We start from the raw sequence: 288358 nt of genomic DNA, 5'->3' as shown, positions 1-288358 counted from the left end.
GCCAAAGCACGAGTGGTTCCTTTGAAAAAAATAAGTATACCACGACTTGAATTGCTTGCTTGTCTTATTGGGGTGTGATTAGCATCATTTGTCAAGAAGAACCTTAAGGTCGAAATTTCAAAGGAATATTACTGGACCGATTCGTCAACAGCACTGTTCTGGATAAAGAACATAGAAGTTTGGATCACTTTTGTGAATAACAGAGTTTCAGAAATTAGAATCCTATCGGATCGTGAAAATTGGCATCATGTACCAGGTGCGGAAAACCCAGCCGATGTGCCATCAAGAGGATGCTCTGTGAAGAAACTCATTGAATCAAGATGGTGGGTGGGCCCACCTTGGTTGGCACTGCCGGAAGAAGAATGGCCTCGTTCTATCCCAATCGATAATAAAGAAGAGGTTAATACTGAAAAACGTAAAGCAGTTATAGTTTAGTTAAGCAATGTTAGCGATATGTCTTCACAATTCTTTGGCTATTTTTCAAAGTATAAAAAAAAACTTAGAATGATTGGGTGGATACACAGATTCATAGGAAATACCCGAAAGAGGAAAGAAGAAAGAGAATCAGGAGAGTTAAAAGTTTATGAATTGATAAGGCTGAGAAATCTATCGTGAAGATTATTCAACATGATTCTTTTTCATCTGATGATATTAAGAAGCTGAAGTCAATAAGTGTGTTCAAAGATGACGAAGGCATTTTACGTGTCAGGTCTAGGTTGACTGAAAGGAAAGACCATGAAAATTTTATTTATCCGATGTTACTTCCGAAGAATCATAAGATTGTGGAGAAATTGATAATTGATAAACATCTCTCTATGTCTCATGCAGGAATTCACGTACTGATGTCAACACTTAGAGAGACGTTTTGGATCCTGAAAAGTAGAGCTACGATTCGAAAAGCTTTATATGCATGTGTCAGGTGCAGGAGACATGGAGGTAAACGACTACAGACTGTGCCTGCTACTCTACCAGAAAACAGAATTAGAGAGGCTCGTGTTTTCGAGATTGTCGGCGTTGATTTAGCTGGCCCATTAATTTTGAAGGATAAAAGAAAAGCTTGGATTTTACTTTTCACATGTGCTGTTTTCAGGGCGGTCCATTTGGAACTGATTTTGTCCCTTTCAACTCAAAGATTTTTACTTGGTCTTAGAAGATTTATTGCTCGTAGAGGGAGGCCATCGATAATTTATAGCGATAAGGGAAGCAATTTTGTCGGATCCAATAATCTCTTGAGATCGATTAATTGGAATACCATTGAGATAGAAGCCGCCACAAACAAGATCGACTGGAAGTTCAGTCCACCCGCAGCACCATGGTGGGGTGGCTTTTGGGAACGACTTGTTCAAATGATTAAGAAGCTTTTGCGTCGAGTCCTAGGCCGGTCATGTCTGAATTATGAAGAATTGATGAGTGTGCTGTGCGACTGCGAAGCAACTGTGAATGCCAGACCACTCACTTATGTGACAGAGGACTCTGATGATCTCATCCCTTTGACACTGTCCTTGTTTTTAGGTGAAATTCCAGTCTTTGGAGTTCCTGACTTGGATCATCTTGATAAAGTTGATTTCAACAAGAGACTGAGACATTTACAGAATTTACGAGAGCTCTTGAGAAAGAGATTTAGAAATGAATATCTCGGCCTGCTAGTGCAACGTCCATCTACAGTGCCGATTTCTCAACAGATAAAAATCTGTGATATAGTTCTTATCGAATGTGATGACAAACGCAAGGTGTTGTGGCCTCTAGCAAAAGTAATTGAACTATATCCCGGAAAAGACGGCAACATTCGAGTAGTTCGTGTCAAAACCATGTCTGGAGAATTAGTTCGACCAATCCAGAGAATATTCCCTCTCGAAATACCTTCATCTTTCGAGTCAGATGAGGCAAATGAAACTGAGACGCAGGGTGAAGACAGTTTAGTCTCAAAATTACCAAAGAATAATTCAGCTGCAGATTTATCAAAGGACATTAAGACTGTCGTGACTAGAAGTGGACGACAAATTAAATTTCCGTCTAGATTTCTAACTTGAACACTACTTGAGTTATTTTAGAGTAGAAATCTAAGAACTTAATTTTGTCTTTTGTTTATTATTTAGCCTTAATATTTGTGTGGACAGTATTTTTTATTATATTTTGTTTTGATTGATTAAGTATATGTCATCAATCAAAAGGTGGGAGTATTGTTAGAACCTACCCTCAGTTGTTATTTTTCTTTTCATAGTTTATCACTGTAAGAGTGGCAACCGTCTGATCTTTGTTGTAGTTTGTTGCAGTTCTATGGATTTTGAAAATAAATACGATGCTGTAGAATTTTATATGTAAAGTTATTTTATTTTAAGTTTGTTAGGAGAAAGGAGAACGGTTAGTTCTTGCAAATCTCGAACAATGGTAAATTACCCAATGTTTTGGTCACCAAAGAAGGTATCGCCAGTGCTTCAAAGCAGGGTATGGGGAAACCGGTTTAGGGCCACTCCATCTAACGTCCTACCTCCATGGTTTTCAGGGAAGGGATAGCCAAAAAATTTCAGATTGACGATTTTACCACGGAAAGTAAGGCACAGCTAAACCAAAACCGTGAGAGAAAACAAATAAAGAAAAAAAACTGACGTAAACATATGGGGGGCACCAAAGTCGTTTAAGTGTTTAGGGCCTCTGAAGGTCTTAATCTGTCCCTGAATATCAAATTTTATAGACGCATGGTATGTACCTATCTGATTGTCGCCAGCCAACACCTCCTTATAGAAGGAAGCCGGGACACTGAAGCGAGGGGAAGCTCTGACGTCACAGGTAGTCGTCTCTGACTCACCTCGCTCCTTCAAACAAAATCAAAGCCCCGTAGTTGAGCCAAGAGCGACGAACGTGGAGCGGTTATTTGCGTTAGCGACAGAGTTTTTATATTGTCTCGTGCTTTTTTTATATATTGTCTCGTGCTTTTATAATTTCATACGATGCCTCATAAATGTGCTGTAGCCACATGTCGTGGTAATTATAAAAACGGACCAAAAGTGGCTGTATTCAAGTTTCCAAATGAGACTGAACTCCGGATGAAATGGATAAGGAGTCTACGAAGAAAAGATGGCTTTCAACCTACTAAACATACCAGAGTAAGTTCAATTTTACTGCATTTTTTATGTTTTGTATCTTTACATTTTTTTATTACTTTTATTGATAGGTATGTGATGTTTATGCTTACGATATTAGATTTTGATCTGTGGGTAAGAAGTTTTATGTTTGAAAGATTTTAATCTTGCCTGTTTTAATCATTTCAAAAAAATATTTTCCTTCAAAGTTTTATGGATGAAATAAAGTTCCATATAACAGGAATAATTCTAAATTTAGTAGTTACATAAATGCCAATAATTTGTAAATGCTTTCTAGTATACTGTGCAGGCAGATTCTGTAGTTATTCCAAATTTATCATAATTTATATGACAAGGAACTACTAAGTAATCATAATAGGTTTCATTTTAAAATTTTTGTAATGATATATGAAAGTTTGGTATGATGTATTTAATGTAATTATTTGTATTTGGTAACCAGTGTTTGTTGTAAACAATTATCTCAAATATATAATTTTCTTTAAATGTAAATAAAGCTGTAATCATTATGATGAGCATTCCAGATTTTACAAATTACTTAAATTATACACGTAATTGAAATGATATTACTGGTTTTTTAATTCGTATTTATGTATCAAATTATTTATTTAAATCATAGGGCTTATTGACTTCTGTTACTAAATATTAACATGCATCTAACTTTTGTACTCACAACAAGTTGATTTTTGAATATTTTCTTTTATAGGTATGTGAATTACATTTTCGATCAGATGAAATAATACGAGAAATCGAAATGTATGATGAGAAATCAGCGAAGTTAATTAAAGCCCCAATTTCTAGGCCACGTTTGAAAAAAGGATGCATACCTTCTCAGTTCCCTGATGGCCCATCCTACATGTCATCAAATTCTGTATCGAGAATGTCACCAGAAAAGAAGAAAGCTCGTTTAGAAGAGAAATACCTGGAGAAAGCGATAGAAGAAAGTTTGAAAATGAAAGAACGGTATGATAATGAACGATCATTTGAAAGTTTAATTGAATTCAATAATTGCCTAGAACATCAGATTTTAGAAACATTTTGGACAACTGTACATACTGAAAATTCAACTATGTTACTTGATATTTTAAGTGACCCAGCTCCAGAAATTCAGAAATCGGTAGTAATAAATGAGGATTTAACAGTATGTGTTTATATTAAAAACATCGCTATAAAATCTATTGATAAATTTGTTTTCCCTCTAAAAATTAGTAATGTAAATATGTTTCTAGAAGTACTAAAGGAAGTTGAAAGTCTGTCTCATAACTTACAAAATGAAGAATATATTAAGAATTCTATACAAATTGTGGATGATATGCTTTCAGAATTGAAAAGAGTGTTACCTGAAAAAGAAACTGAACTGAACTTCCTTTCAGAGCAAGTAAATAAACTAAATGTAAAGAAAGAGAAGTATCGATATACTCCAGATTTACTTATTTTTTGCAGTTTGTTAAACTCGATCTCACCGCATGCATACAAGTTTTTACGACATTCAGGTTACATTTCTATTCCCCATCCACGTACTATTCGTAGAATTTGTTCAACGTTTTCTCTTAATCCTATTACTGAGCAATTTAATGATGACTTTTTAGGATATGTTAAACAAAGATGCAAGGATTTAGAAGAAAATGATAAAACTGTAATTATTATGATGGATGAAGTGCATTTAAATTCATGTTTCGATTTTAAAGGAGGAAATTTGTGTGGCATGGCCTACAACTGTGAAAAAGCTGCTACAAGTGCTTATGTTTTTATGATACGTAGCTTATTATCACCTTTCAAGGATGTGGCACATATATTACCAGTTAAATCATTAAATGCTGAGGATCTGTATCAATATCTTAAGAAAATTATAATTGGTTTAGAAAATATAGGTTATAGAATTGTGGCAGTTGTCTCTGACAATAATTCAATAAATAAAAAAGCCATGTCATTATTTTGTATGCCTCCAAAAATTAGTATTGTGTATAAAAACCCTGCAGACTTATCTCGGCCACTATTTTTTGTTATTGACTCAGTGCACATCTTGAAGTGTGTCAGGAACAACTGGATAAATCAAAAAACTTCTGGGCAATGTTTATTTTATCCAAATTTTGAAAATTTTTCCAAGGTCGAAACAGCGGCATTTGCATGCATAAAAAGTCTCCATTCATTAGAGGCAGGCAGAATTGTAAAATATAGTTATGGTTTGACTCTGAAAGCTCTGTATCCAACCAAACACAAAACACAAAAAATTAATTGCAAAGCCTAGTGATGTTAGTTCAGATTTATTTCTGTTGAAAAAATATTTTCGCATCTAACAGTTACTGTTACACATTATTGTGAATTCCTTATTATTTTTTTTCTACTCATGTATGCTGTCTGTTTAACCTTGAGATCACTTGAAAAGTAATAGTAACGAAAAATTCATTTCTATGCATCTATGTAAATAAGTGTCTGGGTTGTATTTTAAGTGGTCCTTATTATTAATGTGGATATCAAATTAGTGTTAACATATGGTAAGATTCTTTATCATTATAATTGACTTGAAATATTGAAAAATTCATTTCCTTGCCCTTAATTTGTTGTGTAAAAAAGTGTCTGCGTTATGTTTTTATGTGGCCACTACTTTTATCATTTGGGTATAATTTTGGTGTTAACATGATAAAATACTTTATCAAAGTAACAGTTATATGTTTCAAAATGCTTACAAAATGTTATGTATATAATAACTGCCACTGTTATACTGGTAATGGGTCATTATACTTTTGTTGATATGGACAGATATTGACTGTTTTACATTCAGATGACTTGAAATATTGAAGAAGGCATGTCCTTTTTTTAATTTCTCATCGCGTAAAAAAGTGTCTCGGTTTGTGTTTTAGTGCGGCCACTACTTTTATCATTTGGATATAAGTTTGGTGTTAACATATGGTAAAATGCTTTCTCCTGATAAAAGTGATATGTTTCAGCATGGGTACAAAATGATATGTATATAATAACTGCCACTGTTATACTGGTAATGGGTCATTATACTTTTGTTGATATGGACAGATACTGACTGTATAACATTCAGATGACTTGAAATATTGAAGAAGGCATTTCCTTGCCTTTAAATTGTCATTGCGTAAAAAGGTGTCTCGGTTTGTGTTTTAGCGCAGCCACTACTTTTATCATTTGGGTATAAGTTTGGTGTTGACATATGGTAAAATGCTTTCTCCTGATAAAAGTAATGTTTCAGCATGCTTACCGAATGATATGTATATAATAACTGCCACTGTTATACTGGTAATGGGTCATTATAATTTTGTTGATATGAACATATACTGACTGTTTTATATTTAGATGACTTGAAATATTGAAGAAGGCATGTCCTTTTTACTTCCTTGTACGAAGTAAAAAGGAAGTATTGTAATCGCGAAAAGTTTCAGGCAGCATATTTCACCGAAAATATCCATTTTGACCGCTATCGAATGCAATTTAACGATGTTTTTGCACCATATCTGTACGTAAGGACAGAATAAAATACTCTTTTCCTTCAAAAAAATTATAAAACTGCTTAAAAAAACTTAAACTAAAATTAATTCTGAAGAGAATTTTTCGTGGCTTCTGTACGAACGTATGTACGTACGTTCGTGCGTACGTACATATCTCACATAACTCAAAAATGAGTAGCCTCAGAACGTTGAAATTTTGTATATAGGACTGCTATAACATGTATATGTGCACCTCGTATTTTGGTTGCAATCGGCCACACCAAACGTATATAAATATATTTATATATATATCCACTCTATGACTTGAAATATTGAAGAAGGAATTTCCTTGCCTTTAATTTGTCATCGCATAAAAATGTGTCTGGGTTATGTTTTAAGTGGCCACTACTCTTATCATTTTGATATAATTTTTGTGTTAACATATGGTAAAATGTTTTATCGAGGTAACAGTTATATGTTTCCAGCATGATTAGAAAATTGTATGTTTATAATAGCTGCTGCTATTATACTGGGAATGGGTCATTATAATTTTGTTCATATGGACATGCACTGACTGTTTTATATTCAGAGCACTTGAAAGATGATAATATTGAAAAATTCATTTTCGTGCTGTTGAGTGTTTGCTGCATAAAATGGTATCTGGGTTGTATTTAAATGGCTACCACTTAATGTTTAGTAAGTGGTTATCATTTGGTGTTAACATACTGTAAAATGCTTTCTCATGATAAAAGTTGTATTTCAGCATGCTTACAAGATGACAAGTTTTTGGTAACTGCTGCTTTTATACTGAGAATGGGTCATTATAATTTATATTTTTTATATGGGCATGTACTGACTGTTTTACACTTAAAAATATTGAAAAATTCATTGCCTTGTCTTTAATTTGTTGTTGTGTAAAAAAGGGTCTATGTTGTGTCTTTAAGTGGCCATTACTTATATCATTTGAGTATAATTTTCATGTTACCATATGATAAATTACTTTATCAAGATAACAGTTATGTGTTTCAGCATGGCGACAAAATAACAGGTTTGTAATAACTCCTACTATTATTCTGGGAATTGGCTGAATAAAGGGTGTCTCTGATTAGGAGCACTCATTTCACAAACCTGTGATTTTCATGTGCATTTTGAAATTACCGGTGTCCCATAATTAAGACTGGTGGCTTTCTGGACAAATCATTTTGATATATTCTTTGCTTAAATTAAACAAGCCTGATAGCGAGTAACTTAGAAGATCACGATTTTAGCTTGGAAAAATTACAACAAAATTGTGTTGCATGTAGTGACCAGATACTTTCAAATTGGATACTGGTGCATAGGTAAAACATTTTTATTATTTTCTATATTTGAAACATTAACTGATAATCACTTCCTTTACGCAACATCAATAAATGTTTTTACATATACTGGTGATGCTGACATCCATTTGCTGTTGAATGTATCTTTATATGCTTCATAAATAATAATAGCCATCGTATAAAATTTAATATCATTTGTGCACCTGAAGTGTTTTAAATGGTAATGGACGGTCTTCTCAAGTGTTTGCCCGATATTTATCCATATTATGGCAGTATCGTAATACATTTTGAAACTATTGATTGGCTGTTGTAAAAAGTTAATAACGGTGTTTGTAATTGCCAGACAAAATGGGTTGAAATTTAACGAATAGAAACTTGAACTTGCAGTATCAAAATTTAAATATTAAGGTCACATAGTCTCATCTTATTGTTTCTGATGAGACCCAATTAATATAGAAGCAGTTTTGAAATTTTCACACCTGTTAATAAATAAGAATTGATGAGATTTCTTAGTATGGCAATATGCTTAATGAGATTTCTGCTTCAATTTTTACAAGAAAGTTTGAATAATTTATTGATAAAAAGAGATCAGCTGGTTTTAACTTATTTGTATGTTATAACTTAGGTGTTGTGTTGTTATGCTGACTGCTTGCATAAAATTGTAAATAAAATTTTTTTATTTTTCACTTGTGAATCTTTATTTTCAAGTTCAGCTATATAACTAACACAATACAGTTAAGTACATATACAACTAATATTATTGGTTCTACAGATTTAAGCAATAATTTTAAATTGCACATTGAATTATTTGCTAAGCAAACCTCTGATATACTAATTTATTTGAAACTTGCAAGACACATAGCATATTATAGACAAAATTTAGTGCATTTTTATACCATTTTCTTTTAAAGACAAATTACTGATTGGAAGAAAAATGAAATGATAAGTAATAGTTTGTATGCAGATAATTTGGGTTTTTTTCATAAATATTAGAAAAATATAAAGCAATATTAAATTATGAGGGAAAAGTCAGAAATTCCTTTTTTGAGTTAGTATGGCTGATTTTTAACTTTTTAAATGCTGCTGTGAAACCTACAAGGAAGTATAATTCATTAAAGTCAAGAAATAAGAAACAAAAAATTCTTAAATTTATGTCAAATTTTATTGTGTTAAATTTTGAAGTAATTAAATTATTCATTATATATAATTGAATCTCTGAATAAAATCCCACCCAAGTATCTATATCAAATAGTGAAATCAACGTTAAGTACGGCACTAGCGCGCAGCCTGTTTTGTTTCGTTGCTCTCTCGGGGTTTCGACATAGACGACTACGCGTGACGTCACAATCCAGTGTCCCGGCTTCCTTCTATAAGGAGGTGTTGCGCCAGCAAGCGACTGTTGTGCCTAGTGAAGAAAGCTCTTCGTTAATCGCGCGTTGACCATTTTCTTAAAAAAAAAAAAAAAAAAAAAAAAAAAAAAAAATTGCTATTATATAAAATTGTATCTTCTTTATATGCCCAAATCAGAAAAATGACATCACTTATGTCATTGAAGACGAATCATACTACTTGAAAGGGAAAATTTTTTTAAAAAGTATGCATGCCCTATTTTCTGTTCTTAAAAGTAGGTGCACGTAATGCTTTGCCATTGCACTGATTTCGGTTTTCACATTTAAAACAAAAAAATTTGTAACTATTCTGCTGCTGCCATCTATGTATTATATAATTAACTAAGCTACGACACTGAACTGTTAAAACATTCATTAAGTTGCTGCTGCCATCTATGAATGTAAATATAAACTAGTATAATACAATTTTTGGGTATACTACACTCATTAGCTCACTGGATTACTTGATTTTCAAAATTTTTCGTAATAAAAATAACTACAGTGGCTTTTAATTTATATATAACTCAATAAGCTGAATGTTTAGTTACCAATAAAATGTAAATAAATATGATAACCAAAAACATAAAGCCAAATTCATACATATTTCTGTAGTTTGAGGAATATTATTATCATTCCTTATTTTGTTCCTCATATTGTTAACTCCTTGAAGATACAGAAAATTATCTTAAATTTTATTCATTTCCTTTATATATAGAGAGAGTCCCGTTCATACCTCCTGCAGCCATACGGTATTATACTTTTAATTGGCATTTACTTTGAAAATTTATGTCGTACTACGAATTGTTAACCTTATTTGGATTATTGTTATAATCCTGTTTAATGTTAATTATATAGTATTATTATTGTTGATTTATGTGTTCAGTGTCGTACCACCCCTAAAAGGGGACGGTCCGTCCCGAGCGGCACATTTTCGGGGACAGCATTTTTGTGCGAAACATTATTTTATCGGGGTTAGTGAAGTAGATCATCGAGACACGTAAAGTATAAAGAGATTCTGAATTGCATACCGAATTCAACTGAGAGAAAAAAAAAAATTATTCGAGGTAAAGTGTTCAAAGAACGCTATTTCAACAGCCACATGTCCTTCTTATACCTTTTTTATTCCTTCGAAACTTTCGAACAAAAATTAGGATTATCAATTAAGTTACGAAAGTTGCGTCACTGTACAAGTTCCAGTCATGATGTATACTCCAACAGAAACGCAGTTTTTTAGAAGAGCAAACCTCGTTATTATAGTTAGAAAAGATAAAATAAGATAAAATACAATAAATTTAAATGAAAATTAATTGCTTTTAAAAAAAGGCAAGGAAATTTCTAATAGCAGCAATAAACAAAACTTTAACTACGGACAAATGCAGATTCATTACTTTTTCGGTTTTGCATGGTACTGTTTGGAATTAAAATGCTGTTACCAATCTAGAGAGGCTAAATACTAATGAGAAATGCAAGTGGTATATTAATCTCTAAAAATTAATGACTGGCTTTGAAAACTTATGTTAATCTGCTAATTACTAATTTAATTACTAATATAATTATTAATATAACTTTATATTAATGTAATTCTATCTTTTTTTAGGGACTTTGTCCCTGAAAGAATATTCTTCTCGTTTTGCGATTTACCGTTGAATCACTATAAACGGTGAATCACTTTCAAACTGTTGTCACCAAATGTTAGAGTCCTGCATTATATTCGAAGAAATTAAATAATGAAAAATCTGTATAAATGCATGTATATTTCTCACAGTGATAAAACAACGGTACATAGAGCCATCGAATTTTGAATGACTTAATCCCCCTCCGAATATGGGCATGTGGAAGACCAAATTCGGAATTTGCTTTGCTATCGATTTCATATTTTGTAAAACTTTAACGAATTTTTTAATAACAAACTCAACGATTTAAAAGCGAGGAATGGCAACACTCTACGGGAGGGGGGAACCTTTTTATCTCCAGCGCGCGGAATTGTGTATCGGAAATTCTAAAGATATGCTCATTTTAAAATTATTTTGCGACATTGCTGTTGAACTGAATTTTATGGTTTAAGTGCAAAAAACATGATATTTAATAAAGGTAACCCACGAAACGTTAAAAAAAAATGCCCCTTTGGACGTAATTTAAAATGTGAAACCTTTCGTATTTTTATTTTATTTTATTTTATATATATAAATATATATATATATATATATAATTTATTTACTAAATAATATTGATTATATTATCTCCCAAGATTAATTTTAGTAGAATTATCTTAAAAGAGTGAATCCATACTTAGTAAGTTCAATTTCGAAAAATGTTTTAAAGTAACTTGAATTTAAATTGTTAAAATTGTTTAACGGGGACTTGAATTAAATCATGAATAACAAAATTTCAATTGTAAAAAGAAATAAATTAAAAGAAAGTAATTAAATTAAATACAAGTAATCATTGCCATTGATCGAAAATCAGTTGACTTTTCAAGGGGAACAAACCAACTCCCGTTCAATGAACAATAATTAAGAAATAAATACGAAGGTGTTTCGTCCTTTACTCGAGTAATAAGGCGATGCCAAACCGGCAATTCAAGCTAGGCCAAATATTTCCGTGAATAGAAGGGATTATGAACCAATGCAGAGAACCAAAGAACTCATTTCGATTAAGCATTTTAACTAATTCCATTTTGAGTGAAAAGCAATTTCTGCAGTAAAATTGATTTTGCTCGAGTAATTGTCCCCCGACACCCTCGTGTTTATACATTTTAGTTAAAAAATATTCGTAAAAATTAAACATTGGAAATTGGCATTATGAAATAGAATTCATTGTAATTGAAATAAACTTTAGAAAATTACAAAATATAAGAAAAATAATGCAATCTTTGCAAAAAACAAATCAAAAAATAAAAAATAAAATTAAAAATATATATATATATATATAATAAGAGATTGCTTTTGTTAGCAAACTTTGTATTTTGTTAAGGATATAAAGTCACTCACAGTTATTTCAAAATCAGGCAAAGTTTTGAAAATAATAAACCTCATCACCAGCTGACCGTTACTTTAGCCAACAGACTAACTAGCTTTTGATGAAGCAAATGAATGAGTTTTACAGTTGTTATCATTTCCTTTAATAGCGAACCCAGAACATTTATTGTATTGTATAAAATTTTACAGCGCCAAGTGTGCTTAGTAACAGATTTATCTTTAGTTTCTAAATTTGAAACTGCATCCTTAAAAAGTAAAAACTGCATTCTGATTCTAGTTTCAATAGTTGTGTATGTTTTATATTGCACCAATTTTATGTAATTCCAACATGTACCGATAGATAGATATAAATATATATATATTCGCAATATGGGCGGCAACTTTCCCATAGAAAAAGAATTAATTTTTATTTTAGATTGGTATTTACTAAAAAAAAATCTTCTGCTTAATGTCGAAATTGACATATATTAAAAAACTTTAGGGCGCAGCATCATGTTTCTGCATTTTTTAATCTTACCCAAATATTCTGGAACGGGATAATGTCCGTCTGTCGAGAAAGTTCCTTTTTTAAAATACAGCAGGTTTTTAACATTTCGAATTTAAAGTAATAACAATGCAAGCAAGTCGCATCTTTTATTTTTCAACTGGTGGAAAAAATTAAAGAAGATATAAAAAGGTGAGTGTAATTCGTTTTATTTTGAAGATAAAAATATGAAAATTTTACAAAATTCATATGTTAACTTGTCTAACATATATTCAAGGCATAACTTCCGACATGAAGAATTTTTTTAAAGGTTTCCACCAAAATTTTAGTCACGAATTAGAAAACTCGTTTTGAAGCCAAAAGACTGATTAAGTATCAGCTCAAGTTGTTCTATGCACCTTAAATGCCATAAAAAGAACGAAAATATGAAAGGGTTATATGGCTATCACATAACAGCTGAAGTTGATCACTAGTTGAACTTCATACTAAATGCATTATATGTACGTACGTGTTTTTGTATGTGCAAGAAAAAAAAGCTAATTTTAATTTCAAACTCTTTAATTTTCATTTCGAAATTCTTCCTTTTTAGATTGTACTTATTTTTATCATATATCAAGCTTCGTTTTATCTATCTATACATATATATATATAAAAGGAAGAGTATGTCTCTCTGTGTGTGTGTCCTTCGTTTGCTAATAGCTAATAGACCCAGGGCTACGAAATTTGGTACATAGGTGCATCTAGACAAGAGTCAGAGCACCTCAAAGCGATTTTTTTTTTTCAAAATTCGAATTAGAAATTTTTTACTTTATGTTTTTTTTTTTTTTTTTTTTTTTTTTTTTTTTTTTTTGATGAAATCGCATCAAATCGATAATTCTCGCTCATTATATCAGCAACAATGGCACTGTTGCCATTGTTGCTGATATCAGCAGTGTTGCCACTCGGAAAAATGAGGGCGATACTTCTGTGCAGCTTTTAAATTCAATATTTCTCTTGGATACTGGACGTTTGTCGAAAGAAGGCAACAGGAAGTTGGTTAATTTATTTATTAGGATAATTAATATTTGTATTAAGTGATATTGCTTATTTCCTTGTAAAATTTTTTATATGTAATACATTTTTATTAAAATTCGTGTTTTTTTTTTAATATAAAGTTGTTCTGCAGAGTAAAATTCTGTGCAATTTTTAAATTTAATGTTTGTTGTTCCCTTCGGGCATTTTTCTGGTATATTTAAAAGCCAGGCGAAGGCTGGCCGCGTAGCGGCTAGTTTCAAATAAAATTAAATGTGTAAACATTAATTGACAGCCTCTTTAAGAAAATGCTTATAATTATATAACATTTTCTACTTTCGGCATATATTCGCTAATCCTTCTCTCAAGTAAAGTCTACTATATAAAATGTAAATTTGGTATATATACATTTTCGTTCCCATCGAAGCATTAATGAGATGGAAAGCTAACCACAATCCAATACTAATCATCAGATTCATTTAAAATGTATTGCGGTTTCTATCGACATGTTAAGGGGGCTAGTTTTTTGCTTTTATTAATACAAAATGTTTATTTATTATTTAAAAAAATAACTGTTTTTGGTTCTGTTTCTCATACTGTACAGAGGATAAAATTTTCCCCAAAACGCATTCCAAAATGGATAATTATTATGACAGTACCATTACATTATATTAGGCCAGTACTCAGCAATTCTTCAGGTAAAATTGATTACAGAATTGCGTTTCATAACAGAAATTCTTTCAATCAAAAATTAAGAGGAATTTATTTTGCTTTCTGGTATCCTAAATAATTTAAGCAAGAAACCATCCTAAGAGAATGTAAATAACACGCAATATTTTTCAGCATATTTTTAACATTATTTTCCATTCAGATGGCGTGCTGAATCTATAATTCATAATTTCACAATACAGTATACTTAAAAAACCTTTAGAAAGTTTTTAATTAATGGTACAAGGGGAAAAGATGCTCTTTTTATGTTATTTTGAAATACTATTACAAACGCTCTTCTGTATGCTTTTCTCTTCTCTCTGAAATGCTTTTCCAAAACTACACTGCGGTTTCAAGAGTTCTAACTTGTGTTGTGGGCCTAGCCGTACATCTATTACGTTTTGTTTTCATAAAATGATAATTAAATCTGCTTAAGTGTTAAAACTTGCGAATTCTCTCACAGGCGGGAAGATGAATACAACCAGTGAAAGGGTGTAAAAAACCCTTTTATTTATCACAAATTGTTTAACAGATGGCACGAAATTACGTGCGTACAAAAACAGCAACGACCACTTCAGGTGAGAACTTAAAAGTTAAGTTAAAAATAAATTAAAAATTTAAAGATGTAGTGCTATACTGCAAAATTCAATTTAATCTAACAGGTTGACTCAGAAAACCTACACTGGCAGGATACTAACTCGATGGCAAGAATGCATAGCCACTACTAAAATTAACAACTGAGAAAAACTAGCAAATGTGTCGGCTTTCCCTAGCAAAATCAAGTCTATCAAAATATAATCTTTCCGTTCCAACAGTTTAAATACTTTCGTTCACCTACTTTCATTTGCATCCTGGCCAGGGCCGTTCCTAGCGGAAGTGCAGCCCGTAAAAGTACGCGAGCGCCGAAAATCAGGGGCAGCCGGAATCTTGCGATACCACGCCTAAATATTTTAAATTCATTAAATTAATAAGTATGAAACAAAAATTTTATTAATCATTGAGCGTTTTTAATTTGGGAGTGGCAATCTTAAGAAAGTACGCGGGCAGCCAATGGCCTAGGAACGGCCCTGATCTTGGCGAGGAAATGCGAGGGGAAATAAGAGAATTCTCGAAAGGCTCACAAATTAAAATAGCTATTAGTAAAACTAAATAGGATCCTACAGTGTGAATGCTACAAAAGTGTAATCAATTTCCAGTTATTTGCTCACTTAAAAATATGTAGTTACTCTAATTCATTCGAGGAAAATCATCCCATTAATTACTCATTACTTTTTATACCATTCAGAGCGTAGTTTAGAGTATGTATACAGGTAGTATCCCGCACAAACCCTTCTCAGCAGAAGAGGTTTGGCGAGCCATATATATAAATTTTTGCATTCTGAAAGCAGGCTGTTTAAAATAATATTCTGGTACATCTGGAGCTCTCTTGAAAAGTTATGTGCCTCTCTGTCATCGCTATAACTATCTCTTAATTCTCTATAACTATTCAGAGCTAGTAAATCATAATAAACTTTCAGGCAATGCTTTTATCCATGAAACTAATTATTACTATAATTAAATATATTAAATTAAATATTACTACATGAAAGTAAATTTTAAATATTTTATAACTTTAAAAATAAACTGATTAAAGAAAAGGTCAGTAAACTTGTAAACAGACATTCCTCCCATCCTTCTATGTAGTCTTGTCGTGTAATTGTCAGCAGGTCCTGTTAGTAACTGAAAGAATTGGGTGTAATTCCTAGCAAATGGGCAGAAAATTTTTCAGGATTTCCTTCTCCAAAAAGCCTAATGACTCAACAACTCGATAATCGATTAGATGTGTCGTTTCATGTGTGGCACATCAATTGGAGTCTGAATATATTCTGGAAGATCCAGCAAAGTCACAATCATTCTCAGAAGCGAATTTAACTTTAGCTACTTTGGCGTCTGATACGAATAACGCTGTTTGGCATGTATGTATGTAATGGTAACCATGAAGCAATCGAGTAGTTAAACTTAATGACAGGATAATTGTCATATTATTAAATATTTATATTTAAAAAATTTTTAAGAAATTAATTTTTTAATAATATTGTAGAAACATTAGGTATTTTTTGGAAGCTGGCAAGATGAAAAATCGCTGGGAATGGAACCGCGGACCTCTCAATTACGCGCTGAGCGTGCAAACCACTACCCCATGAAGGATCGCTAAGAAGGCGGGGGTATTTTGGCTGAAATTTTCTCTAACGAATAGCCACTCTCCCCAGACTGAAAGATCTGAACCCTTTCTTTTGTTTTCGAAATTTTTTTTTGCTTATAATTGTCAACGGATGCTAATAAAAGTAAACCATATAAGAAATTGTCCTCTTCCTCCTTTCGTACTCTCATAGTGTAAGTTGTAACATGGACGGCGCGCAATCGGACTATTCGTTGTTCATCCACAATGGGCATAGTCGATTTTTCGTGTTTTCTGCTCTGAAGAATCTAATAAATCTTTTGTTTCATTTATATTGTGTTTTGTTTTCAAGAGAATTGTTTTGTAATATATATATATATATATAAGGAATTATCCCTTTTTTCCTCGCGTGCTCTCATGGTGTACGTTGTTAACACTTTGATCTTGCAATAAGAATGTATTTTCGTATCTCGAGTGAGCCTAGTTAATTTCTTACGTATCTCGGCCCAGAAAATCAAGTCTCTACAGCAGCATTCGACTAAAACTTGATGAACAATAGTTGGCCGATTGAGTTTCTTTCCCCTCTCCTCAGACACTCTTTGAGAGGGAGATAATGTAAGGAAGTATCTTCTTCCCCGAGCATGCTATTAAGATGTAAGTGATAACGTCTGGCTATTAGATGAAAGATCCGTGGTTCGGATCCAGGGCACTTGATTTTTCGTACATTTTTGTACCCCAAAGTACATAAGAGCTGCTTAACTGGGAAACGGAAGAAGAAGTAGTGATCTTGACAATAATGTAAAATGCTTTCCCTTCAAGTGAGAAACAAAGAGGTAATTTAAAAAACAGAACTTGTAATTTTTCTCTCTCCTTAACAGATATCTCTGAAAAGATTTTAAAAAAGTGACATGAGACAGCTTGCGTTGTGAAATATAAAAAATTACCGTTTAAAAAAATATTCAGTCAATTTATGAGGGTTTTTGCATGAAGAACGTTACTTTAACTTTCCCCACACGACTTATACGTCTTAGAACGAAGTACAGAAATCGAATCTCGCCTTAAATTATTGCATTAATTCATTTGATGCGCACCGGACCAGCAGTAATGCTTTCTAATGCTAGGTGAGAAATCAGAATTGAAGCAATAAGGCGGCCCAAAATAAAATCAGGAAAAATTATCACGCTGTATTTGAAATTACAAAAAATGACACAAAGATACTCATTTTAAAATTCAGACTTTTAGAATAATTTCAAATATTTTTTCTATTAAATATGTTTGTTGTATTAGCATTAGGAATAGCATCTTAAATTAAATAAATGCTGTATGAAAAGTGCCATAGAAACCAGTATTTAATATAAAAAAATTATGGAAATTCCCGATCTCATTGCAAAGGATTTGAAGACCGTTCAAACTACCGTGGGCTCTTCAGGACCGTTCAAACATTTGTAAATGTTACAATTGCTACAAAGTGGAGGAAGCCATCTCAATATTTACAATATTTTTCCAGAAATCTAAAAGAAAATATTAAACGATGAAGTAGAAAAAATCAGGCGCATAAATTACAGAAAGATTTTTACAGTTGAACAGCATGATAATGACTTATAGGTTAATTAAAAGAAAAAAAAAAAAAAAACGAGATAAGCAAATTAAAAGACTGAAGTAAAATTTATTTAAAACTGCAAGCATATACATCTAAGTGATATTAAAAAATTCTAATAATAATGATAAAACGCAAAGCGTCTGCGAAGTTTAAGAACTGAATTTTTACAGGCAATCTCAGTGCCTCTCCGACTGATTATTAGTGGTAATTGTTAACAGACCTCAGCTTGCTGCCATTATAAGGTATTTCTCCCGCCTTCTTCGTATGCCTTCGTAGTGCGGTGGTCTGCACGCTGGGCGCGTAATCCAGAGGTCCGCGGTTCGATTCCCGGCGAAGGCGTTGCTAATTTTTCATCTTGAATGCTTCCAAAAAATACCTAATGTCTCTACAGTGGCGCCCGAACTAAACGGGTCTTGCATGATGATTCTCCTCACCCAAGATTTGGCGATTATTGGATCCCCTAAAAACCGCAGTCGCCCATTAAAAGGGGGAGTATATAAAGTATTTCTCCCGCCTTCTTCGTATGCCTTCGTAGTGCGGTGGTCTGCACGCTGGGCGCGTAATCCAGAGGTCCGCGGTTCGATTCCCGGCGAAGGCGTTGCTAATTTTTCATCTTGAATGCTTCCAAAAAATACCTAATGTCTCTACAGTGGCGCCCGAACTAAACGGGTCTTGAATGATGATTCTCCTCACCCAAGATTTGGCGATTATTGGATCCCCTAAAAACCGCAGTCGCCCATTAAACGGGGGAGTATATAAAGTATTTCTCCCGCTTTCTTCGTATGCCTTCGTAGTGTGGTGGTCTGCACGCTGGGCGCGTAATCCAGAGGTCCGCGGTTCGATTCCCGGCGAAGGCGTTGCTAATTTTTCATCTTGAATGCTTCCAAAAAATACCTAATGTCTCAATGTCTCTACACCATAAAAATGTAACCCACTTGCAGAAAAGATTTTGAATTTAATTTTTTGTTTAATTTTACATAGCGGACACGTTATGGATTGAATTTGACTTAATCAAAAGAATCAAGGAGATGTTCTTCACGCAATGCAACTGTTGTCAAGCAATTTTTGCAAACAAAAGTGTAACTGTTCTTAATATCCCTTTACTCTGATGTGATATCGTCTGATGTGAGCTCTTGCCGATAACATTCTTTCCGAAGTCTTCCCTAGAGTATCCCTTTCTTTAGGCAGATCGGTCCTCGTGCACTTCTCTGTGTTCACTGAAACAAATAAATAATTTTAAATTCTCTAAAGTAAAAACGTATTTTAAAGAACATTCTTTTGTTAACAATTCAGAAATTCCAAAAATCAAAACTACAGGATGAAAGATTACTCCAGAGTTGACATCTAAAAAGCAAGGCACAAGTTCTGTGCACGTGCCAAAAATTGTGCAACATCAGAAAGAATGCGTGTAGAAAATTAAAAGGTGATGCGGTTATTTTCTTCAAATTTTGATTGCCTAAATTTTTTTTTCACGCACTGTGTATATTTTCACGATGTTTTAAAATATTTATATGAAAACAATTCACCGATACGTTTCAAAGCGCGTTCATATAATACGAAATTTTTTAACGTTATGTGTATCTGCATCTCCTGAGAACTTTTCAGAGTAAAAATTAGTAAAAAATATATTCCAAGATCTTTCGAGCGCGCCAACTAGCGGCCACCAGAGGGAACATAGCGTTCTGTAAATAATAGGCAAACAGTAAATAAAAAGTAGCCACGGTAAGACGGAATTCAGAAAATGGAAAATGGCAACACTAAGAAAAAGTTTAGAAAAAAGACTTTTAGGAAAAGAGTAACTGATATTAAAAAAAAAAAAAAAAAAAAAAAAAAAAAACAGCGTTTTAACGATGTTTGAAGTGGACAGTTTGTTTCTTATTATTTTGAACGCTCAGTACCTTTTAATTCAGTAATTTGTACTAATTGAATGCATTCTACATCACTTTAAATGTCTCGACTATGCAAATTTTCACTTTAATACATTTTCCTACACTAAGTACGGGTATTTCTGCCTTCATGAATGACTTCCATGTGAAACTGACGAAATTTGACGTTACATGTATAAAAGAAATTTCTAAGATGAACATTTCCAGTATTGAATAAGAGGTGAATGACTAATCGTTTTTACCCATTGGGTTACAATTTCATCTCTTGAATGTTTGCTTTATTCATATGCATTCATTTCTAACGCATAATGTTAACACATTTTTTAACTTAGTGCAGTTCCAACTTAATTCACTAAACAATTTCATATATAGACTATTTTTTTAATTTCTTAGACTAAAATGTTCTTTTCGCAAATGTCAGTTTGCATTAATTTATTTTCTTATGAACGAAATCTTGTGAAGTATTTTACACAACATATATCATTACCAATATACCTATATTTACAGAAGGAGCCAAAGAGAGAAAGAGTAAGAGACATTTTACCCAAATCTCCACTATAATTTCGAATATTTGAACCTTCTTCATCACAAATACAGAACTTTCTTCGTACAATACTCATCATAGCAGTTAAATATTCCTTACTAATACACATTTAATGAGAAATAACTCATTTTCAATACAAAATTACACCCAAATAAGTGTTATGTTTTCTTATAATAGTACATATATGTTTGCATTATGGGAACTTTCTATCCATTTTCGAGAATTGTAAATTGCTAAATATTACCTCTTTCTAAGAGAAAAACTCCAAAGACCATGTAAAGCATTTAACTTTTCCTGCAGTATTTCCAACGTATAGAATAACTATCTTAGAACTAATTTCTTAGTAATAACAACTAAATATGAAAAAGGCATTTTTCACTGTAGAATATTTAAGGTTTTACCCAAATGAGGATATAACCTTTACCAAATTCAAGTTATTTACCCAGAATTCCCATTCACTTTTCCAAAGATTTAGATTTAGACTTTACTTTCATCGGAAAAAGGAAAATAATTTTACTTAAAAAACAGGATATCTTCTACTCAAAGAACTTGAAACAATCACGATCTCATCTATATGTAGCACTCAGTGATTTAGTTTCAAACCAAATTTTGATATTGTTTAAACATGCAAGCAACAATTTTCCTCTTCGAGTTAAATTCGAGTTAAAATGTTCAATGAGAATTAAGATTTTTAAACTAGTTTTCTATTCTTGATACTGTTTCATTGCACTAAGTCCTCTAGCTCTTATGAGATATTGTTATTCACAAATGTTCATGAAAGATGAAAAATGCTTGATTTTTTCCATGAAATGTTTAGTGTCATTCAGTAAGCACCTGCAATTAAATTCGTATGGCACTCTCTAATTAATTTGAAACGATATATATTCTTTGAAAAAGATTGGGCTATGCTCTTAGAATCTACGAAATAATGAAATGTTTGGTATGAAAAGATAACAATCCTGCATGAAGTTCGGTATATGTTCACTCTCATTATTCAAGATCTCTTCCTAAATTCTGAAATAGTGATGTTTTTTTACTCTTATTATTTTCAAAATTTAGTACTTCATGAATTAAATAACTGTATAGATGTACTAAAGCTTATCGAAAATTCAAATATTTTATGAATTGATTGGTTTTACTTAAATGATTTAGAAGTAAATGAGTGGTATGTTAGGCAGTTTCTTTCAGAAATATATCCGTATTTGAAAACTCTGTATATAATTTGCCTTACTGAAATTGTTTTAAATTTTAAAAAATATATGGGTGATATGTTATCATCTAGAATGTCTTTTCTCTTTGCAAATAGTATATAGAGTTATAATAGGAATTGAATCGTCTTTCTATAGCAGAATTACTTAGTATCTCTAGAAGAGGAATTAGAAAAAAAAATTTTCATGTTTTTGTAAAAAAATAATGTAGTATCTGGTTGTCGTTATGGTAGAAAGTGTTATTCAGAAGTTTCAGTGATAAAATATGATTCTGGAATGTCATTTTCTAAAAATAATCAATGTATTTCTCAATATTAGAAATTAAAATAGTCAAAATTAGAAGTCTTTTACACAATGTGAGCATGAAGCCATTGAAAAATCTGTTGCAGTCGTATAAAATTTAACTCGAAGAGGAAAATTGTTGCTTGCATGATTAAACAATATCAAAATTTGGTTTGAAACTAAATCACTGATTGCTACATATAGATGTGATCGTGATTGTTTCAAGTTCTTTGAGTAGAAGATATCTTGTTTTTTAAGTAAAATTATTTTCCTTTTTCCGATGAAAGTAAAGTCTAAAGCTAAATCTTTGGAAAAGTGAAATCTTCGGATTTTCGTCTGTTAGGAGAAATGCGCATGCTTACTTAAAAATAAAATAGGAGTGTCACTGAATTTTCTCGTCACTACAAAAGGGTAGATTTAGAAAATAAAGGAAAATTTCTAAAAACATTGGTTCAATACCTTACTCTTACTTTTTAAAAGTTGATAAGCTATAAGAAAACTCTTTTTAACCGTATACTGCTTATAGTAAATGATTTGTTACTCAGGTTTTATATTAATGCATTACAAGATTTTACATTTCATTTAAGTATTGGTAAAGTTTTACTGGTCCTAATGAATATGATTTTCTTAATGTGTATGTGGATATTTAATTGCATTTTCCTCAACAACGCTTGGGAGTAATTTAATAATATGTCGCATAAATATGTTTTTTTTAAAAACCCTAATTGAAAGTTAATTAAAATTAGTTAATGAGTATGTAAGGTGCTAATTGTACTACAGAATGATTCATGACGTTTCTGTGTATACTGACAAGGGTAGATAAAGTGAACTTCAGGTTTCCCATTGATAGTAAATCTGGAGCTGATAAGAATCTGTTAAGACTCATTTTTAGGTAAATAAATTGCTTTCTATCGCATATTTTCTAAAAATTTGTTGGGAATTCTGGGTAAATAACTTGAATTTGGTAAAGGTTATATCCTCATTTGGGTAAAACCTTAAATATTCTACAGTGAAAAATGCCTTTTTCATATTTAGTTGTTATTACTAAGAAATTAGTTCTAAGATAGTTATTCTATACGTTGGAAATACTGCAGGAAAAGTTAAATGCTTTACATGGTCTTTGGAGTTTTTCTCTTAGAAAGAGGTAATATTTAGCAATTTACAATTCTCGAAAATGGATAGAAAGTTCCCATAATGCAAACATATATGTACTATTATAAGAAAACATAACACTTATTTGGGTGTAATTTTGTATTGAAAATGAGTTATTTCTCATTAAATGTGTATTAGTAAGGAATATTTAACTGCTATGATGAGTATTGTACGAAGAAAGTTCTGTATTTGTGATGAAGAAGGTTCAAATATTCGAAATTATAGTGGAGATTTGGGTAAAATGTCTCTTACTCTTTCTCTCTTTGGCTCCTTCTGTAAATATAGGTATATTGGTAATGATATATGTTATGTAAAATACTTCACAAGATTTCGTTCATAAGAAGATAAATTAATGCAAACTGACATTTGCGAAAAGAACATTTTAGTCTAAGAAATTAAAAAAATAGTCTATATATGAAATTGTTTAGTGAATTAAGTTGGAACTGCACTAAGTTAAAAAATGTGTTAACATTATGCGTTAGAAATGAATGCATATGAATAAAGCAAACATTCAAGAGATGAAATTGTAACCCAATGGGTAAAAACGATTAGTCATTCACCTCTTATTCAATACTGGAAATGTTCATCTTAGAAATTTCTTTTATACATGTAACGTCAAATTTCGTCAGTTTCACATGGAAGTCATTCATGAAGGCAGAAATATCCGTACTTAGTGTAGGAAAAGGTATTAAAGTGAAAATTTGCATAGTCGAGACATTTAAAGTGATGTAGAATGCATTCAATTAGTACAAATTACTGAATTAAAAGGTACTGAGCGTTCAAAATAATAAGAAAGAATTTTGTATGAGTACATGAAAGAATGAATATGGGTCTAAAATTATGGATGAAAGTTGAGATTTCATTCTAAAAATTCGGAATCTATCAAACTAGCTTAATGAGAATCAAGATTCAAAACTGAACATTGGTAACACTGAAGAGCTTAAAAACATATATTCAGATATAAAGAGTATTAAGAATTAAAATAAAATGCCAGAATATGCAGGAAATGTTAAAGTTTGAAAATGCGAATGAAGTTAATAATGAAGTAAAGTAGTAGGATAAGTCATGGTAAGAGTACTACAGAATGATAAGTTGTAGAATTGGAAAATTAAAATAGTACTATAAAATATGAACTAAGTAAGGGCTATTCGACGAATTGGATATGAATAACAGTTAAAGGTTGTAAAATAAAATGCTTAATCGAAATCTATCTCTATTTTGAAGAAATTTAAGCGTGTTAATTTAGCTGAAATAGTAAAATCACAAGCGCAATTACAATCAAAAATTATAAAACAATTAAACTTTAGAGTATGTTGGAAACTAGAAAGAAAACCAGTGCCAGAAAAGTATAAAAAATTACATCTAAAATTAACTAAAGTTCATGTGTATGGCAGGAAAATGTAATAAACAAGTTCAAAATTAAAGTACTCTAAAAATTACGAAGTTTAAAATGTATGAAACAAGTTAAAAACTACATCTAAAATTAAACAAAATTCATATATACATGGTCAGAAAATATAGGAATTAAACTAAAATTTAAAGTATATTTGAAATTACGAAGGTTAAAACATATGAAAGTAGCTATAAATTAAATGAAAGTCATGTGAAAATATAGCAAATTAGTTAAAATTCAGAGTATGTTGGAAACTAAAAACGTTAAAAAATAGAAAAGAAGTTAAAATTTACACCTAAAATTAAATAAAAGTCAGGTATATGATGTGAAAATATAGGAATTATGTTAAAATTAGGACTATATTGGAAATTATGGAGGTTAATATGTATGAGAGAAATCAAGTAAAAGTCATGTATATAGTGTGAAAATATAAATTGGTTAAATATAATGAATAAAATTAAATAGTGTGAAGGTTAAAATGTACAAAATAAGTTAGAAATGTTACATCTAACATTGAATAATTTAACACCTAAAAAGCGTGTGTTTTAGTAATTACACTCGTAAAATATAACAAATAAGTTAAAAGTATAGCTAACAAGTATGAAAAAACTCTGGGTAAAATGAATTTAATAATAAAAATGAGTAATGTAATTCAGATTACGGAAAGTATATCTTATATTATGAAAAGAAGATTTAAGAAATAAGGTAAAATTCTGAGTATATAGGGAAGTCTTAAAAAAATTTACATCTAAAATTAATGCCTTCTGAATTAATCATTAAATTCGAAAATAATTGTCGTTAAAGGTACCTAGAAAATAACTATCATATACTTAGTAAAATAGCTGGAATACAAAGGAAAATATAAAGTCTAAACATGGATTAACAAAGAACCTCCGGAAAATCAATGAAAGATAATCTCTTATCAAAGTGTGACGTCATCTTATCAGTTAAATGAAGAATCTTGACACACTCCTTATCTAGTGCGCTTCCGCTTGCACCGCCTCTGAATTTGCACCGCCTCATCCGCAATCCGCCTCTGAATTTGCACCTCGCACCTCCTCCTGCACCTGAACTCTCCATTTCACACTACTCTTGATAGACTAGATTCTAGAAGTTTTCTTTCGTGAATTTATTTAAATGTGCAATATTCTATTTTCAGTCATAAACTTTAATGGCCGAGTTCAAAGTAGAAAGCGGAGAACTAGGCAAAAAGAAAATATTTGTAAATCCGTAGAACAATGAGATATAATGGAAGATATATATTTACTTCAAGCTGAAAAGCTGGACTGCCGAAAACAAGCATTTCTCACTGCCTCATTTAGAAAATGTCGTTAAATGAACAATACAGACATCTAATGATATATGCATTAGGGTCTCACGGACTCGTTGCCTTTCCTTTTCTTCCGTCCAGATAGAAGACGGACTGAATCAGCAATCGTGAAAGTGGTTGCTAAGAATCCTATGCACTTCCTCACATAAGATGGCGATAGAGAAACCCGGAAGCACTTTGGAACAACACTGAACGATGTGTCCCATGAACTGGCCTACAATAATATATCCCTTTTGGGATATATCAGGACTTATTTTTAAAATTAGAAGTGCCATAGCCCTATGGAAGACTGTTAGGAAAGAAGGTGTGTGTGTATGGTGTGTATTTAATTATGGCAAAGCACACTAGGGCTATCTGCCTAAGGGGAGGGATGCCTTCGTGGAAGACTTTCTAAGGGAAACTGGCTCGTATACACGTTACACATGGAGAAAACCACGAAAACGCCCATGCAGCCAGCCCGTTCGCGGGATTCGGACCTCGGAACGAACTACCAGTGTTCAGCGACTTTACCGCTCGGCCGCTGGTGGGCTGTTAGGAAAGAAGAAAACAATAATTAAAGTGACTAAAAATTAAAATAATTCGGTTATTAAATTAAAACTAAAAGAAATATAAAGAGATAAACAGAAATTTAATGAATTATTAAATTAATTATAAATAGTTAAATAAAAAATAAACTATCGGACCTGTCGATATAATTCTTCAAGTTCCCCAAATACGATCCCATAACAACGTGAGAATAAACGTAAGCCTCCCTTATACAAGTGACAGTAGCGGTCCCAGCGTTTGGTTATATAATTCAAAAAGTGTACAGGAGCTTTGCAGTAGGAAGTCACTAGAGTGGCACGGGCATTACCAAGGTGATGTCTCATAGTCTTTTTAGGGACCAAAAAATTAACCCGCTCTCATATATTCATTGCATTTCCTAGAAAAAAAGCCTTTGGCATGTGGATGACGGTTTTTCTTTCCCTAACAGTCTCAGCATCTGTTCTAGAAAAGGTTTGTGTCCCAGGGAAAGACAGGCCTGCATTCAGAAGTTAGAATCGATTTTTAAAGCATATTTATTACTAAAATAAAATTTGTTTGCTAAAATTGTGATTAACTTACATAAAAGAAGAGGGCTCCGGTGCGCTCCGGTTAAAATTATGATTTATCTCACAAACTGAGAAATACCGGAGCCGGGCTCCACTGAGCTCTGGCGCAATTTAAGCTCTGGGATGAATTGATGATCATTGGTGATAAGATTCCCACAAACTATTCAAAACATGTTTACCAGATACGCTGTGAAATTTATGATTGGATTCATATCGGTGAAAGTTCTGTTTTAAATTTAAGCCTAAATAAATATACGAGCATCAACTTACGTACAGGAGAATTTGTGGATTATTTTCATTTTTCCATTTTTTTTTTAACTGCAGCCTAAAATGGACAATACTGAATTATTACTTCAAAGTACTGCACGTCGTCAGCTATAAATTCCATAAATTTTGTTAAATTCAAATTTTGAGGATCGTAGATTAATTAAATACGTATTGATAATTCTCTTCCTCTCTTTCTCCCACCACCCGAATATTCGCCACAAGCCTATGCAGATTTTTAGAGTTTATTTTGTTGTTGTATATTTAATTTGCATTTCTATTTTATTTCAATCAGTGCATGATAATTGTAATATTTAACAGTCTCATATAGCCTAATTTTATAGTTTGCATTACAAATAAACACTTTATTTAGATTAAAATAACACGGCAAACAAATATTAATTTAACAACAAAATCAGCGTTACACTTTCAAATTTTTACAGAACTAGTTTCGATGGCTTTACCGAACAATCAGCCTCACCTGCCAAAGTGCAATGATTAGATTTTTTGCACTTTGGCAGCGGAGGTTGATGGTTCGGTAAAACCATCGGAACTAGTCCTGTAAAAATTTGCAAATATAGCGCTGATTTTTGTTGCTTGACTTCTAAATTAAACATATTATTTATTCATATAAATGGGTTATTTTCTTATTATTACTTTAATGAGAGTATCTGAACACATTATGGAAAATAATATGGTTTTTACGTCCTAAAATGACGTCAAGCATATAACTCTAATGAGATTAAAATCATTATAAATCCTACATGCAAAACGGTCAAATTCTAATGCAGAAAATTGACTAGAGATAATCACTAAAATTAAGAATTTCAACAAGTATTTGACCTGATTTAAAAATGCAAAAAATTTTAATTAAAAACTTCTTTGCATTACTAATGTGAATTAATTAACTTTTTACTGTGTAACGTATTTAACTCAACACACTAAAAATACTAGGGGGGATGAAAAACTGAGTCGTGCTAAAGAAAAGTGTAGGGAGACTAAATTTCTTTTTCTTCAGAAAGAAACCAGATAATTATTCACTAGTTTCAAATACAATATGTTTATCTTCTAATGGAAATCTTTTTGTATTAACATTATCCTTTGCTTCACTAAAAAATGTTATTGAAATAATGCCTTTTATAAAATATTAAGTTTTTTAAACTTCACGTACTGCTTTGATAAAATTCCCGATATTCGTATGTCAAGAAAATTATTAACCCAGTCACAAATATGCTTTTCTGTTTTTACTTTCGCTGTGCAGTACAAAGGAATAAAAGACAGAATTATGAATTTTCCAAACTTAGTCCTCTCATCGCCTGTGCTGTTAATGCACTTTTGCGACAATACAGATTTTTAATTCAAATTAAAAACATCATTGTGTTATCAGTGTTATGCTGTTTTATGAGTTCCGCTGTTTCGACTTTAGATTTTCTTAAGGATGCATCTTCTTCTGTTCCTTTTTTTTAAGAGGGGGTGACTTTTGCAATGTGGGATCTCTTTACAATAAAATTGAAAGTGCTTTCTTTACTCAGTACTGTTGACGGAACTCCAGTAAATTACATAACGTTATTCAGGGTAAATCCGTTAATATTTAAAATCTGCATAATGATGATTAACATTCACTCAACAGGCGGTTTCTAGTAGAAAATTAGTTCTTCAGCCTCTCAACGTACAAGTCCTCGTATTATTTCTTCCGCTATGGTGACTAAAGCTAGTTTAAAAAGAATGAATTCAATTGGCTTTCATTTCCAGTAGGAAATAATCACATTTATGTTTCTTCAAAGACATTCAAGAACTAAAATGCATCCAGGATTAGCTGAAGTAATGGGCTCGAAAGCTCTTCGCAGAGTCATCTAAACAAGCTTAGCTCTGCCATTTCGAAATTTGAGACTGAGAAGTTGGTAAACATCGAGGGGTCGATTACAAATCTAGACCTAAAGCTGAAATCAGGTTCAAAGGAAAAGAAAAGGTTACATAGCCTTTTCACCCATGAACCTTATAAAAAGTCCATGGGTCTCAGACGTCTAAGAAGTCTTATAATGTCCCTATTTTTACCCAAATGACGTTTCGGGCCATTTTTCCTCACCCTTGTCACCTGCGAAGTGATGTCCTTTCCTCACTTATCCCCACAGTCTTCCTAATCTCAGGCCCACGTATGCAGATGGACGGGGGGACGGCAGTTTTCCTCTTAACTTTGCCTAGCCTTTCATTCCTCACTATATATATATATATATATCAAAGATTGAATTAATTAATTGAAATCGAAATAAATTTCCTAATACTTGCGCAATTGCTGCAAAGTAAGATAATAATAATTTATTTACTAAAGTAATATTGGTTATATTATCTCCTAATATGAAGTTAGTTGAATGTTTCTCAATGAAGTAACCTAGAAGCATTGAAATTTAATCCCGAAAATATTTTTAAAGGAACTTGAATTTAAATCATAAAAATAGAAATGGAAACTTTTAAAATTAAAATAAAAATGGAAACTTTTAAAATTAAAATAAAAACGGAAACTTTTAAAATTAAAATTAATAAACTAAGTAATTATCGTCATTGATCGGAAATTGGTTGACTTTTCAAGGGGAAAAAACCAACCCTCGTTCAATTAACAATAACTAATTAATAAATGCGATGGTGTTTCGTCTTTTACTCAAGTAAGAAGTATGATGCCAGACTGGCAATTTGAATTAAAGGCAAACTTGTAAATCGAGTGTTAACCCAATTAGTGAGATCAAAGTGAAGTACTATAAAAAATTCATTTTGAATGCCGAAGTTCCTTTAAGTTAAGGAATTTTTTTAGAAATATCGCGATATTATTGCCAAATTGAGTAGGAGTAAATAAATTTCTCTTCTAGGTAAAGTAGTAGTGACAATTTTTATCATTTACTTGAGTGAAGTGTCCCCCGACATCCTTACTTTCATGCATGTTAATGCAAAGCTCTTTTTATAAACATAATTAAATCTTTTCTATATTTATGAAGTAGAATTCAAAGTAATAGTTATAAATATAATATCATAAATAATGCAATCTTTGCAAAATTAATGAAATAGAAGTTGAAAAATTGAAAGGTATTTATAAAATAAGGTAAAAGAAAATGTACAGATTTAAATGTACATAATATACATAAAAGGCCAGAATGTGAATTAATTAACTTACTCTTTCCAGCGGGTGGACGGTGGGTGGCTTTGCAAATGCGGTCAAGAGCAGGAGACTGACGTTAATTACGGAAGGGGAAAGTAAACGGCTGTGTCAGGGATCATAAGGGGAGATATATTTTAAAAGAAAGTGTTTTTAGGTCTCATTCAGCATCAGTATATCAGGAATATATCTCGCGCGCTGGAGATAAAAATGTTTTTTTTTTTTCGTACAGTGTTGCCATTGCTCGCTTTGAAATCGCTGAGTTTGTTAATCAAAAATTTGTTGAAGTGTTATAAAATATGAAATCGATAATAAAACAAATTTTAAATTCAAATTAGGGCTTCCACACGCTGATATTCTATGGAAGATTACGTTATTCAAATTTTGATGGCTCTAGGTACCGTCATTTTATCAAAACATACGTACATTCATGCAGACTCTTCATTATTTAATTTCTTTAAACATAATATAGGGCGATAATATTCGGTGGCAACAATTTGAAAAGTGATTCGCCGTTTATAGTTTTCAACGCAAAATGCCAAAATGAAATTAATAATCCTTCTGGGCAAATTGCCCCTTTGAACTAATAATGTATTCTAAGAGCGATGGGCTGATGCCTAGCAGTAAGAGTTTGGAATCAAGAATATATTTCGCAGAACCATTATATTACTTGCAAGTATTTCATTAACTGATATCGTTAAATTTTGAAATTTCATATAAACTAGAAAAGCGATATAAAAATTAGGAAATATTTTATTTTTAAATAAACATTCAATTTATGTGTAGATAGCTGCAAATATTTTACTCAGTTGTTGTAGCAGAGTTGTAATTTTATTGGGGCCGAAACTAGGAAATTCCACTGGTTAAGTAATGGAAAATCGAGAAATTTTTGCGATCGAGGAGCAAAACGCTTTTTCTGGGAGGGGAGGTAAAGAAAAGAAGCAATAACACAGATAACTAGCATGTAACTAAATAAAATACTATACATTTTTTTTAAATTACAAATTTACATTTATTTATTCAAGAAATGCATACAAAAGCATTAAAGTCAAGATTACTGTTTAATTTGACGGTATTTTTAGACATTATGCTGTACATAAAACGGCTTTTCTTCGTTAAGATGTTTGTTTTTAAAAAGGTACCCTTTTCATGGAAATCGTCGGCACTGATACGAAATGAAGGGCGATTTATACTATACCTCAATTTTCTGGCCTGTAAAAGACGCGCAGTGATTTATCAGGTTAAAACTTGGGGAAAATACTTAGAAAAGAATTAAGTAGCTATTTTAATGATAAACGCTTTATACAACGAAAACGGAACTGTTGCATTAAAAAATTAGCAAATACATCAGCGTTTCTTAGAATCCCAGAAATTCGTCATCCCTGTTGCTAAAATCATAGTTATTTTCACTTAGGTTGTCACTGTAACTAGATTTGCCACTTTTCTAAAACACAACGTCATCCTTATTTCCACCTAGTGCACTGCTAATTCCACACTTTTTAAAAGATTTGTTGTAGAATAAAATTGGATAATAGGATAAATGTATTTTTCAGTATTAACTTCATTCTGAAGAATTTTTTGCAGTCTAGTTTGCGTTATTTTATTCATAAGTCTCAAATTAAAAACAATTTAATGTTTATATGTCATCAGAAAATTAACCAAAAAGCAGCGACCACAATGTAATTGAAAAACAGTCCTTTTAGACGTGAAAAGGTTGAAAGCCATTTGGGTTAAGACTATTTTCTCTGATACTCAGCTATTTCGCATACATGTAACATAGCGTTCAAAATGAAAAATTCAATATTTACTACAAATTCATTGATGTAACAAATATCTGTCTTTCTACTCCTACTTTAAAAAAAGATGTTATTTGCCTTACAGTTTATAGTTCACTAATACATTTTCATTGTACAAAATCGGATTCCTTCGAAGAATTCAATTTGTATTTTCCTCTGTATAAAAACTGAATGTAGAGAAGTTAGATGTTTAAACGACCCTCACATTTTCTCAAGACCATGAGCAAGACTATCCCCTCCTTTTCAGCCCCCCCCTCGTGAAAAAAGGGGTTCTAAATTTACGACCTGACCGCATATAGGGTGATTTCGGACGGTGAAGTGCTCGCGTCTGTTTTCTTACTCAGAAGGAGAGGGGTACGCTATTGCAAAGTTATTTTTGGAATATGGGAGGGAAGTGGTTGCGGAGGTCTTTTGCGAGTGTAAAAGCGTCTGTTAAAATTTTGATATTATACTGACTAGTGAAAGGAAATTAATTAATTTCTGGCTAATTGTCATTGCGGAACGAAGAAGAAAAGTAGAAGTAATTTTCACTGCTAAACGAGTTATATTGCTAAACTGCTACTTAGAGTACTAAAATAGGCTCTTTTTTTTTTTTTTTTTTTTTTTTTTAGTAACAGGAAAGCGAATAAGAAAAACCAGAAAACAACGATCTTTTACATTATATAGAATTATTTCCGTAATTACATTATGTACAAATCCTCCAACTGTCATCCAACTTATACCGCCTTTTAAGGTTTAGGAACAAATTTTCATATCCCTATCAGTTAATGATTTAGAGAGAGTATTTAACGCCTGCTCTTTTAAGACAATAATTAATAAAGCGATTGGGTACTAGATTATTTCTGAGAATTTTAATAAGCAGCAGAATTTCGATGTATCTGTGCAAATATTTTTAATCCCTTGTATTTGATTTAAGATAGTATTATTAATAACTTTCTTGGAGATTAATAAATTGGACTTCCAACATATTCCGGAATCATGAACTTTACTCATTAACATATTTGTTTAAAATGGAATTGAATCTCACCATAAGGCTATACAACACATCAGGATTATATTCCAGAAGCTGAGTGAAAGCAATTGAAACTCAACTCGAGCCGTTTGGTTTTCGCTTCAAGTGATAGGGGTTGAGAGAGCTGGTTTTTGCATAGATCCTAACAGATCAGATTTTTTTTTTTTTTTTTTTTTTTTTTTTTTTTTTCTTTTTGACAGCAGATTTTTCTAGCAGTACTGTAAGACACGGCGAACTGTTGTGAACGTCTTCACAAACTTTTTAATGAGACTTCGCAGCACTTTTTCTCGGGCTTCTGCAAACAGTTCTGGAGTCCTGATGGCTTTTCGTCAGTTTCTGCATTTTCTTCCATCAAAAACACTGCCAGTAATTTCGAACTTCTGCACTAATCTTACTACTGCATTTTTACATGGTAGATCCCACACATTAAACAGACACTGCAGTGGTTACTTAAGTGACTGCGGTAGTCTGAACAACAGAATTTCCGTTGCTGTAGTGATGTTTCACAATGAAGACCCTCTGCTCTGCCCTGTATCCTTCAATTTGCCTTTTTTTATGGAATAATGGTTTCACACGGCTCACATTCACACTGCTCACCTGCAATCCAAAGGAAAACATTAGGTGCTTCATCCCCCTCCCAATCAGTTTGAAACAACAGGAAAACATTAGAAATATTTTTGTTTCTCTCGCTGCTGGAAACAAAAACCCTAACCAAATGGATTGTGGTTCTGATTATTTTTCTCAACCCTCTTCTTCCTAAAACTACCAAGACAAAACATTAATACTGCATATTTTAAATTTTACGAACAAAACAATCTATTCCATGAATTAAATAATTCGCCCGGTACATTGGCGTATTTATCTTCCGTGTAGCTGGGTACAGTTTACCAAAACCTCTTAGTCTAAAAGAATAAATTATTAATATTAGATAAGTTGTCACCAAACAATAACCTTTAAAAGATTAATTTAAATCTCACTTAATGAATATGTTAACATTGCTCTTAGTGAACCATGTTCCATTAGAAGATTAAGAGGTAGATTACAGGGGTAGATATTCGGAACATTAAACTAAATGAGGTGCCAAATGTATCCAAAAGTTAATTTAAATAAGCTGTTTTCTTGGTCTTAATGGTATTGAAATATGCCAGAGATAATTTCTTCGTTTAATTTATTGTTTATCTTTTTTTCAATACAACAGGGAGAGATGCACAAGTACTCATGCAAAATAGTAGCTACTCAGTAATTCATTTAAGATCTTCTATAGCCTAATAGCGCATATCTTCTATATCAGGGGTTCTCAACCCAGGGAAGGGGGACTACCCACAGAGAAATAATTTCAAAGTTTCAGGAGAGGAATAAGGTCAGCATTTTATTTAGTTGTTAAATATTTAGAATTAGTTTCTGTCTGTTACGGTTATTATTATATAAATTAACTAGTTTATTTTTTAAACAATTTCACCCTTTACTCTAACTTCTCCTTTCCGTTTCCTCACCAGAATGAAGATCAGTTAACTAGTAGTTAAACTTAGGTTTTTTGGAGTTTAGAACAAAGCATGTTTCTGGCCTGCGCGTGCCCACTACGTTAGTTCCTGCCAGCTGTAATAAGCTGTAATTATTCGGCTTTACGTTACCGCTGCCAATATTTGAATTTGTAACGTCCGCTAGAGTTTCTGAGCCAGCTTAAATTAAGGTTTAATTTGTGTAATCTTTGAATGCTAGTCTATGTTTTCAGTTGAATTTGACTGGTATTTAGTTGCATCATCCCGGTTGGTTGATTTTGTTAGTACAAGAACGTGCATTTAGGCTCTAAACGATATTAAATTTAAAAAAAGGTTTATTTAAACCTGCATCTGACTTTAATGTTACTTTCAGACATAGCGATAATTCACCTCACGTCTGTTAGAGGTTTTCGGCTAGTTAACTTCTACCAGATCAAGGAAAAACATTCAGCTATAAATAAGTACTTCTATTCGAGTTTTAGCATTTACCACATTTTCTACAATTTTGTTCTTTAATTTATAAGCATGCTAAAAAACAATCTAAATAAATGTATATGTGTATTTTTCGAATGTTGGAAAGAAGTGGGAGAAAAGATCTTTTAGAAACGATGAAAGGGGTGCATCATGCAAACAGGTTGAGAGCCACTGTTCTATATACTCGTTTATACTTATTTTATGTTCTTCAGCATTTCGCATGCTCCTGGATTGAGAACGTAATTAAAAAATGCGAAATGAAAGGATACAGATGCTTAAAATGTTAATTATTAATCTTACACGGTTTTATTTTAATGTTGTCTGCTGAAAATGCAAAGGCGACTGATAGTTTGCGTCAATGCTGAAATTAAATTATACGTCCACTTCTTCCATTTAAATGAGGAAAAGAGACATAATAGTATTCTCAAAAAAAAAAAAAAAAAAAAAAAAAAAAAATCGGTTTCAAACGAATTTATTTTGAGAATATTCAAAAATAGATGAAAATATTCAAAAATAGATGGAATTAAGACTAACTTTCCCCATATACTGCCATTTTCCAGGTCATCAATTTAGGTTAGAGAATGCTTTTCCAGGCCAAATGTTTTCAGCGAGTATACTTCAGACCTGTTTCAATAGTTCCATTTAGTGAAAAGACTGTTAGGTCCTTGTTCTTCCACCAGCTATTATGATAAGAAGGGAATTCTTTTACATAAGGAAAATAACACTTTACCGCATACTACAGAAGCATTCTCAAAAGCGAAAGTTTTTGTAAATATGCGGAACAGTGAGATTTCATGGATATACGGAAGAGTACAGATTTCAGATTAAAAAAAATAAAGAAATTCAAACGTGGCCGCATTACATTTTATGAAACTTTAAAATTTCATAAAAGGAAATAAAGTCGAAAAAGTAGCAAAGGTTAGGACCCATTTAAAATAAGAACAATTTCAGGAAACCATGGAATTTTTATTGCCTTCCCTGAAGTATAGAAAGTAGTAAAATCATGGAGCTTCTTGGAAGTCTCTAAAACTGTATTACGCTGACGTCGAAAGTAAGAAAATCGATGCCGGATGCTGGACTTCAGCTTAGCTCCTCATCTAAGATTTCATCCCAAATAAACAGTAAGAAATGCGTAAGAATTTCTCTCATTGTAACATGGGAAGAAAAACCACTGGGCAAACTTATTTCAGAGGATAAGTACAATAGTTACCCGGATTCCAGATATCAAGAATACCAATTATCCGGAACTTCTCTCTTACCCTTCTTTCTATTTGCTTTTATTAATTTAATATATTTATTATTATTATTTTTACTATTATAATTTATTAATTATTTATTTATTATTATTTTTATTAATTATAATTTATTAATTTTATTAACAAAATTAAGTTTGTTTGGAAATATTTACGCATTCTTAACTTTTACTTTGACTGAAGTAATATAAAATGAGAGTGCAGTGCAGCATATACACTTTTAAGCAGCTGTTAAGTTAACTATGATAAATGCATATAGCATAAACCATAAGATCGGCACTACACAGGATCGACATTGCTCAAGATCTTCAGGGTACAGAACTGACATATCATAGGATCGATATCACCATAAAATAGACACCTACGTAAAATTGACAGTAGTTATCAGTATATGATCGACACCATAGGATTGATGCATATTTGTCGCCGACACAGATTCTTCGCAGACATACTATATGGTATTTTCTCCCTCCTTTCTGCATGCCATTGTGATTCTTCACCACCAATGAAGATTGGGTCCACTAATTCTCCAGGCGATTACCGATTGGGTCCTCTAATTCTCCAGTGGCCCTTTTAAAGAGCGAGTGTATAAGATATGTTCTCCCTTCTTTCTGCATGCCTTCGTGGTGTAACGCAAGCACACTCGGAGCGTATTCGAAAGGTCCAGGTTCGAGTCCCGGCGAGGGCATTTTTCATTTTTCATGTCTCCTGCTTCAAAATAACCTAATGACTCTACAACGCATGTGGTGAAAGCTGCAGAAGGTTGACTGGTTAACAACGTTATATAATCAAGGTGTTAAAGTTTTGATTAAATTATCTTTTTTAGAGCACCTGCACACACATTGACACAAGCTTAGGACCGAAACTGGTTTTTAAGCTGCTACGTCGAATCTGTATTGGTAGAGAAGCTGCCAATTGTACGCATCGCATTGTCGATACTGTGGTGCATTCTCAATATGTACGATATGTACTAGATTGGTGTATAGTGTTTGGCAAATATTTAACTTGTATACATGAATTAAAAATCAATCACGTACTATTATGCAGACCAATTGTTCTTTATGACTCTTGTTTACTTAAAACAAATTTTCCCTTTCTAAAAATAGATTTGAACAAACTTGTTGATAAAATTTAAATTCTCTCTCACGCAAAATATTTTTGTCTCAAAATATGCAGTCAATTACTTTCTATGAACCTTTTACAGTACGTCGCGATTTTTTTACTTTCTTACAGTGTGTTTGATTTTCTATTCAGGAGGAATCAGTGTTGAAATTTTGTGTTTGATTTTCTATTTATGAGGATAAAATGCCTTTCCTCCTCCCTCCTTGTGATAAGTATACTGTAAATCCCTCACTTTCACTACAATTAATAGGTCTTTCGGTTATAATAAATGTTTATCTAGATGAGTTGTGTTCCCATTTAGTCCAAAAATTTGGATTTCTACTGTATTTAATATTTTTCCTAGATGTCAAGTCGTCGGTGAGATGAGCATAAGAAACAATGCTGCCTCCTTTCCGATATTGTTGGTCCTGACACATGACAATAAAATTAACATATTGATTTTCAAATAAAACAATAAAAATATACATATTGATTTTCAAATACCTTTTCTTATCGAATTATTAATTAAACCAAGCAAATCTGTTACAAGGCATTATTTTCTTTAGCCTAAAAGTGTGTCTTACCCCGTATATGCACATTTTTTCTGCAATAAAGAAACAGCCAAATTATCTAAATGTTGCGAATATCCGGAGAAGCTGTTGTCCTAGTCAGCTATTTGAAGTTCTGCTTTGTACTTTCTTTTGAAAAATTGTTCAAGAATAATTTAAGGTCCTAAAGTTCAAACAATCATTTCTACAATTAAAATTACTCTCACTGTGATTCAAGAAAGTCTTGTTTCCATGGTTTTTGCACAATTCTTGGGAAACATTAACAAACAAAATATCTTCTGAATCGTATTAACGTAAGAAATTTTTTAGTACTTTCATTAGCACGCAGATAAGCATATGCAGGCTTTTCAAAAAGTTTGAGTCATCTCGGAGGGAAGCAAACATGTTCAATATTCGCTACGTAAAAAGAAATACTTTAATGATATTTCGCACGCTATAAGCAGTTAAGATTACGCTGATAAACAAGTTTCGGCTTTTAAATGTTCGTTCTTAAATAAAAACTGATGAATTCAGAAGTCAAACAACAAAAATCAGCGTTAATTTGCAAAATTTTCACAGGACTAGTTTCGATGGTTTTACCGAACCATCATCTTCAGCTGCAAAACCGCAAATGAACAAGATAGGAAATAATGTTTAGATAAGATAAGAAAGCCTGGACAAGAATAAGCAAGTGGCGCCATCTGTTGGCGAAACCAGAACTAAAACATAATTTCTCTAAAAGCCGAAGGCAAATTTGGATTGGAATTAGGATCGTTAACTAGAACAGAAAGATTTTTATGAATGTGAAATGCCTCTAGAAAATCCAGTTCTCCAATGGAAGATGTTTTTTGAATAATTTTCGCAGCAGAAAAATTGAAAGTGTGATTTTCGGACCAACAATGTTGAGCAACAGAAGACTTCTGTGTTTCCTTTTTCCTAACATATGCCTCATGTTCTTTGACGCGAAATTTTAAGGCTCTCTTAGTTTGGCCAATGTAAATTAAACCGCACTGGCAAGGAATCCTATAAATACCCCAGGAATTCATATCCGGAATGGGGTCCTTGAGTATAGAAGTTGGAATTTTATTGATGGGAGAGTAAACAACCCGAAAGTTAAATTTCTGCAAAATATGTGCAACTTTATAGCTAATTGATGGAAAGAAGGGAATGACAACAGAATTTTTATAATCTCCTAAAATAAGAGTGTGGCTTTTAGTGTGTTGAGATGAGAATTTTAATAATATAATCCGATTCCTAAAGATCCTTCACCTTCGGACTTATCCAAAATAAAAACTGCGATCAAATCTTCGCAAATCATTTCAAGCAACTTAAAACATTCGCTTATCCCATCTGTTGCGAATTGTGCCAGATTATATGCTCTTCCCAAAATTCATAAAAGTGGTATTCCTTTCCGCCCTATTGTATCAAATTTAGGTACTGCCTCGTATCCATTAGCTAAATATTTAGTTTATAGATTTTCCACTCTATTAGACAATAACATTTACACCATAAAAAATTCAATAGAGTTTGTAAAAAAGGTTAAAAACATTTCTCCTCGTAATTTACTCATGGTTTCTTTTGATGTAAAATCATTATTCACCAATGTCCCAGTGGAGGGTGCATTAAGATGTCTAGAAACCAGACTTCGCGAATTTCATTTCTCTTGCATCGAAATTGATGAGCTAATTTCTCCCACTCAACTCTGTTTGAAACAAACACATTTTGTTTTCCAAAATAAATATTACAAGCAAACTGAGGGATTAGCCATGGGAAGCCCCCTCAGTCCCATCCTGGCTGATATCTACATGCATTATTATGAATCAAAATTGTTTGAAACTTTAAACTTCCCGGCATGGTTCCGCTACGTAGACGATACTTTTACCCTGTTTGAAGGTAATAAAGATGATTTAAATAGAGTTCTTTCAACAATGAATTCTATTGATCCTGCTATTCAGTTCACTTTTGAACTTGAGACTTGCAATTCTCTTCCGTTTCTCGACATTCTGGTCACACGTAACACATCCAACTTCAGTACTACAGTTTACCGTAAACCTTCATCGGTTTGCCTTCCACCACACTTTAAATCATGTCATCCGACTAAACAAAAGTTAGCTTCATTTTATTCCTATGTTTTCCGTGCTCTTCAAGTTTGCTCCTCCAAACTAGCCCTTGATGAAGAACTAAATTATTTAAAAGCAATAGCTATTGACAGGGGCTTTTCACCCAACATTATTAATCAAGCAGTTAAAAAATTCTCATCTCAACACACTAAAAGCCATACTCTTATTTTAGGAGATTATAAAAATTCTGTTGTCATTCCCTTCTTTCCATCAATTAGCTATAAAGTTGCACATATTTTGCAGAAATTTAACTTTCGGGTTGTTTACTCTCCCATCAATAAAATTCCAACTTCTATACTCAAGGACCCCATTCCGGATATGAATTCCTGGGGTATTTATAGGATTCCTTGCCAGTGCGGTTTAATTTACATTGGCCAAACTAAGAGAGCCTTAAAATTTCGCGTCAAAGAACATGAGGCATATGTTAGAAAAAAGGAAACACAGAAGTCTTCTGTTGCTCAACATTGTTGGTCCGAAAATCACACTTTCAATTTTTCTGCTGCGAAAATTATTCAAAAAACATCTTCCATTGGAGAACTGGATTTTCTAGAGGCATTTCACATTCATAAAAATCTTTCTGTTCTAGTTAACGATCCTAATTCCAATCCAAATTTGCCTTCGGCTTTTAGAGAAATTATGTTTTAGTTCTGGTTTCGCCAACAGATGGCGCCACTTGCTTATTCTTGTCCAGGCTTTCTTATCTTATCTAAACATTATTTCCTATCTTGTTCATTTGCGGTTTTGCAGCTGAAGATGATGGTTCGGTAAAACCATCGAAACTAGTCCTGTGAAAATTTTGCAAATTAACGCTGATTTTTGTTGTTTGACTTCTGAATTAGTATTTATTCGGCGTGTTATTGTGTCTTAATTATAGAAGCCCCAAACAGGCTTACATTTTGCTTTCTTTTTTGCACGTGGTGTGGCCGCCATTTTGTAATTGTAGGAGTTTCGGTGAGTACATTTTTGCAATTTTCAAGTTATGTTTATGTTTTGTACATTTGGATATTGTGCTTTGCTTGTCTGATTTCATGCATTTTGCTTACAAACATTTTGTTTTCTATTCATTTCAGTGAGGGATTTTTCTGCTATTTTGTGTGTACTTTATTATTGCTCAGTTAATTTAGTTTGATTTTCTGCTTTATTATTGCTCAGTTAATTTAGTTTGATTTTCTGCTTTATTATTGCTCAGTTAATTTAGTTTGATTTTCTGCATTGTTTATCATGCCTTCATCCGTTAGTCGTTTCACTAAATTACGCCTGAAACGGCAAAAATTCCTGAATCATCTTGACTTTTTAGTTAAATGTAAATGTAAAAAATTTATCCCCAATTTTATTCAAATCAAATCTAATCAAAAACCTTCGAGTCGCGTTTCAAGAATTCTGTTAAATTGCAAACTTGCCTTACTTCGGTCCGTGATAAGGGATACACGTCAACAATTGTCCAAAATTGAACATGAACTCTATAAGCTTCATCTGGAACTCGCTAAAACATATCCAAAATTCACTGCCCTTGAACAAAAGTCTTGGTCTAGAACGGAGAATGCAGTTAACCGTCATAAAAACACCCTTGCAGTTAAATTCAAAAAACTTCTTTTACAGTCTTCCAGTTCAAGTAGTTCAAAAAATCTTCCCATTGTAAACATCAAGCCAATAGTTAATATTTCTAATGTTAGTCTTTCAGAAGAACAAGAGAGAATTCTAAAATATAATTTTAACTTCTCACAAACCTCTAAACCCTCGATTCCAAAGATTTTGGCTCCTATCGAAAAAGCTTTCAAGTTCAGTAAAGTTTCAGATTCACAGAAAGAAATGATTAGGCATCTTATCGCTCATAATGTGAAATTCAATAATAAACATTTGAAACCAAATCTAACTGCGAGAGAAAGAGCTACAATGCGCGAGATTCATTCTAACCCGGATATTGTCATTTCAAAGACCGACAAAGGTGGCCAGATAGTCGTCATGGATAAGAACACTTACATCGATGGTGTCACTAAACTCTTAAACGAAGGACCATATAATCCGATTCCTAAAGATCCTTCACCTTCGGACTTATCCAAAATAAAAACTGCGATCAAATCTTCGCAAATCATTTCAAGCAACTTAAAACATTCGCTTATCCCATCTGTTGCGAATTGTGCCAGATTATATGCTCTTCCCAAAATTCATAAAAGTGGTATTCCTTTCCGCCCTATTGTATCAAATTTAGGTACTGCCTCGTATCCATTAGCTAAATATTTAGTTTCTAGATTTTCAACTCTATTAGACAATAACATTTACACCATAAAAAATTCAATAGAGTTTGTAAAAAAGGTTAAAAACATTTCTCCTCGTAATTTACTCATGGTTTCTTTTGATGTAAAATCATTATTGACCAATGTTCCAGTGGAGGGTGCATTAAGATGTCTAGAAACCAGACTTCGCGAATTTCATTTCTCTTGCATCGAAATTGATGAGCTAATTTCTCCCACTCAACTCTGTTTGAAACAAACACATTTTGTTTTCCAAAATAAATATTACAAGCAAACTGAGGGATTAGCCATGGGAAGCCCCCTCAGTCCCATCCTGGCTGATATCTACATGCATTATTATGAATCAAAATTGTTTGAAACTTTAAACTTCCCGGCATGGTTCCGCTACGTAGACGATACTTTTACCCTGTTTGAAGGTAATAAAGATGATTTAAATAGAGTTCTTTCAACAATGAATTCTATTGATCCTGCTATTCAGTTCACTTTTGAACTTGAGACTTGCAATTCTCTTCCGTTTCTCGACATTCTGGTCACACGTAACACATCCAACTTCAGTACTACAGTTTACCGTAAACCTTCATCGGTTTGCCTTCCACCACACTTTAAATCATGTCATCCGACTAAACAAAAGTTAGCTTCATTTTATTCCTATGTTTTCCGTGCTCTTCAAGTTTGCTCCTCCAAACTAGCCCTTGATGAAGAACTAAATTATTTAAAAGCAATAGCTATTGACAGGGGCTTTTCACCCAACATTATTAATCAAGCAGTTAAAAAATTCTCATCTCAACACACTAAAAGCCATACTCTTATTTTAGGAGATTATAAAAATTCTGTTGTCATTCCCTTCTTTCCATCAATTAGCTATAAAGTTGCACATATTTTGCAGAAATTTAACTTTCGGGTTGTTTACTCTCCCATCAATAAAATTCCAACTTCTATACTCAAGGACCCCATTCCGGATATGAATTCCTGGGGTATTTATAGGATTCCTTGCCAGTGCGGTTTAATTTACATTGGCCAAACTAAGAGAGCCTTAAAATTTCGCGTCAAAGAACATGAGGCATATGTTAGAAAAAAGGAAACACAGAAGTCTTCTGTTGCTCAACATTGTTGGTCCGAAAATCACACTTTCAATTTTTCTGCTGCGAAAATTATTCAAAAAACATCTTCCATTGGAGAACTGGATTTTCTAGAGGCATTTCACATTCATAAAAATCTTTCTGTTCTAGTTAACGATCCTAATTCCAATCCAAATTTGCCTTCGGCTTTTAGAGAAATTATGTTTTAGTTCTGGTTTCGCCAACAGATGGCGCCACTTGCTTATTCTTGTCCAGGCTTTCTTATCTTATCTAAACATTATTTCCTATCTTGTTCATTTGCGGTTTTGCAGCTGAAGATGATGGTTCGGTAAAACCATCGAAACTAGTCCTGTGAAAATTTTGCAAATTAACGCTGATTTTTGTTGTTTGACTTCTGAATTAGTATTTATTCGGCGTGTTATTGTGTCTTAATTATAGAAGCCCCAAACAGGCTTACATTTTGCTTTCTTTTTTGCACGTGGTGTGGCCGCCATTTTGTAATTGTAGGAGTTTCGGTGAGTACATTTTTGCAATTTTCAAGTTATGTTTATGTTTTGTACATTTGGATATTGTGCTTTGCTTGTCTGATTTCATGCATTTTGCTTACAAACATTTTGTTTTCTATTCATTTCAGTGAGGGATTTTTCTGCTATTTTGTGTGTACTTTATTATTGCTCAGTTAATTTAGTTTGATTTTCTGCTTTATTATTGCTCAGTTAATTTAGTTTGATTTTCTGCTTTATTATTGCTCAGTTAATTTAGTTTGATTTTCTGCTTTATTATTGCTCAGTTAATTTAGTTTGATTTTCTGCTTTATTATTGCTCAGTTAATTTAGTTTGATTTTCTGCATTGTTTATCATGCCTTCATCCGTTAGTCGTTTCACTAAATTACGCCTGAAACGGCAAAAATTCCTGAATCATCTTGACTTTTTACTTAAATGTAAATGTAAAAAATTTATCCCCAATTTTATTCAAATCAAATCTAATCAAAAACCTTCGAGTCGCGTTTCAAGAATTCTGTTAAATTGCAAACTTGCCTTACTTCGGTCCGTGATAAGGGATACACGTCAACAATTGTCCAAAATTGAACATGAACTCTATAAGCTTCATCTGGAACTCGCTAAAACATATCCAAAATTCACTGCCCTTGAACAAAAGTCTTGGTCTAGAACGGAGAATGCAGTTAACCGTCATAAAAACACCCTTGCAGTTAAATTCAAAAAACTTCTTTTACAGTCTTCCAGTTCAAGTAGTTCAAAAAATCTTCCCATTGTAAACATCAAGCCAATAGTTAATATTTCTAATGTTAGTCTTTCAGAAGAACAAGAGAGAATTCTAAAATATAATTTTAACTTCTCACAAACCTCTAAACCCTCGATTCCAAAGATTTTGGCTCCTATCGAAAAAGCTTTCAAGTTCAGTAAAGTTTCAGATTCACAGAAAGAAATGATTAGGCATCTTATCGCTCATAATGTGAAATTCAATAATAAACATTTGAAACCAAATCTAACTGCGAGAGAAAGAGCTACAATGCGCGAGATTCATTCTAACCCGGATATTGTCATTTCAAAGACCGACAAAGGTGGCCAGATAGTCGTCATGGATAAGAACACTTACATCGATGGTGTCACTAAACTCTTAAACGAAGGACCATATAATCCGATTCCTAAAGATCCTTCACCTTCGGACTTATCCAAAATAAAAACTGCGATCAAATCTTCGCAAATCATTTCAAGCAACTTAAAACATTCGCTTATCCCATCTGTTGCGAATTGTGCCAGATTATATGCTCTTCCCAAAATTCATAAAAGTGGTATTCCTTTCCGCCCTATTGTATCAAATTTAGGTACTGCCTCGTATCCATTAGCTAAATATTTAGTTTCTAGATTTTCAACTCTATTAGACAATAACATTTACACCATAAAAAATTCAATAGAGTTTGTAAAAAAGGTTAAAAACATTTCTCCTCGTAATTTACTCATGGTTTCTTTTGATGTAAAATCATTATTCACCAATGTTCCAGTGGAGGGTGCATTAAGATGTCTAGAAACCAGACTTCGCGAATTTCATTTCTCTTGCATCGAAATTGATGAGCTAATTTCTCTCACTCAACTCTGTTTGAAACAAACACATTTTGTTTTCCAAAATAAATATTACAAGCAAACTGAGGGATTAGCCATGGGAAGCCCCCTCAGTCCCATCCTGGCTGATATCTACATGCATTATTATGAATCAAAATTGTTTGAAACTTTAAACTTCCCGGCATGGTTCCGCTACGTAGACGATACTTTTACCCTGTTTGAAGGTAATAAAGATGATTTAAATAGAGTTCTTTCAACAATGAATTCTATTGATCCTGCTATTCAGTTCACTTTTGAACTTGAGACTTGCAATTCTCTTCCGTTTCTCGACATTCTGGTCACACGTAACACATCCAACTTCAGTACTACAGTTTACCGTAAACCTTCATCGGTTTGCCTTCCACCACACTTTAAATCATGTCATCCGACTAAACAAAAGTTAGCTTCATTTTATTCCTATGTTTTCCGTGCTCTTCAAGTTTGCTCCTCCAAACTAGCCCTTGATGAAGAACTAAATTATTTAAAAGCAATAGCTATTGACAGGGGCTTTTCACCCAACATTATTAATCAAGCAGTTAAAAAATTCTCATCTCAACACACTAAAAGCCATACTCTTATTTTAGGAGATTATAAAAATTCTGTTGTCATTCCCTTCTTTCCATCAATTAGCTATAAAGTTGCACATATTTTGCAGAAATTTAACTTTCGGGTTGTTTACTCTCCCATCAATAAAATTCCAACTTCTATACTCAAGGACCCCATTCCGGATATGAATTCCTGGGGTATTTATAGGATTCCTTGCCAGTGCGGTTTAATTTACATTGGCCAAACTAAGAGAGCCTTAAAATTTCGCGTCAAAGAACATGAGGCATATGTTAGAAAAAAGGAAACACAGAAGTCTTCTGTTGCTCAACATTGTTGGTCCGAAAATCACACTTTCAATTTTTCTGCTGCGAAAATTATTCAAAAAACATCTTCCATTGGAGAACTGGATTTTCTAGAGGCATTTCACATTCATAAAAATCTTTCTGTTCTAGTTAACGATCCTAATTCCAATCCAAATTTGCCTTCGGCTTTTAGAGAAATTATGTTTTAGTTCTGGTTTCGCCAACAGATGGCGCCACTTGCTTATTCTTGTCCAGGCTTTCTTATCTTATCTAAACATTATTTCCTATCTTGTTCATTTGCGGTTTTGCAGCTGAAGATGATGGTTCGGTAAAACCATCGAAACTAGTCCTGTGAAAATTTTGCAAATTAACGCTGATTTTTGTTGTTTGACTTCTGAATTAGTATTTATTCGGCGTGTTATTGTGTCTTAAAAACTGATGAAATCAAAACAGGTGTTCTTTCTCTTAATAAAACAGAGGGATAAAATTCTGATTGCTTTTCCTAATTTTTAAAAGGGTTCATTAGTTTCTTCTCGTTCCTTATTATCTTCATTTTATTCTTTTTCTTTTGGTGACTCTTTTCTAAAATAAACAAGAGTAAGCGTATGTTGTTCCCTTTAATTTAATAGTAATTAGCTTCTTAAGTTGAATAATGTAAAATCTTCTTCAAACAATGTACATACCATACTGTTTTTCTTTGGCGGTATTAAGTAGATGTGCTATTATGGAATTAATTCTCTTCATTGCATATCAGACGGAAATGTAAGAGTGAGAAAGAATATTAAATACGTATTTTTACATTTCTCGAATGCACTTTTTTATAATTTGCGTCAATATAAAATTAGGAAGAACAGGATTTCCATTTGCTAGTTGGATGTGCTAACCGCTTACATGACTTCAACACGTTCGAAAAAATTAGATAAAAGGACGACTGGGTTAGGTACGAGATCCAGTCTACGAAATTCAGATGGTATAGAGTACACATTCCCCACAATTTAGATGTGGTATTAATGAAGAGATTCTTAGGTTTCTTGGAACGTGAGAAACCCTTGTGCCCTAATTGGGATTCGAGTCATAAATGACTCAGTTTGAAGCTGGATGTACGAACACTTATACTAGAACAGAGCGCCCGGAAGATTACGACAGTTCTTATCATATAAATTCAGAAAAATTAGATTGGCCATGATCGAGCAATTTAAAAGCAGCTGTTTAAGAAAGATTTAAAATAAGCCTTTAGAAATAGTAAAGGTACGATAACTAGGTTATGTATACTTTTTAAGAGTGTTATTAGTTAACACTTTCCCAAGATTTGCATAAATTATGTAACTTGTATGGATTTTTGTAGAGTTTTGTACAATCGATGTGTTTGTATCTTTTGAAATTATGTTGCCTTTGTGATTCAGTTATCAAAATTACATGCTAAACTGCATGTAATTTTAAAGTGATATGCTTGGGACCTATGACGAAATTATTATACTTGAAGGACATTATTTCTGCCATGTTTCGCTGAATTATGTTACACTATTCCTCAGTGTGAAACGAGTATTTTCCACTTTTATATGATTATTAGCTCTGAAAGCGCAAACAAGGAACGTTTGCCTTTTGTCAAGCCTAATCACAAGCGGCTTTATGGACAAACTGTAATTTTAATTGAAGAAGAAGAGTCACGTGCAGATACTTACTTGAAAGCTTACGTTCTGTGCTCCGGATGTAAAACTTCCTTTAAGTGACTTACTTAATTACCCCTTTATGGCGGCCGGCGCAGGCATCCACATTTACAGTTAGTAATGATAGTCATTATTATGCTGACAACTGTCACATATACGAAGTAGGAGGAAGGATTTCAGCTCTAATGAGCCACATGAGCGGAAGTTGTAATCCTTATTTCCATAGCTGTATCAAGAACTAGCAAAAACAACAATTTAGAACATCTGATTTCAGAGCCGTAATTCGAAGAACTTTTTATGTATGCGTTCAAAGGGTTATATCAAGAGTTTTCGAATGGGATGAAATTCCTATTGCTGTATTTATTTAGTGTAAACTTTTCTGTGTTAAAACCGAAAAGCATTAATATGTCAAAATTTAATTATATTTATACATGCAATGTAAGTATTTTAATCGCCTTCTTTTTAAAATTTCAATATTTTAAGACCATTCGAAATACTGGAGTGTAAAAGAAAGTAGTATAAAAGAATTTACAGGTTTTTCAAAGTTCCTTCCTTTAAATTTTTGCTTTCAAAGAGTTCTTAATAACATGACTATTGTTTTGAAATATTTAAAATATAAATCTTTAAAATCTCTAAAATAACGGCAAAATGGAAAGAAGAAATACGTTAGGAGTTTTCTCGTTAATCATGGTTATTTTCCTTTCCTTTTTTCGTTCTGAGCTTTTTATGAATAGTTAAAACAGGATAACAATGATGGAACATTCCATCTTTCGTGGACAGTAAATACTCGATTTTTGTTATCTTCTGTAAGGAATATAAAGAATGCAGAAAATTTTTAATAAGAAGCGGGTTTTCTTTATATATCTCTAGACTTTCCATATTAATTGTCTGAATGCCCCCCCCCGAGATAATCATTATAATTTTATTAGGAATTTTCAAGTAAGATTATCATATTTTGTCACAATTAAAAATTTTAGAGGCTTTATTATTATTCAAGACACGTTATCAGCAATACATAGAAACTTTGTTTGAATTGCGTTACAGTTTGAAGTCAATCATGTGTAGGAACTAAAAAGAGGAAGTTTGAATTTACAGGAGGAAAAGTAACGGTTACAAACCTTTCCCCCCCCCACACACACACACCATACTGACCAAAGGTTTCAAGAAAAAAACTATTTTAATCCAACAAGGAAAAGCTAAATCTGGGGAAAATTTACAACCATCAAAGAATCTAATTTAGAAGTCAAACAACAAAAATCAGCGTTATATTTGCAACTTTTCACAAGATTACTTTCGATGGTTTTACCGAACCATCGAAACTAGTCCTGTAAAAATTTGCAAATATAACGTTTATTTTTTATTTATTTATTTATTTATTTATTTATTTATTTTTTGACTTCGAAATTAGTATTTGTACGACGCGTTATATTACCTTATTTATCAAAGAACCTATTTAACAAAGGATGAAATTAACAAAGAAAAAATTCTGATAACAATCCTTATGAAATGAAAAATGCGGTTATTTTGGTTAAACAACTTCAGCGGGGAATGTTCAGGAAACATAAGTCTACATTGCGAAATTAAGAGCCGTAAAACTCCTCTCTGATTTTGAAAGAGTCCTATTTGACTCCTGAGTAGTGACATTCGTCTTTCCTCTAATGCCTTATCCGAAAAAAGAACTGACCCCTTTTCGTTCGTGCTTATAGAGAGTGAAAGATATCGCCCGATATTCTCATGAAACTCCACACACTAAACGGCATTACAGTAGCTTTGTTTAATCCTTGAAGGGATGATTTTATACTTGGTTTCCGTAGGGGGGATAGGGGAATTTTATACTTATTTCTACATTTTTTATTTTACATTTATTACTGTATTGCAAATTGTGAAAGTTGGCATTTTCTATGCTTGTTTTGCTGGCTGAAATATAGTTTTAGATTTCTGGTTGACGTTATCTCGAAGAAATGTTTTACACTGTAAGACCTACCTCTACACTTCCACATACACTAACTTAAATCCTACAATGAACCTGGCGAATTCTCGCACAGGCGTGAATTAAATACCAGCACAGAAGAAGGGTGCAAAATAACCCTTTATTAAATCAAACTAATTTAATAGAAAAGCACGGACTTCGTGCGTTACAAAACACCGTTCACTTGCGGCGGTAACTGAACGTAGACTATCAAATCTGAAAAATAAACGAGTGCAAGAACGCACTTCAAAATTACGCCTGAGGGGTGGACTCACAGAAATCTAACCGACGTGATATTTATTAAACTGAGGCCATTAGGCTTACTAGCGTGACCGCAAAATGAAATGTGCGCTTGGCTAGCGAAACACGCTCTGAATAAACTGAGATAATCACACGTTTAAATAGCACTTCACTTAACTTTAAATTTACATCCTCTCGAGAGAATGTGAGGGGAAGTTGAGAACAGGAAAACTTAAATTTGTTATGCAAAACAAAGAAAACCCTACAACACTACTTATATTATCTGGCACACAGTTTAGATTTTCTACCTATGTACTTACGAAAACATATATCGGTGATGATTGTTTTGAATCTAGGAAGACCATCACTGAAGTAAAGGGCATTGTTTTAGGATAATCGTACCTTCATTATTTGGATATATAATTTTTTCCCAAATCTAATAAAATATATTTAAAAAGTTACATCCACATTAAAATAGATGAAACTTATTGTCATGTTTGAATTTTCGAACATTTTGAAATACTTACATTATCGAATTGTTTCTTGTAGGAAATTACTCTGAATATGCAGTAAACAATTTATTTTACAGAAATAACATTTTAAGCCTTTATCTATGCCTAGTAAGTACTGAAAATAAGAAAATCAATTCGATTTATGTATAAAAACTGATAAATGACAGCAAGATCTACGTAATAAAAACACTCGGTTTTCGGATTAAAAGATATGCTAACTTGACTTTCAGTTACTCAGACTTAAACTACTATATAAATATATACATATTCATAAATTCGTTAACGGCATTCAGTGGAGCTACCAAATTTGCAACCGCAATATTCATTGTGTAATAACTTATCTTTTAAGATTATACTTAATGAATGATCAATATTAAAAATTTCATTAAATTTCCTTTCACAAAATTTGATTTATGAAATCAAAAATGCTTTCTTTCATAAAAAGCAACTTAAAAAATTGTTTTAGATGAATCTTGTATATGGATTCCCCTTTACACATGACCTAGTATTTGATTATATTTACCTTTATTTTCCTAGATCTCGAAATTGATTATATATATATATAGTGATCACATGTTAAATATTATATACATACTATCATTAAAAAAAATAAACTCTCCTTCTGCATGACTTATATCCACAAGATTAGAACATGTAATCATGTAAATTGTAAGCAAAAAAAAACTCCATTAAATAATCGCAATTTTCTCAGAAGAAATTTATTAAGAATATTCCTCCAAAAACTTTATAATCATAAAAATCTGAATGCGTGTTAAAACGAGTGATTATATATATATATGTCTCAGTAAATCTGCGTCATAATCTGCTTGATTTAGCGTGTAAGGCATTTCTCCCGCCTTCTTAACATGCCTTCGTAACATGAGAGCATTGCTCATTTTTCATCTCTCCTGGTTCGAAATAACCTAATGTCTCTACAATGGCGCCTGAATTGAAAAAAAAAAAACTGGTGGGTGATTATTCTCAACCACCAGAATTTGGCGATTGAGTCCCCTAATCCCCAGTCGCCCTTTAAATGGGGGAGTATATAAGGTAGATCGCGACCTGTACTGTGAGAACTTATAAAAGGTATTTTTCCCGCCTTCTTAGCATGTCTTCGTGGTGTAATGGCCAGCACAATCGGCGCGCATTCAAGTGGTCTGTGGTTCGAGTCCGTCTTCAGGCGCCACTGTAGAGGCATTAGGTTTATTTCGAAGCAAGAGAGATGAAAAATGAGCAATGTCCTCTCCGGGACTCGAACCACGAACCTCTCGAGTACGCGCAAATTGTGCTGGCCATTACCCCACGAAGGCGTGCTAAGAAGGCGATAGAAATACCTTATAAACATCCTAAAAATGCTCTTTACAGACGAAATTTTTTAATATAGTTTGTAAATTTCTGTTAAATAACCCAACATACGCTTAATTGCTGTTTCCAACTAAAAATAATAAGTAAAATAATTATGCTTCTTAAGATATTTTCACTCAGAATTTCAGAGATATTCAGTTTTATTCAAAATCAATTTTAAAATCCTTAAAATATACATAATTATCTTAAACTCTTGTCACTTCAGATACGAAGGTATTATGTAATCTCCAAAACTATATATTCAAATATGATAGTGTTCCATTATTTTTATAACGTGCTAATTCACATTTTTGTCCTCCTTCAGATTAGAATCAATGCGACTGAATGCCAGTGAAAATGATATTTTTATCCTCAGAAGCCGGGTTACAAAATACTGCTTTAATGGTTAAAAATGCTTATATTTTACTAGTAAAACTTGAAAAACGTTTTATTTTCATGTTTAGTCTAATATTTTTTTTTCCGAAGCTCAAGAGCAGGGGTCGTCAAAATACAGCCCGTCAGTGTCATCAGTAAGGCCGGCAACAGCTAATAGCTTGTTGTTGTTATTGTTGGATAAAAAACACAGAATAATTATAACTCGGTTTTATTTACTTACTAGGTAAAGCTTAATGGCAAGTGTCCCCTTGAAAAAAATACTAATGAGAATTATGTAATTTTGATTTTCCACTGACAATAATTTGTAGTTGTAGACCAGTTTTACTTGTAGTAGTTGTAGACCAGTTATTCAAAGAGATTTAAGATGCTCATCAATTAACTTAGATCTGTAAACATTTTTTGTGTACTTTATTTTGGAGAATGTTTTCTCAAACAAATAAGTAGTACCAAAAACAGAAAACAGCCCCCGAGTAAATATATGCAAATTTATCAAATTGTACCAGTGGAAGACAAAAAATTCCAACAAAGATGAGTTTTGATATTTGTTCTTAATTATATCTAATTATATCATTGCACTGTAAATCAATAAATGGAAATTATTTCCGGGGCTAAGGTTTCAATGTCAGTATCAAAAGGATTTTTGAAATACCTTAATTTGATTTATATGAACATCAAAGTCTGAGAAACGAGTATCAAAATTTATCTTCTAAGCGCTGAAATCTACGATTGCAAAATTCGACGAGAAATTCAGTCTCAGTAGTGTGGCTGATATTACACATATTTTAAAATGCGTGAAACATTTTTTACATAATTGTGGTTGAAATAGTATTACTTTCCGCTGGAACGATTTGATATATATATATAACGGATGGCCATAATTAAACTGACAATGCTCACAGTGTTCTGTAGCGCGATCTATTTGCGAGAATGACGCCACATTTTGTAGGAAGATTAAACAAGACGGGGGACGAAGGATTCCGCGAAAAAAAATTAGTTCCAAAAGTCACCGCTAGGGGAATATTTGGCGCTGTGTAATAGAAAATAGAGTGTTAACAAATGCAAATCAATACGGAAATTACCTTTTATTTTGCCTTCAAATGAGGTTCAATGTGACTGCCGTTGTTGTGGACCACATATTGCATTCTGTGCACAGTATGCACAACAGCAGAAAGTAATATTATCAGGTTCAGTGTTTCTCCTTACTTGCTTGGGGAACATTGAAGAACCTGACTCGGAACAGGGAGCTTACTAAAGCTATGTTCAATAAATGTGGGAAGTAGACAAGATACACAGGAAGGGTATACGAAACCATTTATTTTTCACTCTTTACAATAATTTCCGTACTTCGGAATACAGAGACCAACTACTTGTGGTCTGAACGTAAGCATATAAAAATCTTAACTAAACTGTAACTTAAATTTGGAATAATAGACAAGGGCCTACGTGGAAGATTGGCCGTATATTAACAGGAAGCCGTATGTAGTACAGAGAACTGTTAACACTACAATACGTTTAAAATTATCACGAGGATTAAACCTCTGGCCTGGAAGGCAACCAGCAACCGAGTAAAACTGCTAAGGTAAGCGGCCTGCTTCGACTAACTCCTTCCTCTCTCTCACTTGGCAAAAAGCCACAACTTAAGTACTTGGCGTTCGCCAGACAAATTTTGCATAAATAAGTTAAAGCTTTTAATTCTGGCCGGAAGTAGAAAATAAGAAGTGATAGTAAAGATTTAAAATAAAAAATAAACGTTAGTAAAACTTAAGATCCTTACAACACGTCTGCAGGAATCTCCCGTACAGTCCGTGATATGTTATCCTTCAACGTAGCCAGGTCCTGTACCACTGCTTGATAGACCTTGGACTTGAGGTAACCCCATAGCCAGAATTCGCATGGGGTAAGATCAGGCGACCGAGGTGGCCATGCAGTTGGAAAGTAGCGGCTAATGACTCTTTCTGTTGTGAATGTCTGTCGTAGAATCTGTTGCACCCGTACAACAACGTGTGGAGGTGCTCCATCTTGCATGAAAATGATTTCCCCCAGGCATTGTCTTTGCTGAAGTGCCGGAATGACAAAGCCGTTCAACATATGGCGATATTTGTGTAACAGAACAGGTTTCCGGTCCTGTCGGGGTAAAGTTCTCATAGAAGAATTTACCTGCGATAAATTCCGCTGTGAACCCACACCAAACAGTTACCTTTGGTGAGCGTAAGGAAATTGCTGTGACTGCATGTGGTGATTTGTCATCCCAAATTCGGCAGATCTGAGTATTCACAGTTCCATTCAGGTAAAAGTGTTCCTCGTCTCCCCATAAGATCATCCATCACGGCCAAGCATCATCCACCTCCATTCTGGCAAGAAAGGTGAGAGCAAAAGTCAGTCGCTTATCATGGTCGCGGTACAGTAACTCCTGTACACGGCTGATCTTGTACGGATAGAAGTTGATAATCTTTCGTAAGATTTTCCATACCGTAGCGTAAGGCATATCCATATTCCATAAGGCATATCCATAATAAAAGGTAATTTTACTCCGTATTAATTTGCATTTGTTAACACTCTATTTTCTGTTGCGCAACGCCAAATATTCCCCTAGCGGTGACTTTTGGAACTAATTTTTTTTATCGCGGAATCCTTCGTCCCCCGTCTTGTTTAATCTTCCCACAAAATGTGGCGTCATTCTCGCGAATAGATCGCGCTACAGAACACTGTGAGCACTGTCAGTTTAATTATGGCCACCCGGTATTTTGCTTATTACGTGCTGCGCCCTTAGACACTACACGGAAAGGGAGGGATACCCCGGGGAGGTCTTTTTAGTGAAACTGACTCGTATCCACGTTACACATGGGTAAAACCATGAAAACGCCCATGCAGCTAGGCCGTTCGCCAGGACTCGAACCCTGGACCCAACTACCAGTATTCAGCGGCTTTTACCGCTCGGTCGTTGGTGGACCAACGATTTGATATTAGTGTATAAATCAAGGAGAAGCTGGTTTTCTCTTTGGAAGCTCAAATTCAGTTCATTCATATGTTTTGTCAAATCGGCATAGAATGCTAACTTAATCAGCCATTCGCTATTTTGTAATTCGGTAAGAGGATGCAACCAAGCCTGTAGGGTTTTCCTTATTTTGCATTACAAATTATTTTTTAAGTTTAGTACCTTTCCTCAACCTCTCATTTTTCCCTCTCATTTCCTCGCCAGGAGACAAAGTTAAAGTTAAGTACAGTGAGTATTTAAACGAGTAAATCTTGTAGTTTAGTCAGAGCGTGTTTTGCTAGCCAGCATGTACTTTCTCGTCACGAGTCAGTTCCACACGAGTCCACACGAGTTGCCACACGAGTCAGTTCTTGCTGTTACGCGTAGTTGCTGACACGTCTTTTTGGCTATTTAAATAAGTATAAACCCAGGTAGGTTGTTGAGGCAACCTAGTTAGCCTTAACTTAAATTCTTAGTCCAGCACTACTCTTTATCTTTTGAATTTATTGTGTAACGATTCTTAAGTTCCACCGCAAGTTGTCGGTTTTAATGTAAACACGAAGTGCGTGACTTTTCTGTTCAGAGTTTGACGAATAATAAAGGGTTATTCTTACTCTTCTGTGTTGGTACTCTTTACGTCTGTTTGAGAAGTTGCCAAGTTCCTTAGTAGGATCTGGTTAAGGTTATGTTACCAAAGAGAATACGATCCTACAAGCCAGCGTACGGCAGTGTGGTATGGTAAATCATTTTCTCCAGTTCTCTTCAATAAACTCGCAGAATTATCGGTAATTCAGCCCAGTGAATCAGTTTAAATTAACAATTGATGTGACTGGTTTTAGAACTTTAGGTTTAGGTTTAAGAGTTCAGCTTCAACAGAAAATTTACCTAAAGTTCATATACCTGGAATAGTGTCTTATATTTAAAATAATAAAAGGAAATGCTTTAAAAATACTATTTTAATGTAAAAACATAAAAAATTTTATCAGTTCTGTTACTTGCACAGATTTGTATACTCATAATAAGCATATTTAATTTTCTCAATAACTAGTGTGTCTAATATTAAATTCAGTTAAAAATCTCCCTATTATTACTGTCTTCAATTCCAACCATTAGTTAATTATGAAGAATAAACTAATTATAAATTATTAATTATAAAGAAAAGTTAGGAAGATTCCTAACTTTTTCTTTGTCATCCGGGGATTAGTGTACAGAAACTGAAAAGTTAATTATGATGTTCGTATTGACGTTAGAAATGCCTGCAGCATAAGTTTTGCTCATTTCTGGGCCATTATGCTACACCACACCACTAAAGCATTTATCACCCACGCGATCTGGCAAAGTTGCCATTCCGAGATACAAAAGGTTTTTAATCATCTCCCATGTGAATTGGCAAATAAGCAGTTTTCAGTGTGTTACTATTTAGCGTGGCATAAAATCTTCGATTTTTCTTTCAAATTAACAGTTTTAACAGTAAATTAGAGTAATGAGTAAATTCAAATTGCCATTTTTCAAATCTGCATTAAAATATCGAATTTCATTACCAAGTTTATAAGGAATTTTCTCCTTGCATTCCGCTTACCTTTTCTGTGTAGTTAAAATTATCAATCGACAGAGCATTACTGTTTTTCCATGTTTCTTGCTCTGAAATAAACTAAATGGCTGTATAAGTCTTTTTTAATGAGTTATAGATAGAATTAAAGCATTTTAAATTAATTATGCAGTTATTTTAATGCACATTTTCCGCTAGATATATGCATATTTATACTTTTATTAAAATTTAGTAAAGGTTATAATGCCTTTTATTTTAATGTGTAATTTTCTGAAAGCAGTTTTGTAGAAATACAGAAAGGTAGTATAATGTTTTAAAAATTCAGGTAAATTGGTACAGAGCGCATTAACATTTCAAAACTTAGTTAAAATACTTAAATGTACATGCAAATATTTAAATTTAAAATATTTAAGGATAAAATATGCCATTTAGATTCATAGTTTTATGTTTCTAAGTGAAATAATTTTTCTTAAGCTCCTGTAATTTTCATTTTAATTTAGCAGAAATAATATGAATCATGAATATTTATGAATATTTAAAAAACCTCTCATGAATCCATTATTTCATATGTATGATTTTGTTTTGAAATATATTTAGCCATGAAAGTTAAGGTGCTCTGTGCATGCTGCTTTTATTTTCTGATTCACACTTACTTCAAAAGTATGCATATAAAACGAGGAGACACATGCGATTTTGAAACAGTAACTGTAACAGAGCTAAACTGAGGTTTTGGATTATTACTGCTTTAAGTGATTACATTTATATATTATCTAACTGCGTCATGAAGAATCTAATTTAGTCTTTAGTGTACAGAACTGCTGACAGTTTTGTTGATCCAGATTTAGTTTAATTTCTTTGTAGTATGGATTTGACGAGAGTAGTTACTGATTATTCCTTCTGGTTAGGATCCTTCCGAAAGAATTTATATAGAGATTCTAATTGTTGTCATGTCTCAGTGTAAATTTTATGTGTGTAACCTTAGAAATTTAAATTGTGATTATTTTGATTTTCATGTAACTACCAAGTTATTAAAAACTAAAAAATATTTTAATTATTGGTCGTTTATTTTCAGGATTATGGAGCGACTTAAATGCGATGATTCTCATGTCACAAATTAATGGCTAACCAGGAAAAGAAGCTAATCAATTAAAAGTTCAAGGATACACACGAATTTAAAGTAAATTGATGTAGATTTTCAAAGTAAGTAATAACAGTACCGTGCAAATAATTTTTTTCTTCCGTTTGAAAAGTTTAGAATTAAAATAAATGGCTTATATTTATTTATTTAAACTGATACGTTAGTTTCGAAAAAGACGGGAAATGAACTAGTCTGTTTTTAACATGCATGCCGGCTGCTATTTTCAAATATCCATCACTGCTTAATAACTATGCAGCCACCCTCTTCGAAATTTCCGTTCTTTGTTGACAACCGCATCTTCAGATAAACGTTCAGTGTACTTTGAGGAAGCTTTGTTCTCATTTAATGGTCTTCCAAATTCATGCCTATGGATTTTATCGCTAAATAGTTTATATTCCAGACGTAGCCGTTTACTTACGATACTATCTGAAAATTCAGCTCTCCTCCTTCTTTCATCTTTACGTGTTTCCGTAATGACAAACGGCCATAAACGACCTCATAAAACTACTATAATTACAGCATTACTGAAGAGAAAGTCATCAGACCAGAACATCTAGCTTCTTTTGCAATCACTTTGAAGGTTTTACAATACTATCTAATCAAAGGGAAGACAAGCGAGATAAACTATTACCATCATAGGCTAATGTCATTCACACTAAGAACTTATATGACTATAGAGAGGAAAGCAATTACCTTTCGCAACACGTTTGAAGCAAATTGTTAGATCTTATTAGCATGCTGTAAGTAGTTAAATCTTTATTAAGAAAAGAAATCAAAGGAATTACCATTAATAAAAATGTTCGATACTTTATTAATTAATATTAATGCTTTTCGTATGTTGGAGTTACGAAAGTTCATATTATTCCTTAATACTCCTTTCACCATGAAATATTTCGTACCTTTGAGAAACGCGATTCTTTGGCATATCATCATAATGATTTTCAATTAATGTCCTGCTGACTTTAATACTCTACTAATTTATACTTTTAATGTGGTAGGAATAATGTATCTTTGATGCTTATTTTACAGATTTTTTTTAAACCTAAGGCCAAATTGCTGTTGAAATTGTTCTATATAAGAGTGGTGCTCAGCCGCTTAGACTAAAACTAAAAAGTGGTTAGTGACTCTGACTGCCGCACCGAAGAACGCGGTTTCGAATCCCGGAGAAGGCATATATGTAAATTGTCTGTCCCTTGAACAAGAGGCAATGATGGCTGACCTATTAGGTGCCTCCATAATACAGTGACCACTGCTTCCGGCCTTAGCAGTGTCCAACATCTACGACGACTTGTACCAGCCATGCGAGAAAAAAAAAATGTGGTACTCAAGCCTTGGTTCGGAAGGATTTTTTAAGGAATGCCTAAAATTTTCTGTTAATAACGTTTATTTTTCGCTTGAATGCATCCTACATATTATTTTTTGTTTGATAAAGTTTTTTGTATTTGCCAAATATAATTGTTTTTTCTAATCCTTATATCCGAGTAATAGCCACATACAAATGGCTCGTTAATACTTATAGAAGGGGTCAAGAGGTGGACTTGTTATTGGCCAAAGGCCATGAGTGCTGTAGGTAACTAATGCTGGCAAATGTATAAAAATGCGTTTTTAATTAATGCTCATAATTTAACAGTAAAATACTCGTACTTTAACCTTTGTTTTTTATCTACAGTATCATGGGTGCTAATAACTGAATAGCCAAATTTCCACGAACTGAAACTTCAATTTTCAAAACAAGACAGAAATTAATTGGTCTGGATAAGAAGGATAACGTAAAGCTGTACCTATCTAATACTCTTGGCCTTAACAGACAAGGCATCATGGTCGTAAATGTTACGAACAATAGTGTAAAGCACAATCCAAAGTAATACTGTAGGCTCTAACAGACAGGACCATTTTGGTCGCGAGTGTTACGAAAATTGATTAACCATCTGAAGACATGCATTGGCAATGGCTTCACTCATGTTGTCTAAATTATTGTTGGAAAATCAAATTGACTTTCAGAAATCTGCAGGTATGAGTCCAAAGTTATGCAAAATGAAGTTCACAGTTATTTTTTTTTGTTTGCTTTCGTTTTTGTTTAATGATAGCGTCTATTATTCATTGTGCAAAAGTTAATTCTTAAATATTTCTGAAATTCTGAAACATTGTAATGTATGGAGAATTCGCAAGGGTCTACTATATCTTTACACAAAATGTTAAGTGGGAAGAAAAACTAAGTCCTGCAACATGGTGACGACTAATGTGTATTGCATGGTACAAGGACTTGATTTGTAAGGTCATATTGTAACTTCTGCAGTGTGAAATGACTTACAGTGGCCTTCCAATCTACTGGTTACCCATAGAGTTGACTAACTGGAGAGTCAACTCCCTTGTAGCTGTGAAACTTGTAATGTAGACATGAGTTTAAATTTAAAGCAAAACAGCTATTTATAAAGCCACTTCTGTTGATTTTACAAACTAAAACGGGCGATACAAACTAAAACGATTTCTTTTCATTATACTGTAAGAATCTTAAGTTTTACTAACGTTTATTTTATTTTAAATCTTTACTATCACTTCTTATTTTCTACTTCCGGCCAGAATTATAAGCGTTAAAGTATTTATGCAAAGTTTGTCTGGCGAACGCCAAGTATTTAAGTTGTGGCTTTTTGCCAAGCGAGAGAGAGGAAGCAGTTAGTCGAAGCAGGCCGCTTACCTTAGAAGTTTACTCAGTTGCTGGTTGCCTTCCAGGCCAGAGGTTTTAATCCTCTTGATAATTTTTAAACTTATTGTAGTGTTCACAGTTCTCTGTACTACATACGGCTTCCTGTTAATATAAGGCCAATCTTCCACGTTTATTATTTTAAAGTTAAATTAGAGTTTAGTTTTATTTTTATATTTTTACGTTAGACCCCAAGTAGCGGGTCTGTGTATTCCGAAGTACGGAAGTTATTGTAAATAGAGAAAAATAAAGGGTTTTGTATACCCTTCTTGTGTATCCTGTCTACTTCCCACAGTTTTGAACATAGCTTTAGTAAGCTCTCTGTTCGAGTCAGGTCCTTGCATGTTCCCGAAGAAGGTAAGACGGAACATTGAACCTGATAATACAAAACTCAAGACGAGTCGGCTTAACCTAAGTGATAAATTTGAATTCATTGGCAATAATATCTGAATCTCAGAACTGCAATATCCAGTCGGATAAAGTAACTATACCTGAAATCGTGACCTCATTTACAACACAGCAGGAAGGTTTACTTGCTCAATAAGGCAGCAATGAACCGGAAGTTTCAATAGCTTATGGTTAAGATTAACCTCCTACTTCCAAACTTCACTGCTTGCCATTAAATTTGCATAACCTTTCTGTACGGAACAAGTATTGTGACAAAAGCCAAGAAGAACGGGGTAGAGTTTAACTCAAAAATACCTGCTAATAAGACTTAAAATATTTGTTAACAGGAGGAAAGCAATGATACCCAAAAAGCTTCAGTTTTCGAAAACAGAAAGCATGGGAGTTGTGTGCTTGGCAGATACGAATTAACAAGACAAAAAAGCTAACGTGGAACTAGCAACCACAGTGAAAACCGGAAGTCCCGAAAGGACAAACAGCACTGAGTGCCATATCTCTCAAAGAGCTACATACAGCACCCACAGGTTTTTCTTTAATTACATTTCAGCGCCTTTCATCTTTAAGTTGAAATGGTAATATCGTTATCTGTTAAACGGAAGGACAGCAAAAACAAAATGTCAGATAGCATCACATCCTTAATTAAGTCATTTTTTCTTTCCTACCCACTTCCCTTACATAGTATCTCTTACAAGTATTAAATGCCTATTATTGTTATGCAACTGAGTATAAGACAAGTATAAATAATTGTGTTTAAAAAATACGAGATTAGCTTAATTATATTTTGCATAGTTAACGAACATATTGTTTCTTTCTTTAATATGATATTTACAGGGCTTTCATAAGTTATTACACAAAATATAAGAATTAAAGAATTGCATTACTTATATTAACTTTTAATTTTGAAATCTTATTGTGTGGAATCTTTTCTAATATGTAACATTTTATCAGTTTTCATAAATTTTATTCAACAAAAGAAATTTTATTAAATTGAAATTGTATTTTTGTCCCTGAAAAAATATATATTATCTGACAGTAATAAAATTAAGATATATACAAATAAAATTTAATAAAAGTGAGCGTAGTACTTGACAGCGCATATGTCAATGCATGTTTACAGAAAATTGAATGTCTTAAAATCTCAAGTCTTAGAGAAAGGAAAGTTGGAAAGTTTTTTTAAACTGTTATCTTACTGCCTTCCTTTCCAATACAAAATGAAAAATAAATAAATAAAGGAAACTATAACGCATTTCATTTCTATAAATATAAGTTATGTTTAATAAATTTCAGTTTATAAGCATATTGATAGAAATACCTTCTTTAAAAAAGTGAAAAGTTAGGGAGTTTAGGGCTGGGTTTTCACTACTGTCAACTGTACGTGTTCTATATCTGTCGAATTATGCGAGTTTTCCTAACGCAGCTGCTTCCGCTGGGGGTACTGCTCCCATAACTGTCTAAGCGTACCGGGGATGCTTATTTATTGCACACCCAGATGTTATTTTATTGATGGTGATTCTCAGTCTACAGCAAAGTCTAGCGAATATTTTTTGAATTTTTTAGCGGAATGACTTCCTTACAAATTTAGGTTATACAGTAATGCTTCAAATGTCCGAATAAACTGGGGCCACAGCCCATTCGGTTAACTGGGTTATCTTCTTAGACATCACAATCATCGTTTTCTTTTTCCGCTCCTCGCATCATTTTTCTTAACGAATTGCAACTTTACTCTCATAAACAGAAACGTATTTTGAAAACAGATTATGAATATTTATATATATCTGAATGACTTCATTCCCCCTACTCATCCACAACTGTAATTCTGGTTTCATCTTTCTGCAGTTTGTCAATGATATTAATTTTGTTCTTTGTTGTCAAAACAATGCGCCACTCTTCAATATGATAGTTACCGGGCTTTCATAAATTATTACACAAGATATAAGAATTAAAGAATTGCATTACTTATATAAACTTTTATTTTTTAAATCTTCTCTAAAATTGCTTGGAATCTTTTCTAAGATGTAATATTTTATCAGTTTTCATAAATTTTATTCAACAAACGAAACTTTATTAATTTAAAAGTTGTATTTTAGTTCCTCAAAAAGTATATATTATCTGAGAATAAAATTCAGGTATATACAAATAAAATTTAATAAAAGTGAGCGTAGTACTTAACAGCGCATATGCCAATGCATGACTACAGAAAAACTGAATAACTTAAAATCTCAAGTCTTAGAGAAAGGAAAGTTGGAAAATTTTTGCAACTTTGCTCTCTTAAACAGAAGCATATTTTGCATCTTTTCTATAGTACAAATTGCAACTTTACTCTCGTAAGCAGAAACATATTTTGAAAACAGATTATGAATTTGTATGTGTATTCTATGACTTCCTTCTCCCTACTCATCGCAGCTGTAATTCTGGTTTCATCTTTATGTAGTCTTTTAATGATATTAATTTTGTTCTTCTTTGTCAAAATAACGCGCCTTTCCTTTTGGTGATATGCTAATAAGATTACCATTTTTCTAAAGCAAATAACGGATAAAATTACCAAAAAATATCACCATCAAATGAATATTTATTTACTTTAATTTTTAGCTATATTTGTACCATTTAAATTTTTCAGAAGAATGATTTGTTTTCCCTTGAAAACATCTCTCTCTAGACTAGAAGAGAAACACGCTAATGTGACAATCAAAATCGTAAAAACAACCTTGTATTTAGCGTAGGTATAATGAAACATTCAATCGATTTCGAGGGCAGCTAAAGGTCCCTCCTCATCAGGAGAAAGAAATACCTAGAAAGAAGAAAATAAGGAGAAGGAGTCACAGAAACACGTGGTCCTTATCAGAACTGCACGTGGTTATAACTAGATTTTTAATCAGAGTTGCACTGGCCGCCTACTTTTACTGAGCCAGGCTATCTGATCGAGCATGAAAAATTAGCGAAGTTAAAATAGGGAGCGAGGGGCAAATGCACCTTACGCTCAAAATCTGAACTTCAAATAATGGAAAGCAACCACTGAACGGATTTTTATACTCTCTGGTAGTACCAAACGCGAGGAGGTAACGCCATCTATCGGCATAAATAATTGAATTAAGATAGTAGAATTTTAAAGGCATTAGGAAGGACTGGATTGGACTTCAAATCATTAACTAAACCTGCTAAATCTTTGTGAATGTGAAAAGCCTCAAGAAAATCCAATTCACCTATGGAAGAAGCCTTTTGGATAATTTTTGCAGATCCAAAATCAAAATTATGGTTAAAAGTCCAACTATGATATGCTATTGAAGACTTGTTAATTTTGCCTTTTCTGACATAAGATTCATGTTCCTTGATACGAAACTTCAACGCTCTTTTCGTTTGGCCGATATATCTTAAACCACACTGACACGATATACTATAAATTCCCCAAGAATTCAAGACAGAAAAGCAATCTTTTAGAATCGAAGGGTGAATTTTATTAATAGGGGAGAAACCGACTTAAAAATTGAATTTCTGGAGAATCCGTGCAATTTTATAGCTAACAGAAGGATAAAATGGAAGCACGACAAGGTCATTAATATTATTTCTAACAGTGGAATGTCTTCTTTGATGGGAATCTGAAAATTTTTTAACGGCTTTATCAATAATCACGGGAGAAAATTCACGGTCAATCGCAACTGCTCTCAAATAATTAAGTTCATTGGTAAGCAAAGATTCAGAGGAAAAAACTTTAAGCGCGCGGAATACATAATAGTAAAAAGAAGCCATTTTTTGCTTAACAGGGTGTCATGACTTGGCATAGGGTGGTAAACAAACTGCAAAGGGTTTACGGTACACAGTGGTGCTAAAATCAGTTTCATTGCGGATTATAAGAATATCGAGGAAGGGGAGGGAATTGTTGGATTCAATTTCAAGAGTGAATTGGTTTCCTGGATCAATTGAATTCATAATAGATAGAATCTCGGATAAATCCTCTTTATAACCGTCAAAAAGTGCGAAAGTGTCGTCAACATACCGAATCCAAAGAGAAAAGATAGTTTATTAAATAGTTTCATCTCAAAATAGTGCATATAAATGTCAGCAAGTACCGGACTGAGAGGATTACCCATAGCCAATCCTTCAACTTGACGAAAATATGCATTTTGGAAAACAAAGTGGGTTTGACTTAGAGAAACTCTAGTAAGCGAAACCAACTCATTAATTTCAGTATGTGTGAAGTGAAATTCCCGAAGCCTAGTTTCAAGACAATTTAGTGCTCCTTCGACCAGAACATTAGTAAACAGTGATTTGACATCAAATGAAACCATAATGGAACGAAGTGGAGAAATATTTTTAAGTTTATCAATGACTTCAACAGAATTTTTTTACAGTGTGAATATTGTTAACAAGTAGAGGAGAAAATCTGGAAACTAAATATTTGGCCAAAGGATATGAAGCAGTACCTATGTTGGAAACAATTGGTCGAAAAGGAATACCGGTTTTGTGGACTTTTGGAAGAGCATAAAGTCTAGCGCAATTAGTAATAGGTGGAATAAGTGATTTCTTCAACTGAGTTGGCAGAATGTGAGAAGATTTAATGGCACTTTTTACTTTCGTGAGGTCCGAAGTTGAAGGATCTTTAGGGATCGAGCAGTATGGGCCTTCATTTATCAGTTTAGAGGCTCCAGTAATATATGTGTGTTTGTCCATAACAACGAGCTGTCCGCCCTTATCAGCTTTAGAGATAATGATATTAGTATCAGAATGAATTTCACGTAAGATTTCTTTTTTTTTTTCTTTTTCATTTTTTCATTTTTTTTTTTTTTCAAATTTATTCTGATTATTAAAATCCTGCATTTTATATTCTCAATGCTTATACGTTACTTATTGAAAGACAAGAATTTTTTGCGTGGAAGAGGAGTTAAAATAAAATTCTCCCCCCCCCCCCGCTTGTTTAGTAGGTTTTCAGGAAAGAAGCCTTTGGCCAAATAATATCTCATTGATATATCGAAAAACAGTACCATTCTGTACGATACGTAATTTCTATATCATTAAATCGTTTTAAGCTATATAAATGTATAGCAAATCCTGTCAGATTAATCTAGATCTTGTATATCCTTATCTAAATTATAATAGTTTCCTGTAAAAAGTATGTACTGTACAGCATTATCTTTTTTTCATTATTTAAATCAACGAAAAATATTAAAAACCCGTAAATATTTATGTCGTTTCAGAAATTATATCACAACAATATACTTGGTAGAGACTATAAGACATTTCGGAGTAGGAAATATGCAAAATTAATTATCGGACAAAATTATGCAAAATTAATTATTGTAAAATTAACTACTGAACGGTATTCTAACCATTAATCATTCAGTTACTGTCTGGATGTGCTCAAGAGCATGCATGGAAGGATGCAGTAAATTTTTACATTCTTTCCCATATAAAGGGTTGCTCGGGAAAGGCAAAGAACCACTTGACTAAGTGGTGATAAGCAACCGTCCACTGCAGTTTAATATTAGATTTTTTTTTGGATTTGGAAATCTGAAATATTAATTATGCCCCACAGGGATTTAAAAATTCCAAATTTATAAATGCTAGCTGGGTACTTAATAACAAAGGTACGCATAGAGGGATGTGATAATACAGTTAAGGCAGATAGCCTTAGTCTGCTCTGCAATAACAAACTAAACCAAACCAAGGACAATTCATTACAAATTTACATAAACGCTTAATGCGAATCAACAGTACGGTATTTTCTCCCTTCTTTCCTTCGTGGTGTAATTGAAGCGTGTTCGAGAGAACCAGAGTTCGAGTCCCAGCGAGGGCACTGCACATTTTTCCTGTCTCTTGCCTCAAAATAATCTATTGACTCTATAAAACACTACCGAATCTTAAATATTCCATTAACAAATTCAGGTGGATAATCTAGAATCTTTAATTTGAGAAATGAAATGCCAGTGGTATGTTTTGTTCGCAAAATATTTCACAACGTATGTTCAATGAACTGAAATTGTATCATTCAAAATGATTTCAAAAATATATCCTGTGATTTATTTATTCTTCAACGGCAGGTAAGTGAATGTTGGAAAGATAATTTCCAAGAATGAAAACAAAATAAATTTCGTCGTTTCGCAGTAACACTAACAAACCGTAAGAGTGTGTCAACTGCTGCACTCAGATTAATCATTAACTTTTACAATTTATGATCATAATCAGAAGAAGATCATTAAAATATCTTCTTTCTACTACTTTCATTGAATTAAAAACCAGTAAAATAAGTAAATTGTTGTATAATAAATTCAAATCATAATTCGCGAGTTTCATAATGAACAATGCTGTACAATAACAATAATGAACAATAAATTGCCTTAAAACCGAAACTATTTAGCTGCTTCTGGAATTAATTCAAAACTCAATTGGAAAGCTATTCATGTATGTATCATGTAGTTGTATTATGAAAAATCCACTATAAACAGAAGTTCAAAGCAGCTTGCATCTAATAATACCTCTTAAACTGCAGGATCTGTTTGAATTTTTGCCGTATAACAGGTTTCATAACAACATAACATAGGTTTGACGTATTAAAGTATTCATCATTATAATATTATGCGTAAATTGTTAATAAATGAGTTAAATAAGCATAGTATAGTCTTAATTTACTTCCTAAAATCACAAAAAATGCTTTTAATAAAGAGATGTTTATCAGATAACTTCAAATTTTGCAGTATTTCACATGTTTTTTAAGTTTAGTAATAATCATATACATACGTGATAATACAATATAAAATGCTGTTATTTACGCTATATTTGTGTAGAATATTTTATGCAGAATTTCAAGCACATCTTGATCCACAATAAAGCGCAGAACAATCTTCAAAACGAGGGAGAACAGAGTATTATCCATGGAGGTAGGAAAGGGAGGAGGGGCCATTCCGCGCTAGAAGTGAAGCACTGCTTTGAAGCTTGGGTCACCAGAAGGGGTGTTTTTTGTTTACATTCAGAAACTCGCTTGACAAAATTCTGATAGTATTTCGACACACGACAGTTCCATAGAAATCGAAAAAGGGACACTCTCGCATGAAAGAAACATTCATAGTGTGATGGATAATAGCAATTTGTATAGTTTAGTGACATTTACGCAAAAATCACATCTTGGTTATTTTTCGATAACTAACAACAGCGATTTGGATTATGAATTTGTTTTATAAAATTCTAAGCTGTTGCACTACAAAAATATAGATTTTAAGAAAATTGCTAAAAGAGATCTGCCAAAATTTATTTTCTAGAAGATTTGAAAAGTTTGAAACTTGATGGCTAAATGTAAATATAAAATTATGTATGTTAAAATATTTGTAATTAGGCACACAGGTCAGATTAAGTTTTTATTAAATAGAGTAACGCATGCAAGGGCTATCTGCCTAAAGAGAGAGATGCCATCCTGGAGGAATTTTGAAGAAAAACTGACCTTTGAGTGGGTATTAAAAATAATACTTATAATTTTCATTCAAATTATATTCATTTATATTTTTTATGTAAAACTTTCGGGTGTATGCTAAATTAGTGTAAATTACTTTACACGAAAAATATAGTGAATGCACAGAAATTAAAGATTTGCACATGACGGAAATGATAAATAGGAAATATGTATGGGTATTTATGCATGTGCTTGCAAAAGGCATGTATCTGCTTTTGACAAAATACTTAAATATTCATTAAATTATTTATAAATGTATTTGAAATGAAGAATTTATTCACTTATAAACAACTGTGATAGTACTGTGAAGAAATCTAATGATTAAATGTATCTAATTTATAATGATTATAAATATTATCTAAATATATAATAACCTTAATATTGAATTGTAAACATAAATTGAAATCCTGTTGACAAATACGTTATAAAACTATTTAAGCAAGAATTGTTCGTATTGGAAAGCAATCTGTTAAAAGGTATTGTAAAGCAAATGCTACGAGATGCGCACTTAAGAACGTAATAAAGAGTTTTGGAATATGTATTGTTGAAATGAAGGGTAAAAAAAAAAAAAAAAAAAAAATCTGATAAGTATAATTAAAAGAATTATTCCCTTTACATTTTATAATAACTCAGTTACAAGTTTTAAATAATACTTAAAAAAAAAAAAAACTTATTTTATTCCCTTTCAGAAATGTTCAGAGAAAGTCAAATACTATTTTCCTAATAATTCTCTAATTTAAAATGAACCGAATAGAGCATTATTTATAAATTGACTTACATTTTTCGATTTAAAAGAAGCCAAAAAATCATGTCATATTTAAGAAAGTATTTTAGGAAGAAGCTCTATAAATAGAAAAGAAATAATGCATAATTTTAATATTAATAATACAATAAACTTTGATCTTAATTTTTGTACCTTAACCGAATAAAATCGAATTACCTTAATTTTTTTTCTAATGTAATTAACGAAAACTTGTGAAAATATTTCATTCAAATTAAACCATTCTGAGAAAACTGTCCTGTGAAAAGTATAGCATTTAATTCCGTTCAGAATGAAATGTTGTTTAAAAATATGTTGTTTTCACATACTTAGGACTCTGAAGTGTTGTAGAAAAAGAAAATATATACATTTATATGTATATTTGCGACGTAATTACAAAATATTTACACCCGAACGCGTCAAATCCCATAGAACTCAATGGTTAATGACCCAATGTTTTGGTCACCACGTAGGGATCGCCGATGCTTCAGAGCAGGGTACGGAGAAACTTGTTTAGGGCGACTCCTTCTTACTTCTTACCTCCATGGTATTATCGGAGGGATGACGGCTCCATTGGGAGGGGGGAGGAGGGTTGCGAGTGATTTATGCGATAGGTTTTTCACAGGGGAAGACAGAGCCATCAAGAGAGTTATAGGATTCTAGTTAAATTGAGTATCCCTGGCAACTAGAACTTGAGACGAGTGTAGCGACTATTCGCTGGCCTTCTGACAACTAGAAGAATAAGATCCAAAGAAGGGTTAAATTACCCTTTTTTATTTTAACTGGAAAACATTTACAAATGGCCCCTCTCGAGGTTACAGGAAAGCCTCCACTTGGACTTTTAACTTAAGATAGAAAATAAGAGACTAAATTAATTCCAGCTAATTAAAACTTAGCCGAAGCTGTACAGAAATAACTAACCGAGTTGGCCCTTATTTAAACCTCACCGACGAATACTAACAGAGCACGTAAGGATACGGCCGAACGTAGTGACACTGGCTTAAAGCAATGACGTGGCCTGAAGGCAGGACACGCTCTACTGAGAACTTCGGAGCTCTTCTGCGGAAGAAGCCGTTGAAATTTCCCATTAAATACTGACGCTACCTCATTTACATAAAGCGCGATACTAAAAACTCATTCTGGCAGTGAATTTTAGGTGGGAAACAAGAAAATATAGAAAAGTTGTTTTAAAATTAAAAATAACTATTAGGAAATTAAAATAAACCCGTAGAGAGTATTCAAATCCGACGATGAGGCAATGCAATTGGAGCGAAACGTCATTCCGGCGAGAAAACATGGACACAGGTTATGTTAGAAAGATGATATTTAGTAGCGGTTTTTATTTATATTTTCAAGAGTACTGATCATTTCCCAAAGTAGTCGTTTTAGGAAGTTGATGACTTAATGAAGGTCACTGCATTTTCCTAATTTTTACTTAAAACTGCTAATTGTGATTTAATAGGGCGAAAATTTTCGAAAATGTTATTTGAAGAGTCTGAAATTAGCAAATTAAGTAAATAGAATTTGTCATAAGACTTTTATTGACAGCGCTATTGTAATGTTTTGTTCAGGGTATTTACTTTTTAAATCCTATGGAACGTTATTCATTATTTATAAGCTATCAAATGCATTTTAAGTTCGTCTGCATATTAGTATTCAATCTATCTTGACTTTCTAAGGGGAACTGGCTCGTATACATGTTATATAGGAGAGTGATAGTGGAAAGTGAGGATACGAGCGGTTCATTCGAGCGGTAGGCACCATACGAAGAGCATGGAAAGCTATATGAACGGAGAGCTTGTGAACATGTGGCTCCAACATGATGGAGAGCCTGCTCATTTTGGACTGGTTGTTCGTAGCCATTTGAACAGATCTTTCCCGCATCGATGGATTGGGCGTGGTAGACTGGTTTCCTCGCCCTCACGCTCAGCAGATTTATTGAGCCTTGATTTCCTTTTGTGGGACGCCATTAAAAGTGTTGTGTATCACGATACTGTTGTATCTGAAATGAATCTCTTGGCAAGACTCGCCTGCGCAGCTGCTACAATAAAAGTATCTCCCGTTGTGTTTGAACATGTGCGGCAATCAAACGGTGTCAGGCAAGTTTGTCGTCTTATGGTGCTAACTTCCACCATCTGTTGTATCATTCAAGCTGTCCTACACCATTTGTATTCATGTCCAATAAATGTTTCAAATTAATCCCTCTCTTGTTTCCTTTCCCATCTCCTAACTCTGCTAACACTTACTTCTGGCATTTCCGGGCATGTATTTCTATGTAATTCTTAACCCTTATGATGTGCCCTACCTTCCCCAGAAGTTTGTCGCAACGTTTACGGAACACCCTGTATATTATATATATCTATTGATGGGCATCATCCGTATCGGGCATTTATTATTAAAAGATAATTACATACACTGCTGTTTAACAGACAGTTTCTGAATCCCCAGATTTTTTAAACAAGACATCAGCCTATTTCAGCCTCCGACAGAGGACAGGAAAAAAAGTCTGACCGAAAATCTTTCTTAGATATCGGCATTTTTAGGCAAAAGAATTGAAAGAATGAATGAATAAAGAAAACATGTCTCCTTCGATAATGCTCTTGTACCAAAAATAAGCATGGAATTCCGGAAAATAAACGTAGGAATTCTAAAATTCTTTAGGTTTTTGTAAGGGGTTACAAATCAGAGTGGTACAAAAGGGAGAATTTCCGAAAATATTCCAAAGGGGAACTTCCTAACCATTCTCCTAGGTTTTGGGAAAAGTAGGGAAAAAAAGCTGTCTCTGAAGTCACTCTTTTGTATTCTACCACTAATTCTGCATAATTCGTAGTTTTGCAGTTGCAATTGTATAGCCTATTCTTAGATTAGATCAAGTACCACGGAACGCATATTTATTTGCTTTTGTTGGATTTACTAACGTTGATGTTTATAACCATGTGATTTGACGCATCAGTTAATTTACGTCCTGGTATTTAAAATGCAAGCGGCTAAAGCTGAAATAACCATTTACAGAATATAGAAATAGAAATTTTTTTTTTTTTTTTTTTTTTTTTTTTTTAAAGAAAAGAAAATCTGAAAGATTTTAAATTACGTTCAAAGGGCCGTTTTTTTTACATTTTGTGTGTTACATTTATTTATTAAATATCACGTTCTTTTCACTCAAACCGTAAAATTCAGTTCAGTAGCAATGTCGCAAAATAATTTTAAAATGAGCATATCTTTAGAATTTCCGATACACAGTCTCGCTCGCCGGAGATAAAAATGTTTTTTTTTTTTTTTTTTTTTTTCCCGTACAGTGTTGCCATTCCTCGCTGTGAAATCGTTAAATTTGTTAATCAAAAATTCGTTAAAGTGTTACAAAATATGAAATCGATAATAAAACATATTTCAAATTTAGACTTTCAGATGCCCATATTCGCCGTAGGATTACGTCATTCAAAATTGGATGCCTCTAGGTACCGTTGCTTTATCACAATGCGAGAAACATACATGCATTTATACAGATCCTTCATTATTTAATTTCTTCAAATAAAATACAGGGCGATAGTATTTACTGGCAACGATTTGAAAAGTGATACAGCCTTTTAAAGTTTTCAACGCAAAATCGCAAAACGAAAACAATAGTCCTTCAAGGTGAAAGCCCCTGAAGTTAGTTAGATTAGAGTTAGTTAGAAGATTGAGTTAAGAAAATAATAAATAAAGTTTGTTTGAAGATTGAGTAAAGAAAATAATAACAAAAAAACTAATGAATAAATTTCAAAAAAGGGGTGATAAAATTGTACTCGTAACTATTAGCGATACAGTCAATAAACATTCGAAAGGAAAATGCCTATGACATTTTTAATTTAAAAAAAAAATTATGCAATTCTTTGATTGAGCAAGAAAACAAAATATAGTATGTATCTAATATTTTCTTAAAAGGAAAAAAAAGAAAACGCTAATAGTTTGTCTTTGCACACAAAAAGGCTCAAAAATGCTTTAGATTTACATTAAACATTGCAAAATTATGACTACTCGAACTCTACAAAATTAAAAGATCAATTTAATTTTTAAATACCTGTACAACGACCCCCCCCCCCAAAAAAAAAAAAACATGGGAAGGTTTTTTTTATGAGAAAATTTCAGCATCAGATATAGGTTCATGACAGTTTCTAAAATAATTTACAGTACTGCTCACATCAATCAGAAGGTCTGTATGACTGAATAAATCTCTTTTCTTTTGCGGACTTTGGCGAGTTATCTGTATAACTGTTATATACAGATATTTTCACTCAGTGCCTACTTCACAAGTACTTGCAAAGATTAGGCGTGATTTCTTTTTAAGATTATTTCAAGTCTTTGTCACATAACATGCATGCGATAGTTGCAATGAAGTCTTCACGTCTAGTATTCATTTGAATTGCAATTACTTTTGAAAATCTACAACAGAATACTCTCCAGTACCACAGATGCACCAAACCATGCGTAACAGACCTTAGTTGTCTCTGAGGCAATGCTTAGAGAAATCTTCAGTGAGTCTTATAGTTAATAATTCGAATCTAGACAAAAAATAATCCAGAAAGTAATGTATGATAATGTATGGATCAAAGTAATGTATGATTTTCAATCTCCTTTTTCACATGCTCATAATGCAATAACTTTTTTCCTGCTAACTCGCAATGAATGAATATGTTAAAAAAGTACATTTTTAATAAAGAAACTTAATTTTACTATTATTTATAAATTTTCCGCCACCTATGAAATTTATTTTAGTAGGATACTCTCAGTGACATATTTCGTGATTAAATTTCTTCCATCTTTGGAAGCTGAAGTTATTCTGAGCTGCAAAGAGGGGGAAAAGAAACTCATTATTTTCTTTAACTACGCAACAGGTTGTAGTAAGTGTAAATATACTTGATAAAAGCAATATTTCCAAAGTTTAGGACATGCATTAGTTTAACGCAGATTTACTCTTCACAGTTTAACATGATGAACAGCATTTTAATATTATTAGTTACAAAGCTACTATCAATTTGCTAAAATAAGGCGCTGAGAGGATGTAGCAGATTTATGGATGGAAGATTACAACCGAAATTATTTACTTATTACTACACTGCGTAAAACGAAATATGAACTATTTTATTGTTGTTTTTATAAATTTATTTTACTGAATTATATTTATGCATTACGAATTTGAGAATTGTGCATTGAGAATCTAACGTATATCATGTCCCTCGGGACCAGCAGGGACCAAAAGTAACATTTTAGTTCACAAGACAAGACAAGTAAACATTTTAGTTCAACCCAAGTTCAAATTCTAGTGAAGGGGCTTTTCGTGGTTTGCTCCATGGTAACGAAAATGCGAACCTAGTTTTCCTATAAAGTATTTTAAGAAGGCATCTCTTCCATTAGATAAACAGTTTTAGAGTGCTTTGCAGTAATCAGTTAAACTATTTTGTCCATCATGGCTCACCAGCACAGGCGAGCATTAAGTATAAGTAACATTTTCCGCAATTCAACAACATTTGTCATTGTGTGAAAGTATAAGACTGTTTCCTGTTCCCATTACGCTAATTTTTCAACCCTCCCGCTTCAAAAAAAAAAAAAAAAAAAAAAAAAAAAAAAAAAAAAAGAACCTATTGATCTAATGAAAAGGCCAAAAGGCCTATTGACTCTAAGTAAATGCATGCAGACGTTTTTCCCTCAAGATGGTTTGGTTTTGGTTTTGTTAGATTATGGCAAAGCACTCGAGGGCTATCTGCCTTAAGGGAGGGATGCCTTCGTGGAGGACTTTCTAAGGGAAACTGGCTCGTATACACGTTACACATGGAGAAAACCACGAAAACGCCCATGCAGCCAGCCCGTTCGCGGGATTCGTACCTCGGACCGAACTACCAGTGTTCAGCGACGTTACCGCTCGGCCGCTGGTGGGCCCTTTTCCATCAAGAAAGTCGTTTGCAAGAAATTGTTGTCAATATAGTCTTCGCCTGCTTTGGTGCATTAGATTCCCGCATTACCGCTTTTAAGATCTCTAAATACTCGCAATTCTTCTCGGGTATGGTTTTCTGCTCATGTTTCCTGCTGAATGCTCTACTCTGGGCGCATATGATGCGAATACTAGTTAATTTTTTGTTAAAAACTCCTTCGCAAAGGCATCCCTCTTAAATCAGATTGCTCTCGATTGATTTCCGTAATATAAAGTATAAATTAGGAATTCATAGCTAAAACTAATAACAGGATAAAGAAGGACAGGAAACGCACTTCACTACTCACGTGAAACAGAGGTTTATTTCAATTAATTTTATGTGAAATTTGTATGATGCAATTGCATATGCAAAATTAAAGGAAACTTATTTCTCTGCACATATCTAAAAATAGTACGATGCAACAATTTTTTTTTATCTTATTCCAATACTAAATTAGAAAAGATGCTAATTTAAAAGTATATAAATTATTAAAAGTAATTGGTTGGAATGTAGCTCATGAAGCCATCGAAGAGATGACTAAAATGTAATTGATAAAATATGATTAAATTAGGTTTGTAATATGTAATTAAAGTATGATCATACAGTATAATTAAACTATATGTGAAAACATAAAATTATTTCACAAAGTTATGTCAAAAACTGTAAGAATACATTCATAATAAAAGCAAGGATATTCGTATTGTGATTAGCATTATTATATTTGTGGTAAATCCCTTTCAAAATACAGTTAGTTGTGGTGCAAGATAAATTAGATAGACATTTTCATCACCGATACTTTGTATAAACCCTGATAATAATTCTTAAAAAGCTAGAGTTCGAAAGCATAGGGAAAAGATTGACGTTAGAATAAAAACTGGAATGTGAAGAAACGAATTTAACTATCGGGCTTAAATTTTACAGAAGATAAGCTTGGATTTTATGAAGATAAAATCTGTAAACCTGACGTGTAACATCTTACTATTTGCACATATATGTGTGTTTCTTCGTCTAGCGTGCTGTTAGTAAGTGCTGGAATATATGTTACCATTTACGAATATTAAATAAAAATAATAAAATACACTGTTTGTAATGAATAAAAATATTTCAGTGATATACTGATACACTGAAACATTTCGTTCATAATAACGGTAACCTTTATCTTTTCTTCTGTGTGAGGGTAAAGGAGTAATTAATTCAGAAGTTAAAAAATATTTCTTTGTGATTGTGAACCAATAATCCTTGCATCATGCTCTACTCTTTACGTTCATTTATCCATTACATAATTATAAAAGTGATTCATTACAATTTCAAATTTTTTTACACATTTCACTTTTTATTTACCTTAATCATTTTCAATTTTCTTATTATTGTTCTACTTCATAACTCGTTATTATAATCATTGTAGAGTTCCTCACTTTGGAATTCTAAGTTAATGTTGGAAGTGAGGAATCTAAGAACTGATAAGCGAATAATCGCTTGCGTTCGGTGACAAGAAACAACAAGATAGAAGGGTAACTAACCCTTTATTATTTCAATAAGATTTAACAAAACTCCGCCTGGGAGTGTACAAGCAAAGCCCGCACTTGGACTTGAACTTAAAAGACTAAGAATTAAACTAAAACTAAGATTAACTAAACAAGTATAGCCGAAGCTATAAAGGTTCAAATCGAGCTGGCCCCTTAACTTATTTGACTACGAAGCTTAGCAAGGGCCTGAGTACGGCCGAGCGTAATAACAGCTTTGAGAGAGAGAGAGTGGCCAAAAAGACAGACGCGCGTAAATCAGAAACTCTGATTCTCTCTGACTCATTAAGTAACTTCGTGGTTTAAATACCGCTCCTCCTCATTAAATATTCAGCAAGATTTCAAAACTACGTTCTGGCCGGAAGTAGTAAGTTGAAGTTAAGAATTTGCCAGGAAAGGAACTTTAACTTAAAATTTAACTCTTAATAAAATTAACATAATCCTTACATCATTAAAATTTTTCATTCATTTTAACTTGACATAATTTTCTATACTAATATAAAAAATTATTTCATTATTAATTATGTTCCATGTTATCGCATTCTTAAAACAACTCAAAAGTTTGTAACAGTAATTCAAAATTTTTATTATTACATTAAATTTAAAAGGCCTTCCATAACTTAAATGATTAAAAAAGTTTTGAATTCTGTTCTCAAATTATTAAACATGAATATTCAAAAATATATTTTAATAGGGTAAAATTTTAATTGGATATTATTTTCATAAACAAATATTATTATTTAACATAAAGTGTTACTTATTTAATAAGGAAAATATCAGTTTCCGATTCAATGATAATACAAAATAGTTTTAGCTTCGCTAAATAATCAAATAATCAATTACTTCACTATTATGAAAAACTAAGCACACATTATTAGAAATGATGTAAACTTAGTTGAACCCAGAGAATTTAAAAGTGCAAAGATATTTAAAGTAATTACCTCAGTTTCTTGCTTTAAAGAGGTATGACTCTACAGTATTGCATGTCTGCTATAAAATTTCTCATTTCATAACAGGATGAAAGGGACTAGACTTAAACCTTAGATTTAAAAATCATACTAATATAAGAAGGCCAGTTAATATAAGCTCCGCCTTAGCACATACACAGCACAAAGCCTCAATCAAACATAGATAAATATAATGACAAATTCTGGTCAAACTATGTAAAGCAATAATATTTAACGATGAAACAAGAGATATGTGGAATAGTTTTCAAGAAAATCAGATATTCTTGTGTTCACAAGAAGGCTAAGATAATAAAAACTAAATTATGATATTAAAAAACTACATTCAGAATTGTTGGATCTTATATCACACTAAAAGAACGATCCACAATATTACGACATACAAACTGCAAACAATTTTGTCGAAGAACTGTGAACATTCGTGAATGTTTATTAAAGTTGTGTTACGTGATGTGTTTATCGAAATGAAAATATTTCGTAATTTAATTATTAAGTGACTTCATGAAGTACTCTATATTTAAACATTTATATTATATTATAGGTGTTGAATAACATTATATGTAGTATAATAAGTACGTATATAAAATTTATTAATAAAATTTAAAGGAATAATTCTGTGTATTTTAATGGATTCCCTTCATGGTGTCCGCATTTTAATTTTCAAGGAGACACCATCATCAAGCAAAATGCTGCTGAATGTCTGGGAGATATGCAGAAAATAATAAATGTAATACATCATTATAAAATATTATTAATGTTTGTATATATATTAGTAACAATTAACCCTTTGCGGTTGTGTTAAGTTTATACATAGGTATCATGTTGGTTGGAATTAATTTTCGTTGAACGAACAATAACACATAATATGCAAGATTGCAAAGAAAAAAATAGTAATTCTTTTTTAAACTTTAAATGTAGGTAGCACAATAATATGTTTTAATTTTATGAAAAATTTATAAATTATAGTTCTCTATCGTATGGTATCTTTCAAAACAGTCTGCAATATGAAGCCCTGGTTTTCCAGAACGTGTAAATTTACGTATCTCTGAAGCTTGTCGACTTAATATATTATAAGATCAGTACGCAGTTGTGGCTGAGAGCAGACATATGACAAGAATAGTAAAAAAGCTTTGGTGGCTGAAAGTAGACACTTGACCTCAAAAATATCTTTTCGAAACTTGGCAAATGAGAATTCTGAAAGGAGAAGTGTTCATTTGGAGAAGACTGGCTCAAAGGGAAAGTTTTGATTTACTTAAACCTTTCCTTTTTCTTACCTTTGTGCAGAAACTTTCTTGCCTTAATTAAGATTCATTTTGCTTCCAGCGGAAATAGGAACGCATCGAATAGCATATAACCTTTCTCAACACAGATGCCCCATTACAGCTTAGACCGCAGAGAAATAACCATTCATATATAGATCTTTGATTGATACCGTAAAATTTGCTATACAGAAAGTTGAAAAAACTGATGTTGCTAAACAGTGATTTGAGCTTTACTTAGATGAAACTGGAATATTCCACTGAAATTTAAATTATTTGAAATTCGGAAGGTATTTTTATTATTTGGAAGTTAAAAAGAAATACAGAAAGGTCCAAAATAATCAGTGGCATAGCTCGAACTTTTCCCGCCCGTTGCCGCCTCTCTTTAATATGCTAATAAAATCTGCAAAAAATGACAACACGACATGCGGAAAAACAAATTAAAATTCTACATTTATGTCTCACGATAAACTCGAATAGTACATATTGCTGCTCATGGTAGACTAAATCAAGCATGCTTAACAATTAGTACTGACATTTAGTTATTCTAGAATATTATTACATAGTTATCTTCTTCATAATATCCTACACTGCTGTATGAATTTCATACTATAATAAATTTGCTGATACATGTTAGTTTTATTAATAAATTTGCATCCGCCTAATGTGTCGCACACGCAATTAGTAGTGTACGTATATGCTGCCGATCGGATACCGTTTATCTGCATTTCAAAGCTTATATTCAAGTTATTGTTGTATTGTAAGACGAGTTTTCGAGGTGGAATTGCTGACTTCTAAAATTCTCTTCTGGGAATTTAGATAGATCTTGACAAACTAAGCGATTTAAAAATTATAAACGAATTATTAAATAATTTGTAGCTTTTTTATTTCTTAAGAGTTTTTTTAATTGAAATAATTCATAATACATTTAATTTTCAATGCATCCAACAGGTAATTTATACAAACATTTGCCACATAATTATAATTAACAAAATATACTTCTAACGCCACATAATAAAAACCTTAGTAAAGAATCTTTTGTTTTTTGCAACTTATTTCAAACTTAATGTATGTTATACTGTTTAAAACTTTCTAGTAATTGTCACATTATTATTTGTTTTATAATTCGGTTAAATTTTGATTTCTTTTTTAAATAGCTTTACCATTTTAGAGACTTTAAGAAAATTAGAGATAGAAATTTAGAGGTCTTCACACTCAAGCACATAACTACAGAAAGATTCTTTTGTAATCGCTTTCTACGCCTTTCGAGTTAAAAAGCTAAATTACAAAGTAATATTTTTTAGCCCATTCAGTGCTTGTATTATAATTTTTCTTAAACATTTAGTCTTAAAATTATTTCACAGAAAAGATTTAATTTTATGAGTTAAGAAAAATATTTTTTAAAAAATCTGAAAGCTTTCAGATTTTACATTACGCCCAAAGGGGCGTTTTTTTAATTGTGTGTATTTATTAAATATAATGTTCTTCGCACTTAAGCCATAAACTTCAGTTCAACAACATTATCGCAAAATAATTTTAAAATGAGTATATCTTTAGAATTTCCGATACACAGTCTCGTGCGCTGGAGATAATTTTTTCTTGTACAGTGTTGCCATTGCTCGCTTTGAAATCGCTGAGTTTGTTAAACAAAAATTCGTTAAAGTTTTACAAAATATGAAATAGATAATAAAACAAATTCCGAATTCCAGATGCCCGAATTTGGGTGGAAACATACGTTATTCAAAATTTGATGGCTCTAGGTACCGTTAGAAACATGCATACATTCACGCAGATTCTTCATTATTTAATTTCTTTAAATGTAACTGAATTGACATTTATAGTGAGCCAATGCAAATTGCAAAAACGAAATTAATAGTCCTTAAAAAAAATTGTAATTATCATGTACTTGATAATTTTATCAAGTTATTTCTGACATTCATCTCCAAAACACGATGACACAGAGTTAGCCCCATTATGATTTCTCTTTGAAATTTTGCATATATATTTCATTCTTAACCGAATGCTCAGCTTGATGCTGTATCAGATTGCTTCTAACTTTCTCACTTCATTTCTTAAAAATTTTTAACTTGTATGTCAAACAAACGTATATCTACTTTTTTATTTTAAAATTAAAATGACTCTCTTTTAATATTTCAAAAATAACATTAACAACGAGTACACCGCGATAAATTTATTTACCTAATTTAGTTTAATGTAAGGTATGCAGATGATTAGACGCTACAGCATGGAGCATGAGTTAGCTGTTTAAGATTCCATCTGAGTTTGAGAGGGCTGCAGATAATTTTTCCGAGTGGTCTTTCGTTCCCTCACTTAAGGTGTTAAACATACATAGCCTGAAGATGCGAAGCGTCAGTAAGGCTGCAATGCTCCACCGCTTCTCAAAGGAATAGTTCACCGTCAATATTTGCAAAAGAATATTAAAAAATGTCAGCTAAACTTCTGTCTTTCATCAGCAAATGCTCTCATTTATTATATTTATTTGATATGTGCACGAAAAGTACTTTGAAAGAACTGATAAAACTCAAAATTACGCTGCACTATTTTTCTTCCGCGGATGTACACATGAGCGTCGCCGGCAGCTGTGTTGAATCACTGTTTGGCTTGTGTATCACAGTAACGGACAATGAGACCGGCTGTGGAGGAGCTTGTGGAAGTTAATGAGCACCGAATTGAATGAAATGGCATTGTAATCAAATCCTGCTGAAGATATGAAGTACCTTTTTGTAATCATCGCTGCTCTGAGTAAGTTATACTTTGCTGTTACGACTCTGCTTGAAGTCGATGGTTATTTTATTCGCTTCTTCAAACTTTAAACTGGTGATTTTAGTGGCATGTTTATGACGCTGCTTGGAGTGAGCGTTGCTCTTATATTTGACAAAGTTTTTAACTTTTAATCTGAGATATTTCGGTTTATCTATATATGTAACTCCTAAGACGAAAGAAATTAGAGTGCTGTTTGCAAACGTAGAATCAATTGTTTTATAAACTAACAGTTAGTTATCAATTATTACTAAACGATCAAAACTATATTCCACTTTTACATTGTTATTGCTGTATTAAATCCATGCTTACTGCGATTTTATAATCATTAAATTGTAACCGGAATTTACGAATTTCTTTGTTACTGCTTTAATAATCTTAAAATGGGTAAATTTTATTCTAAATTATTCAAATTACTTAAATTTAAGTAATTTTGTTTTTTAACAGTAATTATATTACTTTAATTAAGATATTTAAATTAGCTCTTTCAGAAAAATTAATTAAAAATTGCAATACTTATTTAATAACATTATACATTTTTAAATGCAAGAAATATAGTCGTGCATCGTATTCTGATTATCAGGCTAAATCTGCAATAATTATTCAATAACATTACGTATTTTGAAATTAAACAACAACAACAAACAAAACAAAACAAAAATGTTCTGACTGTCGAATATATTCTTATTCTCTGTAAATCTGTTTATGAGGCACCTGTGAAAATTTTATTTTTTAAAATCATTTATGGACTTGTTGGTGCCCAACTTTCAGAAATGAAATAAAATTGAATCACTTTAACTGTAAAAAAGTCTTATCTAAAGAATAACACACATTTATGACTTGGTGTTTTAAAATGTATTCCATGATTATGTATGTGCCTTAATTCCGGGTTTACGTGTTATATACTCGGCTGTGTCTTATTAAATTCAGAATAAATTAAGAAATTTAATAATGCAGTCTATCTTAGGAAAAGTTAAAAAATGAATGTCTTTCATTAATTAATATTTAATGCACGTAACAGTTTATTAATCTTATTTTTAATTATTTTGTAAAGTTGTAGAAAGTAGAAAGTAAAATCGTTTTCAACAAATAGTATTGGCAGAGCTGTTACAATTCTGTAATGTATTTAAAGACGTACAATCATACTGTTATAATTCGTATCTAATCGCTATGCAGTCAGTGTACGCTATTGAGAATAAGTACCCTAGCCACACTTGACATGCAAAGTGACTAAAATTTAAATGAGAAAGAGGCAAATAGATTTCATCATAAGAAACAATATATATATTATTTATTTTTTACAGCAGGCTGTAGCCATATATATATATAGAGAGAGAGGGAGAGAGAATATTAATGTAACTAAAACTGTGTTTGAGAATTTGGTGAGCTGTATTTAAAATAAAGGTATAACTTTTTCTATCAAGTAAAATAATCAGTATATTAGCAACAAAAGGTTTAGCTTTGGAAATACATGATATGAAGGTTGTTGTAAAACTCACTTGTCTGACAGTAACATCAGAGCAAGACCATGAAATTCATCGTGTCAAGTAGTGCAGGTTGCGCCAGTTGTTGGCAAGAGCCTTGAGCACCATACATGTGACAGTATGACTTTGCCCAGTTCCGCCCCCAATTTTGATGGAGAGCACTCCGGGAAAACGAGTCCTCCACCCTTCTTCCCCACAACCAACCTTTCGAGAGGACTTTCGTCCCGCAGCATATTTAGAGTGCTCCCATGCCGCACAGACACTATACATTTACAACATCCATGCAAGGTAATAAAACTGAAAAAAAAAAAAAAAAAAAAAAAAAAAAATAAGCGCAGTTTTTGAAAAGCGCGAAAAGAAGGCTCAAAAATAAGATAGAACGGATGTTACTTATGAACTATATAATTAATTCTTGCAACCCATTTTAATCATAATAAAAATGCTTGCTTGAAATTCTGAGAACTGCAGACGCATTGCATATATATTTTTCCTATTCACTGAAATACATAGGGTTCATTGGAATATATAGTGGGATTTATAGAAATGCACTTTATTAAAGTACACTGGATCCGTATCAATGCATTGCACCACAGTATGTTAGAATGCAGTGTGATTCAAGATGATTGATCTAATTTCAAATGAATTTATTTCAGAAATTTACGGACGCAGACAAGTAATACGTGAAATGAAAGTAAAGCGGTCCATGTTTTTTCTAGAATTATTTTGTGTGACTTTTTCAAGTGACACGCACATCGAAAATTGGATAATCATATTTTCACGTACTAGCTCCAGCGTATCTTTTTATTATCGTCTCCGCAGCAAAAGCAGTATCGAGTTTTGACAGCAAATAGAATTGTGACAGTTTCTGAAAGAAAACCACACTACGTAAATGTATCGCGAACTGTAGTCGCTTGATTTAAAATTCAATGAAAAGCTAGCTGTGAAAACTAAGTCTCGGACAATTGATTCAAATAAGCAGGAGTATTGGGGAATTTATAGTATATCATGTCAGTGTGGTTTAAGATATATTGGCCAAACAAAAAGAGCGTTGAAGTTTCGTATCAAGGAACATGAATCTTATGTCAAAAAAGGGGAAATTAACAAGTCTTCAATAGCGTATCATAGCTGGACTTTTAACCATAATTTTGATTTTGGGTCTGCAAAAATCATCCAAAAGGCTTCTTCCATAGGCGAATTGGATTTTCTTGAGGCTTTTCACATTCACAAAGATTTAGAAAGTTTAGTTAATGATTTGAAGTCCAATCCAGTCCTTCCTAATGCCTTTAAAATTCTACTGTCTTAATTCAATTATTTTTGCCGATAGATGGCGTTACCTCCTCGCACTTGGTACTACCAGAGGGTATAAAAATCCGTTCAGTGGTTGCTTTCCATTATTTGAAGTTCAGATTTTGAGCGTAATGTGCATTTGCCCCTCGCTCCCTATTTTAACTTCGCTAATATTTCTTTATGCTTGATCAGACAGCCTGGCTCAGTAAAAGTAGGCGGCCAGTGCAACTCTGATTAAAAATCTAGTTATAACGACGTGCAGTGCTGATAAGCACCACGTGTTTCTGTGATTCCTATTTTCTTCTTTCTATGTATTTCTTTCTCCTGATGAGGAGGGACCTTTAGCTGCCCTCGAAATCGATTGAGTGTTTCATTATACCTACGCTAAATATAAGGTTGTTTTTCACGGTTTTGATTGTCACATTAGCGTGTTTCTCTTCTAGTCTAGTTTGTGCTATCAACCGGCATTTTCGAGAATATTTTACTGTTTATTGTTTTACCACGTGCACCATTTTATTTACTTCTTTCCACGTGGCCATCATTTTTTCGGATTTGGTTTATGCTATCAACCGGCATTTTCGAGGTAATTCTATATTTTTTCGGTTTACCACGTGCACGATTTTGACTTTCGTTGCTTCTTTCCACGTGGCTATTGGTTTTTCAGTATTGGATGTTTCTCTCCTTTTGGAATGTTTTTGTCATTTGTTAATGAAAATTATCTTCATTATTTATTGGTGTTTTTTTCATGTTATAAGTAATTACTTGTTTGGACTTTCGGAATTACATTTCTTTTGTTCACTTGTTTCTTGCTTGCGCCCTTTTCACAATATGTCCACTGACAGGAACCGATTTTGTAAGTTACGCCTTAAGCGTACGAAATTCTTGAATCATCTACAGTTTCTACTTAAATGCAAACATCAAAATTTCATTCCCAAATTTATACATGTGAAATGTAGCCTTAAAGCTTCCGTTCACGTTTCAAAAATTTTGCATAAATTCAAATTGGCACTTCTTCGTCACATTATAAGGGACACACGCAAACGTTTATCTAAAATTGAATTTGAATTATATTACCTCCATTTAAAAATTGCTAATTCCACTGAAAATGTTTCCTCATTTGAACATACATCCTGGTCTAGAACCGATACCGTTTGTCAACGGCATAAAAATGTGCTCATTTCTAAATTCCAAAAACTCACACACCAGTCGGATAGTCCCAATTATCTAGCTGATCTTCCCACTGTAAACGTTAACTCCATCGTTAATATCTCCAATAGGAATCTTTCGGAGGATCAGTTAAAAGTATTAAAATATAATTTCAACTTTTCAAAGACATCTAAACCTTCAATTCCTCAAATCATCGCCCCTATAGAGAAAGCCTTTAAATTCTCCAAAATTTCGGAAACGCAGAAGGATACAATCCGCCACCTAATTACTCATAACGTTAATTTTAACAATAAATCTTTGGGTTCTAATCTTAGCAAAAAGGAAAATGAGATCTTACGTGAAATTAATTCTGATACTAATATCATTATCTCTAAAGCTGATAAGGGCGGACAGATCGTTGTTATGGACAAACACACATATATTACTGGAGTCTCTAAATTGATAAATGAAGGCCCATACTGCTCGATCCCTAAAGATCCTTCAACTTCGGACCTCATGAAAGTAAAAAGTGCTATTAAATCTTCCCACATTCTGCCAACTCAGTTGAAGAAATCACTTATTCCGCCTATTACTAATTGCGCTAGACTTTATGCTCTTCCAAAAGTCCACAAAACCGGTATTCCTTTTCGACCAATTGTTTCCAACATAGGTACTGCTTCATATCCTTTGGCCAAATATTTAGTTTCCAGATTTTCTCCTCTACTTGATAACAATATTCACACTGTAAAAAATTCTGTTGAAGTCATTGATAAACTTAAAAATATTTCCCCACTTCGTTCCATTATGGTTTCATTTGATGTCAAATCATTGTTTACTAATGTTCCGGTCGAAGGAGCACTAAATTGTCTTGAAACTAGGCTTCGGGAATTTCACTTCACACATACTGAAATTAATGAGTTGGTTTCGCTTACTAAAGTTTCTCTAAGTCAAACCCACTTTGTTTTCCAAAATGCATATTTTCGTCAAGTTGAAGGATTGGCTATGCGTAATCCTCTCAGTCCGGTACTTGCTGACATTTATATGCACTATTTTGAGATGAAATTATTTGATAAATTATCTTTTCGTCTTTGGATTCGGTATGTTGACGACACTTTCGCACTTTTTGACGGTTATAAAGAGGATTTATCCGAGATTCTATCTATTATGAATTCAATTGATCCAGCCATCCAATTCACTCTTGAAATTGAATCCAACAATTCCCTCCCCTTCCTCGATATTCTTATAATCCGCAATGAAACCGATTTTAGCACCACTGTGTACCGTAAACCCTTTGCAGTTTGTTTACCACCCCATGCCAAGTCATGCCACCCTGTTAAGCAAAAAATGGCTTCTTTTTGCTAAAATGTTTTCCGCGCGCTAAAAGTTTGTTCCTCTGAATCTTTGCTTACCAATGAACTTAATTATTTGAGAGCAGTTGCGATTGACCGTGGATTTTCTCCCGTGATTATTGATAAAGCCGTCAAAAAAAAATTTTTCAGATTCCCATCAAAGAAGACATTCCACTGTTAGAAATAATATCAATGACCTTGTCGTGCTTCCATTTTATCCTTCTGTTAGCTATAAAATTGCACGGATTCTCCAGAAATTCAATTTTCAAGTCGGTTTCTCCCCTATTAATAAAATTCACCCTTCGATTCTAAAAGATTGCGTTTCTGTCTTGAATTCTTGGGGAATTTATAGTATATCATGTCAGTGTGGTTTAAGATATATTGGCCAAACAAAAAGAGCGTTGAAGTTTCGTATCAAGGAACATGAATCTTATGTCAAAAAAGGGGAAATTAACAAGTCTTCAATAGCATATCATAGCTGGACTTTTAACCATAATTTTGATTTTGGGTCTGCAAAAATCATCCAAAAGGCTTCTTCCATAGGCGAATTGGATTTTCTTGAGGCTTTTCACATTCACAAAGATTTAGAAAGTTTAGTTAATGATTTGAAGTCCAATCCAGTCCTTCCTAATGCCTTTAAAATTCTACTGTCTTAATTCAATTATTTTTGCCGATAGATGGCGTTACCTCCTCGCACTTGGTACTACCAGAGGGTATAAAAATCCGTTCAGTGGTTGCTTTCCATTATTTGAAGTTCAGATTTTGAGCGTAATGTGCATTTGCCCCTCGCTCCCTATTTTAACTTCGCTAATATTTCTTTATGCTTGATCAGACAGCCTGGCTCAGTAAAAGTAGGCGGCCAGTGCAACTCTGATTAAAAATCTAGTTATAACGACGTGCAGTGCTGATAAGCACCACGTGTTTCTGTGATTCCTATTTTCTTCTTTCTGTGTATTTCTTTCTCCTGATGAGGAGGGACCTTTAGCTGCCCTCGAAATCGATTGAGTGTTTCATTATACCTACGCTAAATATAAGGTTGTTTTTCACGGTTTTGATTGTCACATTAGCGTGTTTCTCTTCTAGTCTAGTCTAGGAGTATCTTGTTAAGAAAAACAAGATCAACCTTTGATGATATTCTGAATTTCTGAGATCTCTTTTTTTCATTTGATATATATCAAATTATCGCATTATTAATATGCACGGAATTATCTAATCCATATAAGTCGGCCAGTAATTTTGAATGAACCTGTATTTGACATGTTATAATTCGAAAAACGTATTGACTATTGATACGAAACATCATTTTAGACTGATAACCGTATGCCAGCGTAGCAATGCTTCAGAAGTAAATGAAAAGCGAAAAACAAGAAAGGTCATAAAGCGCATTCCTTTTATTTAACATCAAAAAACATGGAAAGGAAACGTCGTGTATCCGTGAAACGAAATGTGCAGTATTCATTAAATGTACAATATTTATAATTACTTTTAGATGTTTGTGTATTTAATGCATGTAGCCTAATATCACGTAAGTTTTATTTATATTTTCTGTGTGCTCTTTCCTGAAAATAACACTGATCGTCTGTGGACGTTATGAAATTTGTGAGAAAAAGTTATGAAAATAAAGGACATCCAAAGCCTATTTTACGGTTAGGGACAGACGGGATTCCATGTTTTATTCATAAATAAAACAAAAGTAAATCATTATATCTTTTATATTTCACTAGAATTTAACTAACTAAATTCTAGTTAAATAATATTTAATTTAATACTGCATTTCTTTAATATAATAAATAAATTTGCACTCACATCTCATAGCGACATCCTTTCTGAGATTACTACCTTCGAAAGTAAATATTATTTCTGAGAACATAAATAATAGTGTTTAGCATCACCGAAGATCATGCTGTAGTAGGCGTTTCCTTCACAAAGGCTAAAATCGTCGGGAACCGTGGATAGTTGTCTTTGGGAGGTTCTACTCTATATGATATATAGAGAATGTAACGGGGCGCCTAAATTTTCTTTCCCTAGGGGCGTCAACTACTTTTGCGTGGGCTTTGGGAAGAATAGTATCAGTATTTGTTCGTAAGTCACTCTTTCTATTCAGTTAAATAATAGAAATAATATGAAGACTTTACGACATGTGTGGATAATGTTAAAGAATATAAATATCTGTTAGCTTTTAAAGGCCGTTTATGTTTGTTCTGCTTTTGAAAATTTAACGTATAGCGTGTATTATATTAATAAATTTTGAAAAATAATATGTGCTTTAGTGAATTTGATTTATAAATTACATAAAACACCCATCCTTATTTCAGTCAACGATTTCCTCAAACAAAAATTTTCGCATTATTAATTAGCATTTTCGTCGGAAAATATTTACGAGATCAAGGCAGTATAAGAGGTGAAAAATATAACCTATTCCAGGTTAGATAATTACACTGGTGAGCAAAACTTAAGCAACAGGTGTTCTTTTTGCCATAACTCCACGAGAAATCTTCTGAGAGGCAAAATTCAGAAATGAGAGACAGTATTTTATATTTAAACGATGACGGAAGCATAGTTGTGCACGTGATTGTCTGTACAAGAGGAAGATCAACAAGCAGATGTTCCTTAGTATGGGATCTGCCTTTAGTGCAATGGCTGCTTCACACCGTCTGTCCATACTCATCACCAGATTGTCCAACAGATCTTGAGGTGAGAGTGTCCATTCCTCAATCAGCATTTGTTTCAGTTGTTAGGTGTGTCCCTGGAGGATGTAATCGTGCCGCGAGGCGTCTCCCCAAAGCATGCCTTACATGTTCTATGGGATTTAAATCAGGGAAGTACGCTGGTCAATCCATTGGAGTGATATTTTCATTTTCCAGTAGCTTCTGAACGGCAGGAGTCCGGTGTGACTGTGCATTGCTATCCATAAAAGCGAAGTCTGCTTTAGTGGCACCTCGGAACAGACGCACATGGAGAAGGATCCCCTCCTGACAATAGCGATCTCCGGTTACACAACCTCTGTCGAAAACGAGGAGCTCTGTCCGTCCGTTCAGTGTAACGCCTCTCTAGACGAGAATTCTAGGACCACCGTAACGGTCTCTTTCCGTGATGATACTGGGATGAAACCATGCCACAACCTCTCTCCAAATCAACTGCCATCGAGAATCGCTTGTGGCACTAAAACGTATCTCATCCATAAAGAGGACACGACTTCATTGATGAGATGTCCATCTTTTGTGCTCCTTGCACCACTCTGAACGATGGCTCCAATGACCAACTTTCAAAGGGATGCAGTGTTCAGGACAGCGGGCGAATAGGCCACCTTTGTGAACGTGTCTTGACACAGTAAACCGCGACACTAGCCGCCCCGTTACTGTACACAGTTGCTGAGCTATGGCGCTTGCTGATTGGTTTCGGGTTCTTTTCGCCTGCTGAATGATGTATCGGTAATCTATTGCAGTTGTTTTGCTGGTTCGGCCACTACTAACCTTTCTAACAGCTATACCTATAGTTTGGAAGGCTTTCCAAGCGCGCGAAACGACACCTTTGTTGTTTCCAAACTCTTCAGCTGTACTGGTCACACTACGTCCTTCCTCCAGCTTTCCGATCATTCTTCCACTTGCTAAGTCATCCAGGTGATTTCTTCTAACCATATTTCATGAAAGCGACTTGCAGCGAATGTCTTTAATTGTGTCTCCTTCTTTTCTTTTATTGTAGTCTTGAGTTAAGCGCCGACCGCACGCGTTTTGTGTACGCTCACCTAGTCTGTGACGTTTTGTACCTAACATTTGCATACGCATGACCTTTCTGCTGATAGCGTGTTCATTGTACTGATTGCAAGAACCCCTTTTTCTGCAATTTCATGGCTATCTGATTAAAATTTACATTGTTGCTTAAGTTTTGCACACCAGTGTAATTAGTCTGCTTAGGAAGTTGCTGTTTAAAATCTTTCGTAGGACATTCTCTGGGAACACAAGTTTCCTTTTAAAAAAAAAAACTTTTATCAGTCGTCTTTCCACACCATGCTTCTAAAAAAAGGTATAGGGTATCACAAAAGAATAGTAAGGTTTGGTATTGCTTTATATGGTAATACTTTTTTGCATACTTTTAATTAATACTTAAAATACTTTATTGCAGTATTTAGCGAATTGAATCATAATGTTTTTCAGAATCTATGTTAGCTAAAATAGTTTCCGAAAGTACTAAAGAGTACAGTAGCAAGAATATTCGGAGTTGTTGATGATTGTAATAGCTTCAGTAATTCTTTTCGCAATTCATGATAAATTATCTGTGTCTTTTTATTGCATGGAAATTGTCTTGCCATCCTTGTAACGCAGTTGTTTTCAACCTATTTTGCTCCATGCACTCTTATCATCATTGCTAAAAAATCCTCTTCCCCCTTCCAGCCTTTCCCAAACTAAAAAAAGGCATATACATTTATTTCAATTTAGATTATTTTTTAATGTGTTTCATAAATTAATCAAGAAAAAGTGTGGAAGATGTTCATAAATGCCAAAACTTGAAAAAAAAAAGGGGGGGAGTTTTTATGCTCATAAACTAAAACAAATCTCTTAACAGGTAAATAAACGGCTGACCGCATTTCCTGTCTGAAACTATAAAATACCCACCTGTCCAGTGAACAACCACTATTGGAACGTTTATTTTAAGTTATTAGCCATTTATTTATTTAAATTTTTCTTTGTCGTATCTTTTTTTTTTGTTTCATATGCACAAGACCTCACTCCGGAAGATATGGCTGCCCCTGTTGTAACGCCAAGATTAGATTAGGGATGGGTATAACTTAGATAAATATTGCGCTTTTAATTGTAACTGATAATTGATTTCTAATATTGTGAGTTGTTTCTGTGACTTATATTGAAGTGATTTGTTAATCCTTACACGGCCGTTACTAGATTTTTTACTGCTCGGTTCAAACTTCACAAATCCAAAATTCTGCCGCCCGGTTTCTTTCTAAATTAAAAAAATTTTGCTGCCCCTGAATTCCGTCGCCCGGTGCAGTAGCACTGGCTGCACATGTTCTGGCGCTGGCCCTGTTCCTTATTTATATTCCGCACTTTCGCTGCCCGTTGAAGTTGGGAGTTTTTGAGTGAAGTTTGCAAATGATAAATGGTAAATATTGAATTTATAGTAATTAACTGAAAGTCCCTGGCTATGCAGTTTCAGGCTTTCATATACAAAGTTGATATATTGAAGTCTTAAGTTGTACATGTATCATGCGAAAAGCAATTTTTGTGGAATTTCTGTAATCTACAAGCTATGGTAAATAAATATGAGTTGAATCTTTATTTATGTTGTGCTATACTATTTTTGTTTCTTGACGATGATTCGTTGTGCTTAAAGCAACGTCTTCTAGCCTAACAAGCTACACTAATGAAAATAAGATCCGAACTTCATTGTTGTCAAAGAAGCAGCCTACTTTCCTGACGGCTTAGCCTTACGTTGTATCACTTAGGAATGATAAAAGGCTCCAACATACCGACATGTTGCTCCAATAACATCCTTCCGTATCTTCTAGGGAAGATGAGCATGCTCCTATATGTTTAATTTTCCGAGCAAAGAAAGAACAGTACTAAATGTATCTTAAAAGATCTCACAATGGGAACATTTAACTTAAATACTTACAATTCTGTGTGTATATTTGAGAACTGCTGCTGTATATGCAAACTAGTTCGTTGCTTAATTGATTGCCGCTTAACATGTAAAGGCTTCACCTGTGTGCAGTAAAGTAAAGAAAACTAGCTTGTATTCTCATTGCATATAGAGGGGAAAAGGAAAACCTCCGTCCAGCAGGAGCTGAACATTGGAAATATTATACCAGTATTCAGCGGACTTATCCATCGTATTATATTATTGCAAAAATGCATATGCCCTTTTTGGCTACTATTCTTAGCGTTGTAGAATTTGATACTGAAGTGTTGCGTTAGACATTAATTATTTTAGCTACATAATTTATGCATCATTTTTATCTATGAATTAATTTTTGAATGATGAATTAATTTTTAGTACTATTAAGGATTTTCCTTCGTAAAGCGTTTTCTCCATTTGTAAATTCGATGTCAGCAAATAACATTATTTTAATCTATGTAAACGCATCCATTTATTTCAATAAAACTGAAGTTCAAAATTCCTCTAAATTAGTCTAAATATTTCTATACATTTATTTCCAAAAGCATTAGCAAATCACGGGAAAGCCGCTTCCCCATTTCAACCTTTATTTATGTACTATATACTTCAAGAGTGGGATATTATGAGACTGAGATATGCTTACATGTTATCAAAAATTTATGGACAAGAATCAAAACCAACTTTTTCGACTTAAGCAAAAATCCCATTTGAGTTGTTATATCCATAAAAACAGCGATGTTTTGCAGCAGGGAACTCATAAGTAAGTGTATCATGAGATTATGCCCCCTTTTAGTAGTTCCTGAGACTGAAAATTCAATAACAGAGAGAACAGCTGCAATTCTCCTACTGTGATCGAACGTGACTTCCCCCTTAATCTCTCCGCGAAAGGGGGATGTTAACTTATTCGATATGTGCACTGATTCAAAAACTCAATTTTTCGAAATTGCTTTAATTCTAAGTAAGTCTCTTCATCTCATTTCCTTCTAACAGAGAGCGAGATCATATACACAGGTAATAAATATGAATAGTTTATTGTTAAAAATAGTAATAATAAAATGTGCGTTACAAAATAATCGTTGCCACTATCACTGCCAGTAGCTCATTGGGGACTCATCCGTTTGTCCCGTGTGCTTCATTTACAGCTGTGAGTAGTTATGTTATTATATATGCATGACGGTGCATAAATATTACGTCCACATAGTGGTATAAGAATTATCACATAGTTGTTTTTTTATGTCATTTGAATTACGATTGTTTCCTCATTTTTGTTTGGTGCAATATTTTGTGGATTGAAGTTCTAAATTTCTTTCAGTCAGTTCTGTTTTACATGCATTTTGTGTAAGCTATTCTTTTTTACATGCAGAACATTTTTTTATGTAGTTCGTTTCTGCATACGTTTTGTTGTATTCAAGTAGTTTGCTAAAGTTAAAAAAAAAAAAAAAAAAAATCAGGGTAACTCGTGAAAACTCCGTTGTATAACTAGGCCTTTCGTCTTGAATCAGGAATCAACCCCGATTTAAATTACCAATGGCTCACTGTCTGAGTGAAAACGATTGCTGGAAAGCTGATGGCTGAGTTCGACCCGGGTTTAAACTTCGACGAATGGGCTGGCTGCATGAAGGTTTTTCGATGATTCCTCCTCCTATGTATAACGTGAATACCAGCTACTTTCCCTTAAGAAGTCCTCCACGAAGGCATCCCTCCTTTAAACAAATACCTCGTATATTCTTTGCTGTAATTTACTAAACCAGACAAAACCGAATTAATACTGTTCAACGGTGATATTCACTCGATTTTGGTAAGCCATAGTTATTTAATAAATTAAGTTACACTCAAATCATAAGGAAGCTTTAACGAGCTGTCTTATGTCACTTAAAAGTGATCTTTTCGATTAAGAATCTCTGGTAGAATACTGAGCAATATTTAATTTGCGCTAAAGCGGTCTTACCATAGATTTTACATTGTGATGTAATTTCACAGAAAGAATTAATAGGAAAGCTGAATAACTTACAGTATGGGTAGAGCATATGCCAGAATTCTTTAAAAACTTAAGAAAAAATACTTAGTTGTTGAAAACATAATCACGTTTTATTAGAGAATACATACATTTTAGATATTCAACATACTTCTGAATGATAATTCCAGTTAATTCACAACATTTTCAAAGAGAAATAGCGATATACAATCAATATTCAAATTTTCTTTAATGTTAAGCATAAATTCTGTTACTTCTAATGTTAAAAGGATTGTATAGTTTCTTACACAGCAATAAATATGATTCTGCAATTATACCTCATTCTTCCGGAAGTATACGTTTTCCCTCGAGTGTACTTGATGATGGTGTTATGTTGCGTTATTAAGCGTTATGTTACAGACTAAAATCGTGCTTTTCTGAAGTTATTCAATTTAAGATTTTGTAGGGACATTAGATATTTTTTGAAAGCAGGAGATGTGAAAAATGAGCAATACCCTCCCCAGGACTCGACCCTCGGACCTCTCGAATACTCGCCGAGCGTGCTGACTGACAATTACACCACGAAGACATGCTAAAAAGGCGGGAGAAATACCTTATAGTTTAATAATTACTTAATTTATTTAAGCTTTCGGGATTGAATACGTTAGAACATGTTTATTTTAAACACTTAATCGCGATAAAATTTATCTTTTATTTTCTTACTTTATTCACAGTTAAAACCTTTCGCGAAGTCGTAATTAACGCTGCTTCTAAATGAGATAAACAAATTTTAAAGGCGACGGAATTTAGCAAATTTTATGCTAAATTACATCTGTATAACCTTGATATCTTGTAAAAATATATGTGCCTTAAAAAGATAAGGAATATGAAAAAATAAATAAAATTTAGAAATATTTATTTATGCATATATGTATCATTTACATTCATGCGTAAAGATATTCGAAGGCATTCAATTCATCAGCTTATATAGAGCAAGTAAAAAAAAAAAAAAAAAAAAAAAGTTTTGCTGAAATTCATTTTTCTTACTCTGCATGAGGTAGTGAATTTGATTGAACTCCTTTTATTGTATTAAAATCTTAATTTATTTGCATCATTTACAACAGCAAAAGATGCGCTTTCAATGGATTATATATATTTTTATATCGCTTCTAAATTATGTACGTATAGCTTAATACATAATTATGTATGTGTGTATGTAGATATATGTATATGTATTCAAGAAAGAGGTATATTACACAGGATTAATATCCTTATATAATAAACTTTCTAACAGTATAGCACAAAATGATATAATACAGCCAAAAAACTTGCAAAACAAAACTGAAAAAGTTAATTAATACAAAATAAAACAAAATTCATGCGGTATTAAATAATATTTGAAAACTCATTGGTGTTTCTAATGGAGCCGTCGAAAGAATTATTAACAGAGTCGTGTTTCTGAATTATATTTGTATTAATACCAAAACTAATCAAAGCATATGAAATTTTAAATTAATTTAAAATAAACGATTAAAATCATTAAAAATTATTTAAAGGAGATATATCAGTACAAAATAAAAGGTTTTTAAGAGACAAGAAATTTGTTTTTTAATTAATGGTAAAATTTGTTATTATTTGAATTTATTCAACAAGGTATAACTACTCCGACTCGATTCGAAATTAAATGCATAATACACAATGCAGAGTAATTGTCAAAAATTTTTAGTTTCTTAAGAACTTTTTATTTAAAATCAATGTTTTCTCCTTTACTTATTTTTAATTATTTTAAATTAATTCTTTTTAATTTAATTTTCTTTGATTAGTTTTGCTATTCATCCTGGTATAATTCAGAAACGTGGCTCTATTGATAATTCTCTCGGCTGCTGCTTGACAAAGACCAAAGAATTTTCAGCTGTTACTTAATATTGTTTGATTTTTGTTTCATTTTGTATTAATTTACTTTTATTTTAATTTTACAAGTTTTTGGATTATAGTATATTACTGTGTGTGTTTTTTTTTTTTTTTTGTTATTAATTTTACCAGGTTGTTATTAAGGGTATTAATTCTGTGTGTTTTATCTATTTCTTTATTATTTAATTAATTTTACAGGATTTTGCGTGACATGAATAATAAGGTAGGAACTCTGACTGTAACTGAGTTATATATTTTGTTAAAGCGCTATCTTGATGAGCGAGCGGAGGGATGAGAGGTTGACGATGGGTAAGAGCAGATGTGTAAAGTTGTGACGATTGTTTTTTTTTTACGTTTCTTTTCATTCTAATATATATAAATAAATCCTAGTTTAGCAATACCGTGATGAGTTGTAGTACTGATTGTAGTGATGCTTACTCATTATATCTTCGATAAATGATTATTTATATCTGTATGTACGTGTAAGATAAAAAATACGTAAATCAAAATTCTAACTTTAATTACCATAGTCCCTTAATTCTCCATTTTAATTTGGCGATTTTCCCTTTCTGCCCTTTAGTAATTGCTTAGAACAAGCCTCTCTAAACTGCGTCATTTAAAATTTAATAGCTACCATTTAACATTTACATTAAGCTCATGGCACAGGTAACTTACTTCAGCGAGTAACAATTTTTGAAGCTTAAATATTATCTAACCCAGGTAAAACAAATCGAAACTAAATGTTATCTCCTGTCTTAAACTTTCTTTTGAACACATCGTACTTGCTCTCTTATTTTCTATTTAGCTAGACTAGTGTCTGCTGCTTTCTTCAAATACATGTCAAAATGTTAACGGTACCGATGTAGTTATTCAAAAATAGGCGCTTATTGCGCCCATTACGATTTTTAGTTCATAGTAAGAATATGCTTCTTTAGAAGAAAGAAAAATATGTTTAATCGATCATGATTGCAAATGTCTGAATCTTCTCTTTTAAATTATTACATACCGACAATATTTTTTTATTTTACATACCGAGACAATATTTTTTTAAATTTTGTTTCTATAGGAATTTATCAGAATTTGTAGCATGCTGTATGACGATGTGTTTCTCTAGCGGGAGTTTGTTAATACATTTTATAGCAGTAGTCAAGAGTCTGTAAAAACCTGGCTTCAATCGCGGAAACAACCTTTCGAGGAATTCATTACTGAGCTACCAAAACTGTCTACAGACTTGGGAGAGTTTCTTCTAGAGTTTTGATTTTTATCTGAGCGATTTTTTTTTCAGCGAATGGTGTCGACGAACATATGATTATCCTATCGGGTACAACTGTCACAGACTCAATAAACTTCTATTTTAGAGAAACATTTCGAAACAGATAAATTTTATGATGTTCATGACATGCAAAAAAATCTCATTTTGTAGAAATATTTTTGATGCTTTCCTCTTACTTTTGCGATATTATTCCATTCAAAACTACTAATTTTATATGATTTGTAAAAATGGCATAATTTTTTAGATATTTTTAAACTATTACCTAAGTAATAATACTGCGCTACAAAGTTCATATTTGCATGCTTTGTAGGAATCATATTTATGATTCTACATGAACTCTTTTTAGAATTCTAAAGTCAATCAATTTAAAATTTAGAGTTCTACAAAATAATACACAAAATAAATAGCCACAATTCAATGTTAAATAAACTTAAACTCAGCATATAAAATGCACTAAATAAATAAATCAGCAAATAAAAATAATATACAGCACTACAAAAATACACAAAACTAAATTATAAACAAATGAATACTGTTTACGAAGATCTATTACAATATAGTTTTATTGGTAATTATCTGTCTCATTCGGCCCTAATTCCTAAATGGAAAAGCTGTAGATTTGTGTAGCGAGACTATCATTTACCTCTCTCAATTTTTTTGGGTAACAAACTTCTTATGGTAATATGTAATGTTTCAAAATAAATGAAAAAAAAAAAAAAAAAAAAAAAAAACTTGTTTAGTCTTCTTACATACACAAAAAGAAAGGAAGTCTCCGGGAACTTTCGACGCCATCTTTAAAGAACTTTAACCATCATAATAACTTACTAAGTACTCAATTTAATTAGCACTTTTAAATACCTATATGTATGACAATGAACAACATTAAACGGAAATAATCGTATTTTAATTATATCAATAATATTCTTTACGTTATGGGGGTTATGTTAATAATATTCTTTATGTTTTTTTTTTATGTTGAGATACTGTTAAAGCATTAAAATCCTTCGTAATACAAACTAACAAGAAAATAAGTATCGCAATATTCCATTTAACTTAGATATTTTAAACTTCTTGCCCAATTTTGATATTATTGAATATCCAATCTCTAAAACATATGTTTCAATGACATATGTTTCTATATACATAGCAATGTTTACGTATGTCTTCAAAATGCTAAATTCAGTGCCTTTACCTTCCTTCTCACAAAATATGAATTTCAATGAGAAATATTATTGTGGTCTGTCACTGAAATTTGATTTGTATGAAATAAGTACAAATGTTATAATAAAAAAAACTGAGTAAAGAAATAATTTTAAAAATTGGAATTTGAATACTTCAAGTTACAGTATGATGCCTCAAAATAGAATGTACCGTTAAAATTTTAAAAATTAAGAATTTAAAATTTTTTTAAGGAATTTTAATCTGATATTCATATTTAAATTCCATTTTAATACTTGAAATAACTTTGAATTTAACAATTAGGATAAACTTAATTTAAGTACTATTAATCCCCACAGATTCAAGATGCAGAAGTAAAGCTGTAAATTTTAAACCCAGCGGGCCGCCCAGAGTGTGTAGTGGTTATGGGAGCTTACTGCGATACCAGTGGACCTGGGCTCGAATCCCGAAGGGCATGGATGTAAATTGTGTGTCTCTTCACAGGGGGTAACGGTGGCCGCCTATTAATTTCCTCCATAATACAATGACAACCGCCACTTTCTTTTGTAGTGGCGAAAGCCCAAAAAATGGTTAGTGCCGCCCCCCGCAAAAAAAAAAAAAAAAAAAAAAAAAATAGTATCTCTTTCTTCAAGGAAAAAAAAAAAAAAATTCCTAAATTGGCAATGCGCTTCAGTGGAGATATACGATATGTATTCAAGTAAATAAGCATAAAATATACGTGAATGCTAAAAAATCTGAAATCCAGCCTTTTGTCTGTTAGCTCCAAATTTTAACTGACACGAGTTTGCGCTAATGCACTATTCAGTATGTACTTTTTTTTTTTTTTTTAATTTTGAACCTAAAAATTGTTTTTTTTTTTTTTTTTTTTTTTTTTTTTTTTTTTAATATAATTTCTTTGATTTCAAACAATTAAGGTTATAGAAATTCTGTAAGGAGAATTTTTAATAAAACTTAATTTGCTTCTGTTATTCCACAGACGCTATCTCCAAGCTTTTAAACTGTTTCATTGTTATAAGCATGATACAAATTTTTATTACTTTACATATGAAATCATTCTGAAACGATTATATTTGTCATGTTTTAATGTGGTAAAATAGTTTTTAAACATTCATAAAAAAACTTTTCTTTGAGCTTTTAATTTTATTCGGGGTATCTGTATTTTACATCATATGCTCATATCATGATACTTTATATTATTCGAGCTATTTACTTCCTTTCATTGTATCGTTAATATTCCGAAAACATCACTAACCTTCTGTGTCCATTAGACCAAAACCTTTTTTTAAGCATTGTTTAACATCTACGAAACCTATTGACACTATCAACCGCGTAAGATGACTATTTGCTGTTGTATGCTAATAGAATTCCTTAGACATGGGTTTCTTAAACATTTTGGTGTGGGGACAGCCTAATATTTGCGAAAATTTTGTGGGACCCCATAAGCATTGCGAAAATCCGATATACGCGTGAGTGAAACTGTCAGTTTCTTCACTTGTACTACTATTGCAGTTTTAGGTCACTGACTTTAATTTTTAAAGTAAAATGAATGTTTCTATTATATAAAAAAATGCGTCGAAACGTTTTCGTTTTCTCTTTATCTGTATTGTCTTTTCTTTATCTATTTTCAAATGCATTATGTAAAAATATTTGGTAATTATAAAATTATTATAATAAGTTTCAAAATCAAAATTGCTAAATTTTTGGCGACCCTATACTGCAAGTTCCGCGAATCCAATCCAAGAAACTCTGGCCTAGACGATAATTCATTTTCCTTCTGAAATTCTTCTCAACAAGTAAGCTCAGGCAGCACTAAGATTTCGAATACAAGAAATAAGAACCAAGATTTGAACAATTTTACGTGTTTAAATAAATGCATAATTTTTGAACTGTTAGAAGATAATGGAAATTCGAAGTAGTCTGTTTAATATAAAAAAAGGAGCTTTCGTAAATGAACTTAATGTGCAAATGCACTTTTTTTTTCTTTTAATAGTGATTTCTTTTTTGGATTTTGTAAGTTTTGACATAAATGCTTTGTTAAAAACGCATACAGCAGATTTAATTTCACCCGTGAGCCTAGTTGCAATTAGTGGGTTTTTTTTTTTCCTTGGTATGTTATCTAAAAGAATAGAACCAATATATCAGCTCTTGGCTGGGTGGTTAAACTCTTCCGGCTGGGCGCATGTTGTTCGACATGCTATCGAATACCCTGGTGAACAAGTTGACTGCATGGGCGCCTTTGTTGTTTTTCGTCGTGTGTAACGTAAACAGGAGCCAGGTTTCTTTAGAAATCCTCGTCCGAAGGCATCCTATCCCTCACGTAGATGGCCCTTCAATGTTTTGTGACAACCTAGTTTTGAGGAACTGATGGTCTGCGAGCTGCATGCGGCCCGGGATGCTGATAGTTGATATTTGAGAGAAGACAAAAACATCAGTGCTTCACCATGGGGTCAACGGGTTAAATAAAGGATATTATTATTCTTTTTATTGACAGATAGCTTCCTGAATGATGTATATTCCCGTGCATTTTTCTGACAGTATGCAGTCGACTGGCTAACTCTGCAGAAAGTGGTAGTTCGACCTGGGATCAATGAATCTCAATGAATGGGCTGTGGGGGAGCGTTTTTGTGATTTTCGCTTTGTATAATATTAATACAAATTAGTTAGCCTTAGAAGGTCTCCCACGAAAGGTTCCCTCTCCTTAGGGAAGAGAGCCCTTTTATGTTAGACAATTTTTAGTTACAAACAGAGAGCGTGTCGTACAAGGTAACATGATACGCAAACGTACGTTTCGCGTGAAGATTTCTGATAGCCTTACAGGTAAAGAACTGATTTTGGTAAATCTGTTGCTTCGCATGGGGACTGGCACTTGCATATTTTAAGATTATCTTGAAATAATCTGTGCATATTATTGCAGGCCGTATTTTTTAATATTTCTTGAGCAATACGTTGTGTGGGCCACAGCGTCAGCACATAAAATTCGTCTTTTTTATTGTACAGAAAATGACGTCCAGTACTATAACCGATTAGTCTTATAAATACTGAGGCAACGTGAGACTAAAACATTTTTCAATTAAAATTCATGTAACTAAATTTATACATCATCTTGTAATTTTTAGAATATTTTTATTTAAAAATTTTAAAATTTTAATTTAAAAATTTATATTTTACAAATCTGTGACCTATTAATAGCAAATTATTCAAAACTACTAATATGAAATCTGGCATTCTAGGATATACTAGTGATTATTTTGCAGTAAGTAGGGGGAAAATATATGAGTATTTGGTAAGCGGTATATTTTTTAATTAATATTTTACGTAATATGTTATATATATGCAGAATTATGAAAGCGTAATATGAGTAATTCATCCTTACTAATCAATTTTTTTGAAAATTTCCTTTAAATATTTAAGTAATTAAATTTCTGAATAGATTCTGTTTCAATTCCTCCACTGTTATTTATTTTTATTTAAAATGCACTTTATTGGCAATAGAATAAGTTCATCGTTATAAAATTACTTCAATATAATAAAAATTATTCAGAAGATTCTGTGCAAACTGAAGTATTATTTTTGTTAAGTTTCTTAATACCTTCTCTTTTAATACTTCTAACGTTATTTATGTTCAGCTGCAGTGCCTTTAGTTGACAATATAAAAGGTATATCATGCATAATATAAGTTATTTTTATGTAGAAAAAAATTGAACACATATTTTATAAACTGAAGTATTTCTTCTTTTTTTATATTTCTTAGTATCTTTCGTTTTAATTCGTCGAGCATTATATATTTGGCGCAGTATATTGGTGTTCAGTATATTTTTATTTAGGTGTTACGACTCTTTTTGGAGTTGTTACAATTATATCTATTTAAGTTGCCGTATTCATCCATTGAGCAGTTTTCCAGATTTTGATGTTACAGAAAGAAATTATAAGGTACTTCCTTCCTCCTTTTCGTATGCCTTCGTGGTCTAATTGGAAGTATACTCGACGGGGTTTGAGTCTCGGCGAGGGCATTGTACATTTTCCACGTTGCTTCAAAATCCCTAATAACTCTACGGTATCCCCCGAACTAAAAGGTGGTGGACAATAATTTGTCACCACCACGATTTGGCGATTGGGGTCCCCTAATCCCCAGTCGCTCTTTAAAAGAGGGAAGTATATAAGAGTATATAAGGTATTTTCTCCCTCCTTCCAGCACGTGTTCGTATTGTAATGGTAGCACATTCGGCACGTATTCGGGAGAGCCAAGTTCAAATCCCGGCGAGGGCATTGCACATTTTACATCTCACCTGCTTTTTTTTTTTTTTTTTTTTTTTTTAAGTCTAATTTCTCTGCAGAGTTTCTATTAAGTTTTTGGGTTAACGTTACGAAAAAGTGTTATTTTGAGATTTTAATGTCTGGAGTAATGTCAGTAACCATAACAAAAACTTTAGAAGTGATTAAAGCAACTAAGTTCTCAGATATGAAACACGAATTCAGTACATTATTAAAAGTATTCTTCTAAGCATTCCGCTACCCCCAGATAAAAAATATATTAAATTTAATTGAAGGAAATTTTTTGAAAATATTTTAAAGATATTTATCCCACTTCTGTAGTTAAAGTTTAAATATATTTTTTCTAATTGATGAATTTCGGAGGGGGGATTGTTCATTACTTTATTTTTATAGTAAATTCTTGAGACACAGTTTTTCTGTCTGTCTTACTTCTTCCTCCTTTTTTTTTCGTTTTACTTTTTAAAAAAAAAAAAAGACACGAAATAACGCTTTTAGAGATATCATCCGTTGGAAATATCCACGACTGATTTCTTATCTCTCAAACACACATTTTTCACCCTTAACACGAGACTACTCTTTTTAGAGGGGCCCCTGTTTGAGAATATTGGCTTGTATTGGCAGCTCCGAAAGCATTTAAAGATGTTTCTTGTACCCACTAGCTGCCAAAGGCAACTTCCCTAGCATCATAAATAAACAACTGCTGAAGGCTGATTGTTTATGCATCCAGATGTGTTATTCGGAGTATTTGCTTTCCTTTTCCCATCTCAGATGTCTTCAAGTGGGAACTAGGCCTTAGAAGCCATTTTTTTGTTCTGCCCTCTGTGTGAACTACTAGTTTATTTACGTCTGTAGCTAAGGGCTGCTACTCAATCATAGCAGTAATGTTTTTTTTTTTTTTTTTTCCCATCTTGAGTTCCCATACTTATACTACTCCATAATTTACTGGCTTTAGCAATTAGTGTCCTGTCATCAATATGTGTTTATTGTAGTCGTACAATGTAAAGTAGATAAACTGTTTATGGCTGTAGAGAAAATTGGAACGTCTTATGACTAAAACGAGATTCAAATTTATTTCTGATAAAAACAACCTATATCAGCTTCTAGATTTACAGAACTTAATCTTCTAGACGATGCAGCTTGGTCCCAGTGAAAACAGGCGAATCGTCGAAGAGAATTAGCAAAGGTATTAGCTGCAATTTTTTTTTTTTTTTTTTTTTTTTTGTGTGTGTGTGTGTGTGTGTGTTTATAGGAAGGTGTACGTATTTGTGTTCTAAGAATATGGCTTTTAATAAAGAAATTAGGATAATTGTCTTTTAATAAAGAAAATGTTATATTTGAATTGCCTATTAACCGAAGTAAAATCAAACTATAGCCTGTTGTTTATTAGGAAAAGATTAGTTTTTATATTTTAAATTAATTTTACATCTATTGAATTTTAAAATGTGTCATGTATTTTTGAAACTTTTGTAGTTTGCTAAGTCATATATGTTCATTATTGGACCCATCACAAAACTGTGTATGAGTTTTTACCTCTATTTTAAACTACTAATCTTAAATTACGAAATTCAAAGGTGAAATATGGCAAAAGTTAATTTGGAAACTAAATCGTATCTTAAACTATTAATCGAGGTTAACTGTTAGTTGAAGTTAAATTGTTAACTATGATAAATTACCGTTTTCTCGCGTGTATAAGACGCACCTTTAATTTTTACTCTTAATTAAATCAGCAATTGATTTTATACTGAGTCATTAAGTATACGCTGCTATATTGTCATAGCGATATTGCAGTGTTATTCGGGGCTGTACTGCCTAAGCAGTATTTCCTAGAGCAATAAAAGAGTTCCTTACGGAGCCTGAGAAAGAATGGTACATGAAATGTCTGCCTGGTAGGAGGTGAAAAAATGGATGGTGAAAAAAAAAAAAGAGAACAGGCGCTTTGCCACTATGGCAGGTACAGTCGTCATGCATCTGATTCTGTCCATAACTCTAGGAAAAAATCCAGGTAGGCGTTGAGGAAAATGAGTGGTCCCAATTGTTAGAATAGCGTCAGCTTCCAACTGTCCAATACAGACAACACACGAAATAGGAAAACATACACTATTTAAGAATTTACGTGATACGTAGTTCAGTTACGTGTAAGTGAGGGGTGAAACCGCATGCCAGGTGACAAATTCTTCTTGGCTTAGAAGATGCGCACAGATGTGCAGCGAAGTTTGCAGTAATATTGGCTGCTGCCTTGTAAAATTTCACATTAAGCTTGTTTAGGTACTCCTTTATTGTGTCAATTTTCAAATCATGGTGCAAATTTCCATTTCTTTGAAGTAAGGAGCATCTGTGATAATTCGTAACTTGTTTTGCAAGACACAATTTCTTGAATTCACTTTCTTTCTAACTTGCCCAGACTGATGACGCATGCTTAAAGATCTGGTGGATGATAGCCTTATAAAGAGTTAACTTACGGGTGAGATTGAGTCTTGAGGAATTTGAGAGTGATGGGAAAAGTTTGCCAATGATACTGTATGACCTTCCACGTACACTGTTAATGTGCGTAGAACCAGATTCCTTGAACGAAACTCCTAAGTATTCAGCCGAATGTACAAGGGGAATTTGTTTTCCGAAGAGAGTCACTTTACAATCCAATTTATCTTCCACTTTATACTTCCTGATAACTAAGATGTAGGATTTTTCTGGGTTGATTTTTACCTTCCATTTCTGGCATCATTTTTCAATCTCCCGAATCTTGTCCTGGATCCTTTCAAGAGCGTGATTCGGCCTTCTCGAACGGATGATGATGGCAGTGTCATCGGCATAACATGAAGTCATGGTGTTTGGGTTGTCTTTGAATTTCGGGAAATCATTTGCATAAATCAAGCAAAAAAATGGCCCAAGTGTGGAATCACGGGGGACACCAGCGCAGATTAGTTGTGGAAAAGCGATCCTATCTCCTGGTCTCACTGTGAAGGACCTGCTTTGAAGAAATAATGCGATTTGATCATGAAGTGAATATCTAAAATAAAATATCTAAAAATATCTAAAATTTAATTATCTATAATTTAAATATCTAAAAATTAAGCAAAATTTCGCATAGTAAAAAATTTTGAATTGTTTCTGCGTTCGCTCATTGTTTCTTAGAAAAAACCGTTTTCGTACCTTATATTAATCTTTTATTAGTTGATCATAGAAAATCTTAAATAATGTTTTGCATTAACAGATTTTGCTTTTGTTCTGCTTATATTTTCTGTAGAGAGGGATGCCTTTGTTGAGGATTTTTTTAAGGGAAGCTGGCTCTTGTACACGTAACACATTGGGAAAACCACGAGCCCATGCAGCGAGCCCGCTCTCCGGGAGCCTCAGACGAATTACCAGTATTCAGCGACTTTGCCTCTCGACCGCTGGTGGGCTTCTTATTTGTTAGCACTGTTGCCATTAGTAGCCTCTTTTCAAACCGAAAGCGATAAATTACGCAACGTTTACGAAATGACTGCATGTTGGAAGAAATCACTTTAGAAACCAGTTATTAAACTACTAACCAGAAAAGACAGAAAAATTTTAATTTTAAAAATTATAATTGAAGAACGACATACAAAAATATTTTATTGCTTTTAGGCAACAATAGTTTGCTTATTTGGATAATGGCAAAGCACACAAGGGCTGTCTGCAAAAAGCAGGAAAGCTTTCATCGAGGAGGTCTTAAGGGAAACTGCTTAGTCTTCACTTTACACATTGGAACGGAACTTCCATACTGCTAGCCCCTTCGCCGGGCTTTGAACCAGGTCGAAAGGCCTTCTCTTCGGCTCAGGCAAACTCGATGAGTTGATCGCAAAAGGATTCCCGCGTTACGACGCTATCCCGGCATAGGAAATTTACGATTTTCGAATCTTTGAAAATCGAATAATTGGAGAAAAAATTCGAATGCACATAGAGTTCATAACATAAAGAACCGATGATTGAGTCCTGAAGAAACAACTCCAGCGGCTGTTGGCCTTAGGCGGAGATAAGTGTGCATGGCAATGGCATAGGTGAAAAAGAAATTGCCTAATTCTACGCTGAATCGGAGTCCATGTGACCACTCAACATATATACATTACATGGTTAAATAACATTCACATAAATAAATAATAAAACATTAAAAGAAAATACATAAATGCAAAAGGAGAGATATATACACTATATACAATAATTGCATCAGGCGGTGACCCAAATCAAAACAAAGAGAAAGGGAGAGTGCTTAATTAATAATAATTTATAAATTGCATTACACAAGGTACCTTAAAACCGCAAGCGGCCGTTTACTATTTACATCATTTGTGAAGTCATTTGTGGCACAGGTATAGAGCTGTTATTTACGTTTGGAATATTGTGAAAGAATTTTTCAGCAAGAAGTGCAAAATAATTTTTAAAATAGTTGGCATTTCAAACTCTTCGTGGATAGCCGTATTTCTAATAAACCAACGGCTGCTGGTAACTTGTCTGAGTGTTACATTCTGCAAAACTTGAAGTTTGTTTACATTTGTGCGGCTGGTATATCCCCAAACAGGGCAGGCATAAGAAAGTATGGGACGCAAAAGGGTTTTGTAAATGAGCAACTTATTATCAATAGAGAGAACGGAGTTCCGGCTAATTAAGGGGGTAAGTGTTCGTTTACGAGCACGGAACTTGGCAATAAGCTGTGTAATGTGCGGGGTCCAAGTGAGTCGCCTATCTAAAGTAATGCCTAGGTATCGGGCTTGCCTAGTCCACTGCAGAGGGGTGTTATACATCAGGATGGAGTCTTCCGAGTCAATGGTGACTCTTTTTGTAAACCAGATCGCCTCCGACTTGTCCACATTTATCTTGAACTTCCAGGCTGTGAGCCAGGACTCGAGTGTGTGGATGTGAGATTGGAGTGCTTGTATAACTGGACCAGGAGATGCATTTTTCGAGAGAATTGCCGTGTCGTCGGCGTACATAGCCAGGGTGGTGTGGGGTGATTGTGGGATATCGTTCGTGTAGATATTATAGTAGATGGGCCCAAGGAGGCTCCCTTGCGGGACACCGGCCCTAATAGCCCGTGAGGTTGAGTATGTGTTGTTTACACGAACGATAAAGTGTCTATCCTTAAGATAGGAGTAGGTGATGGCTGTGATGTAGTCTGGGAAACACAGAGAGATAATTTTGTACATGAGGCCCTCCAGCCAAACACGATCAAAGGCTTTAGCTACATCGAGGAAGATGGCACCTGTAGTCTGTCGTTCCTGCAATCCTTGCGAGATGTACTCCGTCACTCGGTACAGCTGGTGGACAGAAGAGTGTTTTTTCCTGAAACCGTGTTGTTGCGGAATGATGATGTTGTTCTGGTCCATGTATCCAAGGAGCCTCTTCAGGATAATGTGCTCCGCCACCTTGCTGAGTGAGGACAGAAGACTAATAGGCCGGTAGGAGGCTGGTTCTGCAGGAGGCTTGCCAGGCTTAGGTATGGGAATGACGATGGCTGTTTTCCAGGGCGTTGGAAAATGTCCCAGTCTTAGCATGTCGTTGATAATAGATACAAGTTTGAAGAGCATGAGAATTCCCATACACTTAATCATTTTGTTGGAGATTTTGTCAATGCCTGGGCTTTTCTTGACCAGAAGTTTTTCGATGTAGCCGTAGACCTCCGAGGGTTTGACAGGAGTAATGTTGTTCGTGTGTGGTTTTGCGAGGAATTCTGTTAGTGTGGTGTTTACCAGGTGTTCTGTTTGAGGATGAGAAATGTTGTTTGTGCAGAATTGAGAAGCATAGTGATCAGCTAGTGACTCAGCTTTCTCAATTTCGGTGAGGGCAATATTCTGTTGGCCGTTTAAGGGCGGAATATTGGCGTGGCATCTCTTAAGCTTAGCAGTCGCCTTCCAGACAGAGCTTTGATCTGCTGAAAGGGAAGTGAGATAGTTGGCCCAGTCGCGTTGTGTGTGTTGGTGAGTGCGAGCCCTGACCTGATGGTTGAGTCGGTTGAGTACAGTTTTGTTCGCAGGAAACCTGTACCTTTGCCATTCCTTGCGAGCAGCATTTCTCTCCTGGATGAGTTTCTTTAGTTCAGGATCAGTGGCCTTTTGCCTGTGAGAGACAGGGGCGATGTTGGCATCCAGGGCAGTTGTTAAGTCCATGGTGAATTCTTGGACCAATGCATCTAACTCATCACCCGTGCTGGCTGTTGGAATGTGTAGTGCGGTGTTGTTTAAGGCTTTGGCATATCCTGCCCAGTTAGTAATGAAGGCCTTTTTGTGTGGTGTGCTACAGACAGAGGTCCCCACCTGTATCATGACCGGATTATGGTCAGAGGATAACTCGGTGAGGGTTTGGATGAATCTGTGGTGGCAGCCTTTTAGGAGGAAAAAATCCAGTACGTTGGCTGATCTGCCGTTGTAGCGTGTTGGGGTATCTGGAGCTGCAATGGTAATACCTGCCTCAGTGGCAAAACGGTGAATTATAGTGCCTAGGTAGTTGAGCGATTGCAGTTCCATGCGCGGTGGTGTGCATTGAAGTCTCCGCCTATTATTGTTTTTCTGTTAAGTTGGAATAGCGCTGCAAAATCCTGCGCAATATTCGCTTGGGATCTTTTGTTGCTTGGTATATAGGCAGAGATAACAGTGAGTGGGTGTGAAGTGAGTGTGGTGACTGTAATAGCTATGGCCTCGAGGCCTAAAAGCTGTGGCACTGTTGTGTGGTGATGGGTGATGGAGCGCTTGACGAGGATAATAAGTCCTCCTCCTGGATGTCTGTTTGTCCTCTCACGGTCGAGTCTGTAAACACAGTAGTTGGCAATCTGGACAGTAGTGTGTGGACTAAGCTTGTGTTCCTGTAGGAGTAAGATGTCAGGACAATGCTCATTTACAAAAATGCGTAATTCATCAAGTTTGTGATATAATCATTTGCGTTCCATGTTACAATTACAAGTTCATTTACCATTATTACTCATTATTTACTAGCCCGTGAATTTCTTCTAATATTAGGTGTAACACTTGGATCTTATCCAGAATGTTACCACACTTTCTAAGTTCGGGCATTTTACTTTTATAAACATTGATAATTTTGCTAATATTGCATCCAAAAATAGTTTCAATTTCTTTCATTATATTCATTAATTCAAAAATATCATTGGTACCATTACTATTTTTTTTAACAGGGTTTGCAGTATCAGGTATAAATTTAGGAGTATTAACATTTTCATAATTACTATTATTCTTATTTGCATTAATAGGCATACCAATTTTCTGGGAGCTTTGCACTTTTGCCTGACCCGCATCCGCAGAGACACTTGTAGCAGAGGCATTGCTTGGGTTGGTAGAATTTTTAATTGTCTGGGCGTAGCTAACTCCTGGCTTGATATTGACAGATTTGTTAACTTTTTTGTATGTAGGGAACCTAGGGCACCCTCTATAAGAAGCCACGTGTGGCCCAAGACAGTTAACACAAACGGGATTTTCAATTTTCCCAGGTTTGTCACAATTGCCAGTTTTGTAAAAGCCTGCACATTTAACACACCTAGGTGCGAATGACAGTTCTCGGAAGAATGGTGCCATTTCTGGCAATTGTGACATTGTGGAACCTGATTTTGGCTATATATTTTTCAACAGTAACATTAAAATACATAAGATGTTTAATGTTCTAGATATCTTCTAAATTTTTATCCGGGAATATTTGTACTTGGAAGAGCGGCATTAAAGCCTTAGTTCTATATTTCGTAAGTTGTACAACTTTATTGATATTAAAGTTTAATTCCCGCAATGCCTCTGTAATAGTGCTGACATCTGCGTCAATTGGAAGGCCTCTGATGAGGACCTTTACTGGTTTTTTATTTTTTGGGTTAACCACGTTTGTTCAGCAAAAAGAACTCACTTTAGCGTACGATGATCATCTGGAGTGGATGGTTCCACTTTCAAGAACTCCCCGGTGACAAGGCCAAAGAACTTGCAATCTGGTAGTTTAATAGCAACCTCCTTGAGGAAATCATAATATTTAGTGCCCACTTTGGGCCTGACCATAATGGGGGGGGGTGGTTTGCAAGTCTATCTGCGGGTGCGAGTTTCCTGATTGAGGATTTACAACACCAGCATGATTTTCAGAATTAACAGTATTACTCACATTATCAGAATTTACAGTATTATTTACAACATTTTCAATGCATGCATTAATATGTTCGTCTCTTAAATCGTTACATGTTTCAACATTAGGGTTTTGAACCGACAAATTTGCAAATTTGTTTTGCAATGGTAGTATGGCCTGAGGCTGGGTCAGCCTAACGCCTTTGGCCGTCTTAGATGGTTTTTGAAACCCATCATCATCATTTTTTACTGCATATTTGGCAGAGTTTTTCCTCTTATTTTTTACACTTTTACTAGCAATGGAGTTACCATTATCATTACAATTTACATCAAGTACAAGTTTAGCAGAATCATATAAGTTGTAACAAAGCCATGCACACTTACCTTGCAAGTCAACGGAGAACTCCTGGTACATTTTCACATTATTTTTGATTTCATGTATGATTTTTTCAGATAGAAACACTGGGGTATCCAAAAGCGCACAATCTCGTTGAATTGCTGCTTGTAATTTTTCGAGACACACACCATAAAATTTAATGACGATATCCGCATGGGCCTGATCAAGCTTCTTCGCGAGTTGCACGTTTATCGAAACACACTTTTTCACGATGTTAATATCCGTGGGATTTAATCTATTCACATTTCGGAGAAATTCCAGTGATTCGTTTTCAGAGAACACATTTTCCGCGGGTTGAGCAGCCGTTTCCGTATCCATTGTATCTTGACTTTCCATGACATCGGACCACGAGGTAGGCTTAGCGCCTTCGCCATTTTCAGCCGGGGTAACACGAAGCGGGGGAAAATTTTCTTCCGAGGGAGAAATATTTACCGCACTATTCGAAGATTCCATATCAATCCGAGCACAAAACACTTAAGGCAGCACAAAAAACGCACCTCAGAAAAGCAAGAAGTAATCCATAAACGAAGAGAAATGCATAGCAGTTTCTTCGGACATCTTACTCAACGTTATGCACAGAAATCTTCAGCCATCTTACTGCTCGGCCAGTGCGGTGTTTCTTAAGGCAACATTTTAAGTGTAAATTTTGATTATATGTGTAAAGACTATCGTCTTTTGAAAATGGGAATAAAGAAATTTTTTTAAACCTGTCTTTCAATTAAAGCACGATTTATCGGAATTCTCTTTAAATTGTAAACGATTAGATAATTAGATACCTTCTTCTGCAATAAATTTCAAAACCGCCGGTAGAAAAAGTAAGGGAACGAGAGCATAAATTTCTACTAGAACTTATTTCAATCGGTGGGAGCAATGCAAATTATGGCTTTAAATCGAAATCGATCAAGAACTGAAAATAATAAACACATTCAAAACTAGGGTGATCGATTCCGACAATGAGAAGTTAGGCATGGACGCCACAAAAGAAGACTGGTATAGTAACCTCCTATGTTGACTCCTATGTATGACTGAATGAATAACTATGTTTTTGTTATATGGGGGAAACTGAGGCATGCTTGTTTATTTCGCAGTGCTGATTTCGATCGTGGAGGCAAAAATTCTTTATCGGGCTTCGCTGTTTTGTAAAGGGAATTTCCCACCGTATTAAAGTAAAAAGTGTGAGATGTAAATTTGGCTTCTTTCGCGTACCACGAGGAACGCTGAATGTCTGTCAGTTTTATAAGTCTTCGTGCAAGTCAAAATAGATTAAATAAATTTGTTCGCTATCTTATTTTACCAAAACTTCAGGTTGAGGTGCTGGCGTGAAGGTTAAACTCATTAATGTGAGACGCCAAAGCAATCCTGAAAAGTGGAGGCTTATATAATTTTCATTTGCATTTATTAGGTAATGGCAAAGCACGCTAGGGACTAATTTTCCATAAAGAGGAAGAATGTCTTTGTAGAGGACTTTCTGAGGGAACCATTTCATACATTGGGTGAGAAAACACGAAAGCGTGCATTCAGCCAGCCCATTGAGATTTAACGGGGCTTGAATTACCATTTAAAGAGTAACCCACCAGGAATTTCTGAGCTTAAATCTGACTTCTCCCTACCAAATTCTGCCAGTCAGTGAGAATTACACGTCAATAATTATGTGCTTTTTTTTTTTTTTTTACCAAAAAAATTTTGTATTTTCTTGCATATTTCGCTAAAGATTGTCGAGGAAAGGTTTTCTTTTTGTAGAAACAAAATTCTCCAAAATTAATAAAACCAAAGTTGACCAGGGAGTCAAATTTGTTTTCTCAATATAGGAAAGTAATGACTAATTCTGAATTGAAAGATACATTGATTAACCTTGTAAGGTATATCTCCCACTTTCCTAGCGTGCCTTCGTGGTGTAGTGGGTCTGCACGCTGGGTAAGTATTCAAGAGGTCCATGGTTCGATTCCCGGCGAAGGCGTTTGCTAATTTTTCATCTTACCTGCTTCCAAAAAAAATCCTAATGTCTCTACAAGTTTTATTTTTTCCTGTTAATATTATAGTAAGCAGGGATGGTAAAGCTGTGAATGTTTTTCATTTTATATGAATCCCTACTTCTATGTATATAATCTGCTGTCTATTAAAATTAGTTGAGTTTATGTGGTTTAACATATGTAAATGATTTATTTGATCACAACGTTTCAGATATTGAGTTCTACCTTACTAGTTGTGTCTCGAATGCGGTTTGATTGAATTCTACACAGTGATAAATTAAGTCTGTAGCTGGCATTAGACAAAATTAAAATTAGGACCTTGTTTATATAAGTTGTATCTAATGAAATCTTAAGTAATGTGGTTTAAATGTTTTATTAATAGTAGACAATATATTAGTAGTTATAATTCTAATATAAGTAACTTCTAATGTAATCAATAAAAGCATTGCTATTATAACAAAAAATATATAAGTAAATATGGCATAATAAATTTTTTGGTTTTGGATTTTATTTTCAGAAAACTGAGTAATAATGTAGTTGCAGTCTAGCTGTTTAAAAATATCTTGTCCTGTAGCAAGCACTTCTATGACCTTAACTTTTCCTGTCCTTTTGAAGTGGTTAAATAAGTTTTAAATAATTTTAAAACATAGAAAGATAACTGTTCTGTTGCATTATTTATAGTAAAGTTAGTTTTTAACAGTATTTTGGTAATATGCAGTGTTGTTATTTTTTATGAGATTAGATATAAATTTTATTTCCTGATCACTAAAATAAATTGTGTCAGCTCAATGAAGTAATTTTTTATTAACTTCTGTAAATCCAGTGTCTATCTTTATATCTTCAAATTTTATAAAAAGAACTTTGAAATATTTTGTTAATTGCTTGATAATTTTTACATATTTCATGCCAATTTCTCTATAAATTTTTCTCCAAATAACATAGAATGTATTTATTGCAAAATTTGCTTGACTAAAATTGATGTCATCATCTGTCTGATTTTCAGCAAAAGATAGTTACTGCTTTCTAAACCTTTCTTAAGTATCAGCATAAAAGTTGAGATTTCAGTTTTGTTATATTTGAAGAAATAAGAATACTTTTCTCTGATTATACCAAGTTTCCCCCTTTTTTTCCTAAGGCAGAAAATACTTCAATGTGTTTTTACAAAAAAGGTCTACTTTTTCCTCATGTCCTTCATCCCATTTACTTTCCACTACATTTACCTTGTACTGAAATATTTTTATAGGTGTAGAAATAGATGTACGAGTATTAGAAACATAATAGATTTCTTTTCTTCTTGTTCTCGAGCTTCCTCTTTTTAAAAGACTTATTAGTTAGCCTTATAAGGTATTTCTTCCACCTTTCTAGCATGCCTTCGTGATGTAGTGGTTCTGCACGCTAGACCGGTATTCCAGATGTCCGTGGTTCGATTCCCGGCGAAGGCGGTTGTTAATTTTTCATCTCTCCGGCCTATAAAAAAAAAAAAAAAAAAAAAAAAAAAAAATGTTTATATATATATATATATATATTAAAAAAAATTCTAATGTCTCTACAACATATATGATTTATCGCTAAATTTTACGAATGTTTTACAGAATGCTATTTAAGGAAGAAACAGGAAACATCATTTTTTAATTGGACCACAAAAACCTTTAGGATATGTCCATACAAGCACGGCATTCAGAATGTTTAACAATTAATGATCTAGTGTTTATTAAAATGAAAAACCTAAATCTGTGGCTAGATAAAAATACAGAAATGCATGTAAAAATGTTTGAAGCATATATTTAACAAAACTTTTAACAACTATGAGTGAATTATTTCTGTAAGCATTATAATGTGTCGCATGGTCGATGACCTTATATATGTTCAGTTATAACGGCTGTGAGCTAATAATTCTGAAGATGCGCTAGTTTAATTTCTCAGTTTTGGAATTATTAACTGCAGATCCGTTGTAATGCTGTCGTTCAATTTTAGAAACCGACTCGGTTTAATTCCCCTAAGGTACGCTAAGCGATGATTGCCGTTCCGCCTATCCGTATAGTATGCTTTGCATTCTGTTCATTACTAAATTTTAAACGCATTTAAAGTTTTTTTTAATATTCATTTAAGGAATCTTATTGCATTCTGTCTCAACTACAGTGATTACATAGCCTGAAAAAGGCTGTTCTTAAATCAAGGCAGATGCTATACGACGATCAAAGATTGGATTTCACGACCTGCTGATCTCACTACCGATTCGTGAAACAGCAGCAGCTGTTTAGCCCGAGATGTGCGTGGGAGATAAGATATACCGTCGGTGTTCTTGTTTTTGATGTTATCGCGTTTAGCTTCAGAGAAATTGGGTTGCTGGTGTGGAAGTAGTTAGCCTCTTCACGAATACTAGCCGGTGGAACAAAGGGTTCCAGCCATTCGATTTCTGTCGGTTAATAAGTCATTCCTACTTGTTTATGTCATTTTATGGTGAATAGTTCAGTTTTCATAGCATTTTTTTTAAAGAAAATGTAGTGTAATTACTTTTTTTTTTTTTTTTTTTTTTTAACGTTTTCATGCCCTTTTTGACGAGGTTTAACTTGTTAAAAATTGCCGACTTCTAACAAGCAGAAATGATTAACGGTCTATTTCGACTCATTTTGCGTACTTCCTTCCTGAAAGGAGAAACCAGACTTAAATAAATCTTATTTTTCTTTTCTCATGAATATTAATGAGGATTTTGCACTGGAACGTCTTCCCTTGAATTCATTGGTTTTCTTTGAATGGACTAATAAAAATATCTGGTTTATGACTGGTAGCCTCTAAAGATTGAATAATATTACAAATGTTACTCAAGTTTATACTTTTTTTTTTTCCCATCGTTACTCTTGTTGTTATTGTTGTTGCTAATGCTCACTTGCCTGACGTATAGTCAGCCCAAGCCCACGAAATTCCTCATAGAAAGGAACGCAAGTTTACGCCTGTCGTTGGCCTTTACAGCCTTGAGCACCTCAGCGTGTGACAGTGGGATTTAGCTCAGTTCTGCCGTCAATTTTGATGGCGAGCACCCCGGGGGACGGGTCCAAAGGTCTCTCACCCCCTCTTTCCTCTGCCAACTACCTCTCGAGAGGACTTTCGGCTCGCCTCATATTTAGAGTGCACCTATGCCGCATAGACATTATACATTTACAAACATCTATGCCTTCTCCGTGATTCGGGCCCTTCGGGACTGCAGTCAGCTACGCTAACCACTATATCGGTTGAGCGGCTCGTTTCTCTTACATTCTAAATGTGATGCAAGCAGAGCCGGTGCAGCCGCTCAAGGGGGGGGGCAGATTTTTTAGAATTTATAAAAGCACTGGGTGGCAAAATTTAGGCAAAAACGGCAAAAACGCCGACCCAAAATGGAACAGATTTCCATAAAGCTATCATATTTATAGCATAACAAATATTTTTCATTTGGAATATTCATGATGTGACAGTTTCCTTAATAGCTGTGTAGTCATTAGTTAATCGCTGTTCAAAACTTTTTGAAATAGAAATATAATTATAAACAAAACCATTCTAGTAATGGAGAAGAAAAGAAAGAAAGGTTAAAAAATATTTAAAAAAAAGGGTTTCCAGAAAAAAAGATATAGAAACTCTTTCTAGCTTTTTGATATTTAAAAAATTGAAATAAATTGATTGGGAAAATAAATTCTAATGACAGAGAAAGAAATAGTCCATACTCTAATACCTTTTTTTATTTGCAAATGAAATGAAGTCTGTCTTGTAGTAGGGTGATTTTCAGCTAAAATTTGCTATATCATCAGTTTAAGAATGTGAAACACAGAGGCTGTAAAAATAATTAACCCAAAACAGAGAGAGGGAAAAAAAAAAAAAAAAAAACCTTTTGTAGTCGGAGGGGGTTGGCGTACGAGTAATTATTTGCATTGCCTGTTATTGTTATTAAAATGTGCTGTATGTTTTTTTGACTTCAAATTTAAAGTACGCAAAATCGAGTTTACATTTTTGACTAAGACAAGTAGGCTTAATAGATGGTTTAAGACAGCGGTTCTCAACCTTTTGACTAACGCGTACCACCTAAACAAAAATTGAAAACTTTTAGTACCACCACTACAAAGTACTATTACTACCACCACTCTTGAACAAAGCTCAGATCGCATAAATTTACAAGTATTAGAAAAAAACTCAATCAAGATGTTGGGGTTTTAATTTTTGAATTTAATAGTTAAAAATACTTTGCTTCCTTGCGTATCACCTATTTTTCTTTTGCGTACCACCAGTTAAGAACCCCTGGTTTAAGAAAAAGGAACATGTCAAATTATTACATAAACATAGCAGGAGATAAAATGGTAAAATTTTGCACAAATGCCTTAATCAGAAGTAAATTACGATTTGAATATTTTTAGACTTTTGGACCCGTCCCCCGGGGTGCTCTTCATCAAAATTGGGGGCAGAACTGAGCTAAATCTCATTGTCACCACTAAGATGCTCAAGGCTGTTGCCAACGACAGGCGTAAACTTGCCTTCCATGCTACGAGGAATTTCGTGAGCTTGGGCGTCAGGCAAGTGAGCATTAGCAACAACAATAATAAGAGGTTACTCTTGTTGTTATTGATTCATTGATGGATGACAGAGTCATTGATGGGAAAAAAGTATAAACTTAAGTAGCATTTGTAATATTATTATTAAGACATATAAGCTAGGAAAGGACCGCATCATTTCCGCAGGCAATTAGCTTGAAAACAACCACAATTACCGTATTTCCCCAGGATTCCCCCCTTTAGTCCCTCTCTCCTTGTAACTTGATAGTAACCAATAGTTTATTCATGAATATTTGTTATTTTCGTATTATAAAATAAGAAGAATACTGTTTACGTTTGGCTGCAGGTAGGCGTAGATTTCAAAGGACAACTTGTGAGTTGATTATGAGTTATACTGTGTAGGAAGGTGAAGGTCCCCCCTCTCTGTCTGAAAATTTATCTCCCAAAATTCGGCTCTAAACTCATTAAATTTGATTTAAAGATTCAGTTACTTATATTTTATTATGTAAGAGACTACTTCAAGTATCTTGACTTCAGTTTCTGATAATGGGTAGAGTTCAAAGGAAAACATGTGTGTTGAATTAAGAGTTATATTTTGTAGGAACGTAATGGAAGGTGAGGGTTCCCATTACTCCCTCTGTCTGAAAATTTACCTCCCAAAATTCGGCTCTAAACTCAGTAAATTCGATTTAAAGATTCAGTTCCTGATATTTTATAATGTAAGAGACTCCTTCAAGTATCTTGAATTCAGTTTCTGCTAATTTGAATTTTCAAACTCTGATGAATTCTCTATCGTTAAGAGCGGCTGAATTGTGAAATCGCTGAAATTCGACCCGGATTCAAATCTCGGTGAACGAGCCGACTGAAAGAGAGTTTACATACACTGGTGAAATAAATTAAGAGAATATTCATATTTGATGTACGATCTCCAGAACTACTGGACAGATTTTAATAAAATTTGGTGTGAACATAGGTTGATATAATACAAACAAAATAAACATTCAACAGTTATAATAGACACACATGTTCTTGTGCAACACTCATGGGAGTCTGAAGGTCTAAAACAGCGGTTGCAGAAGACAAAAATGAAATGGGTTAATAAGGGGTATGGTCCCCTCTTACAGCCATACAGGCCTCGCAGCGTGATGTCATACTAGAAATAAGGCTGTTTATCAGTGCCTATGGCAATTGGTCCCACTCATTTAGCAACGCTGTTTTCAGTTCCTGGATGGTTCTCGGAGGGGGTTGCGAGTTGCAGTTGCCCTCCCCAGACAGTCCCAGACATGCTGTATAGGGTTGAGGTCTGTAGACCTGGCTGGCCAATTCATCCGCCGAATATCTTCACTCTCGAGAAATTCGTCGACCAAAAGAGCTCTATGTGGCCTCGCGTTATCGTCCGTAAGATGAACTCGGGGCCCACTGCACCCTGGAAAAGGCAAACATAGGGCTCCAAGACCTCCTCCCTATACCTCACACCAGTCACAGAGCCTCTGTCAAAGACGTGGAGAAGTGTGCGGCCATCCAACATGATGCTTGCCCAGACCTTTACACCGCTACCGCCATAATTGTTAATTTCGCGAAAGGTAGGTAGCCAGTCCCTGACTCTCTCCATGTGAAAGTACGGTGAGAATCGGTGTTTAGGTTAAAACGGAATTCGTCGGTTAACAGAACGGTCGCCCATTGCTCCGTACTCCAATCACTGCACCATGCTAATCGGACTCTCCTGTCCGTGGACGTGAGCGGGACGCAAATAGCCGGTCTTCGGGCGAACAACCCTCTCTCATTTAGTCTTTTGGAAATAGTCACCCTTGTTACACGGGTTCCTGTGGGTGCATACAGGTCCCGAGAGAGCTGAGAAGCTGTAACCCCTCTGTTACGTCTCGCTAAAATGGACAAATAGCGATCTTCTCTGACCGTCGTAGCTCTTGGACGACCTTGCCCAGGCTTTCCCTCGATTGATCCAGTGTCCTGGAACTGTTTACATAGGTTACGCACGACGCTGGGCATTAAACTGTCTGCATATCTGGACTTGTGATTGGCCTGCCTCTAGCCTTTCCACAAATCGCCACCTCATTCCATCATCTAAACGTTGGTGGTTACTCATTTTTACTGTTCCGATGTGAATTTAACCGATTGCTGCAAAATAACACCAAAAAATTCGCCGAAGTGTGCTAGCGATCGCAATTCGTCTTACCCTCCACGCGCTTATAAAGCCTGTTTTTCTGCTGGCTCCGCCTACACCACGTGTACGCTTACGTATTTGCCGTACAAGATATGCATTTTTATTTAGAAGCAGTAGTTTTTCCTTCAGTTCGGTTCTTTTCATGCAATTCGATAAAACAGGCAAATTCTCTTAATTTATTTCACCAGTGTAGTTTCCTCCATGTGTAATGCCAGTTCCCTTTAGAAAATCCTCCACGAAGGCGTTCGTCCCGTCAATAAAATAACTTCTTATTCCCCCTCTCCCCAATCCGTTGGTATGATTTGCCGTAACCCAAATATTTTAATCCAATCCAACTCTGTCGTTAGGCTTTTCAAGTTTTTTAAAGTATTATTAATCTTTTTTTTTTTTTTTTTGATAATTATCCATTTAATACTTTAGCTATATAGTTTCAGCAAGCCTTGCTGCTGAACTTGATACCACTTTGCAAAATGAAAAATATGTATGGAAATTTATTTTTTATTAATTATTTCATTTTTAATACAGATGGAATAGTTAACAGTGTGAATATTCCGCATAGTAATGTTTAATTGTTACTTATTCGTCCATAGATTTTATGTATGTTTTGTGTTAATATGAAAACTGCCGTACCAAGTAGCGTTCAAGCCGAAAAACAATTTTTAATTGGAATTACTGTTACAGAAACATTATTTTATCCAATAGTAAAATATAATAAAAAATAGCAATATATTATAAAAAATCTTATTTTAACCTATCCAGTTGTTAGGTAATGTTTTCAATGAAATTATTCTGAATGTGATTTTCTTCTGAAAATTTTTAATACTGCAAGATCTACAAACTGTAGCTGCTGTAACAAACTGTTCTTTTGGGGGGTTGATTATAGCAAAGCCCCCGAGTACTATCTAACTAAAGGGAGGAATACCTTCATGGGGAACTTTCGAATAGAAACCGACTTATATCAAGAGGGAAAACGCTCATGTAGCCAACCCATTCTCCGAGCTTTGAGACTACATCAAACATGGAGGTTGGAAGTAAGAAGAGAGGCTCTAACTGGTTTTCTTTCATTCACTGATTTGAAGAAGTGGCGATCCCGTCGTGAAGATCAAAACAATCAGTGACTTATCATTAAGATAGCGGGTTTTGACATGATCGAATGTAAACATTTTGTAATTACGTCGTAAATATACGTATAAATGTATATATTTTCTTTTTCTATAATATTTCAGAGTCCTAAGTATGTGAAAAGTATGTATTTTTAAACAACATTTCATTCTGAACGGAATTAAATGCTATATTTTTCATAGAACAATTTGCTAATTTGTGAAATATTATCCTAATGGAATTAACGAAATCCTAATGGAATTAACGAAAACTTGTGAAATATTTTCACAAGTTTTCGTTAATTCCATTAGGAAAAATTAATTAAGGTAATTTGATTAAGGTAATTTGATTTTATTCGGTTAAGGATTACAAAAATTAAGATAAAAGTTCATTGTATTATTAATATTAAAATTACGCGTTATTTCTCTTCTATTTACAGAGCTTCTTCCTAAAGTACTTTCTCAAATATAAGATGATTTTTTAGCTTTTGAGGCATCTTTTAAATCGAAAATCCGAGTCAATTTATAATTAATTCTCTGTTCGGTTCATTTCAAATTAAAGCACCATTTATTTCAATTGTGAAATGTGTTAAATATTGGTGCTGATTTCCATGCACTTAACTTTCTCTGAATAATTCTGAACGGGAAGGAAAAAGGGGATTCTTTTTTTAATATTATTTAAAACTTGTAACTGAGTTGTTATAAAATGTAAGGAAATCAAGGAAATAATTATTTTAGTACTTAACAATTTTTTTTAACCTTTAAATTCAATAATACATATTTATAGAATTTGTTTTACAGATGGCTTTCCAGTACGAACAATTCTTGTCAACAGAATTTCAATTTATGTTTGCAATAAAATGTTGATTTTATTATATATTTAGATAATATTTATAATCATTATAAATTTATATATATTTAATATCTAGCTTTCTACACAGTAACTTTCACAGGAGTTTATGAATGAATAAATCCTTCATTTCCAAATACATTTATAAATAATTTAATAAACATTTACGTATGTTGTTAAAGGCAAATACATGCTCTTTGCAAGCATATAGGACCGTTCCTAGCGGTGCAGCGCGTAAAAGTACGCAGGCAGCAAAAAACAAGAGCGGCCGGACTCTCGCGATACCACGCCTGAATATCTTAAATTCATTGTAAGTTCTCATATGTAAGTACTTTTTATACAATTTGTCTTATGTAACTACTAAGTGAGTATGAAATAACAATTTTATTAATCATTGGCTTTTTTTTTTTTTTTTTTTAATTTGGGGGCGGCATTTTGCATCTAGCCATCAAGTTTCAAACTTTTGACTTGAAACACGTTTTAGGATACATTCATTATCAAATTCGGATTTTTTAGTAAATATATTTTGGCAGAGCGTTCAATACCTCTTTTAGCGGTTTTACCCAGTTTAATAGTTCTCTGATAATATAATAAATAATAACTATCCATTTCACATTTAAACATTAACCTCACTGTCATCAGATCGCAATTTTCATTGACTTACTCTGCATAATATTGCTTCATTTTTTAAAACAGTTAAAACAACTAATTGATCTAAATTCACAAATACCTGAAGTTTTCACACTGGAAGGTAAAAATATGCAAAGTATATTGATATACCGATTAATAACACTGATGATGCTTTTTCATGCCTTGAAACTCTTTTAAAAATAGTAGACCACTACTCAGTTATATGTACTGAATAACAAAGATTTTTCATTCATAATTTTGTATTACATTTAGTCATCAATTAAACATGTTGCTAAATAAAATTTTATAAACGAAAGACAGAACTTTATTTCTGTCATTTTTTAGTTAACCCAAAGTGATTATTTTTCAGTTATATAAAAATAAAATGATAATATATGGATGACAAAACACGTATTTTATTTAAAACATTTTGGTATTTGGGACATAAAATAAAAGTAGCGAATACTCGATCAAGGGTATCGAAAGACGTATACAATTTTAAAAGTACCGCAAAATCGCCGCTGCAAGTTATCGAAGAATAACCAAGATGTGATTTTTGCTTAAATGTCACTAAACTATACAAATTTCTATTATCTATCCAACAATGAATGTCTTTTTTTTTTTTTTTTTTTTTCGGAAGTGACCTGCTTTTTTATTTGTATGCATGGAACTGTCGTGTGTGGAAATACTATCAAAACGCTGTCGAGGAAGCTCTGGATGTAAACAAAAAACACCCCATCTGGAGTCCAAAGCCTGGGAGCAGTGCTTCACTAGTAATGCAGGGTTGGCCCCTCCTTCTATTTTTACCTCCGTCGCATCAAACTAACAGTGTTCAGGGACATTATCCCTGAGCCGTATCTGCACGTGGAACAGAATGTGGAACTTCACAATAATGTACCAGAAAATTGATTTTAAACAAAGTTAATTCTCTAATGCAGTGTTACGATGATTTTCTTCATCGCCTTAGAGATGAAGAAAAATTTCTTTTAACATAGTCACAACCAAATTTATTATGCGGGGGGGGGCTGCTTAAGGTTTTAAGCTATTCGTTTCTAAGTCGACGTGGAAGAAATATTTCTTAGCATTTTACGTACAAAATCGGTAATTATTATTCAATAAAAATTGTTTCTTGTTACACAACATGATAATGATAACACTGTTCTGCAGCAAAATACTGCATATGAAACTGCTCAGTATTCTGTATAATTCAGACCTGGTTTGCTTCGAAACAACCCTTAAGAGATGCTGTATGTGCGTTTCTGAGAAGTGAGTTGCTTTTTATGAAAGAAATTGCGTTTTTAAGCAGAAAAGTACTGTTACTTCTTTAGCCACTTTTTTGCGAAAAAAGTATTGTAGATGTGCTTATCAGAGACCAAGTCTTGGTATGATGACCTTAAAATGCTGTGTGTGTGATTATGGCAAAGCTTCGAGGGCTATCTGTTTAAGGGGAGGGATGCCTTCGTGGAGGACTTTCTAAGGGAAACTGGCTCGTATACACGTCACACATGGGGAAAACCACGAAAACGCCCATGCAGCCAGCTTGATTGCGGGATTCGAACCTCGGACCGAACTACCAGTGTTCAGCAACTTTACCGCTCGGCCGCTGGTAGGCTCCTTAAAATGCTGTATCTATATCAAGTAAAAGTCTTAAAGTGTAATAACTGTGAGCGAAATTATTATCGTCAAAGTTGTTAAAGATTAATGACTGAATTTAAGCTTTCATATATTGGAATTTCATCAACTCATCCAGAAAAAGTTTTTAAAATCAGTTTTATCATGTTTAAAATCAGTCACGTGACTAGATATCCTTCTATTACTGGAATTTGTGTTGAAGACAAGAGGCTAGAAACAGATTCGGGCATTGCTTCAAAAAATTATGAAGTACGACATCTCTAATGGAAATACTGTACTGATGTAAAGCCAGTGATATTACTGACAAGCCTGAAAGCAAACTTTGCTTAATATTGTAGTTTTTTTACAAGAAGGTAACAGATGGGCTAGGAACAATTATTACATAAAGAAATAATTAATTGCTTTCGTGTGAAAATATTATGTCTAATGAAAAAAAAGTATAGCATGTTAAGCCTTTAATGGGCAAGTGAAAGACTTGCTTATCCTGCATTCTTAAAAAACGAAGTCTCACTTATTAAGACTATTTATCTATTTATTAAGACTATGAGTGAAGTATTTAGACAAGAAAAATTTCATGAAAAAAATTAGTCAAATCTCACCTTTTTATTCAGTAATGAGAAATCCTAAAACGTTTTGGGAGGGAAAGCAAATTTTTAAGTAAAATGAAAATAGAGCACTTAATTCTATTTTATACTAAGTAATGGGTTTCAGATACTAAGTAATGGGTTCAGAGTAAGGGGAAGTATTGCCGAGAATGTGAAATGTAAAGGAAAGAAAAATTAACTAAATTGGAAAAAAGTTATGATAGTGACAAAATAAGATAATGATTCAAATTAAAATAACACAAAGTAGTTTAATTATCAGAGAAAAGCTTTTATACTTCTTTGAATAATGAAATATGATCTGTAACTGAGCTTAATCTTTATGAATCTGTACTGTGCCACTGAACTTCTGAGCATCGAAAACATCCATGCTAACTGAAGGAATTTACTGGAGAAGCAGCCCTAAGTTAGGATGATTGGCAACTGCCTATTCTAACTGTGTATTCGCGTCCACTATTTTTTAAATTTTTAGGCGAAGTTGAGGTTAGGTTGCACATCTTTTGGGAGGCGAAACTCCAGGATCCGCGAGTTGAAGATGATTTTCTGTTGTTAAAGGACAACTGAATAAATAATGATCGCAGTCGCCATATTTTCTCATACACAGTAGGCACAAATGGAGAGTTGATATCTATTTAAGTGTAAGTAGAAAGGACTGTCTCCTTTAATTTATCGGTTTAACTACAGATAATACCATAAATTCTTGATTTACATCAGGTAAGTATTCATAAGAAGGTCTTCCTTATTCACATTCTGAACAGTATAGTTGCTATATTTCATTTTAAAAGGGCAAATATAATGAAAATTTTTGGCCGTAAAGAAGATGTTTGTTAGTTATTGAGTTTCTTCTTTGTCAGTTTATCATTTTTTTTCCCTATGCCATTATGAAGTGCGATCCAAAGTGATCTTTATAAATGAATTTTCCTCTTTAATGAACTCACCTTATTTTACTATTGTAATGGATGGTTGGAATTTTGGGGTTTTAAATTTGTCTAGAGTTCCTAAATGGCAGTTGGTTGCATTTAATATTTCTGGGATATTTTTAGATACAAATATAGTCATGGAAAAAAAAAAAAAAAAAAAAAAAAAAAACGAAAATTGCAATGAGAATAAGAGCTAAATTTCACTGCCACTTGTGTCCTTTTCTTAGAATCATAATTGTCGAGTATTCAGTGGTTTTAAGAATTGCAGTTAGTTCTTTCTAATCTGTGTTTACACGGCTGTCACATTTTTGTTTTCATTGACGTCTTCGGACGGTTTGCGAATCGAAATCATATACTTGAAAATGTCGGTGGTGTTAATAATCTTATTTAGCAATTTAAATCAAAAGATGAATAAAGAGTGTGAGAATTTTTCTGATCAAATTGCTCATGATCTCGCATATTTATTATGTTTACCAGCTGTCAGCACAGCTTATCATTTTCTATACTTTCTGACTGTTCCGGCTAAAGTGATCTATATAAATAAGCTTCAGCTCTGAAAAACATTCCATTATGAGTCAAATTTCGGTTTTACAATGACAAAGGGGGGGGGAGGAAGAAGAAGAATCCCCTTCAAATTATTTTCTTCTTAATTGCTGTTATATTATGAGTAATAATTTTTTTTTCTCCCTGTACTTTGAAACTATTCTGTAATAATCCCAACCCAGCTGAGATTTATTTTGGGTGGTAGGGTGGAAAATTACAGCGCCATTAACTTTACATATTTTTTCTGAAGATTTATGAGTTTATATTGATTAAATAATTTGAAATACTTTATGCGCCATGAAACAAATTGGTTGTTACACTTCAATCGGCATCTCTTACTGTGTGCAAATGTAATTCACAGATGAAAGCTTTCGATTGAGTCTAAAATTATTTATCTTACTAATAGCAAATGGACTTCACTAGTATTCTAGATTAGTTCATGAACTCATTCAGCTTGGTTATTTCATTAAAATCTACGACACCAATTCATTTTTTCCCATATCCCGTTAAAATAACTTTTTTTAAATTTCCGCTTTATCTTTCCGCAAGGCCTTTAAATCATTTTTAATAAATACATTTCTGATTATCGAAAGTCGAATTTACTGTTACATGCTAATGGTATCCACTCATTATCTTAATAGAAGATTCGTCCCTTTTTATTTTTTTCCCTCATTGCAAAGATGTGGTCTAATCCAAATTCGCTAATGTGCTCTCACTTTATCTGTGAAAGAAAGTTTTTTGCCAGCTCATTAATTTTAAATTAATCGCCGAGCCTGTGGATTTCTAATTATGGATATTTACGAGTGACCAAGGCATCTGTTTCAAATTTCCTCAAACTTTAATGAAGTTACAGTTATTGAACAAAACATTTTAGTTTGGTAGCGTATGGGTTAATTACTGTTGATTATTTCAAGATTTTGAGGTTATTGCCATATCTCAATTCTTCTTTGAAATGCATATACTGTGCCGTTTATAAATCGTAAACCCCGAGGGAACGTACTGTACTTTACAACTGAATTACTCCATAGGAAATTTTACAGCAATTTTCAAACCACCCAAGCTTAGAGAAATGTCAAAAAAGGGGTAACGGAAATCACCTTCCTTTTCAATAATAACTAAAGCAAAAATTTTATTTATATTGCTTTCTAATTTATACTAAAGCCATTAAAAGCTAAATGTGGTATAGATGGCCTATTAAATTATTTGTAATCATCATAAAGGCTCAGTGGATTTTTCCTCTGCAATAAAAGTGCAAAGTTATGTCAAAATATACTAAATGCGTGAAACTAACTGTTGATTTACGCTAAATGTGCCTAAATATTTAGGCAGTATAGTAGAGAAAACAAGAGTTGTAATAATAGATGCATTGCATTTGTTTTTTATGGAAGTAAACAATAATAAGGGCACTTGAACTATTCCTAGAAATCTAAAAAATCTTTTTTAATTTGATATTTCTGAACATATTGTCACGGTTTGCTCAAATTTGGATTGCAGCTAGCTTTTGTACTAAAATGATTGAATTTTGAACCTCTAATTTAAAGGCTATTAAAAAAAACTTTGTTTGTTATTTGATTTTCTTATTCGGTTTTAATTTCAGCTTATTTCTCCTTCACACTTTTGTTTTGTCAAATTTAATGTTGAATATGAAATAAATCGGGGAATTTCTCTTCTTCATTGAAAATCATGCTAAAATTTCGGAAAGAATATTGTCTAAATCATAAGTAATCCACAGTTTTAAATTAGACGCCTAAAAATTCATTAATATGATTTTCGTCTTCGTGATCTCAGCTAGATATTATGAAAAAGAAGCTTCTTGTACTGTTAAGCGCCTATGCCTTTGACTCAATGGGCGAGAACGAAGAAAAGAGAAAACTGAGGGAAAGGGAGCGGTTATATTGATCACCAGCCCCCGCCGGGCACTCTTCCTACGCTGAAACAAACAGAAGCCTCAAAACTTTCCCCGTTATTTGCTTTGGCTTAAATTGCTTACCTTTCCGTCTGAATTTTGGAAGCCGTACACAAGAGCAACTAAATTACCCACATGTCAAGCTAAACTAAGAAATTAATTTAAGAAAATTTTGGAATGTTTGAAATTTTTACTTTTTTTGTGCAGTTAATAGTCAAATAAACCTATAGCTCCATGAATATATGGTTTGCGTATTTGAACTTTCCACCTTCTATAAGAAATCCTTGGTATTTAACTGATTACGATGTTCCGTGTGTTTGAACGGACTCTCAAGGACAGTTTATAATTAAATTAATAACGGGAGAACTGGTGTCCTCGATGCGTATAAGCTAACCCGCAGAGTAAGCGGCTCATTAGTATCTTGTGCTAGCAACTAATTTTTTTATAAACTTTTATTTTTTCACTCATATAGAACAGAGCATGAAAACTGCATACTATCTGAACATAATTGTGAATCAGTTGTACCTAACTCGAAATGGAATCCTCTAGCAGGACAACGCCTGATGTGAGAAGGCTCAAATTCTGTTGGAGTGGTTCGAGGAGCGTAAGGGTAAATTCCAGTTAATGTCCTGGCCGCCTAACTCGCCAGATCTTAACTCGATAGAGCACATTTGAGATGTCAACTGAAATACCAGCATGTCAAAATATCTCGACTTTGCATGACCTCTGCTTAGATATTTGGCACAACCTGTCTCCAGTCATCTACCAAGAACTTGTGACCTCCGTACCAAGGCGAGTTGCAGCTGTTTTGCAGGCCAGAGATCTTGCAATGCGTTATTGAGTAGCTGTTCATAATGTTTTAGCTCTTCAGTATCTTTAAGTATTGTACTTTTCCTTCCAAAATGGCATGAAATAATGAGTCCAGATTAGTAAGATTCTTTCGAAATGCAAGGAGCTGTTCTTTAAAATGAATGCCAAATTGAGTATGGATTTTGGGAATAAAACTCCACATCTAACTTGATATTAGCAGAGCTACCCTAAGCCCATACCAACGTACATGTGTGAAATGCCTTTGCCCTTATGTGTACTTTTCTGCATTCAAATAAATGAAATTATCATATTTTTAGTTAATAACATAATTACGTTTTCGTAATAGATAAAATTTGAAACAAATTAAATAATGCCAGTTTTGTTACATTATCTGTAATATAGATAAATTAGATTATAGCAAAGCGTAACGAAGATATCTGACTAAAGGGAAGGATGATTTCTGGGAGGACTTTCTGAGGAAAATAAGACTACAGTGTTAATCAACTTCAAGCTAATTACGTAAGAAACTTGTACTTATACCTATTACATTAATTGTACCAAACTTTGAAATTAAAGTACAACTTCTAAAAACTGATCATTTAACTGGAAAGGCAGCGGATATTGTAATTCAGTACACTAGTAAAACATTTAAAGTGCTTGGTATCTTGGTATCAGTAGCATAGATGTGGAATGAGAAAGTGGAATGAGAAAAGTAGAGCAAAAATAAATTTCACGCAAGAGTAAACAAGATATGTGCAGAAGGCATTTAGGAATTGGATGCTGTGCTCATATTAATTACAACTTTGTAAAACGGTGTTGATGAACTGCCTTTTTTTAACGTAATTTATCTAAACTCTCTTGTAGCTAAGATATACAGAAATTTCATAGTAAGAGATTACAAAAGCTAAAAGAATTTTGCGAGTTTCCAGGTATTGAATGTAGAAGTGTATTGTCATACAGCAAAGTGTAATGATTTTAGATCTGCTACTTGCACTGCGAAGGAATTATTATTATTATTATTATTTTGTTTGCTTGTTCTTAATGAGAAATCTACGAGGGTTGAGGCAAAAGTCATGGCAACTATTTTTTTCTTGCAGATATGTGAACGGATCACAAAACATATATGTGTCATGAGGAAGTTCTGCAGGCATAGTGTGTATGCAGAAAAACAGATGGCTCTGTGATAGCTGGCTGTGTGGTAGCGAGGGCTCTGAAATCAGTTCAGTTGGTGAGTGTCGTGCGAGATGGAAATAACCAGTGTTGAGCAGCGCGCTTACATCAAAATAGCCGTTCTCCGAGGGAGAAATGCGATCGAATGTCACAGTGAATTAGTAGAAGCCCTTGGGAATAATGCCCTACCATATCGTACAGTAGCACGGTGGGTAAGAAAGTTTCAGCAAGGACGTGTGTGAACCAGTGATGAGCAACGTTCGGGACGACCGGTGAGTGTGTCGTCATCGAACACCTCATCATGGATGAAGACAGACGATGGACGTTACTGGAGTTAGAGAGGGCAAGTGGCATCGAGAAACGCACCGTCCACAGGATATTGCGTAATGAGCTACAGCTACGCAAAATCGCTTCGCGGTGGGTACCGCATGCACTGACGGAAGTTCAATGGTGGGTGTGCTATGCAATATGCTCCGACCACTTTGCACGCTGGAAACAGGACAGCGATCAATTCTTTTCACGAATAATCGCCATCGATGAATTTTGGGCTAGGGCATACAAACCAGAACTGAAATGTCAGTCCGCGGAGTGGCGACATATTGGATCACCAAGGCAGCAGAAGGTCCGTCAGAATCCTTTCCCAGTCAAATTGATGGTGATCGTCGCGTATGACGTCAGAGGTGTCATTGTTTGCCACTTTCTTCCCCATGGCAGAACAGTGACCGCACGGTACTACAGGGACTCATGTCAACTTTATGTGTATTGTGCTATCATTCTTTTGCACGTGAAGGCCATATTGCCCTGTATACTACCATAATAAATTCGTGTGTTACGATATTTCAGTGCTATTCATTGTCCACACATGTAGTTAAGACCTTGTCCTTTCATCTGTATATGTCACATTTTCTAACCGGACTGGTATCTTCAAGCAAAAAAATAGTTGCCATGACTTTTGCCCCAACCTACATATTTTCTTTCACAATTTTTGCCCGAAACTAATGAGAGACATTTTTGAAAATCCATAAAGTGAATTACCACATTTCTTCGCATATCCTCCCTTTTTTTTACTAATTTTATGGTCCAAAAATCAAGAGGGCAAAATTATGCGAATCATTTAATTTCCCAAGGGTGCAGTTACTATAAGAATATAACAAAGGAAAGTAGTCATGGATAAGTAACTGCGAGTAACTATCACAATAGTATTTCTTTAAAGGAAACCTACATCCCAAAAAGAATACATTTAACATATCTTTATGTCTTATTCCCTATCCTTATTGTCTCTGCTACACCTTAGGCCTCGGATCCTTCATAAACGATTAAAGAGGTGTATGGGCAGCTGACTCAGCGAAATGGTAGAATAAAGCCCGCAATTACTTAATTTTGATTGGTTGGTTCTTGTAGCAGGCTGGCATAAAATTCAACCTTTAGAAAGGAAACGTTCAGCGTAATCTTCGCAGGTACTTTGCGATGGTTTGTCTTTGTTAGTAACACGAAACAATCAATACGTGGCAAAATCAATTTTAAAATTTAAGGGAGCTCGGTTAACGTTTTGAGGAAGGGCAAAATAACGCGAATATTTTTTAAATTTACAGAACTTGGCACTATCAGGCTAGAAGGAAAGGTTTGCGAGAAAATACTTTAATAGCTATCTTATTCATCGCAGTCTTTAAGTTAAAAATAAAAAGTATCAGTATTTATAAAAACGGTGAAGTGGGATTAAATTTCGGCTACAGATATAGCTGAGGAAGGCAAAGAATTGATGATATGAATACTTTTATTGTTCTGCGTATGAATGGTACAACATAAATATTTATTTAACAATGAACATTTCATTTTCCCTTGCTGAAAAGTGTACGTTCAATTTAGGTTTAAATCCTGGCTAATGGTAGGGGGGAACTGGCGGTATATACATTTCCGTAGCCTTCCGTGGCCTTCTTCCTACTATCTAATTTCTCTTAAAAAGTCCTCCACGAAGTCATGCTTCTTAGATAAATAGTCCTAGAGTATTTTATTGTAAACATACAAATCCAAAGTATTTTTCTTTACTTTAATCGAAGATTTTTCAAAATACGCATAATATGAGAATTGCATGGGCTGCAACCGAATTAAGAAAGATTTTGGAACTAACTTGGGAATTGTTTTGAAAACATGCGAATTTGTTTTGCAAGAAAGAAAATGTACACCAAAAAGCGGTATTCAGAAGAGAATCAGAAAAGTGTGCAAAAGAGAAATACGTTTTCTTCAAATTCAAAGTTTTAATTCAAATTGTCAAATTCAAAGATTCTGAGGATAATATCGATAGCATTATAAATCACAGTTTTTTATATAAAACTTTAAGGTTTGGTCCGAAACCAAAAGGTGTGAGTGTAATGTTGGATTAAAAAGAGAAGCTTAAAATTATTATCTTAAAATACTATTTGCATTTTGAACAATGCTAAATGTAAATGCTAGCTTCTCATACAATATGAGTGTAATTCGCCTAATACATGAATACTGTGTTAGCTTTTCTTCAGAAAAGCGTATATATATAAAATAATGTGAGGCATTATTCCGTTTTTATTGATTATTTTTTTAAGAAAAACTATGCTTGAATGTATTGAAACAAAATATGCAGACTTCTTGAATCTTAAATCTGCTTTAATATGTGATTGCCTCAATGATTACTGTGAGTTCTGTTTTGGCTGCAGAACAATATGCCTGCATGAGGTAATGTAAATACTAATTACTCTTCCTAAGGAAGTCTTTCGCGAAGTCAGATAGCTCTTGCATGCTTTTCTATATTTAACTAATAGCCAAGTATTCTTAGACTTGTGGTTGAAAACATATAAAAGACTTTGATAGTGTTTGGGAAATGTGTAATAAATGTTTTTTAAATCCTACCTTATAACAGTTAATGTAAAAAACCGATGCAATGAAAAACGAAAAGGGTAATGAAAAGCAACAGATGTAATATGGCATAGCAATTATTGTCACCAAAGGATATTGGGAAATGTTACATTTTGAGCTAGAGCAATTTTGCTTTACTAAAGAATTACAGCAGATCAGTTCTAAGTACATGATCTGATGAATTAAACCCGCAAAACACGCGAAGGCTATCTCCTAACAGGAGAGTTGCTTTCGTAGGGAACGTTCTAAAGAAAACTAACTCGTATTCATTTGGAGAAAATTACGAAAATACCCATGCAGCCACCCCTTTTGCCAGGATTAGAACCCGGATAGAACTACTGGTATCCCAGCCGTAGTTTCTACTAGGATTCTGATGAGTCTTTGACACTAAATATAGCATTGCCTTTGAAGGAGAGAGCAAAATATGGCTACTGTTAGAATTCTGAATATAGTTTGATCGTTCTTCATTCACATATTTTAGTATTAGCGCTCTTCAACTTTAGTTCCTTTCATCGGGTGTGTAGTCTATTGAGTTAGATGTTTTTGGTTTATTCTTTCATGTATTTATATAAATTTTCTCACTGATAATGTTTTCCATGTTTTTTTTAAGGAGCCGTAATTTATTCTACAGTAATATTCCTTTTATTGATATATTTCCAAACCGGATGCATTTGCAATCACGCCGTTAGTCTTTGTAATTATTTTGGAAAATTCTTGTTTCACAGGCAAGTCAGAACTCTTAAATCATTTAGTAAAAATTTACGCTGAACTGTCGATAGAATAGTGATAGAATTCTTAACATTAGTGATTGCTTTTGCAACCTGCACTCTTTTCCAAAAGAGGAGAATTTAAATTAGGTTAGTTATCATAACAATGCACTCACCAAAATAATAATAATATACATAGCGTAAATAAGGAGGCAGAAATATACTATCTTTTTTTTTTTTTTTTTTTTTTTTTCTTTTTCCTAGAGGTTGAAGAAAAAGGGCGTAACAATCTTAGGGTTACGGCCTGGCGACAACAGACTAAACACTCATCTTCGATAAGAAATGTTTGTTGAGATTCATGAAAGAACAGTCAGTGCCGTGTTTAAAGTTATCTCTTAAATCTTCACAAAGAAACCGATTCAATCTGTGTTTGTTTCAACCTCGTGAGAAATACAAGTTGAACATTCGCTTTTTGACATGATTATCTGGTAATTTTAGAATTATGATCAAATGGTTTATAAATATGTTGCGAGCTCAGATATGGCTAGTGTTATTTTCCGTATTTAGAAATATTTACAAATAGATCAAAGAAGAATCGACGAAAGCTCTCTTATTTTGTATGTTACCAGTTCATCAAAGAGTAAAGATTTTTTTTTTTTTTTTTTCCCGTTATCGAGCTTATGATAATACACAATTTGAAGAAGTAGCTGTCTTTTAGAATTGCCTATTTCTTATAGAATTATGAATTCTTTTTACATAGGTATTAATGTTCGTGAACTTAAATAAGTACTAATTGTATTACCATATACAGTAGAAAAATTCGAGACAGTGAGTTTTCAGGGTGATAAGGTTCTAATTTCGGGTAGATTTTGGAATAATAATAGATGCAAAGTTAACAGCATGGACTACACATCAATAAAAATGTGAAATGTTATCAGTATTTAATTTTAATTTTAAACTAAAAGTACAAGTTTTATCAATGTTTAAATAAAGCAAAAATAAGGCGGTTATAAGACCTGGTAATAAGACCTGGGTCTGTTTAAGGCTTTTCAGGACCAAATAACTTTCTATGAAACAAGATCGAGGCGAATTCAAGTGTAGTATTTTTCAGAACACCCTAATCTTCCTGCAGTTCTACTTCATTATCATCGTTTGTTGGAAATTTCAGATCTGTCGAAATTTCGGCATGTTGCAACTGGCTGTCCACTTCCAAGAAATGACATTCCAGGAATGTAAGAGTTTTTTTTTTTTTTTTTTTTTTTTTTTTTTGTTTCGAAGAACAGAGATGAGAAAATGCAGCTCTTACTTGGTAGTTTTCTATTAGAAGTAAAAGGTCATAGAAAACTCTCCACGTCGATCACTGTTATATAGGCTTTGAATGGCTTACATTTTAGGACACATTGAAACGAAAAGATCACCCCCACCGGCGTAAAACCTAGGGATTACCGATGGACAAGCCCTCAAGGCCACTTTTAACTACTTACTGTTTCCGAGGAAAGGGAATGGAGATTCAGTTGCTTATCCGTTGCTTTGACGCAAGAATCGGAAATTCGAGATAGCAAAGAGTTTCAGAGAAAATTTCAGTTTCAGATATGAAAGTATTTTTATGGAAAAAAATATATATATGTATATAAATAGAAAGAGAGAGAGATCAATAGTTGAAAAATATTTAAGTGACATAATTTACGATTAATTAATGTCGCGCAAAATACTGCGAAACCACTGTGAATAAAATATAATATAAATAGCACAAGTCAAGCGATATGAAGCATAAGTTTGGAAATCATTTTTGGAGTAGAAGTAAGTTAAAGCAAAAACAAACAATTGAATAACAAAAATTGGTAATTCATTGGTCTTTGTCAGGAACAGCCTTTGCTAATTTTCTTAACTACTCCTTGATAGAGACCAAAGAATTATCAACTTTTGTTATTTAATTGTTTAGTTTTTGTTTCAATTTACTTATGTTTCAGGTTTGATTTCCTAAATTTACGCTTTATGTTGTTTGATTTGTGTTTTCTACGTTTTAGCTAGCTCGCTACGTTTTGGTAGATTTATATTCTGTTTTTTCTAATATTAATACATATTCAGTTTATTTGTGCTCTGTAGTTAAATTCGCTTACATAAACAAATTTAAGTATTTATTAATTACTTTATTTTACTGCACTTTTTTAATGATATTTTAAAGTAATTAATTATATTTTGATTTTCGTCGTATGTTCTTCTTTTCTTGCATTTATAGTTAAAAATTTTTATGAAAAAAGAATAAGGCTAAATCATATTTTCTTCGTCATGGAGAGAAGTAAAAGAGGCGTTATTTTTCACATTTATTATAAAATAAGATAAACAAATTGACTCTTAATCTTGATGACGACAAAGGCAAATCACAGTCCATCCTTCTTTGACATTTTATCTCATTTTCACACTCTTAATGTGAATAATTAAGATTCACTTCGACTTGTTGATTATGTAATATAATATTTGAAAATTCCTTGGTCTTATTTCTCCTTTCTTTCAAGAATTCTTAACAGTTTTTACATTGTTTTCAGGAGAAACAGGCACTCTTTTAATGTCTTTTTTGTTTTTATTTACTTTCTTTTTACTTGTGAATTGTATTTGTACAGGGCTTCGTAAACTCTTAAAAAAAAAATAAGAGGAGTAAAAGTAGCCATCAAGACGAACAGTATTTGCAGTGGAACCCATAGCCATATTCCATTATGTCAGGAAATCGTAAAATTAAATACCTAAGTTAAACTTTTGACACTGGGGCCAAATAAAAAAGAATGAACGAAATTATAAATTGCATAGGCCTATTCAGATCAGGGAAAGACAAAAAGCGGCGTCCAAGGGCGCCGTTGCAGGATCACGAATGAAAGACTGACGAACGAATTCACGAATGACGAATGAAAGACTGGCCCACCCACTTGTTGACTTCTGGGTTGTGTTTATCTTGTTTGCGCTAACAATGATTCTCACTGCAAGATCTTCCAAGGAGTCCACACGTGTCTCATACACCAATAATTTCAAGCGACTGTAAATTTTTTTCGTCTTGATGGGTACTACCACCCCTGTTATTCTGTTGAAACAGTTTGTGAACTCCTTGTATATATATGCACATATACACTTTCTCACACATACGTATACATAATAATAAATTATGTCCAGAATTGCTCAGAAAAACTTAATCATAATTTTAAGTTAATTTAGACTAGGAAAAGCAAAAAAGCCGATATTCCGAATTCAAAATTAGTGAGCCAGAAATAACACACTATCCTGTAGGTGTCAGTGATGCTGTATTAGTACGGTCAACCAGTACATGCAATTTCTGCAATATTCTTTATCTACCAGATTCATCATATTATGCATTGAGAATGTTCCTAGAAATAAAAAAGAGAGAGAGAGACGTGTGTAAGGAGAAGGAAGAGGAATATTTTTAGGTCTACTCTTCTTACTTCATATAAAGAGGAAAAAGTGTTCCGTAGAATGTTTTGTTTGTTGATTTTCATTCAGTCATGCCCTCAGGGTTACCAAAAATTCTTCTGAAACTAAACTATCTGTCAAAGGTCTGTTGTGTCTCTGAAAGATTTCTCTGGAGGATGAAGATGCTTCTTTGTTCAATCCAAATACTCCCCTCTAGACCCGAACCGTGAAAAAGTGCTTTACTGATAGTTATTAGGAATGTCATCGACTTTACGTTCTTAGCAACTAACATTAAATGTTCTCCTTTCGATGAGATAACTGCCAAACACTAAGTTTATTGTCTCCAAAACATTAGGCATGCACTTAGTGTTTTTGCTCCTCAAGTGTTTACTTTTTACTCGATTTAGAAATCTATTTGTTTTTAAAAAATAGCGTTCATTTTTTATAGCATTTATTTAAAGAATTTTCCAATTATTTAACTTCATTAAATGGGCTTACTTAAATTCATTAAATTAAATGCAAGTAATTAAGACACAATAACACGCTGATCAAATACTAATTCAGAAGTCAAACAACAAAAATCAGGGTTATATTCACAAAATTTTTTTTTTCACAGGACTAGTTTCGATGGTTTCACCGAACCACCATCTTCAGCTGCAAAACCGCAAATGAACCAGATAGGAAATAATGATTAGATAAGATAAGAAAGCCTGGACAAGAATAAGCAAGTGGCGCCATCTGTTGGTGAAACCAGAACTAAAACACAATTTCTTTAAAGACCGAAGGCAAATTTGGATTGGAATTAGGATCGTTAACTAGAACAGAAAGATTTTTATGAATGTGAAATGCCTCTAGAAAATCCAGTTCTCCAATGGAAGATGTTTTTTGAATAATTTTGGCAGCAGAAAAACTGAAAGTGTGGTTTTCGGACCAACAATGTTGAGCAACAGAAGACTTCTGTGTTTCCTTTTTTCTAACATATGCCTCATGTTCCTTGACGCGAAATTTTGAGGCTCTCTTAGTTTGGCCAATGTAAATTAAACCACACTGGCAAGGAATCCTATAAATACCCCAGGAATTCATATCCGGAATGGGGTCCTTGAGTATGGAACTCGGAATTTTATTGATGGGAGAATAAACAATCCGAAAGTTAAATTTCTGCAAAATATGTGCAACTTTATAGCTAATTGATGGAAAGAAGGGAACGACAACAGAATTTTTATAATCTCCTAAAACAAGAGTGTGCCTTTTAGTGTATTGAGATGAGAATTTTTTAACTGCTTGATTAATAATGTTGGGTGGAAAGCCTCTGTCAATAGCTATTGCTTTTAAATGATTTAGTTCTTCATCAAGGGCTAGTTTGGAGGAGCAAACTTGAAGAGCACGGAAAACATAGGAATAAAATGAAACTAACTTTTGTTTAGTCGGATGACATGATTTAAAGTGTGGTGGAAGGCAAACCGATGAAGGTTTACGGTAAACCGTAGTACTGAAGTTGGATGTGTTACGTGTGACCAGAAGTCGAGAAACGGAAGAGAATTGCAAGTCTCAAGTTCAAAAGTGAACTGAATAGCAGGATCAATAGAATTCATTGTTGAAAGAACTTTATTTAAATCATCTTTATTACCTTCAAACAGAGTAAAAGTATCGTCTACGTAGCGGAATCATGCCGGGAAGTTTATAAAGTTTCAAACAATTTTGATTCATAATAATGCATGTAGATATCAGCCAGGATGGGACTGAGGGGGCTTCCCATGGCTAATCCCTCAGTTTGCTTGTAATATTTATTTTGGAAAACAAAATGTGTTTGTTTCAAACAGAGTTGAGTGAGAGAAATTAGCTCATCAATTTCGATGCAAGAGAAATGAAATTCGCGAAGTCTGGTTTCTAGACATCTTAATGCACCCTCCACTGGGACATTGGTGAATAATGATTTTACATCAAAAGAAACCATGAGTAAATTACTAGGAGAAATGTTTTTAACTTTTTTTACAAACTCTATTGAATTTTTTATGGTGTAAATGTTATTGTCTAATAGAGTTGAAAATCTAGAAACTAAATATTTAGCTAAGGAATACGAGGCAGTACCTAAATTTGATACAATAGGGCGGAAAGGAATACCACTTTTATAAATTTTGGGAAGAGCATATAATCTGGCACAATTCGCAACAGATGGGATAAGTGAATGTTTTAAGTTGCCTGAAATGATTTGCGAAGATTTGATTGCAGTTTTATTTTTGACAAGTCCGAAGGTGAAGGATCTTTAGGGATCGGATTATATGGTCCTTCGTTTAAGAGTTTAGTGACACCATCGATGTAAGTGTTCCTATCCATGACGACTATCTGGCCACCTTTGTCGGCCTTTGAAATAATAATATCCGGGTTAGAATGAATTTCACGCAATGTAGCTCTTTCTCTCGCAGTTAGATTTGGTTTCAAAGGTTTATTATTGAATTTCACATTATGAGCGATAAGATGCCTAATCATTTCTTTCTGTGAATCTGAAACTTTACTGAACTTGAAAGCTTTTCGATAGGAGCCAAAATCTTTGGAATCGAGGGTTTACAGGTTTGTGAGAAGTTAAAATTATATTTTAGAATTCTCTCTTGTTCTTCTGAAAGACTAACATTAGAAATATTAACTATTGGCTTGATGTTTACAATGGGAAGATTTTTTGAACTACTTGAACTGGAAGATTGTAAAAGAAGTTTTTCGAATTTAACTGCAAGGGTGTTTTTATGACGGTTAACTGCATTCTCCGTTCTAAACCAAGACTTTTGTTCAAGGGCAGTGAATTTTGGATATGATTTAGAGAGTTCCAGATGAAGCTTATAGAGTTCACGTTCAATTTTGGACAATTCTTGACGTGTATCCCTTATGACGGACCGAAGTAAGGCAAGCTTGCAATTTAACAGAATTCTTGAAACGCGACTTGAAGGTTTTTGATTAGATTTCATTTGAATAAAATTGGGGATCAATTTTTTACATTTACATTTAAGTGAAAAGTCAAGAGGATTCAGGATATTTTGCCGTTTCAGGCGCAATTTAGTGAAACGATTAACGGATGAAGGCATGATAAACAATACAGAAAATCAAACTAAATTAACTAAACAATAAGAAAGCACACACAAAACAGCAGAAAAATCCCTCACTGAAATTAATACAAAACAAAACGTTTGTAAGCAAAATGCATGAAATCCGACAAGCAAAGCACAATATCCAAATATACAAAATATAAATATAACTTGAAATTTGCAAAAAAGTACTTACCGAAACTCATGCAATCACAAAATGGCGGCCACACCACGTGCAAAAAAGAAAGCAAAAAATAAGCCGGTTTGGGGCTTCTATAATTAAGACACAATAACACGCCGATCAAATACTAATTCAATAATAATTTTGGCAGCAGGAAAACTGAAAGTGTGGTTTTCGGACCAACAATGTTGAGCAACAGAAGACTTCTGTGTTTCCTTTTTTCTAACATATGCCTCATGTTCCTTGACGCGAAAAACCACACTTTCAGTTTTTCTGCTGCCAGAATTATTCAAAAAACATCTTCCATTGGAGAACTGGATTTTTAGAGGCATTTCACATTTATAAAAATCTTTCTGTTCTAGTTAACGATCCTAATTCCAATCCAAATTTGCCTTCGGCCTTTAAAGAAATTGTGTTTTAGTTCTGGTTTCACCAACAGATGGCGCCACTTGCTTATTCTTGTCCAGACTTTCTTATCTTATCTAATCATTATTTCCTATCTGGTTCATTTGCGGTTTTGCAGCTGAAGATGGTGGTTCGGTGAAACCATCGAAACTAGTCCTGTGAAAAAAAAAAAAAAAAAAAAAAAAAATTGTAAATATAACGCTGATTTTTGTTGTTTGACTTCTGAATTAGAATTTGATCGGCGTGTTATTGTGTCTTAATTATAGAAGCCCCAAACAGGCTTATTTTTTACTTTCTTTTTTGCACGTGGTGTGGCCGCCATTTTGTGATTGCATGAGTTTCGGTAAGTACTTTTTTGCAATTTTCAAGTTATATTTATATTTTGTATATTTGGATATTGTGCTTTGCTTGTCGGATTTCATGCATTTTGCTTACAAACGTTTTGTTTTGTATTAATTTCAGTGAGGGATTTTTCTGCTGTTTTGTGTGTGCTTTCTTATTGTTTAGTTAATTTAGTTTGATTTTCTGTATTGTTTATCATGCCTTCATCCGTTAATCGTTTCACTAAATTGCGCCTGAAACGGCAAAATATCCTGAATCCTCTTGACTTTTCACTTAAATGTAAATGTAAAAAATTGATCCCCAATTTTATTCAAATGAAATCTAATCAAAAACCTTCAAGTCGCGTTTCAAGAATTCTGTTAAATTGCAAGCTTGCCTTACTTCGGTCCGTCATAAGGGATACACGTCAACAATTGTCCAAAATTGAACGTGAACTCTATAAGCTTCATCTGGAACTCGCTAAATCATATCCAAAATTCACTGCCCTTGAACAAAAGTCTTGGTTTAGAACGGAGAATGCAGTTAACCGTCATAAAAACACCCTTGCAGTTAAATTCGAAAAACTTCTTTTACAATCTTCCAGTTCAAGTAGTTCAAAAAATCTTCCCATTGTAAACATCAAGCCAATAGTTAATATTTCTAATGTTAGTCTTTCAGAAGAACAAGAGAGAATTCTAAAATATAATTTTAACTTCTCACAAACCTGTAAACCCTCGATTCCAAAGATTTTGGCTCCTATCGAAAAAGCTTTCAAGTTCAGTAAAGTTTCAGATTCACAGAAAGAAATGATTAGGCATCTTATCGCTCATAATGTGAAATTCAATAATAAACCTTTGAAACCAAATCTAACTGCGAGAGAAAGAGCTACATTGCGTGAAATTCATTCTAACCCGGATATTATTATTTCAAAGGCCGACAAAGGTGGCCAGATAGTCGTCATGGATAGGAACACTTACATCGATGGTGTCACTAAACTCTTAAACGAAGGACCATATAATCCGATCCCTAAAAATCCTTCACTTTCGGACTTGTCAAAAATAAAACTGCAATCAAATCTTCGCAAATCATTTCAGGCAACTTAAAACATTCACTTATCCCATCTGTTGCGAATTGTGCCAGATTATATGCTCTTCCCAAAATTTATAAAAGTGGTATTCCTTTCCGCCCTATTGTATCAAATTTAGGTACTGCCTCGTATTCCTTAGCTAAATATTTAGTTTCTAGATTTTCAACTCTATTAGACAATAACATTTACACCATAAAAAATTCAATAGAGTTTGTAAAAAAAGTTAAAAACATTTCTCCTAGTAATTTACTCATTGTTTCTTTTGATGTAAAATCATTATTCACCAATGTCCCAGTGGAGGGTGCATTAAGATGTCTAGAAACCAGACTTCGCGAATTTCATTTCTCTTGCATCGAAATTGATGAGCTAATATCTCTCACTCAACTCTGTTTGAAACAAACACATTTTGTTTTCCAAAATAAATATTACAAGCAAACTGAGGGATTAGCCATGGGAAGCCCCCTCAGTCCCATCCTGGCTGATATCTACATGCTTTATTATGAATCAAAATTGTTTGAAACTTTAAACTTCCCGGCATGGTTCCGCTACGTAGACGATACTTTTACTCTGTTTGAATTTAATAAAGATGATTTAAATAAAGTTCTTTCAACAATGAATTCTATTGATCCTGCTATTCAGTTCACTTTTGAACTTGAGACTTGCAATTCTCTTCCGTTTCTCGACATTCTGGTCACACGTAACACATCCAACTTCAGTACTACGGTTTACCGTAAACCTTCATCGGTTTGCCTTCCACCACACTTTAAATCATGTCATCCGACTAAACAAAAGTTAGCTTCATTTTATTCCTATGTTTTCCGTGCTCTTCAAGTTTGCTCCTCCAAACTAGCCCTTGATGAAGAACTAAATCATTTAAAAGCAATAGCTATTGACAGGGGCTTTCCACCCAACATTATTAATCAAGCAGTTAAAAAATTCTCATCTCAACACACTAAAAGGCACACTCTTGTTTTAGGAGATTATAAAAATTCTGTTGTCATTCCCTTCTTTCCATCAATTAGCTATAAAGTTGCACATATTTTGCAGAAATTTAACTTTCGGGTTGTTTATTCTCCCATCAATAAAATTCCGAGTTTCATACTCAAGGACCCCATTCCGGATATGAATTCCTGGGGTATTTATAGGATTCCTTGCCAGTGTGGTTTAATTTACATTGGCCAAACTAAGAGAGCCTTAAAATTTCGCGTCAAGGAACATGAGGCATATGTTAGAAAAAAGGAAACACAGAAGTCTTCTGTTGCTCAACATTGTTGGTCCGAAAACCACACCTTCAGTTTTTCTGCTGCCAAAATTATTCAAAAAACATCTTCCATTGGAGAACTGGATTTTCTAGAGGCATTTCACATTCATAAAAATCTTTCTGTTCTAGTTAACGATCCTAATTCCAATCCAAATTTGCCTTCGGCCTTTAAAGAAATTATGTTTTAGTTCTGGTTTCACCAACAGATGGCGCCACTTGCTTATATTCTTGTACAGGCTTTCTTATCTTATCTAATCATTATTTCCTATCTGGTTCATTTGCGGTTTTGCAGCTGAAGATAGTGGTTCGGTGAAACAATCGAAACTAGTCCTGTGAAAAAAAAAATTTGTAAATATAACGCTGATTTTTGTTGTTTGACTTCTGAATTAGTAAATGCAAGTACTTAAATTTTGATTGCAGGTACATACTGAAACAGACTAGCCTAGTAACAAAGTCTGTAAATGGATGAAAATGGACGACACACAACTGATGAAATTGCAAGTAATCAGAAGATCTTTTTATAAAACTATCAAGCCTATGTATTTAGTCTTTCGAATTTGAAGCTAATTCTATAAAAATGGAAAAACTGATATTCATTTTAAAATTTTCTGTCCGTTTGTCCCTCATGTTTTCACGACAGCTGCTTCTAATATTCATCTGTAAAGTCACAGTTATTAGTTTTATTTCTTTTTTGCTCGATCACAGTATCAGTGTATGATCACATAGAAAGGTGTGAATATAAATAAGGTCTTTTTTACTTGAAAGATTATAAGGGGTATTGCACTGCAGTGGTTAATATGATATTTCTTAACTGATGTGTTGTAAAATTTTCGCATTGAAATGTATACTTTAAGCCATTTAGAAAGTTTTTACACAGAAACTTGTATTTTGTCTTGAAGATATGTGTTATTTTGTTATTTTTAAGTAGGTTGTACCAACTGCTGACACCTACAGTAATGCTGAAGTTTTTTCTGTTAGCTTGCTGATAAATGGGATAATTTCAAAAGTTGAATACGTGTAACAATGCATAGCAATTAGTTGACTTGTGATAGAATTATTATAATTAGTCTAGCGATTTTTAACATACAAAAAATATTTTGAGATTTTTTTTTAGCTCTGCCATTTTGGATTTATGCTCAATGTCAGCATCCCGTCATAGCACATGTGCGACAGAAATCATATACATATATTTTCATGTCAAAAATATCATTACAATTTCTTCTTTTTTCCATGTTAAAATTTTATGACAGAATCATGCAATAAAATTTTAATAAATCAGTTCCTTTTAGTAAGGTGCGCATAGTTGATTGTAGGGTTTTACTGGTGGTTGCTCTTTTTCCGTAAAATGATATTCCCAACTATATCATTTCATATACGCAAATTTTATATAATAAAGATGTAACTTCCACTGCAGTTACTTTCTTTTCTGAATTTGACGCGCAGATGTCTGATAAGCTTCTTTTATATAACTGTAACCAAATTTTAGTGCTGGTACGGCATCTTCTCATGCTAGCCGTCTAGTAGTGGATAATTTTTTTAACCGTTAAATTATTTTCACACTTTTCCAGGTTTCTAATCAATATTTTGCCAGTGATGACCGTATTATGATAGTAATAAAGCAAATAATTTATTTTCCTGATAGATTTGCTGCATTGTCATATGTTTGCAGTCAATAAAGTTTAATGTCTCTGCCTAATTTTATTAAAGCAAACAATATCTGTTGCTCTAATTATAAAACTATATATTCATCAATCGATATTAACCCTAAAAACCGGTCTCTTATATCACCACCTACTGTTTCACATATCTTCATATCTTATAACTAATACCAATTGATCAGTGTATGAAATATTGGCTGTAAAAAGTTGCTGATTCAGTTCTTTCAGTTATACGTATGTGTGATCAAGAATTTGTAAATGATGCTGCTTTGGAATTTCATACAAATATCATGACAACTTTTCTCGTCCTTGATTAACGTATTTTTCTAAATGGAGTTTCAAAAATAGTCATATTCACTAAATTATTTCGAGCATGTAGAAATAAATTTTCTTTAATGCTTGAGTTTCTTTAATGCTTCTGACCTTTAAATGCTAACGCCAATTGACTTCATAATTTTATATTTGATATATTTCTTTTCAGTATTTCTCTCCGATAATCTTCGTGATCTGTCCCTAGCAATAAATCAGAATCGATTTTGTTTAAACTGAAGATCTTTTATACAACGTACACATAGTTAACATATTTTCCTTTGAAATTGTACTGATAAAGTTGTCATACATTTGCAGCTTTGGAAACCACTAATTAATTTGGATTTTGATGTGGAAAATATTTTACAAGTGTAGCAACATACATATTCATTTGCTTTTGAAAATATTAACCAACGTTATTCTTTTTTTAATCCATTTGTTTTTATGCGGGAAAAGATGATAGATGATGGTACGAAAGCTTTCTGTAATGCATTTAACCCCGATTATTACATACTAATCATAGATAGAGTATATACCTATGATATGTAATCATCATATGTAATCATAGGTATGATATGTAATCATAGGTATATGTAATCATAGGTATGTAATCATAGGTAACATATCTATAACAGATATACTAATATGTAATCATAGATAACATATCTATAACAGATATGATATGTAATCATAGGTAATGATATGTAATCATAGGTAACATATCTATAACAGATATACTAATAATCTATGTACAAGGTGACCCAAAAGTTCGTTAAAACTTTAAAAATCTATAGGAAAGGAAGAAGTTATGATAAAAAAGTGCAGTTTGCAAGAAAGTACTCACAAGGAAGTCGGATTTTTTTAGCAGAAAAAAAAATTACCAGTAAAGGGCACTGACGTGCTAGAGATTCAGCAGAATTATGCAAATTAATCTTGCAGTAAAACGCCGTGATACATGAGGGTTTCTCAATCGCTTTCAGAATGTTATCATTACCCAAGCAAGCGTTGTTGGTGAAGTTGTTCTATTTGAATGGAGAGTAAGCAACTGTTGCGTTGCGAAAATTTCGAATGGCGAAAAGATTGAAGATAAGGAATGGCCCCATACTATGCTGTGGAATACTGAAGCTGAAGCTTGTCAAACGGTTCGAAGAAACATGCTATTTGGAGGATCAGCCACGAAATGGAAGACCCTCATTGACGAAGAGCCGAATTACTAAGGTGGAAAACACTATGAATGATACAGTAGAGGAGTCATCCACAGTGAGTAGCAGTGCTCGCATAAATTGAAGGATATTGGATGTACCTCACTTATCGATTCGACTTATCCTCCATGGGATATTGCATCTCTATCCCTATTAATTGCAATCGCTGCATGAGTTACGACTATGAGATAGAGCTATGATCCATTATCCGAGTGGGCTATGGCAAGAATTGAAAGCGACTCTCAGTTGTTCAACATTTTCTGGATGGATGAGGCGCACTTTACACTACACGGGGATGTCAACACCCAGAACACTCGTTATATAGGGACATCAAATCCACACGAATACATGACGTAGTCATTGCATCCAACCAAGATCTGGTGTAGCTTCACCTCAGCTTTCATTGTCGGACCATTCTTCTTTGAGGAACCGTATCTCATATCTGGCTGGAAAACGTGCACAGTAGCCGCTGAGCATTATCTCACTCTTTTACATAGCAAAGTCTTGTCTGCATTAAATCAAAGAGGTGTGTTATCTGTAATAAGCTTTATGCAGGATGGCGCACCACCACACTATACCAATCCAGTAAAACGATTCCTGTTGAGTACCTTTGGTGAAGACAGAGTGATCGGTCGAGGTGGCAAGATCGCATAGTCGCATAGCAGTCAATTTTTTTACTGTTGAAATGTCATTATATTCCTGAATTAACACATTCTTTGTTCTTGTCTGCTCAGAAGTGCTAGGTAATGATCTGTAGAAATCTGGTTAGAGTCTTATCAGATAAGACAGAATAGTAGAGGGGACTTACTCGGAGCTTATTAAAATGTATGCTAGTGTTTTTTATACTTTTTAATGCTACAAGTAGTAAAGAATCTAATGTCATTATATACATTAAAATTAAAACTATTTTTTAGTTTCTGATAGATATATGCACAGATCAATTGTATTTAGATATGCAGCATAAAAATGATTAAATGGTAGTTAAATTTTCACTGGAAACATTAAAATTTGAATTTAAATGCATTTTGACTCAGAATCCTAAGAATTTATAACTTTCAATGAAATCACTTCTTTTATATGTTACATTAAAAGCATTTAAGGATTTCTGGTAGGATGTCAAAAAAATAAAATGGTACCAAGTTTTAGTTCTTAAAACTTGTTTTTGAGTATAAGGAGGGTCTTATGTTCGAGAGGGTCTTATTTTCGAATAAATGCAACATATAATATTACAGAACTATGTGACTTAAATGACAATAAGTGTATAAATACATCTTACATACATATATTAGATTCATAAGTTTAAAATTATCTTATATTTGTTATCTTCCATAAATCTTATGAGTTCTGAAAGTCCTTTAAGTATAAGAGCGAATTCGAAATATTATATTTAGATTTGTCAATGGCCCATGAAGAATTTTCTCTTTTCTTCAAAAACAGGGCAGTCATATATATAATGGATGGCATCAGCTTCAAAAGGTGCTGTTCCAGAACAGCATTTAAGATTTTTGTTAAGGAACCTTTGAAAATACATGTGAAATTTTCCGTGATTAGTTACTAATTGCGAAGTGAGGTGGTTTTATCTGGCTCTTTGGATGCTAACTTGTAGATTGATTTGGTTTGGTTTATCCGATCACTTCAAAGCACATGAAGGCTATGTGCTTAAGGGGTGGGATACCTTCATGGCAGCTTTTCTAAGGAAAACTGGTTTGTATCCTTGTTACACATGGCGAAACCACAAAAAAGGCCATGCAGCCAGCCCGTTTGCTGTTGAACACGGGTCAAACTACAGCTGTTCAGCGGCTTTACTACAAGGATGCTGGTGGGCCTTCACTAACCTAGTCCAAGATTTTTAATTGTGAACCTTCTTGTTTCCTTTGATTTCCATAATTCTTACCATGTTCTTAATTATCATTTGCTTTTTCAGATAAATTTTCTAAGTATTTTCCAAAGCTTGATAAATCTATATCAGTTTCATTTAATTCTGCATTTTGTGCTGCCTGGTCAGTAAGCTCATTGCTCTGATAATTATATTCATAGGCTCAGACTAATTCACTTATTGCATTCATAAGCACTTAGACCATTGTTATCCATAAAGGCATTAACCCTCTCGCTGCGCATCCCGCGATTTCCACGGGCAACGTAGAAGTAGCAAAATTTGCGCAACCCGCGATTTCCGCGGGGATGAATTTTTGCCGTCTATTTAACTGTGCAACCTGCTCTGTCCACGTTTAAGGTTTCCTTTCGGCTTTTCTGTGATGCTTAATTGTTTATTTAGATGTGGGCTAACAGGTGGTGTTAGTTGTCCACATTTCTGCCAAATATACAAGAATACGTAATGTAGTATTTTGTGCGCGCTTTTCAGAGCTCAAAGATGTGTGGCAGGAAGCGTTTCGCGAGTGATATAACCTATATTCCTGACGATATTTCCGACACTGATAGTAGTTCTCACTCTGATTTCAAGTATATTGAAAATATTTATAGCGAAACTGAAGCGAATTTCTCGGATTCCTCTGCAGATAGTGATGAATCTGAAAATTCAGTTTCTATTGAAAACTTTCAACAGTGGTGCCAAAATTGATATGCAAAGTATTACATTATGCAAATATTTTCATTAGTGTATATGTTTTACCTTTGTATTTTATAAAATAAATCATAATTTAACCAATATTAATTTTCAAAATTTTCCTTTTATATCATGATTCTTCAATTTCGGTATTCTGACAACATTTTTCTATAATCTAATTCTATTTTGGAAAAAAAAAAAAAAAAAAAACTCTTTTACAAAATTTTTTTGTATATTTTAACTCTAAAATATATGTAGATTTGAAATATGTAATAAAAAATACGCAATATTTTCACCTATTTAGTGAGAGGATTAAACATTGCTCTATGAGTCAGTTTGCAGTAAGCTGTTCAAAGGTTTGAGTTCAAAGGTCTGATTTTTCAGACATGCAGGTCGATCGTACATTAGATTTGCATCGGACTTGAAGCAGCACTTTTATAGTTTGCACTGGAGGTACTCAAGAACAGAATATATATATATACTGTAAAGGCCCTTATTTTCGCGAGCCCGTCGGAATCGCGAAAATTAAAGCCTCGCGAAATACTTTTTTTTTTTTTTTTTTTTCAACTTCCTCAACTTTACTTAGGTACTTTTGAAATTTTTCAACTTTCGGTTCTGTTCATGTAAAATTCGCGAAACTTTGAACTCGCGAAATCACCGATATATTCATTTTCGCGAAATATATATATATATATATATATATATATGAGATAAATTTATTTACTAAAGAAATATTGATTATACTATCTCCTAATATAAATTTAGTAGAATGTATCAAAAAGAGGGAATCCACATGTAGGAAGTTTAATTCCGAAAAATTGTATTTTAAAGGAACTTGAATGTAAATCATGAAAAGAAACTTTTTAAGGGGACTTGAATTTAAATCCGGGATTCCCAAAGTGGTCGATATCGATTTCCTAGGGGTCGACATAAACGAAAACTGATTTTGGGGGTCAACGAGGTCTAAAAATCGACCCCTATTAAATTAACACAAGTTCTTATTTAAAACTTTCAAGATAGGTAGGTACTGTATTGTTTATGTTGTGTTACGTGTACTAAGAATAATTAATATTTTTGTAGGAAACAGCATTGTTGTAGTAATGTAAAGTCTCAAGTTCGTACAAGATGAAGAACTCGTTCGTACAAGATGAAGTCTGTGTGGACAAGTTTGTGCAAGATAATGAGTTCGAGCGTACGTCTTCCAGGCGCGTTTTGACTTGCTCTCTATTTGACGCTTATGTGATTTAACATGAACGAATTCATGATCAAGTCCAAACATGTTCCTGATATTTTACTATTTAACGAGCTTGCACTTAGGTTGAAAGTTCATTTGCGTTTTGAAATTCGTTGGAGCTTGAACGATAATAACTCATATAAGTAGTCATTTATTTCAAGAGATTACAAAGTTATTACATAGCTAATTAAGTGAAGTAAAGTGACTGATTACTGAGAGTTTTATGATGGCGGACACGAAAAAAGAATGTAGACAATACAGTTTGGACTACTTGAAGTTCGGATTTATTGCATCTCCATCAAATCAAAACTTGCCGATGTGTCTCACATGTGAAAAAGTATTCAGTAACGATGCCATGAAGCCTTAAAAAATGGATGATCACTTATCAAGAGTACATGCTGACAAAAAAAGTAAGCCCTTGTCATTTTTTCAAGCACTTAAAGAAAAACTAGACAAAAGGCCATCCATAAGATCGATGTTTGCGTCATCATCTATTAAAGACGATGATGGTTTACGAGCGTCCTATAATATATCTTTACTAATAGCGAAGTCGGGGAAACCCACACAATTGGAGAGCAGCTTATCTTACCAGCCATTGCGGAGGTCCTTAACAATGTATTGTACAAACCCGCACATGAATTTTAAAGAGAATACCTTTGAGCAATAACACCGGTCAGAGACGCATAGATGATGGGACGCGATGTGGAAAACATTTTATGCAAGTTCTTACAGACCAACAGATTCTCTCTCCAGTTGGACGAGTCTACATTACCCGACAATGAAGCTCTGTTGTTAGGATATGTTCGATTCATCAAAGATGAAAATATGTGCCCAAAACTGCTTTTTGCTACATATTTAGAGACTGATACCAGAGGAGAATCGGTTTTTCAGGCCGTGGAACATTTTTTTACTGACAAAGCTATTCCATGGAAGAACATTGTTTCTGTTGCGACTGATGGTGCACCGTCTATGGTTGGTCGTCATCGTGGTTTTATAGCTCACTTAAAGCGACAACTGCCTGATGTACTGGTCATTCACTGCGTGATTCACAGGCAGCATTTAGTAGCAAAAAAGCTGAGTCCTAGATTGCATAAGTCTTTACAATATGTAATAAATGCTATCAACAAGATTCGAAGCAATTCTTTGAACTCTCGGTTATTTGCTCAGCTATGTGAGGAAAACGACGAAGTCTTTACTCGATTACTTCTGCACACTGAAGTTCGCTGGCTATCAAGAGGCTCTTGCTTAAAAAGATTTTCAGCCATTTTTGAATCTGTGTTGGAGTTTTTACAAGAAAAAGATCCGCATTTGAAAGAAAATCTGAACAATTGTAAAACAGATATTTATTATTTGACTGATATCTTTGGAATGTTCAACAAAGTTAATTTGCAACTGCAGTGTGACGATCTTAACTTGATTAAAACAAAATCAATAATATCGGTCTTCGTGGGTAAACTAATCCTTTATAAACAAAATTTAGGCAGAAAAGAATATTTACAGTTTCCGCATTTGTCAAAATTACTAGAAATGTTTCAAGATGATGACATTTTATTATATGTCACTCACTTGGACGCATTACACAAGGATTTTACGGAGAGGTGTGAGGATTTTTTAAATTTACAAATTCCTCAATGGATAATAAATCCGTACAATACCACAGCCATAGAAGAAGCCAATGTGATAATGCAAGAAGAGTTGATTACCATCAGCACAGACGAAGAGCTTAAGCAGAAGTTCAACCAAGGCTATCAGAAGTTCTGGTTGCAACGCAACATTGAAACACAGTATTTTACATTGTGGAACATTGCTAAAAAATACCTTATCGCTTTTCCATCATCCTACCTAGTTGAAAAAAGCTTCAGTGTGGTAACAAACATTTTGACGAAACAAAGAAACCGTTTGAAAATCGACCAAAGCGGAGATTTAAGGCTGCAACTCACCAATATTGAACTGGATGTAGCTAGATTGATAGTCATCAGGTTCATCCATCACACTGAATGTTTTATTTTCTCTTTGCGAATTAATACTTTTTTAAATATAATTTCCTACCTACTTAAGATTCTTTAAGTACTTAATTTGTAATAATCATTATAAATTAAACTTGATATTTACTGAATTGTATGTCTTTTTATTTTGTTAAATTTTGATGAGAAAATGAAGTCAACTTTACTCACTTAACCAAGTGCAAAGTTTTCCAATTGGTAACTTAGTACCTAGGTATTTTGTATCAATAGGAAAAAGCTAAAGATAGCCCCCCTTATTCATAATACTCTGCTAACTTAAAACATTGCTAATTCTCACTCTGTCTTCTTCTATTGACCTAAGTCAGAATGAAAAATAACACTCTGTAGCAGCTGTTTTAAGTTAGCGGACCATTATGAATAAGGGGGTTGATCTTAAAAGTAGGTAATTTGGCCATGGGGGTCTGAGGTAACAGTTCATTTTGGAAAAGGGGTCACTTGTCCAAAATAGTTTGAAGATCCCTGATTTAAATCATGTGCTAGAACAATCTTCACTTCATTATCTCACCACCAGATGGCTGCACTATGCAGGAAGCAGTTTATTCACAGTTTCAAAGATGGCTTGCCTGCTAGTGTGGAAATGTAGAAAATAATAATAAATTATAAAAAAATGATTAATTGCAAAGTAAAAAATACTGTTTGATTGTAAATATTACAAATCAATTTGTAAAGTGTTTTTTGTAATTTTTCTGTTTGTTTAATTGTTTTAAGTTCTTAATTTTTCACTCTGTGTTTTCAACTGCAACTTTGAACTGAACAGAGAGAGAGTCTCTGAGTTGGGAACCATGTGTTGGACTGTGCATGTGAAGTTTGTGTCAATAAAACTCTTGCATTATTTAATTTAGTTTTTGCTGATTTATTTTACTGTATCAATATTGGTTTAATCACTAAAAATAATTTCTCTCCAAACATGGCCATTTGATACCTCCAGGACACATGAATAACAGAATTTCAAACTTTGAAAAAGAAATATCTATATGAGATATATATATGATTCAGTTTGCAGTAAGCCGATTTTGACTTCGAGGGTCTGATATTTCAGACATGCAGATCGTACATTAGATTTGCATCTGACTTGAAGCAGCACCTTATAGTTTGCACTGGAGATACTCAAAAATAGAACACACACACACGTATATATAGATAGATATATATGATTCAGAAAATGTTTATGTGATTATATTTATGTATATATATATGCAGTCCGAAATCCGGACTCGTCGGGAATTCGTCGATTCCGGATTTGGGATTTTTCTGGATATTAGAACATCAGCTTAAATCTGGTAAGATGGCATGCAGAAATTATTAAATTAAAAATATGAAATCGTAATTTATGAAATAAAGAACAATTATCATCTAAAGGGTATCAAAATTTACAAAAAAAAAGAGCTTGATATTTATTTGTTTACTTTATTAAACATTTCTTTCAATGTACATTGTTTAAGTTGCTTCGACAAAAAATTCTAAAAGTTCTTTTTTCTTATGTCATATACAGTTGACTTTCGAATGCCATACTCCTCGCGTAATTTTGAGATGGATATGCCTTTATTCATTTTTTGCAGCAATTCCACTTTTTGTTTAATGGGCATCAAAACATGGTTTCGTTTTGTAGATCCTTTGGCAGCTCCAGAATTTGAATCTCTTTTCGACATAATCGAAAGTTCAAGCTTAGTTTTTATAAAATTGCTGTAATAATAATAGTCTGCAAAAAATAATAAGTTGGATCAAACTAGAAGATTACGGAGCAGCGCAGTCTGCTACATTAACTGAAAGAATCAGTAAAGATAATTTTAGCCTAGCTTAATAACGTCCATTATACATGATTGGCTGTGTATCACAAGATTGGCAACGAAAGCCAAGTTGTTTCGCTAAAATTTGTCTTGCTCCTATTGCGTACTGAATTAAGCCTGAATTGTATTAGTTTAGTTATTTAATATACCTACGTTCATTTCTTGCACATGCTTAAAACTAATCTGAGTCCTGAATAAATAAACTACCACATATACTTAACGCTTTATCTAGGGCTGGCGCTAAATACCGAATGGTGTAGTCTCTACGGGTCCTAAATTCTGCTATAAAGCGCCTTCCTAAGTTCTAAATTTTCACCGCACCTAAACTTTGCTACCCAGTGCTGTCCGTAAATCATAAAAAACTTCTCATCCCTTAATTTTTCCACTCTGTGCTTCCCTAAATTCCAAAAATTTCGTCTTACCTGAATTCTGCGGTCCGGTGCTGACATATTCTGCCGCCGCTTCTGAGTTTATGTTGAACAACATATCAGTTATTCTTAATTAAATTAGCACTAAATGTAATCTTTTGCCCTATGAGTTTCATTAACAAAATCTATTTTTAGCATATGAAAATAAATTTTTGTTGAATTTTTCCTCGTCAACATTTCTTAGAGCATTTAAAAATCTATGATCATCGCCAAGCGTAATTTTAGCATAAAATGTTGCTAAAAGGTTGCCGTACTCTTGTTATTCAATTATTAATATAAAAAAGTTTAGACATCACAGCATGAGTTATTAGTGAAGCTGTCATGTATTGATAAACATGCGGTGATGAAAGCAAAATATAATAAATAATGACTCGCCAGGTTGGCATCAGGGATATAAAATAGATGAATGTTTTGGTTTGAGATGTATGCCAAGTAGATACGCAGCCAAATTATTAATCTAAAAAATTTACGCTTACATCATTGTTTTTCCATAACGAGGTATTTTATTTGGTGCTTAAGTGAAATTAAGAATCGGAATTTTTAAATGAAAATCTCCACATGTTTTATTATTGAATGAAAAATCAAATGCGCGTGGTTAAAGCATGCAAAAAGGAAAAAAAAAAAAAAAGTGTTTGTAGCTTTGAGCTCTGGATTTTAGATCATTCCGGATAATGGGCATCCAGATTTCGGACTTTGTACTTATAAAGAAAAACAGGGGGGGGTGGAACTTTAAGATGATTTAATTTTAAAATTTATTTAATAGAACTAAATCGTAAAATCCTATACTGTTGCTGAAAATATAATATTTAATTTAGTAAATTAAAAGAGAATATAAAGGAAATTATCTTCTAGGAAATTTGAAGAGAAATTTAGAAAGCGAATGTCCACTATTGTGGTAATAATTAATTTCAGTTTGTAAATAAATAGACTGGAATTGTCAATTAAAATGTGGAAGAAAAGAATAAAACAAGAGAACTATTGCTGGTTCCAAATAGAAAGACCTTAACTTATCAAGGGGACTTGGAACCTTTCCATACAGCCATCACGTTTGATCACAGTTCCATATAAGCATATAACCATTCATGAAAAGCACAGTTCATCATCTCGCTTATCCTTTAAACAAATCCCTTTTCAATTTTGCATTTCTATTCAGTTTCAGAATATCTGAATTACATCTTACCAGTTCAGATTTCTTTTGTTATGATAAAATATAAAGAGAGTGTAAAATTAACTTTTGCCCTTAATTTGTAAAAAAAATTTTCTAATTTTGTGACAAATTAGTTTATTTCTTGTTTTTATTTCATTTTTTTCTTATGTTTAGTTTCAAATCTTTTTCTCTATGACTGCTATATTTATTCTTGAATTTATTTGTAATTAATAGTCTGTCCCTGTGTCAGGAAATTATCTCACATATCTGAATTGGTAAGGTGTAATTTGGATATTCTGAAATTTAAAATTGAAAAGAGATTTGTTGAGATATGCAAGATGATGAAATACACTTTTCATGAATTATTGAAGATTGTATGGAGAGGTTTCAGTTCCCCTTCATAAGTTGGTATCTTTCTGTGGAATCAGCAATAATTCTCGTTTTATTCTCTTTTTTTACATTTTATGACAGTTCCAGTGTATTTATTTACAAATTCCAGTTATTACTACAATAGTGCACATTTGCTTTCTAAATTTCACTTTGAATTTCCTAGGAGATAATTTCTTTTATATTATATTATATATGTATAAACCTCTTATACATGGTTGCAGTTATTAATATTGTTGCAGAATTGCCTTGCTTTGACTCCAGTTTACTTTTAACTTTAGATGCTTTAAGTTTATATATACAGAGAGAGAGAGAGAGAGAGAGAGATTCTAATAAAGAAAAAAGATGAAATGAGGTTTTCAAAGATGTACATTTAAAATCCATCAGTACGGAAGTTTTTTTTTCTGGGTAATAATGTTTGTGAAACCACATATTGAGTCATAAAATCAAATTCCATTGTCTTAAGTTTTAAAGTTTACCAGTAAGGTGTTTTTTTTCTCCCCTTTTCTTTTTTTAAAGTAAGCTTTATTTAGTGATTATGGCATATTATTAGAAGACTAGTATTTTTAAATTCTGTTTCAATCTATTAATAAATTTGTTTCTTTTTCTTCCAGGTATCACTTTACAAGGAAGAGCAGACCAAGATACATTATTTTTCAGCCCTCAGCCAGAAGATGTCACAGCATTAGAGGGCTATAACACTACTATAAAGTGTGGTGCTTCTAGTAAAGAAAATATTACATTCTATTGGACTTTAGATGGGCAGAGGCTGGAGAATGATACTCGCCGCCATATGGTCGGCAGTAACTTATATATTTCAAGAGTAAATCCCCTTTCTGATATAGGAGAATTTAAATGCATTGCCACTGATACCACAACCGGACGTTCCATCATCAGCAGAGGAGCTCAGGTCAACATCTTATGTAAGTGAAGATTTGTATATTCTGAAACCATTTAATTCTTATTTGTCAGTTTTACTGATTTACTCTTGTTTTATCTGAAAAGAATTCTAGTAAAATTTTCTCCAAATTTATTTGTTGAAGAAATATTTTATTCATTATGTGCAAGAAATTTTAAAATGATAGATGTAATTCTTCTCCTTATTTCAATCATGTTATCACAGAATTTTTGATGTAGAGGCTTATCTGCACTTTTTATGTTTTATTATGTGCATTATGCATAATGCATGATTAATAAACACACTTTATATGACTTGCAAATGCAGTTAAAGGCTAAACAGCATACTCAGTATATATAATAGCACACTAAAATGAACTAAAGCTCAGCATTAATTTTCTTATCATGCAGGAATAGACTGAAATAGAGGTTTATGTGTTTTTGCTTTTAGTTATGTATGAAATGAACTGAAAGAGTGAGAGTCATGAAAATACATAAAAACACATGCCTTCTATTTTCTACAGTCAACAAACAAAGATGTTTTTTCCTAATTTTTTAGTACTATAAATTAAATGGCTAGACATTGCCAAACATTTATAGACTCTAAAAGCTAACCATTCATAGAATATGATAAATATTTTTTTAAATTTCAAATTCAATATCTTTACAAAAACTTTTGTAGTAGATCAAATCCATGGTCTAATTTTTTTTTTTTTTTTTTTTTTTTTTTGTGATCCTTTACAGTTGCATGTTATCATATAGAGGTTAGTTTACTTAAACATGGCAAAGCAAGCGAGGACTATCTGCCTGGGGGGGGAAAGCCTTTGCTAGCGGGACATGCTTCTAATTATACTACAAAGACATGCTGACAGAAGAAATAAGGAAAGGAGAGACCCTAAGTGGTTTCTGCCATTCACGCTGTTGAAGCAGTTACATGTCCTTCTTGTTTATCAAAATATACAGGGTAATTCATTACTAGACCAACAAACCTGTAGGATGTGTAGGGGGTACAGAGACAACTCCAGAATCACATAGGAATTCAGGGTCATAAATGGCATAGTTTCAAGCTGTGTTTCAAAGGAACAGAGGAAAAAAACAGAAACAGCAACACATTAAAGGGACAGAAAACATTTTATTGAAAGGTTATACTACAAAAGGTATAAATTATGACCAGATGTCGTCTGGCAGGCCTGACAGCGGCACTGCATGAAATGCCTTACATTCTGGAACATCCCTGGCATGTCATGTATCTCCCGGCAGCTACAAATATTCGAGTGATGAGGTCTTCAAATGAAGGAACGGTCATCTCATACACCAAACTCTTCATGTGACCCCAGAGGAAGTCCATGCATGATAGGTCCGTTGATCTGGAAGGCCAATAAACAGGGCCACCATGACCTGTCCACCACTGTCCAAAGGTTACTTCGAGATGTCAGTGCACATCAGTGGTGTAATGTGGATGAGCCTTGTACTGACCCAAACATTGACCGAGAAACGCTCTTGAGCTGCACGTGGTTGCGTATGATGAGGGTTCTTCAAAGCCCGCACATGGGTGCTATGCTGATCGAAGGCTCCTTTACATGCAAAGTATGCTTCATCTGTGAACACATATGCAGCAAATGTGCTGTATATAGCACTTTGTTGCAGGAACAATATCACAAATGTTCTTCAGAGTGGGTAATCATCTGGCTCTAGTAACTGGACAGGATAAGCTATATTTTAAATCAAAAATCACAGTCACTCTATAATTAGTGCCCTGTTCACTTTATTCTAAATTAGAGAACCTTTTATTTTAATGGCTAAGTATTATTTAATATTGATACCAATTTCTGATTTCCATCTACTTAAAACATGTACTAATAGTCCTTAAGACTTATAACTGAATTATTATAAAAAGAAATAATTATTTTCATATATACAGTACAAAGTCTGAAATCCGGACTGGTCGGGACTTCAGTAATTCCGAATTTGAGATTTTTCCAGATAATAGATCATCAATTTATATCTGGTAAGATGGCATGCAGAAATTATACAGTAAAAAATATGAAATCATAATTTATGAAACAAAGCACAATAATTATCTAAAGGGTATCAAAATTTACAAAAAAAAAAAAAAAAAAAAAGGCTTAATACTTATTTGTTTACTTTATTAAACATTTCTTTCAATGTAAGTTGTTTAAGATGCTTCCACAAAAAATTCCTTTTTTCTTTTTTTCTTGTGTCATATACAGTGGACTTTCCAATGCTATACTCCTCGCATAATTTTGAGACGGATATGCCTTTATCCATTTTTGCACAATTCCACTTTTTGTGTAATGGACATCGAAACGTGGTTTCGCTTTGTAGATCCCTTAGTAGCTCCAGAATTGGAATCTCTTTTCGACATAATTGAAAGTTCAAGCTTTAGTTTTTATAAAATTGCTGTAATAATAACAGTCTGCAAAAAATAATAAGCTGGATCAAACTAGAAGATTACGGAGCAGCGCAATGCGCTACATTAACTGAAAGAATCGGTAAAGATAATTTTAGCCTAGCTTAATAACGTCCATTATACATGATTGGCTGTGTATCACAAGATTGGCAACGAAAGCCAAGTTGTTTCACTAAATTTTGTCTTGCTCCCATTGGTACTGAATTGAGCCTGAATTGTATTAGTTTAGTTATTTACCATACCTACGTTCATTTCTTGCACATGCTTAAAACTAATCTGAGTTCTGAATAAATAAACTCTCACATATACTTAAGGCTTTAGCTAAGGCTGGTGCTTGATACTACCTGGTGCAGTCTCTACGGGTCCTAAATTCTGCTACAAAGTGCTTTCCTAAGTTCTAAATTTTCACCGGGCCTGAACTTTGGATCCCAGTGCTTTCTGTAAATCATAAAAACTTCTCATCCCTTAATTTTGCCGCTTGGTGTTTCCCCAAATTCCAAAAATTTTGTCTTATCTAAATATTAGCACTAAATGTAATCTTTTGCCCTATGAGTTTCATTAACAAAATCTGTTTTTAGCACATGAAAATAAATTTTTGTTGAATGTTTCCTCGTCAACATTTCTTAGAGCATTTAAAAATCTATGATCATCGCCAAGCGTAATTTTAGCATAAAAGTTTGCCATACTCTTGTTATTCAATTACTAATATAAAAAAGTTTAGACATCACAGCATGAGTTATTACTGAAGCTGTCATGTATTGATAAACATGCGGTGATGAAAGCAAAATATAATAAATAATGACTCGCCAGGTTGGCATCAGGGATATAAAATAGATGAATGTTTCGGTTTGAGTTGTATGCCAAGTAGATACTCAGATACGCAGCCAAATTATTAATCTAAAAAATTTACGCTTACATGATTGTTTTTCAATAACGAGGTATTTTATTTAGTGCTTAAGTGAAATTTAGAATCGGAATTTTTAAATGAAAATCTCCACATGTTTTATTATGGAAGGAAAAATCAAATGCGCATGTGTAAAGCATTAGTTTAAAAAAAAAAAAAAATTGTGGCTTTGAGGTCCGGATTTTAGATCATTCCGGATAATGGACGTCCAGATTTTGGACTTTGTACTGTATCAAAAATTTGTTCTGACCCTTTTATTTAATAATACATATTCTAAATATTCTACTTATTATTTCTTCTTTATGTATGCATCTCATATACTGTGCCTTCTAACACCTTTTAACCCTCTAAGCAGCAAGGCCATATATATACAGCTTAGAATACTTTTTGTAATATATATAAGAACGTATATATACGTGCATATTAAAATATGTTAAAGAAATTAAAGCAATATATCAAAAGAAAGAAATCCAGGTATGAAATACCAGGAGAGTTTTTACATTAAAATCAAAACAACAATTTGGTCTCATAGTTGTTTTCGGATATCACAAAACAAAGATGAAATTTTCCAGTTAACGGATTTTGTAAAGTAATATGGAGAAGCGGTAATAAATGAAGATGGTATAAAAGAAGTTTTTTTATTGTGATGACAGTGGTTCTCAGTCATCAATCAATCAATTAATGAATGGCGAAATCTGTAGTATGGTTCTAGTTCCAGAAATGACCGCTACTGATAGTGAAGAAAGTGACAGAGAAGTTACTGAAAACGAGAAAATTTCGATTGACAAGTTAGTCGGAATTCTCGAAATAGCAGTTACAAGACTTCAACCATGTAACTGAATGAGATTATGTCTGTCTACAGAATTCAAGAGAAAGTATTAGCACCAAAAAAAAAAAAAAAAAAAGAAGCCACTTACATCGAAAGAAATATAGGGTAAACAAATATAATAATATAATAGGGTAAACAAATAAATATTAAGCTTTTTTTTTTTTTTTTTTTTTTTTTTTTTGTAAATTTTCATAACCTTTAGATCATAAATACTTCATTATTTCATAAATCATGATTTCAAATTTTAATTTTATAATTTCTACATGCCATCTTACTAGATTTAAACTGATGATCTAATATCCGGAAAAATCCGGAATCGCTGAAGTCCCAATGAGTCCGGATTTCAGACTTTGTACTGTATTTAGAAATATAAACTTAAGGAAAATTACATGCACTAGTTTTAATACCAAATCAAAAAGCAGATTACAACATAGGCCCTACCAGTAGCCAAATGCCTGAAACCACTGAATGCTGGGTGTCTGACTTATTTCTGTCCCATGTGAAAGGGCTAGTTGCATGTTTGGTTTTCATGTTTTCCCAGTGTGTACCAGAATGCGAGCACGTTTACCTTAGAAGGTTCTCCTGGAAGTCATTCCTCCCATTATGCAGGTAGCCCTCATGTTCTTTGCCATATTCAAATAACCTAACCTGGCCTATGTGCTGAATAACAAATATTTTAACAGGGATAACTTTCCATTTAAAGCTGCAAACTTTTGACTGAAATTATGTTTTTGTTTACATTCATTATCAAATTGAAGTTTTCTAGTAAATATATTTTGGCAAAGCTTTTAATACATCTGTTTGAAGTTTTACTCAATTTAATAGTTCTCTGAGAATATAACAAATAGCTACCCAGTTCACATTCAGCCTTTAAATTCATTGTCATAACAGTATTGGGTACTTTTCCGTTTTGCCGGCGCAGGCGATAAAGTCGCCAACAGTGATACAACTGATGCCAAACGGAATAACCTCGCTGGTAACCTTTTACGCCTCATTTTCAAAACAAGTTGCAGCCATTTCTTATCACATTGATTATTTCTTTCAATATTGGCATAAAATTACATAGAATTTTTACCAGATAGTTCAATTTTATGCCCTAAGGCCATTCGTGGTAATTAAATCAACTAGGATGCAATCACACCGCTCACCCGAAGGCAAAAATATAGAAAAGGCAAAGTCAAGGGTCATCAGTTCTAATGAGAATGCACTAGCGAAGTAAAGCACCGCGGTTCTACATAATTTCTGAGTAAGCTATTCGTACAAATTGAAATAACAATTAAGTTATTACATTAAGTCAAATCTTAATTTGTATTCCAAATTAAGATTTAACTTAATGTAGATAATTACTGAGAAAATTAGATTTTTGTAGCACAGTTTACGTGAGATGAAATCACTTGGAATCACGTGATACAAACCGGCGAATCAGGATGTTGAACCGTGAAAGCATAGTAAATTCTTAAATTAATGTCTTTTTAAAAATTTATTGTCTTTATTTATTGGCTTTTTACAAAATTTTAAACGATATTAAAATGTTTGTCTTCAAAATACAAAATTCTTAGAACTAACATTTGTTAGCATTTTTTATGTGTATGCTGTATGTTGTCGCCAATAAAGTCTGCTTGGCGAGATTTGCGCCGGCGAAACAGAAAAGTACCCAGTATTGATTGCCTTACTCTGCATCCCAGCATTGCTTCACTTTTTGAAACATTGAAACTGAACATTTGAAACAACTGATTGATCTAAATTCATAAACATCTGAAATTTTCTCATTGCGAGGAGATCCAAAAGTGTAAATCACATTACCAAAACACTGATGAATAACAAGGATGCTATTTATAGGGGTTGGACAAAAATATGGAAACACCTTTAAAAAAACATGTTTCTTTGCTTAATATGGTGTAGGAAACCCGTTGGCATCCAAAACAGCTTGCAGTCTTCTCGGAATGGATAAATACAGTTCCTGTATGTTTGCCAAGGGAATATTATACCATTCTTCCTGCAAAACGGTGGCAAGTTCAGATAGCGATGTTGGCGGTGGATAACGAGAACGCACTTTCCGTTCCAATGTAGACCACAAAGGTTCGATAATATTCAGGTCTGGTGACTGTGGTGGCCAGGGGAAATGGGACAACTCATCCTCATGCTCAGAAAACCAGTCCTGGACAATGTGAGCTGTATGAACAGGGGCTTTGTCGTCTTGGAAGACACCATCACCATCGGGGAACAAAGTTTGTACCATGGGATGAACTTGATCGGCCAAAATGTTCAGATAAGTCTTGGCAGTCATGTGCCCTGACACAGTTATCATGGGGCTAGCAGAGAACCATGATATGGCTGCCCAAACCATAACAGAACCCCCGCCATGTTTCACTCTTGGCAACAAGCAGTCTGTATTATAGGCTTGAGATGGCGTTCTCCAGACGTAAACTCGGCCAGAAGTGGGAAACAATGTGAAAGAAGACTCGTCAGACCATATTACTTGCTTCCACTGCTCTATAGTCCAGGCTTTATGACTTAAACACCACCTTTTCCTGTTATGGGCATTAGCATCACTGATCAGTGGCTTCTCAATTGCAGCACGGCCAGCAATTCCCTGTTTATGAAGCTCCCTTCTAATTGTTTTGGTACTCACAGGGTTCGGTAACACAACATTCATTTCAGCAGTAACTTTTGCAGCTGTGGTCTTCTTATTTTTCGTCACAATTGCCCTTAATGATCGTCTGTCACGACCACTCAGGACACACTTTCGTCCGCACTGTGATTTAGCAGATGATGTTTTTCCGATTTCAAATATGCGGAATAAATCTTCGATACAGAACCTCTTGAAACACTAAACACCTCGGCTACCTTGCTTACGGAAGCACCTACCATACGTGCTCCAACAATTTGCCCACGTTCGAAGTCTGTTAACTCTGACATAATGCAATGATAACCTCACATAACAGTACTCCAACAAACAACTGAACTGTTTAGCACGTTTACGAAGTTGTATAGGTGGCGTCAGTAGTCAAAAATGCCAGTGCCACCTACATATTTCATTAAAATCAATCTTTGTTTTCAAACTTGCATTTCACAAGGTGTTTCCATATTTTTGTCCATCCACTGTATATGCCTTTATAGATTTTTAGAAAAGAATTTAGAACTATAATTTTATGTTAAAAAGTAACCAGATGTGGAATCTCAAATTTTTTCAAACTTATATTTTAAGAAAATATATTTCTTTATTTTTAACCCTCTGAGCACCATGGCTGGCTTTGTCATAACGCTCAGAAGTTTTTCCCATTTGGTATATATTAGCTAATAATTTACGTTATTTTGCTTTCTTACTTTCTTTAATAATATAAATGTCATCTTAATAAATGTAAGTTTATGAAAAAAGAGCTTTAAGTAAATATACAAATTTAGCTAATAAAGGCTCTTTAAATACAGGTCTTCATGACAGATCCAAAGAGGTTTAATGTAGGCCATTTTAACTGCATGTTATTTTCTAATTTGGATGAAAAAATAGTTAAAATAACTACTTGTTTATTAATCAGTTACTGCTATAAGTATGTATTAAAATATATGCATTTCATTTAAATCATTTTAATATTTGGAACCTAAAATAAAAGTAGCAAATTCACTGTCAAGGCTATTAAAGTAGGTATTTCAAATTTCATGCTTATAAACCAGTTAGTGATAAAGATATTGAGCTATAAATGTGTTATATTTTTTGAATATTTTGACATTTTAAAGCTACCTGACTCCTTAAGGCAGTGGTTCCAGGGTTCCAAGTGCATTTGGGGGGGCGGCTTCTTGGCCACTTCAGGAAAATAAAATAAATAAGAATTGAATGACATTGAAGAATAAGAAACAAAAAGTAGAATACCACAAAAGAAATTTAGAAATTATATTTTGAAAGCAGAAATTTGCCAAGTAGAATTTTGTACCTTTAGCAGATGATGCTTAGCCATTACTTTGAAATGTACATTCGAGAAGCTTTTCGCTCATTTTCGATACTTCAAGAATTCTTGGAATCCACTCAAAGCTTTTTGAAATTTAGCTCCATATAGATACAAGTGGGTCGTCAATTTGAAGTCAGTTCAATGTGAAAGTTCATTGCGACAATATCATGACTTCTCAGAGATTGTTCCATGAGTTTTCTGTGCATTTAATTTCTTTATGAGTTTAATTGTGTAACTTGTGACTATTCATTAATAAAGTTGAAAATAAAAGTGTATAAAATCAGAACATCTTAAAAGCAGATTCTGTATACACTCTTTTGCAAAAAAAATCGAAGCACCAAGAAGGACTTTTGCGATTGTGACAAAATTTGGTATGCAAAACCATCTTCATCAAACATGTAAATAATCAAAGTTTCAAGGCAAATAAACAAGAATTGTGATCATAGTGCACATTTCTAGTGTGCAGTTCACAAAGTATAAAAACAGTAACAGAGGCAGAAAATTTATCTTTTTTTGTTGCTGACATTCTAATTCCATAAAGAAGTAATAAAGATACGATTATGACAATATCAAAGACCTTACAGACAACTAAATGACTTCGAATGTGGTCGCATTGTAGGGTTGCGTGAAGCTGGGTGGTAATACCAAGCAATAGGCTGCCACCTGCAGCATACAGACACTGCTGTGCTACAAGGAAATTGCTGATGAAATGAAGGCTCTGGAAGGCCAAGGAGCACAAATGCGAGGCAAGATAGAATAATTGTTTGCCAGGCCCGAACCACCCCAATGGTATCATTGTCAACTATTCAACGCACTACAGCCACATCTATACCTCCCATGGTACCTTCCACCATCTCACAGTGCTTGTCTGAGGCAGGGTTACGTTCACAGAGCCCTTTAATATGTTTGCCTCTAACCCCACAACATTGGTGGAGTCGTCTGGAGTGGTGTCGTAGCCGATCATCATGGCGTGTTTTGGGAATGTGTAATTTTTTGAGGAAATTTGTACAACATTTTTCAGAGAAAACAGCCATATTAAGGGAAATTTTGAAAAACAAAGTAGAATGGCAGTGGTTACAGCTACATTCTAAAGCATTCAGGGAATTAAAAAAATTAATTTCCAGTGCACCTGTGTTAGGAATATTTTATAGCAGTAAACCTATAACTATACAGGAAGATAGTTTTAAAGATGGGTTAGGCTGCTGCTTACTTCTGAATGGGCAACCAATTGCTTTTTCATTTAGGAGTTTGAATAATGGAGGGGGGGTAACCTCAGCTCAGATTGAGAAAGAATTTCTTAGTATTTTATTTGCTGTTAATAAATTTCACTATTACATTTATGGTAGGGAGGTAGATCATAAACGATTAGTTTCAATTATGAACAAAAATATTGCTAATGTATTGTCAAATAGATTGCAAAGGATAAAAATTAAGCTCTTAAAATATAACTTAAAACTTAAATATTTACCTGGGAAATATATGTATATTGCAGATTTACTGTCACGTTCCTTTATTGATACACACACAAATGAAAACATGGATATAACAGAGATTGTTCATACACTAACAAAACAACTACAAATGTCCGAGAGTAAGAGAAGGGAATTTCAGTAAGCTACATTAGAAGATGAAGAGTTAATGTTAGTGAAAGAATATTGGCAAAATGGATGGCCTTTGAGTGTTGATAAAGTTCCTAAAGAAGCAAGATCTTATTTTAAATTTAAAAATGAGTTGTGTGTTGAAAAAGATTTAGTTCTTTTTTAATAATCGAATTGTAGTACCTGTTACATTAAGAAAGTGTATGTTAACATTATTGCATGAAGCTCACAGTGGGATTGAAAAATCAAAAGCTAGGGTTCGGCAAGTACTATTTTGGCCAGGAATCAACAGTGACATTGAGAATATGATTTCTAAATGGCTTATTTGTGATAGGTTCAGGCCTCAAACAGTAAAAGAACCACTTGTTTCTCATGAAATTCCCAGTTTACCTTATGAAAAAGTTGTTGCTGATATCTGTGAGTATGCGGGGAAAAGTTATCTAGTAATAGGCTGTTACTTAACTAAATGTGTACAAATAGTTCCTCTAAAAATAAAAGTGCAGTGGAAGTTACTGGTAAACTGAAATCGATATTTGCAACACATGTAATACCCAAAACTTTAATTTGTGATAACGTACCATTTAATAGTTGGAAAATGAAGAGTTTCGCAAGGGATTGGGGATTTGAAATAATCACTAGCAGTCCTTGATATCCTAAATCTAATGGATTTGCAGAAAAGTTGGTAGGTATAGCTAAGAGTTTATTTAGAAAAGCAGGATTAGAGAAATTAAATGAGGCTTTACTGGAATATAGAAATACTCCAATTTCAGGTATAAATTTATCACCAAGTCAAATGCTATTAAGTAGGAATTTAAGAACATGGTTACCAATTACACAAACAGAATTGAAGCTAACTGTAAAAGATCAATATAGAGAAAAGGTGAGGAGTAAGCAGAAACAGGCTAAAATCTATTATGATAAGCATGCAAGGGGAAAACCTGAATTTATTCCTGGTGAAAAAGTAATGTTGAGGTGGGAAAATAAATGGGATCCTGCTATAGTTTTAAAAAAGCATTCAACTCCTAGATCATATTGGATTAGAACAAAAGATAATAGGGTAATTAGACAGAATAAATTCCATTGAAGAAAAACTAAAAATCAGAATAATTTAGTAACATTAGACTATTATGATCTATGTAATGAGAATGAGGAAAATATAAGTAGTGAACATCCAAAAATACATAATGATCCTCACCATCAAAATAATAGCAATAATATTAATCGTTATTGTGTATATAAAGCAGGAAGTGGTCGTAATATATATCGACCATCCAAATATGATAATTATGTAATGCATTGATTCCTATGAGTTTCCCAGAAGAGGGGAGATGTTGCATATATGTGGCAACACATTAGTTGCTGGTCAAACTGAAGTGAAGTAATTGTCAGTTAATGTTGCTCTGGAATAAACAATGTGCTATGTAAGAGTGTTGTAATGAATTTAATTATAGATCAATAAATATTAATATGATTAAAACAGAGTTGGGGAGAAAGAACTCAGAAAAAATTAAGGTTTATGAATTCAATATGGAAAGTGATCTCCCCTGACTTGTACACATACTACAATGTGTTTTTATGCTGGCAGTGACAATGTTAACCATGGTTTGGGGAATTAAGTTCTGCTCCTTCAGGAGTACAGTCTTCAGGGCATTTACATCTCTAGGAGGAAGGATGTCTCTGTGCAGCTGTTTTCCCAAGGTAGTTCCATAAGTTCTCTTTGTTTTAAGGTCAGAGATTTTGTTAGCCATATTTGCTCTATGTATTCAGTTTGAAGGTACAGTCAAAAGTCGTTAATCCGGACTCGTCGGGACTTCGGTGATTCCGGATTATAGATCATCAGTTTAAATCTGGTAAGATGGTATGCAGAAATTATAAAATTAAAAATATGAAACTGTAATTTATGAAATAAAGAACAATTATGATCTAAAGGGTATCAAAATTTACAAAAAAAAAAAAAAAAGAAAAAGAAAAAGAAAGAAAAAAAAAAGCTTAATATTTATTTGTTTACTTTATTAAACATTTCTTTCAATGTATGTTGTTTAAGTTGCTTCATTTTTTATGTGATAATACATTCTCTTTAATTCTATAAACAGACATAATTTCTTGTTCAGTTACAAAGTTCCGCTGTTCAAGTCCTATAATTGCTGTGTCGAGAGGTACAGGTTGAGTATAGAACCCCATTGGCGATTTTTGGCTTGGTGCACTTTTTGGACGGTTGTTTTTCTGGTAACCCAGTAAATTCTAGAATACTCCACTTCGGCAACCCTGTTGCGTCATTTTCTTCGAAGGAGCAAAATATTGATGTATTCAACAAATTTCTAGAAATTATAAGGGACATAAATTGAGCAGAGTAGAGGATTTCTTTATAAATTTACCATGATTTTGTAAACTTTACTGAATTTCCAGCATTTCTTTTATTTTTAATTTAAACATTTATTCTGAACTCCTGTTTTCAGTTTTATAACTTAAAACTTGCATTCTCAATATTGCTGCTTAAAATATGCCTCCATGTACTTGTGTATTTTCAAACTTTCTTTAATTTTAATTTAAACATGCATTCTTAACTCTTATTTTCATATTTTTAATTTAAACATGTATTCTGAGCTCCTATTTTCAATTTTACAGCTTGTAATGTGTATTTTCAGTATGACTGCTAAAAATATGCCTCCATTTATTTATTTATTTTCAGTTTCACTGTTTAAATATATATTCTAAATTTGTATTTAAAATTTTTCTTGTTAAAATGTGCATTCTAACATTTATTTTCAATTTTAACATCTTTTACAATATGCAATAAAATATAATAAATTTACAATTTAACTTGCCAATATATTTTAAAAAATGCCCCTACTTACTTATGTATTTTCAAATTTGCTGTTTAAACATATATTCTAAAATTGTTTCTGGTTAAAACGTGCTTTCTCTAACTTGTGTTTTCAATTTTAACGGCGACATTTCTGGTTGCCAAACCAAAAAATCGCCAATGGGGTCCTATACTCAAGCTGTTCCTGTCGAGAATACCGACTAATTTGTCAATCGAAATTTTTTCGTTTTCAATAACCTCTGTCACTTTCTTCACTATCGGAAGCGAATTATAATGTCGAGGAATTTGATTTAACCTTTTGAAGACGGGATGTCATTATAGTGGCCATAGAGTGAATTATAGTGGCCACCTCTTTGAAAAGACGGGGTTGTCCACTTTAGTGGCCATGTCTTTTTCCCCCTTTTTCCAGGCTGAAAAGTGGGGTAAAATGTCAAATTTGACGTCCCTGGGGTTTTAACCACTTATCTCTTTCAAAGGTCTTCCTTTTGCAACATAGATGCACCCCTCTGAGAATCCATTAAACTACACACAAGAATCTTTGTTGCAAATAGGAGGTGATTTCTTAAAGGGGGAAAGCATTCGGTTCAAGATTCCCCGTCCTTTGGTAGCTTTTACTGCTACCAAAGCCCCGGCCTCAAAAGGTTAAATCATATCAAAGACGGAGTACATCGAGATGAAATACTACATTTAGTAAGGAATTATAAGCCAAATAAAATAAAAACATCTGCCCTGAAGATAAGGATAGTGCTGACAGATCAACTTCCAATTCATTGCGTGCCGCGGCGTTAAATATAAACAAACGTTAAAGTTTAGATAAACAAAGAATGTGCCTTTATCCATTTTTTGCAGCAATTCCACTTTTTGTTTAATGGACTTCGAAACATACTTTTGCTTTGTAGATTCTTTACATATTAGTAAATATATATCAGAAATTCTATTTGACATAATCGAAAGTTCAAGCTTACTTTTATAAAATTGCTCTAACAGTCTGCAAAAAAAAAAAAAAAAATAAATAAATAAACCAAATCCAATTCGAAGATTAAGGAACAACGCAATCTGCAACATTAACTGAATTATATAATTTTAGCTTACCTTATACCGTCCGTTATACATTAAACACGCATTCGTAAATGTATTTTGCGCACGTGCACACACATATTCGCAGCCGTAAAGCCGCATGTGCAGAAAGTTTGTAGCTTTGAGGTCCGGATTATGGGTGTCTGAATTAACAACTTTTGACCCGTATTTGTCAACAAGGTTTGCTCAATGTGGACTAGCATTGTCATCAATAAATGAAAAATATGACCTATTATGCTCCCCTGAAAAGTTTTACCTAAGGTTCTGAGATCTCATCCCAATACCTCTGGCCACTCACAGATCCACTGTTGAAAGTATATATGTGCATATTTGGTGGTCGTGTGTGCTTAATGCATGATATAATTAAAGAAAATAAGAGTAGACAATCTCCTATAACAAAAGAATATATTAAGTACTAAATTACAATTTAAATTACATTGAAGAGATCAACACTGAGCTCGGAACACAGTTCATGCTACCTTCGCGTACCGTTGTGTGTCGAGAAGTCTGAGTGAGTAAAGATGTCGCTTTGCTGCTCCGATTAAGAACTGGATTTTACACGGGGCGCCATCTCATGAATAGAAGTTGAAGTATCTGTCGGAACGCCACAGTACTCCCCCCCAAGTACCATCGGTACGTTATAAGTACTTTGGGTTAAATTTAACCTTTCTTCCAGATCTGGTAGTTTTAGGTTGCTCTTTAACGGGATGTAAGCTTTCTTCCGGGAGTGATGTTGATGAGGAAGTTGTTGGATCTTGCATTAGAAATGCTGGTTTGAGACGATCGATTCCAATCACTGATTGTTTGCCATTGCAGATGATGGTGAAATGTTTCGGTGTTCGTTTGACAACTTTGAATGGACCATCATATGAAGGTGTTAAAGTTGGCTTAATTGCATCGTTGCGCACGAATACGTGCGAAGATGTCTCAAGCGCAGGATGTACAAAATAGCTTGGCTGGTTATGCGAAGATGCTGGGGTTGGCGAGATATTGCTCATGGTCTCACGTAAACGTTGAAGGAATGTTGGAGGGTCGATAACTGGAGTAGATTCTGGGTGAAAGAATTCACCTGGCAGACGGAGGGTTGCACCATATAACATTTCAGCACAAGTGCTACCAATGTCTTCTTTGAATGCTGTGTGAAGACCAAGCAAGACTAGGGGTAAGGCTTCTGTCCAGTGTGTGCTACTGTGGCACTTCAGATCTTGTTTGAGAGATCGGTGAAAGCGTTCCACCATCCCATTTCCAGATGGATGGTATGGTGTTGTGCGAATATGGCGAATGCCAAGAAGAGAGGTGAGGGATGCGAACAAGTGACATTGAAATTGTCGGCCTTGGTCAGTAGTGATGGTGGTAGGCATGCCAAATCTTGAAAGCCACTGGGAGATGAATGCTCGAGCTACAGTTTCAGCGGATATATTTTCAATAGGAATGGCTTCAGGCCATCTTGTGTACTGATCAATACAAGTGAGGAGGTAAGTGTAACCATTTGAAGGAGGCAATGGGCCAACCAAGTCTAAGTGCACATGATCAAAGCGTCTTGCTGGAAGGTTAAATTGTTGAATGGGGCTGTGAGTGTGACGGGATACTTTACACCGTTGACATCTAATACATGAACGAGTCCATTCTGTGATGTCTTGATTCATTGCTGGCCAGACAAATCTGTCTGCGATCAGCTTTTTGGTGGCACGGATTCCAGGATGTGCCAAATTGTGCAAGGCATTAAGCACTTCACGTCTAAAATTGACTGGAATATAGGGACGTATTCTATTGTTCTTTATGTCACAGTAAATTTTAAGCGTTGGATCAATGTGCAGCGGTTGTAACTGAAGGGAGGTTTGTGGATTTGAGATTAGGTTTTTGAGTTCCTCATCATGCAATTGAGCTTTTGCAATTTCAGAGAAATCTGGGGTAGTGAGGTTGATATTGTTTACCCGAGACAAGGCATCAGCGACACAATTATCAGTACCAGAGACATATCTGATATCTGTACTAAACTGGGCGATGAAATCCAGATGTCGAAGCTGACGAGGAGAACATGAGTCAGAGTTTTTTCTAAAAGCGAAGGTTAATGGTCGATGATCGGTGAAAATGATGAAGTCGTGTCCTTCCAAGTTGTGCCGGAAGTATTTAACAGCACAGTACACAGCAAGTAGCTCTCTGTCATATGTGCTGTATTTCCTTTCTGCAGTAGTGAGTTTTCTGGAAAAGAATGCCATTGGGGAAAGTCCTTTAGTGGTATGGGCTTGAAGCACTGCTCCTATGGCCGTGTCAGATGCATCTACCATTATAGAGAGCTGATCACTAGGTGAGTGATAAGAAAGTGTGGCTGCATTTGCCAGATCGTGTTTGCATTGCACGAATGCTGCAGATGCAGATTCAATCCAAGGGACAGCTCGTTGATCGTTTTTTTTTTTTTTTTTTTTTTTTGCTATTCTTCAGAAACTCATGTAGGCAGGCTTGTGTTTTTGCGGCATTTGGCAGAAAGCGTCGGTAGAAATTTAACATTGCTAGAAAACGCTTCAGTTCAGAGATGGTTTTGGGCTGAGGTAGGTCGTTAATTGCTTTGACTCTTTCCGGTAAAGGTTTAACTCCGTTCTGGGTGATAAGACATCCAAGAAAGGAAACTGAGGGTTGACCAAGTACACATTTGGATGGATTTAGTTTTAATCCATGATCTTTAAGGCGAGTGAAAATCTGACGCAGATGTTGAAAATGTTCTTCCGCATCTGTAGATGCAACCAGGATATCATCAAAATATGGAATGCAGAAATCGAGGCCAGACAGTACTTGGTGTATGAAACGCTGAAATGTTTGGCCAGCATTGCGAAGGCCAAATGGCATATATAAGTACTCAAAGAGACCAAATGGTGTAGTCACTGCGGTCTTGGGCACATCTTCAGCATGCACTGGGATCTGATGATATGCTCTTGCAAGATCGAGGGTAGAAAATATACTTGTTCCATGAAAAAGATGGGTACAGTCTTGGATATGTGGGACTGGATATCTGTCAGGGACTGTGATGGCATTAAGTCGACGATAATCTCCACAAGGCCGCCAGTCACCATTAGACTTTTTAACCGTGTGAAGTGGACTGGCCCATGGACTTTTAGATGGGCGAATGGTTCCCTGTGCTAGCATGAATTCAAATTCTTTGCGAGCAGCTTTTAGCATCTCTGGAGAAAGACGACGAGGCTTGGAAAATACAGGTGGGCCATGTGTTTCAATGTGATGATACACTTCTGGCTGATGAGTATGCTGCCCTGATTTGGATGGGTTTAAAATGTCAGGGAATTCTGCTAATAACCGATGAAACCGTGTGCTGCCCGATAAAACACTTATGTTGGTAGGTACGTTTGATACGTGAGAAGCTTGGCCCTGTGATGTCAGCTGAGTTGTAGCATCAATTAAGCAATTATTCTTGACATCCACTAGAAGGTGGAAATGTGTCAAGAAGTCGACACCAATAATTGCTTGAGTTACATCCGCAATAATAAAAGGCCAGTTGAAAGTCTGGCGCAAGTTTAAATCAAGTGTCAATAGTTTGGTGCCGTAGGTTGCAATTTGGGTACCATTGGCCGCATACAGTACAAGTTTATTAAGTTGGTGAGCATTTGTTTTAGTTCTCGGGAGCACTGATATGTCAGCTCCAGTATCTACTAGAAAACATAACTGAGTTGAACGATCAGCCAGTACTATTCTGTCGATGTGGCGGACATTCTGTTGGCCAGCAGAAGACCGCCCATTTAGTTTCCCGCTTGTACAAAAGTGCATGGAGGGGCACACTTGCGAGCTTGAGAGCCAAAATGCATATGATAAAAACATATGCCACTTGTGGGTTCTTTGTACTGCGTTCGAGTATTAAGACGAGATGGACTCCTGCTTCGGGCACGAAATTTATTACGTGGGCCCTGATTTCATCGATTGTATCTCCGTGAAGCATGAAGACTTGTAGAGAGTTCAGATACTTTTTTGGTCAATTCAGTCACTTTTTGTTCGAGGGATGAACTGGAAGGTGCAGCATTAGCAGCACTGACATAAGCTGGAGTAACAAGTTCATTAATTTTGTCAGCTAAATTGGACCTTGACTCACCAGTAAACGGGTTAGATCTTCATTGCTAAACGGAATTTCGAACACTGAGGGAAGAATTTTGCCGTAGCACGTTGCAGAAAAATTACTGATGTAGCACATTTAGCGAAAATCACTGTTGTAGCACATTTGTCACAAAAGTTGAATGATCAAAGAATTATTGCACGACGGCGAAGTCAGCGGAACGGAACAGATCACATTGATGATTTGCTGAAGCTCCTTGCGATGATATGCACGACTTTGAAAAAACACAAGCAATATATATCAATACATCTAGAAATAATTGAAGGGGTACTTTGTAGCATACGTTTAATGTCCATATTCGTTGTTATTTTTAGTCAGTTCTTCAGAATGCCTTGGATGCACGTGGCTTAGGGTCGTTGAAAATCCATTGTCAGTAGCGTGCTCAGTCAAAAGGTCACCACTTTTGGTGATCGTGTGTGCTTAATGCATGATATAATTAAAGAAAATAAGAGTAGACAATCTCCTATAACAAAAGAATATATTAAGTACTAAATTACAATTTAAATTACATTGAAGAGATCAACACTGAGCTCGGAACACAGTTCATGCTAACTTCGCGTACCGTTGTGTGTCGAGAAGTCTGAGTGAGTAAAGATGTCGCTTTGCTGCTCCGATTAAGAACTGGATTTTACACGTGGCGCCATCTCATGAATAGAAGTTGAAGTATCTGTCGGAACGCCACACATATGCCCATCTATCATTATTTCTTCTCATACCGTCACATATGCTTTTTACCATCACAATCATGTTCCATAATGTTTGAAGAAAGATTTTGCATTCTTGAATCTCTCCAGATGTAAACATATCTAGAATGAGTTGTTAAATTGGACCTTGACTCACCAGTAAAGAGAACATGGGACGGTTACTGTTCACTTTTGTTTTGATGTTCTTTGTGCCACTTAAAGGTAATCCTTCTTTTGTTGTGAAGCCAGTGAAACACATGCCATTGGCTTCCTGACATAAAGACTTTTTTCCATTAGCCCCTCTGTATTTTGTTTAAGTGGCAGCTGCAAGCTGTGAACTTAACTGCTGAGCAAGAGACTTCTTGTAATCACAGACAATTATTGCCAGATATTAATCTTGACAAGCAGTTGTTATTCATGTACAACCTTACCCAGGCCTCTTTACAACAGTTCTAGAATTCTGAAATTGTTTCAACTGCATACAGATTCTTTGTCTTGAAATATTCACACCTCTCACTGCTTTCATGATTGTCTGCCCTGCTTCTAAATGGCCATTCATTCGCCCAGGGTTAAAGGGAAGGGCTAGATCATTCCTTTGAGTGATTCCTCATCGATGTGATTCTGGTACAGGGAGTTAACAGGAAGTAGTCTGATGTCACTATGGTTCATCTGCTCTGACTTCACCTGTTTAAAACTGTAGTTCCGTTCTTCTGTGAAGCAATATTGTATCAGTGTAGACATCCCAAATTAATTTTAATCACAGATTATATTGTTGTCAATCACATATTATATTGTTACATAATCACATATCATATTGTTTTCTAGTAAAGCAGTGTCAAAGTCAAACTGGCAGGCCTCGAAGTAATTATATGCTGCCTACAAATACATTTCCTGAAATTAATTAGCATTATTATGACAAGAATTTGAAGAAAAAGTTCAAGATTTTAATGGTTGCAGTTTTACATTATTTTCATTACCAAAAACGAATTTAACTCTTCAAAAAAATCTAGAAATAGAGCTAATTAATTTACACTGTGATATAAATCTTGTTCAAAGATTCTTATGATGCAAATTTGAATAACTTTTGTTAGTACTTGTCAAAAGATACATATCTTAAATTACAAATTTTTGCAATAAGAATATTCGCTTTCTGTTTGAGTACATTTACATGAAAACAGTTTTTTCCCATAGTTGAAGTTTACAAAAAGAAAGAGACTGCCGATGAGTATCTATAGTTTGTGATGATACATTTTAGTAATTTTCCTCCAAGATTACAAACTTCATAAAAATAGAAAAGTCATGAGGTGTTCTAGCCAAAAGGTGTAGTCCCACTTGGGAAGCTTTCATATATTTCTTTTTAGTTTAAATTAAAAGTAAGTTATTTAATAGTTAAATACATTACAATTAGTTGAATATATACCAGTCTGAAAATTTTAATATTTACCTGTCTGTTTGAATTCCAAATTGTGACCAAGAGGAATTTCTTGCAGATACCAACTTTCAGATTTCAGGCAAAATAAAAGTATAAATTTGATATTTTTCTTTGTGTAATTTTTATTCATATTTTTTTACTAATATCTAGTAAAAATATTTTAATTTAATTAACAAATTTTGTTTTGTTAAAAAATATCCCCCCCCCTTTTTTTTTTTTTTTTTTTTTTTTTTTTTTTTTTTGTAATTGCTACCTGTCAGCTACTTTCAAATTGTGCATTGGCCCATGTACAATGTAAGTTTTGAGACCACTATCAAAGAGTATCGTTTATGTAATATGTCTAAAGGTCCGTATGCGTTGTAGTGCATATGCATTTCTCCAATCAGCGGTGTCAAAGTCAGCGAGCAAATTTACTTTGATTGACATCTGCAATCCGGTCGATGATAGATGACGTACGGATGGAGTTCAATAATGTTCAACTTCTATCCGTATGTCTGCGGATGCATTGGGGTCATGTGGTAAAAAAAGGAGCAATCAGGTGTAGTCACCAAAAATTAATGGCGGCAGAAGTCGCGATGAAAGCTTGCTTAGGGAAACAATGTTTTGCTAAAAAATACTTATTTCTGAATTAACATTATAGTGAGAAATCTGCTTGCTGAAAAACTCAGCAATCAGCTGAATTTAGTTAAAAAAACGATAAGAAAAATAAGATAACTGCAACTACAGTACTTGTTCGCAGATAAAATCAGGCGTTCAAGAAATTCAGTTCAAGAAAATCAGCAGCAAAAATTATAATTCCAAGTCCATAAAATAGCAAAGTTTGTCTTGACAATTATCTCCTAATTAAGACACAATAACACGCCGAATAAATATCAATTCAGAAGTCAAACAACAAAAATCAGCGTTATATTTACAAAATTTTCACAGGACTAATTTCGATGGTTTTACCGAACCACCATCTTCAGCTGCAAAACCGCAAATGAACCAGATAGGAAATAATGATTAGATAAGATAAGAAAGCCTGTACAAGAATATAAGCAAGTGGCGCCATCTGTTGGTGAAACCAGAACTAAAACATAATTTCTTTAAAGGCCGAAGGCAAATTTGGATTGGAATTAGGATCGTTAACTAGAACAGAAAGATTTTTATGAATGTGAAATGCCTCTAGAAAATCCAGTTCTCCAATGGAAGATGTTTTTTGAATAATTTTGGCAGCAGAAAAACTGAAAGTGTGGTTTTCGGACCAACAATGTTGAGCAACAGAAGACTTCTGTGTTTCCTTTTTTCTAACATATGCCTCATGTTCCTTGATGCGAAAGGAACATGAGGCATATGTTAGAACTTTTTTTGGACTGATAAACCGGAAATATGGTTTTTTCAAGTTGAAGCTCAGTTCAAAATTAGTAATATTGTTTCAGAAGAAGCGAAATTTAATTATTTAGTTTCACAGCTCACAAGTTCATCGAAAATATTTGGGACATTGTAACGAACAATAGTGCCACAAAATATTTGGATGCTAAAATTAGGTTATTACATTTATTCAAAGAAAGGGAAAATATATGGATTCAACGTTTGATTACTGCTGTCGAACTTGGAGACATGAAACCAAGCCAACTTTTGCAGAAGTTGAGATCAGTTGCTACTACAGATGTGTCTGAAAATCTAATCAAAACTTTATGGCTGGAGAAGCTACCTGACTCAATAAAAAATATATTATTAGTTAGTGATGAAGATGTATCCAAGTTAGCATCTATGGCAGATAAAATTAGTGGTATGAATCAGAAACCAGAAGTATTTAGTGCTAATGGCCCTTCAATTCCTGCAAATGATTTGTTGCAAAGAATTACCTCTCTTGAACAAAAAATTTATCAAATAACCATTCGCTCAAGACGTAGGGACTCGGATTTACGTAATTCACATTCGCGATCTCGAAGCCGTTCTCGTAAAAGATATGACCCTACTGGCAAATTTTGTTTTTATCACTTTCGATTTGGAGCAAAATGTATTCCAGAGAAATGCCAGCCTCTGTGTGCTTGGGTAAACAACGATTTCAAAAACCAGGAAAACTCGAATCTGCAGTAGGTTCAGCGGCAAACGCTTCTGCAGAAAATATGAAGGATTGTAGCAAATTTCGTTTATTCGTTCATGACTGAAGATCAAATTTGCACTTTCTTATTGATTGGGGAGCTGACGTAAGCATAATTCCTGCTACTTCACAGAATAAATGTAAAACTGAATACAAACTGTATGCAGCTAATGGCACAGCTATTTCCACTTACGGAATAAAAATGCTAACTCTTGATTTGGGATTACGTCGTGATTTTCAGTTTCCATTCATAATTGCAGATGTCACAAAAGATATTTTAGGAGCTGACTTTCTTCACAAATATAAATTACTTATCGATATAAATAAGAAAAAATTAATTGAAGGCGTAACACAGCTTTGTGTCCAGTGTGATGTCGCTGCTATTTCCAGTGATTACTCAATAACCACATTAAATAAATCCATAAAAATTTTCGATTTACTGTCGAAATATCCCGAAATTTCTAAACCTAACCTTTTTTCTACACAAATTAAACATGGTGTTACACATTTTATTATGACTGATGGTCAACCCGTTTATTCAAAGACACAACAGCTCGATCCAAAACACTTAGCTATAGCTAAAGAGGAATTTAAATTTATGCTTGACAATGGAGTAATTCCTCCATCAAGTAGGTAATTTTATCCTTAATCTTCTATTAAGTAAAAGTTGTGCAGGAGACAAATTTATTCCACTAATTGGGGTATTTTGATATTCCATTAAGCCGACACTTATATCTTGCACTTTCCTCATGATATTTTTCACTATTCCTAAAGCTTTTTGAGCCAACCCATTACTTTAAGGATATTTGGGGCTACTAAATTTAAGTTCAAAATCCCAATCTTCAGCACATTTCTTAAATAAGTACAGTCAAAAGTCGTTAATCCGGACTCGTCGGGACTTCGGCGATTCCGGATTATCGATTTTTCCGGATTATATATCATCAGTTTAAATCTCGTAAGATGGCATGCAGAAATTCTAAAATTAAAAATATGAAACCGTAATTTATGAAATAAAGAACAATTATGATCTAAAGAGTATCAAAATTTACAAAAAAAAAAGCTTAATATTTATTTGTTTACTTTATTAAACATTTCTTTCAATGTAAGTTGTTTAAGTTGCTTCGTTTTATGTTATAATACTTTCTCTTCAATTCTATAAACAGACATAATTTCTTGTTCAATTACAAAGTTCCGCTGTTCAAGTCCCGTAATTGCTGTGCCGAGAATACCGACTAACTTGTCAATCGAAATTTTTTCGTTTTCACTAACCTCTCTGTCACCTTCTTCATGTCTTTATCCATTTTTTGTAGCAATTCCACTTTTTGTTTGACGGACATCGAAACATACTTTCGTTTTGTAGATCCTTTGGGAGAACCAGCATCGGAAATTCTATTTGACATAATCGAAAGTTAGTTTATTTTTATAAAATTGCTCTTACAGTCTGCAAAAAGTAATAAGCCGCATCCAATTCGAAGATTAAGGAACAACGCAGTCATCAACATTAACTGAAATAGATAATTAGATAATTTTAGCTTATACCGTCCGTTATACATTAAACGCGCACGCAAAAACGTATTCTGCACTTGCGCACATGCATATGCGCAGTCGTAAAGGTCTTATGCGCACGCGTAAACACCTATGCGCATGTGTCAACGCGGCGCATGCGCAGAAAGTTTTTAGCTTTGAGGTCCGGATTATGGGTGTCCGAATTAACGACTTTTGACTGTAGCTATTACAGGGATTATTGTCGCAAACGACTTCATTTGCAATACCATACCTGGCAAAGATGTATTTTAAATTTATCATAATTTCATTTGCTGTCTTATCTTTTATGTTAGAAACCTCAATCCATATAGAGTAATAATCAATAACTACTAAGTAATTTTGATTACCAAATTGCAAAATATCAAGGGCAATTTTTTCGAATGGTTTAGTTGGAATTTCATGTTGCATTAGAGGTTCTTTTTTATTTCTATTTCTGAACTTTTCACATTTGGAAACAAGCTGCTCAATGTCATTTGTCATACCTGGCCAGTAAAAAATTTCATGGGCTCTACTTTTACATTTCTCAATTCCAAAATGCGCTTCATGAATTAATTGCAACATATCTTTTCTCAAACCATAAGGTACAACTAATTTTTCATTAATAAATAACAAGTCGTCATTAACATAAAGATCATTTTTAACTTTAAAGTATGTTTTTACGCTACTATCTACTTTTTTGTAACATTTAGGCCAACCCTCTTTAATATATTTCATAACTATTTGCAAATCTGGATCTGATTCAGTTTCTTTCCTAAATTGCACCACTCTTCTTTCACTCATAGGCAAATATTTTGAAATAATGTGAACAACATTTAGCATTTCAGGATCATCACTAATAGTTTCATCCACAGGATATACTCTTGCTTTGTAATAAGACCAACAACTTGCGGTGGACTTAAGCGTTGTAGCACAAATCGATCCAAGTCTAAAAAGAGTAGTGCTGGACTTACACTTTAAGTTAATGGTTAACTAGGTTGACTCAACAAACCTACCTGGTGTGTTAATTATTCAGACATCCAAAATAGGCATATCGGCAACTTCACTTAATGGCAAGGTCAGAAACGAAACGTGTGCTGTCTAGCGAAACGTCCCTGTGAATAAACTGTATTCACCCATGTAAATACTCACTTCACTTAAATTAGCATCTTGGCGAGAAAATGCGAGGGGAAGTTGAGGAGTTCAGGAAAGATAACAACATTTGAACTAAGGAAAACCCTACAAGTTGATAAGTCTCTCTTAGTAAGCCCATAGTGAATTTTTCATATAATGTACGTTTTGATCTTCTTGTCTGTTTTGTGTTTGAAACTTATCAATAATCCACTCATTTTGCTTAAAATCTTAAAAGTTTTATTTTAATTTTGTACTTTATGGCAGCACAAGCAAATTGATTAAATGGTAGAATATAAACATTTGCCTTCAGGTTTTTGTCTTTCATGGCTACATGTATGTTTTCAAGGTCTGCCTTTTTAATATGAATACTTAAAAAGAAATGCTTTTAGAATGTCTTTCTTTGAGATCTCTCTTAATGTAGATGTAGTCTGGAGTATTTTAATGCATTAATCAGTTGTCAATACTTCCAGATAATGTAATAATTTCTTGCATTCTAAATAATTTTCTGGTCAGCAAAATTAGAAATTTTAGTACTATTTACAAAAAGTACCTCATCTACCAAAACTTTTGATTCTTGTATAAAGGATTTTTTTAATCTGTACAGTAGCAAATTTCATAAAGGCACTTAAGGCAATTAAGACCTATATATATGCAGTAATATGCACTGAAAGATAGAAGTGTGGAATATTTTTTAAAATGTAGATTTATTTTAATTGTTTATTTATTTATTTATGTGAGCTAATTGAAGTTTTAATTTTTATAAAAAAATTTTACTTGATTCTCAATCACTTGTTACTTATTATGTTTAGTATTTTAATAAAATTTTCTTCCCAAGGGATAACAGACACAGCACAAGTTATTGCTGCAGATTCTTTTCTAGAACCTAGAATTGGGGAAGAGCTGTCACTTCATTGCAAAGCTGAAGGAAATCCTGAAACTCAAATCACATGGTATCACAATGGTGCCAGATTATTTCGAGATGAGAGGATATCTTTTAAATCAAATCAATTGCATATTCTTGATTTGACATTGCATGATAATGGCATTTATTCCTGCAGAGCTATTAATGATTATGGATCAGTAAACAGCAGTGAAAACTTTGTTCTTAGATTATCAGGTAATTTATTCTTATGTCTTTCTCTCTCTTTTTTTTTTTTTTTTTTTTTTTTTTTGTGTGTGTGTGTGTGTGTGTGTGTGTGGTAGATGTATGCATATGTATTGCAGTGAATAGTTTGTGGTATTGTATGTAGAAATACAAAAATAGACTCTTCTAACATTAAAATTCCAAAGTCTGGAATTATCAGGATTTCGGCCATTCCAGATTTCAGAAATTTCCAGATTTTAGATCATTAGTTTAAATATAGTAAGATGTGATGTAGAAATTATTAAATTAAAAATATGAAATTGTTGTTTATGAAAAAATTAAACATTTATGACATTAAGGCAACTAAAACCTGCAAAAAAGCTCTCTATATATTTGTTTTGTGAAACATTTCGTTTAGTGCAAGTTATTTAAGCTATTTCATTTTTTGCGCAAATACTTTCTCTTTAATTTTATAGATAGAAATTATTTCTTGTTTAGTTACAGAGTTCTGTTGTTTAGGTCCTGTATTTGCCAGGTTGAGAATTAATACTAAACTGTCAACTGCAATTGCTTTCATTCCTGTCACTTTCTTCCCTATCTGTGGTGATATTTTTTTTGATTTAAAACCATCAATGTCCATTAGTTGGTCTTCAGATTTGTGGCTGTCATCATTATGATTTTGAATGAAGGCTATAAATTATGCCAGTCCACATTTCATAAATGCATTGCTTTAAATCTTTGCAATGAAAAAAACTATGAACCATTTGATTAATAGAAAGCTGCATTTTTTAAATATCACAATTTAGTCCTTCATTAAAAAAAAAAAAAAAAAAAAATCCAGAATTGAATAGAAAATTATTCAGATGGATCAGGAAAAAATTCATCAAAATGCAGAAGTGCTATATATATATATATATACATATATATATATATATATAACTCCATATATGACATACTTCAAATAATTATTTGCTCACTATGCAAAAGTAGATTATTAAATTCTTGAAATCTCAGGTTAGTTAATAACTGAAACACAAACAATGTGATTTAATACAGGGTGGTCATAAAAAGAACTTTTGCAATATATAAAACCCTAGTAGTCTGTCCACTCAACCAATCGGAATGAAATTTCAGGTATTGTTAGAGCTGCCATAGTTATGGTTGTAATGAAAAAATTTTGCAATTTTCGAATGGCGACACCATGTTTTTCCCTATGCATATTGATCAGCACATTGAAAAACCATCAGTGGCATTGGAACGATACACATACAAAAATTGTTGGCATAAAAACATTTGTAAAGAAAAGGATGACTGACAACACAAGAAAAGAGAGGGGGAAAACACTTGTAAATGTGGAATTACAAGTTTTCAACATGCCCGTCTTCACAGACAATAACATATCATATGCAAGAGATTGTTGACAACAATGACAAAATATCGCAGGAGGAATCTGAATAACTTCACATTTTATGGAGTCTTTCAATTCTGACAAATCTTGTGGAATTGATGTGTACATCTTAGATTTCAGGTAACCCAGAACCAGAAATCCATTGGAGTGAGGTTAGGGGATCGCTGTGACCATAAAACTGCAGATTTATAGGAAATGACCCTATCTTCAAACGGCTGTTGCAGCACTTGCCAAACACACATGGTGCCATGTGGAAGATCATCATCATCTTGCACTCATACAATATCATTAAGAGCATTTTGCTGCTGCAATTCTGCAGCATTGTTGTATACTGAGCACTTGTGATAAAGCACATTTTCATACCAGTGAAAATGACCTCTTTGAAGAAGTATGGACCAAGAACAAATGTTCTTGCAATGCCACACCACGCAGTCACTTTAGCTTTGTGTAAAGGCGGTAATGCCACGTTGGGAGGATTTTCGTCAGCCCAGTGAACACAGTTTTTGGGGTTTACATTCCCAGTTGCACCTTATCCATCCATAATATCCACATTAGCCACCCGCTGTCTTCATCATGTCTTATGAGGAATGATGATGAGCTCTTTGAAAATATTTTATGCCACCAATTTTCATCATATATGTATTGTTGCAACACCATCTGTGATTTTTCAATGGGCTGATAATTTGCATAGGGCGGATGTTTCCATTTGCATAGAGCTCTGGTGTGTTAAATCATCACAATCTCAAACACATACTTTCAAATAACAATGTCCGGAATTTTAATTTCGATTGGTTGAGCCGATAGGCTACTAGGAGTTTATCATTAGGGAAGTTTTTTTATGCTCACCCTGTATATTTTGTAGTCATAATATAAATGTGAAATATATCCACCCTAAAATCCTCTGTGGGAGATGTCCCTTTTTGAGAGTGATAAAAATATATTTCATAATTAATGTTAAAATATATATTTACATAATTTTTAAATTTAAACAAATTAAATTTAAATTTTAACAAACATGTATAAAAGTAAAAAAGCAAATTTAAAGCCAAAATTAAAAAAAGCAAATTTAAAGCCCAAAAAAATATTTTAAAAAATGTGTAAACATATAAAAGATTTAAAAGATTTAATTCTCGAACTAATCTACAATATCATTTAAATTCAGAAGCATAAGCAAATCAAGTGCAAAACCAATCCATGAAAATAATAGGTGCCATGTCGATAAGCTATATATCTGAGGACTCACAGTTTGCCAGGTCGCATGAGTGATAAATGGTCTAGTATGCAACATAATGTGAAACTACATGAAAAACAGGAATATTACATTTAATATACTAAGTTTTAAGTTAAGTTTAATATACTAAATATACATTTCTGACATAAGTAATCCACATTACCTCACTCTTTTATTTGGGATTAAAACCAGAGCCAAACCATTGCAATTTGAATTTTAAAAGGTACCGATTTTGAACTTTAAAATGCGAAAGTTAAAAATGAGGCTCAACTCTTTGCAAGCAAGCAAATAAAAGTTATATCTTCTATATTTATTTGCAGGTGTATCTCTGTAAAATATTTTTAAAACATTCTGTTTTGTGTAATGACTTGTGACATGCTAGCTTTTCTACAAATACTTCTGTAGAAGTTAAAAGTAGATTTTTTTCAGTCAAATTATTATAAAAAATTAAACTCGTGCAAGTAAAAAATGTAACTCCAAATAAATTTGAAAATAACAGTTTCTTACTAGTTTTAAATATTGTGTGTATATTTTACTGTGTTATTACCTCTTAAAAATAATTTCCTGTGCATCTTTCTATATTTATTTCAGATGGCACAAGTCCTCGTATTACAGTAGTTCCTCGAAATGTTGTTACACCTGAAAACAGCTCTGCTCGGTTCGATTGTGCATTTGATAATACTGAATTAGAAGAATGGTATTTTAGCAACCAGTTATTAACAAATAGTAGTAGGTAAGTGGTAAATAATCTAATGCATATTTTATTTCTATTAAGAATACATTTTTAAATGTTATAATAAATTAAGAGAAAGAGTATGCATATCATGCATTTTTTTAATGATTTCAGACATAAAATATATCCTAACGGTTCCTTAGAAATCTCACTCATCACAACTGATGATGCTGGAATATATTTATGTAAAGGTTTGAGTACAAAGGAGTCTTATCCTGATCAAGTATATGCAGCTCAATTACAAATTGCATGTAAGATTATTTGTTATGATTTTTTTAAATAAAATATACCATTGACCAAAAATAATACCAGATTGAATTAAGAAATTATTTTTAATATTTTCCCTAGACATGAAATGTTCTGACAGATTTCACTGGTTGTCATACTGAAGCAGTGCGACACTCAGAGCTGACATGATTCAGGATTCAGACACTATTGAAACTGCAATAGTTGTCCTTTTTTGTTAATGTATGATTCCATTGGCAATTAACAGAAATAATGCATCCTTACTGTTCAGTTGAAATGCAAAATGACGTCTAGATTAGAATTTGAAAAATGTGAATGTTGAGAAAAACACTAAGATTCAAGTTATAAAATTTCATATCTTTTTTAAGTTTCATGAGATCTGAGAATCTGTATTTCTTATCCTTAGAAAAAATAAAATGTAAATGAGAAAACAATTCATGTGTCATAAATTATTAATCCAATAATTTAAGGTTGTATTTAATCTCAGTATATTGGTCCCTATGTTGATTTTGTAGAAAAAACTAATTTATTATATATGTAAAATTTATATTAAAGTATGGAAAAGTTCATGGTTTATAGGGGCCACTAGTTTTATTTCTTTTTTTTAACAGACCGAAAACTAAGAAAAATCAACTTTGCTTTCACTTGGACTTGAACTGGATAATTTCTAATTACTAGCTTATCATGCTGTTTAAACTATGGCAGCTTATGCAGGAGATAATGATAATTCCATACTCCCCCCACCCACATTTAAAGGGCAACTAATGGTTTGGTTTTGGTTTATGTGATTATGGCAAAGCCTCAAGGGCTATCTGCCTAAGGGAAGGGATGCCTTCATGGAGGGCTTTCTAAGGGAATTTGCGCATTACACTTGAGGAAAACCACGAAAATGCCCATAAAGTCAGCCCATTTGCAGAATTTGAACCTCAGGCTGAACTACAGTGTTCAGCGACTTTACTGCTGAGCTGTTGCCTGCTACTAATGAGAGGCATAAGAGTAATCATCTTGCTTGAAAATAATTTTTCTTATTTACACTTATTTTATTCTTTGAAGAGGCGTGCATAAGAATCAAAAATAAATCACTGGTTAAAAAATCATTATTTTTCTAATTAGCGTTTCATTCTCTTCTGAAATGGAAAGCCCTTTTTATGTTTTAAAATTAAGCAAAAGAGTAGCTTTATTTTGTGCAGATTTTGAAAAAAAATTCTGCTGTCAACTACTAGCAGATGTATGTTTGTCTTAGAACAACTGCAAAATAAGAAAAGCATTGACCATATGTATATCAACAAGCAATGAGCATAGTAAAGTGCACATAAATATAGCACCATCTTTCAAGAAAAATAGTAATGAACCAAAAAATTAAGATAAGAGGATTCTATTAGCATCAGGAAAGAGAAATTTTTGTAAAAGTGAAAAGCTTCAGGAAAATCCAACTTGCCAACAGAAGAAGCTTTATGGATAATTTTTGCAAAAGCAAAATCAGAATTGTGATTACGTTTACAGTTATGATTAACTACCAAAGATTTGTTTGTTTCTCCTTTTCAGACATAAGATTCACATTTCGTGATGCAAAATTTTAATATTGTATAAATTGGCTGATGTATCTCAAGCCCCAGTGGCAAGACATATTATACATTCCCCAAGAATTTAAGTTAAAGGTGGAATCTTTCAAGAATCAAGTAGCATGTTTTATTGAGTGCTGTGAAAATGTCTTGAAAATTGAACTTCTGAAGAATATGCAATTTTATAAGTGACAGAAGGATGAAATGGAGCAATGATAAGTTTATTAATGTGATTTTTAATAGCAGAATATCTTCTTTGGTGGCAAAATGAAAAATTTTTAAAAGCTTTACCTATGAGCATGGGGAAAAAAATCCTCTGTCAGTGGAAACCGATTTCAAATAATATGAGTCAACTGGAAAGCAAATGTTGTGAAGATTAAACTTTGAAAGCAAAACATACATAAGAGAAAAAGAAGCAGTTTTCTTCTAAGCAGAGTGACATGATTTAACATGGGGAGGCCCCCCCCCCCAAAAAAAAGGTTTATAGTAAACAGTGGTGCTGTAATCATATTCGTAGTTCACACTGAATGTATATTTATTTATTTATAGTTATACATTTATTATATAAATATTACAAATATATTTATTACAAATTTATGAGGAGCTTCTATACAATATATAATAACATGGAAAGCATAGAACAATTAATGTAGGTAAGATTACCGTCCTCATTATGTGAAGATCTTGCTAACAGCAAGTCTCTCTAGTTGAGAGTTCCGGAGCATTCTGGCATGTTGTTCCATTGGAAACAATCTGCAGACTGACTTAGTCATGCCTCCTTAATTTTTTAGTTGTATTTTACATCCTCTGATTCGTTATATCTGGAACAATATCAGAGGAAAAAACAAGATTATTGGTTTGTCAGCCTTCCTGAAATTGAGAGGCTTTGATGACAGACACAGTGCAGAAAACTAAATCTCCTGACACTGGTTGTGAAGTTATGTCTCTTGTGCTGTCTACTGGAACAAATTATTGCGTCTACGATGTCAGACCATGTGATCTCTCACATCGTGGCAGCTTAGAAACAGTGACTTGCGGGGGACTGCACACACAATTTTCTCATCTCTTTATGGTCCGATGCAAAGTTAATCAAGTCATACTCAATTTTAAGCAAATATTTATGCATATTTCTTGTAATGTGATTTATGAAGATTTAAGATGACATTTGACTTGTGTAGATTTGAAAATAGTATTCTGATGTGTGCATTTCAACCAAAAATTGAGACAGTTAAAAAATGTCATGTGCTTGAGGCTTAACTTACAAAACTAGTTATTGTCTGATGGCATATGAAACCAAATGGGGTAAGAAAAAAAAGAGACAGAAAAAGTTGGTAAACACTAAAAGCATAAAATAGGAAAAAGATCAAAATACAGTCAAATACCAAAAATCCGCCGACCTGAAATACGCCAACTCCTGAAATCCACGTTGCCTCTCAGAATATAAAATTTCAGTTTATAGGTTCCGGAAACCGCAACATTGAGTGCGAAATATCAAAGAAAAAAATACTTACCGAATAATAATGAGTCAAAACAGAAATACCAAATTATTGATATAAAAAAAGTTAAAAAATTAGATAAAATAAATAAGTTTCCCCCCCTAATCTGCATCAAGGTAAAAAAGCAGACGATTCACTCAACTCTTTGTTCAAGTTCACGGTTCATGTTGTTCTATTTTCTGAGCTTTGCTATTTCATTTCATGAGATTGTTTAGTGCTGCCTTTTTTTTATCCGGATATTTTGTGGATAAATTAAGAGTATTTTAAATTTCAGCCCTTTTAATACAATGACAGATAAGAAATGCACTCATGATTTTACTGCTTACAACGTTGAAAACATAAACATGTTGCATTGATGGTAACGCAAAAAGTGCAAATTCTGCAAAAGATGGAAGCAGGTGCTACTCCTCAATTTATAGCAGAATGGTATGGAATTGCGACACGATTGTGTATGATATACGGAAAAATAAAGAAAAGCTGTTGAAATTGTACAGCAACAGTGATTCTAACACCGGAATCCGAAACCGGAAATCTTTGCATAAGGCGAAATCAGCAAACCTCGATGCTGTGTACATATAATACAATGAATAATATATTCAATTTATATATGTAATAATAATTTAATGCATATAATAAATTATTGCAATAATGTATATAATAATTTAATTTAATGTATCTAATATGCCTTATTCATTTTGCACTTTTAGTTAAAATATTATGCTTTATCTTTTCTGTCCTAAAATCCGCACAACCTCTGGTCCCAAGCTTTGCAGATTTCTGGAATTGTACTGTACTTAGATACCAAACATTGTGAACAACAGTAAGAAAAATGTTTAAAACATTAAAGACTGCAGTTAAAAAGGAAAATGTTTACGATGCAGCAACACTGTAGAAAATTAACAAAGAATTATGAATTCAGAAAATATATTTTCATAATCATAGAATAAAAAGAATGTTTCTTCTTTCTTCCATGGCAAGAATAGCTTTAAAATAATTTTCTCAGTCCTTACATTTCTATTTAATAAATTCAGCAAGATAGGATTTCGCATGTTTTGGAATGGTGCTTTGTTATCTGTGTGAAACCAGAAAGCGCCCCATGGCACATATAACCGAACATCTTCTGTTTCTTCTGTATCTGCACATTTATGTTAACAGAACTTTGATTTCAAGAAATGCATAAAAATTTAACAGCTGCACAAAAGAGAAAGAAAAGGCATTCACGCTTTTTGAGATAAAATTGAGAATTTATTGCATAAAACAAATAAACATCTGAGCTGATAATGGCATTAAAAATTTATCATACATGAAACTAATTCTCTTTAAAAAGTGTCAAGCTGAGCCATCAAGTTCATGCATATTTCTTAGAATATTTCTTCTTTCCACTAACATAAATGGGCTTTCAAGGTGGTAAAATCGTTCCAGTAGAGTTTTTCGTACATAGAAATAAACTGTCATCAATTTCATCATTTTATTAGTTCCAATAATGCAGACTTTAACATTTTTGACTAACTCGTTTGAGCAAACCTCCCTCATAAATTTTTTCCAAATGGCTGTATTATTATATTACAGATTCTGGTAATCACCAACTTTTCAATCTGTGCTTATTTTTTAATATAAGCAAACAAAATAAAAATATGCAAATTATTATTGCAGATACTTCTGCTTTCCTAGCATGCCTTCGTGGTGTAGTGGTTCTGCATGCTGGGCCAGTATTCCAGAGGTCTGTGTTTTATTCCCGGCGAAGACATTTGCAAATTTTTCATCTTACCTGCTTCAAAAAAAAAAAAAAAAAAAAAAAAAAAAAAAAAATCCTAATGTCTCTACAGTGGCGCCCAAACTAAAAGGGTGTTGGATGAGGATTCTCCACTCCTAAGATTTGGCGATTGGGTCCCTTAAAAACCCCAGTCACCCTTTAAAAAGGGGAGTATATAAGGTACTTCTCCCACTTTCGTAGCGTGCCTTCATGGTGTCGTGGTTCTGCACGCTGGGCCGGTATTCAAGAGGTCCATGGTTCGATTCCCGGCGAAGGCGTTTGCTAATTTTTCATCTTACCTGCTTCCAAAAAAATCCTAATGTCTCTACAAGTTTTATTTTTTCCTGTTAATATTATAGTAAGCAGGGATGGTAAAGCTGTGAATGTTTTTCATTTTATATGAATCCCTACTTCTATGTATATAATCTGCTGTCTATTAAAATTAGTTGAGTTTATGTGGTTTAACATATGTAAATGTTTTATTTGATCACAACGTTTCAGATATTGAGTTCTACCTTACTAGTTGTGTCTCAAATGCGGTTTGATTGCATTCTACACAGTGATAAATTAAGTCTGTAGCTGGCATTAGACAAAATTTAAATTAGGACCTTGTTTATATAAGTTGTATCTAATGAAATCTTAAGTAATGTGGTTTAAATGTTTTATTAATAGTAGACAATATATTAGTAGTTATAATTCTAATATAAGTAACTTCTAATGTAATCAATAAAAGCATTTCTATTGTAACAAAAAATATATAAGTAAATATCGCATAATAAATTTTTCGGTTTTGGATTTTATTTTCAGAAAACTGAGAATAATGTAGTTGCAGTCTAGCTGTTCAAAAATATCTTTTCCTGTAGCAAGCACTTCTATGACCTTAGCTTTTCCTGTCCTTTTGAAGTGGTTAAATAAGTTTTAAGTAATTTTAAAACATAGAAAGATAACTGTCCTGTTGCATTATTTATAGTAAAGTTAGTTTTTAACAGTATTTTGGTTGATAATTTTTACATATTTCATGCCAATTTCTCTATAAATTTTTTCCCAAATAACATAGAATGTATTTATTGTGAAATTTGCTTGACTAAAACTGATGTCATCATCTGTCTGATTTTCAGCAAAAGATAGTTACTGCTTTCTAGAACTTTCTTAAGTATCAGCATAAAATTTGAGATTTCAGTTTTCTTATATTTGAAGAAATAAAAATACTTTTCTCTGATTATATCAAGTTTCCCCCTTTTTTCCCAAAGCAGAAAATACTTCAATGTGTTTTTACAAAAAAGGTCTACTTTTTCCTCATGTCCCTCATCCCATTTACTTTCCACTACATTTCCCTTGCACTGAAATATTTTTTATAGGTGTAGAAATAGATGTATTTAAAACATAATAAATTTGTTTTAAATAAATCTTGTTTAAATTTTTCTTAAAGAACGAGTATGCTTTGCTTAATTCTGAATTTAATGCAAAATTAAAAAGTGAAAAGTGTAAATAAAATTCTGAAAATCATGATTTTATATTACACAAACTTCACTAATCTGCAACTCTTGATTCCCATGGGTGAAGAGTTTTGGAATTTTACTATAATTGAACCCCAATACCGCTTGACTGATGTTATTTCTTCCAAATAACAAAGGATAAAATATATTACAGTCAAAAAAGGAATTTTTGGTTCATGAAACTACTGTTTTTCTTTTTTTGGGAGAAGGGGGTTGCTATTTACCTGTACAAGGCTATGCAAGTTCATTGAAAAGTTTAATTTCCTGTTCTTTCAAAGCCTAGTGTATGGTAAAATTTCTTTTTCTTGAAAGAACAGAAGTGTTGTTTTCATTCAAGAGAGAATTGAAAATAATTAACTTATTTGTGAATGAAATATAAGTTTAAAAAAAGCAGATGGGATATCACTATAATGAAGAATGGACCATGAGAAAATAATACATAAAAAAGAAGACACATAAGCTTAGAAAAGACATGAAACTAATGAGGGTCATTGTATTAGAGGCTATTAAGTTTAACATTGTAGGTTAGCTTATCATAGTTGCTCCAAAGATCCACATGTTCTGAAACAGATATATTTGAAAATCACTTTGTCTGTAAAAATTTTCCTTCAGAATCTTAGATGTTTAAATTGCTTAATAGAAAATTGATTTGTTTTTCAGTTTTAGATTCATTAACTGAAGACTCATTGGAACCACTAGTACATGATGTGCATGTCACTGTTCATGACCCATATGATGTCATGTGTCTTGCACCCAAGGGTCTGCCTAAACCCAGGATGTGGTGGGAAAATCCGAAAGGCCATGTTATTAATGATAGTGGTCATATTTATGTTGAGGATATGAGACTAATTTTTACTGAAGTCCAAGAAGCTGATGGTGGTGAATACAAATGCAATGCAGAAAATATTGCAGCCTCTACAAAAGTTAGCTTTTCTTTAACCGTTTCAGGTAAGCATCACGATGTAATAGTATAAATAGGTTACTTCTGTAGTTGTTAATATCAGTAATCCTGAATTTATTTCATTTTAAATTTTAAAATATTGCTTTGTATTAAAGTGCATAATTAAAAGTTTCTGTGTGTAAGATAAAATATTGTTGGATACAGATACACAGATGTAAAGTAACATTGTAAATGCACCATAGACAAGAGTTTTCAGTATCAGATTAATGAATTAATTTATATTTCATGTTATGAGATATAACAAAGTGAGAAAGATATTAAGTAAAAATATAAATAATCTAACTTCTCATCATTAAGAATATTAAAATTTATCACATTTCAATGACTTGTTTGATAACATAAAGAAATTATAAATATAATTTCTAGATGTTAATTAAAAATATAAATAATCTAATTTCTCATCATTAAGAATATTACACAATTTATCACACTTCAGTGACTTGTTTGATAATGTAAAGAAATTATAAATATAATTTCTAGCATTTATGTTTATATTTATAATTTGTAGCAATGTGATAAAAGTTATTGCAGGCTATAAAATCTCTGCTTTGGAATATTTAAACATTTATTTATGGCATCATCAGTGGCAGTATAAAAGAGAAACTAGTTGATGGTAGATGTAAGGGGGCAAGATTAACCAAGATAGAGTCAACAGAGATTTTGAGGAAAACAGAATTGTAAATGTCTTAAATTAAGCAATTTTACCTTTAATCCACCCCTCACACCTCAAAGAAAAAAGCTAAATTATAGCATTTCAAAACTTCCACTGAAATACTAAATTGGTTTGGTGGTAGCCGACATCTACGGATACTTTCCCAGTAACATCACTCATGACTTGGCTGTCATGTGAGTGTTGAGGCAAACCTAAAAGGTGTTTCTAACTTTTCGGAAAATTTTCAGTTTTTTATTTATTTTTCTTTCCTTTTTCCTTAATAGAAACATATCTGTTGTAGGACATCTTTTGCAAAAAATTTTCTGCAAAGGCATGTATTCCACTGTTGCCTATTGGCTACCATTTTAGTAAATTAATTTTTCATAACTTTTAGAACTGTTCTTATTTTCAGAGTAAGCTAAGTCAGTACAAAGAAAGTTCTTAAAGTGTTTTATACTATTTCTTTCTTCATTTATTGAAATATTTTACTAAGAGATATATTTCGTATGTTTAAAAAATTTTGCCATAGTCAGAGTGAGTTGATGACTGAAGTGTGTTTTCCAGCTTAAAGTATCAAATTGCTGTAATCTTTCTAGAGAAAAATATTTGCTGCATGTGGTTTGATAATGGAAAGGATGTTCTGCCTCTCTCTTTTTAATGGCAAAGGAAGATGTGGCATGGTTTATTTTCTTATTTCAACATCAACTTTAGATCAGTTAGAGTAAGCATATATGTATTCCATATTTTTTTTTTTTTTTTTTTTTTTTTTTTTTTTTGTTACCCCTTTCCCGCAAAGAGTGATCAGAACAATGCTTGTTTGTCTCATGCTAATTTTTACTACATTTTGCAGTTATAGATTTACTGAGAAATTCAGTAGATGCAATCAGTTTTTCCAGGCATATGGTATTTCAGTAAAAATTCATGAGTGTTCCCCGTTTTGTGCAGTGAAACTATACATGACAGAAGCTATGATATGGTAATGTAATGTTAACAGTTGCAAACAAAGTGTTAGAATAAAAGTTGGAAATTTTTTCAACGGAAATCCTGACCTTATTTTATAGAGTTCATGTGGAAACAAGCTCCAAAGAATAACAATCTGCTTGTTGCAATTCCAGATAATGCCTGCTGGCAATGAAAAGTCTGTTCAGTCTACTGAAATTGAAAAATATTTCATGACAAAAAGGGGCCAATAGATTGTTGGGACTGTATCAGCAAATGCCGTCTAATGCCAGTGTACCAAAAAATGTTATGATATTATTTCATTGTTTGATTTTCTTGTATGTAATTTAAAGTTTTGTTGCATGCATGCATGTATATGCTGTGTTGTCATTGTTGGATTGTTAAATTTCCTTTTTATTAAAGTTTAAGCGTAAACATATATATACGAAATTTCCGAAACAGTCCTTTTCTTCTCTTTCCAAACTAGAAGTCTCAAGTTGTGTTAAATTTTAGCTAAGCATATTAGATGTAATTTTTACAGCATTCAAATCTATGCACATTACTTACTTATTTTTCTATACGTGAAAGTATCATATTGACAGAAGTCTTTTAACTGGAAAAATATATTTAGGACTTTTTATTTATATTGTTAAAATTCAGTGAAAATATTGTACAGTTTTATGAATGTGATATATATTCTCAGCACAGAAAATAAAAATTTCACCTTAATTACTCTTGGGAAGCATAATAATAACTTTTAATACACTAAGTTTTGGACCTTAAATTGTACAATGTTTGCAAATGTTTCTCTCTGGCTTTTTTAGGAAATGTTGTAATTAGAAAGCATTGCTAAAAGCTTATTAAGGTTTCCGTTTTAATGCATGATTCATATTTTACAAATAAAATGCATTTTTGAAATAATTTTTGTTTCATTTCTTATACCAAAGCTGCTCCTACAATAATTAAGCATCCATTGGATCTGACGGTAAATGAAGGTGAAAATGCCAAATTTCAGTGCACTTACTCCAACACTTCTGTTGCTTCTGTTGTTTGGCTGAAAGATGAAAATTACATCAAAGATAGTGGCAATCACATTATCTTAAATGAACAGAATGGCACGTTATTAATACGTAATGTTGCTCCTTCAGATGCAGGCTACTATGCTTGTGAAATCCAAAGTGAAGGATTTTCATCTGTGCACTCCAGAAGTGCACTTTTATCTGTCAAAGGTAAGGAAATTAATTAAATTAGTCCATGCCATTGTATGACATAATTGTTACAATTGTAAGGATTTGCATAATATTTACAAACTTTGGTATGAGTAAGAAATAATTCATTAAAAAAAACTTTGAATTCATTAACAAAAGTAATGGGGATGCTTTTCATCTTCAGCTCTAAATGGACATAGTACAAAAAATCACAATGATTCTTATCTGTTTATCACCATAACACTTTGTGCGAAACATTACCTTGATAATTCTGCAGCCACTGAATGAGTGATAAGGTACTTCTTATATCATTTAAAAGTTATAATGTAGGAAAAAGAGCATGGACAGTATGGTGTAAGATATAGTATAATCAACAAGTTCTGCAAGGGATATTTAATATTAATAGCTACAGTAATTACTTGTGTATATTGTAATATATTAATATGAGTACAGATATTCCAAGGGATAATCATGTTTTATTTTACATTATTATGTCGAAGGTTAATGTACATACCTGCCAACTTTTACGAATTTTTCGTAATTTTTACGAATTTTTCGTAATTTTTACGAAAATGCGTTTGTCTTTACGATTTTACAATTGTAATCCATTTTTTACGATTTTTTTCCTTTTTCAAGTATTTTTAGTGATTTTTGTCGAAATTTTAGAATTTTTCGCCAATTCAGCGATTTTCGCCAATTGCATCGTGTTTTACCGCCAACTACCGACTACTTCTAATCCAGTAACCTGCGGTTTCTCCCAACTCGCCGCTAAACCAGCCAATCTGCGCTGAACTTGTGGAATTACTCAGCTCGGATTCAGCAAGCGTGGATTGTCGCATCCTTTTTTTTTTTTTTTTTTTTTTTTTTTCACGTGCTACAAATTTTCTTAATACGTCGTTGTTACGAAATGAGTTCAAAAAAACCGTATTCTCAATATTTTCGGCTGCCTACAAAGCCGAACAATTAAAGAATCCTTCAAAGGAAATAACTGCATTTTGCAATGTGTGCGTGTGTGACTTCATAATAAGTCACGGTGGAAGAAGCGACATTGTGGAGCATGTTAAGTCTAAAAAGCATGAAGTTAATGCTTCGGCTTTGACAACGTCAAAGAAAGTGGATGATTTTTTTTTCAAATTCGACTACGAATTCGGATGCCGATGTCATTTTGGCAGAGTGTTTGTTTACTGCATTCCTCATCGAACACAGCGTGCCGCTAAGCGCTGCGCCGGTCAACTTTTCAGACGGATGTTTCCGGACTCCAAGATTGCTCAGAAATATCAAACCAGGACTTGTAAATTCTTTGAAAGATCATGAGAAAAAATAATTTTTTCAATGTGTCAGAAAGTACTTTTCCTCAGCCTGTGATTACATTGTAAGGAAGTTTCCATGGCAAAATGAAGTTCTTTTAAATGCTGAAGTGGCAAATTTGAAACAAATTGAAAATTCATCTTTTGAAAAGATTCGTTTTTTTATTGATAAATTTCCATTTTTGTTAACAATTAAAGAAAATGAATGCCATAATGATGCTTTAGATGAACTACAGAACCAATTTTCTGCTGCACAGTTTGAAGACTTTGCCAGTTCTGGAGAAGATAGACTTGATGTCCTCATTGGTACCTTAAAAAGAATAAAAAGAGCTGATGGAACACCAAAATACGATAGACTAGCAAGAGTTTTATGTGCTATTCTCGTAATTCCACACAGTAATGCTGAGTGTGAGAGAGTCTTCAGTGTTGTGAAGAAAAACAAAACTATGTTTCGTTCTTCAATTTCACCAAAAACTCTAGAAAACATTTTAATTGCTAAATGTTATGAGGAAACTAATTGTTTCCAAAGAATTTTTGGCTAAAGCCAAAAAATGCTCTCTAAATTCATTGCAATAATTTTTTTGTGTAACATTAAGTTCTTGTTTTATGTTTCCTAATAAATTTTTTAGTTACTACTTAATTGAGATTTAGTAATGTAAGTACAATTTTCTTTTTTCTATTTGTATAAATTGTTTTTTTTTTTTTTTTTTTTTTTTTTTTTTTAAATATCAAAGCATGATATTAATTCTTCGTGTTCTTCTGAATTTTGGAGAAATCTTCTGAATTTGGGGAAGAAATCTTCTGAATTTTTATCTTTAGAGGTTGGCAGGTATGAATGTATAATAAGAAAAGTCCCATGACGAAACCACATAGTAATGATTGCCTGTATATCGAATACCAATATGGATAAAAGCTGACAAGGTATATGATTGTATCAATATTAATCAGATTTGTTATTAATATAAAATAAATTTATGACTGTCATTATAATAAATGAAGTGCTTGAATCATATGGTAGCTCAAAATTGGGTTTAATCTATGGGTCAGTGATAAACTACTCCAAGGAGTCTTTCTCCTTGGAGATATGATAATAAACTATATTGGAATATGATAATAAACTAATGATATATGTGATAATAAACTAACAACTTTATGATAATAAACTAATATTGGAAGAGTGTGTTTAGTAGTACAGTCAAAAGTTTAATCCGGACGTCCATAATCCTGGATGATCTATAATCCGGACCTCAAAGCTACAAACTTTCTGTGCATGCGTAAACGCATTATGCATTTACGCATGCGCATAATATCTTTATGCACTCGCATATGCGTTTATGCATGCGCATAATATGTTTAGGCATAATATGTTTAGGCTGGACATTACGCCTCATTACCGCTACTTTAGGCAGTTCTAAAGAAGCTATTAATCCTACCACGACTATAAGGATTTTTAAAATCTTATTTGCATGAACCTATCACAGTCTAGCAGCTCACAAATTCAATCAAGGAATCAGATTGTTATACAGTCAAAAGTCTTTAATCCGGACCTCAAAGCTACAAATATTCTGCGCGTGCGTCAACGCATAATGCGTCCACGCATGCACATAATACCTTTACGCATGCGCGTTTAATGCATAACGCACAGTATAAGCTAGGCTAAAATTATCTATTTCAGTTAATGTTGCAGATTGCGTTGTTCCTTAATCTTCTAATTGGATCTGGCTTATTATTTTTTGCAGACTGTTAGAGCAATTTTATAAAAGTAAGCTTGAACTGAAGAAGTTCCGATTCTGAAGCTGCCAAAGGAACTACAAAGCAAAAGCATGTTTCGATGTCCATCAAACAAAAAGTGGAATTGCTGCAAAAAATCAATTTCACGCTGCTCTGCGGGGGGGGGGGGGGACGTCGTGACGCGCAATGAACTGAAAGTTGATCTGTCAGCACTATCCTTATCTTCAGGGCAGATGTTTTTATTTTATTCAGCTTATAATTCCTTACTAAATGTAGTATTTCATCTGGATGTACTCCGTCTTTGATGTGATTTAAATCAAATTCCTCGTCATTATAAATATCACGAATACACATCAAATAGTTTTCCGGTTGGAATTTTCTAATTTCGACTATGCGTAATGTATGCTTTATGGATGCACGCGTTCAAAGAAGTGTTTAATAAAGTAAACAAATAAATATTAAGCTTTTTTTTTTGTAAATTTTTATACCCTTTAGATCATAATTGCTCTTTATTTCATAAATTATGATTTCATATTTTTAATTTTATAAATTCTGCATGCCATCTTACCAGATTTAAACTGAGGATCTATAATCTGGAAAAACCAATAATCCGGAATCACTGAAGAGAACACTGAAGTCCCGACGAGTCCGGATTAGACTTTTGACTGTATTTTGTATCAGCGCAAGTGATGTGAGCTGTGGTTAGCTATAATATTTTAGTGATAAGTCTGTAAATTTTATTCGCTTCCCCCAATGATGTAAAAATGAAAAAAATATCATTGTGTAGTTCCTCAAAGCAAATTTTAACAGTATATGGATTGTTATATATATGTGGCAATACACTAGTTGCTTGTTGAACTGAACTGAAATAATCGCCAGTTGATGTTGGTTTGTAATAAACAATGTGCTATGTGATCCTGTAATAATGTCACTTATTTATTGATCACGTAATATTAATATGACTATAACATGACGTAGTCATGTGGAGTAGTATTACAACCAATTGCCAGGCAATCCCTTTGGTTGTTTTTCCTCTCAGCAGACGCAAGATGGAATTTTGTCGCCCTCCACAGGGCCTAATTTTCGATGGCAATGTGGCCGAAAACTGGCGCAGATTCAAGCAGCTGTTCCAGATTTATATGAAAGCTTCAGGAAACGCTTCAAAAAATTCAGATGTGAAAGTTGCTTCGTTTTTAAATGTCACTGGTGAGGAAGCAGCTGAAGTGTTTAACACGCTCTAGGAGTTCAGGGCAACTATGAAAAAGTGCTTGAAAGGTTTGAAGCTTTCACAACACTTAGAACAAATGTCGTGGTAGAGAGAACAAGAAGGGGAACTTTTTGATTGTTTCGTGACTGACCTGAAAAAAACTGGTAAAATCTTGCGAATTTTGTGAGCAGAGTAATTCTGTCGTACATGATCGCATTGTCCTTGGAGTACCAGATACCAGTTTACAGGAGAGGATGCTGTGAGAAAATAATCTGAGTTTGGAGAAAGCAATTGATTTAGGAAAAGCTGCTGAATTGAGCAAAGCTCGTGCTCAAACATTAAGAGAACAGAATATTAACAGTGTAACTAGAGGGAAAGTGAAACAACAACAGGCAGGAGGAGCCAATGCAGCTGTAGCAGTCAGGAAGCACAGGGGATGGCTTGATGATGCTTCAAATACTGAGATGTTTTTGTGTAAAAAATGCAACAGACATCACGTTAATGGACAATGTCCGGCATATGGAAAAAATGCTTTAATTGTGGTAAACTTAATCACTTTTCAACTATGTGTAGACTGAAACATGTCCAAAATGTTTCTCAGCATGATAACACAGATGTATATAGTGAATCTAATGATGAATTCTTCATGAATTCCATAAATGTCCAAAAAAATAAAACTGTATGCTCAACATCGTCTGCAAAACAGTCGATTGAAACTATAATTGTTGAAGGGACAAATGTGACCTTTAAGTTGGACACAGAGTCTGAAGTGAATATTTTGCCTGTAAAAATTTATGAAACACTGAGTGCTAAGAACTCTAATTTTATTGTAAACAAGTGTAATGTTGTATTAGAAGCATTTAGTGGGGGGGGGGTCCAAGGTTAAACTTGATGGGTTGTTTATGTTACAATGTTCCTCAGATGGTGAGGATCATCCTCTAGAGTTTGTAATTGTTTCTAGCAAGCATATACGTCCATTATTAGGAATTGATGCATGTTTTAAACTTAATTTAATTCAGTTTATAAATAAGGTTGGAACAGCAATTAAAGGTAAGTTGGATCAGTATACAATTGTTTTACCTCCATCTAAAGATCAATTTATTATTAATAATTCAGAAGTGTTTGAAAGGTGGGAAAATTTAATGGATTGTGTAAAATCATAGTACATGATCAGATAGCTCTTGCAGTGAGACCACCACGTAGAGTACCACTTAGTTTAAAACCTAAACTTGAATTAAAATTAAACGAATTAGAGAGACAGGGCATTATTGCAAAAGTTGATTAACCTTTGAACTGGGTTAGCAATTTAGTAATAATTGAAAAAGCTAATGGATTCTTAAGAATATGCCTTGATTCTCAAAATCTTAACAAAGCTATAATAAGAGAATGTGTTGATTCCAACCATTGAGATTTTATGAAAGTTATGTAATAAATCAGTTGACTCTGTTTTGGACATTTTCAAATATGGATGGTTTTTTTTCAAATAACGTTAGATAGGGATAGTAGTGATCTTTGTACATTTAGCACACCATTTGGATGCTATAAATTCTTAAGGCTTCCGATGGGTATTTCCTGTGCATCTGAAATTTTTCAGAAATGCAATCTTGAAAATTTTGGTAATATACCAGGAGTACTGATCTATTTTGATGACATCCTCATTGCTGCTAGCACCATACAAGAACGATAAAATTTTAACAGAGGTCATCAACAGAGCTAAAAAACTCAATATTAAATTCAACAAGCAAAAACTTCAGTTTAGGGTTAGTGAGGTTAAATATTTAAGTCATTTATTTAATGTATCAGGCATGCGACCTGATCCTGATTGAATTAAAGCCATTACTGAGTTACAGGAATCTCATAATAAGCATGAATTACAGGGTGTTTTGTGAATGTGTAATTATTTAAGGAAATTTATACCACATTTTTCAGAGAAAACAGCCATATTAAGGGAACTTTTGAAAAACAAAGTAGATGGCCATGGTTACAGATACATTCTAAAGCATTTAGGGAATTAAAAAAATTATTTTCCAATGCACCTGTATTATGAATATTTGATAGCAGTAAACCTATCACTATACAGGCAGATAGTTCTAAAGGTGGGTTAGGTTGCTGCTTATTGCAGAATGGGCAACCGATTGCTTTTTCATCTAGGAGTTTGAATAATGCAGAAAAAAAAAAAAAACTGTGCTCAGATTGAGAAATAATTTCTTAGTATTTTATTTGCTGTTAATAAATTTCACTATTACATTTATAGTAGAGAGGTAGAAGTGCTTACTGATCATAAACCATTAGTTTCAATTATGAACAAAAATATTGGTAATGTGTTGTCAAGTAGATTCCAAAGGATAAAAATTAAGCTCTTAAAATATAAATTAAATATTTGCCTGGGAAATATATGTATATTTCAGATTTACTGTCACGTTCCTTTATTGAAATGTACACAAATGAAAACATAGATATGACACAGATTATTCATACACTAAGAAAGCAACTGCAAATGTCCAAGAGTAAGAAAAGGGAATTTCAGAAAGCTACATTAGAAGATGAAGGGTTAATGTTAGTGAAAGAATATTGGCAAAAGGGATGGCTTTTGAGTGTTGATAAAGTTCCTAAAGAAGCAAGATCTTATTTTAAATTTAAAAATGAGTTGAGTGTTTAACAAGATTTAATTTTTTTTATAATTGACTTGTAGTACCAGTTGCATTAAGGAAGTGTATGTTAACATTATTCCATGAAGCTCACTGTGGCGTTGAAAAATCAAAAGCTAGGGCTCGAGAAGTACTATTTTGGCCAGGAATCAACAGTGACATTGAGAATATGATTTCTAAATCCCTAATTTGTGATAGGTTCAGACCTGAAATATTAAAAGAACCTCTTGTTTGTCATGAAATTCCCAGTTTACCTTATCAAAAGTTTGGTACTAATATCTGTGATTATGCAGGGAAAAGTTATATAATAATAGGCTGTTACTTAACTAAATAGGTAGACATAATTCCCCTAAAAAATAAAAGTGCAGGGAAAGTTACTAGTAAGTTGAAATCAATATTTGCAATACATGGAATACCTAAAACTTTAATTTGTGGTAATGTACCATTTAATAGTTGGAAAATGAAGAGTTTTGCAAGGGATTGGGGATTTGAAATAATCACTAGCAGTCCTCGATATCCTAAATCTAATGGATTTGCAGGAAAGGTGGTAGGTATAGCTAAGTGTTCATGTAGAAAAGCAGGATTGGAGAAATTAAATGAAGCTTTACTGGAATATAGAAATACTCCAATTTCAGATATAAATTTATCACCAAGTCAAATGCTATTAAGTAGGAATTTAAGAACACGGTTACCAATTACACAAACAGAATTGAAAAACCAACTGTAAAAGATCAATATAGAGAAAAGGTGAGGAGTAAGCAGAAACAGGCTAAAATCTATTATGATAAGCATGCAAGGGAAAAACCTGAGTTTATTCCTAGGCAAAAGGTAATGTTGAGATGGGAAAATAAATGGGAGTCCACTATAGTTTTCAAAAAGCATTCAACTCCTAGATCATATTGGATTAGAACAAAAGATAATAAGGTAATTAGACAGAATAAATTCCATTGAAGAAAAACTAAAAATCAGAAGAATTTAGTAACATTAGACTATTATGATCTTTGTAATGAGAATGAGGAAAATATAAGTAGTGAACATCCAAAAATACATAATGATCCTCACCATCAAGATAATAACAATAATATTAAACGTGATTGTGTATATAAAACAAGAAGTGGTCGTAATGTATATCAACCATCCAAATATGATAATTATGTAATGCAGTGATTCCTATGACTCTGCCAAAAAAAGGGAGATGTTATATATATTCGTCAACACACTAGTTGCTTTTTTAACTGAACTGAAGGAATCGGCAGTTGATGTTGATTTGTAATAAACAATGTGCTATGTGATTCTGTAGTAATGTCACTTATTTATTGATCAAGTAATATTAATATGAATATAACATGGATAAGACTAATTAAACCTATATTTAAGATTTTATTTAAATTTTAATTCTGTAAATATACATATCTTGAAATTAGGCAAAGCAGCAACTTTATGTTTTATGTGAAATTTAATGGTTAGTTTTGATTAAAATCTGCACCAAATGCAAGGTTGCTGTTTTGCCTTGCATTTTTGACATGCAAAATTTTACTTTTGCATGTCATTAAAGGGAGAAACTGGGCTAAGAATCAGTAGATGTCTATTCTGTTTATTGATGAGTCCTGCATTGTTTTATACAGTTATTCTAGACAAAATTACATATGATGAGAAGCAAACCCTCTATATCTTCCATCTAACATAGTTGAAAAGTATATTTATACAGGAGGTAAGGGGGAAAGTAAGGGGAGAAGTTTCTTTAGGTGGGAGCACAGACCTGTATGGCCTGCCTTGTGGAACTCTCAATACTCAGAGGTATACAGACAACATACTGGATCCTGTTGTTTGTCTATATGCTGCAGCAGTTGGAAATACCCTCATTTTGCAAGAAGATAATGTCTGCCCTCATACCTTGTGCTCACCTCTTGCACCAATTTCTTGAAGAAGAAACTGTATTCTAACTGGAATGCTTAGTATGCTGTTATAATCTTAATATCATTCAGCATGTGTGGGACATTCTTGGGAAGCCTTTTGCTGGCCTCTAGCTCCCTCCCCAGACACTAAATGAGCTTAGAACAGCTTTATGTGATCAGTGGGCATTGCTAACCACACAGTTCATTGAGATCATAAACAGCATGAGACGCCACTGTCAGGCCTGTATTGCTCTTTGGCGTAATCATACTCACTTTGAGAAATTGTGTTGTATTTAATTTGTATATCCGAATTTAGGAGAATTTATGCTCTTATGGGTTTCAAATATAAATATTCTGTACATTTTCTTTTGTTATTAATTTACAAGTGGTAAAATAAATATTATCATGAAGTTCCATCCAGTTAGCTTGCACGCCTTTTGAGTTATCATCAGTTTTCTGTTAGACTCTTGCTGAGTGCTTCAGTGTGGGTTTTGAATCCTTGCAAACAGGCTGGCTGCATGGCCATTTTCATGATTTTCCCCATGTGTAACACATGAGCCAGTTTCCTTAAGAAAGTCCTCCACAAAGCCCTCCCTTTCCTTAGGCAGACAGCTCTCAAGTGTTTTGCCATCTGTTGGTAAATAAACCAACCATTTGTTGCTTAATTTTCAGAAACCAGTGTATTACTCAGAAATCCTCTTCATCAATTATAATTTTTTTAAGGTCAGAATTTCCTGCTGGAAATACGGGATGAGGCAAAAAAAAAAAAAAAAATTGGAGTGGACAAAAAGTATAAGTTGGGGCTACTCTCAATTGAGAGTTGGTAATCACAAAGGAGTCAGTATTGATTACTTTGGGAACCCCTAATTTACAAAATGGCATGTAGGTTAATATTGGTCAAGCCATACTGCAATATACCGTCACATTCAACTTAGGCAGTAAAACTATGAAGCTAGACTTTTTCTGTAATTGCTTTTTTTCACTTGGTGAAGTCAAAAGAAAAGAAACTGAAAATGGGTTATCAGCTGTAACAGAGTGAACAATGAATAGGGCATGCCCACCTTATGGATTATATGATAAAAGCCTTTGAGCTAAGACCCCACATAACATGTCTACAAAATGAAATTAGGTTTTTCTGATACAGTCAAAAGTCGTTAATTCGGACGCCCATAATCCGGACCTCAAAGCTACAAACTTTCTGCACATGTGCCGCTTTGACGCATGCGCGTAAGACCTTTACGGCTGCAAATATGCGTGTGCGCATGCGCATGATACGTTTACGCTTGCGCGTTTAATGCATAACAGACGGTATAAGCTAAGCTAAAATTATCTAATTCAGTTTATGTTGCAAATTGCGTTGTTCCTTAATCTTCGAATTGGATCCGGCTTCTTATTTTTTGCAGACTGTTAGAGCAATTTTATAAAAGTAAGCTTAAACTTTCGATTATGTCAAATAGAATTTCCGATATATATTTACTAATATGTAAAGGATCTATCTACAAAGCGAAAGTATGTTTCGAAGTCCATTAAACAAAAAGTGGAATTGCTGCAAAAAATGGATAAAGGCATATCTTTCGTTTCTCTAACCATTCCGAAATCTGTTTATCAATTACATGCTGTTCTGCGGCCAGGGGGGGGGGGCCGCGGCGCGCAATGAATTGGAAGTTAATCTGTCAGCACTATCCTTATCTTCAGGGCAGATGTTTTTATTTTATTTGGCTTATAATTCCTTACTAAATGTAGTATTTCATCTCGATGTACTCCGTCTTTGATATGATTTAAATCAAATTCCTTGTCATTATAATTCACTTCCGATAAAGAAGAAAGTGACACAGAGTTTATTGAAAACGAAAAAATTTTTATTGACAAGTTAGTCGGTATTCTCGACACAGCAATTATAAGACTTAAACAGCGGAACTTTGTAACTGAAGAAGAAATTATGTTTGTTTATAGAATTAAAGAGAAAGTATTATCACATAAAACGAAGCAACTTAAACAACTTACATTGAAAGAAATGTTTAATAAAGTAAACAAATAAATATTAAGCTTTTTTTTTTTTTGTAAATTTTGATACCCTTTAGATCATAATTGTTCTTTATTTCATAAATTACGGTTTCATATTTTTAATTTGATAATTTCTGCATGCCATCTTACCAGATTTAAACTGATGATCTCTAATCCGGAAAAATCGATAATCTGGAATCGCCGAAGTCCCGACGAGTCCGGATTAACGACTTTTGACAGAAACCTGTGTATTTTTACTCAGAAATCCTCTTCATTAATTGTAATTTTTTTAAGGTCAGAATTTTCTGCTGGAAATACGGGATGAGGGGAAAAAAAAAAAATGGAGTGGACAAAAAGTATAAGTTGGGGCTACTCTCAATTGAGAGTTGGTAATCACAAAGGAGTCTGTATTGATTACTTTGGGAACCCCTAATTTACAAAATGGCATGTAGGTTAATATTGGTCAAGCCATACTGCAATATACCGTCACATTCAACTTAGGCAGTAAAACTACGAGTATGAAGCTAGACATTTTCTGTAATTGCTTTTTTCACTCGGTGAAGTCAAAAGAAAAGAAACTGAAAATGGGTCATCAGCTGTAACAGAGTGAACAATGAATAGGGCATGCCCACTTAATGGATTATATAATAAAAACCTTTGAGGTAAGACCCCACATAACATGTCTACAAAATAAAATTAGGTTTTTCTGATAGTAATTATTACAATGATTACCTGTGAAATTTCAAGTTAATCCTAAGCATTATAGTTAAAAATTAGCTGGATTATATGAAACACTGTTTTTAATTCAATATTGCAACAATATTTCTGATTGTCTAAACAAATATTTTCATAATGAAACCAGGATGCTGTACTCCTTGTTTCCTTCAGGAGTTCATTTTTTACTTATTTTAGTGCACTAAATTTATTCTACACAAATATTTCTGAATTCTTAAAAAAATTATAACAACAATTGTTCTTTATATGTGTATGTTAATGCAGTTTATTTTCCTTATTATTTTAAGAGCTAGAAAAGTGATGAGGCCAACATTTCCTTTTTTTCTGTTTTTGTCAGACTTAGTCGAGGTTTAAATAGGAAAATAAGAATTGTGTATGTTTAAAATTAAAGCTTATAGAAACAATTCAAATTCATAATTTTAAGAATTAGTTTCTGTTTTGAAACACAGAAAACATGATAGAGCTTTGAAAAAAGAATCTGTTTTGTATAAACTGAAAATAATTGGTAAGTTATTTTCTTATGCATGACTTTATATATCCATGGGATCACTTATCAGTTTGGGTTTTTATCTGCGTGCATTTTTGTTGTTTGAGCAGTTTTAATGACTGTGGGGTTTTTTATGTGGTTGTCATATGGAGCAGTAATAAACTTGCAAAATGATCTTAAAAACTGTACTTCTGCTGCTGCTACAATGTGTCAATCTGAGTTTTAATAATTAAAAGGAAAGATAGATCATGCTTGAAAATTATTCCTGGAAAATGCTTTTCTATGAATAGTGGGTATTATGTATGCTAATAATGATGAAGTCTAGCGTTAGGAATGGAGACAAATAAATAAGCAGAGATTCATCCGGATTAACATATATTGAAATACAAAATAATTATAGGCACAGTAAATGTTACATGGTAAGCATAGTAAAGTAAAAGTGACAACAACTGAAAACATTGCCAAAAAACAAGAAGTAAAAATCGTGTTGACACACATATTGCAAAATACAAATGGGAAATATAATCACAAATTAAAAGTTATTGGCAACAAATAAAAGTTGTTAGAAGTTGTCTCTCTAAATTTTTCTTGTTTCTTTCTTTGTAACAAATTATATATAAACACTGTTAACACTTTTTTCCTTTTTATTTTGTGTTACTTATATTTTGCAGAAAAATTAAAGTTTATCCCAGCTCCTGTAAACAGAAAATTGGAATTGTCTTCAAATGCTAAAATATATTGCAAAGCTGGTGGATCCTCTCCACCTGTTGTGAAATGGACAAAACTTGATGCTCGGTCTCCAGAATGGCCACCTCATATTAAAGATGATAATGGTACCTTACATTTTAATCGAGTTCTCAATACTGACAGTGGAAAATACATGTGTGTTGCCACAAACTCTCAAGGAGTAATTAATGCCACAATTGATGTGGATGTGGTAGGTATGTATGCAAATAGAAACTTCATCAATTTGAAAGTGCGTGTTATTAAAATTTTTTAGCTTAGCAGCTGTATTTCTGTAAGTTGATTCTGGTGAAATGAGATACACCAGGATCAAACCATCTTAACCAAATTAAGTGGTTTCCCCAATTTATCTGAAGTTTAACTTTTAAAATTAAAATAAATATGTGGAAATCCACCTTAACAATTTACAAACAAAGCTACCAATAATTTATTAAAAAATCTGCAAAACAAAGAAATATGAATTATGTATTTAGCTATGAAGAAAAATAATATTTTTAAGTATTTCCATTCATCTCTCTCTTCAGTACTTAGTGAGTTTTAAGTTTATGTTTTTAGTGTTGTTTTAGAGGTATACAGTTTGATAGGAAATACTTGATTCTAATGACATTTAAATGAAATAAGAGTCTGGAGATGTATGATATTTAAACATTTATTACATTTTTGGTATGTCATATGCTTGTCTGTGTTGTTCCCAAAAATTATTTTTAGCAACATTTGTAAAGAGCACTTCATCAAGCCCTTGGAATGACTATGAATTAACAAAATTCATATAACTATCTAATATAGAAAATGTACTTTCTTCATTGCTTTCCCGCATGAAGTATAATTCCAAATGAATATGTTTCTTGATTATATTTGAAACCAACACAGAAGCTCTGATATGTCGTTTTCACTTTTTGATGAAGTGGTGAAGAAAAATCTTTGCATTGCTTTGCAAGCATGTAATTAAAGCTATTTATCTGCTTTTAAATAATGACTTGGACACTATAATTATCAAAGACCTGTAACAGAGCAATTTTTATATGTAGTGAAGACAGAGAACACTGTACTCATCTGATATTTATCCTCAAACATCTGTCCCAAATAAACATGATTGTAATATATGTAACTAAATATAGTTGAAACCATCGTTAATTGGAAAGGGTCACATATTTTTCCCCCTTGGGTGAATTTAATTATATCTTTTATCTTCTTGGACTTTTACTGTAATTAAACTTTGAAAAGAGTACAATAGATTCTTGGAAGATTATGAAATAGCTCTTTTTTTTTTTTTTTCCTATTTTCTTTTATTAAGTTCTATCAGAATATAGTTCTAATATATTCTCTAGTATCATGTCATTTAATCTGTTAACATTATCTACTCTTTTAATTCTAGAAAGAAGAAAATGAGTTAGATGTTTCAGATGTGTGTATTTTTCTTCCACTTTAGCAGTGAAGCATAACTTCAGATTAGATTTTCTTATAAATGATCACTAGAGCTGATCCTCATAAATTAATTTCAGGCTGCTACATATTAATTATACGGTATCTCTCAAGGTATTTGAGTGCATGGTGGTTATCCCAGCTCACATTTTTTGCCAATAATTTTTTGGTGACAAAGCATCACTAATAACATTTAAGTAACCATTATCTGTTGATCTGTCCAAGGCAGTTTCTATGAGATATATTTGCTTTTCATTAACAATTTAATGTTTTGCTGTTAAAATGAAGAAAAAGCAGTAAGCAAAATTGATATGAATCAAGAGGGAAAACAAATGATTATAAGCACTTTTATATGACCTTTTATAAACAAAAAAGCTAGACATAAAAAAAAAGCAATTGAGGGTTACCAAAATGTCATTGGAGGTGTTTTATTATCAAAAACAGTCTTGTTGTCAATTTTGAGAAAATTTGATCTGGAATAACTGATAAATATCAGTATTTGTTTATACTAAACTGTTAGTTTCGTAGTTGCTATTTACACAAGCGATTTGTTTTAAACTATGGAATGCATGTTGAAAAGAGTATAAATTGCCTTTAGCTTACATTACCTGTACCAAAGAAATGTTAGATGTAACAATGATTAACATCCCAGATGTAGATACGACTATAGTTGGCTTCTTGAATCATATCCATTATAGGACATGCATAAATTCTCTACAGAATGATAGTGCCAACATTACTGGCCACCATTAAATAGAATGAGCTGTTCATATTTCTTATAACAGTGTTTCATACTTTCAAAGTACTATCAATAAAATGTTTATGCATTTTTTTATGCATTGTTTATTAGATTTACAAAAGCAAGAAATGTATTTGTTATGCAGAAAAGTGTTATCACTATCAAATGAGCTAATTATTAAAGTTTTCTTGCTGGGCATACCAAGTTGGTGCATTTGTCTTTCTAAAAATTGTTTCGTGCATGTCGTGCAGCTTTTTATTATTATTATTATTATTATTATTATTATTATTAAAGAGGTTTTCCATGAACTCATCTATTTCCTTAGACAAATAGCTCTAATGTGCTTTTCCATAGTCCGAATATTCAGTCCTTATTTGTTTTCATCAGACTTACTGCAAAACAGTTAATTTTTGTTCAATTGCTGCAAGTGACTGACTGAGAAATTATTTTAAAATTAATTTAGTCCTTTTTCGTAAACAGGCATTCATTGTGCTACAAATTTGTTTCTATACATTTTGTGTATAGAAACAAATTCATAGCATTTCTATTACTCAGCCTTTTTTATTTCTTAATTTGTTAGAAGTGTCAACAAAAACTCAAAATTTCTAATTAAATAAATAGTTTCTCTTCATATCCTAGTGAAGATAATGTTTGTTTAAAGCCTGAAGTAATTCTGGAATTGTAATGGGTAAAATTCCTATAGTAAATTAATTAAAGTGGAAGCGTTATTTGAGCTTGTGTAATAATGAATAAATATTAATGGCTGAAAATTTGATATGCTCTTGGAGCTAATTTGTCATTTATTCTCAATTGTATTTTTTTAACCAAGCGCCATTTATAATTATTTATACTTTTGTGAATACTGTTTATCTTCCTTCCAAAAATGCATGTGCCAATTAAATTTTTCTTTTTCTATTGAAGTAATGCCAAAGTTCAATGTCCAGCCATCAGACACAGTTGCCAATGAAGGAGAATCAGTTATTTTGCATTGCTTAGCTGAGGGTGATCCTCTCCCAGTCATCCAGTGGGATAAAAATAATGAACTCAATGGATTTGATCAAATGCGCTTTACAGTTCTGGAAAATGGATCATTGTATGCGTCAGAAATTCATGCAGATGATGAAGGAAAATATGGCTGCACTGCTGGTAACAGTGGAGGATTGCGGAGACATGAAGTTAGTCTTACAGTGAAAGGTAATCTTTTGAATCTAAATAATAATTTATTGGTTTCTTATTATTTTTATCTTTGTATTTAACAAAACCATTTCGCTTTTAGCAACTGTGCTGTATATTGGGCTTAATTTATATGATGTCATCTAGCTCTGAAAGACCGAAATATTAATTTTGCACCAAAACTCAGGCTTTGCAACAAAGGGCTAAAAGCTAAGAGTTTTTAGTGAGTTATGATCTAAAATCAGAAAAGTTAATTTTGTTGCTTGTGTTAAATTTTACACCACAACTTGAAATAGTAATTAAAACTTTTGCTGTAATATAAAGTATGCAGCAACTGATACAGTAGTACTTGAAGACAGCACTTAAACATACTTAACCCCTTAAGGACCAGCGTTGGGAGAATGAAGCACAGTCACGGGACCGGACCCGCTGAAATGGATCGTTGTCACCGGCTCGCGCATTTTCAGCAGGTTATATATTTTTCGCGCATTTTCAGCAGGTTTGCATTTTCAGCAGGTTTGAGCAGGTTATATATTATATTTATATAGGTCATTATATATAATGCCTTTAATGGTCATTATATATATAATGACCATTAAAGGCATTATATATAATGACCTATTAAATCGAGTAAGAAAAACAAAAACGCTGGCTTTTTCCTGAGAAATGCGAACAAGACACATTATGCGTCAAGAAATTTTTGTAAAATTAAGCCTAATTTTACAAAAAAAGAATCATATAAAATCAGCGTTTTGATATTATGACTTCAATTTTTGAAATTGCATATTTAATGTACGTATTTTTAATGTGTATTAATATAAAGAATATCACATTAATAGAAACAAATTAAACAGACAAAATACTAAAATCATAGCTATACACGCAGAAATAAATACTATAAACATGAAGGAAAAAAATTACAAATACAAAAAAAAAAAAAAAAAGAAAAAACAAGAACTACCTGTAGGTAATTAAATTCCAATTTAAAAATTCTGCTGTGTGTGAAATAACTCAAAACAAGGATCGACACACAGTCCTACATTACGTATCTCTCACTCAAAATGTGTTGTTTGCTTTCGCTTTTCCTTGGTTTTAGCGCACACAACGCATCTTCTCTTACCTTTATTACCTTTTCTGTCAACGTAACTTTTCGGAAACTGTCTTCCAGTTAGATGGAAAGGTGGAGTGTCCGGTGATTTTGGACAAATTTTTAAGTAAGGTCTCTTAGCCATGGCTAATGGAATGAAACTGAATACTACCCCAACACATGTCCCAAAACTTCTTCAAAAGACACTCAGAAATATTTCATCCTCAAACCCTGCGTGACTTCAGGTTTATGTTAGAAAACTTCCTGTTTTTCTAAATTGAAAGCAAGCGTCCATGATGACCGGAAAGTGATCAAGGCAAGACCCGCAGTGGCGGCTGTTACTGATCATGTCAATATACACATTATTATTGTTATTATTTTTTAACAAATGGTGGGCACTTGCCTATATCGGCATATACACATTATATATAACTACATTATATGTAAAGTAAATACATTATATACCAAAATATATAATGCCTGTGTCATTATATATAATGACCATTAAAGGCATTATATATAATGACCTATTAAATCGAGTAAGAAAAACAAAAACGCTGGCTTTTTCCTGAGAAATGCGAACAAGACACATTATGCGTCAAGAAAGCTGATAGTCTTTCCCCTTCTGTAATAATGTTGTAATGTTACTTTTTAATTAACCAAGAAAGCTTATGTTAAATTTCAAAATAAATGGAAAAAAAACAAAAAGAAAATTCCTAACGAAATAAACAAAAACGCTTGTGCCTCTTTAATGCACAGGTGTACTTATTGAGCCGTGACTTCCAGTTTGTTTATTTCAATAAATCTCTCAAAACCAGAAGCACAAAACAGAAACTAATGCCAGTACATGAAGGTCAAATGCCATATGAATCAACCTATGTGAAAACAATTACCACTTAGCTCCATTTACTGGCTTTTAAAAACTCAAATAAATCGTTCCGTTTTAATGTCACGTATACACGACACTGAGGTCGTAGGAGCAGAATCATTGTGTCACGTATACGGGACACTGGGCTGGTAGCAGTGGAATCATTGTATCGTGTATACGTGATGCTGGTCCTGAACAGGTTAATGCATACTTAAATTTTCGTATCTAAACGAGAAAAGGAAATATAAATAAAATCTATGATTAAATGATAAAACCTAATTTTCAGTTCAAAATAGTTAAAATGAAAAATCATTTCTCTTACTTCCACATATTAAAATTTATATAAAACTAAATGCAGTGGCATAACAGCCCTAGTGGGCCACGGTCTGCAGTGCCCCAAAATCTGCTTTCTTGACCTTGGGCCCCGGTGTGCATCAGCATATGCCTTGGGCAAGGGACAAACCTTGGGCAAATGGTAGCACCTCTGGTGTGTAGTTCCCAAGTGAACTTAGTAATCATTTTAACGATCCACTCAAGGGGTGGACGGCTGAATCAACCTTGCCTAGCCCGGGGATCAAATCCTGGACAGTTACACGATGTGCTAGCCACTTTGCCACCCCTTTCATTTATATGTAAAAGAATAAGTAATCCTTTAATTCAGTTTATTACTTTTTCTGTTTTTGTGTTCATGGACTTTGTTTTATTCATCAAGTGTTTATGAATACACTAATTTTATGTTTTATAAATCAAAATTTGAAACTTTAGTAAGTGCTGCTATTAAAGTTTGCTTATTGATGCTTTCAGAAACTGCAAAATTCTAACTTCAAGTATTCGGTGTTTGTGAATTTAATAAGCACATTCATTAAAAGTGATTGAATTTTCATTTTTAGCTGCTTTTTATACTACAGTTTTTGAAACTGCTTGCATGAATTTGCCATGGTTTTGCAATATACTGATCTAAACTACAACTCTTTCTAAAGTGTACTTGCTTCTACAAACATTCACATTTTTAAAAATATATTACTCTAGTAATTGAGATAAAAGTAACAGGTTTTTTTTTTTTTTTTTTTTAAATCACGTAACTGCTGCTACAAGTGATATCTGTCTCTAATAAAAGCAAAGTGTTATGCATTGTTATGAGATGAATTATTGGAAGGAAAATTAAAATTAATGGACAAAAAATGAAAAGAAATTGAATGTAGAAAGAAAATTAAATGAAATGCTATGTCTTCATCTGAAAAAACCGTCATGGTAGTTTTATGGATTAGCCTAAAATTCAATATTTGATTTGTAAAGTATCTGAGACTTGATACTGTTAGTTGTATGATTTTGTGAGTGATTAATTTCTTATTCCCTTACAGCTCTTAAAAATTTATGTTCCATTTCCTACATGTATTATATGATACTTTCTTTAAAACTTCTTTGAATTCAAGACATGAATATGTTTTGCTCAATAGACCATTTATTACATATCCATGCTGTCATGCAATAAATGTGCTACTGCGGACCTGAAGTTGCCAAATATTTTAATCAGAAAAAGAAATAAAATCATATCTTTAATAATTCAAATAAAAAATGTTATTTATATTACTTTTTTCTCTTAATTATTCTCATGATGTGTTTGATTTCACTACAGTAAATAATTTTATGTTTAGTTTTTTAAAAAATTCAAGTAGGGAGAAATGAACCTTATCAGAGCATAATTGGTAAACAACATAATTAAGCATCATTAGGAAAAAGTTTTGACAGGGCTCAAATATTTGGTTTATTTCATTTTAAATATATTTGGTATATTTCATTTGGATTATGGCAAAGCATTGAGAACTATGTGCCTGGGCAGAGATGTCTTTGTGGTGAACTTTTTAAGAGAAAACTGCCATATATATTTACATTAAAAATGGGGAAAACCACGAAAACTACCATGCAGCCAGCATATTCACCAGGTTTTGAAGCTGGCCCATATTATCAGTATTCTGCTACTTGGCGACTGGTGGGCAAAATATATGAAGGCATATGATTTTTCTTCCTTGGCTTCGTGTAATAAATAGTCTAAGAGAAAACTGACTTCACAAAAAATATTTAGATATTTTTATTATACATTAGTTAAAATTTTTAGAATGTTATTTCTAGATAATATATGGACGTGTTTTGTTAATTGAATGTTTTAAATGATTAAAATATTATTCCATTATGCACAGGTACGTTTTTAGTAAAAGTTACTTTACATTTTTTTTAATTATGTAGATCAAAAGAAATTCTTTGTGTTTGTTAAAAAATAAAACCAAAACTGGCAGGGAGTTCATAGTAATTTATAACAAAATAAATGTTTTTTTTTTTGTGTGTGCTGTATGCATGCACATTTGATCCCTGCATGAGCAATAAAACGTGAAGAGACTTGATTCTTAATTTCACTCTGGCACTAAATAAAATACCTCGTTATTGAAGAAACAATCATTTTAGCGGATGATTGTTTCTACAGATACATCATTGATTTTACACCTACTAATATTTTATACCCCTGATGCCAACCTGGCGAATCATTATTTATTATACTTTGCTTTCATCACCTCATGTTTATCAACACTTGACAATTTAAGTAATGACTCACCTAAACTCTTTTTTTTTTTTTTTTTTTTTTTTTTTTTTTTTTTTTTTTAATATTAGTAACTAAGAAACAGCATGGTAACCTTTTATGTTGACATTACGCTTGACGACGATTACAGATTTAAGTTAAATGCTCTAAGAAATATTGACGGGGAAAATATAACAAAAATTTCTTTCCATATGCTAAAAGTAGATTTTGTTAATAATACTCATACGCCAAAATTGAACAATTCCCTTTTGGGGAGCGTAAAAAAATTGCAGTGAAAACGTATGCGCAAAAATGCCAAGTCTAGCAAATGTGCCCATTTAACAGCGTGCCAAATGTAGCAAACGTGCTGATTTCAAATTGCGTAAGTATAGGTAGTTCTATATTTGTAAGTGCCATTGAAATACTAGTTTAATTTTTTAATTCTTTTTTATAACACTGTGGATTTAACAATTTGGGAATTGTCCAGTGACGAAAAGTCTGCAATAGAATTTTTTCAAAGAAAAGGTATCATTCATGATAGAAAATTATGTTTGAACAACCATGAGATGAAATTATGCTTTAGTTATAACTCTAGCAAAATGGCAGTGCAGGAAAAAAATGTGTAATGAGAAGAAGGGATTAAGAAGTCAAAATTGGTTTGACTTTCCTTCAACAGTGCATCCATTAAGTTATTTTTAACCATTTTTTATGCATAAATTATAATAATAAAAAATTGTATGACATGGCATTAACCTTTCATCTAAACTAAAATAATAATCTGAAGTAGTTATTTACTATTATGCTTACATTATGTTTAACCTTTTTTATATAAATTATGATAAAAATGTATTATATGAAATTAACTTTTCATCTACGTTAAAACAATAATCTTAGATAGTTATTTACTATTATGCTTCCTTTCTTGCGTTAGGGTTGCCATAATTATTTTTGGTAGCATTGGCATCAACAATAGTTTGGTGATTTGTTACGGTCCTCAAAATGGAATTGTACCGCCAAAAGATTACATTTAGTGCTATTTAAATTAAGAATAACTGATTTGTTATTCATATAAACCCAGAATCAGCACCACAGTTCGTATGGCAGCAGAATTTAGGGAAGACAAAGGGAAGCGCTTAGTAGCATTGCGAATTTAGGAGTCACAGAAACTGCATCAGGTGCCGGCCCTCAATGAGCCTTAAGTATATGTGGGAATTTATTTATTCAGGACTCATAGGAACGTTATGCATGTGCAAGAAATAGGTGTAAGTATTATAAATAATTAAACTAATACAATTCAGGCTTAACTGTCTCAGTGTGTGATAGAAGCAAGATGAAATTTAGCGAAACAGCTTGTGTTTAGTCGCCAGTCTCATAATACATAGCCAAGTATGTATAGTGAACAATAGCTAACTTTTATGATGATAGCCGTGAATCTGAAGGTTTTGGGATATTGCAAACCAAAGGTGAAATTTTCCAATTAACAGATTTTGTAAAGAAATGTGGAGAAGTGGTAATAAATGAAGAGGATATAAAAGAAGTTTTTCACTGTGATGACAATGCTCCTCAATCATCAATCAATTACCGGATGGCGAAATCTGTAGTATGATTCTAGATCCAGAAAATACTGTTACAGACAGAGAGACGAAAAAATTTTGATTGACAAGTTAGTCAGAATTCTAGATACAACAATTACAGGACTTCAACAATAGAATTTCGTAACTGAATAAGAAATTATGTCTGTCTATAGAATTAAAGAGAAAGTATTAATACAAAAAGTGAAACAAGTTAAACAACTTGAAAGAAATATTTAATGGAGTAAAATAATAAATAGTAAGCTTTTTTTGATAAATTTTGATTCCTTTAGATCATAAATGCTTCATTATTTCATAAATCATGATTTCATGTTTTTAATTTTATTATTTTTACATGACATCTTACTAGATTTAAAATGATGGTCTAATATCTGGAAAAATTCCAAATTTGGAATAGCAGAAGTCCTGACGAGTCCGGATCTGGGACTTTGTACTGTAGTCATGATTACCCATATGGGAGCCTGCTTATGGGTCTATGAGAAAATAATTTTTTCATTATTTTCAGTTTATACAAAAAAAAAAAAAAAAAAAAAAAAAAAAATTTAAATTTTGTCATACTTCACATCAATGGCATTAATTCTTAATTTCACTCCAGCACTAAATAAAATACCTCGTTATTGAAGAAACAATCATTTTAGCAGATGATTGTTTCTACAGATACATCATTGATTTTACACCTACTAATATTTTATACCCCTGTCGCCAACCTGGCGAATCATTATTTATTATACTTTGCTTTTATCACCTCATGTTTATCAACACATGACAACTTGAGTAATGACTCACCTAAACTTTTATTTTTATTTATTTATTTATTTTTTTATTATTTTATTTTTTAATATTAGTTACTGAGAAACAGCATGGTAACCTTTTATGTTGACATTACGCTTGAATGCTAGCTATGAACGTTTGTTCAGCAAATTAAAATAAATTTTGACATATTTACAATCAACGATGGGACAAGATCCCTAAGTCATCTAGCATTTTTAAATGTGAAAAGAGAAAAATTTGAAATGATTGACTTTGATGAAGTAATTGATAAATTTACTACATCCAAGGCGAGAAAAATGTATACATAGTAATTAATTGTATTAATGTATTATAATGTTATATTATTATTAATAAATGTATCTACTTATGTATAATATGTATTAAACTTTTAATTGTTTGAAAATTGTACCTTTTTAAAAACAATTATATAAATATGTAAAATAAATACCTTTGTAACTAATTCTAGATCATCGTATGTCTGATTTTTCCGCCGACACAGGTACATTTCCGTCCAATGCTAGTGTAGTTAGATAGTGACTATTCTTAATATATTTTAGAGTATTTTATAGCAAATTCAGCATTTTATTATTATTTGCATTATTTTCTTATTACTAATATATTCTATACATTATAGTACTGTAAGTATTTTGGGGGGGGCACCAAAAAAAAAGGTATTTTGCCCCAGATGCCAGCTATGCTCGCTACACCACTGCTTCACCACTCTTTCAAAACAGTAGTACTTTTGCATTTTATCTTAATTTTCATGAGCTTTATATATAGGGTATCTCAGTACTAGGATAAAATTGTAAGAAGGATAGTGTACACTTAGACAACTCAGAATCACATAGTGTCAGGTTAGAAATGATGCACATGCAGTATTAATATTATACACAGAAAATACCTGAAACAAAGGGACACCACATAAGTTAATACCATTATACCATTATTTTTATACTAGCTTTATGTCATCAAGACATTAAATTGTGATAAGTTAACATCTGAATTCTTTGTTCATTTAAATTATGTGCTCCTATTTTGGGCTGAAGAATTATAGTAAAACAATCGAAGATTTATTTCAAATAAATATGCTATTTTAGTGTTGTTTTTAAAATTTTGGGGTGAGAATATTAGTTATATTAAAAAGCATTATAAAATAACTGAGAAAGTAAAACTGCAAATTACTGACAGATTTCAGGTAAAGCAATAAGTTAGTTACTTTTAAGACTGCATATTATTAACAGGCGATGCTAGATTTTTTTTCATGTATATATATATTACATTTATGCTGAATATATATGTTGATTTCTTTTTCTTGAAACAGCACAAGAATTTAATACCAACAGAATTGGCCGTGATTTTGGAAATGATGGAGAGAATACAATGACCAAGACTGTTGCTATTACACTGGGAGCTGCTGGGGTTTATATAATTCTTGTGGTTGGCCTGATGATGTGGTGTCGTTATCGTAGAGCTAGACGTAAGGCTGTAATGCTTGCCCAGGCAACTGCCGATGGTAAAACTAAGTTTTGAAATATAATTTAATTAGTAACTGCATACATATTATACAAAGAGTAAATATAAATTTATTAATCCTGCACTTCATTACTGTTGGTATGTAATTTATGAATGCAACATCCTTCGTGTATGTACATCAAAACTCTTCTGTACATCAAAAGGGAAGAGAATGCTTTCGGTTGTAAATAAATATAGGGTTAGCAAACAAACTTTCCTTACTTATTACCCTTCAAAGCCCTAAATTTGAAATCTGATAGAAAAAATGATGGAATTAGAAATTATAAGCATTTCAGATGCACTTCATCTCATTCCATTACTGTTGGTATGTAATTTATGAATGCAACATCCTCTCTGTAATACTCTTGTGCACATCAAAAGGGAAGAAAATGCTTTCAATTGTAAATAAATGTACGGTTAGCAAACAAACTTTCCCTTCTTAAGACCCTTCAAAGTGCTAAATTGAAAATCTCATAGAAATGGATGAAATCCAAATTATACGCACTTCAGATAACTCACTCACGATTTATTTAAAAAAATCCAAAAATATCAATAAATGGTGCCATAACTATGCAGACCACTGTACAGATGTTTAATTTGACTCCATTTAAACATTTGTAGTGGGATTTGCATATAGTGCCATTCATTGATAATTTTTTTGTGTTAAAGTTTTCATTGTTGTTCTCCATTCTGAAAACTGTTTTCCACTGCTGAACATTGTAAGTCTTTAATCACAAGAGCATGCTGATAAGTACTGTCCTTCAGATCTGATGGACATGCACAGCTTTCACAGTAGATATGATTCTGCAAGGGATTTGGTTACCAGAAATCACTGGAATAGATAGTAGAGAAATTAGAAGTCCAATCTGTTTTGAAATAACAGCTGGTAACCTAAATTTTATACCTGCTTCGCTAACTTAATGGCACTACAGGGACTGATAAAATCAGTCAGAAATCCACCTTATGGGTGGCAAGAACTCGCTTGCTGTGCCCAGGGTCCCACACCCCCGAGACACCAACAAATTTAACGAACCCTCTGATGATCGCTCAACGATCATCGAGCCCACCGCTAAACACGACCCAGTCAAGACCACCGTCCCGGCTGGGCCGAGACCACGGCGGGGTGGGCGATGACAACTTAGGGTTGATGACCGGCCGTTAAATTGGGCTACCTGCCAGCACTACACGGGATGCCCCTCTCCTTAGGCTTTTACATGGAATACCAAGGACAGCAGTGACAAGACGCTCAATGGCCCAGTTTGCTATTTGGCTACCAATACCCTGGTGGAAGGGACTTACACCTCCCGGCCCATGAAGAGCAAGTATAGACTTACCCCATGGACCATCGGGAACCGCCAAGTTCATAAATTTTATACCTCCGTGGCCGAGACTGCCTAGGTACAGATCCTAGCCACAGACGCAGAGTTCTCTACGTCGACCCCCGGGGGGATGTATCTGTGAAAGTGTGACAGAGTAAGTTGTGTGTTAGTTGACAGAACAAGCAATGTAAGTGGGCCATCTAGCTTGAATATAGTGCCCTGGAGACATCCGGCATGTCAGAGTTCTAACATGTTATGATATCATTGAATCATTTGTATTCCTTTTACACCTATTTCTTTAAAACATATTTTTCGATGATGAACACTACACTAAAACCACATCACTAAAACCACATTTTTTCAGAGGGTAAGCATTTTCCCTGGATTGCATGATGGTTATTCATTTACGAAGTACAAAGAGCTGTGGGTATTTATTTACCTTAGTGTGTTTACTCAGTCTATCAAATTTATCGCAGCCAAAACATTACCTGCCATTTAGGCTAGAAGCTGAAGTGCAAGTTTTATGTGAATCTGTGCACCCCAGTGCTACAGTTTTGAAAACACATACAAATAATAATTCAAAATCTCTCACTTGACTTATCGTATCCACACCACAGACAACAGCTAGCAGACTTTCATTACCATATGGTAATTGATGTTCCAAGGCCCCTATAGCTACATCTTCCACATGAACAGTCATTTTCTTTCCTGTAATTGCCAAGATGCCAAACTGTTTGGTTTTTAGATATTTACATCATATTGCATAGAGCATGTGGAGACATTGGTTTTCATTATAAGTTCTGATGATGGAACTTTCTAGGAGTTGTAGGAGCATTCTGTTGGTGCTAGTAGAACATCTTCTGTATCAAAGCTTTTTCTTGCAATGTTTCTTGCACATTAGATGCAAATAGGTTATGTATGATGCACAGCATAACTTCCTTTTATCTGATAAGTATTTGCATACAGTGTCAGTAGCCTTAGTTTATAAAATTTGATTACTTTTTGAATTTTTTGACTAATTTTGAATATTTAATTAATGAGGAAAATATCATCTGAAGTGTTTATTCATCAGATTTCGTCATAGTTGGACTAGTAAAATTCCCTTTAAAACCTTTTAAGTAGGAAAAATTGAATTTTGCTAACTTTGGAGTTAAGGGTGTCCAGGAATCATTCATAATGTTACAGGTATTGTGAATCATAGTAAGGAGATAACTTAAAAGTTGCTGACATAGCGAGAACAAATTCTTTGAACACCTCATCAAATATAACATCTGTTTTAAGAAACTTTTTTTTTATCTGTTTCACTGAGCTAAGCAAAATGCAGCATTGAACTCGTGTTTCCTCTATCATCATAAATAATTTTGGCTAGAAATGTGCTGCTCAGACTCTTTCTATGATAACATTTTTCCAGAAACAGATGCCTCTTGCATTTCTCCAAAAATTGTTTGTTGCAGTTCACATTTGTAGACATCATATCGGTTTTACATGTATCCAGGAAAATATTATGACTAAGTGACAATATGGGTAACTGGACAAGCACATTTTTTTTACCTGTATTGCTTCGTTCAGACGAGGGTATAAATGTCATAACTGGTTTAAGCCGAGCTTCGTTGCTAGGTAACTAAACCTTGCTATGTCACAAAAACTGGTTTAGGGGCTTCGGCATAAAGTTTGAAGTTTCCAACTTAATATAAGAGTTGACCAATCAGAGTGAATGTGTGAAACCTTTATGGGAAAACAGAGCGGGACATGTGTAGACACAATCCAAGCATACACAAAATTTAGCCTTTCTAACTGGCCATGGCTTATACCGTCTCGCAGGTATGAACGGAACTTCTGCATTTTATGCCTTATGACTAAACCTCTATGACATTTATACCACCGTCTGAACGCAGCTTATGACACATTACTATCCCTACTGTAAGAATGCTTATTTTTTACTTAAAAGGCCTTTCTGAAAATTACCATCCATCTTAATTGTACAACCTATCATTTAAGAAATATATATGTGTATAGATTTAAATTGCATCATTCTCCAGCTGAACTACTATGTGGGCAGTGAGAAACAGCATGTGCTTCATGAAATGAAGGAAATGAAGTGAAAATTCTAAAATCATCTTTACATTTCACAATGTAATCAATTTACTTCTTCAATTTTACTTTTGTATCATTCACCTTAAAACTGTAGTGGCAAATGTTTCAGTTCTAAAGTTACATCAAAACTGCTCTTATTTTAATTACTTTTTCAATGTTTAGATGTATTGTTTATATAGTTTTATATGTAGTTAAACTATTTGATGATATCTCATGGAAGAAATGTAATGGCTTGGTTAATCAATGAGAATTTGGCCCCATGACGGGCAATCACTGTAACCAAGCAAACAGCTAGTTGTCCATATTTACAGATGTTTTTCTCAAAATTTTACCCAGGCAGTGAATAAACACAACATCCAGAAAACAAGAACAGATCACTTTAAATCCAACATTATAATCACATAATTCAAAAGTATTCTGGGTTCACTGCTGTACTAGTCTAGAATTCTTCAAAGCAAACAAAATCCATAAAAAATTTTGATGACTGAGTGTTGAATGTTAGTGAAGTGTGAGAATTACAAAATACTCTCTGCAAGGCATTCTAAACCACTGAAAAGTTTTCTATAAAAGATAATTATATTTTTCAAATAAGAATGGCTATTGTTTAATATATATCACAAGATTTTTTTTTAATGTTTCATTTATTGAACCAATGTATTTCCATAATACTTCAAAAAAGGAAAGTTAACTTTTAAGAGTTTTCTGAAGTTTAAATATGCCTGATATATATGCTGTTTTTTCTCCTTGTATCCTATACTTTCACTGTAACTGTACTCAAGTTGACTGTATATTTTCTTCCTGCAGTTTCGAGTACATATAGGGAATGCACTCCAGACCTGCACTTTCAATGCATCTCCATTCTTCTGTTTCATTCTATCTTCATTTAAAATATGTAAAATTTTATGTTCTAACTTTAGTTTAATTTTAATTAAAAGTATGAAATTAGAAGCAGAAATAAAACATTAAATTTCAGAATTTAGTTTTTTATGTATAAAAATTTTCATGTATTTAAAAAAACAGAATATAAAATCAGATGTTCAACCAAGTTGTCATTGTGTGCAAAGCATAGTTATGAATGTGTACAAATACAATACCTTGCTCAATCCAATCTACTTTGAATGGATTAAAATAAAGTATTGCAAACACTAGAATAATGTTAAAGAAAAGCAAACTGTTGCAGAGACGAGTGGAAAATTTAACTTAAGTAAATTCTATTCAACTTATAACAAAAAATTTTGAATTATAAGGATTTTCATGAATTATTTCGTACAAAGTGCACTTTACATGAAATGTAATTTGCTCAGTGATTTCTACTTTGTTTAAAAATTCCATCCAGGGGAGGGCTGTTTAAACCATTTTTGGCCTGGGCCCTAGCTGTAGTAATTCCTTTCAAAGTAAAACTTTTTTAATTGAAAAACACATTAAATAGAGAAGTATTTTTGGCTACATTACATAGTTTTCTGAAAATGCATTTCATATTAATTTGATATAATGGTGTACAAAATGTTAAGCAGGTGCTTTGTGCAGAGAAATTTAAAGTAGTCAGTTTGAGTTTAGATTTATTGAAAAATATTATAGCATATGTGCTCAGGAAGTATCAGCTATTTTTGTATTGTTTTATGTATTTGCCAGCATTATATCATGCTGTTGGCTACTATTATATGTTATGAAACAAAGTATTGATGACTACCATACTGATATTGTAATATTCACTGTTACAATTTTGGTCTGTTCTCTATACTATAATACTTCAAGATCTCTCGCTGTAATTAAAATTGTCATATAAACAGTTCTTACTCTATTCATATGACAATTTTAATATTGTCATATATAAACAGTTCTTACCCTATTGTTCATATGGTAATTTTAATATTGTCATATATAAACAGTACCCTACATTCTGTAAATAAATTTTTATTTATTTATTTACAGAATAGGTATTCAGAATAAAAGCATGTTATGTATTCTGAAAGCACCTTTGATTGTGCTGTAGTTATATGTTTTAGAAATGTATCATTCTTTGCCCTTAATTGTGTTAGGTGTTTGTAGCATCTATGCCTTAAAAAACACTTTCCATTATTTATTTTGGAAATCTGTACTATGCAATAGTGTAAGTAGTTGCAAGAGAATATTTTAACTCACATGTTTAAATTTATATGTTATAATTTAGTTGCAAAATGTGAAACTGCAGAAAACAGTGAAACTATGCATGATATGGAACTAAAGGACAGAACTGCTCAAAAGATTCATTGTAATGATGTAACAACTTGTGAAGAAAATTCAGAACTTATGAAAAATTTGAGTTTGAAGAAATATCACTATCCTCGAGATAAGCTGTCTGTTGTGATGCTACTAGGTAAGTAAAATGGAAAAAAAAAAAAAAAAATTTAATGATGCCTGTATTTTGGTTTAATGCACAAATTGTTTTGGGAATGCTGAATGTAGCTATAGTATCTGCAAGTCACAGTGTAGTTATTTAAAGATATTTAAAAATATATTTAAAATTTGATTGGATTACTTTAGAGATGGGTAATTAATTTTGAAAATGAAATCTTATATCTCTGTTCCTTCAGATTGTCCTTGAAATAATAGTATTGTTAGCTGTGGTTTAGCAGAACATTTTATTGCTGTCTAATTCCATCTATGAAAGACATGGGTTATCCCCTATAAGATAGAAGATGAAACATGTCTCTGAGGGGAAAATGAAATTCTGCCTGAAAGCTTAGCTGCCTGACCCCCTTTGAGATGAATAGTATTTGAATGTTATTGGCTGCATAATAATGCTCTCATTTTATGTGGCAGTACCTTTACACATGTCTGCCACGGTTTTCCTAAATGCAAGAGTATTGGGGCATAAAGTGCCCACAGCCAATATGAAGGAGATATGGAGTATTCCTATATTTATGTAGTGGAGTAACAAATTTTGGGCAACAGTTATGAATTTGTAATGAGTTAACAACAGTGAGTTTAAGATAATGAGTTTAATATATTATCACTTAATTAATTCATTATCACTGTATAAGGCCTTTGTATCCATTTTTTTGCCAATTAGTTTATTGTTTAATTTTTCATTAATTCTACAATTATGATTAATACTTCATAGGTTTTCAAACTCTTAGTATCAGGTGATAGAATGACACCATGGTCACCACTGCCTCACAAAATCTGAATTCTTGATGACTACATGTGTCCCTGGATCATTTAGCATATGTGATATGTCAGTCCAAATGAAGCTAGTTTGTCTCATGTCTTTTTGATTTTCTTGAAATGATTGTTATGAATTTGAGTTGTTTAGTTTATATAATTTTATTTGATGTGATTTAGTAATATTGCTGACTGAAAACTGAGCAACAAAACTAAATAAAAATAAAGCTGTACAATGAATTTGAATACAATTTATGTCATATAATTTATGATAGAATAAGGCAATAATTTATAAGTATGAGAGTAAAATCAAGAGTGAGCAGTCATAGGTGATATGCTGTTGATAAGTCACTTAACATTCTTGAAAGAAACTTGTCTTAGTTATGAAAAGTTGTAGTAAAAATGAAGGTATGAAACTTTCAGGATCAACCATGATTTATGGAATTGGAAAAGTTTGTTGTGTGGAGCATTGATGGACCTATTATTGGTCCATTATATCAATAGTCTATCATATTAAGATATCCCAAGCAATGGTATGATTCTAACTACCTGACTGATACATCTCTATTTTATATTGTGAGAAATGGTCTTCCTAATATGCAGAAGGCCATTGTTGTTCATTAACATGGAATCAACCTAGAAAGTTTGATAAGTATATGTATGCTTCTAGGCTCTGTTTTCTGGAGACATAGCTTTTCGGGAGGTTGTGAAAATCTTTGCTTATAGATGATTATTAATCCTGCCTTTATTAGATGCCTATTATATATGATTGTTAATCCTTTAAACTGTCTCTCTTCAAGGTTTTTCTTGGGCTTAAATATTACTAAGACAGCTTTGGGATTTATATTTTACATTCATTCTTTTTGGTGTGTTCTTAATTTTTCACAATATTTGTATGTGAAAAAAACTCAGAGATATATCTTGTATAAAGATAACATCTGTGGTAGCTATGAGATATGATTTGCTAATAGTCTTTTCTGGTAGTAGATTTTTTTTTTTTTTTTTTTTAATTTAAGATTGTTGACATATTTTAAGAGTGCAATGCTTCAACACTAGTTAAGTCTACAAATGGTAAAGAATAGATATTTTGTAGATGTTTGAACTCCCTGGCAATTTCTGTGTAAGTAGTTTACTCAATAACGATTGACTCATAGCTGCTGGCCTGCCTCTAATATTTGTACATATTTTTGTTTAATCTGATTTTTTTTAAATTTGTTATGTAATACCTTCTTATGATTATAATAAGAGAAGATGCAACATAGTCATAGAAATAAAATTAAATAAAATAATTAAAGATTAATGATAAAAGATTTCTTTTTTAACTGCTCATTTATAAGAACATCTCTTTAAAAATGTATGTTAAAATTTTCTTTATGTATCTAAGAAGTCCTTTCTCTAAAAACTGTTTCCTTAAATTTTGCTTTTTTTTATTTTTATTTTTCCAGGCCATGGTGAATATGGAGAAGTCTTTCTTGCCAAAGCTGTTGGCATATTAGAAGAAAATACTGAAACTGTAGTCATGGTAAAATCATTGGAATCTAAAAATGAACGTCTTATTGCTGAATTCAAAAAAGAAATAAGTATGTACATTAAACTGAAGCATGAAAATGTTGGAACTGTACTTCGTGTGTGTCAAGAAGCTGATCCGCATTACATGATTATGGATTATACTGACTGGGTTAGTTCACCATACTTGGAAATTTTATTTTCATGAATATGTGGCATATACATGTTGTGTTAACTTCCAATTGCTCCTAACTGAATTAAAATGAATGAGTATAAACCTATGCCTTAGTATTTTCTCTCTGCTCTTTTTTTTAATACATTAATTTATTCATTATTTTTTCTTCTTATTTTCATAGGGAGACTTAAAGCAGTTTTTATTAGCTACTGGACCTGATGATGCATCAAAAGGTCCTAAGCAATCACCTCTGTCAGTCTCTCAGAATCTGATGATTTGCCAGCAAATTGCTCTAGGGATGGAATATATCACTAAACAACAGTTAGTGCATAAAGATTTAGCTGCTCGAAATTGCCTAGTATCATCAAATTTAAAAATTAAAATCAGTTGCCCATGTTTATCATTGGACACCTACTCTCAAGAATATTATCATTGTGAATCCAGGATTGTTCCACTGCGTTGGGCTCCTGCTGAGGCAGTGATTGCAGACACCTGGTCTGTAAAAAGTGATGTATGGTCTTTTGCTGTCCTTGTTTGGGAAATTTTTTATAAAGCCGAATTACCATATCTAGAAATGTCAAATGAAGACGTGATGCAGGAACTTCAAGGAGGTGAATTAAAACTGTGTATGCCAAAAGATGCTCCAGAAGTCCTAGTCAAACTTTTAAACAAATGCTGGTCTGAAAATCCCAGTGACCGTCCCTCATTTTCAGAGGTTGTTACTGTTCTCACTGAAGTAAATCTTAGTGTTCAAGTGTGATATTTTTCCTTTACAGGACACTTTTAGTCCTTTGCTAATTGAATTGCAGCACTGATTATCTTGTGAAGCTTTGCTTCATTGCTTTATTACACCCATTCCTAATGACATTTTGTAACAAATTACTTTACATTTCATTTTAATGTTACTATAACATTTTGTATTACAAATAGCTTTTTACAGTGTGTTTATATATGGAAGTCTGGTCATTAATTTCTTTTAGCATTGACTTCAGTATTCTGCAAAGATGTCATATATTTTACAAGGTGTGAATAATTTTCAACATCCTTTTTATTTTATGATTCTTATCACATGTCCATTAGTATTATTCGAATAATTTATTTTAAAATATAAATGAGAATAGTTTTAATGTCATTAGTTTATTCAGAAGTATGTTTTGTAATACATAAAAGCTGTTTTTCCCACACCTAAAAGCATTATCACACATATACATGTAATTGTTCTTTAAAAAAGAAAGAAATATCTAGTAAAAAATGTAATGTAGAAGTATTTATAAATGGATATATTAATAGTTAATTGATAATTAAAAACTAATTTTTAATTATAGATAAATGTATAATTAAAAGGAAGAGTTGCATTAAAAGTTTTTCTTTCTTTTTTTTTTTAAAGATACCTTCCGAACTTTACACCATCCACCAAAATCTCTCTCAATCAAATTAGTAAGTCATAACTGGTACTTTGAAGAATAGTTGTATTCATGTATTTTGCACAATCATCTGTTGTTTTCCTATTTAATACAGGTAATGTAATTGAAAATAATTGCATCTGTAAATTACTTTTGAGCAATTTTTTATAAAGTTATAAAAATGATTATCTTAGTACGTCTGCTTTACAAATTAAATTATGTTTATTTTATTTATATGCCTATGCAAGTGGTATGATATGTACATTTCCCATGCCACATTGCAAAATTAGAAATCTTAGGATGTATTTGAAACTGATGTGGTTTGAATTACATTTAGGAATTTAAATATAGGACGCTACATAGTTACAAAGTAGATTTAATGAATGTTTAGAATATTGCAGTTGTCTGTTTCATAACCTAAGCAGGTTTTTTATATTCATCTGTATATTTTTGCTTGTATGTTGAGTAGTGATATAAAGACTGCATGGATCTAATTCCAGTCTCAATATAAATCCTATTTGAAAATGTACTGAAAAAGAGTATTTATTTAATATTTTGACAGAAATAAAAGCATATTTCTGGACAGGACATATAATTTTTTTGAACTTTTTGTCTTTCTCATAATTTAAATGTTGTTTTGTATTATATACATCTATCAAATTGTTGTCGTCTTCTTCCCCCCCCCCAATCAAGCTACTCATTTTTTTGTGTGCAAGGTGTTTTGCTTATAAAAATTTATGGAATAATTAGTCAAACATATAGCATATAAGCATGACTATTTAGGTATATTTAAAAAAAAAATGACTCTGGTAGAAAACTACATTTTTCTCCTAAGCCTGAATGCATTTTATATACATGCAGTCATATTTCATTTGGGTATTAGATGCTGTATGTGTATTTTATTTTAGTATCAGATACATTTACTTTAAAACTGTTTCTGTTGTTCGTCTTTCGCAAAGGTATCTCATTTTTAAATTTGCAAGAGGAAATATGTGTAGCTTAGAATGTGGTTATGAAATGTCAGAGCAAATGTTAGATATTAGTATTATTTATAAAATTAAGAACAACCTATCCTTAAAGACAATACTTTTGCTATGTTATATACTGCATTTATTCTCATTTTTTAGAAGTGTTTAAAAAGAATTATTGAATTCAGAATTTGTTGTTTATGACTTATAATCAAGCATGCTTTTAATATCATATTGTCTTTGATTCCATTTACATAATCTGATTCATTTTGTAAATATTTATTGGTGGTTTAAAAGCCATGTTTTATAAACCGCATTATTTATATTTTGTGATACATAAGTTTTTGAAGTCTTACACATTTTCTCTATGAGTTTAAAAAGATTTTATATTCTAATACATTATACGCATTAGTTTTTTAAAGTGTTTGCTGTTTCATCTTGTAACAGTGTCAAAAAGCATTTATGCTCCTGATTCAACTGTATTACACAATTGAAATTTGAAGCAAAGTCTTTGTCATTTTTAAAATAAGATATACTGGCTTATATAAAAGAATTGACTTTGTATATATAAATGTACAGAAGTCTGTGTTATGTACTTTTTCTCATTACATATGCAGTGTAAATGTATCCATTTTTCATTTGATGATATATTTGTATGGGCATTTTACATATTTGCCGTTTTTATGTGCAGTATTATGAAGCAGCAAAGTGTAATATTTATTTGTGAAGTTCTTTAGTGATTAGCAATTTTTTCTGTAAATATAAATGAATTTCTTTGCAGATGTGTGGATCTTATTATTTTATGAATGTGCTCATAAATGTTTTGTAAATAAATACTGAATCTAATTTTGGATTTATCTTCTTTTAACTACTTTTGATAATAGTAAATAATTATATGACTTTTTCTCTGTTACCTGAAAGCTCTTTTAAAGGAATAAAAATAGTATATGAACAATGAGAAAACAACAAGCTAGTGGAAGAAATACTAGCATTAAATTAATTATTTTATTCTTACAGAATTAGAGGGGAGGCACAGTATTGAGTACACCTGGAAGTAATGTAATTTTATCATCAAAAGTTATTTGGTTTGTTTTTTAAAGAAGCTGGCTAAAAAAGACGGAGAAAACAATTTCATTTGCCACTCATTATTAAGAGAATTTTCTTACTAGAATATCAGAACATAGGATAAAAATTTTCTCGTCATATCTGATTTCACTGCATTGATAAAGTAACTGCAGCTTCATGGAAAAATAATTTTAATGGCAAAGATATTATCAGAATTAGGATTTACCTTAATAATAGCTACTTGCATCTAGATTTATATATTCTTATTGCTACTTCAGTCTCAGTAATATATACTTGCATCTAGATTCATATATTCTTATCGCTACTTCAGTTTCTTTTGCATTCTTGATTTTAACACTAGTTTCATGAGTATTATCTGTCTTAAAATTTGAAGTTTTAACACTTAAATTTGCATGGTTAAGCAGTTAGTATGATTGTACCTATTCAATCCCAGAACTAAAAAATTTCTGTCTATTAGGAACTAAATTGTGTTGCTTTCAATAAAGATGATTTCATTAGTTTCCTTTATTTAATTTAGTTCATTTCATTATGAACTGCATTATGTTGCTTTCAATAAAGAGGATTTCATTAGTTTTCATTCAATCAGTAAATTAATGCTAATCAAGTAATATTCTTTATTAAAAAATTATACAAGAGATCTTGCATGCTAATTCTTAATATAAAATTTGATTCACACAAAATGCTCCTAACTGTATATGCTAAAAGTTACAGGCTTAGCTGCTATTCATTATAAGCTAATACAACAGTTTTGAATATTTTCTAGTGGCTTGTATAAAAAGGAATGAGTATACAGCAAGACTTGAAATTGAAGATGGATTGATTTCTAATTGTTGCATTGATAGCAAGATATGAAATCAGAATTGATTTAAGCATTGTGTTTAAATTTTTTCAAAGATCTTAGGCGTTTAATTGCATTGAGAAAGCTTCGTGGTAATTTTTTTTGTAAACATCCATTTTTTATGCTATGTAAGTAGATTAGTTTAGAAATTCTCTCCAGCCAGTAAATATTCTAACCAAACGAAATAATAGAATGTGTAAAATTCATGATATCAGATTGGGAATTCACTTTAGATTAAATTTTTGATTGCTTTATGTCAGTTTTTATTTAATCAGATTATATAATACTACTGTCAGTCTCAAATTGCAAATTTAGACATTTGTTTTTCATAATTAAGTAATACAAATGTATATTATGGCTCTTGGTGTTTACTTTAATTTTTATTAACAATTAAACTTTAACTTGCATGCTATCCATTTTCTTGGCTTCTGTCACAAGAGTTCTCTTAATGTGTTGGAAATTTAAGTTGCATGTTGTTGAGGCTAAATATTGCAAATCCTTAATTACAGCTCATATTTCTTATTGTGTAGTAAGATTTCTTATGAGAAACAGGATTTATACCTGTCTTCCAGTGATCCAATGAATGCTGGGTTCTTCCAGCCCTTAGTCACAGGGCCTGTTTAAATTTTATAGGGACCAAAGAGGTCTGCTAGTCTAGGGTTTAACCAGTACTCATTTTACTAAAGACATGAAATATTTCCTTTTAGGAAGAAAAACATAAAATAATGATTCCCACAGGGACGACTGCCTATTTCCAGATGCTTTATAATGCAATAAATAAGCCACTGAAAGATAATTTGCACATGGAAATGAATCACTGTGCTGAACTTGGAGTGGAAAAAATCAACTTATACACTTTGTGGAGTCTGATCTGGAAGATTTTGTGATTAAGTTTTCTTTTAGTATAATTGTCCAAGTGAGCACGAATTGATGATGGATTTGATTTTTGGTAAAATATTTATCAGGTGAATCTAGATTTGTTTTTAGAATTTTGTAAAGCCCCTCTTCAAGCTGTTTACTGACACTATTTGTATATTGTTCTTTATTCAGGACGGCAACCTAGCTGTCCTTGTCAGCTAAAATAACAAGACAATTTTTCTAATGCTGGATACAGCATTAACTTATGAAAGGATAAAAGTGCAGTTTGAGATGAATAAATTTTTAAGCAAAAAAATTTTTCATGTACTTTCAAATTTCATGAGCTTGCAGACACAGTTGCCACATCTAACTTAAGGAATACTGCATTGTTGCGTAGTTCTGGCGACCTCCATTATATGGATCACTGATACATCATTATATGGATCACTTTCAGCACTGATAAATTCTTATGGCTTCTCTGGAAGAAGATGCATAAAAGCCTGAAGTCGCTGAAGGATAATTTTCTTAAGTAACATGCTGAGTCCTGAGATTAGATTAATAGCTCTATATCCGTTCATTCTGGTAGTGTCTTTCCTTGACTTTTGTAAAAAGGAGATTTTCGTACACTTCCAAGATTGCAAGAAATATATTTGTAATACGTGCATTAAAGTTACTTATAGTATTTCTAGGTAAATTTTTTACCATGAAATTGGTAATCGATTTGAGTCCAGGAGATTTTTTTATGCTAATCTTTCAATGTTCTCTAGTTCTTTAAGGAGGTGAGATCAGTAAAGTTAATTGTTGCGGATGAATGCTTTCAGCTTTCTATCAAGTCATTAACTACCTCAATAAAATAGGAATAAGTCGACAATTCTTTGGGCATAATTTTTTTTATTTCTTATTTATTTATTGAGGTAGTCGGCAAAGACCTGTACCTCTCATCAAGAAAGGATGCAGTGAAATTGGGTGAATTGATCGTTCGAGTAGTCTAGTTTTTTTAACTTTTCAGATATTTTCATAGCAAGCATCAGTCATGTTAAGATCAAAAATTTGCCTTTCTATGTTTCATATTTGTATTTCTTGATGAGCATTTTGATTTGGCTACTAAATGCATTGACTTCTTTTTTTAAACTTCAGATTCCTATGTCCTATGCCATAATTGGTACTATTCGGTTTCGAGGGCCGTAAAAAATCGCCAAACTATTGTTGATGCCAATGCTGCCATAAATAATTGCGGCAAGAAAGGAAGTATAATAGTAAATAACTATCTAAAATTGATATTTTAATTTAGATGAAAGGTTAATTTCATATAATACTTTTTTATTATTAAAGTTTATATGAAAAAGGCTAAACATGACTGAATGGAAGCATAAGAGTAAATAACTATTTCTGATCATTAATATAATTTATATAAAATTGCTAAACAGATTTGAATGGATGCCTGCATCGCTATTCCGCTACCGACTTATCACTAAAGCATAATTTCACCTCGTTGGTTGTTCAAATGTAATTTTCTATAATGAATGATGCCTTTTCTTTGAAAATATTCTCGGTAAAGTGCAGAATCGCTCACTTATTTGTTTGCCGCTTTTTACAAGGGTAAAAACAATTGGATTTTTGTCAATTTTCTTTTACTCTTTAAGTGAAAATAGGTCGATGTGTATATAGATAAAGTCAAGGGTGTGCGCAGTGCCATTTTTTGTGCAATTATAGGATTTTTTTTTTTTTTTTTTAAGTGAAAATAGGTCGATGTGCACATGGATACCGAGTATGTGCAATTAAACGCGTCAAGCAGTGGGTGATACTGCACTTTACCCAAAATTCTATTGCCGAGTTTTCGTCATGGGCAATTCAAAAATTGTTAAATCCATAGGATATCAAAAAAGGATTTAAAAATTAAACTAGTATTTCAATGGCGTCTTAAGCAATATAGAACTATATAAACTTACGCACAGCGCGTACGCTAGATTTGGCGCTCTGTTAAATGGCCGTGTTTGCTAGATTTGGCGCTTTTGCGCGTACATTTTCGCTGCAATTTTTTTACGGCCCTTGAAACCGAATAGTACCCCATAATTTAATAAGTTCTGTGTTGGAAATTTTATAGAGTATTTAATAGTTGAAGGGCAGGTGTTTCTTTAAAAAATAGTGTTCAAAGCTGCTAGAACTTATTTTGTAATAATTTTAAGGCACTATATTTACGTTTTAACTACTAAGTTCAGTTCTTCCTCTCAACTGTTACTTAAAAGCTGTTAGGTGAGTTATCACTGTTATCCTAAATAAATGTTGAACTATCTAACTTACATTTATTTTACTTCACCACTCGTGATAGATAAAGCAAAGCATTGCAAAATAATATTACCAGTCATCTGAACTTGGAAGTGAATCACAATGTCCTTTAACTCGCTTTGTATTTACAATATCTAAATACTTTCTAAGCGAGGATACAAACTATGGATCGACTATTAAAAATTAATTAAAAATCTTAACTTACCAACCATGCTAATGGCTTAAGACTCTGATGTCTTCTGATGCAGCCGTTTTCGCTAAAGAGGCAGGCGTTATGGGCATCAGCCAACGTTTGACCTAAGTACTCATATGCTTACAAGCTGTTTCCCAAATTTGACACGAATTCTTACCACTCAATTGTACCTAATTTTCTGGAATGAGCAAGTCGGGGATGAAATGAGGCATTCAGAAAAGATATAAATTAAATCAGATTTGTTAGCGAAACTCAAACATAATACAGTCAAAAGTCTTTAGTCGGGACTTCGTCGATTCTGGATTATCGGTTTTTCCGGATTACAGATCATCAGTTTAAATCTGGTAAGATGGCATGCAGAAATTATAAAATTAAAAATATGAAACTGTAATTTATGAAATAAAGAGCAATTATGATCTTAAAGGGTATCAACATTAAAAAAAAGCTTAATATTTATTTGTTTACTTTATTAAACATTTCTTTGAACGTGCGCATCCGTAAAGCATACATTACGCATAGTCGAAATTAGAAAATCGCAACCAGAAAACTATTTGATATGTATTCGTGATATTTATAATGACGAGAAATTTGATTTAAATCATATCAAAGACGGAGTACATCGAGATGAAATACTACATTTAGTAACTAACTAAACTTTATACGTGCCCCGTCAACTAAATGACACTACACGACTGGCTTAAGCCCAACTGAGAACCCCCGATATCAGGCACGGGACGGGAAGCCAGCAAAAAGCCACCTTGGAGATGGTCGAACACTCCAACTGAGGTCCCGTTGCCCACATCACCATGACAACAGCTTCAAAATAAATCTCTCCAGTTAAACTGGCCCACCGCTACACTGGTCAACCAAGTCAACCATGAAATGTGCTAGCGATCATTTATCGAGAGATTGCCCTAAACCACGTGAGGAGAAACCCAAATGCATTAATTGCCAATTAGAACATACAAGCAACTACAGGGGTTGCCCGAACTTTCCTAAAACAGATTCGAAAAGCCCACCCACTAAAACGTTTAACGACAGGGTTATCACAAACAAAACTTATGCGGCTGCTGCTAGCGGTCAGAGTTTCAACAATAACACACTGAATGAAGCAAGGACCATTTTCAAAGGCCTTAAAAATCTTGTCGAAGCCATTAAAGCATCGGGATTATTACAATTAAACTTAACTTCTAGTATCGCCACTAGTAGTTTCAACGCGCAAAGTCCCTACCAAATCATGGATAGTAACATCAACAGTAGCAGGCCAATTAAAATGCTAGTTTGGAATGCTAACAATCTTAGGGATAAAAAGGATGAACTCGAGGATTTAATCTACGATAATGACATAGAGATATGCCTTATTTCTGAGACACTAGCCAAACCGGCTGATAGGCTCAATATTCGTAATTTCAGGTCCTACCGATGTGACAGATTGCATCACAGAGGTGGAGGCGTGGCCATATATGTGCACTGTAAATATTCTTCATGTCTCATCTCCACGGATAGAAGCAAAGGTTACGAAATTGTGGTCACTTCCATACAACTACCCAAATTTGGGGACACTTTGTTCGCCGCCATTTACAAGCCACCGACTAACAGGCTATCAGAAGAGCTTTTCAGGTGCATTATCCCAAACTCTATGAACATTATAGTAGGAGGAGACTTAAATAGCAAACACACGGACTGGGGATGCCGCGGCACCAACCATAATGGCAAAGTTCTTAAGGAATTCATAAGTAATCATCCTGTGGGGATCTATGCACCCAATTCGCCTACGTTCAGAATACATATTACAGGGTACATTCCAGATATCTTGGACATTATACTGTCGAACACTAATATTAATATGATCCTGGAAGTACATGACGATCTTAGCTCGGACCACTGCCCGGTGGTAGCGACACTGGGGGCTGCAAGTATAAGCTACCCAACTACTAAGACTTACACAGATTGGACGATGTTTCATGATGTTGTTAAGAAGCGGCTCCCTAGGCCAGGAGTACTTAAAACCCAAAATGACATCGACAAGGAAATTGACTGTCTCACTGCATGCTTAAACAACTGTTACTACGAGTCTACCAAAATCACTCAGATGACAGATAAGCTTACTAAGTTCCCTAAATTTATTAAGGCACTCAAGACTGAAAGAAACCGGTTACGCAGAAGCTACAATACTACCTGGGATCCGAACACGAAAGCCGAGCTCAATAGAATAAGTAAAAGACTCAGGAAGGAAATACAGGATTTCAGGCAAGATAACTGGAATAACAAAATCGCTGAGCTTGAGATGGATTACGATGCTTTCTGGCGCTTCACTAAAATGCTTAAGCGCACGCACCAATGCGACAGGCCTGTAGTAGCAAATGGTATGACAGCCTACACTGATAATGATAAATGTAAGATTTTCGCAAATCACTTAAAGAAGCAATTTAGTCCCAACATAACACCATGCAATAATTCGTTTGCACAGCAAGTTCAAAATGAAGTAAATGAATGGCTGAAGATGCCTACTGCACTTAATGCTAACGGCCTCACTACTCCGAAGGAGGTTACGAAGATAGTCTCTAAACTTAATCTAAAGAAGGCGCCAGGCATTGACGGGATCACGAATCTCATGATCAGGAATTTGCCTAAAAGTGGCATTACAAGACTCACAGGCGTCTTTAACGCTTGTATTACGTGTTGCTACTTCCCAGAAAGCTGGAAATGGGCGAAAATATTTTTGTTTCCCAAACCCGCTAAAGATATCACTAAAGTAGAAAATCACAGGCCGATTCGTCTTTTATCCAATCTTGCCAAGATATTTGAAAGGATTATCTTACAGAAATTTCAGCCCTACTTGCAATTCCTAACTGATGAACAGTATGGCTTTAGGAGTGAGCTGTTTACTGCGAAACAACTAATTAGACTTGTTGAGTTCATTGGATCCGCACTCCATCATAAAAGCTGCACAGCACTGCTCATGCTAGACGTGGCCAAAGCATTTGACCGCGTCTGGCATGAGGGTCTAGTCTACAAATTAATCAAGTTTAATATTCCCAGAGAGCTTATCTGACTGACACATTCTTATATCACAAACAGATTCTTCACTGTGAGCTGCAGACAGAGTCATTCTGGCTACAAGATGATCTCAGCAGGTGGCCCACAGGGGTCCTGTCTGGGCCCAATTCTTTATTTATTCTATGCGGCGGATTTTCCAAGGGACAAATTAAATTGGAACACGCTACTCGCCTGCTATGCGGATGATACGGCGGTAGCAGTTAAATCAGTAAATCCTAACAGAGGCATTAGTGTTTTGCAAGATATTGTCCTTGATATTGAAGAATGGTGCTCCAACTGGAGGATTTCTATTAATGCTGATAAGTCTCAACTGCAACTCAGGAAGAAATTAAAAGTTGTTATTCAGCTACTGTACCTATTCGGCCAGCGGGTACCCACAGTTGACAAGGCCAAATATCTAGGAGTTTATCTAAATCAAAGGCTAACGTGGAACACCCATATCAACTATGTAGCTAACAAAACTAAAAGTGTTGCGCAGCAGCTGAATCTTCTACTTGGTAGGTGTTCTAAATTGGACCTACGGAGGAAGCGACAAATTTATCTTTTCATTTTGCGACCTATCATGTGTTACGCCTTGCCAGTTTGGGCTACGGCAAAGAGCAATGAACTGCACAAATTACAAGTTGTACAAAATAAAATCTTGCGCACCATTACAAAAGCACATTTCTATATTAGGAACAAACTACTGCATGATGATTTGAAGGTAGAATACATTGATGAGTACCTCCATAGATTAAACAGTAAATTTTATGATAAGGGTTTAAAATGCACGGCGGGCAATTTTAATGCTTCTTTAAACTACATATGCGTCTCAGACGATGTCACACTAAGGCCTTTTACTGCTCACAGAATGCAGGACCATAATTTCGTCACTTAGGCATACACATTACTACAATTCTCATTATAAATATCATTAATTGACAATTTATTTGTTTATTTGTTCATTTTTCTGCAACTTGATATCGCTACATTTGCACATGTATGTTTTGGTTACGAATTTTTCTCACAACCTCTTCGATAAGTGGTAGTTATGTAACGATTATCTTATACGCTTCGCGGCCAACGGGCCCTCTTTCCTACCTTGATCCGTCTCCCGGCTGGGATTTAGTTGATAGTTTACACTGTGATGTTCTCTAGGGATTACAAGAACAGAGCTTATAAAAGCCTTAAGGCTACATAAGTATATGCAATTCGCATTTAAGCATGGTCAACCAAGACCTCCGTCCCAGCGATCAGAGACCACGATGGGGTGGGCTTAAATGCTTGGCGCTTTGACTGGTCGTTGAAATTGCTACCCGCCAGTACTACAGGGGCAACCCCTCCCTCCAGGCTTTACACGGAATTCCAAGGACAGCGGGAATGGACGCTCAATGGCCCAGGTGCTATTTGGCTACCGATACCCTAGTTACGGGAAATTACGCCACCCGACACATGAAGAGTGAGTACAGACCCACCCCACGGATCATCAGGAACCGCCAAGCTCGAAAATATTATACCCCCGTGGCCGAGACTGCCTAGGTACAGATCCTAGCCAGTAGGTTCGCAGAGTTCTCTACGTCGACCCCCGGGGAGGGACTACATTTAGTAAGGAATTATAAGCCAAATAAAATAAAAACATCTGCTAAGAAGTTAAGGATAGTGCTGACAGATCAACTTCCAGTTCATTGCGCGCCGCGACGTTTCCCCGCACCCCGCAGAGCAGCGTGAAATTGATAAACAGATTTCAAAATGGTTAGAGAAACAAATGATATGCCTTTATCCATTTTTTGCAACAATTCCACTTTTTTGTTTGATGGACTTCAAAACATGCTTTCGCTTTGTAGATCAGAAATTCGGTATTTCGCTTTGTAGGCAGCTCCAGAATCGGAAATTCTTTTTGACATAATCGAAAGTTCAAGCTTACTTTTATAAAATTGCTCTAACAGTCTGCAAAAAATAACAAGCCGGATCCAATTCGAAGATTAAGGAACAACGCAATCTGCAACATTAACTGGATTGGATTGGATTATTTAATTATGGCAAAGCACACGAGGGCTATCTGCCTAAAGGGAGGGATGCCTTCGTGGAGGACTTTCTAAGGGAAACTGGCTCGTATACACGTTACACATGGGGAAAACCACGAAAACGCACATGCAGCCAGCCCATTCGCGGGATTCGAACCTCGGACCGAACTACCAGTGTTCAGCGTCTTTACCGCTCGGCCGCTGGTGAGCCGCAACATTAACTGAAATAGATAATTAGATAATTTTAGCTTAGCTTATACCGTCCGTTATACATTAAACGCGCATGCGTAAAGGTATTATGCGCATGCGTAGACGCATTATGCGTTTACGTATGCGCACAATGTTTGTAGCTTTGAGGTCCGAATTAAAGACTTTTGACTGTATAACAATCTGATTCCTTGAATGAAATTGTGAGCTGCTAAACTGTGATAGGTTCATGCAAATAAGGTTTTAAAAATCCGTATATTCGTGGTAGGATTAATAGCTTCTTTAGAACTGCCTAAAGTAGCAGTAATGAGGCATGTTGTCTAGAAAGCCCATTTAAAGTTGTACAAATTGAAGTCATAGCCAAGATTAGGTCTAAAAGGTTAGATGATTAAAGGGTGATGAAGAAGTTTAGGCTAAAGATTAGATGCCTTTGGTCTGTAGGGAACTCTTCCAGGCCATGAAGTGCAACATGACAGTTAGTGACAAAATGATGAAGTGCTTGATAATTGTTGTTGGCACATTTACATCTCAACAGAATGTTTTGTCTTTAAATCACTAAAAAGAAGTGGGTAAAAATCTCACAACTTATTGCCTCTTTGAATACCTTTTCCTATATGTCTCAGGTGAATACACTGGTGCAGATTGGAATTTCATATTTTCTCATGGAGTGACATGTATTTTTGGATGATTATCCTAGTGTGAAAAAAATGATCAGTTCCTTCAATGTGTTTCAAATCCTATATACCTTCTACACTGCAAGATGAATAGGCACTTTAGTTGTTTGCTTGTTTATGATCGCCTGTCCCATGTCCAGAATGTCTTTTTTTTTTTTTTTGCTTATTACGTGCTTTGTTCTTTGGCACTACACAGAAAGGAAGGGTTGCCCTATGGAGGTCGTTATAAGGAAAGCTGGCTCGTATCCACGTTACACATGGGAAAAACGTCCATGCAGCCAGCTCGTTTGCCGGGACTCGAACCCCGGACCAAACTACCAGTGTTCAGGGGCTTTTACCGCTCGGCCGCTGGTGAACCTGTCCAGAATGTCTATGATTGGTTTTTACTATGTCAATGGGGAGTTTCCTTTGTCAGTAAATGAGTGCTTTTATGAGATTGTAGTTTCAATCAATCTAAACCATTGTGCTATGCCTGAGCTTTTGATATCACTAACTAGAGTGCTTAGTTTCTGTGAGACATTCACTGCTGATCTCTTGCACTATCTTGGGAGATAGAGAAAAATGTTTATTAATAAATCTGTACACATAAGACATGCTTTTATTAGTCGTTGGAAAGACACAGCTACGAAAGCTAGCCATGTGAACTTCTCCGCAGATATCCCATGTTGGATTTTCTCTAGGATCTTTTGAACGAACTCTATTTTGGTGGTTTTGACCGCATCTGACACAGCAAAAATCATTTTTGCATGTAACCAGACACCAGGACCGCAGTTGACTTCTACTTTCATTTTGAGCAGTAAAAGATTAGTTTAATTGACAGTTTGACTTGTTTGCGGGAAGTGATTCAAAATAAGCGAAATTTCATAATTTCCTCTTTCTACGGCGAATAAGTTATATCAGCCCTTGACCTTGCAGTTTCTGTGTTTGACCTCAGCTTCTGTTTCATTGATATCAATATCGGCAATTAAATTTCTGGTTAAACTTTAATGTTTAAGCGCATCATGCTTCTTTGCAAGCTAAGATTAATGACCATAACTTTAACATTATTTGCTGACATATAAGTAATATAGTCCAAATCTGTTATGGGCGAAGATGATTTTAAGTTGCTCCTACAGTACCTTGGGTTGTTTTGAATAGATGAAATTTAGCTTTTTTCTTTGGTAAGTAATGCCATGCTAGTAATGATCTTTGCTATTTTTATTGTTAAATTCCACAGGATTTTCTGCTAGTTGGTTAATATCTGAAATCTCAAGTTTCTTGTTAATTTGCTGGATGCTGTATGGCACCTAAAGTATTAGCTTGCGCGGGTGTCTTCCTACTGTGTTTTGTGTAGCTTCCATATTTGAGTTTTGTATCTGTTTCAGATTTGAAATATCAGTCTTTTGATTGAGCATAAGAACCATGAATTCGTTTTCAGTGGTTATCTCATTGTTACTAATGTGACTACGTGCTTTTTTGCTTCTGTCTTTGGATCATGGAAGGAAGGAGTTGAGTGGGCATCATGCCGCTGATCGGTTGCTGAAAACGAAGCGCGGCTTAGATTTCAACCCGTAGACCGATGTCTATCTCAACCGACATCTTACTCAAGCTGCGTCTCCCTTCCGAATGATGATATATCCCATCTGAATGCTGCTCTCTGGGAAAGATATACCCCTTAGTCCCCAGCTACTGCACTGTGGTTTAACCATTCAGCAAAATAAACGGTGGCTTGGCAAATGCGGTCAAGAGCAAGAGACTGACGTTAATTACGGAAGGGGAAAGTAAACGGCTGTGTCGGGGATCCTAAGGGGACATATATTTTAAAAGAAAAGTGTTTTTAGGTCTCATTCAGTATCAGTAGATCAGGAATAAAATCTTGAATGGAGCTCTCCTCTGTTTTTCACTGTAAGTCAGTAACGCGTACAAGGATGCACACGGTACCGGAATGGAGACAAATTACATAGGATACGAAACGTTTTGAAGTGCTCTTTTACGTATTTATTAAACAGCTTAATAATATTAGTATGCACTTTTTTGGTTTACTAATAAATAAATAGTTAATATTAATAAATTATAATAAATTTATTAATAAATTAATAAATACGTTTTTTAATAAAATAGTACGTAAACATATCAGTAATAAAGTATTTACAACTATTTTTAGTAATAGTAATAATTAGTAAATATCCATATCATTAATGTAATTAATGAAAGGCATTTGAAACCAAAATAGGATTTGCATTAATAAATTATAGTTAAGAACAGTGGCCCCCATTGTTCTGATTATTATTGGAATAATTTAAAGATTAAATCCGATAGTAGCTTAAGATGGTTTTGCACTTGGAAAAACAAGAATATAACTCATTTTGATTCACCTTTCTTTTCTTTATGATTGACGAATATCCGTTTGCCATACACGTGATCAAATAGGGAGTAAGTGTTTAATCCATAAGATAATAAGTATTGATTAACATTTCCTATAACTACTTCTAATTAAGGCTTCCTAAGAGCAACCCCCTTAATTTTGACTCGCAGCTTTTAATTGTAGACTAGGATATGAGCATAGGATCTACCTTTAAACAATGGGATTTTTTTTTAAACACTGTGAAATGACAATGCCTAGTAATAATAGTTTTAGAGTCACTAAGAATCATTTTCTGGATTCCCATACTGATTTTTTTTCCAAGAGATATTAAAAGTTGCAATTGACGAGTACGAGCAATGCATAATACATACATATATAACGTAAGCATACCATAAAGAAAAATGAACCCCAACAAAAGCTGATCGACTGTTATTGAACTCTAAAGAGGGGTTTATCAGAGGGAAAATGGCAATTAAAATTCCATTTAATTGATTTTAATTATTTATTTACTGTATCGATTTATTACTAATTGTAATGGATTGGAGTATTTGAATATGAATTAGCTGAATATTTAAGAAAAATATAATGAGTGCGAGAATAGAAAAAACATTTTTTGAATATCTGCTTTCTTATAGAATGCAGATGAATTCATTTTTACTCAATGAAAGTCAAAATTTAGTAGCTGATTAATCTGTCCTGTATCGAGTACCTTAGTTCAGTGATCCGTATTAATGTGCCCTTTTTTTAAAAAAATTAAATGCTTCAAAAATAATTAGAAAAGGACATAATTCTCTTTTTACCCTTAAATTCTTCAATAAAAAAAATGCATTTTTAGCTATAACCAGGTGAAATAATTCTCTAAATATAATTCAAAGCATAAAAAATAAGGTACATAAACAGCTTGGAAATGGAACTACAACTGAGATTCTCTTTAAGAAATATGGTGAAGCTTACAAAAAGTCTACGAAGAGAAGTAATTCCGTAGAATATTTTCTAACTCTTTATGATTAAATTGCATTCAATTATACTTAATAAACGACATGAAAATATAATTTAATGTATATGTGTGGATGCGTGTGTGTGGCTTACTAGCGGCTGAGCGGTAAAGTCGTTGAACTCTGGTAGGTCGATCCGGGGTTCGAATCCCGGTGAACGAGATGGCTGTATTGGCGTTTTCGTGGTTTTCCCCACGTGTAACGTGCGTAAAAGTCAGTTTTGCTTAGAAAGTTCTGCGCGAGGCACCCTTACCCTTAGGCAAATAGCCTTCGAATGCTTTGCTATAATCAAACAAACCAAACAATAGATATATAAATAAGTAGCTTAAAAAACTGCTATATTTTATGTGTACTTATAAAGTAGTATTTAAATATATATAATGTTTAAAAGAAAGGAAAAGTTGGATCTTAACTGATTGCATATAATGTAATCCCTATAAATGCCCTAACAATTCTTTCTCACTTAAAGTCGTAACCCAAAAGGAGAGCAAGTAAAATTAAATTTCAGATATATATAATACAAAAAATACAAAATATAAAAATAAATTATATGTTTACGAAACCTAACTAACCATTAATATTGATATTACGTAAACATACGTATGGTAATGAACATTGTATAATAAAGATATTTTTCTTTGATATTTTATACCTTGTTCTATATTTTGTTTCGTTTATATATAGCTATATATAGATATATATAATTTAAGGATTCCATATTAACTACTACATATAAAACCCAAAAGTGCACCAATAATGTATTTTTAGATATTATTTAACTTCATTCTGAAGAATTTTTTGAAGCCTAGTTTGCGTTATTTTATTCATAAATCTCAAATAAAAAAAATTATTGTTTATATGTCATTAGAAAATTAACCAAAAAGCAGCGACCGCAATGTAATTGAAAAACAGTCCTTAGACGTGAAAAGGTTGAAGGCCATTTGAATAAAGACTATTTTTTCAGATACTCAGCTACTTCGCATACATGTAACAAAGCATTCGAAATGAAAAACTCAATATTTACTACAAATTCATTCATGTAACAAATATCTGTCTTTCTACTCCTATGCCTTTACAAAAAGATGTTATTTGCCTTACAGTTTATCGTTCAATAATAAATTTTCATTGTACAAAATTCCATTCATTAGAAAAATTCAATTTGTATTTTCCTCTGTATAAAACTGAATGTAGAGAAGTTACATGTTTAAACGGCCCCCCCCACATTTTCTCAAGACCCCGAGCAAGATTATCCCCTCCTCGTCAGCTCTCCCCCTGAAAAAAGGGATGGTAAATTTACGACCAGACCGCATATGAGGTGATTTCAAATAAACACCTGCTTAATGAAAGGGGTCACATAAAGGTCTGTAGGAACTAGAGTAAAGGGGAAACGGCAAAAAATTTCCCATTGGCGTTTTTACCTTTTAATGTATGGTGTAGTTAATTAAAATTGAGAGTGAAGGAATGGGATAAAAATTGGTGTAAATATATGTGGGGGCATCACAAATTTTAAGTTCTCTAAAAGACTTAATCCAGCCCGGATGTAAATACAGTTCGCATACCAGCATAAAGCTCTATTAGTTAATTACCAAAATATTATATCTTCTGAAAGTGTTATAAATCATACATTTCACAGAAACAGGATTATTAAGTGTTGCAGATAATTTAAGTTTTTGAATATGAGAAACGTGGTCTAACTAAAAGTTTGATTGATGTCACTGAAGCCATAACAGCATCCATTGCTGTTTTATTATTAAAAATTTAGAAATTGAAGTTAACTGAGAACAATGCATTTTAGCTCTTCATACTAACGGCGATGCTAAACTTGAATGGAGTAATGCAAAAGAGAAATCGAGGCTTAGTATTCCCATCACATGATATGTCGTACGTATGCAAAGAAACAGAGAAAGCTTTGCGAAAAGGCCTTAAATAACCAAAAACTACAGCTGCATTTTACAGCTGTTAGCACATTTTCATCAGTTGTACTAGAACATTTTACTGGATAAAATCATTTTAATTCTTTGACCCGACATATGCTAGATCCAGATCCGAGCGAAAATTATGTTGTGCACTTAATGCCAGCAATAATTACGCATTATCTAAGGATCAGAAGCGTCTATTGGATGTCAGAGCTATTAGAAAAATCGCATTAAAAAATAAGTTAGGTCAGTGATTCTCAACCTTTTTGAAGCTGCCGCCTCCCTAAGCAGCGAAAAATGCTTCAATTTCCCCCTTTGTGAAAGTTCTTTAATTTAGGTATGGGAAAGGGGGGTTTCTGAATTATAAAAGGCAAACATTCTAAGTAATTTTTTTCACTAGACTTACACTTCAGATTTTTTTATTTAACTCGATAGTTTTGCATAGAAGGTAATTACATTCCTTTTGTTAAAACTGAAATGACTAATGCCAGAAAAAAATTGCTTAAGCGATGTAAAAATTGTTTATTCTTAATTAAGTAATTAAAAAGAGCAGCAAAAAAAAAAAAAAACACTAAAAGAGTAATATCAATGAAGCAATCAAGTATGATCAGTAGCATGTCCCTGCTTAATTAATGGTTCACAGCCAGCTTCTGAACGTCGGGTTCAATATTTTTAGAGGGATGAAGACGCAAGTCCCTTCTTTCCACGATTTGGAATCGAGTTCTCTTTTTTATATCAACTCTTCGCCCATGGTATGAGCTTTCCCCGATTTAACAGTTAATTTTGAAATATTATAAGAGGCTCTCAAACCAACGTCGCATTTTTTTTATAAGTTTGCTAACAACCTTGAGACAGACGGTGCCTTCAGAAACTTGGCTCTGATACTCGGGAAAAGTGTCAAATTTCTATTTTGTTTGTCAGGAGGAATATTTTGCAAATTCGTCTCACCATTCTTAAAATTGCATGAGGGAAGCCGTCGCGAAAGTTCGCTTTATTGCTGGTACAAATGGTACAAATCGGATGGTCGACTTAATAAATTTTTGGGGGAGTTTTTAAATTAAGTTCGAATGCCAAAGCATGTTCATCGCTCCCTACAGTCCAAATAATGCTCGCCACCCCCCTGCCGCCCGAAACAAGTTCATCGCCCTTCAGCATTCTTTCACTGCCCAATGGGGGGGGGGGCGTTAACGCCCCCGTTGAGAACCAATGAATTAGGTATTTAATAAATTAGTTCTGCTATTTAGAGGAGAATATGTTTTATGTTCATTAATTAATGAAGAAAAAATGTTAATATTAAAAATATTCTTGAACTGTCATAATCGAAAGGAATGATCTTATTTTGCTAAAATTTTAAATGATATTCTTAACCAGATTTTAATTCATTCAGTTTTTAAAGTAGGATTACGTTCCTCCAAAATGGTCTGATTGGAAAGCGAAAACCAAGACGCTATTTGAGATGTGTGCGAATGCTTATTTTCGAAATTACAAATGTTACAATCAATCTAAATACATCAATAGATACACAAAAGAGCACATTAGCAAACACACACAAATTAAATTGGACAAAGTGAATACGCATAGCAACGCGTGAAAAATAGCGAAATTTTGGTGAAGTGAAAGCTCCGTGGGTATGAGCGACTGAGTATGAGTGGTCACGAGTAGAGATAACTCTGATTGGTGTAGAACCTTAGGTCGGAGGTCCATGCGACTGCGTATCAGTCACGAGTAGACAGTCAGCTCTTGTTCGGTTGGTGTCTGTTGTATTTTATTTGATTTTGTCGAGCTAGTGTTGCGATTTATAAAAATCTCACGAGTGTAGTAGATTGTGTACTGATAGAATTTACTGTTAAGCGGCATAAGAGAATACAGGACTCGAAGCAGGTGATATGTGTATGGTTGATGTAATTGTTAATGTACAGTCAAGACTTATTCTAGCATCCGTATATAATCATCCAGATGTTAATTTCGCGAGATTTGAAGGTGCTCTTGTTTAATGAATTGGTGAAATGTTCCGTGACCAGTGTATTGACCGATGAAAAGTTTACTGTAAATATAGGTGTTCCTGTTAATATGGTGGGAGATTTCGATGTAGACGTCAAACGAAATGAAAAGACATTTGATTTTATGAAACATCATTTTAATCTCACTGCAGGGCTTAATTTCTAAAATTAGAAGTGCCGGAGCCCTATGCAAGACCATCAGGAAAAAGGAGCAAGAGTAAATAAATAAACAAAATGGCCATTAAAATCATTAATAATTTAAAAATTAAATAGTTAATTATTATCAAATTAATTAATAATTATTAATATCAATAATCAATATTTATATTGTTATTTAATTACTACTTATTGATCGGTTAATTAATAATTAATTATTAGTCATTAAAATTAAATTACAGAGATAAATTAAAATTTAATAAGCGATTTTTAATATAATTTTATTGATAAAAATGAAATTTTCGAGATCAGATTTCTATTGAAACTGTTGTTCGGTTACACAGAAGTGGTTACACCTTCTTATTTATTCTTATTTATTCAGTTACACCTTCTTATTTAGGGCTCCGGTGCGTTCCGTCTAGAATTATGATTTATGCCCAAAACTAAGAAGTACCGGAGCCAGGCTCCGGCGCAATTTAAGCTCTGTCTCACTGTGATGCCAAGTAACTATCCAAGTACACTTGTTAACTCATTTATAGATTTAACATTTACTAGAAATGTAACTGCAGACATCTTAAATTATGTACTTTATTTCTCATATCATCGAACAATTTTACATAGGGTCACTTTGAATGAATAAATGTAAAACAAAATAAAAAATATGTGTAAAATCTTTTGTTAACATCCTTACACTTCCGTTAGTAATCCTACGCATTACACCAGCTGCTCTGTAAACTAAAAGAGAGAGCTCTTCGTCAATTTTTTATCTTAATTAATAAATAATATTTTTTAATTCATCCTTTATCAAACTGAATGTGAAAAGATCTCAGTTAACTTTGTAAGGATTATGTTAATTTTATTCACAGTTAAATTTTAAGTTAAAGTTCCTTTCCTGTCAAATTCTTAACTTCAACTTACTACTTCCGGCCAGAACGTAGTTTTAGAATCACGTCTGAATACATGATGAGGAAGAGCGGTATTTAGCCGCGAAGTTCTTTGGTCTTAGCGAGAGAGAATCAGAGTTTCTGATTTACGCGCGGCTGCCTTTTGGCCACTCTCTCTCTCTCTCTCTCTCAAAGCTGTTATTACGCTCGGCCGTACTCAAGCCCTTGATAGATTCGCAGTCATCTGGTGTTTAAGGGGCCAACTGCATTAGAAACTTGATAGCTTCGGCTATATTTCTTTAGTTATTAGTTTTAGTTTAATTCTTAGTCTCTTAAGTTCAAGCCGAAGTGTCGGCTTTAATTGTACACTCCAAGACGGAGTTTTGTTAAATCTTATTGGAATAATAAAGGGTTAGTTACCCTTCCATCTTGTTGTTTCGTGTCACACGAACTTAAACGATTATTCGCTAACTAGTTCTTAAGATTCGTCACTTTCTACAGTAACTGAGAACTACACAGTGAAAATCTTACTACTTTGTTTTAAGAATACTACGCAAAAACAGTTCATAGTTTCATAAATACTATGAAATATAGATGTTATAATTTCTTAAATTATAACAAAATTTATTTCCTGTTTCAAATAATTTTCTAGAATTACGTTATGTATTTCTATGTATATTCCAAAGAAATCACAAATGAAGATAATTTCAGGATACGACCTACAGTTGTGTCTTGTCATTAGAGTTCTAAGATGTAACATTTTAAAAATGGTCGTGTGATAACTATTTCTTAGCTTGCATTCCTTCAACAATTATTAATTTTGTGGTGCATATTTTGGTATCATTGCCATAAATTTCTCTTTATTAACATAAAAATATATATCTGTTTTTTTCTTTGATGCGCTTTATAATTCGTATCAAGCATTTTTTTTTTCACAATATAGATTATAAAAGTGTTTAAATGCCAGGGGGACGGAAGCTTGTATAATTTAAGCTGTCGTCGTATAATCTAATATTTTTTGAAGAAATTCATGTTTCCCTTAAGAATAGGTTGATTGCTGATAAAGATAAGTTAGCACTGTTCATCATGTTTCTTGGAATAATGTAGTATCCATTCTTTTTCAATGAATACAGAAAATAATTCTAGATTTTTTTAAAATTTTATACAGATATACATTATTTTCTTCAGTTTTCGTTTATGGTTATCTACCGGCTTTAGGATTTCTAAAAAAACCGTATTATGTTTGCAGAGCTGTTAGTTATTTTGTCGGAGCGGGAAACATGAAAAATGAGCAATATCCTTGCCCGGATTTGAGTCCAGCCTCCCGATTGTAGCTGGACATGCTTCCGATTACATCACGAAGGCACGCGGTAAGGAAGAAGAAAAATTCCTTATAAATAATTACCATACCACATTTTTTTATTATTAAAGTATTTTTTATCACATAGATTTTGCTGCGGTAACTTAATGATCTATTCATATTTAAGAAACACGGAAGAAGTGTACAATTTGGAAATAAGTTTCTAAATTGCATTCGCACGCCTATTATTGTCGTTTAAAAGTATTTATTAAAATACCTTATTTTATGCTTATGCAATTTAATTGCGATAAATTTGAAAAGCCTTTTAATAATGTGACGAACATTTTAAAATTTACTTACGAAGCGGTGCTTTAATTAGCTTGTATATAACAGTGAAAATCGCAAAGGTTTCATGTAAAAGGAATCCGACTGGGCCGATAAAAATAAGCCGGACAGGAAAACTTATGAGCGGGAGGTTTCAATCGGTCGTACAGCGAAAGTTGCTTTGTAAGCCACTTCATTTACTTCTTATCACCATGTGAGACCGGTCTTTATGGAAAATATATTTATCTCGAGATTGGATATGGGTAGTTTCTGACAAGATTGCATATAAGATTGCATATAGAAGTTTCGTACCACGGATTAACATTGAAGTTATCAAGAGTCTTAGTCTCAGCTGATCCTTGCATAAATTAATTTCGTATTTAAAATGCAAAACTTTCCAAGGGAGAATTAGTGATACTCTGTCAAACAGGAAAACATGTAGATCAATGATTACCAGTGCCCCTTTCAGGCATAGCAATGTACGCAGATGATACGGTAGTGCTGACAAAAATCTGTGAATTATGTGCACGCATTGAATAAATTCCTAGATTACGTGAATATTGTCCTCCACTGGTGTAAAATCTAAAGGATCAAATTAAATGCAAATAAATATAGCGTCAGCATTTTCTGGAAATAAAAGAAAAACTTTACATCGACAAAGAAATAATGTAAGACCTCTAACAAAAAAATATCGTCAACAGCGTCATTGAAGACGCTGATATCCATGCTGTAGCATCAAGGGAAGCCAAAGCAATGGTGCTGAATATCTGTGGGGTTTTAGATGTCGTCGTCTCATAGATACGGTGACTTGGTATTATGCCGCACCCCTTGGTTTCTGAACCATGTTACGTGATATTGCTGTGTGATCTCTATTAAAGATGTTGACAAGATGCCTGTCATCTCGGGCAGTGCTGACTGGGGGGGGGGGCTGCATCATTCTTCTGTGTCCATCGATTGCAAATTGACATAACAGTCACTGGATCTAGGCTAATGCGAACGAGGCATAACATAACCTCCAACGTAAAAACAACGACTGAAAGCGCTTTCCAGAAGAAAAGGGCGCCATCTCAATCTACTCTTTTACACAGCATCAAGGTGTCATGACATTCGCCTGCAATGTGGGCTTACCATGAAATGTTACTCATTTGCATATTCCAGCGTGTTCTGTTTTCATGCAAATTTCTCAAATTTGTTGCCCGCTTCCTGCATGGTACTGTATTGCAATAAAATTGCTAGCCATGTACTTGCAAAAAAATTTTACGTACTATTCTTTTTCCATTTTATCTGTATTCTTCCAGCATTTCATTTAAAAATTATTCCTTAAGATGATTGTTATTTTGATCAATAAATCCTTAGGAAGAGAACGAATATAAATTTCCATTCAGACTTATTATAACTTGTGTTTAAAGTAGGGTGATAAACAATTTCTAAGATCAGTAACTGGATTTTAAAATGGTATTAAAATTTTAATTTTAGTTTATACAATTAATAAAATGAAACTTTCATTTCATTTTACTATATATTTTCATTATTACATATTTTATTTTATATTTATGTAGTACATTTGATTTCGTGATAATCAGATCAGAGACAAAAATTTTCATGCTTTAACATTTAACATTTTTTATTCAATACAAAGTAAGTGAAGTGCATTTTCCTGTGATGGAGATGCATTAATCTGTTATGGAAATAGTTTTATTTCTCTTTTTACACTGCGAAGTATATGCATGGTTTTCAATTAATGTGTAAATTTGCGTCCCGGCAAAATAAAATCTGAAAGGAGGACAGAAAGAACCCAGAATCTGCGTTTATTAACTACACGCCCTAGCAAGATTGAAATAGCGTGCAAGACAGGACCTTTAATTTATTTTCCACGTTTCTTCGCGCATAGAGGATTCTTAGAGTGTTACTACTCAGTAAACCATAGGATTTTTAAGTACGTTTCAAATTTAATCAATTTGTTATTACTATGAATATTGTGGTTATGTGTTGCATGCATCCAAAACAGAATTTAAAAAGTTTTATACATTTATTTTATTCCTTTCTCAGTACTAACTTTCTTTGGTACTCCTATGAATTTCCTAATATTTTATATTTCTTACGGATGTAGATTTTCTTCTTTCCCTGTTGTGCGAAGAACGGATATAAAGTTAGTTTTAAATATATTAATTCAAGCTATAGCAAGAAAATAAAATAGTGTATGTTATTCATTTTTCTTATCGCAGCTTTTGAGGACTTAAGTTAAACATTGTTATAAGTTGAATAAGCAGAATCGCATTTACATAAAGAAAACATATTTAAGACACTTTATTATATTTAAAGATAAATAAGAGGTGAACATGTACCAAGATAGTTATATCCTACATACGACGGTGATATGGAGAATAAAAAGATACATCTTGTCTCTATATCGTTCAGAAAGCTCTTTAAATGAATGTATAGCCGAGTCAAGAAATTCTTCGAAAGCTTGTGTTTCATAAAATATATATTTCACAAAATTAACGTATCTTAGGTATCTAATCACCGCGTCAAATGATGAGGGCTGAATTTACTGAGGGAAAGCTGAAATTTCTATGATTCATCCCCTTTTCAGAAAGTCGTTGTTGAGACAGGGAACATTATGTAATAAATGTCAACTGGCTTGCTGCATTTAATAATCTGATCATTACTCTAACTGCTGTGAAGTGATTTCAGAATGATGTATGGGCATGAAATGCAATTCTATTTTCGATCTATGCGATTATTCGGAATTTATCTCTTGATATTTTTATTCATCTCGGTTTAAAATGTGATCATGAGTTAATCGATACCTGAATTTACTGAAACCGGATGTGGCCATCGAGCTGTAATATTCGCAGGTACATTTGAAAGGTATGCACACATTAGAAATTTCAAAAATGACAATACAGTAAGAGCTATTTTGGCCGAGAAACTCATTGCAACAGAACTTTATAGACAAATTCTGGAGATGATGTATTGCAAGAAGAAACCATACTGACGTTCCTAACATAGTAGCTAAGATCGAGAAAGAGAAATATATCACAAACTGAGGGAAAAAAAAAAAAAAAAGAGCTTCATGACGAACTTACTCCAATTTAGCAAATTGTTAAGTATTCAATAATTGTTGAATGCGCAAGGATATTGTTCAGTTACATGCAATAAAAATGCACTGAAAATAATATAGCTTATATAACAGCTTACTGTGAAGGAAAAATTACAGTTATACTGTTCTTAAATCTCTTTTAGCATTAAAATATCCCTTTTTTGGTAACTGACATTAGATTAAATTAAAACCGTCATCTATTAGAAAATAATTAAAATGAATCCTGCATTTCAGAAGGCGACTTTTCAAAGAGGTCACCTTCTGAAAGTGACCTGTATTGTTGAGAACATGAACAAACACTTTCCGTGAATATAACTTCTCTAAGACCATTTCATTCACAGAGCTCTAAAATCTTCTAGAACCGTGGATGCTCATATTTAAAGAGGACTCTTTGTGTTTTTAATAAAGCGTGAGCATTAATCTTAATACATTTATAACGTCTCTTTCTTTCAAAGCAGTGGAATCGCGGCTTAATTGCTTCAGAAGTATCTGAAATTAAAAATTATATAACAAAAACGTAACTAGATTCAGATTTACACTTTTCTTTGAACATGCCTCAAATTTATAGTTCTGTTGAGAAAAATTTGTCTAAAGGAAATATTTATTAAACATTAGAAATCGAAAGCTAAGTAATGTTAAAGTACTAAGAGTCACATCGTCTAAACCGTTTTAAGTAGCAAAATAGGTGTTGGCTTTATTGTAAATGGACTTTTCGATGAACAGATGAAACAGGAAAGAAAGTTTCGGTTTTGGTTTATTTGATTATGACAAAGCACTTGAGGTCTATCTGCCTAAGGAAAGGGATGCCTTCGGGGAGTTGTTTCTGAGGGAAACTGGCTCGTATACACGTTATACATGAGGAAAACCACGAAAACACCTATGCAGCCAACCCGTTCGCGGGACTCAAACCTCGGACCGAACTACCAGTGTTCAGCGACTTTACTGCCCAGCCTCTGGTGGACCAACAGGAAAAAAAATCAGAAGGCAGCGGAAGATACGGAACTATTTCGAGCTGGGGATGAAACGGGAAAGATAGCATTAAGTTTTCACAGTTGGGAAAAAATTAAGCCAAAGAAAGAAAGAAAAAAAAGCAATGCATACTTTTAGCATAGAATCAAAGTTAACAGAATTAATAGAATTAACTTCAGAATTATAAAATTTCCATAAAGTCATCAAGTAGGCGAAATATCGTTAAGTGTCGTTACGGCCCATCAGAGGGTTTCTGCCTATATTTCGGGTTCTAATTGAGTTATTTGTACAGTTTGAGCGTTGTTGAATTCATAATCACAATTGTATACAAGCATAAGAAATAATTCACACAGTTCTACACAAGAATGGGAAATAAACACTTAGATACACTATATATGGCCATAAATTCAGTTACACAAAAATACACCCTAAAATTATTACTTGTAGTGCAACAAATAACTAAATAAAAATAATGCAAAATATTATAACAATACACACCAAAAAATGTAGTTAAACACACAAAAATATTTACAGAAACTTGCAGCATCGCTTCCCTCCTTATGGACTACATTTCTCGGACAGTACCAATCACCAAAAATAGGAACAATTAATCTCACTATCAAAAGTAAGGTGCAATTTTATCGTACTGCACTACTTTAGAAGAAGGACTTCTTTGTACAAGTACTATTGCATACGCACCATTGCGTAGTTCATCTCGATCACAAAAAAGAGGCCCTCCTATAAAATCTGTAACTTCGGCGAGATCCCTCGATGATGCTTGGGCGTTCCACAACCGGACGATGTTCTTTCTTGAATATCCTCTTCATTGATTTAGCGCCATATCTCATCTTTATCCTTTCCGTCTTTTTATCAAACCTTTCCTTGGTAAACCAATGAGCGTCTCCTAAAGTCTCTTGCAAGTTTTGCAAGTATTGGTCAGGTGAAGAAGACTTCTTCGAAGGTGGTCGAAGAGCAGATCCCACAGCCAAAACAGCATGGCCCAAAATTATATGCGATGAAACAAATCCAGTGCTCCGATATGATACGCTACGCAGGAATGCACCTCGGTACACTAGCAAGAATAGTGGGAAGTTTGGTCAAAGTCCTTTTGTCTAGGTTTTTCGGTATGGAAAGGTTACAGTCGAAAACATCGCGGCAAAAACATCGCGGACGAAAACGTCGCGGAGAAAACAACGCAAGGCGAAAACGTCGTGCTACAAAACATCGTGGGAGAAAACATCGCAAAGAGAAAACATCGCAGTTCTAAAACATCGTCGTACAAAATATCGTCGTCGAAAATAAAGCGGTTCAAAAACTTCGCAGTTTAAAAATATCGTGGTAAAAAATAAAGTATATACAAATCATCGCATGACGATAACATCGCAGATATGCTTTTTTCAGGCTTTAATAACTGTAAATGGGTATTCCCGTAATGATTTGTGAGCGCAAGATAGAAAGAAGGATAATTTTTACTTTCATATTTTTTATTAACTAATAAATTTTAGCTGAAAAAGTAAGAAGGAGACTTAAGCATAGAAAATTAATGCAACTTATAGCACTTAATAGAATTTTAAACCGACATAGTTAACTAGCAATGGTCATTAATAAATCATTTTTATAAAGTTTTTACTGGTAATTTTTTATGAAAAGTATTATCTAAAAAAGATTAGAAAAAGGAAGGTAAGTAACTGCATGACCTTATTTATAAAAAATTGCTAAGTTAATTTTGAGATTATTTTCTTCACTTTTGTTAGTCTAATACTCTTATAGCGAAAATTATTTCTTGTTTTGTTTCAGTTTATTCTTAAAATGTCATTAAAATTTCCATGCACAGCGTGCAGTCAGTTACTTGAATGACAAGTTGTTAGTTATGAAGAAAGTCAGCTATGCATAATATTTCAGTAGGATTTGGATTTATTAGATTATGTCAAAGCACACTACGGCTATCTGCTTAAGAGGTGGGATTCCTTTGTGGAGTACATTCTCAGGAACTGGTTCACATGCACATTATACTTTAGGAAAATCACGAAAATCTTCATGCAGCTTTTTTTTTTTTTTCTTTTTTTTTTTTTCTTTTTAGAAATAATGTATACTTGCAGTGAACATTCTTGGTGACTATCTCCCTCTAAGACTATCTCATTCTTGGTGACTATAACATTCTTGGTGACTAAGACTATAACATTCTTGGTGACTATCTCGCTTTAAATAGGATTGCTTACATTTACTTTTAGATTTAGACATTTCTTATTTAGCACTTTGAAAGTATTATTTAATATTTCATATACATTTTATTCGAAAATTTTGTAGTTACTTGTTGAACTTACAGTGGCCAACTTTCTAAGACAATTTTGAATGTTTTCTTCGGTATTTCTTAATTTTCAGAATATCTTAAATTATGCTCGTCAAAATTCTGTAGCGAAATTAAAATTAATATTTCTGAGTGAGATTCTATTTTGTAGCAATTCTTTGCCTAGCAACTTTGAAGCGACTAATTTTTCTTGTAGATTTTTAATTAAAGATAAAATTTAGTGAAATAAAAACTTAATCGAATTTCCTTTATATAGATTTCAAGGATAAAAACTGTACATATTTTATATTGTCTTTTCTTTTCACTGACTGAAACGTTTCAAGTACAATTTCTTTTTGTATTTATATGACAAATTTTTTGGAATAAAAAAATATAACATTTTTATGAATCATATGAATACATATTTATGAATCATATATGCTTTAGAAACATATGATTTTGAATATCAATCATAATTAAATTTTAAAATCCGGGTTCGCTTCGTGCATGATTATTTTTTAATTAAAGTATCCAGAAAGAAATTGTTTAAAAAAAATTAAAGTATTTAGTGCGTCTAGGCATTAAACTATTGGAAAAAGATATCTTGAAAGAAGGCATGTTAATTTCCATGGTTTACGTTTTAAATGAAACAAAATTATCTTTTTGTTTTAATAATTTTACAAATCTTATTTTTTTTTCATCTGTAATTAACTGTAGTTTTAGTTTCTCAGTTCACAATAATAAGCAAAGATATACTGTGAAATAGCTAAGTCAATGAGCATACGTGTGTTATTAGGTAAATGTAGAATTCAGTTTATGTACACCACTATAAACAACAAATATACTAATTGCTTATCTGGATTTCTTTACCTCAACGTTAAACATTTTCTTCCTCTTACACTTCACAGGGAGGGAAAAAAAGCTTCTCTATCTCTTTTCCCAGTCATAAAAACTCTACTACGATGTTCATTATTGCATCTGCATGTAACAAAAAGAACAAAATGTTGCATATAAGTTTATAACTTCATAGAGTTAGCCATTTTTTATACTTCGATATGTGTTCTTTTTATTATTCACGTAATTCTTAATTAGCATGTTGGCTATGATTCATACTAAATACTTGTATAAAATCGAATCACATGCTTTTTTGAGTGCTGGATTGCTCAAAAACCTTTTTTTTTTTTTCGTTTTATTGTTAAAATATGACTAATTTTTATATAAAGTGTAGTGGTGATGGTGTATGTTAAGAGGACTACATATTATAGTCCTTATTCGTTTTGTATATTGTCCGTATTTACTAGTCCTTATTATATTACATATTACAGTAATGCATTTTAGTAATATTTACGAATTCGCATTGATACTGTGACACAATCATTTTGCTTCTTGAAGGGAACTTTTGAAATAAACTTCGAATGTTTTAGTTTCATCATAAAATGAATTATTTTTTATGGATATTTAGCACTAGGATTTTGATACAAAAAATATGATTTAAATTTTGTGCTCTAATTTTGCATTAAACTGGACTAAAATTTTTGGGAAATCCTCGTTATTGAAAACTAATACATATATAAAAGTAGAAAATAGTAGTTTCTCTAAATTGTTTTGAATTTCTTTTAAATGAATGTCAAATGCTTCTAGCATTAATATATTCCTAATTGTAATGGGTAAGAATTGCAATAAAAATTATAGCTCATAGGAAATGTAGAATTATAAAACAATCAGATAATTATGAATTTTCTCAACTGTATTCAGAATTCTTGCATCTTTTTCTTTAGCATTGAGTCATCTATGATTGTTTCACTAATGACCTAGCCAACTACAGTGTTATCAAATGAGTCTTACAAAAATGCATATTATGATGCTTCAAATCATTAAAACAGTATAGATAATGGCTATCTGGTTATATCTTTGTGTAAGGTCTTTCTGATTTGTATATAAAAATATTTGAGTTATATTTATTTTATTGACAAATGTTTAGAAAGCAGACGTAAAACTCTGATTGAATGTAGGTCTTTACATTTATGACTTAAATGAATGTAGGTCTTTATACTGAAAGTAATGCTAGTTTCATAACTCCCTACAATTAAATATAATATGAATTTCTTTATCTATGAATTTGCAATTTGAAAGACACACAATTTGCATTTTTGATAGTCCAGTATCAATGAACACATAAATTCAGAAATTTTAATGAAGAAGATTTCTACTTTTCTACAATATTCATTTAATTTATTTACACTTATGTATAGAGTTTGAGCTTAATTTCAGGAGAGGAGACTAGAAATGTTAAATTTTTGTTTACTCGTTTACCTGTTGTAAAAGTATCTGGAAGTGGCATTCGAAGGTAATTTGAAATTTTTACTTAACTTTAATATCTTCTACAATTTAAACAAAATGAAGTAATGTGGTATGCATTATAGAAGAAGATATGATTTTACTAAATAATTACAATATTATTTTTTTAAAAAAAAACTGGTGTAAATATCTTATTTTTCTTTCATGTCTTTCTTTTTTCTTTTCCTTTTTTTTTCATTAAATTACTAGACAAATTGCGTACTTTTGACCGATCTTACTAAAAAAGGTTTGGTTCCTGGAATAATCATCCAAATAATTTTAAAAATCATATAAAATGTGAAAAAGGTTGGATAGGAGGTAGTCAGCTGAGGAGCATTTGATATTTTCGTTTGAAAACTAAAAAAAAATATATATCTTTTCTCATTTTAGATCTTTTTTTTTTTTTTTTTTTTTTTTTTTTTTTTTACACAAACCAACCTTATCTCATATAAAAAAAAAAATAAAGCTTTGAAAACTACAGATCTCAATAAGTTCAATCTCAGTGCAGATTTCAAAAGTTCTTTTGATGCCCTTCAAGTTCCATAACAGACATAAAAATTCTTGTGAAAGGCATCTCTCGTGAATAAAAAAGTACATTTTTATTTTAATTAAAAGAATAAATATTTTAGTAAAATAATAGTTTTACTTTTAATAAACATTAAGTTAAATTAATTTTAAATAATTCTCTTGCGCATTGATTTACGTAATGAAATTTGAATTTAACAAACATTCTCTATTCATAAAAAGCAAATTTAAAGTTAATTAAATTTTAAATTATGAAATTTAATTGTAAACAAATGAATGATTAATTATAGCTGCGAACTAATCTGCAATATCATTTAAATTCTGAATACATGGATAACGAAACACGAATTGAATAATTGAAGAGTTAGGTTTGGAGGCAACTTCCCTTGATAAGTTTGTCTCCTGCCTGCTCAACATTATTCACTTATACATTTAAAAAAAATTTTTAGGATTAAAAAATTTTTTGCAATTATATATTTATTCATGGATTTTGATACTTTCACGTAATTTATATATGCTCTCAGAATTTAAATGATGTTGTAGATTAGTTCGCAGCAATAATTAATCATTTATTTGTTTGCAATTAAATTTCATAATTTAAAATTTAATCAACTTTAAATTTGCTTTTTACGAATATAGAATGTTTGTTAAAGTTTTATTTTAATTAAATATGTTTACTTTTTGTTTATTTGCATTTTTTCTATTGATTAGTTCTTAAATGTTAATGTTTTTTAAAGAAATCGAAAGTTGATTAAAGAAATCGATATATTAATATATGAATATAATATATGAATCATATGCTGAAAAATTCTTTCCCTATGCTATTTACATACTCAAATGGGTTTTTTTATACTGAAATAAGTACTGGATATATACTGAAAAGTTTTTTTACATTCATATACTGAAAAAGTATTTCCTTATGCTATTTATATAGTGAAAAATGTTTCCTTATTGTGAAATAAATACTGAATGTATACTGAAATGTGTTTTATATTCTTCCCTAATGCTATTCATATGCTAACTTGTTAGTTTTGAAAGACTCTTTTTAACTTTCCCTCTATATTAATTTCCAAACTTGAGCTGAAACTTCGTTTGCAACATTAAACCACAGTATTTTATAAAAGAAGACTCCCATCATAAGTTATCTATTTTATGAAGCAGTATAGAGATTCTTTGTTGAATTATATAATCACCTTGTATTAATGTTTATTTCTCAGATCAAATTATATCCAAAAGTGCATCCTGAAAAATTCGTTTACAATAGACTGTGCTACTTTCAGATTTTGCAGTGCGTCAGGAAATAATATTTTGAATCTATATTTTAATCAAAAGTTTATCAGGGTCAATGTTCCTTCTTACCTTCTTCGGGAACATGCAAGGACCTGACTCGGAACAGAGAGCTTACTAAAGCTATGTTCACTAATTGTGGGAAGTAAACAGGATACACAAGAAGGGTATACAAAACCCTTTATTTTCTCTATTTACAAAAACTTCCGTACTTCGGAATACACAGACCCTCTACTCGGGGTCTAACGTAAAAATATAAGAATAGAACTAAACTCTAATTTAACTTTAAAATAATAAACGTGGAAGATTGGCCTTATAATAACAGGAAGCGTATGTAGTACAGAGAACTGTGAACACTACAATACGTTTAAATTTATCAAGAGGATTAAAACCTCTGGCCTGGAAGGCAAACAGCAACTGCGTAACTTCTAAGGTAAGCGGCCTGCTTCGACTAACTTCCTCTCCCTCGCTTGGCAAAAAGCCACAACTTAAATACTTGGCGTTCGCCAGACAAACTTTGCATAAAAACCTTAACGCTTATAATTCTGGCCGGAAGTAGAAAATAAGAAGTGATAGTAAAGATTTAAAATAAAATAAACGTTAGTAAAACTTAAGATCCTTACAAGTTGCCATTCTTAATATTATATTATTTTTATTAAACACAGTGCTTTATAATCCACTCTTTTACGATTTTTAAGTAATTATAAAAATTTATAGTTGTTATTGAATAATGAAAAATATTTATGGCACCATTATAAAATTTAGTGTAGATATGTCAGCCTTGTTCAAAATTTGTAGCTTAAAAATAAACAATAATTTTACTTTCCTTCATTTCGTAAAAAAGGTGATATCATGTCAAAACTTTGCAAATAATGTACCATCTATTAATGCAGTTATAAAAAATTAATTAAATAATAAATACTTCATTGTATACATTTAAAAAATTAGGAGCGCGAGAAAACTGTAAACATAGCAGAAATTTCCGTCTAAGTTAGAACTAATATTTAATATTGCTTCAAAAATATTTGCGAATAAGCTATACATGGAAAACCATAAGCATATTTTGAGAATGTATTTTTGTAGCAAAAGACCGATGTTTATAGTGTTACCCATTGCAAAAAAACATGAAACTCTCTAAAATACCTTTCATATTTATCAAATAAAACTTCCATTTATATATCATTCTATATTTAGAAAATGAAAAACTGCTTATAAGGATTTTTAATGTTAAATTTACATTACTGTCATATAATAAATTATTTTTAAAATTACGTTATATAATCAGTATTGATCAAAATTGAAATGACTAGGGATTTAAAAGCAAATCTCTTACCTCAGTTTTCAAATTTTCCCCTTTTTAAATATACAGAAATATGCAATAAAATACCGTATTGTCTCAAAACATAATGGTGTCATATATGAAAAAGTTTTTTCTTTTAAGAATCTTTCATAAAGACAAAAGGGGCTTACATATAAGATGTGCCCACGTATATAAGTTTGATATATCAAAGTAAGTTACAAGAAAAGCCATTAAAAGTCTACTCTTATTATTTGAGATAAAATTAAGTAAATATAGTATCTACCATTGCTTTACGAGTTAAAAAATACTCTTAAACGTATTCTTTAATATTAAGCTGCCTGATCAGGATGATTTCAGAAAGGAATAGAAATTGAAAATTTCGTCTTATATGCATCCACAATGGTATTAAATTTACTGAATTTTATTAAAATATAGATAGCTTATTAAGCTAAAAATTTATCCATTGTAAACAAGTAAAGTCATTTTCTCACACAAACATGAATTAATGAAAAATGAAACGAAATAAAATTTTAATTGATAATAATTTTTCAAAAATATCGTTATTGTTAATACCAAATCTTCAATAAATTTTTGCTTCGCATACCGTTTCAGTTAATAAATGATATTTAAACGAACAAGGCATCATCATTTGTCGTTCATAATTTCCCTGATGAAATAAAATTTGATTTATACTACCAAAGAGTGTATACCAAAGAGGCTTAAATAAAACACATTATACCAAAGCGGCTTAAATAAAACACATTATATGGAGTAAAATATCATTCACATATATTCATGAAAGCTAGTATAATTGTAAATATCAACTCTAAGAGCATAAAAATTCGCCTAATATTTTTCAGAAAATATAACGTAATTACAACTCATGTTAAAGCTGTAGTAATAAAAACATGTATAATTATATCAGACATTAAACATCCTCATTAATTAATGTATAAAAAATTTACACCTGCAGTTGAAATTCCCCTTAAATAGTCTAAAATAGACCGATCATTATAATCATTTACAATCTTTTGAATTCTGAGAGATGTATCTCTGTAAACTTTTCTACTTACTGGTGGATGGTGACCTGCAATGTATTGTTCAATTTTTATAGAATTTAAATTTTGTTCCTTTTATAAGCAATCAATAAATTTCCAGATTGTTGGATGGCATCCGTTCATAAGTTCGTTGAATCTGCGATGCCATCCTTCAACCGCATTATTTGTCCTTGGAACTTTATCTTTTACAGCATCATAACAGTTCCAAAGAGAGATGTCAAACACTGGTCTGCGACGTTGTCCACGACGAGTAAATCTACCAATCCATGTGTCTTCAAAATAATTTATGATTGGCTGAATGATGTTCATATTATTTACAAAATAAGTTATGATTGGCTGAATGATGTTCATATTATTTACAAAATAAGTAGATGATATTAATTGTTCAAATGCTTCAATGACATCTGAAGTAGGAACGAAAGCCAAAGCTGCAAGTTGAGAGATTTCCAAAACGAAATTCGGATCATATTTACTTTGCAAACCTGCAGACTGAATCTTTCTATACACACACTGACTTAAATGAAAAAAAACATCCTCTCTGAATGATATTCGGAAAGGAATTTTTAAAGGCATTTATGGCAGCCTTTTCAAAATCAGTCATTACAGTTTTGGGCTGCAGATTCGGTTTCTAAGATTTTATCACCGTAAACACTTTATTGTATGTTTCTTCGCGTTTGTTTGGCATTAATACATACACTGAAGGTATCACATTATCATATTTAACACCATGGATTGTATAAATCTGACTGAAAAGTGGTGGTGTTGCTTTAAAAGTTCCATCAGCAAACCAGTTCGGACATTCAGCCATGAAGTCCAGATTTCTGAGGGTCGAAAAAATTAGAATTCTGTCTGTCTGCGCTCCACTGTCATACAGCAAAAATTTCTCTTCTTTTAGTGTTTTTGAAAACTGTTCTGGGATTACTAATTCTTCAAGACATCTAGGATTATGCAATGGCATTTCTCCGTGTCGAGCATATCTGATAATTTTTTTAATATTTTCCACTGGTGGTATATGCCCCGAAACAGCACAAGGAAGACCAATTGTACCAACTGCTGCTAAAGAATGTGTCGATTCTTGCGTTGTTACGGACAATACGCTTTTTAATTGAACTCATAATCTCTTTCGCTGTAATTTTGCCAGCATTTGGAGGATGCCCGTGAGATTTTTCAAGAATGATATTATCATCTTGAGTGTGAATTCGCCCTTTGCACTTACAAGTAAAATACCCTACACATTTCCAAATACTTTTCTCAGCACTAGCACGTTCAAAATTATAGATGTATCCTTTCACCATGAGTTGTTTACGGTTCTTTTGGCTGATGATATAGTGTAACGGCATGTTGGCTTCTCTGACAGAAAATGCAGTTAAGTTTCCGAGTTTCAGGTACAACTAAGACTTGGAGCATCAGACATACATTATTTACCTAATTGTCAAACAATGGTTTTCTCGTGGCAGGAGCCACCTGTTTCCCGTTCAGGTTCAAATGACGTTTTACAGTTTGTTAAGTAAAAATAAGCAGGTGTTCTAATATTGAACACAGTTAGTATATGTTTATTAGTAGTTGAACACCAGGAAAATTTCTGTGAACTGAAAAATGTCAGCTAAGCAATTTACAATTTGATTTATTTTCAGTGTAAATGGAATCATTATTGCTAGTTTAAAACTAATGGGCAGTTTTTGTATATAGTGCTGGAACAGATTAAAAATTTAATAAAAATTAAACTCGAGGTTCCTTTCAGGTAACGAATATTAGCATCTTTACTGAGAAAAGCTAGTAAACAGAGTTTTGAAATCGGAATAAATTATTTAATTATCTTAAAATGGTTCAGACCCAAAGAAAAAGATCTTTAAATCAAATATCAGATAGTAATTGAATCTTAAAATAATTAGACTGAAATTTTATGATAAACAATTAGAAGTAAAATGAAGATAGAAAAAGAGATGAGTCTAGTTAGAATAAAAATATCTGTGTAGAATTAAAAGAAAAAGAGTAAAAAATACAGCAATCCAACATCCAAGTTTTAGTTATAGAGATGTCTTATATAAGCATATTATACTCTAAGTAAAGTGGTAAAAAGCCTTCCGTGTCATATTTTTTTTTTGTACAACTGGACTATTGTAATGATCTGAATGTTGAGTTTTATCAGAAGTACTTTATTAATTACGTATCTCGAGGTCTCTATCGATATTTATCCACGTATTGTCGAGCAGCGAGTACCAGATGCATGTAGATCACAGCCACTATCATACTATAAAACTATAAGAAAACCATTTACTTGAGAAACTTAAGATTGAGTCTAACAGGAAAATCAGAAATGAGCTATGAGCTTTAAATCTAAAAGTCACTCTGCACGTTTTTGACGCATTTTCATTTTTTATTGAATCTTTTTGTTTTTGTTTTACATTTAATTTTATATGAACAAACGTTTCGCAAAGCATTCGAATTTATAAATTATAATCTTTAATCTTACTATAATCATGACCCCTATTAATGGCCGAATGGTTAAAATCGCTGAATGCTAGGAGTTTGAACGCAGTGCCATTTCAGGCAAAGAGGCTGTCTTCGTGGTTGGTATCGAGAAAGCCCTCATCGCAGGCATCCTTTCTCTAAGCTTGATAGCCTTTGTGTGCCTTGCCATATTTAAACAACCTAGCCTATTTTGTAAACATAGAAACATATGATAAGAGATTACACTCTTTATGGAAACGAAATGTACGTGTCGAAAGTGTGCAATTAAATTCTAGACATGTTGTTTACATATATATTTATATGTAAATGTAGTATGTAAATTGTGCAATGCGTTTATTTGCTAACAATTTTTATTTTTAGTGCATTTTTATAAAAAATTTAAATACCTCTTACATAATAACAGGACCGAGACAATGATGAAGAGAAAGAAGTACTCAGCTGGAATAAATAACTCAGACGGGAATTGCACGGGAAAAAATAACATGGAAGACAGTGTTATTTAAACCTGAAAATTAATCAATATGCATTATTCTCTGTCCTGATAAATATTTTATGTAGGTTTTTTAGTAATTAAGTCTTTTAATTAAGTTTTGTTTAATTAGGCTTTCTTATCATATGTGTGGAGTTCAATCATTTAAGGTAATGTGGATTACCTCAGATAACAGGAAGTGCGGATAAATGGACAACTGTATTATTTCATAAAAAATTATCATTACGAAAATTTATTGCACACGGTACTGTTATTACGCAGTGTTATTACGCACGGTGTTAAAAAAAAGGTCCCTGAAAAATTATCCTGGAAAAAATGTTCCAATAAACATGTTTCCAGAAAAAATTAAATGTTTCTAGAAAATGTATGGCTATTTTCTTATTTTTCCAAATCTTATAGCAAACTATTTAGTGTCATATCATAAATATCACCACAAGTTTATATAACTTTTAAAATTAATGAACATTATTTATCTTTTACATAAGAAAGTTACCTTACATTTAATGAAATATGTTATACAAATGTACTAAATGTGAAATATTCTATAAAAGATACTTAAAGTGAATAGAATTAATCATACGATTGTGTTATGTGGATAATCACACATAAATTTAAACTAGGTCTTTGGAACATTGTGCATTATGCTTATCAATGTAGAGGTTACGTCGATTATTTTTTTTAACAGTTTGTCGTAAAGGCCAAATCATATTCCCAATTCGTAAAGTCGTATATCATACTCCTAGTTAATAATAATCCGTAAAATAATATTCCCAGTCCGTAAAGCTGTAGATGCTGTTTCTAGGCCGTAGATGTGAAATATATGATATTTTATTCTTTAAGGGGCTGTGTACAATTCTAAATTTCATTTTGTATAAATTTTTTTAAAGATTACATTTTAATTTAGAATTAAGATTAATTAGATAATTAAGATTACATTTTAATTTAGAATTACTCGGTCCTGTTATTATGTAGATTTAATCGTACAGGAACAGACGTTGTGATCACGAGACATAAAGAAAGACAGTCGTGTGGGCGTTTGTTGAGCAATCGGAAGCAAAGGGGAATTAATGAAACATTTCGGAAAGCGGAACTGGAAAAAAAAAAAAAAAACCACAGTACTTTTAAAAGCATTATACCAATTTCATTTACTTGTAAAGAAATTGGTATAATGCTTTTAAAAGTACTGTGTAAAGCACTTATATTTTTTCATTTCTTCGTATTTATATTATTCTCATTATTTACATAAACTAAAGTTTTATTCCTTAAATACATTAAATCGTAAAAGGAAATTTTATAATTTTTGTGTTTAAAGACCGGACACCAAATTTTTAAAGTTGTTTTGACAGATTAAAACATATTTCGGGAAAATTTGTATATTTCTCTTATTGGTCTGAAGAAGTATTTAATAATAAAGAAATTTAAAAAAAATAAATAAATGCATAATGCACAGTTCTGAAAAGACACTGCTTAAAGTTTATATAATTAAAAAAATTATTTAATTTTGGAAAATCTTGTTCCTCAGATTTTAAATATTTTCCATTCTCAGCGACAAAGTTTGAATTTATGATGTTTTCATGATACGTATAATCGTAGAGTTTCGCCTCGTTAATCGAACTACGTAGATATGTAATTTTATCGGAGAAAGTTTAAAATTTTGGATTATTCATTATTCGTATCGTTGAACTTTGGCCAAAAAAGAAAGGAAAAATGTTAATTAAATCTATATTTTTAATATAATTCATTGATGAAATTATATATTAATTAAATAAATCTGTATGTATGAATACTTATATGCAAAAGAGGCAAAGGGCCTTTTTTCAAAAACAAACAAGGAAGGGTGATCTAAACAAGTTTGAACTCTAAACTTTTCTGGGTTCTCTTTTTAAACTGCATGGTAGATGTAAAACACACAAATACTAAGAAGCTAAGAAATGCTATTTCTGTCTGTACATGGACCATCATCAGTAATGACCGAAATTTTCAGCTGTCTTTTATTAACCAAATAGCCTTCAGCGGCCAGAGGGGACAGAACCCTGGAGTAAGACTTGAACGAAACACCCGTTCTCACGGATGTTAACTAATGGTTGACTCTCCCTAATAGTATAAATAGCTGTAATTCATCCGCCCACTCCTGAGTTCAGCCACTTAGCTTGTTTTTCAATTCAATACTCAAAACTAAGACCTTCAAGCGTTAGTTTCCAGAAAAGTTCTTAATTGCTTTCATCTTGCATACAGATTGCTACAATTCCCAGGCAAATTCTAATTCTCACTTCTCTTTCGAAACAAATATATACTACCACTATTAATAAACGAAAAAATTTCATTTTATGAATAACTGAATATGAAATGTAATCATTTATTAAAAAATGAACTTTTGTAAATACTCATAAATCAATATTCTGAAAATTTTAAGTGCGGTGAAATACAGCATTTAAGTCTCTCCCTTAACCCTTTCAGTCCCAATGGGTTAAGTCCCAGTAGATGTTTAAAGAAACCTAGAGAGAATTAAACGCATTAATTTACTGCATAGTTGATGTCCCACTGGTAGCAGGCATCATTTTTAACATCCCCATTACAAAATTGTTGCGCGCATCTTCTTATAGAGGCTTAGTGACAGACTGTCAATTTCTGTTAGTGTGATTTGTGTCATTTGTGATAATTACTTAGAAGGCATTAAAAAAAATCAAGCCAGTTGAAGCAAATAAATTGGGATTGAAAGGGTTAAACAATTTAAGATGTTTTATAAATTTTCAGTATTTAGTTATTCAGATTTCAACCAGTAAAATCATCTTCTCCAAATGCCATTTGTTAAATGTATTTAAGTCCTCAAAAAAAGTATTTTTCCTTTCATTTAAAGATTTTATATTTTGACAACTTGCACATCCTTGTTATTGATATTTTGCGCTATATCACACGTAAAATTATAAATTTTTGCTCATAAAAACTCACAGATTCATGAGTCTATTTGAATTAATTGTGTTTCTTATATCCAAAACATGTTTAATATGTTGAAGACGTATATTAAGAGAGTTTTATAATATATGTTTAGTGGGAAATATGCACTAATATATAACATGCATTAAAATAATTGAGTCACAGGATCAGTAAGAAACCATGGTTATTACCAAAATAAATAAGGACAATATGCAACATAATAAAGACTACAGAAATGAATGAGAACAATATTTAAAATAAATAAGGACTATATACAGCTCCTCACACTCCCACATCATCACCATTACATAAGAATTAAACATGTTGCAACAATAAAATGAACAAAAAAGAGAGAGTCTGTGGAATCCATTACTCCAAAAAAAGCATATGTTTCGAGTATATACAAGTATTAATACATAGTATGAATCACAACCAACACACTAAAAGTTGTACTAAACTATAGCACACTAAAAAATACTATACTTGAAAGGTAAAGAATTCTTAGGACAAAGTAGACTCTGTCTCAGAAATATTAATTTTAATTTCGCTACAGATTTCTGGAGTGCATAAATTTAGATATTCTGAAAATTAAGAAACACAAAAGAAAAACATTAAAATTGTCTTAGGAAGTTTGTCACTGTAAGTTCAAGAAGTAATTACAAAATTTTCGAGTAAAATGTATATGAAAATTTAAATAAAATACTTTAAGTGCTTATAAGAAATATCTTAATATAAAAGTTTTCTTCTACCAATGGCAGCCCTCAGCGGACTTCGGTTTGGCCACTACTAAGTGATGGTCACTTTATTACGGAGGCACTTAATTATAAGTGGGCCACATTTGCCTCCTATGAAGGACAGTTACAATCCTGCCTTCTCCGAGGTTCGAACCCGGGACCTTTGGTATCGCAGCCCGGCGACTCAAACCACTATACCGTGTAGGCGGTCTAAATGTAAATGTAAATGTAAGCATGCCTATTTAAAGCGACTACTCAAAATTCCATTCTTTTTAATCTTGAGTGAATGTGGTGAACTTGCGTAATGATTAAAACCAATGTTTATTGTTCTCAAAAACACTGTTCATCTTAGAGGGAGATAGTCACCAAGAAGCAAAGAATCTCTTGATGTACATGGTTCTATACTGCTGAAATATTGCTTGCAATTGAGCATTTGCATAAATTATCTATAATTCACAGGTCAGTATTTTGCTTTTTATCTCATTTAATCAGATATGTTTTATTGCTTTATTATTTTTAAATAAACTGTTAATTTAGTCCAAAGGGGCAATTTGCCCAGAAGGACTATTGATTTGTTTTGGCATTTTCATCGATTCAGGGTAAGTTGGTTCACTTTTCAAATTGTTGCCACCAAATATTATTGCCCTGTATTATATTTAAAGAAATTAAATAATGAAGCATCTGTATAAATCTATGTATGTTTCTCGCATTATGATGACACAATGGTACCCAGAGTCAAATATGGCCATCTGGAAGCCCAAATTTGGAATCTGGAACTTATATTACTATCTATTTCATATTTTGTAACACTTCAATTCCTTAGAGATTCTTTGCCAAGAAGGTTCATTGCAAGTATACATTATTTCTAAAAAAAAAAAAAAAAAAAAAAAAAAAAGCTGCACGAAGATTTTCGTGATTTTCCTAAAGTATAATGGGCATGTGAACCAGTTCCTGAGAATGTACTCCACAAAGGAATCCTACCCCTTAAGCAGATAGCCGTAGTGTGCTTTGGCATAATCTAATAAATATAAAACCTACTGAAATATTATACAGCTGACTTTCTTCATAACTAAAAAATCAGCATTCAAGTAACTGACTGCACGCTGTGCATGAAAATTTTAATGTCATGTTAAGAATAAAATGAAACAAAACAAGAAATAATTTTCTCTATAAGTGTATTAGATTATCAAAAATGAAGAAAATAATCTCAAAATTAACTTAGCAATTTTTTTAAAAATAAGTTTATGCAGTTACTTACCATTCTTTTTCTAATCTTTTTTAGATAATACTTTTCATGAAAAATTACCAGTAAAAACTTTATAAAAATGACTTATTAATGACCTTTGTTAGTTAACTATTAATATTACTTTGTTACTATATATATTACTTTGTTAGTTTGTTAGTTGAAATTCTATTAAGTGCTATAAGTTACATTAATTTTCTATGCTTAAGTCTCCTTCTTACTTTTTCAGCAAAAATTTATTAGCTAATAAAAAATATGAAAGTAAAAATTATCCTTCTTTCCATCTTGCGCTCATAAATCATTATGGGAATATCCATTTACAGTTATTAAAGCCTGAAAAACGCATGTCTGCGATGTTATCGTCATGCGATGATTTGTATATACTTTATTTTTTACCACGATATTTTTAAACTGCGAAGTTTTTGAACCGCTTTATTTTCGACGACGATATTTTGTACGACGATGTTTTAGAACTGCGATGTTTTCTCGTTGCGATGTTTTCTCCCACGATGTTTTGTAGCACGACGTTTTCGCCTTGCGTTGTTTTCTCCGCGACGTTTTCGTCCGCGATGTATTTGCCGCGATGTTATCGGCGGACACCGTATGGAAAAGCCTCAAACCGCTTCTTTGTATCCACATTCGAAAGGCATGGTCCAATATATTTTAGTTATCATGGACTAATTAAACACTTAAATCGAACAATATTGGACCATGCCTTTCGAATGTGGATACAAAGAAGTGGTTTGAGACTTTTCCATACCGAAAAACCTATATAGTTTTTTAAATACTTTAAGTGTTTAATTAGTCCATGATAACTAAAATATATTTGTTACCTCTCAGTTCTACGAAGTAGAGAGGTTTACAGCGATTCTTTCGAATTGTGGTCCTACATTGTAGCGCTGTCATTATCTTTGTGTAATTGTTTGCGGGTCTTTTCGAGCTACACATTAGGGGCTCAATAACTTGGTAAGATGAGTTGCCATCTGTTAGTTTATCCATCGTCGGCTTGCAATTTGCGATAGGGAACTCTACCTCATAGGTGAAGTAAATGCAAGAAAGTCAAATAGTTTTACGTCTTCGGGCTAAACGTTGTTATTTCTTGCCAACTAGGTTTTGCACTCATTGTTTCCGTTAATTCGATCAATGTTCTCAATTCCGATCAATCTTCAATCTGGGTCTCTTTCTTATTCCAGGGATTCATCTCTGATGTTACGGAAACTCTGTCAGTTTGTCTGACCACTGGGATTTCGAATCCATATTTTACTTTGGCTTTCTAACAGCGTTTGCACTTTTTTGTACAAGGTCATCTTGAATAAGCATCAATATTTCCAAGCGAAATTACTTTGAGGTGTCGAATTTTCATGCCGTATTCCTGTAGCCGCTGCATCCATCTAGCTGCACAACCCTCCGGAGATTTGAAATTAAGTAGCAAACTTAAAAGAAGCATAATCCCTGCTTTGTAAGAAATATGGTTTGTACTTATATGATGCTGGAAATGCTTTATCACCTTTAGAACGTGAAACACTTCTTTTCCCGTGAAACAGTAATTTCTTTTTGATTTTGAAAGGCTGCTATTTAAATAGACAATGGCTTCTAGCCTTCAGTTAAAAAACCAGCTTAGTGAAAGACCAGCTCCAATCTCTTCATCTGTATGGAGAATAAAGTCGTATTCAGGTTGGAATAAGCCAATGCAGGAGTAGAAGGACTTTAAATGCTTTTTATAGACTATAGCATCTCGTATTCTTTGCAAACATAAACTAACGAGAAGCTAGAAGACTGCGTGAGGAATCATCCTCAAGTCTTAAGTACGACAAGTCCAAGGAAGTGTGTAAAGAACCCTTTGTTAACTCAATTTCACAAATAGCACCGATTCGTTCTTACAGAAGCCAACACTTTTGGTTTAACTCAAAAGGTAATAAATAACGTAAAATAAAATAGAGTTAAATAAAATAGAGTTAAATTAGCCTAACGGCTTTTTACAGGTTACTTAATGCACAGCCAGGTTCTGACTCGTAAAGTCGGCGTAAACGAGGCCTAATTGGCTAGGAGAGCTCAACGCCACAGATGTCTAATCGCTAGTAAATCAAAGATAAGACCGTGGTCTTCAGGCATAGCACGTTCTAAAATTACCTTCCAAAACCTTCCTTTAAGAAATACTTCTTTCATTCTCATTTGAATATACGCGCGCTAATTTATTAGCATTCCTGCAAGAAAGCGTGGGTTGAAAGTGAGAATAAAAGGTGAGTTGCTTTAGAATAAATTTAACTGTTAGATAAATTAAATGAATTTCCAGTCAATCAGTTCATGAAAACATTTCTTTTGCCTCTGTTAGGCTTTGCAATCTTAGAAAAATGTTTTAGGAATCTTCGATAGTTAAGTGCAGAGACTAAAAGAACATTTTAACTGATGAATATTTTGAGGGTGACATCATTCAGGAAAAGTCTTGACTTTCTCCAAATTTGTGTGTATACTTTCGGCGAAAATAATATGGCCAACATAACTAACTTTACTATGAAATAATTTACTTTTGGCAAGACTGAGGTCAGCCTTCCTGACTTTTTGTAGGGCTGCCCTGATATTTCTCAAATCTTTTTCAAAAGTGCATCCGACTGTAGTAACGTCGTCGAGATGTACAAGGCTGGCTTCATGTGCAGTCTTTTCAAAACTGTTTCCATTAAAATTTCAAATGTCGCCAAAAGACATTACTTTGAATTATTAGAGTCCCTTGACCGGAAGTAAATGCAGTCTTCTGTCGATCTTTAGGATATACAAATATTTCCACTTAATATTTATGCAGCTGTTTTTCAAATGCAGAGTGGAAAACCAATTACTTCCTGCTAGCGTGTCTAAGGTGTCGTCGATTCTAGACAAAGGTTAACTGTTTTTCTTTGTAATGCTATTTTGACATATGTAGTAGACACAAAATAGTGTGGAGCCATTTTTTTCCCGAAATAAGACTATAGGTGATGCTCGAGAACTAGAAGAAGGTTCAATAAAGTCATTGCCCTGTAGCTCTTTTCGAAGATTCTCTCGTTTCGCAAAAGAAAGACGTCAATGCTGCTGCTTACCAGGTAGATGACTTCCTATGTCCATATGGTATTGAATCACATTCAGGCGACCAACGTTACTAGATGAAAATTGAAAAGTCATATTTAAATTCTTCTATTAGCATGATACTGGTCGCAAGGTAATATGAATTTCCTCATATTACATGAAAAGTAAGTAGCTTTCACTTATGTAGGTAACACTGTGGGATTCATTGTCTTTTGTTAAGTCCTCTGGGGCAGCAGCAAATCAATGACCTTTCGAATGTGTGCTTTCCTTAGGGAAATGAGGTAATTCCTATAGGCAGCTTATTGGGAATTTTCACTGTGTAGAGACATTAGGTATATTTTTTTTTTGGAAGCAGGACAAATGTGCAACGCCTTCGCCGGGAATCGAACTACGGACCTCTGGAATACGCGCCCAGCGTGCAGACCACCACACCACGAAGGATCGCTAAGAAGACGGGAGAAATACCTTATACACTCCCCCTTTTAAAGGGCTACTGGGGTTTTTAGGGGACCCAAACGCCAAATCCTGAATGTGGAGAATCATCATCCCCCACCCTTTTAGTTCGGGCGCCACTGCAGAGCTATTAGGTATATTTTAGAAGCAGCAGAGATAAAAAAAATAAGCAACTCCTTCGCCGCGAATCGAACCACGGACCTCTGGAATGCGCGCCCAGCGTGTAGACCACCACACCACGAAGGCACGCGAAGAAGGCGGGAGAAATACCTTATAACTGTACTCCTAATAACGAATACGATCTAGGCGGAACCCGCTTTAGAATTACTCACTCACGAAATACTGAGTGAACTGGTTTGTCCCAATTGTAATGCTATTATGTCAGAGCATTTTTAATAGTGTGTCTGTATTTTAAAAGACTTCGAATGAAGCATTTTAATGATTGTGACCTGCCTCTTCACCGTAATCGGGACAGAGGTGAATACAAATTTATTTCAGTACGTAAAGAGACAAGACTTTATCATCAAATTTGACTTTGTTTTAAAGTTGTTTCTTAGTACTTTAATAACACATACTTTAATGTAACGTATGTTTGTTGATTTAAGTCTTGTTTTGCATCTGAGATCATCATCTAAGTTTTAGGTGGTTGTTCATTACGCATTCATAATTTTATGATTTTTCCGAGGTCTTTTTCCGAGGAACTCGTGTGTCTATCTGTTTATAATTTGTCCTTTATCTAGTTTGTGTTTGAGAGTGTCTGATGTGTTCAGCATATACAACTTTTAAGGTTTTGCCCCTTAAACCCAATATTACCACTGCCACTATGTTTTAGGCGGAGTAGTGATATTTTCATCAACAATCATCCTAATGCAGTCCATTTTATTTTCATTCACTTCAAACATAGGTATTTCTTCAATAGTGGTGCGGCGTTAATTATTTTTAACGTCTAAACATAATACGTAATTTTTTAAAAGTCAAATCCGAGGATGCACAGTTTCTACCAGTGGCCTAGTAGCTAAAGACTGTTCAATGTTGATAGTTTGTAGAGACATTAGGCTATTTTGAAGTAGGAGGTATGAAAAATGAGCAATGCCGTCGCCGGGACTCAAAGCACGGACCTCTCGAATACGCGCGGAGTGTGCTGACCACTACATCACTAAGGTATGCTAAGAAGGCGGGAAAAATACCTTATGTACTCTCCCCTTTTAAAGAGCGAGTGGGGATAACGGGACCAATCGCCAAATCCTGGTGGTGGAGAATTATCATCCACCACCTTTTTTAGTCCAGTCGCCACTGTAGAGACGTTAGGTTATTTCGAAGCAGGAGACAGGAAAAATGTGCAGTGCACTTGTCGGGACTCGAATCACAGACCTTTCGATTACACGCCGAGTGTGTTGACCATTACACCACGAAGGCATTCTAAGAAATCGGGAGAAATACCTTACACACTTCCCTTTTCTTGAGCTCTGATTTTCATCTTTATTTTGCGATAATTAATGTGTGTAAACTATTTAGTGTGTATAATTTTATTTGTGCAAGTTCTCTGCTTTATATTTGTGCAATTTGTTTCAAGTTAAAAGAAGTATTGTTAATATTATGGCTCTTGCAAGATTTCGGTATGGTTGACCCTGGCTTAACGATTTGTTTACTTCTTTGAGTAGTGCTACGAAGTAAAAGAATGCCAAGATGGACGAAGACGATGATGTGTTTTATAGTGCGCTTAAATGTTGCTATGATAAACTTGAAACGGCTATTGAGTCAAAGTGTAATATGAACCAGAATATTCGTGAAGAGGCAAGGCATGCAATGTGTGAGTTAAAGTGTTTGATTACTAAGAATTTTGAACGTATTAAGTCGTTGGGTTACCGTGAAGCTTGTAGGGAAAGTCTTAAAGACATTTTCGTAAAACCAACGTATGCTAGTGCTGTGCTGCCATCTCCTGTGGAGAATGCAAAACAAAATTCTTTAAGTTGTGGTCTTGTCATTTCTTCGGAAAATCGTTCGTCAGAGGATATTAAGAAGATTCTTAAATTACAAATTAATCCTGTAGAGAAAAAAGTGGGTATTCTCAATCTAAAAAATATTGGAAATGGCAAGGTATTGATAGAATGCCCCTCTGAAAATGATTTAAAAAGGATACAAACTGAAATTCAAGTAAAATCACCGGAATTAACTACCTTTCCTTCCAAACGAAGGAATCCTACGATCTTAATAAAAAATGTCCCTAATGAGATAAGGGATGAGGATGTTCTCGATGTTTTAAAAAATCAAAATCCAGATGTTATCGCCTCTGAAAATAAATGGAGTGAATCTCGAATTCGATTTACGTTAAGGAAATTTCAAAATACGAGACATTTAGTTGTTGAGGTGCATCCAGACATGCGTAGAGGTATTTTACAGGAATGTAGACTAAAAATTTCTTGGAGCATCAGTACGGTGGATGATTTTGTCGTGATTAATCGGTGTTTTAATTGTTTAGGATATAATCACCGTGCTGAAAATTGTAAAAATCTACGTGCTTGTTATTTCTGTGCACGTGAACATGAAAGTAAAAATTGCCCACATAAGAATTTGAAAGTCTGTATCAATTGCATTAGACGCAATCAAAAAATAAAAGATGAGAAAAAAAAATTAAATGTAAGCCATTTGCCTTTTTCTGAAAGTTGCTCTTGTCATGAATTTATAAGAAGTCAAAATATAGCAAGAACAAATTATGGATAATAGTCATAATTTTATTTTAAAATTTGTTCAAATTAATTTACATAGATGTAAGGCTGCTACTCAGCAACTTGTTTTGAATATGGAGGTAAACAATGTTTCTGTTTCTTTTATTCAAGAACCTTACTCTTATCATGGTCTTATGCCTGGCTTTCCGAGTTCCTTTAGGTTATACTATGATTTTAACTCGGAGGTCATAAAGGCTGCTATTGTTGTTCGAGCCGGATTTCTACCTACTTTTTTGGATTTGAGATTCTTGGATTATAATATGGTGACTCTTGATATTATTTTTAAAGATACTAAATATTTTCTATTTTCATACTACTTTGAGCCCTCCCGATGTATTGAATTTGATTTGCATAAAATAAGTCGGGTCTTCCAGGCTAAGGATCTTGCAAAGCTTATTTGGGGTATGGATTCCAATAGTAAGTCTGAACTGTGGTTTAGTCCCTAGAGTGATGCTCGGGGAAACAAGCTTGGAGATTTTGTCAGCTCCTATAACTTATATGTGATCAATGAGGACTGTGGCCCTACCTTTTGTTCGGAACAGGGATCAAGCTATATAGATGTCACAATTATGGGAGCTGATTTGCTAGCAAATGTTACCCGCTGCTGTCTCTCGGACTGTGAATCATTGTCAGATCATGCAATGATTGAATTCGACTTATCTGTTTCTGATGCTTCTTTAATTGCTGTCAGTAGAATTTTGTTTAATACAAAAAAAGCAAATTGGGGATATTTTGAAAAATATTGTTCACAGTATATTTCTTTGATCATTAATGGTTTGGATTCTTGCTCGAGCACTGACTCACTTAATGTGACTGTAGATTTTGTGACTTCAGTTATTTTTCGGGCATGTATTAAATCTATGCCTACAAGAAGGACTGGTAGGCGAAAAGTACCTTGGTGGTCATTGGAAATTTCCATTATGAGAAAGAGAGTCAACGCGGCTAGACGGAGGTTCCAGAGGACTACCAGCAATGATATAAGGGACTTGTATAAGCGGAAATACCTTGATTTAAGGAAAAAATACAATGAAATGCTTATTGAGGCCAAATTAGAGTCTTGGAGGAAGTTTCTTTCCGATATCAATAATGAGAATGTGTGGAAAAAAATTTACACTTATGGTATTAAAGAAAATTTTATGAGGAAGATTGAGATCTCGGGCCTTCGGCTTTCAGGCGGTAACTTTACGTCTTCCTTGGAGGAAACTATCGATGCTATTCTTGATAAAGCTTTTCCTCCTGATTGTGTGAGACTTGATAATGACTTTCATACTCAGTGGCGCTCATCTGCTCGCAGTAGTTATGCGTCTCAGATTGATCCTCCTTTTTCGCAGGCCGAGGTTGATGATGTAATTCGTAATTTAGGGCTTGGAAGGTCTCCTGGCCCGGACTCTATTCCCAATGAAACTATAAGATACTTCCATCGTCTTTTTCCTGCAGTTTTTCATAGATTATTTAATATATGTTTGAATCTTGGTGCTTTTCCACGAACTTGGAAGAACGCCCTTGTTATTGTGATACCCAAGAAACAAAGTATCACTGTTCCACATGTGAATAATCTTAGGTGTATCTGTCTTCTTTCTTCTTTAGGTAAATGTTTTGAAAAACTAATTACTAACAGAATTACTTGGCATCTACATAAAGAAAATATTCTTAGTGCTGACCAATACGGTTTCATTGCTCAAAAATGTGCTGAGGATGCACTTCTGCGTCTTAGCAACATTGTACAGAGGGGTAAGATGAGAGGTTTGTACACTATTTTAATTTTTCTTGATATTGAAGGAGCTTTTGATAATGCATGGTGGCCTGCTATTCTCAATTTACTAAAAGAAATGAAGATACCTCAAAATGTGTTTAATGTTGTTTCTGATTTGCTGAAAGACAGGACGGTCGAGCTTTCTTTGGGTGGCACCTCAAGTGTTCGCCGACCTCAAAGAGGTTGTCCACAAGGGTCTGTTTCCGGTCCCAAGCTTTGGATTATTATTATGAATGATCTCTTACAGAAACTTTCTGATCTCTTCAGTTGTGAAGTCATTGCCTTTGCAGATGATTTGTTGATCTGTATTCAAGGAAAAGAAATGCAAAAAGCTTTTCGTCTCGCCCAAGATGTTATAGATTTCATTTATCATTGGTCAATAGATTTTAAGTTAAAGTTTAACCATGCAAAATCCAAGGCCATGTTTATTGATAGAAAAAATACTACTTATGAAGGATATCAATTGCTTTTAAATGACAATCCCCTTGAGAGGGTGAATGAAATTAAATATCTAGGTGTTTTTTTGGACAGCAAATTTAACTGGAAAAAGCATATTTCCTACATTTCTAATAAATGTGAGAGACTTCAGCGTGGGCTGAATCGAATTGCTCATAATAGTTTTGGTGTTAAATCGAATGTTAGCGCAATTATTTATAAACAAGGCATCGTACCCCTTATTTCATATGGATGTAGAGCTTGGGGATTGTCTCTAAAAAAGAAAATTAACTCTAAACGCCTGCTTCGAGTTCAAAGACGAATTTTGCTGCGAGTTATAAGCGGTTACCGAACTATAAGTTACAATGCTGTTTTCTCTCTTGCCGGATTTCCACCACTGGATTTGTTTATTCTGACTTTTATAGATTATAAGAATAGTCTTGCAAATTACTCCAATTCTCACTTTGATCGTTTATTGCCCTTGTCTGTTCTACCACATCCTTCTGTAAGACAACCAGTACAGATTCTGGATAGTACGGACACTGATGTTAATTCATTCTCATTTGTGCTGTATACGGATGGTAGTAGGATTGATGATAAAGTTGGTTTTGCTTATGCTATTTTTGAAGATGATATTGAAATTGAGTGTCACCAATTTCGCATTAGAAATGAATGTACTGTATATATTTCTGAACTTCTGTGTATTAATTTTGCAATCAAGTGGATAATTAGCCAGAATGGAAGTGGTTCCAGCTACTTAATCTGTACGGATTCACTCTCTTCCCTGGAATCTCTTAAAAATACCTCTTTATGTAATGATATTATTGTCAATATACAGCAGTCTCTCGGAGATCTGGAGAAGAGGGGTATTTCAGTGTTTTTTACATTTGTCCGTGGTCATTCGGGTAATTATGGAAACGAGAGAGCTGATTGGCTTGCTAAGAATGCAACTAAAAATGATATTAACGTTGATGTAAATATTCCAAAATCTTATTTAAAAAAAACATTCAAAGCTAAAACGATTGAGCGGTGGAACTGTGATTATATCTCTTCTGATAAGGGATCTGTTACAAAAGCATTCTTCCCAACTATTTTTGAAAGACTGAAAAGTAAGGACTTGTTGCTCAATTTTAAAGTTACGCAATTTTTGTCTGGACATGGTAAGTTTAATGTTTATCTTGAACGATTTAAGCTGATATCTTCCAATTTGTGTAATTGCAATCTTAGCGTTGAGCAAAGTGTTTTCCACCTGCTTTTTGATTGCCCACTGCTTGATAAAGCAAGAAATCTTTTGAAATGTAGATTGAAATTCATTGGCCGCCGAAATGTTATGATTTTGTATCCTCGATTTCGGCCTACCGAGCTTTCAATGATTTTGTTGACTTTTATTTTAAACACTGTTAATGATTTCTTTATACATTTTTATACTTTTGTATTTACTTGTGTTTTTTTTTTCCTTGTTATGATTTCATTGTATTGTTGAAAACTGATGATATTACTTACTATTCTGCCTTTTTCACTTACGATTTGTAAGTCTCGTGCGATACTTTGTGGTGCACGAGGATTTCTTTTTCTTTAAATAATAAAAAAAAAAAAAATACTTCCCTTTTTAAAAAGCGGCTGAGGATTAGGGGACCCAAATCGCCAAATCCTGGTGGTGGAGAATTACCAGCCACCACCTTTTTTTTTTTTTTTTTAGTTTGGGCACGATTAGGGAGACGTGAGAAATGAGCAACGCCCTTCCAGGACAGTGGCGTCGAGCTAAAAAAAAGGTGGTGGATGATGATTCTCCCCCACCAGGATTTGGCGATTGGGTCTCCTAATCCCCAGTAGCTCTTGAAAAGGAGGAGTAAATAAGGTATTTCTTCTGCTTTTTAGCATGCCTTCGTGGTGTAGTGGTCAGCACACTCGGCGCGTATCCGAGAGGTTCACGGTTCGAATCCCGGCAAGGGCATTGCACATTTTTCATGTCTCCTGCTTCGTAAAACCTAATAGCTCTACAAGTTCCTCTTGGACACAAATCCAGGCGAACGTGCCTAGCTTCATGGTTGGTTTTTTTGGTTTCCCTATGAGTAACGTTTTCCTTAGAAAACCCTCAATAAAAGTATACCCTAGGCAGATAGCCTTCGAGTGCTTTGTCACAGTCAAACTAACCAACAAAGGATGCATGGATCTGTTACGTCAGCCACATAGGTTGTGTGTTCATAAATACAGAATGCAAACTTGACACGTATATTAATTTCCCGTACACAAATACTTTCTCTCCTTTCACAGTCTATAGAGTCAAAGATGGAGCTATATACAGAAGGTATCTGGCCATTTGCTGGGCTGCGGAAACTCGCAAAAATAGTTGCGTTAGCATCGGTGTCTACAATCATGCAGCAAAGAAATCCATTTAGTTCTGCTTCGACATGTAGTTCACGATTTCCTCCGTGAATGAAAGATATCTATGAAATATCGAAAGCCGAATCTCCTGCATTTACTGATATCAACTCTTTCGTAAGCATTTTACTCTTTAGTCCTTAACGCATAGAAAATTGTTCGCATAACTGTTTTTAATCCCAGAAATCCAGCAGTTTAATCTGTTATTACTTTTCCTTTGAGTCCTGAGTGTTTCTACTCCTTCCAATCTTCTCATCAATTCCGTCACAGCTTTCAGCGCTGTCTTTTCTGTGCTCTTCACTCTTCGGATAGAACGAAGGAAAATGGAGGTTGATTGCTGTGTAGCCTCGTCATACACGAGAGCACTCTTCAAATTGTAATATCGGCTATTCGGAGTGCCTGTTGTATCAGGATCCCTAATAGCATCAAAAAAATATTGGCGACTCCTCTTTAGATTCCATTGCGTGATACGGAAAATAAAGCTGAGTAAATTTTTCGATGTCATTCGTTAGTTCTTAAAAAATCGATTTTGCTTTTTGTTGTCGAGTCTTAAGCTGATCGGTGATAATCTTTGAGAGTTTTCTCTCCCAAATGCAGTTTTAGAGCATTTAAATAAGGCGTCCGCATCTGATTGTATTTCTGTCGGAACTATCTGTAGAATATCAGCCGATTCACCTCATACAGAAACAGTAATTCAAGGAGTAAGTAATTCAAGGAGAACGCATGTATTAACCAAATCGTCCTTAACCTCCGAGAAATATTATAAATTACCGATATCACTCAGAGAGTAAACTCTATAATGCAATTCAGCTAATTTTATTTCAACCACAGTCTTTCTGACGTCGTTTAGAACTAAAAATTGAATCATCTTGGCTATCGGAGCCTAATTTATATTGTGTTTCACGGACTTCCAAAAGCCTGGGGAAAATCACTCCTAGAGATTCGAAAATGCGATTTTCCAAAACTTCCAGAAAGTCTAACAAGCTGAGGAAATAATCAACATATGTCATTTAAGGCCCGTCAGATGGATTTCTGCTTATATCTTGGGTTCTAGTTTAGCTATTTTTAGCACTGCTGGAATGAGAATGACAAAATCGATCAGTCTATACAAGAAATAAGCGCATACATACAAAATACGTGGCCAGAAATTTAATTACTTAAATGTAAGCCCTAAAGCTATTAGCTAAATTGCAACAATGAAGCAGATAAATAAATAAAATAGTACAAAACATTGCAAGAATACAAGAAAAAAAAAACGATAATAATGCTGTCAAATAGATTCAGATACTACAGAAATTTATAACCATACATTACAGCTGTATAATAAATATGTCAGAATGAATGACTTGCTTAAAAATTTTACTGTCTCGTAAACCGCAAATTTAATGATACTGTCAAATTTTGGATTAATTTATGATCTGACGCCTTTCGATTATATGACAGTTGCAAAAGCACTAAAAAATACACAAACTGAGCATAATGTCTTTACCGGACCGCAAATATTTTAATGTTTTAACCACGGAAGATAGAAAATTAAAATTTTTATCATTATATAGTCGCTCTCTTATGCTTTTCTTTTATTTTTTACCTTGCTGTAAATGCGGCTAAGAAACAGTTGTAAGGTATTTCTCCCGCCTTCGTGGTGTAGTAGTTCTGGCCGGTATTTCAGAGGTCCGTCCTTCGATTCCCGGCGAAGGCGATTGCTCATTTTTCATCTTGCCTTCTTCCAAAAATATACCTAATATCTCTACACAGTTAATAAAATGACGACGATAAAAGAAAAAGAAACATGATATGAACACACTGAAGGCCAGATTAATAAATAGATGTTGCGTCAAGTGTTACAAAGCAAATGTCAAAAAAACACGTAATGAGCAGTGGTGTAGAGCCATTAGGTTATTTTGAAGCAGGAGATCTGAAAAATGTGCAATGCCCTAGCCGGGACTCGAACATGGACCTCTCGAATACGCACCGATTGTACTACCACTACACCACGAAGGCATGCTAAGGAGGCGGAAGAAATTCCTTATAATCCTACTCAGGCGATTTCTTATTGTAACGAAATGCGTTATATTTTTGGTGAGCATTCTGAAAGAGTCCTTTGCAATCACAATGTTGGGGGCTTAATGATAAGCGTCGTTTAAGAAAAGGGTAACTCAGTGGTAGCTCATCAATCGTTTTATCGATATCAAAGTGATTTGAGAGACCTTTGCTTTTAACGGGGGTTTCTTGAAGATGTTGTGAAAAACAGCCAATATTGCCTGAGGTGGTACATTGCAAAGAGAAAGACGTCTCCGTAGTATGGGAGAGTGACTGAGGCAACCATGATCTAGTAACCTTTGCTGTTGTCTGGTGGATTAAGCAAGAGGAAAATTTATTATTTACATAAATCAAGATTCTTCCAGCTGTGTGCCGAAACCTGTCACAACTATAGGAACATTATTCCTGATTTTCATAATTTTACTCGTGTGGCATATTTTTCTGTGAACAGACTAATGTCAGTCTCACTTTCCAGAATGAAATCATCAAGCTTGTTTCTTAGACTGCATGTATTTCATATAACCATTAAATCGGGGGAAGTACAGTTTGACATGTTATCCATGATGCAATGGTGATTTCACAGTGGAGTCTGTTTCTGAAACCAGGTTTTTCTAAAGTAATTTCTGCGAGATCTCTGATTCCAAATTTCTTGATATATTTGACAAGGACTTGCAAGTCTCCTAGAGATGTATTAGCGTCATTGGCGAGGCTTTTGTAGGGTGGCGGCAAGAGTCTCGGGGTAGCTTTTGTTGGAGATCGGAGTAATTTCTACGATTAGGTTTGTCAGAGTTTAAGAATTTTGGAAATGTTTCGAAAACACGATAGTTCTTTATGAAGTTGGCATAGTGGTTTACCTTCCTTCTGGTGGGGCAATCAGTCGAAAATGAGGGTTGGAACACTTGGAGTTATGTCTACACGCAGTTTGAGTGTGATGGAAGGAGTATCAGTATTAGTACTGCATGTGGCCAACGCGACCACTATATGACACACTCTTTACTTCACGGTAATGTATAAATCTAATATTGTAGATAGTTCATGTTCTGTCATTTTTAGAGACAGTAATCAGGAATAATTGTAGTTTTGTACATTTCTCATTGCTTCTGTCATACTACCTCTTTCAAAGAGCGACTGCGAATCAGGGGACACAATGGTCAAATCCTGGTGGTGACGAATTATTGTCCACCACCTGTTAGTTCAGGCGCCATTTGTAAAGCGATTAGTTTTTTTTTTTTTTTTTTTTTTTAGTTTTTTTTTTTTTTTTTTAAAGCAGGAGATGTGAAAAATATGCATTGACTT

General features: G+C 33.2%; 2 protein-coding genes across 3 annotated transcripts; both read left to right on the top strand.

Moving 5' to 3' along the window:
• Nucleotides 1-2768: 2768 nt before the first annotated feature.
• On the top strand, nt 2769-10921 carry LOC146993350 (uncharacterized). The gene is made up of 3 exons (XM_085808237.1): nt 2769-3104; nt 3805-4061; nt 10855-10921. Exons 1-3 carry the CDS (start codon nt 2949-2951, stop codon nt 10919-10921), a joined length of 480 nt encoding a protein of 159 aa, XP_085664363.1. The 5' UTR covers nt 2769-2948.
• A 71066-nt stretch (nt 10922-81987) lies between these two features.
• Nucleotides 81988-233209, top strand: LOC118199526 (inactive tyrosine-protein kinase 7-like). 2 transcript variants are annotated; one of them, XM_085807760.1, is made up of 13 exons: nt 81988-82139; nt 157625-157933; nt 183320-183601; nt 186799-186940; nt 187055-187191; nt 194154-194441; nt 196993-197274; nt 209939-210208; nt 213094-213366; nt 221557-221748; nt 227331-227516; nt 229750-229982; nt 230167-233209. In XM_085807760.1, exons 1-13 carry the CDS (start codon nt 82106-82108, stop codon nt 230743-230745), a joined length of 3207 nt encoding a protein of 1068 aa, XP_085663886.1. In that variant the 5' UTR covers nt 81988-82105; the 3' UTR covers nt 230746-233209. The 2 variants fall into 2 exon arrangements, with proteins under 2 accessions (XP_085663886.1, XP_085663885.1); XM_085807759.1 differs by lacking the exon at nt 81988-82139 and adding an exon at nt 144563-144772.
• Nucleotides 233210-288358: the final 55149 nt, after the last annotated feature.

Source organism: Stegodyphus dumicola, chromosome X1 (genome assembly GCF_044657685.1).
Source record: "Stegodyphus dumicola isolate Sdum_Otavi_A_Nest chromosome X1, ASM4465768v1".
NCBI classification, from domain to species: domain Eukaryota; kingdom Metazoa; phylum Arthropoda; class Arachnida; order Araneae; family Eresidae; genus Stegodyphus; species Stegodyphus dumicola.
The sequence above is the reverse complement of the archived record's forward strand: the minus strand, read 5'-3'. Positions and strand labels throughout refer to the sequence as shown.

Coding starts and splice junctions, on each gene's coding strand:
- LOC146993350 (XM_085808237.1), top strand. CDS start 2,949: ATGCCTCATAAATGTGCTGTAGCCACATGTCGTGGTAATTATAAAAAC. Junction 3,105..3,804: donor AACCTACTAAACATACCAGA/GTAAGTTCAATT, acceptor TTTCTTTTATAG/GTATGTGAATTACATTTTCG. Junction 4,062..10,854: donor AGTTTGAAAATGAAAGAACG/GTATGATAATGA, acceptor ATCTTTTTTTAG/GGACTTTGTCCCTGAAAGAA.
- LOC118199526 (XM_085807759.1), top strand. CDS start 144,733: ATGGATGAAAATGGACGACACACAACTGATGAAATTGCAA. Junction 194,442..196,992: donor CTTTTCTTTAACCGTTTCAG/GTAAGCATCACG, acceptor CTTATACCAAAG/CTGCTCCTACAATAATTAAG. Junction 197,275..209,938: donor TGCACTTTTATCTGTCAAAG/GTAAGGAAATTA, acceptor TATATTTTGCAG/AAAAATTAAAGTTTATCCCA.